General features: G+C 44.5%; 2 protein-coding genes across 4 annotated transcripts; one reads left to right on the top strand and one right to left on the bottom strand.

Annotated features, from left to right (window-relative positions):
- The first annotated feature begins 113,412 nt into the window (after positions 1 to 113,412).
- Positions 113,413 to 180,002, top strand: DENND3 (DENN domain containing 3). Of its 2 annotated transcripts, XM_025184882.2 has the most exons (24): positions 113,413 to 113,622; positions 122,302 to 122,494; positions 123,890 to 124,166; positions 125,789 to 125,904; positions 128,584 to 128,717; positions 135,322 to 135,433; positions 137,335 to 137,454; positions 139,804 to 140,022; positions 144,069 to 144,190; positions 145,385 to 145,540; positions 148,487 to 148,583; positions 153,670 to 153,773; positions 154,099 to 154,280; positions 158,046 to 158,567; positions 160,955 to 161,214; positions 161,807 to 161,977; positions 163,140 to 163,269; positions 163,575 to 163,682; positions 167,317 to 167,456; positions 171,652 to 171,812; positions 172,858 to 172,991; positions 174,327 to 174,445; positions 174,570 to 174,707; positions 176,284 to 180,002. In XM_025184882.2, the coding sequence occupies exons 2-24, from the start codon at positions 122,450 to 122,452 to the stop codon at positions 176,482 to 176,484; spliced, it is 3,768 nt and encodes a 1,255-aa protein (XP_025040667.1). In that variant the 5' UTR covers positions 113,413 to 113,622; positions 122,302 to 122,449; the 3' UTR covers positions 176,485 to 180,002. The 2 variants fall into 2 exon arrangements, with proteins under 2 accessions (XP_025040667.1, XP_006123576.1); XM_006123514.4 differs by lacking the exon at positions 122,302 to 122,494.
- A 10,012-nt stretch (positions 180,003 to 190,014) lies between these two features.
- Positions 190,015 to 283,606, bottom strand: SLC45A4 (solute carrier family 45 member 4). 2 transcript variants are annotated; one of them, XM_075920044.1, is made up of 8 exons: positions 283,387 to 283,606; positions 233,562 to 234,165; positions 204,611 to 204,799; positions 202,517 to 202,696; positions 199,571 to 200,643; positions 199,387 to 199,486; positions 198,163 to 198,374; positions 190,015 to 196,848 (listed from the first exon to the last, which is right to left on the bottom strand). In XM_075920044.1, the coding sequence occupies exons 2-8, from the start codon at positions 233,803 to 233,805 to the stop codon at positions 196,486 to 196,488; spliced, it is 2,361 nt and encodes a 786-aa protein (XP_075776159.1). In that variant the 5' UTR covers positions 233,806 to 234,165; positions 283,387 to 283,606; the 3' UTR covers positions 190,015 to 196,485. The 2 variants fall into 2 exon arrangements, with proteins under 2 accessions (XP_075776159.1, XP_075776160.1); XM_075920045.1 differs by lacking the exons at positions 233,562 to 234,165; positions 283,387 to 283,606 and adding an exon at positions 207,813 to 208,051.
- Positions 283,607 to 288,358: the final 4,752 nt, after the last annotated feature.

Genomic DNA, 288,358 nt, shown 5'->3' with positions numbered 1-288,358 from the left:
TTCTGATTTTTTTTCTTGGCCAGGAGGCGAAAATCCCAGGCTGTCTGGCTCAATATGGAGGCAGCCTGGCAACTCTAGTGCTTACCGGGTTCTGCAGGGGAGCTGTCTGGCCCCCATGCAGGGAGGTAAACTGGCAGCCTGTTAGGGCCAAAAAGCCTCACCACACGTTTTTTTTAAAGGGGCCGCACTGTTTTTTTAATTTTTGCTTAACTCTTAGGGTCTTTTTTTTTTTATATATATATTTTTTTTTTTCTGAAACCATTTGGCAACCTTCAGGGAAAGCTATACGGAAAGCTTCAGCCCTGACCAATATTTTCCCTGTGGGTGCTTCAGCCCCAGAGCACCCATGGAGTTGGCACCTCAGGGTGGCTGGGTTCTGTTTGGGACTTGGAGCAGCAGCTGCATGGCTAGCCACTGTCCAGGAGCTGCAAAAAAGCTGAATGCAGAATCTGTGTGTGAAGAAGGTGAAAAGCAGAAAGCTGGAAGCAGAAAGGTGTCTCCAATACCTTTATGCAGATGGAGTAGGCTGCGACCATCAGACATTAGAGCTGGGTTCACGTCTGTGGGATTTATGAGGGAGCAACAGTGGTTGGGCAGGGAGCCAGTGAGAGGCACTGAGTCTGTCTTGGAAACCCACAAAGCTCCTATTCACTAAAACAGACTAGACTGGAGAGGGCATACCAGGCTTGAAGAGCCATGGCTCTTGAGTGGATTGTCCCAGGACCCAACCCACCCATGAAAGCTCATAGTCCTGTATATTTATTAGCCTCTAAGGTGCCATAGGATGACTCACTACCCATTGTTGCCTCAGCTCCAGCTCTCTCCCCCTTATTGTGAAGCTTCTTTGGATGGTCTGCTGGCAGTGACCCTCCTCAAGATTCCTAAAGAAACACCAGGCGGGATTGCAGTGGCCCGGGATGGTTACACAGATCATAATCCTACCTATATCAATGCTCATGGAAGAGTTTCTTTTACCCTATTAAGAGAGAGGATATTGAATTATGGTAAATAAAATGGCTAAATTCCATTTTCATGACTTGAAATTCTGGGGCTATTGAGAACGTGGACCTAGGTGTGTAGGTAATTCTCACTGATGAAAACCAGCTTGATATAATTGGCTTTACTAAAACCTGTTGGGGACAATTGCCATAACAGAGATGTTAAAATCACTGGGATACAATCTGTTTATGAAGGACAAGTTGGCTCAAATTGATAGCACTCTGCATTAAAGACATCATTAGTTCTTTCAGTTATTGTTAACTCTGAACAGCAGGTTCTAATGCGTATATGGATTCAGATGATAGCTAATAAAGTTTAGGAGAGGGTATTATGGGGGCCTGTTACAAGCCACCAAATCAAAGCAGAGAGCAGGCCAACTGTTCCTTAAGCATCCATTTGTAATACATGGAAAGAAAAAATTATGTTTTTATTGCCTGGCAATATTCAATAGCCTAACCAAAGCTCTGGAAGTAAATCTAAATTCATTACCAGTAACATTTGTGAATAAGAGAAAGATTGGAGTGGGACATAATCATGAGGATGAATCTGGAGAGCTTGGTAAGCTGGGCCTATTCAAGCAAAATGCATTTTAATACAGCCAAATGCAAGGTGATGTATCTGGGCACGAACACAACATGCAGGATGCATGTACAGCATGAGGGACTTTATCCAGGAAGCCAGTGACTCTGAACAGAATGTAGGGATCCTAGTGGAGGAAGAAGTCAATGTGAGATTTCGGTGCTATACTATGGCAAAATGTGCTAATACAATCCTTGGAGTGGGGGCAGGGAGGTGATTTTTACCTCTGTGTATACCACTAATGTGACTTATATTAGAATATGTGTATGGCTCTGGCCTTCATATTTTAAGAAAGATTTTTGAACATTGGGAAAGGATGCAGAGAAAACTCACACAAACGATCAGAGAGCTGGAGGAAAGAAGCCTTCTAGTGAGAGACTTAAGAAGCTACATGTGTTTAGTTAACCAAAATAATTGACGGGGTCATGATTACAATGAACATGCGAGAAAACAGCAATTATGAAAGGGCTTTTTAATCCAAGCAGAAAAAACCCCATAAACAATAAAATGCCTGGAAGCTAAAATCTAACAAATTCACCTGAGAAATAAAGTACAACATTTTAATGCAGAGGGTGATTAACCACAGGAACTGTGGGAAGAAATGGATTCTGCATTTCTTTATATCTTAAAATCAAATATAACGTGGTGGAAAATATACTTAAGCTGACCTCAAAATATCAGTTTCAATTTAGGGGTAATTGAGTGACATTTTTTCATTTGGGTTATACAGAAAGACAGACTAGAGAATCTAATGATCCTTCCTACTCTTAAAAATCCACGAAAAACTGCCACTGGTGGTATAAGCCTACTGCCAGCCATTCAGTGTTTTTGGGTGTTAAATAAAGCATAGTGCTACATACTGGTTTGAGGGACTAACACTAGCAAGGGAAGCACAATGAGAGGTATCAGTGTAGAATTAATCTGTCAGGACTCAGGTGGGAGCCAGCCTAAGGAGTAATTAGCTCATAATCTTGGCAATCCATTCTGGAGGCCTGGAATGGTACTAGCAGAGGATCAGGGTATTATTGAGGCCATTGGTCTCTGCGCTGTTATTTTAATTCTAGAACTTCTAGATAGATAGCTTTCAATGGAATTTCACCTAGATAGTGTGAGAATTTACCAGCATGCTGTGGATAACCAAAGAGGCTGCCTCTTGCAGATGTTCAATGGGATAAGTAATCCAGAAAATTACAGGCAGCGTTTGTCATCAGCTGTTGAAAACCTTGGGCAAAAGGACTCCATAGTGCAATGGAGGGCAGCCTACGACCCATCGGAGTTCTGTGTATGGACCACGAGACATTTTATCTACCGTTGCCCACGTACAGGGTTTCCCATCCACATAGGTTTTCTTTCCCTACCCATCTTATGAAAGTGACACGCACATAAAGCAAGGGGATGTGGAGTGAGGTGTGTGGTGATTGCACACAACATTGACTGTGAGACATGCACTCCCTCTCCAGCCAATCAAAGCGCTGCTACGGGTCAATCAGCACACCCCACGCATTCTAGGTAGGCAAGCAAAGTTAGGTTACAACAATCTTGCGGCCTACTGAGATGAAGGAGGGCCACTCAGGCAACCCACTCATTGGCCTAGGTTGCCCATCACTGGCATAGTGCAATCAAGAGAGCTGAGCATTTTCCTTGAACTTCCAAAGGATCTGTTGCAATCCAAGTCCAGCGGAGGTTGAATGATTCCCTGTGAAACATGTATTCCGAGGCCTTGGCAGCAATGCTGAGTGTATGCCACTAACAGGAGAACACAGAAATATCCTGGCAGGAAGTGCAGTATCATTAAAAACAATGGCCAATTCCTCCAAAGTCATTCACACTGAAGACAAAGCCTCAGCGCCTGTTTAGACAAAGATAGCATAGAATGGAGCTGCACTGAGCATAGTATGAGCACAAACTGAATATCCTGTGGTCAGAGGAAAGTTTGAATTATCATGCTCGGCTGAAGAAAGAAGTGTGTCTGTTGACTTTATTTTAACCTCACAATAAAGGTTCGGAGCAGCTGATGGCTTAATTCAAATCTGGGCTGTCCAATTTGAGTCCTTTTTTAAAAAAACAGTTTTTCTGGGATGTAGCCAAATTATTATTATCATTTTTTTTACACACATTATTACATCATTGGCAGCGGCACTGGTGCACTTCCTCTCTTGTTTAGCAAATCCATTGGACAGCTGCTTCCCTTGTTCCCATCTCACTTTATTCAGCCTGAGCTGATGAAAATATTGGGCACGACAATGAAATAAGAGGGGGTGAGATTTGTAGGGGAAGCGAAGCAAGAGTCAAAATAACAGATGCTTTTTAATGCAAAAGGAAACAATTCATAACGGAGGTCAACTGGGAGAGTTAGTGGCTGGGAAAAGCGAGACCACTGCTGAAGTTCTAGCTTTGTCACTCATTCTCAGAGTGAGAGTCTACTCAGGTAGGCAGCATGACCTAGTGGCTAGAGTACTGGATTGGGATTTAGGAGATGTGGGTGCTTGTCCCAGATTTGCCACTTCTCAGCTGGGTAATCTTGGGGAAGTCATTTCCAACTCTGTTTCCCTATGGCTGCGTCTAGACTGGCAAGTTTTTCCGCAAAAGCACCTGCTTTTGCGGAAAAACTTGCAAGCTGTCTACACTGGCTGCTTGAATTTGCGCAAGAACACTGACAATGTCATGTAAGATTGTCAGTGTTCTTGCAGAAATACTATGCTGCTCCCGTTTGGGCAAAAGCCCTCTTGCGCAAATGCTTTTGCGCAAGAGGGCCAATGTAGACAACGTGGTATTGTTTTGTGCAAAAAAGCCCTGATCGTGAAAATGGCGATCGGGGCTTTCTTGAGCAAAACCGCGTCTAGATTGGCACGGACGCTTTTCTGCAAAAAGTGCTTTTGTGGAAAAGCATCCGTGCCAATCTAGACGCTCTTTTCTGCAAATGTGTTTAACGGAAAACCTTTTCCGTTAAAAGCATTTGCGGAAAATCATGCCAGTCTAGACATAGCCTATAGTGTATATAAATTATTTTGAAATTGACTTGAAATAAGCTGCGCAATTTGTGTAGCTCAAATTGTGCACCTTATTTTGAGTATAGACACACCCATACCTTTTCCCTCTGTAAAGCACTTTGAAATCCACTGATTTAAAAAATGCTGTATTAAGATAGTTGATAGATGTTACGAACATTCTGATAATGTTCCCGGGTGGAAGAGAATTGCTCTCTAGAGGCTGAACAAACACAAAAATGAGGCTGATGGGGTCCAGGAAGTGAACAAGAGCCAATATGCTTATATTGGCCAGAAAACCAATCAAAAAGCTGTGGCATCATAGTGGAGCTCAATGACTTGATATTAAAGTATAAGATGACCTATCCCTGGGGGAATTCTGTAATGATTGCATTTGGAGCCATAGTAAAATTGCAGATTTCCCCCAGGGTTGAAATGCAGAGAGAGAGCGAGAATAAAGGGAACAATCTGTGGGGTTTCAGCAAGTGATCAGAAGAGTTCCCTTCCTCACACAACATGGGGGGGAAAAAGAAATGATAAAAGCCAGGGGTTATAGGAAAATCAAAGATTTATGATCTTTCATACTGTGTCCCTATATTCATCCTCTCTAAACTGGTTCTCCTCCAATAGGATCCTGACTCCTTTGCTCCAGCTCTCACAGTGCTTTGTTAGGGAAGCTACAGGATTTGACAGATTGGCTTGGGGGGTACTTCTGACATTTCAGAAGGGTCAGTTGCAAGTGGATGAATAGGTCCATTTCAGCAGAAAGCTGGAAACCAGGGCCCTGAGTCTCACACCATTTTCCATCAGAATCGCTGCACTGACTTCAGAAGAATGAGGCCCACGGAATAGGAGGGGGCAAGCTCGTTATTTCCAGGGCAAATGCTGACAGCCCAGCATGAAAGCCATTGCTATAGTGTTATGAACATGAAAAGCTTGTTGCAGGTCATATTCGTAATATACCGTCTGGAAGCATCTAAACAGAGCAGAGCCTGAAAGGCAGATGCCACAATCAAGTGCTGTGTATACTAATTTCTTGTTCAAATAATTTGAAAATAGTAGATAGGCTGTAAACAAAACCCTTTCAGCATGATATGAAGCTGTGCGTTATTATTCTAATGTCAGAAAGACACAGATGTGCTTTCTGTATGGCTATTACTGCAAGCAGGAGAGAGAGAGAGAGAGAGAAGCGTGCAGCAGCCCATAGCAAATCAGGCATTCACCTTGAATCAGTGCTAATGAGTCCAGTACCAGATCAAAAGCCAAAGTTGATTCCAGCAGAGAAGGATATTAAAAAATATGGGATGAAAATGAAACCATCGTGTGTGACTTTTGTCCTTTTACGAAACAAAAGGTAAAATGTAATCCCTTCACCCTTCAGCACCTATTATTTGGTATCAGTGAAAGACTCCACAAAAGTTTCCAATACTCTTTTCAGGGGATAATTAATACATAACATAATGAATAATCTGACACTTCTCTTCCATTTTTCACAGATGGAGATGTAAATTAAAAACCACTTAAGTATGATATATATGTTTAAATAAGAGAAACCAGATACTAAGACTCGTTTAAAATGCAGGAAACATGCCAACTGCATTGACCCTCAGAATAGACTAAAACAATCTAATTTGAAACCAGATGAAAATATGGTAAATACAGTTCTGTTAAAGAGGCAATGTCAACAACCCTTAACACTTTTCAAAATTGCTTACATCTAAATATTTTTGTACTACTCTACTGTTCCTTTTTCTACCATTTCATTCAATGAGAATCTATATTAAAAAATCCAAACTTTCAGTAATATTTTACAAGCCGTGAACTGGGTGAATTATCTTTCCATTGTAATAGCACTAAAGACTAGAAGAGCACTAAAGACTAGAATTAATTGTAGGGCTAAGCTGCTCTAAGTTTAAGTTTAAAAAAATGCTTGTTTAGTTTTTTAGTAGTAATGTTTGTTATCAAGCAGAATGTAACATAAGACTATTTAAAACTTTACAAAGCAGCATCAGCAAAAACAATGCAACTTGTTTTACCACTTCCTATATGCAAGGTCATTCTCCAGGGCAGTACAATAAGTATTGTTAGCAGTTTGCATGCTAGGCATAATAATGAATTGGATCTAGCAATTACATACAGGTTGGGTTGGCATAAAAGCTGCCCTTCAAGATCTGATGCAATATGATTTGTTTAATTACTAGCATGTTGAAATTTCCCCTTGTATTAGCAACATTGAGCCTATAACACAAAAGTTATTTATGTGGTTTATTTTTTCAGATACATTTTATGGAAAAGCAATTAAGGCAATTTCTTCTGACTTTGGGATTGATGGAGAGACCATCAGGTTTATAATTAATTAGATTGAAATAACACATTTTCTTGCTTGGGTCATATAACACTTTATTGACTCTAAAGATTTTAAGAAGGAAAGCCTTGATCCTGCAAAATCTTTTTGTATGTGCTTACCTTCAGTCAATGGGACTACTACTGGTACATGAAGTTAAAATAGGTAGATAAATATTTGAAGAATCAGGGCTTAACTTTTCACCATTTGTACAGTGGTGCTGAAACAGTTTATATAGTGTGGATACTGAAAATGGAAACCACATGTTTGGATATTTATCACTATTTCAAGCCTTCCAAGCCATCCCCAGCACCTCTAGTTCCAGCACCTATTCATTTGTACATGTTACACCCTTAATTGCAAGACTCAGCTTTTCAAAAAGAACATTGTTTATTCTCTAGCTTCAGAGGGGTAGACGAGTTAGTCTGTAACAGGAAAAACGTAACCAACAAATAGTCTGGTAGCACTTTAAAGACTAATAAAACATGTAGAGGGTATCATGAGCTTTTGTGGGCACAACCCACTTCTTCAGCATTGAAGCCTTTTACTTTGGGGGCTTCTTGCAGGAAAAGACTGCCTCAGTATACATCTCCTCTAGCAGCAACATGTACATGCTCTGATCGTGCTAGTCCCTGCAGTAGCATGTGTTCCCTTCCTATTCCTAAAGGGGCAGCTCCCACTGCTTTTAATGTATACAGCAATATAAACATTCAAGTTAAATCTTCAAGTAGTGTAAAACCAATTAATAATTCTTGGGTTGGAAAGAATCATAGAACTGGAAGAGACCTCAGAAGGTCATCAAGTCCAGCCCCCTGCTCTAGGCAGGACCAATTCCAACTAAATTAACCCGGCCAGGGCTTTGTCAAGCCGAGACTTAAACACCTCTAGGGATGGAGACTCCACTACTTCCCTAGGTAACCCATTCCAGTGCTTCACCACCCTCCTAGTGAAATAGTTTTCCCTAATATCCAACCTGGACCTCTCCCACCACAACTTGAGACCATTGCTCCTTGTTCTGCCATCTGTCACTACTGAGAACAGCCTCTCTCCATCCTCTTTGGAACCTCCCTTCAGGAAGTTGAAGGCTGCTATCAAATCCCCCCTCACACTTCGCTTCTGCAGACTAAACAGACCCAAGTCCCTCAGCCTCTCCTCATAAGTCATATACTCCAGCCCCCTAATCATTTTGGTTGCCCTCCGCTGGACCCTCTCCAATGCGTCCACATCCTTTTTGTAGTGGAAGGCCCAGAACTGGACACAATATTCCAGATGTGGCCTCACCAAAGCCGAATAAAGGGGAATAATGACATCTCTGGATCTGCTGGCAATGTTCCTCTTAATGCAACCTAATATGCCATTCGCCTTCTTGGCTACAAAGGCACACTGTTGACTCATATCCAGCTTCTCTACCACTGTAACCCCCAGGTCCTTTTCTGCAGAACTACTACTTAACTGGTTGGTCCCCAGCTTGTAACTATGCTTGGGATTCTTCCGTCCCAAGTGCAGGACTCTACACTTGTCCTTGTTGAACCTCATCAGATTTCTTGTGGCCCAATCCTCCAATTTGTCTAAGTCTCTCTGGACCCTATATCTGCCCTTAAGCATATCTACCTCTCCCCTCAGCTTAGTGTCATCCGCAAACTTGCTGAGGGTGCAATCCATCCCCTCATCCAGGTCATTAATAAAGATATTGTACAAAACCGGTCCTAGAACCGAATCTTGAGGCACTCCGCTAGAAACCGACCGCCATCCTGACATCGAGCCGTTGATCACTACCCGCTGGGCCCGGCCTTCTAGCCATCTTTCTATCTATCTTACCGTCCATTTATCCAATCCACATTCCCTTAACTTGCTAGCAAGAATATTGTGGGAGACCGTATCAAAAGCCTTGCTAAAGTCAAGGTATATAACATCCACTGACTTTCCCATGTCCACCGAGCCAGTTACCTCATCATAGAAGCTAATCAGATTGGTCAGGCACGACTTGCCCTTTGTGAATCCATGCTGACTATTCCTAATCACTGTCCTTTCATCCAAGTGCCTCAAAATGGATTCCTTAAGGATCCCTTCCATGATTTTTCCAGGAACCGAGGTAAGACTGTAGTTCCCAGGATCGTCCTTCTTCCCTTTTTTGAAGATGGGCACTACATTTGCCTTTTTCCAGTCAGCCGGGATTTCTCCCGATCTCCACGACGTTTCAAAGATAATAGCCAAAGGCTCCTCAATGATATTTGCCAACTCCCTCAGTACCCTTGGATGTATTAAGTCCGGATCCATGGATTTGTGTACGTTTAGCTTTTCTAAATAGTTCCTAACCTGTTCTTTACCCACCACGGGCTGTCCATCTTCATCCCATCTTGCGTCACTTAGCGCAGAAGTCCAGACCTTGTCCGTGAATACAGAGGCAAAGAAAGCATTGAGTACTTCAGCTTTCCCCACATCATCTGTCACTAGGTTACCTCTTTCATCCATTAGGGGCTGCACACTCTCTCTGATCACCTTCTTCTTGTTAACATGCCTGTAGAAACCTTTCTTGTTATCCTTCATATCGTTAGCCAGTTGCAATTCCATTTGTGCTTTTGCCTTCCTGATACCCCCCCCCGGCATTCTCGAGATATACATTTAAACCCCTCCCTGGTCATTTGTCCAAGTTTCCACTTTTTGTAAGCTTCCTTTTTGTGTTTAAGTTCACCAAGGATTTCCCCTGTAAGCCAGTCCGGTCTCCTACCATGTTTGCCTCTCTTGCTACGCGTCGGGATGGTTTCTTTCTGTGCCAAAGAGCCAAACAGCAGTGCTGGAGCACTTTTAAGGGGGGTTTTATGGAAAAAAACTAGGTTGTTACAAAAGGAGAAAAGATAGGTGATAAGAAAAAGTTGAGAATGCAGGACCATTGATAGAGCAGGAGGGTAAGGAAAAATGTTTGTTGCAATGCTGTAGGCTCAAATCCCTCTCCAAAAGACTCTCAAAAGAATGAAATAATAGTCTTGAAAGTGTAAGATTATATACCCACAAAGATTCTAATATTTCATGCTTTCTGACTTTTAGTGCCTTAAAATGCTGTTAGAAATAGAAAAGGGCTGTGTAAACATGACAATTTCATACTCAACATATGTGCTCTTTGGGTCTAAGTCAGATCTACTCCCTTTACTGTGCAAACACATATTCTGCTAGAGAAGTTAGAAGCGTTTCAGAACTGTAAGCTGTATTCTCCTCTTCCTGCACCATCAGCAATATTGTCTAAGTTCTGACTCCAGACTCTTTACTACTTGTAATGATGTAAGAAGTGGATATATCAGCTAGATTTTCAAATCCCTGGTTGAGTTTACATCTGTCTGGTAATAGACAGGTTTGATGAGATAACATGATCTTGGTAACTAATTGACCATTCATTATCAGTGGGAAATAGGTCAATGGAGGGATGATAGGAGTTATTATAGAGAACTTTCTGGGTGTCTGGCTGGTGAGTCTTGCCCACATGCTCAGGGTGTAGCTGATCGCCATATTTGGGGTCGGGAAGGAATTTTCCTCCAGGGTAGATTGGCAGAGACCCTGGAGGTTTTTCGCCTTCCTCTGTAGCATGGGGTACAGATCACAGCTGGAGGATCTCTGCATCTTGGGGTCTTCAAAGTATTTGAAGGCTTCAATATCTGAGATATAGGTGAGAGGATTATTCTAGGAGGGGTGGGTGAGATTCTGTAGCCTGTACTGAGCAGGGGGTCAGACTAGATGATCATGATGGTCCCTTCTGACCTTTAAGTCTATGAGTCTATGAGACAGTTTAGAAAAAAAAGACAAATGTGCAAAAGGGAGCAGAGAGAGTAAGGAAAAAAATAATTCCAAGGGGGAAAAAATATTTAAATATTTCTATGTTTTCAGTAAACAAAAATGTCTACACCTATTTTCAGAATGCTTTAAAAATGTAGAGGAAATAACATAAGATTTTTCATGAAACACTGAAAATGTCAACAATTTTTAAAGGAATTTTTGTTTGGAACGTATCAGAGTACGAGTGTTGAACAGATAAGACCAGACACTGTATTGACTAATGAAAATTTTTCTACCAGTTTCCTTTAAATAAAATCTGTCCAGGTCATTCACCTTAATCTTCCAGATCTTAGTGTGACATTGACCATGGCAATGACAAAGCAAGAAGAAACTTTGAACTCAGCCATGTGATGCTAGAGGAACATCAATCATGATGGAATTTCTTTTTGGACATTGCTTTTGGCACTTGAGAGTGTATTATAAGTGGTAAGGGTGATTTTTTTTGGCTTGGTTTTGCCATTATAAGGACAAAAAACAACTGGGAATACAATTTACTGACAAAACTTTAGCTCTTCACAAATACTCCAGTTTGGCACTTTTTACTTATTTCAATATCCTAAATTAGTCCTGAGATTATATTTTCATAGTACACATAGGAAAGGCATTTGGTAACCACCTGGTGAAACTAATTATGCACAAATTATAGTACAGCTTCTCTTCATATGCCATATGGAAATTCAGTGGTGGCAGTTATTTGTTACATGACTGTATTTGTGCAATTAAAAAAATCAGTTTACACTCCACCTTCTATCATCCCATCTATTGGTAGTGAAGTTTGAGTGTGTAAAATTTACAATCCTGGCTGACTTCTTTCAAATTCCTGTGGGATATCTGTTCATGTCACAAATACTGTCTCCACAACTAGCATTACCATAGCACTTTCTGGGTGGAATCAGGTAATTTAGACAGCAGAGTGTGACCGTGTGGGGGTTTGTATTTGTTTTTAAGATCTGTTCTTTCTAATAGCTTTTAGTTCACGTGTTAAGAGGATATGAAGGCCATGTCTACACTAGACAGTTAGAATGGCAGAAGTTCTGCTGGGATTCTGAAGTTCTTGATTTTTAGCAAAATGTGCTCAGATTTGGCTATCTGTGACAGAGCAGCTGCTCTGCACTGACCTAATAAGGGTTAAACCCAGCCCTGGGAGAGGGCTGACACGGGGAAGCCTGCACCTGTGGCAGGTAGCAGCCAATTGAGGCCCATCTGGGGCTGTATAAATAAGGGCTCCTGGAGTGGAAGGAGCTGTGTAGTAGAAAGGATCTGGCTGCTAGGTAAGCTACAGAGGGTTTCGGAGACAGAGTAGTGCTAGGGAAAGGCAGGTAGAGCTGGAGAGTTTGCAGCTGACCATGTTCCCAGGCTGCAGGGCCTGAGACAAGGCCTGAGGGTATCAGGGCTGCAGGGAGGCTGCCAGGGCAGCAGAAGGCAGCAGGTTCAATGATGAGTGGTCATTTCAGGCTGTGGTTTGCCCTGGCTAGCTGATGACTGGCAGTGGGTCACTGAGGCAAGGTGGGTATAGGGGATCTGGGGTTGGCAGGGAAGGACCCAGAGTGCAGGGGCATTGTTATGAGGCAGTACTGGAAGGAAAGAGCACCATGGGCAGGAAGGGATGCAGGGCCTGAGGGTGAGACACCAGCGAGTAGAAGGTGCTCTGAGGCTGAGGGGCAGCTGATTCCCTGAGTGACCATCAGGAGATGCTGTGGCAAAAAGTCACAACCTGTTACACTACCATCGACTGCTTGTGCTGCATCTTCACAGAAACAGGCTGTAGGGGGAAAAGGCGTGAGTCCACATGGGAAGGCGTCCATCCCTTTGTGCTCCATATCAATGTCTAATGCGCTAACTTGTGGGACTTTTTATTGTTTGTGGGGCTGCCATCGTGTCTTGTGGGATGCCATCACTGCTCCCTTATCTGTTCAGAGCAAGGCTTTCTTTTGGATTTGTTGCACCACAGTGGCAGTGCTGTGGATGGCTGCAAGAGAGCATGAACAGCTAGAATTCCTGCAGGTATTTGCTGACCTCCTCTAGGGGAGGGAGAAGCGGTTTTGGGCCTGTGCTAGGGGCACGGAAGGGTGGGATCAGATCATGATGCAAGAACTTTCAGATGGGGAAGATGACATTGCTGGAGTTGGCTGTTGAGCTTACCTCTGTCTTGGTGTGCACAGACACACCAAAATAAGAGCCGTTCTGGCACTGGAGAATTGGGTGGTGATTGCTGTCCTGGAAGCTTGCCACTCTGAATTGCTACTGGGCATGGTCAGTAAGAAAATCTACCTTGGGGGATGTTATAATACAGGGGTGCAAAGCAATGAAGTATGACTGGTGGCAGAAGAATGTTACTCTTGGTAAGATACAGGAAGTAGTAATTGAATTTGGTGCAATGGGCTTCCCTTGGAGTAGTGGGGCAGGTGGTGGGGCCCCATATCTTGATTTTTGCCTCTTCCCTGTGCCTTGACTCTGAGCACAAACAAAGTGGCACTTCCTTGTGGTTATGCACATATTAGTGAATCACCATGGATGCTTTATTGACATTAAACTTTGGCCGTCCGTGATGCTCTTCAATCCAGAACTCTGAAAAGCTGATACTAGGGACATTTTTCAACAGGCCCTCTTCTTTGGAAGAGTGAAGGGCAGGTAGAGAGGTCTCATAACAAGCCTGGATCTTAATGAGCAAAGTACTCCTGTTACTGCTGCATGGTGTGTATTTTAGAACAGCTGCAAAGCCAAGGGTGACACGTGAGGGTGGGGTACTGGAGGCATGACCTGGAGAAACTCTGCTGATCTGAGGCAGACAGAGACAAGGCCCGTTGTTGCCACTGCAGGTCTGTGTGGCTGAAAAGCCGTACGAGCACACTCTGGCAGTAGCAAGCCAGGGGATTACATTTGTGTTAATACACTGTGGCACTCTTTCGCGGTGCCCAAGAGCAACTTACCACATGGTGCTCTGCAGACAGTGAGGGAGTCTTTCTTGTGCCAACCCATCAGCTGCTCAAACATTCTCCTGGGGGCTCTGCCAGGCTCTATTTTGCCTTGCAAGTTAACATGTGGTGTACTACTGTCCCCAGACGCCTTTGAAGAGTCCCCTGGAATATCTAGCCCCTGTCAGTGTAAACGCACATTAGTTACCAGGTAAGCTGCCCCAGAAAAGGCACCGCACAGACAGTTTGACAGATGTGAGAAGGTCCTTTAACACAATATTGTAATCTTTTTATATTGAAAACAGACATGCCTAAGGGTAAAGATTTAAGAGACCATGACAAAGGATAATAAGGTTACAAAAACAAAAGATGGATGGCAGGTTTATAACATTTTGATCATACCCAGAATGGGTCCAAGCAGAGAGGGAAACCACCCCAATCCCCATGCTTTGGGAGGCCCCTTGCTTCAGGGGGATGTGGGATCTAAGGTGGCTGGGGGCGGGTTTAGTGGGGGGCCTGGTGTTGAGAGCTTCTGGCATTGCTCAGGAGAGGGGTCAGAAGCTAGAGAGAGGCAGGGTGAGGGTTTGTGGGACTGGGGGCATAGCAGGAGTGCTAACCCCCAAGCCATCCTGTATCTCATGTCCTCCTAATGCATGGGGATCCTGAAAACACAGGTCTTGGGGTAGTTGGGCCCGTTTATCCTATGGATAAGGCCAAACACTGGTGGAGCTGTGTCCCTGTTCCCAAATTTTGGTGGAACCCAGGCACAATGGGCCCATATAAGTTGCTGCTTATGCAAAAGGTAAAATGTTGCTTATAAACTTAACTAACAGACTAAAACTCTTTTCTAAAGGAACTAGGAGGGGCCTTTATGATAATCTAGTCTGACATCTTGTATAACACAGGAATTTCCCCCAAAGAATTCTTGGAATATATCTTTTAGAAAAACATTGTCTTGATTTAAAAGTAGGTAGTGATGGACAAGCAACAGCAACCTTTGGTAAATTGCTCCAGTTGTTAATTACTCTTTCCATTTAACTTTTTCAAATTTCCCATCTGAATGTGTTTAGTTTCAACTTGCAGTCATTGGATTATGTTATACCTTCTCTCTAGATCATGAAGAGCCCATTATTCAATATTTACTTTTCATGTAGAAACAAGTATAGACTGTAACAAAGTCAGCTCTTAACCTTCCTTAAGTTAAACTCAAGGTGCTCAATCTATTTAGCGCTATAAGGCACATTTTCTAATCCTTTAATCCTTTGTATAGCTCTTCTCTGAACCCTCTCCAATTTATCATCATTCTTCTTGAGTTGTGAGCATAGTGTCCTAGCAGTGGTTGCACCAGTACAAAATACAGAGATAAAATAACATACCTACTACTTGAAATTCCCCTGTTTATGCATCTCAGGATTTCATTAGATCTTTTGTCCTGAGCATCACACTAGGAGCTCATGTGCTTACCAACCATGACACCCAAGTCTTTCTGTCACTGCTTCTCAGGCTACAGCAGTGTTTCTTAAACTTTTTAAGACCGAGGAACACCAAACAATTTTTTTTTAATGGGGAACACCAAGGATTTTTTTGTTGAGCCTGCCCCCCCCCCCCCCCCAAAGAGTCAGGGGAGAAAAAGGGCCAGGGGAAAGCTATTGAGCAAAAAAAAAGTAACCTGCCCCTTTAGGGGTGGCCATTTTGAATTCTGTTCTCCATGGCACACCAGCGTGCCATAGAACACAGTTGAAGAAACACTGGGCTAGAGTCTTCCATCCTGTAAGAATGGCCTTTATTCTTTGTTTCTAGATGTATACACTTGCATTTAGCCATATAGAAATTCATATTGTTTGTGATCATTTTACGAACTGGTCCACATAGCTTTAAATCAGTAACTTATCCTCTTCATTATTTAATACTCCAATTTTTTCATCAGGAAATTCAGTGATTTGATGGATTTCTTCAGATCATTGATAAAAAAAAATAAACATAGGTCCAGGAACTGATTCTTGTAAGACCACAGTGGAGACCTACAGCATCAATGACAATTCTCTGTTTGTAGTTGCATTTTGAGACCCTATGAGTTGGCAAGTACTACATTAATTTAAAACATGTGCCATATTAATTTTTATTCTCATGTTTTAATTAAAATGTCATGTGGTACCAAGTCAAATCTTACAGCAGTATATACTGTAGGTGTGTCTAGACTACATGACTCCGTCGACAGAGCCATGTAAAGTAGTTTACTCGACATAGTCAATGAAGTGGGGATTTAAATAATCCACGCTTCATTAAAATAAAAATGGCTGCCATGCTGTGCCGATAATCAGCTGATCCGGCACAGTGTGGCAGTCTAGATGTGGATCGGTCAACAAGGGAAGCCTTTGTCAATCGCTCCCTTATGCCTTGTGAAATGAGGTTACAGGAGCTGTCATATTGTGCCCATCTATAAAAAGGGGAATAAGAACAACCCAGGAAACTACAGACCAGTCAGTTTAACGTCTGTCCCAGGGAAGATAATGGAGCAGGTAATTAAGGAAATCATATGCAAACACTTGGAAGGTAATAAAGTGATAGGGAATAGCCAGCATGGGTTTGTGAAGAACAAGTCATGCCAAACTAATCTGATAGCTTTCTTTGATAGGATAAGGAGCCTTGTGGATAAGGGAGAAGCGGTAGATGTCATATACCTAGACTTTAGTAAGGCATTTGATACGGTCTCGCATGATATTCTTATTGATAAACTAGGCAAATATAACTTAGATAGGGCCACGATAAGGTGGGTGCATAATTGGCTGGATAACCGTAGTCAGAGAGTTGTTGTTAACGGTTCTAAATCCTGCTGGAAAGGGATAACAAGTGGAGTTCCGCAAGGGTCTGTTTTGGGACCCATACTGTTCAATATCTTCATCAATGATGTAGATATTGGGATAGAGAGTACGCTTATTAAGTTTGCAGATGATACCAAACTGGGTGGGGTTGCAACTTCTTTGGAGGATAGGGACATAATTCAAAATGACCTTAGCAAGTTAGAGAAATGGTCAGAGGTAAACAGGATGAGGTTTAATAAAGAGAAATGCAAAGTGCTCCACTTAGGAAGGAACAATCAGTTCCATACATACAAGATGGAAAGCGACTGTCTAGGAAGGAGCATGGCGGAAAGGGATCTAGGGGTCATAGTGGACCACAAGTTGAATGAGTCAACAGTGTGATGCTGTTGCAAAAAAAACAAATATGATTCTAGGTTGTATCAACAGGTGTGTTGTAAGCAAAACTCGTGAAGTCATTCTGCCGCTCTACTCTGCACTAGTTAGGCCTCAGCTGGAGTACTGTGTCCAGTTTGGGTGCCACATTTCAAGAAAGATGTGGAGAAATTGGAAAGGGTACAGAGAAGAGCGACAAGAATGATTAAAGGTCTAGAGAACATGACCTATGAAGCCAGGCTTCGTGAACTGGGCTTGTTTAGTTTGGAAAAAAGAAGATTAAGGGGGGACATGATAGCAGTTTTCAAATATCTAAAAGGGTGTCACAAGGAGGAAGGAGAAAATTTGTTCCTCTTGGTTTCTGAGGACAGGACAAGGAGTAATGGGCTTAAAGTGCAGCAGGGGAGGTTTAGATTGGACATTAGGAAAAAATTCCTAACTGTCAGGGTGGTCAACTATTGGAATAAATTGCCAAGGGAGGTGGTGGAATCTCCCTCTCTGGAGATATTTAAGAACAGGTTAGATAGACATCTGTCAGGGATGGTGTAGACGGAGCTTGGTCCTGCCTTGAGGGCGGGGGGCTGGACTCAATGACCTCTTGAGGTCCCGTCCTATTATTCTATGGTTCTATGAATAAAGGCTTCCCTTATCAACTGCACTGCATCTAGACTGCCACGCTGTGCTAGATCAGTTGATGGTTGGCATAGTGCAGCAGCCATTTTTATTGTTTAAATCCCCACTTCATTGACTACATCGAGTAAATTACTTTACATGGCTCTGACAGAGCCATGTAGTCCAGACACACCCTATGTCAGCACTATTCATTGATCAACCAAATGTGTCATCTCAAAGATATCAAGTTAGACACGTTTTCCATAAACCCATGTTAATTTGCATTCTCACATTACTCTCCTTTAGTTCTTTATTTATCAGGCCTGTTATCAGACATTCCCTTCTCTTGCATGGGATCGATGTCAGTCTGACAGGCCTATAATTACCTAGGTCATCCCGTTTACCCTTTCTAAAAATTGGTACAGCGTTCACTTTCTTCCAGTTTTCTGGAACACCTGCGGTGCTCCAAGGCTATTGAAAATCAGCCTTCTCTGCCAGCTCTTTTAAAACTCGAGGATGCAAGTTATATCTGCAGTTGTCAATTTTAAAAATTGTGGTCTTTGTCTTTTGGTAAGCCTACTACACCTCCTTTCTCTTTGCCTAGCATTCCCTTCTGCCTCCATGCCCTTTGAAATTTGCTGCTATGCATTGTTATTCCTGTAGGAACTTTTCAGCTGAACCTGCATTTCTTCCTTCCACCCACAGGTGAAGGAAATTTAGGGCCTCTCTTACATTATGCAGGAGCACAAAGGCAAGGTGCAACTGAACCAATTAACTACAGGCAGTCCCTGGGTTATGTACAAGATAGGAACTGTAGGTATGTTCTTAAGTTGAATCTGTATGCAAGTCAGAACTGGTGTCCAGATTCAGCCGCTGTTGAAACTGATCAGTTTCAGCAGCGGCTGAGTCTGGACACCAGTTCTGACTTACATACAGATTCAACTTAAGAACCCCAGGCGTCCCCAAGTCAGCTGCTGCTGAAACTGATCAGCAGCTGATTCCAGGAAGCCCGGGGCAGAGCAACTCTGCCTCGGGCTTCCTGTAGTCAGCCACTGGCCAGTTTCAGCAGCGGCGGACTTGGGGACGCCTGGGGCAGAGCAGCTCGGGTGCTGCTGGGTTGGTCCAGTAGCGCGGCCGCTCCTCGGCACTACTGGACCAACCCGGCAGCACCTGAGCTGCTCTGCCCCAGGCGTCCTGATTCAGCCACTGCTGAAACTGATCAGCAGCGGCTGAATCAGAACTCCTGGGGCAGAGCAGCTGGGGTGCTGCTGGGTCGGTCCAGTAGCGCCAAGGAGCGGTGCTGTGGGACCAACCGGCAGCGCCCCACCTGCTCTACCACAGGCCCCGGGCTTTGCTCCACGTCTCCCTGGTCTGCTGGGGGGGGGGGGGGCACTAGCTGCATCCCCCCCAGCAGACCAGGAGACGCGGAGCAAAGCTGCGGAGGACCTGGGCCGGAACCGCAGCGCTTCCAGATCAGCGCCGCAGGTCCGGCCCGGGTCCTCCGCTGCTTTGCTCCCTGTCTCCCTGGTCTGCTGGCTTCCCCAGAAGACCAGGGAGACGGAGCAGCTTTTCTCGCCCTGGGGGCGGCGGGACCAGGCATCCCACCGCTCCAGTCCTCCGGGGCGAGAAAATCCCCGTTCGTAACTGCGGATCCGACATACGCGGATCCGACTTAACTGCGGGACTGCCTGTATACAGGTGAGCTTAGAAATATGGGCTAACAGGAAAAGAGGCACTTTCAAAAACATCTTGGGGACGTCTAATCACTTTGATAGGCAGCAGCACTACAAAATTTGACCAGAGTTATCAATGCCCCTGGAACCATAGCACTGTTGGCTTATTGTTGGGGGACTGGTTGTACTACTACAAGAGGTTCTGCACCTACAGACATTGTGAAAGTAGGACACTACAACTAGAGTGTTTATGTTGCTTGGGGAACTTGTTCACCAGAAATTCATGGGACTCAAAGCAGGCTATGTTGACAAGGCAAGTTTTGGTGGTAAAGTTTTATAGTGTAGGCCAGACTTAATTCTCTACAAATTTTATAAAGCCCTAAAATGCTGTCTGTTTTTCTCAAATTTCTCACCCAAGTATCTTAGTATTCTTTCAGCTACCCCACTAATGTAGCAGTTAAAGGACATCAGTTTAAATGCAGTACAATAGCAAAACTCACCACAAATCTTTTGAATAAGGTGATCAATTTTATCGTCCCTTTCACTGCTGCCTCACCATCAGCCATTTTTCACTGCTTTTTTACCTTATCAACTGTGCTAGTTATTAGACTCAATTACAAATGAAGTAATTGGAATTCACTGGCAGTTCATTTGATAGGTTTTGTTTTTTTCACATTTAACATTCCACTTGAAAAAACTTAGCATTAGATTAAATCTCTATTGATCTAACTTTCATGAGTTCACTGCTGTGATCAACAGTTCATTTCCTTGTACCAGAGTATTAAAAAAAAAAAACCTGATGGGAACAAAACCTCTTTTCTGGAGATTAGAAGGCTCTGGATATTGGCAAAAATCACATATGACTAGCAGATAGTCAATGTTCACAATTCCAAATCTGTATTAGGGTGTGCTACTCATTGAATTGAACATACAGAAAATTGATGAACTGGCCAGAAGGGATAGGAGTGAATGCAATTTGGACAGTAAACAGAATTCTTGCTTATGCTTTTTACTGCACCTAAGTATTTCTGAGTTGTGGCTCCTGAGGTCCATCATACATTTTGTCAGTCAATAAACCGATTGGAGTGAAGGTCTGTCATGTTTTTACCTTCCCACTGGTATTCAATTTTTCAACTAGCTATGGTTTGCTATTTGTATCCTTTGCTGTGATGTTCAAAGAATCTCTCCCACTGATTCCTGGACCCAGCCCCATAACTTGTGGTTGAACTAGACAATATCCAAAGTCACCTACTACAGGACAGACCCAACAAAAAAAGCAACAGAATGCCACTGGCCATTTCCTACAGCCCCTGGTTCATACCTTTCCCAACACCCCATCAAGGATGACCTATTCTAGATCACAACCTCCCCCGATGTTGTGAGGCAGGGTACTGCTTGCTTAAACAGCCCCCTAACCTGAAACACATAGCACCAACTACACCCTACAACAAACTAAACCAGGAATCCCGCAACAAGCCACTTTGCAAACTCTGTCCACACGTAGCCTAGTGACATCATCATAGGACCTAATCACATCAGCCATGCCTTCAAAGGCTTGTTCATCTGCACATCTTCTAATGTGATATATGCCACCATGGGCCAGCACGGCCCATCTGCTATGTAGATTGGACAAGCTGGCCTGTCTCTATGCAGCAGAATGAATACACACAAAGTACAGATACCAGCAGGAGAACATTAACCTCCTTGGATGCAGATACAGATTTTAATATTGTCATTCTCCAGTGCAAAAAAGCTCAAACAAAAAACCTCCCTCCCCCTTCAAAACCAGACTGCAACATGAAACTGCTGAGCTGGAATTCATATGCAAATCTCATATGCAAATCTGACCCTATCAGAGGGTCTGAATAGGAAGTAGGAACAGCTCATTACAGTAAGTGATTTCCCCCTTAGGAATTCTCACCTTCTTAGCCACAACCAGCCTGACACATCCTATGCTAACCTGCTGTAATTCTTTCCTTCCCGATGCCCGTCATCACAAAAATTAACTCCATGTGTCATGATACGTATGGACACTGCAATCGGAACTTCACACGATGACATGCCTTCATTCTGAGAGCAAAACCTACACCATGCTCTCTCCTTACTCCTTCAGGTTTGGCATGCTGGGAAATGGTGTCATTCTACTCCCCTTCTGCAGCCTGTGTCTGAGAGCTGCAGTATCTGTTCTGAAACAGGCAGGCTCACTACTCCACGCAACTGTTTTCCTCAAATTGATTCAGAGAACTGCGAGCATGTGGGTGTGCCTGACCTGAATGGGGCTGTCTGTCACGCTGCAAAGGACTCATCAGTGCACACACCAAGCTGTGTGCACTGGGGCCAGTGACGGGTTATACACAATACTACATCCAGACAATGCAATAGGAAGAATTTATGGAGGCAGAATGTACTTACCCAAGATGAATTATAACCACAACACCAGCGTTAACCCTTGTACTCCTGAGAAGCCATGTGCTCTGTACAGATCCGACTCTGTTTAACTTCTCATCTGAATGATAAAGCACTGCAGCTTTGACACTACAGCTTAAGAGTTATGTCCAGAGCTCAGTCAGAGGTGTCTGTGCAGCACCAAAAGACACATCTGAGCTAGCTTTGGTCTAGCCAGGTTGAGTAACAATAGCAGTGAAGATACAATGGGCAGCAGGATGGGCTGAAAAATCCCTCCCAGAATCCTAGGTATTTATTCAAGTGGTTAGCCCCTACTGGCAGCTGGGCTGTTAGGATGTTACTCATGCCTTCACTACTGTTGTTACTTGAGCCAGCTAGATCAAAACTAGTTCAAGTATGTTTATGTGCAACCAGACCTACCCTCATAGGAAAGCGTTAATGACAGACTCCCTGTCAGCGCTTCCTATGGTAGCCTGAGTATTTCTTTGAAGGTCCCAGTACTGTCTAAGCTTAGTCTTTAATGTGTGTGATGTTTATGTGAGCACTAGCTTTCATAGAATCATAGGACTGGAAGGCACCTCGAGAGGTCATCGAGTCCAGCCGCCCGCCCTCAAGGCAGGACCAAGCTCCGTCTACACCATCCCTGACAGATGTCTATCTAACCTGTTCTTAAATATCTCCAGAGAGGGAGATTCCACCACCTCCCTTGGCAATTTATTCCAATATTTGACCACCCTGACAGTTAGGAATTTTTTCCTAATGTCCACTCTAAACCTCCCTTGCTGCACTTTAAGCCCATTACTCCTTGTCCTGTCCTCAGAAACCAAGAGGAACAAATTTTCTCCTTCCTCCTTGTGACACCCTTTTAGATATTTGAAAACCGCTATCATGTCCCCCCTTAATCTTCTTTTTTCCAAACTAAACAAGCCCAGTTCATGAAGCCTGGCTTCATAGGTCATGTTCTCTAGACCTTTAATCATTCTTGTCGCTCTTCTCTGTACCCTTTCCAATTTCTCCACATATTTCTTGAAATGTGGCACCCAAACTGGACACAGTACTCCAGCTGAGGCCTAACTAGTGCAGAGTAGAGCGGCAGAATGACTTCACGAGTTTTGCTTACAACACACCTGTTGATACAACCTAAAATCATATTTGCTTTTTTTGCAACAGCATCACACTGTTGACTCATATTCAACTTGTGGTCCACTATGACCCCTAGATCCCTTTCCGCCATGCTCCTTCCTAGACAGTCGCTTCCCATCTTGTATGTATGGAACTGATTGTTCCTTCCTAAGTGGAGCAGTTTGCATTTCTCTTTATTAAACTTCATCCTGTTTACCTCTGACTGCATTTGGGGGAGTCTGACTGCATTTATGAGCATAGACAGTCACTATAACTGTCCATACATCATTTAATATTTCTTAGTTCACAAATAGCTGATAGCTATGTGTATCTCACACACAGAATCAATCCACTCTTGTCTTTGCAACACTCCATATTTTATTGCAAGCATATTTTTTAATTATACTGATTTTTTTCCCTTTATTGAAAGGTAGAGTCACATGTTCATGTTTCTTAACACTGTAGAAACACATAACAAGAATGCAAATAATATCTTAATGACACATCATCCCTTCCCCCCTCCCCTCCATATCTAGAATATATTTGACCTCTGAAATATGTCAGGATTGCCAGGTGTCTAGTTTTGAATCTGACAGTCCAGTATTTGAGCTTTCAGTTCGGGGAAACAAACTGAGAAAATATAAATGAGAATACAAATGCCCAGTATTTTCTAAAGGAGATATAATGTAGATTGTGATGTAATGTCAAGTGTGTCCAGTATTTTTGTTGAAACCATCTGGCAACCCTATATGTTAGCTATCTGGAGGGATCAGCTTTGTGAGCAGAAGGCTGGGTTCCCAAATGCCTTTCTTTAGTGGTGTATAACATTAGCTGTGTGTGTGTGTAAAAAGTGCAAGACTGGAGTCTTCCATCGGAGTATGGCAAGACCCATATGGCAGGGAAAGATTTGTTACCTTTATTTAGTTACCTGCCCACCTCACTGTGATTGATCTAAATCAAGTTGCAAGCTCTAGGGAGGTGATACATAAAAACTGGGTATCTAGAAAGTGCCTGGCGCATAGGCCCACCGACGACAATTTGGGGCTCCAGAGCAGAAAGCAATGCCCACCCCTCTGCCGCCCGGTTGGAAGCTACAAGCACCTTCCCACCCAGTGGAGCCCTGGGCCAGCCCAACTCCTTCCCCCACCTGCTTGGATGAGCCTCAGAGCAGCTGCACTGCATCTCCTCTCCCTTCCCTGGACCCAGCCTTCCTGCTCTGGGGAAAGGCTCAGCAGCATCTCTTGATTCAAAGATGCTTTTGATATGTCCCATGCAGGTTCCGAGGCCCAGTAACCCTGCATTGGTTACTGTGCTTTTCTGCTGTCAAACATTAGAATGATTGACAATCTACCATAAATGAAGGGCAACTCTTCTTACAAAAGGAATTTCTAAGGGAAGACTAAGCCATAGCTAAGCATGCTCCATTATCTTCCCTGGGACAGACGTTAAACTGACCGGTCTGTAGTTTCCTGGGTTGTTCTTATTCCCCTTTTTATAGATGGGCACAATATTTGCCCTTTTCCAGTCTTCTGGAATCTCCCCTGTCTGCCATGATTTTTCAAAGATCATAGCTAAAGGCTCAGATACCTCCTCTATCTGCTCCTTGAGTATCCTGGGATGCATTTCATCAGGACCTGGTGACTTGCTGACATCTAACTTTCCTACGTGATTTTTAACTTGTTCTTTGTGTATCCTATCTTCTAAACCTACCCTCTCTCTGCTTGTATTCACTACGTTAGGCACACCTCCAGACTTCTCGGTGAAGACCGAAACAAAGAAGTCATTGAGCATCTCCGCCATTTCCAAGTTCCCTGTTACTGCTTCTCCCTCCTCACTAAGCAGTGGGCCTACCCTGTCCTTGGTCTTCCTCTTGCTTTTAATGTATTTATAAAAGGTCTTCTTGTTTCCCTTTATGCCTGTAGCTAGTTTGATCTCATTTTGTGCCTTTGCCTTTCTAATCTTGCCCCTTACACAAGGGGCAAGATTAAAATGAAGGTTTTTTTGGTAAATATGTAACTGCTGAAATTTCAGTGGTTGTACATGTCAGGGGAGAGGTGGCTCTGTGGGAGCTGGTACGTGCAGAGAATTGGCTTGTTAAGCTGGTTCCCTGCATGTACCAGCTCCTGATTTCACTGCTTCTCCCACCCTGTGTAGCTGCTTTTGTATCAGAGGTGGGAGCTGGTGCTTGTGAGGAGCGAGAGCCGCTCCCTGCATGTACCAGCTCCCACGGAGCGGCCTCCCTCCCACATGTAAATGTATTTCTTCGTACTGCAAAATTAAACACGGTTAAAAGTCTGAGGCAGTTTGAATATACAGATATTCTGCAAACAACTAAGTCAGTCACATTTAGTGTCCCTTGAAGAGAATGTGACCATCTGGTGAGGTTGGTTTTTTTTTTTCTTCAGCACAGGAATCATTTATGGCTTCAGATTAGAAGACCTCATATGACAGTTTAAGACCCAGAATGCTGGACACAGAATGGATCCCTGCCAGAAACATGTATTCCTGTAGCATGGATGCTACATTAATAGATAAGTTAGAGTTCATTTATTACGGACTTAAGGCCATTTATTGTGCCTGAATCCAATTTCTGTAAGAGGAAGAAATGAGGGAAGTTTCTCTTGAAGTGTAGAAAATGTAATGAGTTTAAACTGGGCTTCAGTTTCATGTAAAGAAATTACAGGGAACCTCATACTTTTGTGAGCTGTGTTAAGTGTAAATCTGTATCTGTACTGAGTAGTCCCTTATGTATGACTGCTTGATGCAGAACATCATATCAGAGCCATCTACCTCTTTAATAGACTGGGGGTGGGGACAGGAATTAATTGATCCTACTCCAAAGAGAAGTCTAGCAGACAGATGCTGGGAATCAGTACTTTGTGATTGGCTCACCCTCTTAGCTTGACAATATAAAGGAGAATTCAGCTCCTTGAGGCATAGGTGGGTGGGCAGGCACTGTGGTTTTCCTTAGGGTTGGAAATCGCCTGACCTAATAGCTACCATACTCTAGCGGAGCCCAGAGTGAATGCCTAACCAAACTGAGATTCAGGTCCATGTGTTGCTTTTTGTGCACTTTTCTTTCTTTCTTTGCAAGGACACTAACCAGAGCCCTAAAGAAAGGGACAGACACCGAACCTCCATGTGGCTGCCAGTCTGTTTCCAGATGGTGCCTCGTGCCACCAGTATACAAACGCCATTGATCCTGCTACCCGAGGAGGCACAGATGGCAAATTAAGAATGTAGCTGCTGTTGCACAAAAGCAGAATACATAATACTTACACTAACTCTGCCTTGCATGCAAGATGCCAAAGTACTTAACAGGCTATACTGTATCTAGAGGGGGCTTAACACTAACATGCAGCGACTTCCAGGTGTTGAATGCAGCTGTTGCCTAAGGGGACCAAACGGCATGACGCACTAGTTCCCAAACTTTTTGCTTAAGTGACCCACCTCTTGTGCTGAGTGCCAGGCTTAGAGCAGATTGCTAGGAACCAGGACATAAACCCAAAATTTGCTGTGAGTGCTAAACTTAGATTTCACCTACACATACACCAAGTATAAACTCCTTAGGTACTATGGCAACCTAAACATGGAGTCACAGAGGCATACCTTTGTCCCTTGTGCCAAGAATCACAATATTCAAGCTGCTCCCAACTAACCATACATTTTACACAAGATCAAATACACCTTAGATCTCACACCAGAAATGACATGCATAACCTATCCTATAATAAACTATATGCAGATTAATCAAGTAGAAAAAAGAACCAAGAGTTAATTATAATGGAGGTAATATATGCACAATGAGTTACAATCTTAAGTATCCCAAAACAGTGTAGACATACCCTTAGGTGTAAATCAGGACTAATTCTATCATGATTAATGATTCGAGAAGTGAGAATCAGGCCTGTGTGCTCTATCCGATTCGCAGATTCTAAGGCCACGGGGACCATATGGTCTGATATGGACTTAAACTGCAGGAATCATCTGAGGTAGTCAGAACATAATTATCCAAACTGCATGCTGAAGCTAACACGCCCTGCTTGTGAAAAGGTGTAGGATCTTTCATGACCACAAATGGACAGCAGCTGTTTCCTCTCTTATCCTAAACCAGTCCTGTCAACAATGAAGTTCCACTAAGCGGGGGTGGGCAACAATTTTTGCCCAGGGGCCATTTTAGCCCTGGGCCTAAACAGGAAGGGGAGGGGCCTAAACAGGAAGGGGAGGGCTACCCACCTTTGCCCCCCCCCCTTCCCACTAGGTACCCATGCCCTGGAAGAGGCTTGACATGCTTCCTTACTCCCAGGCCAATCAGGGCCTGGGGGTGGGGGAACGTGGGAAGCCTTCTCCTACCCTGGGAGGAGCACATGGCACTTTGAAGTGCCGCAGGCTACTCACAGGGCTGGGGCAGGGCGAAGGAAGCTTCATGCAGCTCCCCTGCCCCCAGGCCCAAATTGGCCTGGGGGAATAGGAACAGCAGAGCCTCCGCAGGCTGGATTCACCCGCTTGGCGGGCCAGATTCGGCCTGCAGAAGCACTTTTGCCCACACTGAGACATGGGGCCAGAGCTGACTCCGATGGAAGACTGCCACTGATGCCACTTTTTTTTCCTTCACCTTCTGTTTTCCTTAGTCATATCCCAGCCAAGAATAGACGAGTTCCATCTCTGCAGCCTGGGTTCTCTGTTAAGGTCCCACCCATAGGTGGTCTGGGTGCAGGCAGCTTTTGAATCTGCTGCTTTCGACTTAGCAGGGCTCAGTGTAATCAGGGAAACAAAACACTTTTCTTTGGATGCTCCTGCTGTTGTCAAACTGTGGTCTCCAGAGTGTCCCTGGAGAGCTAACTGGTCTGCTAGGTCTGAGTCCTTCTCCCTACTGCACTATACAAGACAAGCCATTGACTAGTTTGCCAATATTACCTCCCCAGGCACATGCTGACATTTGCGATCATGGCCACAGAACAAATGTGAATAAACACGAAGGGGAGAACCATGCAGTTGCCAATGACCCACAACCGTGTTAAAATGTAGCCCATACTGTGAAATGTTCAAGAAGCTTTAGCCTATGGTATTTACTCTAAAAATGACTAGTTGTGCTATTATGGCACCAGAAGTGGGCTGGGTGACTTACAGCGCGGATGGAAAGAGATGGTCTCTGCCCGGAAGAGCTTGCAATCACAAGTTCAATTAGAGGGTAAGTAGGAAGAGGATGGAGGCGAACACCTCACTGCAACAACAAAGGTTTTCGGTTGTCATGGATACATCTTGGTGTTTCAATAAATGGTGACCAGACCCTCCTCAGCTGCGTGTCCAGCCTAGGATGCTTGACAAATAGGTGACAGATCGGTCCGCATATGGTGAGCAGCATGGAAAAGGGAAGGATCTGACAAGTGGGTGCGGTGGTTTGGTTCCAGAGAGGAAAGTGAAAAGCACACGGATCGTTGAGACAAAAATGGAGAAAAGGGCACTGACCCGGGGCAGACTCGCCACATGGGTGCCTCCAGCCGGCAGTCCTGGAATTAGCTCGCCAGCTCACTGGACGCCTCCCTCTAGCGGGTGTCTCCCAGTGTTCTCACTCTTCTCTCTAGTCCAGACTCGGGTCCCTCTTTGACCATGGTGTCCTCTTCAGGACACTAACTTCCAGCAGTGCCCACTGCTGTGTGTGTCCCCTCTTCAGGACACTGCCCTCCAGCAGTACCCACGTTTCTGTGTGTGTGTCCTCTCTTCAGGACACTGCCCTCCAGCAGTACCCACGTTTCTGTGTGTGTGTCCTCTCTTCAGGACACTGCTCTCCAGCAGTACCCACTCCTGTATGTGTCCCTTCTTCAGGACACTGCCCTCCAGTAGTACCCACTCGTGTGTGTGTGTGTGTCCAACTGTGCACTCCAGGGTCCTTCCCTCCCAAGGGTCACCCAGTTTTTCTCCCAGGGAACACCCAAGTCCCTTGTACCCACCTTGCCTCAGTGACCCACTGCCAGCCTTCATCTAGCCCCTGCCTCAGGGGCAAACTGCAGTCGGTAATGGCCACTCATCACTGGCAAAGGGGCATGGACCTGCTGCTCTTGCGTACCATGGCTGCTCCTCACAGCCCCAGTCGCTTCAGGCCTTGCAGCCTGGGGGCTTGCTTGACCAGAACTTCCCCATCCCTGCCTACCTTCCCCAGCACTGCTCTACCTCCAGGAAGCCTCCTGCTTCTCAGGCAGCCAGATCTGGTCCAGCCAGAGCAAGAGTGAGCTTCCCTCTTCTCCCTCAAGGAGCTCTTCTGTATATCACCCCTAGCTGGGCCCTCATTATCCAGAACTGCCTCAGCGGGGGCTTCACTCAGCCCTCACTCAGGCCTGGGTTTTTGCCCTTAAAGGGCCAGCATCCTGTCACCGGTACCAATGCTGGCATTGAAATGGAGGAGGTAGGGAGTGAAGCAATAAAAAACCAGGGCTAAATAGATTGGGAAGAGTGGGTGTTGGGAAGGCATGGGGAGCATATAATGAGTGTACCATACAAGGGTGTGAATAGGTTCATTCTTTGGTATAAATAGCTAGGTAGGCTGATATTTTTCAGTGAAGAGAAAAATTGTATGTAGAGGGCCTCCAACTATTCTTAACACAGTAGGTAACATCCACAGAGCAAATCTTTATGGAAAATTGTGCAACTTGCAATAAACATAGATCTCCATGTGCTGTTGGGGGCACATTCACCTGCACTACTTCTACTGTGTCCATCTAGCCTAGTGTCCTATCTTCTGAGTCTATATCTATACTACAGAGGTTTTCTTCAGAAAAAACAACTTTTTTTTTTTTTACTTCCCTTACGTCCACACTGCAGCTGCATTCTTTCGAAAGAAAATTGAAAGAACAGAAGGGGTTTTCCGACATTGGTAAACCTCTTTCTACAGGGAAGAAAGCTTTTTCTAAAGAGCTCTTTCAGAAAAAGGCTTGTATGGATGGGAAGAGGGAGCTCTTTCGAAAAAAGAGGAAAAAGCACAGGTGCCCTGGTGGCCAATCCATCCATAGTGGTTTAAATGCGAGAGCATCCATTCAGTGTGGATGCTACCTTTTGAAAAAGCAGATTGCTTTTTTGATGCGCTTTTGCAGTGTGGACATTCTCTTTTGGAAGAAGTTTTTCCAGAAGAGATCTTCTGAAAAAGCTGCTTCTGAAAGAAGCCTGCAGTCTAGACATAGCCTGACAGTGCAAATGCCAGGTACTTACAAGGAATGAACACAACAGGCATTCCTAGCTTCTGGCAAATAGAGGTGAAGGACATGCAGAATATAGTGCTAGATCTCATCCCACGTTGTCTAGTACCATTACAGGACTTAAGTTCATGGAGACGATCTAGTTCTTTTTTAAAACCCTGTTATAGTCTTGGCCTTCACAACATCTTCTGGCAAAGAGTTACACAGGTCGACTGAAGAAATACTTTCTTTACTTTTGTCTTAAATGTGCTGCCTATTTAATTTGAGTGACTCATAAGAACATAACAATGGCCATACTGGGTCGGACCAAAGGTCCATCCAGCCCAGTATCCTGTCTACCGACAGCAGCCAATGCCAGGTGCCCCAGAGTGAATCGAACAGGTAATGATCAAGCGATCTCTCTCCTGCCATCCATCTCCACCCTCTGACAAACAAAGGCTAGGGACACCATTCCTTACCCATACTGGCTAATAGTCATTTATGGACTTAACCACCATGAATTTATCTAGCTCTCTTTTAAACCCTGTTATAGTCCTAGCTTTCACAACCTCCTCAGGCAAGGAGTTCCACAGGTTGACTATGCATGGTGTGAAGAAGAACTTCCTTTTATTTGTGTTAAACCTGCTACCCATTAACTTCATTTGGTGGCCCCTAGTTCTTATACTATGTGAACAAGTAAATAACTTTTCCTTATTCACTTTCTCCACACCACTCATGATTTTATAGACCTCTATCATTTCCCCCCCGTAGTCTCCACTTTTCTAAGATGAAAAGTCCCAGTCTCTTTAATCTCTCTTCATATGGGACCTGTTCCAAACCCATAATCATTTTAGTTGCCCTCTTTTGAACTTTTTCTAATGCCAGTATATCTCTTTTGAGATGAGGACTCCTTGTTCTTGTGGTGTCTGAAGGAGTAAATAGCACTTCCATATTCAATTGTTCCACATCTTTCATGATTTTATAGATCTATTATTGGTCCCCTTTAATCATCTCTTTTCCAAACTGAAAAGTCCCAGTCTTCTTAATCTCTCATATATTAGGAGTACTGAACACATTCCATCTGTTGCCATTCTCTCTTTTCCAAATCCAATATATCTCTTTGGAAATGGGGTGATCACATCTGTACACAGTATTCCAATATGGGCATGTCTACATGACAGCGTTATTTCAAAATAACTCACGTTATTTTGAAATAACGTAAGCGCCCACACAGCAAGTCGGTTATTTTTAAATTATTTCAAAATAATGGGCTTCTTATTTTGAAATAATAAACTCTCATTTCATGAGGAAAAATGCTTATTTCAAAATAGCCATAGAGTGGATACTCCATTGCTGCTTTTTCAAAATAGCTTCTCCCCCAGGCCATTACTCCCCAGAGCTTCCGGGGGCTCCAAATTGAGGTAGTGCATCCACATTAGGGGAGCCTGCCTCGGACTAATTTCAAGGCCTCCCTGTAGCATGGACATGCTATTTCGAAATAGTAGTTGTTCTCAAATGACTTATTTCAAAATACCCTTGCAATGCAGACATACCCTAAGTGGGAAAATCATGGATTTACATAGAGGCAATATGATATTTTCTGCCTTATCTATCCCTTTCCTAACAAGTCTCAATATTCTGTTAGATTTTTTTTATTGTCACTAGAGATGGCACATATTTTCAGAAAACTATCCACAGTGACTCCAAGATCTTTTTATTCATGGATTCAGATAATTTATACCTCATCATTATAGATGTATATTTGAGATTCTATTTTGCCATGTGAATTACTTTGCATTTGTCAACACTGAATTTCATTTGCCATTGTATTGTCAGACACCAGTTTTGTACACTCCCTTTGTAACATTGGACCTGGCCAACAGTTTTGGCTCCTGGGTACTATGGTAAAACAAATAATGAATACTAATAAAATAATGGATCTTCATTATTCAATTGTTTTATTTGGTTATCTTATTGTCTTAGGCCTGTATTCTCCTCTTGTCTTCAGCTTTGCTCTTGATTCCATGATTTCATTGTTCCATGGAACATACAGCTCTTATAATCTTCAGTGGTATGAATAATTTCCTTCTATCAATTCTATAAAAAGGTGGGTTGGTCATAATCAAAACATGGCACATTATTTCAAGGGCTATATTTAACTAAATTACCACTCCTTTGCTTGTTGTTCCTCTGGTAATAGAATTCAGCATCCTGTTTGTCTTTCTACATTGCAGCTGATCGCTTACTGAAATCCCTCATGGATGTTCCTGAAATAGCTTCTTAATTGAAACAGTCCAACAACTGAATTAATAGTCCAGATTCTGGAACAATTCAAGACTTCCTGTAACTCATCATTCCGCTCTGCTATTTCACTACCAAACAGATCTCCAAATTTGGTTGGACAATCTAATTGCAACAAAATCCCCTATCATTAATGTAACTTTATTTTTGCAAAATTAATGAGTAAAATCAGGGAAATCCTAGAAGGAAAGAGTTACTCTAGCAACCTTAACTCAGTTATGTTGCATATCCTATGTGAATAATTCATTGTCTACCACAGGAAATATGGCTGCTGTTCATCAATCATCTGATTACAGACAATGATCCTTAAATCTGCAGTTCTGAGTAATTTAAATCAGGTTGCCAAGTCATGGATTTAAGACACATTACTTAAAGTTTTCATTGCTAACACCTAACATATTAGAGCAGCATATGCATATATATAATTTTAGAAAGTTTGTGCATCTGTGTGTCTATTCAAGAACTCCTCCTAACTGGTAAGAGCTAGGACCACCAAATTTGGTAGGCAGCTTCCTCTTATCATAACTTGTCTTAAAGTGAGGTCAGGGCGTGATGGTGCCAAGAACATGAGATGTGTGTGGAATGTGATACTAGGAACCACTATACTCCTGAATGACCACAGGAGGAAAGCCAGCAACCCATCCCCAGGGAGAAGCCACTGGCTGGCAGCATGGCCCCTGCCACCCAGGTCTGCCCTGTGGAGCAGCTGCCACGTGGCCTCTGCCATCCTGGGCTGTCCCCAGGCCACTGGGCTGCATGACTCCCGCAGTCCTTGGGGAGCAACCACTGATCAGGCTCCACAGCATCCGCTGCCCTGGGCCAGCCCCATGGAGAAGCCAACAGGTGGCCTGCGTGGCACCCTTGACCTTGGCTGGCCCTGGAGAAAATCCAGTGGGCAGGCCACATGGCCCCCACCGCCACTGGCCACACCGGACTGCCCCTTGGGAGAAGCTGGCAGGCAGGCGGTGCAACTCCTCCTACTCCAGACCAGACCGGGGGAGAAACTGCTGGCTGCTCCTGGTTATTACAGGTTTAAGGACACCCAGAGCATGTGGCTTTATCTAATTCCTGTTTAAGCCCAGTTTGCTTTTGACCTTCACAACATCCCCTGTCATAGGTTGACTGTGCATTGTTTGAAGTAGCACTTCCTTTGTTTGTTTTTAATGCTGCTGCCTTTTAATTTTATTGGGTTCATGTGAAGGGGTAAATAACACTCCCTAATTTTCTTTCCCCACACCGTTCATGATTTTACAGACCTCTGATATCCTCCCTTCCTTGTCTCTTGTCTAAGATGAGCAGTCAGAGTATTTTAATCTCTCCTCATATGGAAGCTGTTCCATACACCTAATAATAAAGCCCTGCAATTCTACAAATATCTGCTTTACATCTGTATCCACGGATGCAGCTATCTGCGGCTCATTTTTTTGCAGATATAAATTTTATATCCTCACAGGGCTCAACTAACTTTCATCGACCTTTTCTACTTTTTCCAGTTCTAAACGGTTTTTTTGGAGAAGGCCAGAACTTCATGCAGTGTTCAGGGTGCAGATGTACCATGGATTTATTCTGTGGTGTTATGATATGTTCCCTGTTATCTAGCCCTTTCCTGGTTGTTCTTAACATTCTGTTAACTCTCTTTAACTGCTGCTGCATATTGAGAACTATTCATGATGATTTCAAGATCTTGGGTGGTAATAGCTCATTTAGACTCTATTATAATGCATGTGTAGTTGAGATTTTTTTCCCAGGGTGCATTACTTTGCATTCATCAACACTGAACTTCAGCTGCATGTTTGTTTCCCAGTCATCCAGTTTTGTTAGATTACTTCGTAACGCTTCCTAGTCAGCTTTGGATGAGTATTTCGTATTGCCGGTGTGGCAGGGGAACCCCACTCCTGGATCCCAGTACACTGCTCGGTCCTTAATTTGGCTGTCTCAGTATTGCACTATTAACCCTTGACAGGGTTTGAGCTCTTGTCCCTCAGCTTTAAAGGGCATTGGGGCCAATGCCTTGGGGTCAGCCTGGGCTGCAAAAACAGTCCTCTCCAGCTGGGCTCTCAGACTGCTAGGAAAAGGGGGGCCTGAACCCCTGTTTGGAGAGCCTCACCCCACTTTGCTGTCTCCGGCAATGTTGCTGTTACCTTTTTTAGTCTGTCTTGTGCGCTTCCTATTTGCTCTGGTCTCCTCTCACTCCACTTCCTCCCCTACTCTCTCCTCCCTGCAGGGATGGCTTCCTTTAAAAAGGCTCTTAGTCAGCATCAGATGAGATCAGCTGGCTCTGATTTACAGCAGCTCTATCTCCTCTGCTCCTGATTAACCTGGGCTGTTGCTGCCTTTTAGGGCTGTCTTTCGCTCTCTCTCTCTATTATAGTTCTCCAGCCTGACCCTGTGTGATGGCGCGTTGGGGGGATCCCCAACCCTGCACCCTCATCTGCATCCTCAGTGAAAACTGACTTTTTTTTATTCCTATCCTTTGTTTACTGTCTTTTAATCACTTAGGGTGTGTCTAGACTACAGGTTGTTTTTTTTTCCAAAAAAAAGTCACCTGCGTGTAGACTGCTGCTACGTTCTTTCGAAATTAAATTGAAAGAATGCAGCAGTTTTGTCGACTGTGGTAAACCTCATTTTATGAGGATGAAAGCCTTTTTTCAAAAGTGCTCTTTCAAAAAAAGGTGTTCTTGAATGCAAACGGAGCTTTTTTTTGAAAGAGCATCTAGATTGCCTGGGTGCTCTTTCGAAAAAGCAGCTCACTTTTTCGAAAAGTAGTTGCAGTCTAGACACTCTCTTTCGAAAGAGGCTTTTTCGAAAGATTCTTTCGAAAGCAGCTTCTAGTCTAGACGTAGCCCTACTGATCCATGAAAGGAGCTTTACACTTATCCCTTGACTGCTTACTTTGCTGAAGCGTCTTTGGTGAGCATCAAAGGCTTCCTGAAAGTCTCAGGACATTATTTCAGCTGGATCATCTTTGCCCACATTTGTTGACATCCTCAATGAATTCCGATAGATTGAGGCAAGATTTCCCTCTAATTCTGTTCTTTACTATAGTTCCAACCAACTTACTGAAGTCAGGCTTTCCAGCCTGTAATAGTCAGGGTTGCCTCTGGAGTCTTCATTAAAAATTGGCATTACAGTAGCTATTCTCCAGTCTTCTGATAGAGAAGCTAATTTAAGCAATAGGTTACATATCACGGTGAGTCAAATTTCATATTTGAGTTCCTCGTGAATTAATACAATCTGGTCCTTGATACTCAGGAATGGGAATGGCTCAGGAATGGGAATGACCTTCTCCTCCTCTGCAGTGAAGACCATTGCAAAGAATTATTTAGCTCAGTGTTTCTTAAACTGTGTTCCGTGGCGCGAGGCAGTCAGGGGGGAAGGGAGGGTGGTGCCGCGGCGAACAACAGAGTTCAAAATGACCACCCTTAAAGGGCCAGGCGACTTTTTTTACCCCTCAATAACTCCCCCCCCCCCCCCCCCAGCCTCCTGTTGTTGAGCGCAAAAAAAAAAAAAGTCCTTAGTGTCCTCAAAAAAAATTATTTGGTGTTCCTCCATCTTAAAGTTTAAGAAACACTGATTTAGCTTCTCCACAATGGCTTTGTCTCAAGTGCCCTGTTAGCACCTTGATTGTGCAGTGGGCCCACTCATTTTTTTGGCAGGCTTCCTGCTTATGATGTCCTTAGACAGATTTTGGCGGTTAGCTTTTGTATCTTATGCGAATTGCTCTTCAAATGCCAAGCTACGGAACAGGAGCAGCGCACAGGAGTTTTTTAAGGGAGTTATCCAGGTGAAGGAAGAACCATTCTGTGACCTTGGGGTGTGTGTATTGTCTGTTAGTGTGCTTGTTTGCTTTGCCATGTGCCTATATGATTGTAATGTATAGTGCTGTCTCTTATGATGCCTGTGTGCAGAGCTGTAAACAAAGGTGTTTTGCTAAGGAGTTGAGGGAGGAAGCATGAGAACTAGACACCCAATAAACATTCTCTAAACTTAGTTCAATTAACAACACCCAACCCACAAAGAACAAACAAACTCCTTCAAGAGTAAAAATAATGCATGCAGCAGTGGGGTAGCTGTGTCGGTACCAGGATATTAGAGAGACAAAATGGATGAGGCAATATCTTTTATTGTTGGTCCAATAATAGAGATCTCACTCTCCTTGTCTCGCTAAAATTAATGCAAGAAGTAAAGAATAAAATTGTCAGACACATAGAAGAACATAATTTGTTGGGCAAAAGTCAACATGGTTTCTATAAAGGGAAATCATGTCTTACTAATCTATTAGAGTTCTTTGAAGGGGTCAACAAACGTGTGGACAAGGGGATCCAGTAGATATAGTGTACTTAGATTTCCAGAAAGCCTTTGACAAGGTCCCTCACCAAAGGCTCTTATGTAAATTAAGTTGTCATGGGATAAGAGGGAAGATCTTTTTGTGTATTGAGAACTGGTTAAAAGACAGGAAACAAAGGGTAGGAATAAATGGTAAATTTTCAGAATGGAGAGGGGTAACTAGTGGTGTTCCCCAAGGGTCAGTCCTAGGACCAGTCCTATTCAACTTATTCATGAACAATCTGGAGAAAGGGGTGAGCACTGAGGTGGCAAAATTTGCAGACAATACTAAACTGCTCAAAGTAGTTAAGACCAAAGCAGACTGTGAAGAAATTCAAAAATATCTCACAAAACTAAGTGATTAGGCAACAAAATGGCAAATGAAATGTAATGTGGATAAATGTAAAGTAATGCACATTGGAAAAAATAACCCTAACTACACATATAATATGATGGGGGCTGATATAGCTACAACTAATCAGGAAAGAGATCTTGGCGTCATCGTGGATAGTTCTCTGAAGATGTCCACACAGCGTGCGCAGCAGCAGTCAAAAAAGAAAACAATGTTAGGAATCATTAAAAAAGGGATAGAGAATAAGACGGAGAATATCTTATTGTCCTTATATAAATCCATGGTACGCCCACATCTTGAATTCTGCGTACAGATGTGGTCTCCTCATCTCAAAGATATACTGGCATTAGAAAAGGTTCAGAGAAGGGCAGCTAAAATGATGAGGGGTTTGGAACAGGTCCCATATGAGGAGAGATTAAAGAGACTGGGACTTTTCAGCTTGGAAAAGAGGAGACTAAGGGGGGATATGATAGAGGTCTATAAAATCATGAGTGGTGTGGAGAAAGTGAATAAAGCTATTTACTTGTTCCCATAATATAAGAACTAGGGGCCACCAAATGAAATTAATGGGCAGCAGGTTTAAAACAAATAAAAGGAAGTTCTTCTTCACACAGCTCATAGTCAACCTGTGGAACTCCTTGCCTGAGGAGGTTGTGAAGGCTAGGACTATAACAGGGTTTAAAAGAGAACTAGATGAATTCATGGAGGTTGAGTCCATTAATGGCTATTAGCCAGGATGGGTAAGGACTGGTGCCCCTCGCCTCTGTTTGTCAGAGGGTAGAGATGGATGGCAGGAAAGACATCTCTTGATCATTACCTGTTCGATTCACTCCCTCTGGGACACCTGGCATTGGCCACTCTCGGCAAACAGGGTACTGGTCTGACGCAGGGTACCTTTGGTCTGACGCAGTGTTGTCGTTCTTATGTTCTTAACCCTTTAGCAGTGTGGATGCTATCCAATTTATTGCACTAATGCATCATGTAGGATACCTGCCTTGTGGGCAGGTGACGTGTGCCCCTGGTGCAAACAGCTCTTGTTCTGAGTCATTTGGCTCATGATACTACATCGGCTGAATTGGAGGAGCTGAGGGAGTCAGAGGCACACAGAGGAGACTTTCCAGGACACAGTCTGACAGGCTCTGTGCTGTTGAGGAAGATGACAGTCTTGTGGAAGAAGTGGAGGGAAATGATGCTATACTTGGGACCCTCCTTCCAGATGTGATGGTAACTTCTTGCACTGAGGATACCTGTCTGGAGAGGGGCTCCTTGTTAAGAAGAGACAGATAATAGTAAGGGGATTTGATTATTAGAAATATGCTTCTTATGCACTTGTAGTGCATATCGGTGAGATGCAGTGCCTATAGTTTTACAGAGAGGGCCATGGAGCCTCTGAAAGGGATACAACTATAGAAACTGGCCTCACACAGAGAGAGCATCTCTTTATTTTACTCTCCGCTCTGCACTCAAAGCTGTGCTGCTTCAGTGTGCCAGGACATCACAGTAACCTCTGTGCAACGGCTCAAAATTGAACAAAGACCGAGGGGAGGAAGAGTCATTTCAGCTGTGCACCATGCAAAACTGAACATGGCTACAGCACGACTGGTTCTGGACAACAAGAGAACCAATGACAGCACTGTTGCAAAATTAACGGGAGCGGCAGTTTATTTACTCCAGCAGAGCAAGATGATTTTGTGATAAGTGAAGCCGCCCTAGTGACAGCTCCTTTTGCCAAATGATCTTGCATATGGAATCCATTTGGCTGTACATGAGCCATCCACAGAGCTTTTTACAGACAATGAATCTCTGCAATAGCTCTTCAGACAGCTCTGCCGTAACTTTAACCCCTCAGCCAGGACATATGGGTTTACACTTAGGCTACGTCTAGACTGCAAGCCTCTTTCGAACGAGCGTCTAGACTACAACCAGTACTTTCGAAAAAGCACGCTGCTTTTTCGAAAGAGCACCCAGGCAGTCTGGATGCTCTCTTTCGAAAAAGCACAGTTTGCATTACGTAGTGCCTTTTTTCGAAAGAGCACTTTTGAAAAAAGGCATTATTCCTTGTATAATGAGGTTTTCTGTGGTCGAAAAAACTGCTACGTTCTTTCGATTTACTTTCAAAAGAGCGCGGCAGCAGTCTAGATGCAGGGAAAGTTTTTTTTTTTTTTTTTCTAAAAAGGCTACTTTTTTTGAAAAAACCCAGTGGTCTAGACATACCGGTAGTACTTGGGTAATCTCCATTAATTTATCTCCTAGAGCCTGAAGGGACCTTGAAAAATCATCAAGACCAGTCCCCTGCCTTCACAGCAGAACCAAGTACCATCCCTGACAATTTTTTGCCCCAAATGGCCTTTGCCAGGATTGAACTCACAACCCTGAGTTTAGCAGGTCAATGCTCAAACCACTGAGCTATCCCTCTCCTTTTACTTACAGACTTCATTACCCACATCTAGCAGATTAGAGGAGAAATTATCAGAAATACAAGACCCTGAAAGTGCTCCCAGCAGCTGACACAGAAAAGTCTCACATCACTGTACTAGCTGAACAGACTTCCTGTTTGGTAAATCGCTTATATCAACCTACAGGAGAGAACTGCTACTCCCCTGCTGAACATTATAATTTCATATGTTAAGATTTTAATGAGGGAAGAAGCTTTCCAGGATTTTCTTTATGTAAATCTGGAATAAAAACAGTGTCAGCATAAAATGTTGTACGTGTATCAAGAGCAGAGCATTATTACAAACCACCCAGAAAGACTTCACCCTCTCATGGGAGCAGGCCCGGAATATGAAGCAGAAATAACTCTAAGAATTCAGCTACAAAAGCTCCTGAACCAGACCTGGGAAAAGAGGGAGACCATACGCTGCTTGACACACAGGAGATGAACAAAATACATTCTTAATAGGGAATCAAGAGATGACAGCATTCAGACATTATGAAGGTGTACGTATTATAGCTGCCCATGTGGAACAGGCCAGGTCAGTTTCCAGAGATCCGGCTCAAACTTTAGGGTTTGTCTTAAAACATTTTTTCGTCCTCTATTAGGCTATGTCTACACTGCACTCTAAACTCTAAATAAGCTACGCAGTTTGTGCTATGCAAATTGTGTAGCTTTTTTCAAGTTTATTTTGAAATTGGTGCTGTCTACACAGCACCAAATTTCGAAATAAAGTGCTATTTTGAGATCTCTCTTAACCCTCGTGGAATGTGCGTTACTGGGATGCTGAAAAAGTGAACCCGTTATTTCGAAAAATATTTTGAAATAACAGGTGGCTTGTGAAGATGTAGGATTGCTATTTTGGGATACCACTGGTATCCCGAAATAACTCTGATGTGTAGTTGTACCCTTAGACACTTTTATAAAGTGACATAGAGGCACGGTGTGCCGGGATTTAAATTGGGTTGAAACCCAGACTCTGCAAACTGCTGCAAGCATCAGAGATCCAGAAGGTGAAGGTGACCATTCTATCTGCATTATCTTTCCAAATCTAGGGGAAAGCACTAGACAGCTGAAGTGTATAAATGGCGCCAAGGAAATCAGTTTAAAAAAAAATGCTTTCAATCTGGATAATTTAAGGTGGTGATAAGGGAGCGGGAGGGATTAATGCTCATTTAACCTGACAACACCTCTCAAAACCAATGTGGAGAGGTTTAATATCCAGGCATTAAGCCCGGAACAGAAAAGCATGGACAGACAAGACCTGGCTCCTGCAGGTTACATCTGTTCAGTTTTTCTACATCTAGTATATATGGATGCTGTTCAACTCTTGCAACTTCAACTCAATTTACAAGGCAGTCCTCTTTTTGAGGGCAGATTCCTTGCTTGCTGGTTGGACTTTGAGAATATGAAGCCTGGGTTTGGAAACCTGATGGCTCTTAAGGAAGTATATATTCCAGGTGAGATTGCAGACTAAAACCCACCACCATCTGAGGCCTGTGTGCTGGCTTATGTGAAGTCAGCTGGGGGAAGTCTCAGTCCAGTTCCCAATGGACTAGTGTTGCCACACTAAAACTACCATCACAATTGGATAGCTGTGCTGACAAACTTAACAGTGCAAAGAATGAATAGCCATGGACCTTGAGCTCCCCTCTGATCTCTGAGGCTAGTCCCATCAGGTCAGGGGTGGCGTATGTTGGTTCACTTGTATTTTCATTGTCTATGCTGTATCTGTTTTGGTCCCCTCACCACCTTCCACCAGAACCAAATTTAATTTAGAAGATGTGTGTGTATACAAGACCTTTGTTTCTGGCACTTCCGTGGGGCCTTTGCTGCTGAGACGCAAGCTGGCCAGAAGAATAGCAACATTAAAATCAAACTGACTAATGAAGAATAGAGAATTATAAATCTGACAGAAGCACAACTCAAATTGCACACGTACACTCAATGGTACACAAGGGCCACCCTTCTCCTCCTGACCTGCTAATGACAGAGATCACCAGATTACTGGCAGCTTATCACCAGCTTGAAATCTTGGAAATATAAAGACCGCGAAATGCTAGTGAAGAAGCAGAAAAAGTGCTTCTCTAAAATAAACTAAGAACAATGACTTGTGGTTTCTAGAATGACACCGTAGATGTACCCATGGGGTTTTGATTAACTCAGTTCATGTGAGGTGGAATAATTTTGTTTCTAGTCTCTGCAAGTTAACTTGTTGCTGTGTCAGCAAATATGCAAAGATTTGGTTCTAGTGCACTTTGTGCTAAATTGGAAAGCCTCTTCCATCTGAGCCCTTGTTTCTCACACACACACACACACACACACACACACACACACACACACACACACACACACACACACACTGGCATGGAGGACATAGAAGTGCAGTTTCTACATGATACACTACTGGTAACTGTTTCCCTCAGGGGAATGCAGCTTTAACTTGCTGTTGAGCCCCCATAGGAGGCCCACTGACAGAGGTTGTCTGGGAAGGGCACTGAACTAGTGCATAACTTGAAAGGCATTGGCCACACACCCCTACTAGCACCATACACTTTGAGACTACATCAGCCAGTTCTGGGCCTCCCTATCAGAGCAGGAGTTGTGTGCACCATGCACTACTGAGACCCCTGCTGTAAGCAGACTTTCTCCTTCTGGTTGGAATGAATAAGGCCAAGACTTGTTAAATTCAAAAATAAAATAATGTAAAACTTTAGAGCCTACAAGTCCACTCAGACCTACTTCTTATTAAGCCAGTCATTCAGAAAAACAAATTTGAGTTACAATTTGCAGGAGATAATGCTGTCCACTTCTTGTTTACAATGTTGCCCAAAAATGAGAACAGGCATTCATATGCCTCTGTCACTGGCTTAACAAGATATTTACATGCTAGTTGGGCTAAGAATTCATAGGCCCCTTCATGCTTTAATCATCATTTCGGAGGATATGTGTGTATGCTAATAGGTTCTGCTTGTTAAAGATTCAAAGCATAGAAGACTGGTGCATGTTTAGTTTCATCGTCTGTCAGATGCCACCTGGTGGTTTGGGTTCTGTAGTTTCTGCATTAGAGTGTTGCTCTTTTAAGTCTTCTGAAAGTATGCTCCATGCCTCGTCTCCTTGAGATTTTGGATGGCCCTTGGGTTGAGTGCTGTAACTAACTTTTAGAAATTTCACATTGGTACTGTCTGTATCTTGTCAGATCTGCTCTGAAAAGCTGGGGTCATCATCTAAGACTGCTATAACATGTAATGCAGGTAAAATAGAAAAGAAGACATACAATTCTCCCCCAAGGAGTTCAGTCAAAATTGAATTCATTATTTTGTTAATGATCATCTGCATGGAAGCATGTTCATAGAAGAGTGATGGCTGAAGCATAAAGGGGCATATGAAGGTTTGGTATATCTGGCAACTAAACACCTTGCAACACCAGCTATGAAAGTGCCATGCAAATTCATGTTCTCACTTTCAGATCATAAATAAGTAGGCAGCAGTATCTTCCATAAATGTAAACAAACTTGTTTGTTTTAGCAGTTGACTAAAGAAGTAGGACTGAGTGGACTTGTAGGTTCTAAAGTTTTACAGGTTTCTTTAGTGCAGTTATGTAACAAAAATCCACATTTATAAGACTGCATGACAGAACTTGTATGATGGGAACTGAAAAATACTGTTTCTCATTTTTATAGTGCAAATATTTGTAAACAGTAATAGTGTACAGTGCTCATTTTATATTAGAAATCAATACATTTGAAAATGCAGAAATACATTCAAAATATTTATTTCAATTAATATACAATTGTTTAACAATGCAGATAATCATGATTAACTTTTACTCACAATTCACTTTGAGTTAATCATGTGCAATAACTTCAATTAATTGACAGCCCTAATTTGTAGAGGGTTTCTTTGGAGGTGGAGGGAATTGTGGTAAATGAAGTTTTGTCTTATCTCTAGCTCCTCTAGTTCGGTACTTAACTCTGTACCCAAGCAAGGTATCACCCTTGCCCATGGACTTTCTTTCTCCTCCACATCATTCTGGCTTAATTATGGCCCCTGGAAGGTTGCCACTCTTGGTCCTTCCCTTGACTCTAGTTTCTGCTGAAATTTGTCTCTTTCCACCCCCCACCATTTACTGCCCATATTGTCCCTGTATCCTTCTGAGTTGGTGTCTGCAGTTTAAAAAGTATTCAGGGAGTTGAACCTCACTCCGCAGCAAACTGGATTTTGTTTAATCAAGAGTAGGAAGCTTTAGACTTCCCGCTGCCCCATTTTCCGCCCTCCTCCCCATACTAATTACTCACATCTGGTACTTTCAGTGAGAAGTGAATTGTGTAAGTACAATGTATTCCATGCGCTTGCTGGACTCAGCAACACCCCCGAGCCTCGTCAGATCTGTACTTGGAGAGTTCACTGGCTACATGTGATTTTGCACATCTTTCAGCTCACTCAGAGATCCAGATACAAAATTCAGCTTGGTGAGGAAACACATGGACAAATTTGTGCTCCTCTCAGGGAAGTGGCTTGGGAACCCGTTCACCAGAGAATGGATTAGACTCATCAGAGTGTAGTTCTTTCAACAGAGTGTGGATTAGAGAATCTATTTAATAAGTAATCCATACACAACTCCAGGCCAGTGAGTAATAGAATTTTAAAATATTCTCTTGCTCCAGCTGTCTTAAGAGAACAAGAGCTCACAGCTGGCTGGAGACTGCTGAGACAAAATGGAAGGATGTTAAACATTCTCTAGCACGTACAATACCCTATATAAATGAAGTGGAAGGAGCGTATTCCGCTTGGGTGTGTTCCCCTTGACTGTGTACCACAGCCCTGTGGCACATCACAAGCCTAGAGCTGGGAAGACTCCACTGCCACTTCCTGGAGAGAGAAACAACGTTTTTCTGGTCTTAATGGAAAGACACTGCAAGTGTACAGTATTGCTGGCATCGTGTATATATAGTAGCCCAGTGTCTGAGAGTCTGTAACGCCGAAATGCTGGCTGTTCCCTCTGGGGGGCGCTGTTGCCTGAAATGCTGGCTGTTCCCACTGGGGGGGCGCTGTTGCCTGAGTCACATTCTTTGCCTCCCACCTTGGCTCTCGGTTGACTTCTGTGCCGCTCAGCTGGGCCGCCGCGGGGGAGCAAGCAGCTGCATGGGGAGCGCGGGGCCCAAATGGCCGCTAGCACTGCTTTCTCCCCCGCGGTGGCCCGGCTGAGCAGCCCAGAAGTCAGCCGAGTGCCATGGCGGGAGGGGAAGGGGGCGGGGCGGTGACGTACACAGCCAGGGGGCAGGGCCTGGCTGTGTATGTCACCTCCCCACCCCCCTTCATATTTCCCTTCGCCTCCTGCCATGGTGCTCGGCTGACTTCTGCGCCGCCCAGCTGGGCCACCGCGGGGGAGCCCAAACGGCCACTTGCTCCCCTGTAAAAGCCTGGCTGAGCGGCGCAGAAGTCAGTCGAGCGCCACGGCGGAAGGTGAAGGGGGACAGGGCAGTGACATACACAGCCAGGGGTCAGGGCCTGGATGAGCGTGCATCCCCGATGGAGACAGAGGAGAGCGGAAAGAGAGTGAGAGGCAGGAGGGGGAGAAGAGAAAGAGAGAGACGGAGAGATAGGCAGAAGGCGGAGAAGAGCTGAGAGAGAGAGAGGGGGAGAGGCAGTAGGAGGAGGAGAGAGAGAGAAAGAGACACGGAGTGAGAGACCGGAGGCTCAGGATTAAAGACCGAGAGAGATCTGAAAATCCCGTCTTGTGATGGGCTAATTGGCTAGTAACTAATAGTAGCACTATTACAGTCGTGTTGAGAAACCGCCGTCACAATCAAAACTATGTTCTAAGTGCTGTATAAACTCAGTCGAAGGAAAGCTTATAGTGTAACTCATAAGTACTTGCCATTTCATATAAATCCCAGGTGTTTTAGAATGCTTTGTATCTCAAGATCTCAGAACACTGTCCAGAAGGCGCACGTTTTACTAGCATGTGTTTGCATGTTCACTTAACACAGTGGCAACGTGTAGCATTTAGTGACCAAAGCCAAGAGAGAAACGAAGATGATGTAGTCGCAGACTCAGTAAACGTACTGGGAGAAAGTAGTTGCTGGGTCAGGCCCGCTGACAGGAGGGCTAAGTATGCAACCTCCCTAGGGCTTGAGAGGGCTCCCAGCTGCTGCCCCCGCTACTGTGGCACATGGCCGATTCCAGGTGGCTCTGAGGGCTGGTGCAGGTGTGGGGAGGGGGCTCCCTGTCTCAGTTGGATGGCGCTGAGGTAGCACTGAGGGCTGGGGCAGTTCGGGTGGCACTGCCCCAGCCCCGCCCCTTCTGGGAGCACAGAGCTGTCCCCCTTGCACCTGGGCCCGACAAGTCTGTGTGTCCCCCTGTGCTGGATATCTCTGAGCAGAGATGCTTTGACATCCCGCGGTTCACAGTGTCTGTTTCAGGGATTGATTATGGATTGATGCCCAGAGCTGTGGCAGTCCCTGTGCCTGAAAGCTAGTAGCCCTGGGGCAACTGAGGTGCAGCAGCAGGGACTGGCAGGCAGAGGTGGGAGGCAGTGTCCGGGGTGTAGGGGAGCTCCGCTAGGTTGGCGACAGACCCTGGGAGAGCCCAGAGCCCTATGGGCACAGGGATGGAATTGACCTCCCCTGGTCTGGCAAACTCCCTCATTTGGGACCAGTCAGGTCCCGAGGGTACGGGACCAGGGAGGTCCAACCCATAAGCTAACGTCTTTGGTATCTATTTTAAATTAAGTTTATCTCTGAATTAGTGTTCTGGTTTATTGCGGATTATTAAAGAAATGACTCAGAAGCCGATTTTGGTTTGGCTCGCTGGAAGAAAGGACATTGTATTAAAAAATACAAATAGAAACCCATCAGTGGTTCCAGGCATCATTTAGAAACTGATCTCATTTACCAGAAACACAGACATGGAAGCCATCCACGCAATCAGATCTGCAGCTTTCTCTGTACCCGAAGAGAAAGTGCAAGCAGCGATGCCTTTGAGCTGTGGGCAAAATTAGCCCCATTGAGAAGTAGTGTTGTCTAGCAGCTAGGGCAGAGGACTGGGAAATGCAGATTCCTGGCTTCTATTGCCAGAGTTTTCCTGGACTCGCTGGTGTATGTCACTTACATTTTACAGACAGGAAACTTAGGCACAGAGAGGGTATCTAATAGCGCTCTCCTCCATGGGCTGTTGGGAGGATCGATTTGCTAATTCAATGGTAAAGCCTGTAGAGAGACTTACTGCTACACTGCCGGGTTTTTTTCGGAAGAAGATATGGAAATCACGCTGGCATTTGCATATCTTCTTCCTATTCTTTTGGCGGAAGAGGTTTTTTCTGACTTACACGGGACCAAAGAATCGGAAGAAGATATGCAAATGTGAGCGTGATTTGCATATCTTCTTCCGAAAACCCCCCAGCAGCATAGCTGTAGTCAGGTGCTCCAGAAGTGCAAGGAACGACCCTTGTTTACATCATTTTGAAGTAGCTGCATTTTTTTTTTCATTTGTTTCTAAAGGACAGCCTGCCGTGGGGGAAGGAGGCATCCTGTGCATCATGCCTTTTCTGGCATAAGCAGCCCTCATTCCTCAGTGGTGTTACTATGTGAGAACTGTTCCAGCACCGCCGCTCCCTCTCCTGGAGTTAAGGTGGTGTCACTCGTTCCATGATCCATCCTCTCTCATGGGGATTTAAGTCTTGGCTGCAAACTCACTTTTTTTTTTCTAGAGTTTTTTGAGCGTGGGCGGGTGGGAGGGGAAGAAACAGAGCTAGAAAACATCACACAGAATGACAGGGGGGGCCCGGCCTGAGGAGCAAGGAGCGCCCACAACTTCCCCTGGCCTCAAGGAGCCAGCCCTCCTGCTTCTCAGCACTTCTCAGGATCAGAGCCCTCCAGCAAAGGAAGTTTTGTGGGGAACGGTTCATAATATTCGGTCTAAATCCTGTCAAACCCAGCTCCTTCTGGGCTTCAGCGTCACTGGCTGCAAGGCTGGCTTAGAAACTCTGGAAGCATGGCCAGTGGCAGCCTTCCCGGAACATGTGTATGCACTGTCTGAGCTCCCCCTGGTGCACAGTCAGAGCAGCGGGGACGCTGCCTGCATGCGCTGGGGAGAGCAAAAAATGCAAAGCAGAGCACAGGAGCTTGATGGCAAAGGTGTGTATGTTCATGCCAGCATCAGGCCTGTCATAATGGACACACGGGCACTGCCCCTGTGAATGAGCTACTCTAGCTTCCGGGCTATTAAATTATTACTCGTTAGGAATGTGGGAACTGCAGTACGAGGTCAGACCCATGGTCCCTGTAGTATGGCTTCTTGTCTCTGACAGTGGGCAGCTTTAGCTGTTTCAGAGGAAGGGGAATAGACTCATTCTAAGGACAGAAGGAATCTGATTATCTAGTCTGAGCCCTTGTGTAATACAAGCCACAGAAATTCCCCCAAATAATTCTCTCAGCATATTGTGAGAAATCTCACAGTGGGTAGTTGTGGGATAATCTGCTCCTGATGAGGTTTTCATCTTGATCCCTAATAGTTAAAGATCCTTTTAAGCCCTGGTGCATTATATTTTATTTATTCCAATGTCTGTTTGTTTTAGCCTTCACTATTTTAACGCCAGATGGTCTTGTTACCCACATAAAAGTCTAATTCTTCTTTGATGCTTAATATATGCTTGGCTTCAGTGATATCCTGTGGCAAGGAGTTCCACAGAATCTACTTTTTTAATTGTTTTACTGTGCCCCAATCATTTTTCTTGCCTGTTCCTGAACCCTCTCCACTTCTGAAATATCCTTTTTGAGATGGGACAAGTATCAGAGGGGTAACCGTATTTAGTCTCTATCTTCATAAACAATGAGGAATCCTGTGGCACCATAAAGACTTAGAGTATGTCTACACTACCCCCCTAGTTCGAACTAGGGGGGGTAATGTAGTCATACGGAGTTGCAAATGAAGCCCGGGATTTGAATTTCCCGGGCTTCATTTGCATGAAGCCGGCCGGCGCCATTTTTAAATGCCGGCTAGTTCGGACTCCGTGCCGCGCGGCTACACGCGGCATGGACTAGCTAGTTCGGAAGCCTAATCTGAACCTCCTTTTCCCCAGAGCGCCAGAGAGGGAGCAGGGCACATCCTCAGCCTTACTCACCAGGAGCACTGAGAGAGCAGGCGCTGGGGGCAGCAACACTCAGTAAGAGTTCTGGGGACAGTGTGTGTGTGTGGGGGGAGGGCGGCGGGCTGGTGATTCGGGAAGGCAATGCCTTCCCCTGCCTATTGTACCGGACTCCCATGCCCCACTCCTATTCCACTATCACGTGAATGGGCAGCGGGGAGGAAGATGTGGGGGAGGGGAGAAAGGATCCTGAGGGGGGAGAGGAAGAATAAGTCCCATTCATAAGGGAGGAAGCGAAGCTTGAACGCATTAGTGTGTCTGGGGTAGGCCTTGATTCATACAACACAGAAAGCCCCTCCCAAAGGAAGGGAGAGGAAGCCGTTCTTAGTCACCCCAGCCAGGCCTTTCACAAAGGAAAACAAAGGAACGGGATCTAGTGTTGCCTTGAAAGGTCAGAGGCAGGGGTGCAGAACGCATCTGACAGCTATTCCCAAGCCTCCGGGCACAGATTCTGGGTCATTTTCCAGCCCAGGCCAACACAGCTGTGGCCTGTCTCTTCCAAGGCCCTGGCAGGAGGCTGGGGACAACGTCCATGGGGTCCTGGCACTGCAGAGAGTTCAGCGAGATGCTGAGAGGCTGACAAACTGCTGCCAAGGGGAGAAAACCAAGTGGCAGCTCCGGGGGAGGGTGAGGAGGAGGCCTCCGCTCGGCCTCACTCCAGTGAGGAAAGAGTGTCGGACTCTAATTGCACTGTAGGGTGAGAGAAACTCCCCTCTCTCGTCTTGCCACACGATCTCTGATTTCTTTCTGCCTTGGGTGTCCTCCATGCCGCTGCCCTCCCACGGGCCTTGGTGCATCTAGGGTTGCCAGGTGTCCAATTTTCTACCAGACAGTCCGGTATTTGCACCCTCAATCTGGTAGAAAAATTCAGAAAATACCAGACATGTGCAATGTCCGGTATTTTCTGAATTTCCGGCTGGGTGCCAGAGGGAAGCCGGGCGGGGGAGCGACTGGGAGGCGGGACCGCAATTGGCGTCGGGAGCCCTGTGGTCCCGTGCAAAAGCTGGGTGGGGTGGGGGCAGTAGCTGGGACTTCCCCTGCCTCCCTGCAAAGTGGCGGAGGGTTCACCATCCATAGAATGGCAGCTGCAGGTGGTCTGCACCAATGGAAAACCAGAGTTACAGTTTACAGGGGGGTTAGGCAATTCAAGCTGCCCAGGCCTGCTCCCTTGATAATACCTGTACATGTGCTAAGGGGCTGTGGCATCATTCAAAGAAAGCAAATTAATTCTCTCTTTGCCGTCCCGTAACCTGGGTCTAGCTACTACACTCTAGGCACATCGACACAGCAGGGCGAAACTCGAATTAAGCTACGCAACTTCAGCTCCGTTAATTGTGTAGCTAAAGTTGAAATAGCTGAGGCTATGTCTAGACTGCAGGCTTCTTTCGAAAGAGGCTCTTTCGAAAGCATCTTTCGAAAGAGCCTCTTTCGAAAGATCGCGTCTAGACTGCAGGCGGATCTTTCGAAAGAGAAATCCGCTTTTTTGAAAGAGAGCACCCAGCGAGTCTGGATGCTCTCTTTCGAAGACGGCCTCTTTACATTGAAGAACGCCTTCTTTCGAAAGAGGAACTTTCGAAAGAAGGCGTTCTTCCTCGTAAATCGAGGTTTACCGCCATCGAAAGAAAAGCCGCGTTCTTTCGAAATAATTTCGAAAGAACGCGGCTTGAGTCTGGACGCAGGGGAAGTTTTTTCGGGAAAAGGCTACTTTTCCCGAAAAAACCCCTGAGTCTGGACACGGCCTTAGTTCAGCTTTTGGTGCTGTCTACACAGCAGGAAGTCGGAGAAAGATCACTCTTCCTTTAACTTCCCTTACTCCTCGTGAAATGAGGTTTACAGGAGTTGGAGTAAGAAGTCCTCCCGCTCTCCATTATTTCAAGATAAAGGCTTGTAGCGTAGCTGCACACTGACGTAGTCCGAAATAACGCTGCTGTCTAGATAGAAATAATCAATACTCATGATGGTGACATGTTGTAGGGCCATTGCTTCATCCCCTGTAACATTCCCCCCTCTGCAATGGTCTATCAATTTGGAATCCCATTATGGTTAGCCCATTTCCCAGAAGCCCTTGCTGCAGGGGGTTGCCAAATGTCCAGTTTTCACCCGGACAGTCAGTTTTTTCTGGCTCCCGTCTGTTAAAAAACCACTGAAAATACTGGACATGTACAATGTTTGTTTCTCTCGGAAGGCCGGTGTGGGGGACAATTTATGGCTCAACAACTTGTCTGTTTTTTTTTCATCAACCAAGTTTTATCCTGCCATGTTCGGGATTTTTAGTGAAAGCATCCGGCAATCCTATTGCTGCAGAGCTTATTGTGACTAGAGCTTTGTCACAACTCAATACCCATCTGCTTTTGAGACAGGGTGTCCAGGGAAACTGTGCAATCTTCCAGTGATGCTGCAGAGTCCATCTTCATGGTCTCTAAAGCAATGTGGTTTGTCTTGGTTAAGCAGCTTTGTTTTCATGGTGGGAGATTCTGAGAAGCATCAGATCTTCCCTGCTGCTGCTGTCGTTTTGCCATCCTCGTTATGATTCATCCAGCGAAGCGCTGTCCCAGCCTGCCCCGCAAACAAACCAAAGGCCCCCTCCTCCCAAGCATGACCTCTGTCTGCCTCTTCCCAGTGGGAATTCAGCCCATTCATCTCTTTCCACTTGCTCCTCCTCTTGTAGAGCTTTTGTGGGTTACTCAATGGCCAATTATTCACCACAGAAAAGGCAAAATGTGCATCTCTGTTGTGATGTACCCACTGTCTCCTAAGACAATTGTAAGATACATTTTCTACTCAGAACATGTTTTCTTCAGAGAATTTTTATAGCTGAAATCTACACAAGCGAGTTATAGTCACCAGCAGAAAGTTTCATTAGAAAAAAGATTTAAGTTTGCAAGTGTTGAGAGTCCAACTAATGTCCCCCGGAAATACTGCACTGTTTACAAAAATTCCACATTGTGTATAAAATCGAAACTGTACACTCTCTGGAAATGAATAGCCAAGAGGGCTAATGGCATATTAGGCTGCATTAATAGGAGCATTGCCAGCAGAGCGAGGGGAGAGATTATTCCTCTCTATTCAGCACGGCTGAGGCCACATCTGGAGTAGTGTGTCCAGTTTTGGGTCTCCTACTAAACTAAGGATGTGAACAAATTGGAGAGAGTCCATGAAGGGCTACCAAAATGATTAAGGGGGCTTGGGCTTGTGACTTCTGAGGAAAGGCTGAGGGATTTGGGCTTATTTAGTTTGCAAAAGAGAAGCGTGAGGGGAGATTTACATAAGAACATAAGAACGGCCGTACTGGGTCAGACCAAAGGTCCATCTAGCCCAGTAGCCTGTCTACCGACAGTGACCAAAACCAGGTGCCCCAGAGAGGGTGGACCGAAGACAATGATCAAGTGATTTGTCTCTTGCCATCCCTCTCCAGCCTCTGACAAACAGAGGCCAAGGACACCATTTTATCCCCTGGCTAATAGCCTTTTATGGACCTAACCTCCATGAAATTATCTAGCTTCTCTTTAAACTCTATTATAGTCCTAGCCTTCATAGCCTCCTCTGGCAAGGAGTTCCACAGGTTGACTACGCGCTGTGTGAAGAAGAACTTTCTTTTATTAGTTTTAAACCTGCTACCCATTAATTTCATTTGGTGTCCTCTAGTTCTTCTATTTAGGGAACTAATAAATAACTTTTCTTTATCGGCCCTCTACACACCACTCATGATTTTATAGACCTCTATCATATCCCCCCTCGATTTGACGATCGTCTTCAACTATTTACAAGGGTGTTTCAAAGAAGATGGAGCCAGGCTGTTCTCAGTGGTGGCAGATGACGGAACAATGGTGGCAGATGACAGAATGAGGAAAATGGTCTGTTGCAGAGGGGGAGGTCTAAGTTGGATATTGTGGGGGGGAAAAACTATTTCACTAGGAGGGAGGAGAAGCACTGGGATGGGTTCCCTAGGGAGATGGTGGAATCTCCATCCCTAGAGGCTTTTAAGTCCTGGCTTGACAAAGCCCTGGCTGGGATGATTGAGGTGGGTTTGGTCCTGCTTTGAGCAGAAGACTGGACTCAATGACTCCTGAGGTCTCTTCCAGCCCTAATGTTCCACGATTCATGAATAGCTAAGAGACACAGCCATTTCTCGACTGCCAGAGAACCCGCCTTTGGAGTGGGGGAGTCTGGGGGAGCTGAGTGGGGATGCCACAGCTTTGCCATCACTTGCAATGTTGTCACACGGTCCAGGATATTTGGTGTTTTTGTTAAATCCCTGGCACCTTCTGGAGTCATGTGATTTGCGAGAAGCTCAGAGTTTATATGGAAACACATGTGCGCAGACAGAAAAGAATACATTCCTAGCCCTTAGTGATGTGGAGAAAAACTGGAAAATGTGGCCTCCTCACCTCTCCAAGCCAGAAGGCAACTAAAACAAACCCCAAGCATTATTGAGGTGTTTCAAATTCAGTTCGGAGGGGGCCTGACATGAGTTCTGAATGCTCGAGGATGGCAATGTTTGTGAGCGTGGGGCAACTGGATAGTTGTCAGGGGTGTGTGCCATCCCCACCTTGTTATGCTGGAGTTGAGGCAGACTCCTCCGGCTGCATCTAGACTGGCAAGTTTTTCTGCAAAAGCAGGTGCTTTTGCGGAAAAACTTGCCAGCTGCCTACACCGGCCGCTTGAATTTCCGCAAGAACGCTGACGATCTCATGTAAGATTGTCAGTGTTCTTGCGGAAATGCTATGCTGCTCCCGTTCGGGCAAAAGTCCTCTTGCGCAAATGCTTTTGCACAACAGGGCCAGTGTAGACAATACGGTATTGTTTTGCGCAAAAAAGCCCCGATCGCAAAAATGGCGCTCGGGGCTTTCTTGCGCAAAACCGCATCTAGATTGGCACGGATGCTTTTCCGCAAAAAGGGCTTTTGCGGAAAAGTGTCCGTGCCAATCTAGATGCTCTTTTCCGCAAATGCTCTTAACGGAAAAAATTTTCCGTTAAAAGCATTTGCGGAAAATCATGCCAGTCTAGACATAGCCCTCCATGTTCTCATCTCTATTCCTGTCCGTTACTTCTCCCAGGCTTGTGGCCACAGTGAGAAGGGAGGAAGAAGGGTGACCTGGCCCTATAGCCCTGATGCTTCCTCCAGTTGCCCAGGACTTTGAGACTGAAAGTCTCAGGGACAAACATTAAAATCCCCTAATCTCAGCCAAACCCCGTGGCAATGATGCAATGTGAAAAAATAAGCACCTGTTGGACCTCCCTAGTCCAGCACTCTCAGAACCTGACTGGTCCCGAACGAGGGATTTTGCTGGACCAGGGGAGCTCATTTCTGGTCCCCCCCGGCCGCTCCTGCCGGCCTCCTTGCTGGCTCCTCCCATCACGCCAGCAGCCCGCTGCCATGCCAGGCTCCTGACCCACTAGCCCTGCTGTGGCAACCTGTGGTCCTGCCATGGGGGCTCCCAGCCTCACTGCAGCTCACTGTGGCCCCATTGCCCAAAACCCCATTGCCCCAGCCCCATCGCAGCTGACCACAGCCCCGCCATCGGGGCTCCCAGCCCCACTAGCTCTGCTGGGGCTCACGGTCCCAGAGCTGGGGCTCCCAGCCTCACTGCAGCTGACTGCTGCCCCACCACGGGGGCTGGCAGACTGCTGCCCCGCCAGAGTCCACTAGCGCTCCTGGCGCTCTGCCGCAGTTCAGCCCGACTCCCGTGGCAGGGATCCAGATGCTGGTCCCCTTGCAGCCAACCTGGCTGGACCCCTGGTCCCTGCAGGGCTCCTGTTTCTGGCCCTCCACTGGGACTCTCTGGTCCAGCAACATCCATGGTCCTTCTGGTTGCTGCACCAGGGAGTCCTGGTCTAGAAAGTTTCAACCTGCAGCACTTTACCTTCCAAGGTCTACGCAATACGTTTCATTCCTTCGCCCAGTTCTGAAGTTAGCTTCCACTTCCAGCAGAGGGGAATCATCACTGACCCACAATGATAGACAAGGTGGGTCCTAGGTGTGCGATCCTCACAGCCTGGTCAAATAAACGTTGTTACGCTGGAGCAGGCTATTGCTGGGCCCAGTGCCCGGCCAGAGGAATGTTCACATTCATATTCTTAGCAAGTGCAGGTTCGGCATGGGAGGAATCACAAGCTCTCCTTAATACGGCGCAGGTCCCCGCTTCTGAACGCTGCCTTTCGGAGAGGTGGGAAGTGCCGTGGCAGGGAGGGCGTGCATCTACCGAGCTGGTTCATAAATAGAAGGGGGAAAGTCCTGGTTCTTGCAACTTGAACTTTTCATTGGCGTGCCTGAAGGACGGAACCCAGAATAAGGCCGAGTCTCCCAGCTGCCCTTTCTGTGAATGCTTCACTAAGGAACACAGATGCAATTCAGGCCACTCGGCAGCAGATGGCAGCTGTTCTCGTGTTACCGTTCCCAATACCCGGTGCAACTGAATATACCCGCCAAGTGATTCACCAAAGAGTTTATTAGTGTTGCACTCAGTGGAACCCCCCTTTTAGCAGACGCTGTGGCTGGCGCAGCTGTTCCTTCCCGCAAGTCTCTGTGGGAACTGAGCTGACCACTTAAACTGAAGTTTGTGGGCTTTCACATTTGTGTAAGCCTGAGCAGCTCGTCTGAAGTCTGCTCTCAGATTAGCTAGGCCCCAGATGGCTTCCTGGTTCATTAACTGCCTGTGGAACAACACTGAAAAAAAAAGCCTGCAACAGAGAGACACAGATACTGAGGCATTCAAGTGCACCCCGATAGTGCTAGCATAGAACCCAGATATGCAGCCTAGGGTCTAGGAGCTTCATAAAAACGTGTCACTTCTCTGCCTCTCTCCATAGTCGTCTGTGTGCATGTGCATGTGCTTGTGCTGGACTTTTGCAATCAGAGTAAATCACTCCTGGAAAAACAGATTTGTCCCTCGGCTGCTGTCATTGGAGGGTCATCGGCAGAATGCCCCCTCACTGCTACGGCCCTGCAAATGAACCCCTGCCTTCCTTCCCCTCTTCCCAGGGGCCAATCACCTGCCCACAGTCTCCACCACACGCAATAAGTCAGTCTCACCTGGAGTGCCTTCCAGGCCCAGCGTGGCTGTTGTGCCTGCCTCAGTTTCCCCATTCTGCCAGGATCCCTTGTAACCCTAGAGATGCTTTCAGAGCCTAAACAGCTCATTGTGGGCTTCATCTGTAACAAAAAGGTCCCACAAGCATAATCCTATCTCCCCAGCGCAGTCCAAACAATAGTGTCTCTCTTTCAAGCCTCCATAGCCCACCAACACCCCAAGCACAGCTCCAGCACCTGCCAGTTCCTTCTAGGGTACTTCTGTGCCCTGTTTCCTTGCCAGACATGGTTCCAGCTCTGGCCTAGAGACCTCAGGGGCTCACTGCTCCATTGTTCCTCGTCCGTCCGCCCTCTGGCTTCAGCTCTGTGGCTCACAGAGCCAGCAGGCATCTCGCTCTGCTGCTGTCAGCACTCAGCCCTCTCCCACCGTGGCTCATTGGCCTGGGAAGGTTGGTAGGGGACCCCCTGCTCCTGCCCCGACTGCCTGCTATTCTCACCAGCTGATCTGGCCCCATTGGGGCATCCCCTCCTTGAAGCATTCGGGCCAGCTCAGCCCTCCGCAGCTCTTGCTGTCCTCTGGGTTCCAAGTCCTTGGGCTGCCTCTCGCTTATATCTCCTGGGGCAGTCCCTCCCCCCCTCTTTACACCAGATGTGGGGGCACCTCGCCTGGACCCAAGAGCGCTGGGCCTGATTTCACTGTGAAAGGTTTGTTGTTGTTGGGGGCAGGGCAGATCTTGGCTCAGCTGTCCAGAGCAGTCCCTTGTCCTCGTGGACAGCCTGACCCGAGAGGAGGCATTCAGCCAACCACATGCTCTCACGCTGGGGTGGTTCCTTACGGCTTTCTAGCGAGAGTGATGGACCATTTTGTTCCCAGCAGCTGGAGAGCTTCAGGCATCTCAGACGTCCTCTCGGAGCTCTGAGCGTGCTGGGGAAATCCCCCCAAGGCTAGTGAGGCGAGCTTCCTTCCCGAGAGAACGGCCTGTCCCTCCCAGCCGCGGTGTCCTTTCTGCAGCCGTGTGGCAATGAAAGCTGGAACAGCTCAGCATTTGTGCATTGCACTCTGTCTCGTTTCCTCTCTGCTGCTGTCCCCAAGAAGTGACTAAAGCGTCACCCCCCGCCACGTTAATTGCTGCCTACTGCATTCCTCCTTTCCCACAGCTCTCTGGAGTCTGGCCTTCTTCATCCTGTGATTGAACAGGGGTGCGCGCGCTGTTGGGGAGGAACCAGCAATAAGTTTTCCAAAATGGGCTAATCCCAGAGCAAGACTTCTCCGTCCGCTCACATGCAGAGCTTTGAGACGGATGCAACTCTGAGTGGAATTGTTTCAGGAAAGAGAAATTCGAGTGGCACAAAATTGGCTGAAAATGGCCTCAGCACTCGGCTTTTGCAGCAGCCAAGTGCTCCTGCTTTGAAGACGCTTAGACCAATGCCGGATTATGAGCCCTTTAAATGTAGCGATGAGTCAGATTGTTACTGTCTCGGTTCTCACTGCTGTCATAGCTGCGAGGGTCATTCACCGTGACTCACATGCATTTTCAAATGTACCCGGATCCAAAATCAAAACAAGGTTTGTCTGGAGCCAGCTATAATTTGCGAATCAGAAGATGCTCTTTCTGTTTGTATAATCGCCGGGGTTCTCACACGACATTGGACAGCCCTTTCCTTTGAACCAGGAGTTCAAAAATAAATGTCTCCTTTATCCTCTCCAGAAGAGGAGTTTCAGAAGCATCTCACCTTTCAAAGCTCTCAGAAACAAAACTTTTGGAGAGGGAAGCAGCATTTGCTGCTCCGTGCCCTCTACTAACTTGGCTGTGAGTGAGCAGAGACCTTGATTCCTAGCAGTAAAGACTAGAATCAGAACCCAGCAGGCAGCAGGATATGATACACTTCTTCCCAGCTCTGTTGACTCATGCCTGCTGATTGTGAGAGCTTTTTTTTCCCCTTCAGTAAACTGCATCTCATAAAATGCATAGATTTTACCCTAATGGAGTTATAAAGTGATGATCCTACTGCAACTTTATTTTGTGCTCCTATTTTTCTGAGTCCCCTTGGAAAGATGGGTTCCAAAGAGTCTGGAACTGCCCGAACAACTTAGTGTGACTACGAGCAGGAGTAACTCTGAGCAGAAAGTTTATGGTCACAGATTAAGAGGATCCATGCTAAATCACACGCACCCTTTAACCAGGTCCCAGATTGGCTTTTCATACAGGTGAAGAAGCTACAAAGTGGCTCAGTGCAATTGGAGTCAATTGGGATTCAGATCAGCCTTCAAAGAGAAGACTGACAAGGGCCATGATAGCAGTTTTCAAGTACCTAAAAGGGTGTTACAAGAAAGAGGGAGAAAAATTGTTCTCCTTGACCTCTGAGGATAGGACAAGATGCAATGGGCTTAAACTGCAGCAAGGGAGGTTTAGGTTGGACATTAGGAAAAACTTCGTAACTGTCAGGGTGGTCAAACACTGGAATAAATTGCCTAGGGAGGTTGTGGAATCTCCATCACTGGAGGGCTGTGTCTAGACTGGTACGTTTTTCCGCAAAAGCAGGTGCTTTTGGGGAAAAATTTGCCAGCTGTTTACACTGGCCGCTTGAATTTCCGCAAGAACATTGACGATCTCATGTAAGAAATCAGTGCTTTTGCGCAAAAGCGTCCGTGCCAATCTAGACGCTCTTTTCTGCAAATGCTTGTAACGGAAAAACTTTTCCATTAAAAGCATTTGCGGAAAATCATGCCAGTCTAGACTTAGCCAAGCTGTTTAAGTGCGGGTTAGATAGGCATATTGGTCCTGCCTGTGAAAGCAAGGAACTGGACTTGATAACTTCTTGAGGTCCCTTCCAGTTCTAATATTCTATGATTCACGCCAGCTGTTCTTCTGTCAGTCTCCTTTCCTATATGCTCATACACAGAACGACCCACCTTGAGTTTGGCCCATAGACCAATGTTCCCTCTAATCTTCTCCATCCATATGTGGATTTTTTTACATACACACGCAGAATAAATTCTATGTATGTGAGTAGTTCCACTGAAGTCAAGGAGGGCCATAGAGAGCAGTTACACACGCTGTTACAAATGCTATTTGTACAGAATCACAATACTAACAGCCTATTTTATTTTTAAGCAGAATCTAGGGACTAGTTCAGTAATGATGTTCCTTTCCTTTCCTGAAATTGTGGCCGATATTAAGTTCTTGCAAAACTCAAGAAAATGCAGATGTCTGTATTGCATAATTAAGTCTGTGGCAATGCGTTTGTTTCAGTAGGAATGTAGTTCAAAGGAAGTCTTCTTGCGGTCTCCAGAAAACTTTTTTCTCTCTTTTTCTCTCTCTTTATGACCTGTTTAGAGGATTTGTTTTCTGTGCAAGCAGAAAAAGAAAGCAGATGTAGCAGTTTTACCTTCTTTGTCTAGCTTTTTGTCATGCAGATGAGATGAAAAATACTGAGGAGCTTTGTGTGTACAGTATAAGTGCAGATGAAAATCCGCAAGCTGAGCAAAACCAGGGCTGCAGTCAAGCCTTCCCAAAGGAATGGGATGTGTGTGGATTTTCTGTACCGTGTGGAACACTTCCAGGGGTGGGAAAAGACTTGCACAGAAACGGAAACACTTGCTATCTCTGTGCTTGTTGAATCAGTTCTATTTCATCTGATGGGAGACAGATTTACACCTTCCCTTTTTTCTGTGCTGCTGGCTGGAATTGGGTCACTTGATTTTCATGCCACTGTGCTGCAAGACATACTGTTTGGTAAAAGCTAGCCTGGTCCACTGTTGTGAAGCCAATTCCTTTCAAAAAAGGCCATCATTGTGGAATTTTTCCTTCACCCCGGCACATAACAGATGCCATCATGGACTCCTTTTTCTTGGGTTTGTTCACATTTTATTTTAACAAAAGTGCTTCCTGCTTTGGTAGCTTCTGTCCTCAGAAAATCTCAACGTGTTTTTATATATTAGGGAAAAAGTTCCCAGAACCTCTCTGGGATGTTGGGAAACATTATTATTCTCATTTTATAGTGTGGAAACCGAGGCTCAGAGTAATGTAGTGGCTTGTCCAAAGTCACCCAGCAAATTGAGGGAAGGGGGTGCAGAATTGCAATAAGAACATAACATAAGAATGGCCAGACTGGGTCAGACCAACAATCCATCTAGCCCAGTATCCTGTCTGCCAACAGTGGCCAATACCAGATGCCCCAGAGGGAGGGAACACAACAGGTAATCCTCACGTGATCACTCTCCTGACACCATTCTTACAGATCCTGGCTAATAGATTCACGGAGGTTAGGTCCATTAATGGCTACCTAGCTCTTTTTTGAACCCTGTGAAAGTCCTAGCCTTCACCACATTCTCTGGCAAGGAGTTCCAGAGGTTGGCTGTGCGCTGATGAGTGAAGAAAAACTTCCTTCTGTTTGTTTTAAACCTGCTGCCTATCAATTTCATTTGGTGACCTCTAGTTCTTACATTGTGGGAATAAGTACAGGCAGTCCCCGGGTTACGTACAAGAAAGGGACTGTAGGTTTGTTCTTAAGTTGAATTTGTATGTAAGTCGGAACTGGTACATATTGTAGGGGAAACTCTAGCCAAACATTTCTCCAGAGCTCAGTTTTATTCTCCCACACCTTACTTCCCTCAGTCCTTTATTCTCAAGCTGAGGTGTCTGCTGAGAAAAGCCGCTCCGCGTCTCCCTGGTCTGCTGGGGGGGGGGGGGGGGCGCTAGCTTCGCGTCTCCCTGGTCTGCTGGGGGGAAGCAGCTAGTGCGGGGTTGCCTCACCCCATTTGTAAGTAGGGATCCGATGTAAGTCGGATCCATGTAACCCGGGGACTGCCTGTAAATAACTTTTCCTTATTCACTTTTTCCACACCAGTCATGATTTTATAGATCTCTATCATATCCCCCCCCTTAGTCTCCTCCTTTCAATGGTTAACTAAAGTGCTGTGTAGACACAGGACAGTACGGTACTAACTTAGTGTGGATGCACTTCCGTGTTGCCACTTGAACTGATGCACTCCCACTCGTGCTAGTGCCAATTATTCAATTCTGCATCGTAGCATTTCTTTGGCCCATGAAGCACTTGGTGGTGGTCTGCAGAAAGCTGGCTGATCACATGCTTCTGGTTCTTTCTTCCTTTTTCCAGCTGCTAAAGCTGCAGTAAGTACTTTTTAGCCAGGGAAGCAATTACTCTAGTTGCCATTGGGATGGATTGATTTAAATCCAGGAAATTTAAATCATTGATTTAAATCAAGTTATCAAAAAAGCTAAGACCGGCTGTACTCAGAGTGCGCTTAAGTTTGGAGTAAACCTCCTTGAACTCTCTGGCACATCTGTTTTTTGAGAGAACAAGTAGCGAATGAGGTTCTCTTGGAAAAGCTGACTTTTGGTGAAGCAAAACAGGGAATAGACTTATGGCATTGCCATTATGATCCGTGGCCATGATTTTCCAAAATCAGGGTCATGTATTATCCAATATAAAATAAGAAAATGATGCTCAATAGTCACTCGCAACTCCAGATTTCTCTTACTGCAGCTTTCTGTATTGTATATTTGAGTGGTAGATTCAAAACCTCGTAACTAATTAAACAAGCCATAATGGTTAGCTAAGTGTAACCCACATACCTAGGCTGCGTCTAGACTGGCATGATTTTGCAGAAATACTTTTAACGGAAAAGTTTTTCTGTTAAAAGTATTTCCGCAAAAGAGCATCGAGATTGGCACGGATGCTTTTGTGCAAAAAGTGCTTTTGCGCAAAAGCATCCATGCCCAGTATAGACGCGCTTTTGCGCAAGAAAGCTCCGATGGCCATTTTAGCCATCGGGCTTTCTTGAGCAAAATATTAAGGTGCCTGTCTACACTGGCCCTCTTGCGCAAGTATTCTTGTGCAAGAGGGCTTATTCCTGAGCGGGAGCGTCAAAGTATTTGCGCAAGAAGCACCGAATTCGAATTCTTACATTAGAACATCAGTGCTCTTGCGCAAATTCAAGCGGCCAATGTAGACAGCTGGAAAGTTTTTGCACAAAAGCAGCCGCTTTTGCACAAAATCTTGCCAGTCTAGATGCACCTCTAGTGTGGTTACTATGTAGTGGCACATAGACCACAGCAACAACTAAGATCTACAGCATGGGCTAGGAGGCAGCTGGCTTTTAGCTCAGAAGGTAGAGGCATACTCAGCTCCAGAGATTCCCAGGTTCAAATCTGCCTGGTAGTGGTTATAAGTGTGGGGGAGGTAGGAGTGAGTTGAGCATTATTGTTGCTGGGCCCCACCTAGAAGCTTCTGGAGTTGAGTCCAGTAGTTTAGGGTCAGACATCATGAGCAAGCAAGCAGGGCAGATGCTTTTCTAAGCCTGTGTGAGCTGCAAGAAGCTAAACCGGGAGCAGAGAACTGGCTGCTGTTCCTCACTTTGCAGCAGGGTTTCTTTAAATCTTGTGAGCTAACTGGCTAGTTAATCAGTGAGCTGGCTGCCTAGCAGTGACCATAGCAGAGGAAGAGTCTGCCTGGACTCCAACTGAGGAGCCCTACAAGCAAGTGGCGAGATCATTCAGAGTCAGCATATGGTGCAGATTTGAAATCAGAGGCGCAAACTAAATCTAAGCCCTTGGGACTTCTCAATCTTTTCTTACTGTGCTTGTGTGGACTGAACTGTTCAAATTTCACTTTTAGTTTTCCAATTTTGTAACCTTGGGCTGGCTAGATGTCACTGCCCATCTCCAGTATCTAAAAGAAACCCCCACTCCCACAGCAGTACTGGAGACCTAGAGTTTAGTCTGTAAGGAATTTCAGCAAGGATTGTCCAGTGTCAACCCTCCTACGTTCAAGTTCCAAAAGAAACTAAAGTAATGAATTTAATTAAAGAACTTTATAAAATGTTATGAAGAAACAATCTCATTCTATTCTTACAACAGAACACAGCTATTTTATAACCCACAAAGAATGTCTATAATTACAATAAACATAAATAAAGAAAAAACTAAAAGTGAAATTTGAACAGTTCAGTCCACGCAAGCACAGTAAGAAAAGATTGAGACGTCCCAAAAGCTTAGATTTAGTTCGCCAAAGTCTCAGTTTGCAGCTCACACAGGCCTTAGAAAAGCATCGGCCCTGACTGCTTGCTCATGAAACCTGACCCTAAACTATTGGACCCAACTCCAGAAGCTTCTGGTTGGAGTGCTGATTCTGCACAGCCACAGTAACACTCAACTCATTCCTACCCCCTCGTAACCACCGCCAGGCAGATTTAAACCTGGGATCTCTGGAGCTGAGTATAGGAGCCTCTCCCCTCTGAGCTAAAAGCCAGCTGGGTCCCAGCCCATGCTGTAGACTAGAGGTCTCTCGATCTTAGCTGTTGCTGTGGTCTAGGTGCCACTGCATGGTAACCACACTAGGGCTACGTCTAGACTAGCATGATTTTCCGCAAATGCTTTTAACAGAAAAGCTTTTCCGTTAAAAGCATTTGAGGAAAAGAGCATCTAGATTGGCACGGACGCTTTTGTGCAAAAGCATTCGTGGCCAATCTAGACGCACTTTTGCACAAAAAAGCCCCGATCGCCATTTTCACAAACAAACCTGAGCTGTCTACACTGGCCCTTTTGCGCAAAAGCTTTTGCGCAAAAGGACTTTTGCCCGAAGGGGAGCAGCATAGTATTTCTGCAAAAAGCACTGATTTCTTACATGAGATTGTCAGTGTTCTTGCAGAAATTCAAGCGGCCAGTGTGGACAGCTGGCAAGTTTTTTCGCAAAAGCACTTGCTTTTGCGGAAAAACTTGCCAGTCTAGACACAGCCCATGTGTGTGGGTTACATAAGCAAAACTTTTTTAGCAACCTCCAACACAGCCAACAACTTGGGAATTTACTTATCAAATCCCACTTGTACTAAAAGGCATAGAGAGCTTTAAAGGATGATGCATTGCAAAGTGTGCCCTTTGAATCACTGAGCCGGGGCTTTGCTCTGCTTTGCTCCCCGTCCCCCTGGTCTGCAGACCAGGGGGACGGGGAGCAAAGCGGCGGAACACGCGGGCAGCGGACAGCCCAGACATGTCTGGGCTGTCCGCTGCCCGCGTGCTCCGCGGCTTTGCTCTGCTTTGCCCCCCTGTCCCCCTGGTCTGCAGACCAGGGGGATGGTGGGGGGGGCAAAGCAGAGCCAAGCCGCGGAGGACGCGGCCAGCTGACAGCTGTCAGCTGACTGCGCGCTCCGCGGCTTGGCTCTGCTTTGCCCCCCCCCCCCACCCCCCTGGTCTGCAGACCAGGGGTACGGGGGTGGGGGGGCAAAGCAGAGCCAAGCCTCGGAGCGCGTGGGCAGCGGACAACCCTGTCCGCTGCCCACGTGTTCCGCCGCTTTGCTTCCTCTCCCTGGTCTGCTGGAGACCAGGGAGAGGAACGGCCCCGTTCGTAACTGCGGATCCGACATAAGTCGGATCCGCGTAACTCGGGGACTGCCTGTATTTAAGGTACCAACCAGGTGAGCCACTCACCCATGCCCACATCTTCATCAACATCATTTTCTCCCAATAAGCAGTTGCGCTGAATTTTCTTGCATGTGGCACGTTTTCCTCTTTTACCCTGGGAATGAATTTTTTCCAAATATTCTCAAATGAGATCTCTCTTACACCTAGGAGCCATGACAGTTTTTCCATGGCAAAGTGTTGGGGAATATAGGAAGCACTGTGTGTGTGCTGAATAATGTCTTCCCTTTTTCTTTCCAGTCCACTCCTCAGTTCCTTTCTATGCTGCCTCCATCCTTTTCCTATAGATTGTGGCTACATTTAGACTGCAGGCTTCTTTCAGAAGAAGCTTTTTTCGGAAGAAATCTTCTGAAAAAACTTCTTCTGAAAGACAGTGTCCACACTGCCAAAACGCATCGAAGAAGAGATCTGTTTTTTTGAAAGACGACGTCCAGACTGAATGGACGCTTTCTTGCATGGAAGCTGTGATTGCTATGGATGGACTGGCCACCAGGGCACCTGTGCTTTTTCCTCTTTCCTCTTCTTGTGAAAGTACTCCCTCTTCCCCATCCACAAAAAGAGCTCTTTCACAAAAAGGTTTCTTCCTCATAGAATGAAGATTACTAATGCTGGAAAAACCCCTTTGTTCTTTCAATTTTTTTCTTGCGGAAGAATACAATTGCAGTGTGGATGTTCCTCAAGTTTTGCCGGAAAAACGGCTGTTTTTCTGACAAAACTCTATAGTGTACCCTGTTTCTCTCTGTAAGATAATGTCTTAACTACTGCCTCTGCCATACTTGGCCAAGGTCCACCACCACATAAGCACACAACAAAAACAATCCTATCCAATTTGTGTCTTTCTTCGCACATGTTATGTCAGCCTGCTGAGAAGCAGAAATTGAAAGGCCCAGAACTTTCCAGAAGAAAGGGCTAAGTGACTCTAAGTAGTTAGGCTGGACAGACTAGTATAATTAATTCATTTTATGAGACTGTAAGTGTATGTGTAGCATGCTTGCGATGAGATGTAATTTTTATTTGTAATTATTTTTCAAATGAGAAAGTTAGTATTTTATTGATTTACAAAAGTAAAAAAAAACTGATTTCAATTCAGATTTCAAAAAAAATGAATCATCATTTTTTATCAATCTGAGTTGCCATAAGGATTTGGGGTGATCAAGAATGGGAGGGAAAGAATCCACGTGACACTCTTTCCATCAAGGCATTCTGTAGAAATCAGACCCAAGCTGAATAGAACATTGTATAATACTCTTAAAATGGTGCAAAAATAAATGTCTCACAGCATCAACTAATTAATCCTCCCAGTGCTCCTCTGCAATAGGCAAGGAGCTATTTGAGATGTCACCAAAGTAGGGACTGTCTTCCTGTTACTTGTAAAATGTCTAGTACAATGGGGCTACAGAGAAAGAAGTAGGGAAATCAGTGGAGCTGTTATGCTTAAACGAAGCATGCGAGATCTTTTATAGGGGAAAAGGCAGTACGCTGCATTTATTGAGAATACAACAGTTGCATATGCTTTTCAATCACTCATACACACAATCAACATCCACACACAGTCTTGCTAGACGATGTCATAGTTACCAGTCCAGAGTCTGTATCAATCTAGTAGCCAGCTAGATTGAACACAGGGGGGAGCAGGGCCTTTGTCGGTCGATCAATCCGATGCTTCTTTAGATCTGTTAGCAAGACGAACCCAAAGTTCCATAGCAAAGCACCCTGCTTTTATAATCTGTTTATCTGTTGAAATCAATGGATTTTGCTCTTTCAGCCTGTGACCGGAATGTTATCTTGTTGATGTCAATAGTTCCCAAACATTTCTTGAAGGCTCATTCTGTAATCAATCATCTTTTGGAGGTGCAAACTTTGCTTCAAGGTTTGTCAATCTGCCATTCTGCCAATAGTTCAATCACTCTTTATTATGGTGGTAGAGATGTAGCCGTGTTAGTCTGGGGTAGCTGAAGCAAAATGCAGGACAATGTAGCACTTTAAAGACTAACAAGATGGTTTATTAGATGATGAGCTTTTGTGGGCCAGACCCACTTCCTCAGATCAAATAATGGAAGAAAACAGTCACAGCCATATATACCAAAGGATACAATTTAAAAAAAATGAACAGGACAAATCACATTACAGAACAGAAGGGGGATGGGGGGGGGGGAAGGAAGGTGAATGCCAGTGAGTTAATGATATTAGAGGTGGGGAAGGGGAAATGTCTGTGAGTTAATAGTATTAGAGGTGATAATTGGGGAAGCTATCTTTGTAATGTGTAAGATAGTTGGGGTCTTTATTAAATCCAGTGCGGAGGGTGTCGAATTTTAGCATGAATGCCAGTTCAGAGGATTCCCTTTCAAGTGCAGATTTGAATGTCTTCTGAAGTAGGATGCAGGTTAGCAGGTCATTAAGACTGTGTCCTTTCTGGTTGAAATGACAAGAAACTGTTTTCTTTTTGTGATCTTGTCTGATATCTGTTTTGTGGGCATTAATCCTTTGGCGAAGTGTCTGAGATGTTTGTCCAATGTACATAGCAGACGGACACTTTCGGCACATGATAGCATAGATTATATTTCTGGATGCGCAGGAATATGTGTTCTTGATCTTATAACTCACTTGGTTAGGTCCAATAATGGTACCTTATTATGGGTATGCACTGATGGTTTCTCTTCGCAGTCTGTCTTTTACAGTTTGTCTTCACCTCGCATTCTTCCCCTTTTCTCTTAACCATCTGGCTCTAACGATGACCTTCACACATTATCTCATTCACACAAGCAGTCTTTCACAAAATCATTCAAAAGTAAACAGTACTGTTTTATATTAAGCAAAATCAAAATCAAAACAATTCACATCGAAGGCCCGGGCCTTTAATATTTCTAATCTCATTGACATAGACACAATATGAGATCCTGTCTCTTTTACTCACTACACTTTAGAACAAAGAAATATAGGCGATATATACTTAACTAAAGAATTTGACTTACTACAATATTAAATATAATTATACATTACCTTTCATTACTACATTACTAAACCTAAAATACAAACAGAAAAAAGAATAAAACTTTCAGTCCTAACAGAGCTGCTTATGTATTGTGCAGGTTTGATTGTATGGCTCTTATTTTATAAAATGAAATGCATTAATAGAGAGTTTCTATCCAAAATGCACTTTGTATAGTAATAATTGTGTTACAAACGTGGGACCCAGTCTTGAAAATACTTGTACACATGAGTAACTTTGAACTCTGGGTGACTTGTCAGAGGCTTTAAGTGTGTAGACTCCAGGTGGTGGTGGTTTCCAGTTGAAAGCATCAGAGCTTTGGGTTAGTGAAAACTCAACAAATGCTCATCTCATAAACAGAGACTGGGCCTGTGTCTTATTGTTGAAGGCATTTACATTTTGAAATCTGTTCACTAACTGAGGCAGGAAAAAGAAACTGAGAAGAAATCTCTCTGCCGCTGGCCTTGTGCGCTTCTCTAAAACTATTCAGATAACGCAGCCATTTAATGGGGAATTTCACAGGAAGGCACAGATCCTCCTGATATTTATTTTTTATATGTATAAAAAATTGACACTGAAAGTGTCCATCCTCAGTTCTGGGCACCCTTTACACAACATGAAATTCATAGTATGCAAAAACATTACACCAGACTGCAGCCAGTGCCCTCACAAGCACAATCGGTCATAGACCCAAAACCTAATTAGCCTGCACTAATAAACAACCCTAGTCAACCTTCATTCTGTCTTCTTTCCTGTGTCTTTACTAGGAAAAAAGGGGTGTGACTGACTTAGTTAACCAGCTTGAGGAAAAAGCCGAGTGAGGCCGGTGGGAGGGATCACAGCAAGAACATAATGGCCATTTATTTGCACATGGTGCATTCAGTAGGCACTTGGTCGTCTGCCGTGATGGCTGGTTTGGGTAACAGTATGGCAGGTGTTGGCTGAAAGAAAACCTTGGTCTTTCATGCATTGAGAGTCAATCCTAGCCTGTGGTAGGCTATGCGAAAACATCAGCGATTGCTTGGAGACCATCTTCTGAAGTGGCACTGACCTCAACATCGTCAGCATACTGAAGTTGTCCCACTGACATTGTGGTTTTGGTCTTGGCTCTGAAGCGGGCCAGATTGAAGAGGCTACCATCCATCCTGTAGACTATTTTGATTCCACCTGGGAGGTCATCACCAATAACCTGGAGCATGGCTGCCAAAAAGATATTAAATAGTGTAGGGGCTATCACACACCCTTGTTTGTCTGCAGTCCTTATGTCAATTGGTTCAGTTGCATCACCATTGTTGAGTGATAAGAGATGGATAATACTGCATGTTGTCATGTAAGAGATGGATAATACTGATGAATTTTGGTGGACAGCCAAAGCATCGCAGAATCTTCCAGAGAACCTCATGGTTGTCAAATTCTTTCGTCAAATTGAAGAATGCTATATACAGAGGTTGACGTTGCTCCCAACGCTTCTCTTGAATTAAGTGATCAGATAAGATCATATCAGTCGTTCCTCACCCTGGTCGGAAGCCACATTGTGCGTCCAGAAGGACTTCGTCAGCTAGTGGAAGGAGACAGTCCAGAAGGACTCAAGTGAGACAATGGCAACAGCTTCCCCTATCTCAGAAGCTATCTGTCTAGCAATGCTGACATTGACAATTAAATCTGCCACTGTATCTCCAGTGCAGCGTAGCTTATGGACATTTATGGAGGTGAGTCCTCGATGACCGTGACATCAAGACGCAGACCAAGAACGATGTCTATAATGCTGTTGTTATCCCAATGTTGCTATACGGACCCGAAGCCTGGACTCCCTATAGATGACATATTAAAGATCTGGAGAAATTCTACCAAAGGTACCTGAAGAGAATACTGGGCATCACATGGCAGGACAGATGGACCAATGTTAGTGTCCTCGCAGAGGCTGATTCCTGCAGCATTAAGGCAATAATCGCCCACCGGCAGCTACGATGGTCTGGTCACATGGTCAGGATGCCAGGGGAAATCTTACTTGATCTGAGGGATCCCAGAGAGATTTAGTAGAGGATGGAAAGCGTTCTGATCCCTCCTTGAGTTTTGGTGACCAGTAAGTGATGTAAACTCTTCTCTAAATGTTGTGTGCAAAACGCCATCCTCTGATATGTTCAAATGCCCACTTTCTCAAATCATAGAACACTAGAACTAGAAGGGCGCTCTAAAGGTCATCAAGTCCTGTCCCCTGCCCTCATGGCAGGGCCATCTCCTGGATCCCTTCCGGTCAGGCTACTATGCTGGATATGTTATACAGATTGCAATAGTCTTTCACAGCTCTGTCTGAATTTCAGACTCTCAGTATGAATAAGAACAGTAGAAAGGGAAACCGTGTTTGTTGGAAAGTGTAGGAAGAGGTAAGAGAAATCAGAAAAACTTTAAGGCTATGTCTAGACTACAGGGTTTTTCTGGGATAACTGGAGGTTATCCAGGGAATGCGTCTGCTCTTCCAACTTTTTTTTGCAGAAGAGCAGACATGCTCTTTCGGAAGCCCTGTCTTCCTCGTGCCATGAAGAAAAAGGGCTCTTCTGAAAGAGGACGTTTTTCCAAAATTTGGCCCAGTGTAGATGGGCCAAATTTCGGAAAAGCCTCTTCCGACAAAACTATCGAAAAAAGATACACAAATTGCAGAGTGCAATTTGCGTACCTTTTTCTGATAAAAAGTGGCAGTGTAGACATAGCCTAAGTGATATGGCAACAGTATCACAGCCATTCTGTGCCTGAATTGAGGAAAGAACAAGGGAGTTTTGGCAAACATATTTTCTGAGAAGCTTCAGCAGCTATCGTGGAAAGGGTACTTGTTCTGGAGGGGGAGAACATTATGGCAGCAAATTGATAAAGGTTTGGCCTAAATCAAGAACGTACTGATCTCTTAGTATGGGGAAGGATGGTCTTGTAGCTAAAATACAGGATGGAAGCAGGGAGATCTGGATTCTCTTGTTGCCTCTATATTTATGGGAAACCTTGGACAAACCACTCTGCCAGTTCCCCCATTTGTCAACTGATGACAATAGAACTGGCCTCCCTCATAGAGGAGGTTGGGAGATTTAATGTGCTATGGAAGGTCAGCGGATTATCATTTTTAATTGGCTGTCACTGATGGGGAACACCTCAGAATCTAGAACTGGGAAACTGACAAAGTAGAACTTGGCTGTAGACATCTGACCGATTACTGAACTCGCAGCTTCTTTTCTCTTCCTCTCCTGCCCTGTGCACAGGATGCTGTTAGCGTGACAACTTCCAAGGGGATTTTTCTGTGGGTGGCAGATTCTGCTGTGTCTGATTTTCTGTGGCAGAAAAGAAAAGTCAAATAGCCAATGCTGTAATCTCAGCTTCCAACTCCAAAGCCAGTTCTGTCACATGAAATGTAAGCAGGCGAACAGAGCTACTTGCTTGCCTTCTGGGATGGCAATAATAAACAATACAGCTGCATTCCTAGGTCAAGCCCACCGAAGAGGGGGACAAAGAGAATAGTTGCCCCCCGGCTCAGTGATTCAAAGGACCGTGGGGTGCCTGGCAGCAGCAGCAGTGGCTGAAGCTCTGGACCCTTTAAATCATTACTGGAGTGCCGTGCTGTGCCACACACTCTGGGCAGCTCTGAAGGCTCAGGGTGGGGGGGAGTTGCATTCTGGTTGGCACCGAGGACCAGCTGTCTGGCGCCGCCCCTTCTACCTGAGGCTCTGCCCCTTCCAGGAGCTGTCGGCATCCCTGCCCTAGTTGACTCAGGATCAGCAAAGTGAATAGGGAGGAGGTTGTTCCGACCACCAGTCAGTACCACACAGTGTGTCTAGACTGGCCAGTTTTTCCGGAAAATCAGCCGTTTTTCCGGAAAAACTTGCCAGCTGTCTACACTGGCCGCTTGAATTTCCGCAAAAGCACTGACTTCCTACTGTAAGAAATCAGTGCTTTTTGCAGAAATACTATGCTGCTCCCGTTCGGGCAAAAGTCCCTTTTGTGCAAAACTTTTGTGCAAAGGGGCCAGTGTAGACAGCTCAGATTTGTTTTCTGCACAAAAGCCCCAATCGTGAAAATGGCGTCCGACAGCGTCCGTGCCAATCTAGATGCTATGTTCTGAAAATGCTTTTAACGGAAAATTTTTCCGTTAAAAGCATTTGCGGAAAATCATGCCAGCCTAGACGTAGCCTATCTGATTTTAAAGCCACATTATTTGGAAAAGAAAAACGCTTTGCCAAAAAAAACCAGTCTTATTTTTAATGCCACTCAAGCGCTCCAGGGACTCTTTAGCATCCTTCTTCCATGATCCTTTGGCATGGCTGAATACTTGTGATCTGCTGCCTACAGTAGTAGTCTCTGGGATGCTGTTATGCACAGGATTTGGTAGGAAATTACAGCTATGCGTGCTGTACAGAAGATCAAGTGTCGTTCTAGGAATACAGATCCAATTGAGACCTGGGAAGTGCACGAAGTCTCCTCCACCCACCAGGGGCGTGTCGCGTCTGAAGGAGCTGTCGGCTATTTTAAAACAGCTGGCGATGCTCTCTAGCCACTTTGCGCCCCTGGAAGGGCGGGGGCAGATGGCGACAGACTTTGCGCACTCCCCCACCCCCAGGCCTGATTGGTCTCCTCCTGCTGCAGTGCCTAGAGGGAACCACCAGTTGTTTTAAAACCACCGGTGGACCAATCACTGTTTTCTCTTTTTCCCACCTCACCCACCCCCATAATTAGCACCTCAGCTTTCCTCCTTCTTGGGGCTGTGTAAAGAGTTGCTTAAGACTTATGGCCAGGCAACCTGAGTTATAAAGGAGGCATATCTAACTAGGGATCAGAGTGACCATAGTACCCATAACCAGCACCATGTGTTTCTACTGGTGGTGCACATCCGCACATGCATCAGTGCACATAACAAAATGTATTCCACATGTGAAAGGAAAAAATTAGAGGGAACATTGCTACCCCACGTAACCCAAACCCTCCTAGATCCTGCACTCCAATTCCCTGCCCCAGATCACAATCCCCTCCTGCCATAAGTCACAATCCAAACCCCCGCACCTCCTCCTGCCCAGTGCCCTGCCCTAGGTCACAACCCAAACTCCTGAACCCCAGTCCTGGGTCTTGGATCACAACTGCCTCCTTCACCAAACTCAGTGGCCCCCGACCCAAAAAATCTTCCTCTCCCCTGCCATAAATAAAGACAATGTTGAAACCTTTTGTGGTGGACATAATATTTTACTTCATTTAAAAATGAAGCCCGGCCAACATTCCCCATCTGGGTGCAGCATCGAAACACTCCTGTACTCCCCCACCACACTGACCTTGAGCCCATCATATACCTGAACCCCTTCCCTGAGCCCCTCAGATCCCCAGACTCCTGCACCCCCACATCCTCAGTTCTGTCATAACACCTTGCACCCCACACATACCCCAACCCTGTGCACTGAGCCCTTCATGCCCCCCGACCCAGATTCCTGCACCCCTCTACCCTCCTGCCATAAGATTGACAGAAGACAGCCTGAATGCCTGCCTGAAGCTGGGTTTGACCCGTTATGATGTAAACTTCAAAGACGTGCGTGACAAGATGCAGTAGAAGAAGTCCCATTAAATAAAGTCTGTGAGTACAATGTTTCATTTGTGCTATTATTAATCATCATCTCAATGATCAATAATATTAAGTTGTATATTTTCAGTCATGCAAATGGGCATTCTTATACAGCTCTTTGTTGACCACTTGTTCTGAATTTTGGTGTGGTTTGGCTCTTCGGTTTGAAAAGGCTGCCGACCCCCTGCTCTAGAAGGAGAAAATGGAGGCAGGACTATGCTGACCAGCAGGAGGTGCTAGAGAGAAGGTGCACCTGTTGATTGACTGCACAATATGTGTCTGATCCTCTTGCCAGCAAGGAAGCTTTGTGCCTGGGTGATTTTAATTTATACCTAAGGAGAGGCAGTGGATTGACACCGAGAGTTCAATTAGGAATTCCTAAGTTCCTATCTCAGCTTGGACACTGGCTTATTGTGAGGATAAGTGACCCGTTAAACCTTGAACCAGACCATATCTTGGGAGCCTCCCTGAAACATGGACAGGGCAGCTCAGATCCAAAACTCATAACTCCATTTTCCTGCCATATCTGCAAGTAGGCAGCAGGAACCAAAGGGGTGAAATGGCTGGTAAACCGATGCAGCTGGGTTTCTTTAAACCCAGGACACAGCTGCCATGCACAAAAGGGAAGAAGGAAGGAACGGTTTGCAGTGATGGGGAAATCATGATCTAATTGGAGAGGGCAGTGAACTGCTCTACATATATTCTGGGGGGAGAAGATTGTTGATTTCAGCCTGTTTCCATGCTGGAAAGGGACAATTAATTATTCATTTTCTGAGTGTTCTTAATCAGTGCTGGAGAGGGAAGCCTGCCCTTTTGCAGGACTTTAGCTAATTCTCTGTCTGGGAAGGGAGGGCAATTACAGCCCATTTTCCAAAAGGGCATCCAATGCGGGGGGAGCTAACTGTGTCCCCTTGGGTTGAGGAGAGGTAGATACGCTTGACGGCAGCGATAGGGTCCAGAGTGACTTAGACAAATTGGAGGATTGGGCCACAAGAAATCTGATGAGGTTCAACAAGGACAAGTGTAGAGTCCTGCACTCGGGACGGAAGAATCCCAAGCATAGTTACAAGCTGGGGACCAACCAGTTAAGTAGTAGTTCTGCAGAAAAGAACCTGGGGGTTACAGTGGATGAGAAGCTGGATATGAGTCAACAGTGTGTCCTTGTAGCCAAGAAGGCTCATGGCATATTGGGGTGCATTAAGAGGAGCATTGCCAGCAGATCCAGAGATGTCATTATTCCCCTTTATTCGGCTTTGGTGAGGCCACATCTGGAGTATTGTGTCCAGTTCTGGGCCCCCCACTACAAAAAGGATGTGGATGCATTGGAGAGGGTCCAGCAGAGGGCAACCAAAATGATTAGGGGGCTGGAGCACATGACCTATGAGGAGAGGCTGAGCGAAGTTGGGTCTGTTTAGTCTGCAGAAGCGAAGAGTGAGGGGGGATTTGATAGCAGCCTTCAACTTCCTGAAGGGAGGTTCCAAAGAGGATGGAGAGAGGCTGTTCTCAGTAGTGACAGATGGCAGAACAAGGAGCAATGGTCTCAAGTTGTGGTGGGAGAGGTCCAGGTTGGATATTAGGAAAAACTATTTCACTAGGAGAGTGGTAAAGCACTGGAATGGGTTACCTAGGGAAGTAGTGGAGTCTCCATCCCTAGAGGTGTTTAAGTCTCGGCTGGGTTGATTTTAGTTGGGATTGGTCCCAACCTGGCAGGGTTGATTTAGTTGGGATTGGTCCTGCCTAGAGTAGGGGCCTGGACTTGATGACCTTCTGTCTTTTCCAGCTCTATGGTTCTATGATATTTTTCAGGCACACTGAGCACCTGCGGTTTTTATGGACTTCACCTGGAGATATGGGAAATTCTCCTCTCTGAAACTGTGGCGTGCGGGGTCTCTTGAGCATGCGGAAAAGCAGGCACTCGAGATCGGTGACCATTTCTGAACTGTTTGACCTGAGCCTCTCGGTCCTGTTTCCCCCCATCTGCTCCTTCCTTAGCTGCCTCTCTGGCAGGGACGTCTCTCCACGTAATCCTTGTACAGGGCTTTGGAGAAAGGAAGCGCCCAGTTAATTAAAAGAATCAAAGTGCAAGGGTTGCACAAACCGGCGAGGAGGGAGGGTTGAGTACATGCAGTCCTGGCCCTTGCCTGCCCTGTTCTTTGACAGATGAAAGGAGATAATAGCTGAGGGTATGTCTACACTACCCCGCTAGTTTGAACTAGCGGGGTAATGTAGGCATACCGCACTTGCAAATGAAGCCCGGGAATTGAATTTCCCGGGCTTCATTTGCATAAGCTGGCCGGCGCCATTTTTAAATGCCGGCTTGTTCGAACCCCGTGCCGCGCGGCTACACGCGGCACGGGCTAGATAGTTCGAACTAGCAAGCCATTCCGAACTATCTGTACGCCTTGTGGAACTATCTGTACGCTGGCCGGCTTATGCAAATGAAGCCCGGGAAATTCAAATCCCGGGCTTCATTTGTAAGTGCGGTATGCCTACATTACCCCGCTAGTTCAAACTAGGGTGGTAGTGTAGACATACCCTGAGCTATTCTCTCTTCTCTGAGCTGGACATGAATTGGACACAAATAACAAGTAGGAAGACTAGATCCTTAATCTCATACTGTGCACGGAATGAGAATTAACAATTTAAAGTTTGCGGATTATATAGTTATCATCGAGGAAGATGAAGAGAGTCTACTGAGAATGGTGCGGGTGCTAAATGAGGAAGGGAAGCAGTATGGACTGATTATAAATATTGACAAAACAAAGACAATAGTATTTGGAGATAAAGAAATAGGGAGGAAGATCAGTGTAGATGGGATTGAACTAGAGAATGTAGAGAAGATCACGTATTTGGAGAGCAACATGACCATATGATCTAGACCCGTGGTCCCCAACACCGTGCCTGCGGGCGCCATGGCGCCCACGGGGGCATTTCAATGCGCCCGCCAGGTGCTCGGGGCTGGCCTGGCCCTGGGCACATGGCGCACGGGCGCTTGTGCGGGGAGCGCGCTTGGCGGGGGGAGCGCTGGGCGCGCGGCACTCGGCGGGGGGGGGGAGCGCCGGCCCCGGCCCCGGGTGCGCGGCACTCGGTGGGGGGAGCGCCGGCCCCGGGCATGCGGCGGGGGGAGCGCCGGCCCTGGGCGCGCGGCACTCGGCGCGGGGGGGGGGGGGAGCGCCGGCCCTGGGCGTGCGGCACTCGGTGGGAGGGGGGGAGCGCCGGCTCCAGCCCCGGGCGAGTGGCACTCGGCAGGGGGGGGGAGCGCCGGCCCTGGGCGCGCGGCCCTTGGAGGGGGCCCTGCCCCCGGGCATGCAGCTATGGGGGGGGACGCCACCCGGGCGCGCGGCAAGGGGGGGCCCGCCCCCGGGCGCGCAAGTGTTCCCGCCCCCTGGCGCCCGGTGGGCAAACGGCCACGCCTCCTGGCGCCCGACAACCTCAAAAGGTTGGGGACCACTGATCTAGACTGTAAGAAGGAAATAGCGACTAGAATAGCGAAAGCAAGAGTGAGTTTGAAGGCGATGGATGAGATCTGGAAAAGTAAAGTGATTCGCTTAGGAACGAAGCTGAATGTCTTGAAAACATGCGTATTCAGCAGAATGTTGTACGGATGTAAGACATGGGTGATAACGAAAGATTCAAAGAGAAGGAAATTGGCATGCGAGAAGAGTTATAGAAAGATCCTGAGAATAGGATGGATGCAGAAGGTCACCAACGAAGAATTATAGAGGAAGATACAGCCGAAAGAGAACTTACTGCAGAAGGTTATACAACAGAAGTTACAGCTATTCGGGAATATCTGCAGAATAAACGACGAGCAAAAAGTTAAGACCCTGGTATTCGGCATAATGGATGATCTGAATAGGAGAGGCAGACCCCACAGAGAATGGGCATGGACATCCGTGGGGTTAAATAAACAATATTCTATTATCCCTTTAAGAAAAATCTCTCTTCTAACAATGCCCGTCCCAACTATAGCAAGAGGCTACCAGAAAGATTTCATTGTTGTTCTTCCAAATTAACAGAGGCGCTGCTAAGGAATTTAAATTAGAGATGGAAAATGTTAATTCTTCAGATAGTCTTCTGAACAGGGCAGGCCTGGTTCTACAGGACACTTTCACATGCTTTATCTAACCTAGTCCTAAGAGTCCTAAAGCCCTATATCTGCTTGACTTGACTTCACACTGCAACAGGGCTTGCTGCCCGATGGTTTTCCTGAGTCAAGTTTTAACATTCTGGCTACGTCTAGACTGGCATGATTTTCTGCAAATGGTTTTAACGGAAAAGTTTGTCCGTTAAAAGCATTTGCGGAAAAGAGCATCTAGATTGGCATGGACGGTTTTCCGCAAAAGCACTTTTTGCGGAAAAGCGTCCGTGCCAATCTAGACGCAGTTTTGCGCAAGAAAGCCCCGATTGCCATTTTCACCATTGGGGCTTTTTTGCGCAAAACAGTTTTCAGCTGTCTACACTGGCCATCTTATGCAAAAACATTTCCGGAAAAGGGCTTTTGCCCGAACGGGAACGTCAAAGCATTTGAGCAAGAAGCACTGATTTTGGACAGTAGAATGTCAGTGCTTTTGCACAAAATCAAGCGGCCAGTGTAGACAGCTGGCAAGTTTTTGCGCAAGCGGAAAAACTTGCTAGTCTAGACGCAGCCAGCCAGAGAGTGGGAGGGGAAATGCAGGTACAGGGGGTAATTTGCACAATAACACATAGCAAGGAAGTAACAGAGCCAGGACCCACATCCTGAGACCCAGTCCGGTGCCTTATCTATTGTACCACTCTGCATCCATAATCCTGCCTCATAAACCACTCCCCGCTCACCTGATTAATATGTTGCTCTTTCCTGAACTCCCTCCAGCTTGTCCCTACCCTTTCTAACCTAAGGGACCCAGGACTGAGTCTGAGATTCCCACGGATAACTGCAGACCCAAGTGCTCAAGATAAGACAATTAAGCAATTGTGCTAAGACATTGTTTCAAAAAAGAAATTGGGGAAGCAGCACACCTGGGACTAGTGACACTCAGTGCATCTTCTTGTGACTTTCAAGTTTCATCTGCTGCTGCCTGGGGCATCTAGGGATGCATTCACAAACAGCAGCCGCATGTTTGGAGGGCAATGCTCACAGCAACTACGAAGGTGTTCAGTGTGCCTGGTTTAGCGAGGAAAATTGTTACACCTCATGCTGGTATGTGGCGTGCATGCGTGTATGTGTCTGTCTGTTTTACACCTTTGGATACAGTTCTGGTTTTGCATCTGAGGCTAAATTCTACCCAAGTGACATCTGTGCCACCCCACTGACTTGCCCTCAAGAGGATATACAGCTAAAACTGAGAGCAGAATTTATTCCATACCAAACTGAACCTTTCGCTTTTGTGATTGGACTCCATAAAGTTCACCTAGATAATCCACAGACATTGAAAACAGCAGTGTTCTGGATTTCTGGAGAGTTTTTTTCCCACTAATGCCTAGAACATTCTGTGGCATTTTGGATCTGGGCTACAAAAGTTACTAGGTTATGGGAAAAGCCACAGAGTTGCATGTTAAGCCTTGCTTTGCTGATGCTAGCATAACTGCCGCTAAGTAGAGGGGACCTTTGGAGAGGAGCCTCTACAGCTTGAGTTATAAAGCCAGCTGCCTCTGAGCATTGGCTGTAGAGCTCCCTTGTTCTTGTCTCTTGCTCTAAGTGGTCTAAGTGCCACCACCTGGGACAGTAAACCACACTAGGGCTATGTCTACGCTGCCCTCTCTTGCACAAAAAAATATGCAAATGAGGCAAAGCATGGAATCTCGCCATGCCTCATTTGCATAATTAATGAGGCTCCGATTTGTGCAAGAGGCTTTTGCGCAAAAAGGAGCCATCTACACAGCTCCTTTTTGCGCAAAACACCCCTCATACACAAGAGCTGGTCTTTTTTTTTTTTTTTTTTTTAAAGGAAGAATGGTTCTTGAGCAAGAGGGGGGTTTTGTGCAAAAACAGAGCCTAATTAATTATGCAAATGAGGCACGGCGATATTCCACACTTCACCTCATTTGCATATTTCTTGTGCCAAATGGGCACAGTATAGACATAGCCTAGGTGTGTGGGTTACAATTGCATCTATCCCAAATTGAGTAGAGCCGATTATGTGACAGATAACGTGTAAATACAAAATAAAGCCACAGCCAGGAGTACAGAGGGTGCACTACGAGTGCTGGAAAATGGACAATCAATTTTTCAGGAAGACCAGTAAAGTAGATCAAAATGTCTCCAAAGAGATAATAGCCACACGTTTGTCCTGTGTAGTGCCTGGAAGAGACCATGTTTAAATTCTTTGTGCCAAAAAGGCCAAGAAATCTTCTTATACCTTTATTGTTTGCTGGAAATCTTCTTAACTTCAGTGTCAGGCTAATAAAGCAGTGCTTTAAGTTTGTTTGAATAAGAAGGTGTGTAGGCAAACAGAACTCTGTACACTTTTCTGCCTGTTAAGTCTCAAGAATAATCACTAGCAAGTGATGGCAACACAGAATGTAATACATTTACCCTTGTGACCTCTTTTGAAGTGTACCTTGGACCATATTCCTCAAAGGACGGTAAAGAAGGCACATACCTTCTGAAGGTTTAGAAGTGAAGGCCATATGTCATCTAAAGATCATCAGTATAATGGCCTTTATATATAGCATACTGGAACTACTGTTTGTAGATCAGTTTTTCTCCCTTCCTAAGAAGATGATTGCCAGGGAACATATCTCACTGACGGCTAATCATAGACAAAACAAATAACCCTCCTACATTCAGTGAATATTGTTATGGCATTTCCTGTTAACATAAGAACAGCTGACTAGGTCAGATCAAAGGTCCACCTAGCCCAGTATCTTATCTTCCGACAGTAGCCAATGACAGGTGCTCCAGAGGGAATGAACAGAACAGGGAATCATCAAGTAATCCATCCCCAGCTTCTATCTCAGGTTGTCTGGACTACAGAGTTTTTCTCCACTGCATGCAGGGAACACATCTACTCTTCTGCGTTTTTTGCGGAAAAGCAGACACGCTCTTTCGGAAGCCCTGTCTTCCTCGTTCCAGCGTAGACGGGCCAAATTTTGGAAACGCCTCTTCTGCCAAAACTATTGGAAAAGATGACACAAATTACAGAGCGCAATTTGTGTACCTTTTGCCGAAAAAAAGCGGCAGTCTAGACATAGCCAAACAGAGCCCATTCCCAAATTCTAACAAACAGAGGGTCAGGACACCATTGATTGGACCTATTATCCATGAATGTATCTCTCTCTTTTTTTAATCCTGTTATAGTCTTGGACTTCACAACATCCTTAGACAAGGAGTTCCACAGGTTTACTGTGCATTGTGTGAAGAAATACTTCCTTTTATTTGTTTTAAATATGCTACCTATTGCCTGTTACTGCAACTAACACAGTAGGTTGTAGATTTTTTACTTGACTATGAGCATAGTGAATGTTTCTTTTGGGTCAAAAGGTGGCTTATCCTACAGAAAAATCTATTGGTAGGAAATGCGAAATCTCCCCCTTTCCATATTTTCTCCACTGAAACATTATCTACACTAGAAATTGTTAGTCAATATAACTACAGTAATATGGCTATATTGGCAAACCCCACGGCTATGTCTAGACTGGCATGATTTTCCGCAAATGCTTTTAACGGAAAAGTTTTCCGTTAAAAGCATTTGCAGAAAAGAGCATCTAGATTGGCATGGATGCTTTTCCACAAAAGCACTTTTTGCGGAAAAGTGTCCATGCCAATCTAGACGCGCTTTTGCGTAAAAAAGCCCCGATCGCCATTTTTGTGATCGGGACTTTTTTGTGCAAAACAAATCTCAGCTGTCTACACTGGCCCTTTTGCACAAAAGCTTTGCGCAAAAGGGACTTTTGCCCGAACGGGAGCAGCATAGTACTTCCGCAAGAAGCACTGATTTCAGACAGTAGGAAGTCAGTGTTCTTGTGGAAATTCAAGTGGCCAATGTAGACAGCTGGCAAGTTTTTCCAGCTACAAGTGTAGACACCGTTTCTACTGGAAAAAATGTGCTTTTGTTGATATAATTTATAAGAGTTTCCAAATGAAATAAGATAGATAAGCAAAAGCACTTTATTTTGGGGTTACTGTAATTTTCAAAAAAAGGGTTACATTAAAACACAGAAGATGAACTGGAAAGCATGTGAGTGCTAACTGTAGTGTGCCACAATATTTAGTGGTAAAATGGTATTCTCCTTTCCTCCTCATACAAATGCCAGAGCTGAAACCTGTTTTTTGCTTGATACCTTCCACTTTCATTGCTCCCCAAATGCAGCCATCACCCTTCTGAAAAAAGTGAGGCAAATGGGAACAGAGGATTAAAACCTCAAAAGAGTAAACATGCAATGGAGAATTAGATGGCTTTGCTGGCTATTTTAAAACTCACTCCTGTACACTTCTAAATGTGAAACTTGATCAGTAATTCAGTCTGATGCAAATCGCCCTTTGGTTTGTCATCCTCCAGTCTTCCTTGAAAACAGGCTTTTCTGGTTTTTATTTTGTTCTGTTCTGGCGGAAAGATTTGTCCTCGTTTTGATTGATTAGCACTTCGGCATTTATGCACTGAGACACGTCAGCAAAGAAACGAGTGCTGAAAGCAAAGGGTGGATGCACTGGATTTGGCACACAAATTATGGCATTGTTTTCTGATGACACAGGATGCATCCGTGTTAAATAACATTAAGCGTGTGAATTAACTGATTATACATAGAAATTCTTACTCCAGAGCTGCTGCCAGATTTTCACTTATTTCCCACTTGGCATAATAATGTTGTCTGTTAAAAATACCAGAGTCACATTCTCAGCTGGTGTTGCTCCTTTGGCTTTGGTGGAGCGACAGTGATTTATGCCTGCTGAGAATATAGGTTGTCCTCATGGGAATCTATGTCTACAAGTGCTCAATACTCTTCCAACTCTGGGAAGTACTGACTCAAAGAACATGCTGTGAAGCACCAGACTGGTCATAAAGGGACACATCATGCTCCCCTTATTCGCCTGAGTAGCTCCAATGAAAATGGACCCCTGATATGTGAGCTGAGCACAATTTGGCTCAAATTACTTGTTCAATGCACCAGGAGGGCTCTGCACAAGGTTTTATTAATCCAAAGGGAAATAAGGCAGATGGGCTGATGACTGAAGGGGCTAGTAATAAAGGAGAATGGGTCTTAGGTTACCCATTCACCGTTCAGATCTAGCCTTGGTCAGTAGACAGGCTCTGTGGGCTGGGTGAAATGAGTATGTGTGCCAGGCCAGTTTCTAATGCAAAAATGTCAATGACACAGCAGCCATCACTGCAGTTACATTGATTGCTTCTCCTCTCCCTTCTGCAGTCTCAAAAGGAAAACCAAGAACTTTGTGGAGAGTGGATGGCTTGGACCGATAGCTCCCAGAGGCAAGCAGCTTGTAGAGGGCCCGGATCTTGATTAGAATTTTATACAGTAGTAAACCAGATGCTGCTCACAGGTTTAGCCCCTGGAGGGCTGTCAGCACTTTATTTACCTGCGCCTCTGTAGATACAGCTGTTTGCAGCTTCCACTGGCCACAGATAGCCGTTCCCAGCCAATGGGAGCTGCAGGAAGCAGTGTCCCGGTTTGTGCTGGCTTCTTGTGGCTCCTATTGGCCGGAATCAGCGATCTGCAGCCAATAGGAGCATCAAGTGGCTGTACCAGCGGACCTGCAGGTAAATAAAGCACTGGTGGTCCACCGGGGCCAACCCTGGTGAACTGAGTCCAGCCTACGGGCTGGTTATGGCCCACAGCTGCACTAGTGGAATATAAATATTGATACTGTCGTTTCCCCCTCTCTCCTATGGGCAGGATTCATGCACATTCCGGGGGAAGTTTGTACTGTTGGCCTGTGGATAAAAAGAACACAGCTTCCTGATGTCTCAGTCTCTTGTTTTTCACATACAACAATGGGCTAGACATGGTTTAAGTGAGAATTTGATGTGGAGCTAGGTAGAAATAAAAAAAGTCACAGATAATTCTTCAGGTATTTGGACTGATACTTTTGACAGATGCTATGGCTCCAGCTTGAGTGTAAAATAAACAATTATGCTAAGCAGTGAAAACCTGAGAAAATCTACAGCATGCCAAGATTTTCTGGAGGGAGATTCATACTGGCTTGCACTGGGGAAAACTACATACATTGATACGAGAGCATGTAACACACGTGACTGTTAAGGAACGTTGGATACACTGCATATTTGTGCAGTCAAAGGAAGCTCTGATGAGTTAACTAAGCACAGCTGTACCCACAGAGGACGGATGCCAAGCCAAATTCATGTTTAGCTTGTGCGTTTGTCGGCGGCAGAGCTGTTTCATATATACCTCCGTATTGTACTCAGTGCATGGAGAGCCAGTTCTAGCTGGGGTCTCTACGTGGTTCTGTACTATGAAAAATAAAGTATAAACACTAATAGGTTGTAGTCCACACGGCTACTTCCTGCTGGGGAAAAGGGACTGCATTCCTTTCCCCGGGAGTCACTACAGAACCCAGGCACCTAGCCTGGTGCTCGGAGCTCAGTGCTGTTTGCTTTGTGAGTCACCTTTCAGCTGAGCCACTAACCGAATGACCCAACCGGTCACCACAGCACAGAGGAATGAAACGTGTGGGAAGTGTTGCGTTGGCCAGATTCCAATCTGGATATCTACTTTCTTTTTTCATGGAGTTTAAGTCTAGAAGGGGCCATTAGATCTAGCCCAATCTCCTGCGTATCATGGGCCAGCGCCAGCAACTGCGCACTAAACCACGCAACCAAAAGGAGGCCACAATACTGCACTCCACAGGAAAGACTATTATGTGCCATGGGAAGCGAACAGGCGGGACCAAGGTGCAACAGTGCTAGAGGCAGGGGCATGATTGAGTGAGATTACCCCAATAGTTCTGCCAAGGGACCTGCACCTACATGCTGCAGAGGCAAGCAAATCGTCCCCACCAAAAGTCACTGCCAGTCCGACCTAGGGAGAGATTCCTTCCTGGCATCGTGTATGGTGATCAGTTAGCCCCTGAGCATGTGAGCAGGAACCAGCCAGTCTGAGAGAGCATACTCACTGGCGCCTCAGAGCACCAGCGCACCCTGGCCAGTGTCTCCTCTCCAACCAGGGGCTTCTCTCATGCTTCGGAGGAAGGAGACAAACAAACAAAACACCTGTTTATACCCAACTGTTCTTGTGCCGCCTTCCCCGGTGTTGACCGCCCATGCGTTTATAGAGAACAGTCATATCCCCTCTCAGCCTTCTTTCTGCTAAGCTATGCAAGCCACACTCTTGAACGTGGGTGACGAGAACTGCACACGATGTTCCAAGTGAGGTCTCACAAGTGCCTTGTACAATGGCATCACCCTGTCTCTGCTAAACATGCCTCACTTGATACATCCTAGTCACAGCTGCCTCACATTGGTGGCTCATCGTCATGCTGGGCCTGACCCACACGCCCAGGCCTCTGACTTCCTCTGTTGCATTCACTTCATGAGCCCCCTGCCCGCAGCTGAAATTCTTCTGGTTACATCCTGGGAGATTTACTTGCTTCCTTGCACTGTTGGATTTCATCCCCTTTCTGTTGCTCCCATCCTGAAGGTTATCCAGATCTTCCTGCAGGCCTGCCAATGGGAGGGGTGCAAGGGGGCAACTGCCCCAGGGCCCAGTGATTCAAAAGGGCCTGCAGGAGTGATTGTCTTGATGGTAGTTGTGGTCCTAGAGGTGGCTGGCATGTCCCTGCAGCCCCTGGGAGAGTCAGCACAGGGGGTCTCCATGTGCTGTCCTTGCCTGCAGACACTGCTCCTACAGCTCCCATTGATCAGTAATGGAGAACTGGGTCCAGTGGCTGCTGCCACTACCACAGGAACAGCAGTGGCTAGATTGCAGCAGGGCCCTTTAACTTGCCGCTGGAGCCCTCTGGCACACACTGGGCGGATCTGTGGGCTGGCTGGGGGGACAGGTGTGGTGCACTGCGGGCGGTGCTGAGGGCTGGCTGCCCTCAACCCTGCCTTCTGCCTGAGACCCAACATTGTACAGGAGCACAAATCCCTGCACCTCTATCCCCCCCCCCACCCTGCCAATGCCCAGAAATGTGTCAGCCCCTCCGCACATCTTCCTGTACAATATTCCAGTCCTTGTCTGTATTGACAATGCTTCCCTGTTTTGTATCATGAGCAAATTTCATTAGCAGGGCACCCATACTTGTTGTGGTAAGGTCGTGAATAAAAACACAGAATAAAATTGGTCCCAAGACTTATCCTTGAGAAACTCCACAAGCAGCCTCCCAGTCCAATAGTTCACCTTTCAGCACAACCCCCTTTAGCTAGTTCCTTCTCTACATTACAATTTTTATACTGAGCCCATATTCTCTAATTTCACTAATCATTTCCCACGTGGTATCATGTCAAATGTTTTTCTGAAGTCCAGATATATTGGATCTATTGAATTTACCCTTGTCTAAAAAAAAAAAACCAAAACAGGTTAGTCTGGCATGATCTACCTCTGGTAAATCTATGTTGCATTATATATTCCCCCATTCTTGTTTACCTCCATGAATTTAATTTTTCTTTTCTTCCTAATTTGTTTTGCAGCCTTGCATACTACTGAGGTTGGGTCAACTGGTCTGTAAGGCTATGTCTACACTGGCAGCTTCTTGCGCAAGAACAGCCATTCTGGTGCAAAAACTTGCCTGCTGTCTACACTGCACACGTGTTCTTGTGCAAGTAGATTTACAGTACAGCATCGGAAACCAGGGCTTCTTCCGGAAGAGTTATTCCTCTCTACATGAGGAATAAGCCCTCCTGCGCAAGAGCTCTTTCAGAAGAGGGCAGTGTAGACAGGCAACATGAATTTCTTGCGCAAGAAGACCCTATGGTTAAAATGACCATGAGAGCTTTATTGCGCAAGAGAGCCTCCACGCTGCCATGGACGCTCTTGCACAAAAGTACATGGCAGTGTGGACGTGCTCTTGTGGAAGATTTTTTGCACAAGAACTCTTCCGCAAAAGAATTCTTGTGCAAGAAGCTGCCATTATAGACGTAGCCTAATTTGTATCACTCCTTTCTTAAACACTGGAACAATATTAACTACTCTCCAGTCATATGTGACTACCCACAAATAGATAGATTTCTTCAAAACCCTTGCTGCCAGACTAATCATCTCCTGAGCCATTTCTTTCAGTATTCTAGAAAGGAAATTAAAAAGTCCTTCTAGTCAGAGCTCATTAAGCTCAGAGGGTATGTCTACACTACACCGCTAGTTTGAACTAGGAGGATAATGTAGGCATACCGCACTTGCAAATGAAGCCCGGGATTTGAATTTCCCGGGCTTCATTTGCATAAGCGGGGAGCCGCCATTTTTAAAACCCCGCTGGTTCAAACCCCGTGCAGCGCGGCTACACGGGGCTCGAACTAGGTAGTTCGAACTAGGCTTCCACGAGGTGTACCGGTAGTTCGGAATAGGAAGCCTAGTTCGAACTACCTAGTTCGAGCCCTGTGTAGCCGCGCTGCACGGGGTTCAAACCAGTGGGGTTTTAAAAATGGCGGCTCCCCGCTTATGCAAATGAAGCCCAGGAAATTCAAATCCCGGGCTTCATTTGCAAGTGCGGTATGCCTACATTACCCTCCTAGTTCGAACTAGTAGGGTAGTGTAGACATACCCTAAGTTTTTATCTTCCACCTCAGATGCAGTAACTTCCATTTCTACACACTAATTTCTATTAGCCTTCCTGACCTTCTGCCCATATTCCATATTATCATTCTCAATGAAAACTGACGCAAAGTACTTTTTTAGTTTTTGGTACCTACAGAGACTGTCTTTCATATCTATCCCACCCTTGCAGCATAGAAGCCCAACCTCATTCTTTCTTAGGATTGACGCTATGGTGATCGATCCTCTGGGGTTTGATTTAGTAGGTCTAGTAAAGACCCACTAACTCAAAAGGTGAAGGTGTCCCCGCTGGCACCGTTACTCCTCACTGTTGCAAGGAGTAAGGAAAGTTGATAAGAGAGTTTCTCCTGTTGACCTTCTGCTGTGGGGCCATCCCAGAAAATTGGTGCAAGGTATGTCAGCTCAAACTACGCAATTCATGTAGCTGGAATTGATGATCTTGTATCGATTTTCTCCACCACTGGCCTTCATCTCTTTTTAGTTCTATAACTTAAAAGCCCTTTTATTTTTTGCTTTAATTTCTGTGGCAGGGGCGTATTTATCTTAACTTTTAGCAATTCTCATTTTATGTTGACATTTTTTAATCTACAGGGTGTAGCTTTCTTTGCTGTCCAATATATTTGTCCATTCCCTGTAGGCTTTCTGCTCACCCCAACACCTTTTTGAGATGCTCATTCATCCAGCTGGGTCTAGATACAAAGTTTTCCCTTCTTGGGTTCAAACTGCAGATAGATTTTTTTTTTTTTTTTAGAGGTGACTCGAAGAAATTCTGGGCCCCCTCCACATGTAATTCTGTGAACTCGTCAGTCTAGTTGACGTCTTTAACTAATTCCCTTAATTTTCAAATCTACCCTTTTGAAATAAATAGCTATAGTTGATGACTGTAGAGATAGCCAACAGCCCATTAATATATAGGTAAGACCTTAATTTACGGTCTCTGGTTAAGCTTTCCCCCAGAGGCCCTGCTGTCCAGTCAGAGCAAAGACACAAGGCCTAGCTGAAGCCATAACAGACAATAGATGGTTCTGGAAAAGCAGGACGAACATAAAAAACCAACCCCATCTGTTTATTACAAATGAAAGAAGCTGGCAGCATAACACCAAATGGAGAGCAATGATTGGCTATCGTTATCATGAGTTTCACACACCCAAGGTTGCAGCTCTGCAAGGTGCCTCACAATCTGCTGGGAAGAGGGCAAACAGCTGCCTCCCAAGGCCAACCACAAACTCAGGCAAGGCTGTCAAATAACACACCCTCTAAGAATTCAAACTTGCAAACCTACCAAAGGTATATTATAAACAATTGTTTGCCTGACACTGTCTTTTTGTTTTATACCCCAGGAAAGCATCTATGAACCACACCTGTGGAAAAGGCACCGTCATCGCGCCTATAAATCCTAATTGGAATATAGCTATGCCTTGTAAGGCAATCCTTGGCGGGGGTTGGGGGAGGGGACGTGTTTAGCAATGATGTTAACCTGAGCCATGGGTGGAGCCACTATGTAATCTTCTAGACTATTGGCTTACTATGCCTATTTATGCTTTGCTGTTAGAACCTATCCAGGGGGCTCGGAAACTCCCACCCCATTGCTTTTCTCTGTCCATCAGCTCGCTCTATAGTTTATTGTAATCATTTGCTTGACAGTGTTCACTGAACCCGAGTGGCAAGGTGGCACTTTGCCAGCGCTGTGCGTAATGAACCTTCCTGCTTGAATCTACACGGTGTCTACATTTTGGTTTCCAACAAGGACCTGGGTTTTGATTATTATTTATTTAAATAAGTCAATAAATACATACACACATATATAATTTTTTGTTCTTTCTATCCAAAACTATTTCCTTGGACCAGCTGCTCTGTGGTATCCTCACTATTTATCGAAACAAAATCTAAAATTGCATCATCTCTTGTTGGTTCAGTGACAACTGCATGAAGAAAACAGTTGTCTATCATATCCAGGAATGACTGGGTTCTCTCAGTATTAGTAGCATTCATTCTCCAATCTGGGAAGCTAGTCTTCTATTAGGATACATTTCCCAGTAATATTTATCTCTCTAATAATGGTTGAGAGACCACTATCCAGATCCAAGTCTGACCCTAAAGGCCTATAACAGATCCTTAACGCTATCCCAACAGAAACTCATTTACAATCTTTCCACAAAGTGATTTTGACCCAAATAGATTCTGTATCAGCTTTACCGATCCCTCTCTCTCCCAAAGAGAAAATACCTTCAGTCCCTCCAATCATAAACATTATTCCACCATGTTTCTGGAATCCCTAGAATGTCTGGTTTGACCCCCTTGCACCAGTAGTTCCAGTTCCTCCCTTTTATGGCCTGGACTCTTCGCATTTGTGTACAATTATCTCAGTTTTTTACCTCAGAAGTCAGACGTCATTCTGTTTTCTGATTGTAATACCTTTTTCACTGCAACTTCAATCACTATTTGTACCTTCTTTCTCCTTGCTGTCCATGCTCGTACCTTCTGGTGGTGTGATCCCTTATTATAACTTCAGGTTAGGTTTATTTGCATCTTCCTCTTTTGTTCTGTGTTGCAGTGCCTTGTACATCTCTTTGGCTACGTCCACACTGCAGGCTTCTTGCGCAAGAACTTCTTGCGCAAGAGTTCTTGTGCAAAAAGTCCTTGCGCAAGAGCGCATCCACACTGCCATGTGCTTTTGCGCAATAAATGTGCTTTTGCGCAAAAGCATACATGGCAGTGTGGACGCTCTCTTGTGCAAGAAAGCTCTGATGGCCATTTTACAAGAAACCCCTGTTCCCATCCACACATGCCTTTTTGCACAAGAGCTCTTGCACAAAAAGGCTTATTCCTCATAGAAAGAGGAATAACTCTTGTGCAAAAAGCCCTGTGTTCTTACAATTTACTGTACTTTTTCTTGCGCAAGAAGGGCTTGTAGTGTGGACTCTCTGCAAGTTTTTCGCAAAAATTCTGCAGTGTAGGCGTAGCCTTCGTGTTTCCTGAGCCTCTGGTCCCTGACTGTCCCTATCCTCTCTTCTCCAAGCACTGGCTTCCCTTTCCTTCCTCAGCACTCCATCTTCTATCTGTGTCTGCTCCTTGTCCCCCAGCACAACAAACCCATCACTCTACTTGATCTCACCACCACTAGCTGGTCTCTTCCTCGGCCTTGTCCCCACGGAGGAGATGTTATGGAGCCAAACTAAATTTTTCCTGCATTTTCTAATTGTTCACGTTAATTTGAAAATAATCACAGCATTCATGACCCATAGTAAATACTATATTTCAGCACAATATATTTTGGAAAATAGGTAACAATTTCTCAGGCATTTTGTTATCAAACAGGAGGGAATGGTCAAGGCTGTTAAATCAAATTGGCCTTGTGACAACAACTCAAGTATTTCCATAATCAGCTTTAAGCGTCTCTCAGTGCCACGAGGCTTCATGTTCCAGGACTGGAGGTAAATAAATTACAAACCTGCCTTTGAAGTCTTTATCATAATTATACAAGTCTAGGTGTAATCTTGCATGTAATTGGAGGTGGCCATATCTGATACAAGTCAGTTGATTATACTTTATTGTAATACAGTGATGCACTGCTAATATTTTAAATAAAGTCTGAGAGAAAAAAAACTTAAATCCATGATAAACCCCCATGGGGGCATATGTGACAGGAACAAATGGACAGGGGACTCTGTTTATAGAATCTTTATTAACCAAAGAATCAATGAGATCCATTCATTTCCTTTCTCATTTAAACACAACTGCTTTCTTACAACCATTACCTAGGAAGGGTGCATGCAACTCACTTTGTTCAGCCAGATTTTGCTAAAGAAACATACTTTGTACTTAAAAATATATGGAATCTATTGACAGTACAGTCCTGCAAACAGAGGATATAATCTGAGAAGAGGGAAGTTGAGGTGAAGGACTTTATAAAGGGCTTCAAGAATATCCATTCTTAGGACACTTTAAAAATGGTTTTATTTGGTGTGATCTGGAGCATTCTTAAGGGAAAACATTTGCATTTCAGAGGTGGGTTGTTTTTTTATGTCACCTTTAGCAATATCTGGAGAGGAGGCTGACTGTCATCTAAGAAACAACAAGAATCACTCAGGCCTTTCCCCTTAAAATGAAGGTAGAATTTTTAAAAAGGAATCACTATAACAGCCCAGTGTTTCCCTCTGTATTCGAGGTATTTTGTATTTATACTACTGTTTGTACTGTGTAGCATACAAAGTCCTGAATCAAATTCAGGGATCCATTGTAGGAAATCCTGTACAAATGCTTAGGAAGACATAATTCCTGCCTTCAAACTTTCACAATGTTTGCAGGCTCAGTGATGAGGAGTGTGTGGTGGGAGCAAAGGGGACAACTGTCCTGGGGCTCAGCCAACCAAAAGGGCCCCGGACTCTTGCCGGTTCTAAGGCCTGAGGGGAGTCAGTGAAGTGAGCTCTGGGTGGCAGTGAGGGCTGACTGCCTCCAGCCCCGCCCCTTCTTCCCAAAGTCCCGCCTCTTCTGGGAACATAGAGCCACTTCCCGCCCCGCCCAAGTGTCCAGCATGGCTGTCGGGTCTCCTGAATGTTTGGCTCTGAAACACCGCAGAAAAGATAAACCTATTTCAAAATTCAGCATTAGATTCAGTAGAAAAAAAAAAAAAAAAGAGGGCAAGGAATGAAAGCCTGAATGACTCTACTAGTGATCGCTGAAGAAAAGCCTTTGATGAATAATTCACCTTTGCAGAAGAAAAATTCACTTTGCTCTTTACGGAACTCAGATACCCTATGGAAAAGGGAGATTATTCATTCCAGAGCAATAACGAATGCCTGAGAAAATGAGGCACCGGATAGACTGTTGTGTCACTTTTTTTAGCCAAAGTGTGGCAATTCCAGGCTTCTTTTGAGTACAGAAAAACACAAAGTAGGAAGCCAACCATAGGCCATTCAGCTGCAAGGGGTACTAATGTAATAATCTGAATATGTAGAAAATAAAAACAATGATGAAACCATGTGAGCCAATTGTTTACAAAAGCAAGGTCCCTATTCTCATAACTGGTATGGGTGCAAAACCTTAGGAAGATGCTACAATTGCTTGGCACAATGCTGTGGCCGTGCAGTGTGTTGGGTTTTGTTTTGGAGTTGGAGATGATCTCATGAAGGAATATGGGAGGCCTCTCCCTTATGTGCTCTGATAGCCCATCCCGTCCCAAAACCCATGACAGACCAAGGGGCTTAAAGTGAGTGCTGCTTCCCTGCACTTTATAATTCATGACAATCACACCTCTGCACCATGCAATCAGGCCACTTCTTCACTTGCCACGCCGGAGATTGATCTGGTGTTTGATTTAGCGGGCCTAGTTAAGACTCACTAAATCAAATTCTGAGGGTGGATCAGGTTGGCAATTTGCTGTCATTGGCCTCCCTCAGTGAAGATGGCACCAAGCTCGGCTGAAGATACGTTGACTCCAGCTATGTATTTTACAGGACCATAACCTGATCTTCCACGTATAGTGTAGACCTGGCCTCAGAGGAAGGGGATTTTATGAAGGAGGAGCTATTGCTGTCTGAAGCTATAGGTAACACGGTAAGAGGCATACAAATATTCCCTATTCTATGAAGCTAACACACTGCCATGAATGCAATATGTGAACTTATCAAGTTTTATAGTGCATTATATAACACTATTAGAATATAGATGGTGTATTTAGCTACATAAATGTTACTGCTTTGCTTTTCTGTGTGTTGCGCTTCTAAATCTCCAAGGACTTCCTCATACAGAAAAAAGGTGGCAGTTTTGGGCCTGATTCATTGTTGCCCTGCACCTTGTGAAGTCACGTGTATCAGTGCAAAGTGAATACGACAGGCTTCCAAATCATGTTGATACCATTTTGCATCCTCTCTGCACTTATGCAAATAATTGCAGGCAAGGTCCAACACAAATGATGAATCAGCCATCGTGGGCTAGTGTAATGGCGCCGTGTTGAGGATTTTACCATTGGTAAATAGTTCAGAGAGGACTGGGAGACACACACCGTGTACTCTGTTATGGGGAATTTACATTTATTCCTTCTTGTTTTGTTTCTCTTAAACCTACATTATTCAGACTGAAAATATCTGTGTGGTCACTTTTTATATATGGAAACTTAACAATTTAGCTCGTTGAGTGGTGAAGACAAACCTGGAATAATCTTCTTGAATTATCTTGTAATGTGAATTTGAAAATTAATTTTCAGCTGTGCACAAGTATTTGAGTTGACAGAAGATTACTTTGTGTCAACAGAAAGCATTCTGTTTGTTCATACTGACTTTTTATGGCATGTGTGATGTACAGGTTATTACAAGGGACTGAGAGATAGGTGGTGCTTGGTTTCTATTGAGTGTTGATTCAATGAATTAACTTTGCAACCTTGGGCACGAAAGTTGATTTTATTGTGCTTCAGTCAAACTTAAGTTATAAAACAGTGATGGATGTTTTCCAAACACACTGCAGCACCCTGAGGGTACATCTACACTGTGGCGTTATTTCAGGTTACTTCCGATTTCCATGTCTTGATAGCGAAATGTAATCGACATAATGGGTGCATCTACACTCTGGTGCTAGCTCAATTAAGCTACATAGTTTGAGCTATGTAAATTGCATACCTTATTTCAAAATAGTCTATTTTGAAATTTGCTGGTGTTTATGCAGCATCAAATTTCAAAATAGAGCACTATTCCGAGAAGTCCTTGGGGAACGAGGTTTACCAGGATACTGGAATAGTGTGTCTGTTATTTTGATTACATTTTGAAATAACAGGCATGCTCTCAAGATGCGGAAAATACTATTTTGGGAAGTATCCTGAAATAGTGCTGCAGAGTAGACATATCCTTAAGCAAGACACAGAAGATTGTTTTCTGTGATCACCTCATCTCAAAAAAGATATATTGGCATTGGAAAAAGTTAAGAAAAGGCCAACAACAATGATTAGGGATTTGGAACAGGTCCCACATGAAGAAAGATTAAAAATACTGAGACTTTTCAGCTTAGAAAAAAGGAGACTGGGGAGGGGGGGGAAGGTAGAGGTCTGTACAATCATGACTGGTGTGGAAAAAGTGAATAAGGAAAAGTTATTTATGTATTCCCATAACATAAGAACAAGGAGTCACCAAATGAAACTACAGGCAGTCCCCGGGTTACATACAAGATAGGGACTGTAGGTTTGATCTTAAGTTGAATCTGTATGTAAGTCGGAACTGGCGTCCAGATTCAGCCGCTGCTGAAACTGACCAGTGGCTGACTACAGGAAGCCCGAGGCAGAGTTGTTCTGCCCCGGGCTTCTTGGAATCAGCCGCTGATCAGTTTCAACAGGCTGAATCTGGACGCCAGTTCTTACATACAGATTCAACTTACGAACCCCAGGCGTCCCCAAGTCAGCTGCTGCTGAAACTGATCAGCGGCTGATTCCAGGAAGCCCGGGGCAGAGCAACTCCCAGCAGACCAGGGAGCGTGCTCCACAGCTTTGCTCCGCGTCTCCTTGGTCTGCTGGGGGAGGCTACCCCCCAGCAGACCAGGGAGATGCGGAGCAGCTTTTCTCGCCCCGGAGGACGCGGGCGGCGGGACCGCGGCGCATCTGGGCGTCTCGCCGCTCCCGTCCTCCGGGGCGAGAAAAGCCCCGTTCGTAACTGCGGATCCAACATAAGTCGGATCTGCATAACTTGGGGACTGCCTGTAATAGGTAGCGGGTTTAAAACAAACAAAAGGAAATTTTTCTTCATGCAGCGCACAGCCAACCTGTGGAACTGCTTGCCAGAGGATGTTGTGAAGACCAGGACTTTAATAGGATTCAAAAAAGAACTAGATAGGTTCATGTAGGTTAGATCCATCAATGGCTATTAGCCAGCATGGGTAGAAATGGTGTCCCTAGCCTCTGTTTGTCAAAGGCTGAAAATGGGTTACAGAAGAGGGATCACTTGATGATTCCCTGCTTCTGTTCACTCCGTGGGGCATCTGGCATTTGCCAGTGTTGGAAGACCGGATACTGGGCTTGATGGACCTTTGGTCTGACCCAGTATGATTGTTTTTATGTTCTTAACTTTAAAACGATAATTTCTGGTTAGCCCGTGTTACAAGTGTGGTTTATGGTCAATCAGGGTGTGAAACTTGTATCCAGGAATAGGCAGCAGAGATATCTGACGCATTTGTAAATTGTTGTATGGGTGAAGGAAAGTTTTTACACAATGACTGTACAGTGTGGTGAGGGTTTTTTTGTGTTTAGCCAAATCTCCCCCTGTGATAACGCACCGATCCACTGCTCCAAAACATACATTGTGGTACTTTCATACTGGAGCCCACATTTCTTTATAACATGGTAGTAAATTCACAAATGCTACAAAGATTTTTAAAAAGTGCCACACAGCATAAAAGCAGCCACAAAACCAACAAAATCTGGACAGTGGCCCAAACCTGGGTAGTATTTAGGGAACTGGAAGTACAAGTGTCATGGTGAGCAGGTCAAATTGGAGGGATGTGTCATCATGCCTCAGGCAAATAAATAACGTGGAAATTGACCTCTACACACTTTGTAGGAAGGCAGCTATTCTGTAGCCCTGAGTTACGTCTGACAATCTTTCCTATGTCAGATTTTTTTTGTAATATACAGCGTATGCAAATCAGTCTGGATCTTTGCAAGGACAGGGCAGGTTAGTGATAATTCATCCCTCTGCTGAGAGAGGTTGTCATAGAAAACACATATTCCCCCCAGGACTCTAAAGCGACTGATACAATTCAGAAACTGAAAGCCGCTTATTACAAGCATAGCTAAGTCGATGAAACAAAATGTTGCATTGATGCTGATGCTCCATGGGGGTGGTGTCATCATATCTCTCGTAATTCATATGGTTTAACATTAAAGAATCACCAATTATACAGTTTGTATGGAAGCCTCTCTATCTGGCTGGCCACATCTTCGTAACAACGTAACACCAGCCAGAGTGGATCAGAATAATGGTCCATCTGGCCCCACGTTTCTCAAACAGGGGTCCAAGGCCCTGTAGATCAACTCTCCCCTCTCTTCCAGCACCTCCTGAACCCTAAAAGTCTGGAAGCCCAGTGGGGCTACCTTCGCTCCATGTCATTCCCAGAAGTGGCTGGCTGGCGCTGATAGCCCTGGAGAGGTGGAGCCAGGGTAGCTCCACAATGGTGTCGCCTTCCTTCAATACTCCTTTAGCACCTTGATCAACCAGTGACCCTGCTGATGGTTTGGCAAACTACCTGCTTCTTGCACATGCTGTTAATTTTTGAGTCTTTTGCTAGTTGCTCTTCAAATTCTGCTTGGGCCTGACTAATGGTATTTTTATTCTTGACTTCCCCGAGTTTATGCTCCTTTCTATTTTCCGCAGTATGATATGACTTCCAGTTTTTAAAGGAAGCCTTTTTGCCTCTAACTTGTCTCTTTTACTCTGGGTAGTCATGGTGGCATTTTTGGATCCTCTTACTCTTTTTTTTTTATTTGGCATATACATCTAATTTGAACCTCTATTATGGTATTATGTTTCCATGCAGCTTGCACACATTTAATTTTTGTCACTGTTCCTTTTATTTCCCATGTAACTACTTTCCTCCAGATTATTTTGTTTTCACAAGGGCTCCCAACTTTCCTTCTGTAGCTCCATACACAGTCACATACAACTGCTCTTCCTCGGATTCAACCTAAAATCCTCTGCACAAGTGCCTATGCAGCTTCAAAGGAGGAGCCAGTTCCTAAAGTGTTTCATAGAAGGCATGATGGAAATGATTAAATATCATTTATATAGTATCATAAATTAACTGGGTGCTTTACAAATTAAGGTGTGCAGTGTAGGTGTAGCTGAGCTGGTCCTAGGATATTAGGAAGACAAGGTCAGCAAGGTTATATCTCGTACTGCCGCAGCTTCTGGTGGTGAGAGACATGCTTTTGAGCCAAACAGAGCTCTGTTTTCAGTCTGGGAAAACTACTCCCAGCAAAATGCAAGATGGAACTGAGTTGTAAGCATAAGACATTAGCACATTCATCGCTAAGTGGCCCATGAACATTTCTGCAGTCATGGGACAAAAAGAGGAAGCAAGTGGGCTACTGCTTGTTGCAATAAACCATAAATCCGGTGTCACTGATCAGTCCATCATTTTGAGGGTCTAACAGAGTAACGACAAGTTCATCTTTTGAAAGTGTTGTGCAGACTTCCTTTGAGGTAAGGACTGATAGATACATAGAGAGTCCATTTTGTGAAAAGTGTTCCTCTAAAGGTGATAGGCTGTTTTATTTCCCTGCATGTTCATTCTAGAGCAGGGGTGGGCAATCATTTTTGACGGGGGCTGACTCCAAGAATTTGGAAAGTGTTTGAGGGCCATACTCTTCCATGATATTTCTGGAGGAGGTGCAGGGCCTGGGATGGAGGTTAGGTGCAGAAGGGAGTTTGGGTAAGGGAGGCAGATGTGCCCTGGGGCACTGGACTGGGGTGAAGGGTGTTGGATTGTGACCTAGGGCAGGGAATCGGGGTACAGGAGGGGGTGCAGGGATTTGGGTTGTGAGCTAGGGAATGGGGCAGGGAATTGGGTTGCCGGATCTGGCAGGGGATATCGGTATAGGAGGGGGGCAGAAGATTTGAGTATGCGGAGTGGAGGACAGAGGGTTGGGGAAGGGAAGGACTGGGGTGCCAGAGGTAGGCTCTGCCTGGAGACTTAACAGCCAGTAGCAGTTCCTGAATCAGCCTCCCTGCCTGCCTCGCCCCCTGGCACAGGCTGCAGCCATGTCCTCTGGAGCCCCTTGTGCTTCATGGCTGCCTGTTATTGAAACAGGCAGCTCCCAATGGCCAGTTTCTGGCCAGAAACCATCCAATGGGATTGTGCTGAGGGCGAGAGTAGCTCCTAAAGCTTCCCCCCTTTCCTCTGGACTCACAGTTTTTAAAGAAAAATCACCCCACAGCCATGTTTCTGAGCAGTGTGCAAGTGGGGCGAGGCAAGCAGGGAGCATGAGGCTCCACGCAGCATCTGTGGGCTGAATTCAATGGCTTGGTGGGCCAGATTTGGCCCACAGGCTGTATTTTGCCCAGGCCTGTTCTAGAGCAAAGTGATTGTCTGGTTCCACTCATAGTTGTTGTGACACTTAGTGGAGGACCCATGGGTCTTAAAAGGTGTGTTGTGGGGTGTGACCAACCGGGCCGGGTCTGGGCACAGCTGAGGGCATCTGCTCAGGGCAAATTGCTCAAATTCGGGGCTCTCTATAGCCCCCAGACTGGAGACCTTTCCAAATAGGCCACAAACCAGTCCCAGAGCGCTTCAGCTGCCTGCCTGAAGTCTCACGAGCAAAACCCCTCCGACACCCCAGCAATATCCGTGCTCCAGATGGACCCGGGCTTCATACACAGGTGAGTGGTTTTAGAACCTAATCTCACCTTCCCCGAACAAGTTCTGTCCGGTTCCAAGAAACCAACTACAGATCCCAGGTCAATATACACTCTAGATCTTACCCACAAATCACGCTGGGCCAATCCTTCAGCATCTAACATCTAAAGGCTTATTACTACAAGAAAGAAAAGCATGAGAATAAGGTTGTTAAAGTATCATACACTACATGCATCAAATCTCCCAGTTCTTGTTGCAAGCTTGCAGCAGAGATGTTATAACTGCTGGCTTAAAAGACTTTGATGTACATCCTACGTCAGGATGGGTCCACAGTTCTTTCCGGCTCTTTGATCCCTGCACTGCTGCCTCTGGAATGAAGGGCTGAGCTGAGCACCAAGATGGAGTCGGCCACATGGCATAATTATACCTCCTTCCTGGGCTCTTCTTGGCTGCAGAAGGTCAACTGGCCCGCAGCCTATCCCTGTGTCCCCTGCTGGTAGCCCTTAGGTATCAGTCACCATTCTTGAGGTGTGTTCTTGGCTTATAGTGGGCTATTGTTCCATGGAGCTTTGCTCATTAGCATGTCCATAGGCAAACATTCCTGGCCCATTGCTCTTCCTCAGACAGAGAATCTTTCAGCATCAACACAGAGTACATATGTATAACTCCACATACAGACATTATACAGGTATATGAAGAGCATATACAGAATCAGTAGAAAGTAAGATTTTGTTTGACACCTCACATGGCCTCCTTTGTACCAACTTTTGGGGCAAACACTTCCCTATGGGCTCAGCAGTGATCTGGCTGCTCCCCTCAAAGTCCAGTAACATGACATGGGGTGTGTTGATCACTGTAGCAGTGGAGATATGTTTGCATGTCTTGCATTTGTAGATTTCATCTGCTACCCCACACTGGAAACCAGGCAGGGTATCATCAAACAGCTAGAAGCCATACTTGATGGGGATCCCATCCTGAAAGAAACCTTTCCTGAACCCCCATTTCTGGCCTTCAGACGAGGAAGTCTCTCCAATCTCATTATCAGTAACAAGCTCCCCATAGACCAGGAAACACCAACTCAAAGTGGTACCAAGACCCAGCCAGGAAAATAGCTTAGGGTATGTCTACACTACCCCACGAGTTCGAACTAGCGGGGGTAATGTAGTCATCCGTAGTTGCAAATGAAGCCCGGGATTTGAATTTCCACAAGGCCTAATCCAAACTAGCTAGTCCATGCCGTGTGTAGCCGCGCGGCACGGGGTCCCAACTAGCCGGCATTTAAAAATGGCGCCGGCCGGCTTCATGCAAATGAAGCCCGGGAAATTCAAATCCCGGGCTTCATTTGCAACTGCGGATGACTACATTACCCCCGCTAGTTCGAACTAGCGGGGTAGTGTAGACATACCCTTACTCGGTTGTAAATTAAAAAAAAAAAACCAGACCCTTTTCCCTTGGAGGGACTGTCAAAGCTTATTAACAAGAATCCCTCTCTTCTTACAACTCCGGTGAATTTTCCTCCCCTGCAGCCAATGCAGACTAAAGAATAGAAATTGGGGTCTAGTTCATGCAAGATTTCCAGATGCAGAAATGTCATTAAAAAGGGCTTGCAGGACTCCCCCAGCTTTGCTAAGAGAGGATCACGCATGGTGGTCAAGAAGAATTGCATTTAGATCCAAAAGGTTTGTCACGGGGCTGCTCTGCTGCCTGGGGCACCCTTTGTTGCTCCCTCCCACACGGACCAGATTCTACTAGGCTATTTATGGTCCTGCAGGTCTAGTCCCCCAAACTGAGTGCTCACCCTCAGGGTGCAAACAGGTTTAGGGCCTAGTCACAGATAAGCCTCCTCTAAGTCCAGAAGCTGGTTTATGGTGGGATGGAGGGGGAAGGTTAGGGGGATCCCAGGCCCTCCCATTCCACCAGGTCCTGGCCCAGGGCCCTGTTGGCAATGACTGTTTTCACTGTCTGCTTGGCGGGGATGCTGCCAGAACACACCGAGCTCCAAGAGGCCAATCCTCCACCTTGGGCCACTTCCTACCCTACCAGTGCACCATGCTGCCCTCTGTGTATGGCCCCAGTGGTCACTCCCAGTCGGAGGTCTCCCTTGTCTGGTGTAGTTGTTGCGGTAGCGGCTGCTGTAGGGCTGGATGCTGCTGCGAAGGTGTCTGCAACTCTGGCTGCAACTGCTGCGGTGTTTGGTGAGACTCCAGCATCTGTGGCTGTAGCTGCTGCGGAATCTGGCGTGGCTCCGGTGGCTGAGGCTGCTCTGTGGGAGGCTGCTCCAGGTGCAAGGGGCTGTCCAGGGTCACCCACAAGGACTCCTTCCCCTTCCAAGGTCTGCCCCTGCTGCCCTGAGCCGCCTACTTTTATACCCGAGCAGCAGGAGCATGCCCAGTAGGCCGCAGGGGGAGTGGCCTCCCTGGCCCTCAGAGTGGAGTCTACCACTTCGGGCCTAGTGTGGGGGGAACCTACCCTATCACAGGGTTCATAGATTCAAAGGTCAAAAGGGACCATTGTCATTATCTAGTCTGACTTCTCTATAACACACACCAGAGAATTTCCTCCAAATAATCCATAGAGCTTCTCTTTTTAGAAAAAACTTCCAGTCTTGATTAAAAATGGTCACTGATGGAAGATCCATCTTGGCCCTTTGTAAATTGTTCCAATGGTTAATTACACTCACCATTAAAAAATTATGCCTTATTTCCAGTCTGCATTTGTCTAGCTTAACGTTTCATCCACTGGATCATGTTATACTTTTCTCTGCTAGACTGAAGAGCCCATTGTTAATTATTAGCTCCCAATGTAGATTACCTAGATACTGAAATCAAGTCACCCTTTAACCTTCTCTTTACTAAGCTAAATAAATCGAGTTCCTTGAGTCCATTGCTATAAACGTAAGTTCTCTCACAGGGGCGACACGTGGCATGCATGAGGGGGTCACATGCCCCCCATGCTGGGGACAGGAGTGGCTGGCCAGCAGCCGATAGGGCGAGTAGTGGGGATGGGGATCCTGGTGCCTCACTGTTCCCCTGGGTCACTTTGGTTGGGGAAGAAGAGGGGTGGGAATGGACCACGGGTGGGGAAGAGGTGAGGTAGGGGCAGAGCAAGGGTGGGGAAGGGAAGAATAGGGATAGAGAGAGGTGGAGTCTGGAGAGGGAGGGGTCGTCCCAGCCCTTCCCAGGGCTGGGGGAGGTAATGTGGCTGGTTCTCCCCTCAGCTCTTCCCTCGCCTCCTGTTTTCTAGGATCTGCAGATGCAAGTGTGCTTCAGACAACACATTTTGCTGCTAAGTGAGTGAGATTGCTGTATAAACACAGGCCATTTCATACAGCCAAGACAAAATAGCTTCTAGTCAGCTGTTTGTTTTTTCAGATAGAGTGAAGATTTATTTTCTCGGCAACCTTGCAGTTCAAAAGCAATCAAGTCTTAAGTACACAGGTATGTGTTCTGTGAGCAAGGAGAAGGAAGGAAGCCGTGGTTTTTGGTATCTGTTCTAATCATAGGCATTGCTGTGCAAAATCCTCTATGGTAGCAGGTGAAAACAGGATGTAGAAGAAGGCAATATAGCAATCAGCCTATGCTAGCATGCAAGGATTAACAGAGTCTCTACTTTCAGTAGTGATAGAAATGTAGCCGTGTTAGTCTTTAAAGTGCTACGTAGTCCTGTTTTTTGTTTCATCTACATTCAGTAAAATCAAAAGTAATGCACTATAAACTTCCTGCAATAGGGGGAACCTGCAGAGTCCATCTGTAAAATCCTATGCTAACTAACTAACTAACTAACTAACTAACTAACTAACTAAGATAAAGTATCCAAAGCAAGTGTGAGGAAAGCGAAGTCAATTTTTTTAAAAGGCTGTCTATAGTCTAGAGGCTTTTACGAATATATAAACCTGTCACAAACATGGTTAAAATTATATATAAGGATAGGTCACACCACAGTTATATTTTATAGTGCCCACAAATGGGGTAGGCACTTCATAGGCAATCCCAGGAAGACAGGTCCCAAACATTCAATCAGATGTTTGGGATCCCTGGGCTAGTGCAGAACAAGGTTCCCGCTAAGCTGTGTGGTAGCACGGAGCTCTGCCCAGACCAGAGCTCAGCGCACGGAGCTGCCTGGCTGCGGGAAGGGCACCTCTCCCTCTGCTACAGCAGCAGCTCCCTCAGAGCAGCAAGTTTCTCCCACAGCCAGTAGGGAGGGGACATGTCCCTACGTATCCCCTGGCTGGGACCTGTCTTCCTGGGATTGCCCATGAAGTGCCTATCCCATTTGTAGCTTACAGGGAACGTTGGCGCAGAACCCCAATCACTTCAGTGGAATTCAGCATGGATATGAGGGCCTACCTGTGTGACTCCATGTGCAGGTTTGGGCCCCAAACAATTAACACAATAGACAATTCCCAATGTGAAGTTGATGGATATGGGTCATCGGTAGGTGAGATTGAACCTAGGACTTGAGGAGCTAAAGCCATGTGCAGCTACCAGATGAGCTAAAACCCAGCCAGCTCCTAGCTAAGGTTGTAAAGCAGAATTCACTCTTCCTTTCTTAGTGGTCTCAGTACCTCTGGGTTACACAGACCAGGAAGGCGAGGGCATGAGGAAGGGAAGGATGCAATGCACAGATATGTGATTAATGAGCATAGACATCTGTATGTCTAGGTGGCTTTTTATTGATTTTAATTGTTAAAAACTGGAGGTTTTATGGGGGGGGAAGGGTGTAGGCAAAGTGATGGAAGTGAGGGTATGTCTACACTACCACCCTAGTTCGAACTAGGGTGGTTAATGTAGTCAATCGAAGTTGCAAATGAAGCCCGGGATTTGCATCTTGCGAGGTGTAACGATAGTTCGAATTAGAAAGCCTAATTCGCACTACCTACTCCGTGCCACGTGTAGCTGCAGGCACGGAGTCCGAACTACCAGGGATTTAAAAATGGTGGCGCCTGGCAAGATGCAAATGAAGCCTGGGATATTTAAATCCCGGGCTTCATTTGCAACTTCGATTGACTACATTAACCACCCTAGTTCGAACTAGGGCGGTAGTGTAGACATACCCTGAGATGTTAGCAGTGATTTGAAAGAGGAGAGGCTGGAGGTGTGGTAAATAGATTTTGGAAGCGGGGGGGGGGGCGGGATTCCAGTGTAAGAGTCAATGTGGAAGACGATAAGGAGACAGTTGTGGGTAAGGAGACTAAAGGGATTTTGGATGGTGCATGATTAGCAGAGTGGCCAGAAAAACCCTCTTGTGCAATGCCATTACACCTATTACTTTTCAGGAAGTACGGCATTGCGCAAGAGGGTTTTTCTTGCGCAAGAAGGGGCAGTGTAGAGGTTCCTTCTTGCCCAAGAGCCTCTTCTGAAAAAAATGGTGGCTCATTAGGTATGCAAATGAGACTCGGCAATATTCCACACTTAGCCTCATTTGCATATTACTGGCGCAAGAAGCTGCGAGTGTAGACATAGCCCTTGTGTAGTTACTGTGCAATTCAAGTGACATCTAGACCACAGCAACAATTAAGATCAAGAGACATCTACAGCATGGATTGGGCGCTAGCTGGCTTTTAGTTCAGAGGGCAGAGACTCCAATACTCTGCCAAGGCGCATGCATGGGGCCTCGGGAAGCGTGGGGCCCGGGGCAGCCGCCCCGCTCGCCCTGCCCTAAATCCGCCGCTGGTAATAGGAAGTAGCACAAGGCTGTGGATTTAGACAGCTGGCCAGGAGGGCCCCTTGTTCAGAGGTTGACTCACACAGGGCCCTGGCCTGGGCTATGGTGAATTGGGAGGGCCCACCGGTCCCTGCCTAGAAGACTGATGTACCTTGACCAGATAAACAAGGGTCTGGAGGTCTGGCGTACCAACCACTAGGCTGCCTGGCCCTCTGCGCACCCTGTTACACATGCTTTGAAGGTAAATACATTCAGGCTTTTATGGATCAGAGAGAAATATGAAAACATGGTAAAGATTCTGTTAATTTAGCGAAGGCATCTTTCTTACACCAGAGGAGTGTTAACTCAATCACCTGTGCTAATTGCAGTTGTAGCAATATGTTGCTTTTAAAATGTCCATCGGTGGAGAAATTGTTCAAGTTGTTAATAATCCTCACAGTTCCAAATCTGCACCTTATTTCTAGTTTGCATTATGTAGCTTTAACTCCAACCACTGGATCTTGCTTTGTCTTTAGCTGCTAGACTGAAGTTCCCATTATCAAAATTGGTTGCCTAAGAAGGTACTTATAGACGGTGATCAAGTCACCCCTTAACCTTCTTTTTGTTACATTAAATTGAGCTCTTTGAGTCTGCCACCATAAGGTTTGTTTTCTAATTCTTTGATCAGTCTCATTGCCCTTCTCTGAATCTTCTTGAAGTGTGTGTCCGAGCTGGATGTAGTATTCCTGTATTGGTTGCACCTGGGCCAAATATGCAGACAAAATAATATCTCTAGCCCTAATCTAGATTCCTATGTTTATGCACCCAAAAATCGCATTCACCTTTTGGCCACAGCATTGCAGTAGGAGCTCCAAATCTCTTTCAGAGTCACTACTTCCTGGCATCGAGTCCCCCATCCCATAAGTATGACCTACTTTCTTTGTTCCCAGATGCATACATTTACATTTGGCCATAATCAAATGTATATTTTGTCTGAAATAATTTGTCTTTTCCCCTTCTCATCTTGGATTGTTGCCTTCCAAGTCTGAAGGGGTTAACTTATTTTCTTAAACAAGAAAAGTAATGCTATGGCCAAGAGAAACAGGAATTAACTATCTGGAACAAACATCCCTTGGGGGTAATTACTGCAAATCTCTAGACACAAAAACAAGTTGACAGAAGATCCATCTCATGGGGAAAATTGCATATACTGGTTTTGACCAGGTTCAAGATGCCCAGCAAACATACACTCAGAAATGTATGAAGTGGCCAACCTGACATGAAACAGGCTCCAAGAACTGACATGAGGCTGAAACCAAATGGGACAGACCCTATAAGAAGGGTTTGAAGGACTTTGAAACCTACAAGAGTCTCCCTATGGAAGATGGGTGACGTTATAAAACAGTGATAGAAATGTAGCCGTGTTAGTCTGGGGTAGCTGAAGCAAAATGCAGGACAATGTAGCACTTTAAAGACTAACAAGATGTTATAAAACAGGCATACATATAAGCTGTTTATTGTTTTCAAGGTATGCATTCTCTGTAATACTTATGTTCTAAATAAACACGTTGCTTTAGGAAAACTGGCTGGTCACTAGTAAACTCTGTCAGAGCCCCTGGGAAAGAGCAGTATTGCATTTGTTGAACTAAGCTTAGACTTATTAAGGTGATCACAATGAATTATTATTAAGGTGATCACAGTGAATTGCTGGAAGAAATTGCAATGCAAATCCCCAAACTAGAAGGCAAGGAACATGAGTTCCTGCCTCAAATAAGGCTGTGTAGAAATATTCTTTGTTAGAAGAGTCCAGAAGCATCTAGGACAGTGGTCACCAACCAGTAGTTTGGGATCTACCCATTTGGGAGCCTCTGACAGGTGATCCTGACTGGATTGGCCAGGAAGCTATCAAGTGCTGGCACTTTAGTTGCCCCTCCCGCACTGTCATGCTGCTCTTGCCCTCTGCCTTGGAGCTGTCCCTCCTGGGAGCTTCCTGCTTGCTGCGCAGGTGTGGGAGGGAGAAGAGAGAGCGTGCTGATATCAGGGTGTCCCTCCTTCCCCCACTCCTGTACTCATCTCCACACAGACAGAAAGGGACAGAGGGAGCTTGGCAATGCAAATCTCTGTCACTCTCACACAGTGTGTGTATGTGTGTGTGTGTCTGTCATTCTTACAAACACACACTGTCCTTCACTCTCATCTCCTGATCCAACACATACGTGGGAGGTTGTTGTTACTTCTGTTATTGCTTGCAAAGTACAGGCAGTCCCCGGGTTACGTACAAGATAGGGGCTGTAGGTTTGTTCTTAAGTTGAATTTGTATGTAAGTCGGAACTGGTACATATTTGGGGGGGGGGGGGACAGGGTGGAAAAGACCCTGATTCTCATACAACTTCCTTATTCTAAGAAAAACACATACTGTTTTGATATGAAGGGTTTTTTGGTTGATATTTTAATTAAAAATTGATCATAAGTTTCAGTGTTTCATGCTATATCCAAATCTTCCTTTTGGGGTACCTGAAAGATCCCAGTTATTCATTTAATAGTCAGAGTCTTTGTTTTTTATAACTAAAAAAAGTTTATTCAATGCATATTACTGTTCCAAATAGAATTTGCTACAGATGGTTCAGTGAAATGGGTATTAAGTGTAATCAATAGTCATTGGAGAGCACAGTGAACTATTGATACAATCAAAGCTGTTGTTGTATTCTGCTGAGCAGAAAATGGAAATCCCTTCCTGTGAAGTGTGTGTGTGAATTTATCCACAGGATTAATTTTAAAGAAAAATTCTGTGTTGGGAACAGGAGTTTAGCCACAGGTGGGTCCTCATTGTCCACTCACCCACTTTGCAACCAGCCCCATCCCCTCGGGGCTTACCCTGCTCCGCTTCAGCCAGGGCGTGGGGTTGGGGCTTATCCCCTCTTCCCTTCTGTCCTGCTCCTCCCCATTCTTGCCCCCCAACACCACTGGGTAATTCACCTCTGCCAGGCTGGAAGGGACTTGTTAATTTCACGTAATGCTAACAAGATACTTGCAGCTCTAGTGCTGAAGAGGGAAAGAGCTGTTGCTCCCAAGGTGGGGACTGTAACACAATGGCTCTCACTGCCTGCTGCTCCTGCTGTTCCCTAGGAAATTAATTTCTCCGCTCTGGAGTGCCCCCTTTTGGCTGGTGTCTTGTTTCCCCCAGCAGACCTGCGTCCTCCGCGGCGAGAAAAGCCGCTCCGCATCTCCCTGGTCTGCTGGGGGGGGGGCGCTAGCTCCGCGTCTCCCTGGTCTGCTGGGGGGAAGCACCCCCCGCGCCGCCAGAGGCGGCGACAGTGGGGGAGGCACCCTGCACTAGCTGCGCTCCCCTCCCCCGTTTGTAATTAGGGATCCGACGTAAGTCGGATTGATGTAACCCGGGGATTGCCTGTATGTTATTTTTGTTTTTTGACTGGTCTGTGCATTTCATAATTTTCATTTCTCTCTTACGCTTACATTTAATTCTTTGAGCAGTGAGTCTAAAATGCCGAACCTGTCATGGCTGGAGTCATAATCCCTATGGTAATTGCTGCTCCTGGAAGTGGCTGGTATGTCCTTGCAGCCTCTGAGAAAGGTAGAGCAGAGGGTCTCCATGTGTTGTCTTTGCCTGCAGACACCACTCCTGCAGCTTCCATTGAAGATAACAATAACAGGGAACTGTGGACAGTAGAAGTTGCTACTTTCAGGAGTGGTGCAGGGCCAGGGCAGGAGTAAGCCTGCCTTAACGCCACTGCTCCACCACCCGGAAACCGTCTTAGTTAAACGCTGCCCAGCCAGAGCCTGCTTCCTGAACCCCTGTCCCAGCCCTGGACCTGCTCCTATACCCAACCTCCTGCCCCAGACATGTGTCCCCCTGCACCCAAACTCCTTCCCGGAACTTGCACCCTGAAACCCCTCCTGGACCCCAATCTCCCACCCTGGGCTAAGCCTGGAGCCCCTCCCACACTCCCAACCCCTTGGCCCAAGTCCAGAGCCTGCATCCCAACCTCCTACCCCAGCCTGGTGAAAGTGAGTGAGGATGGAAGAGGAAGGGCGATGGAGTGAGCAGGGTGAGGCCTCAGAGATGAGCGGAGCAGGGAGGGTGCCTCAGAAGGGGCAAGAAGGGAGCAGGACAAGGGTTTGAGGTAGATCTTACAATGCACTTAAATTAAAAAAAGTGATCTTTTGGTTAAAAAGGTTGGAGACCACTGCTCTAGGAGATGTGTTAGTTACTGAACATGCTCAGTAAGTATCTCTGAAGCTGTATAGAGAGTTTCCATTAAGGGAAAGCAGTCTAGCAGCTTCCACACACACACACAATCTGAGAGCTGAGCCAATCAGAGCTCAGTTTAGGAAGGGTTATTAATAGAAGAGTTGGTGACAAGTCTGGTTCGAGGGCTTCAGTGTAGACACTGCCTATGCTGATGTTGGCATAGGTAATCTGCTTCTCCAAAAGGTGGTAGCTAGGTCAACGGAAGAATTCAACCTAGCACTATCTAACCTGTGGGTTTGGTCAGTGGATTTTTCATAGTCTTGAGCGACACAGCTGATTTAGCCTAATCTTTAGTGTAGACCAGGCTTCTGTGGCTGAACAATGCAGGACTGAGCTACGTTTGCTCTGAGAACTGCATCCCAGAGCCTGTGCCTAGAACTCTGGAACTTGGATCTTGACTACAGACTATTTTGCTGGAAGCTGAGGAGATGACAATTACTGACTCTAGGACTGGAATTACTGCTGACAGGGAGGATCTTTGGGTTGCTTTTGCTGAGGATATTGTGAGGCATTTGGAGGAGAACTGTGAAGCTGCTGTTTTCCTCTGGCTCCTTGAGGCCAGGCTGAAGACTGAAGTCCTTTCTGTGGAAAAAATGGAGGAGAATATATGCACGTGTGAAAAGACTGGAGGAGAGTATGAGAGTGCTAAGGCACATCTAGGCCCTTTGTTTTCAGTTTTTTGTATCATATAGGACTCTGTAATCTCGGGGTACATCTACACTGAGGGTTTTTCCGGGATATTGGAGGTATCTCGGAAAAACTCGACTGTGTCCAAGGATCGTGTTTGCTCTTCCGCTTTTCTTTGCGGAAGAGCAAACGCACTCTTTCGGGGAGCCCTATATACCTCGTTCTACAAGAGATAAGGGCTCTGCCAAAAGAGGAGGCTTTTCTGCCATTTGGCCCCATCTAAACTGGACCAAATGGCAGAAAAGCCTCTTCCAGAAAAGTGATCGGAAAAAGCTACACAAATTGTAGAGTGCAATTTGAGTAGCTTTTTCTGAAAAAATCCTATTGTGTAGACCTAGCCTAGTAGACAAAGGCAAGGTCTGGAAGCTGAAACTACACAACTTAAGACTAGAAATAAGGTACACTTTTTAAACAGTGGCAACGATTTAATTATTGGAACAGATAACCAAGAGAAGTGATGAACTCTCCAGCATTTGAAGTCTTTCAATCTAGAGTGACTGTCTTTCTAAAATATGCTTTAGTTTTAACAAGAAACTATAGGGCTGATGCAGGATTCACAGTAATTCCTGCAGTCTGTTATGTCAGGTCAGATTAGCATTGTGATGCAGGCAGATCAGATGCCAGCTCATGCAAAGGTGTCAGACCTCTCTGATCACTAATAAATACATAGCTGGAAAGCAGGCTGGTTTACCTCTGGATTAGTAAATAGATGTTAGTCTTATAATAATGTGTTCAGTGTGTAGACTTTATGGAATGTTTGTAGGATGTTGGAGGTATTAGTCCTGCTTATAAAATCTGTATCCCATACTATAAGGTAATAAGTGTTTGCTTTATAACTGAATGTTTGTTCTGAAACACTGTAATTTATCAGACAGGAAAAACCCCTCACCTAACGCAGAATGCCAGATCCCTACAGAAAGTTTTATCCCCTTCGGGAAAGACTGTTTTGCTCCAAACAGGCCATTTTAGAACAAAGATTTTGTTGATTTATCTGCATTCCAGCTAAGAGAGGTTTTGTGCAGAAGCTAGACTCTAGCTTGGACTCTAGCAAGATGTTGATAAAAATAGCTGACCAGCAAGAATTGTGGTCTATGATTTTTGGACAACAAAAATTCCCAAACATAAGCAAGATTAATCTGAGTTTACTCTAAAGGATATACAAAGCTGGCATATTTCAAGAGCCCTATCACCATCTTATACCTAAAACTATATTTGTATGTGTGCGTTCATCTGTTTTAAGTGTGTAAACATCTCACTCCATGTTCCTTCTTAATAAACCTTGAGTTAATTACAGGATTGGCTACAAGTGTTGTCCTTGGTGTGAGATTTAAGGTGCAAATTGACCTGAAGTAAGTGACTAGTCTTCTGGGACTGGAAGTCACCAGAATATTTTTTAACCTTTGGTTGTAAAATGACCATCTGTCACAGAATTAAGCTTGCCTGGGTGGCAAGCTAAATCAGATTGCTCAGGGGACTGTCTGACTCTCCGTTAAGGCTATGTAGATCCTGCGGAGTTTACACATGTTGCTTGGTTGATGAAATCTAATGACAGGAGACCCTTGCGATTCACGGAATTGCTGTACACACGATTTCATGTACTCATGGGTCTCGCCTGTCCCCGCATTGAACCCGTTCTCCTGGACTGTGGGAGAGATGCAGCCGCAGGGTCACCTGTTGCTGGATGGCAGCAGCATTCAGGGTCACCTGCCTGCACTCACTGCTGCAGCCAGGAGCCACTGGGAGCTCACAGTTGGCACCAGACCCCATGGTGAGTTCCCCGCAGCTCCCGGCACTGCAGAGGCTGAGAGCCACAGGGAGCATACTGTGGCAGCTGGGAGCTGCTGCCTCCCGTATTTGTGGATTTCACCATTCATGATGGTACCAGGAATGCATCCACTGTGAATGGTGAGGGGTTCTGTATAGAACTTACAACCTGTTTGGGGTTTGTGCCCAGCTTCTTAACAGTCTACCCAGACATTGGTACTATAGTTTGTAATCTACGTCAGATAGTATGGCAATCATAATTATCCCTTATGATTTTAAAGTATGCTCATGTGAATCTACAGTCACTTGCAGACAGGATCTTTGAACTTTCAGGTTTTCAACCATTTCCTCCTTGTTATTCTACTATATAGTAAAATTTCCCACACTTAATCACTCATAGCTTCCTCTAACTTTTTTCAAGAAGCTGCACTGGTGAACTAGTGTTTATTTTTTTTAAATCCAGGCTTAAAATCCCATTAGAACAGGGCCCTGTAATTCTGACACACTGTTTATTCCAAAGGTTCCTTGTGGGTTCTTAATCATGAATTGATGGTGTAATAGCATATTCTTGAAAGCTTTAAGGCATTTAGGTCATATCTATACAGGGATTTTTACTGAGATTAAACTATGTATATATAGCTCTTTTTAAAAGTTGCAAAGTTTGGCTGATGGATGAGGAATGCAGTTCCTTACAGAGGAAACACACTACTCCTTTGCCGAGACTTTAGTTTGGTTTTGTCCTTTTTTTGTTGAATTCTTTCAAATAAAATACATCATTCAGGCTGAAAGCAAAGGGTTATTTTGTGTGTATGGAAAAGACAGTCCAAATGTCACTGGAAACTCTCAGCTGGAAAAGCCTTGAAATAGTTTCCTAATGAAGTAAAACCTTCATATAGATAGGATTTTACAAGCAGTTGAACCACACACTAGAAAATACATTGTAGGGAATGATCCAGAATGGTGTGTTTGTCTGTTTATTCATTTTTGTATGTTTAAATGTATACTTTGTAAATTGTCAGCTCTCTGGAACATAGGGTCTGTCTTTAGTTCCCAGCAGATGGATTAGATGATCTAATATAAAGTAATGAAATGTAATAACTTACAATAAATTGTAAAGGAAAGCATGCAGATCCAGTTTACGGAGATTCTTACTGCCTCTTATAATCTTGGGGGGAGGAAGGGAAGAAGAAGGGGAGTCTCCAAACCTGAAAACAACCTTGATGTTTATAGTTATGACCTGACTATACACCCTTACTCTATAAACAGTCAGAGTATCTTTAGTAGGACAACTTGTGTACATAAGGGCTGCAGGTTCAGTTCTTTGGATCATTTCTTTGTTGTGTTGTGTGTGTGGACTTTGACAATGACTCATTCCTTTCTCAGCACAGCAGTGACATGCACTCAGTAACTAGCTCTGCTTCTTGCAATTTGTAAAATTACTTGGAATTATCATGTGGTTTATTCTAATGGGATGGCTCACCCAGCTACGGCCTCCCTTAAGAAAGGGTGGAAAAAACTGTGGCAACTCAAAATGTTTCAAGGTGCAACAGGTGAAATCTCCAGTTTTCATCATAGTAATTTTATGGATGCAAATCATGGGAAATTAAGGCTGCTGAGAATAATACATCTGATGCTTTTGAAATTACGTGTTGGCAAAATCAACAAAATTAAACTTACATGCTTTGGTAACATTAAGCATAGAGATGGGAATAACCTTGAGAAAGTTATTATGGAAGGAATGATGGAAGTTTATTGTAATAGATGACCAGCACAGAGATGGATGGATGGTGTGCAACAGATCACTAGAAGGTCAGCTGCTGAGTGGTCAGATTTAGCACTGGATCACAAAGGCATCAGGAAATTCTGCTATAATGTCACTGCTATCCGTGGATGAGCAAATGGATTTGCTTACAATAGCAAAAAATACTGTGACATTAAGCACGCACAGGCACAGTACAAGGAGCACTGAGGGACTCTCCAAACAGAAGCTGAATCATTTTGCAATCATAAGAGAATGGGATATTTTTCAAATTATTCAAAAGTACAGGAGCTTTCTAAGGACAAAGAGCCCATGTCCCAAGTTGGCAGGTTTTCAGCCACTTAAAGCTTTATAGTCACTTTAAAGTTCCCTCAGAAATAATATTCAGTCACTAGGTCAGGAATAGTCAGTAGGTAGATCATAGGCCAAATCCAGACCACCAGATGCTTTTGAACGGACTCAAAAATCTTTTTATTTATTTATTATCTCTATTGTTGTTTTTTAATTATTTTCTATGGAGTCTGGACTTTGACAAAAATAACTGACTTTCCCTGCCAGTAGATTCTGGAGCATTGGTGTCACATTCCCACTGAGAAACACAGCTTTCTGAACCAGCTTTAATTCCAAATAGATTTAAGGTGTTGCCTGATTAAGAGCACAGTGCAATAGTCTACTGTTTAGGCGATGGACGTACAATGGTAACGGGGTCTACACAGTGAGTAGAGAAAAGCTTGAGATATCCTGGCACCCGATAAAGTCTCAATCACACTTCACCCGATAAAGTCTCAATCACAGCCACTGCCTGATTATTTAGCAGCAGCATGAGTGGCACTTAGCAGCAGCGGCAGCCCTCCTGGCCCCCCAGCGCTGCTGCTTGTGGCCCCACCTGAGACTACCAACTTCCAGACGGCGTGAGCTAGGAGCAGGCAGCGCAAGTCCAGGGTTGGAAGTATCCAGGCTGGAGCATGCCACCATTTAATCAGTTAACCAGTTAAACTTAATATTTAACCAGTTAACTATGGGAGTTTACATCCCCAGGGCTCAGCTATACTGCCTCCCTTCCCCCCCCCCACTTACCTCTGTCCATACCACTCACCACCCAGACTTGAGCAGCAGCTGGGGGGGTCTGAGGCAGGGTCTGTTTAAGAGGGTGTGCTCCCCCTTGCTGGCTGGTGTGGGGTAGAGTCTCTGGATAGGCACACTCACTCCCTACATCAACCAGCCCAACTGTGGGGTATGTATGCATGTTCCATGTGTTGGTGCAACATCTGTTAAGAAGGGGGCATGCTCCTGCCTGTTTGGCCTGGTCTGTGAGTAAGGGGTGTGCTCCTACTGTGTCAGGCTGCCCTATTCCTGATGGGAAATATGAACTAGTGGAGGGATGGGGAAGGGTGCATGTGTGTTGTGTGTGGATGGACTGAAATAGCTGGGGACAAGAAGGGAGGGCTGTGATGGGTGAATGAGCCACCAGGAGGAAGGAAGGGTGTGAGCCTGGGAACAAGCCAGCTGAGAGGCCGGGTGTGGGAATAAGTGAAGGGAGGGGAAGTGTGGGTGGGGGGGGGAAGAGCCAGAGTGAGGCCATGGGATGAGGGACATGCACGTGGGGGGATGAGTGAAGAGAGGGACTCATACGTGTGCACGTGGGGGACTGTGTACTGGATCCCTGCCCCCCTCCCCACGAGAAGGGGGGGGAGGGAGCAGCCCGCTGCGAGCCGCTCCTCTCTCTGTGCGTGGAGGGGGGAGGGGCGTTCTGCTACCGTGCCTGAGGGCGGAAGAACCCCCCCCCCCCCCGCTTGCTCAGGCGGCTCCCATTGGCTACATTTCCCGGCGGGGCGTGGCCCAGGGGGGCAGACACCCAATCCGAGGCGGACGGCTGCTGCGGCGGCCGCTTCCCCCTCCCGGCTCCTCGCCTGGAAGCAGAGCGGCGCTGGGGTTGCGCTGCCCGCGGTGCTGAGGAGGGGGGGGCGCCTTGCGCGCGCGCCCGGCGGGATGGAGGACGCGCTGCCCGCCGGCCTGCTGGAGATCTGCGTGCGGGTGGGAGCCCCCGGGGAGCGCCTGCGAGACGCCTGCCAGGTACCGCCCGCCCGGCAGGGTGTGACCGCCCGCCAGGGGACGGCGAACCGCTCCCCCTCAGAGGGGTGTGTGTGTGTGGGGGGGTTACAGCCGCAAGCTGCGGGTACGTTGTGGTGCCCTCCCTGCCGCCCCCCCCTCAGACGAGGCTTCGTGAGACTGAGGCGCCCCCGCTCTACCCCCCTGAAGCGGCGCCCGCCCGGGCTGCGCGCGCGAGCCCTTCGCGCGAGCGCCGCTGGCCGTTAGCCACGGCGGTTGAGCCGACGAGCCCTGCCAATCCGCCGGTGCACGTGCCCCCCCCCGCCCGCGTGCACCCCCGGCTCAGCCTATGCTGAGGACACAGGAATCCCTCCCCCCTTTGCTGCCTCTGTATCCGCTGCCTCCTGCCGCTGGGGGAGAGAGCGGGGCTGGCAGGGAGCTCCCTACCAGTGGGGTCCGAGCACGCTGGCTGCTCGCCCCACCTCCCGGGACTAACCCGGAGTCATGTAACTGCTGCTGTTCGCTGTGGCTGCAGGACTGTTCAAGGACATGCTACTGACACCCCATCTAGAACTCTTGCGAATTTGCGGATATCCACTTCATCCATTCATTTAGCCACCCCCGTGGCTATGGATGCCCATATCCGTGGCTCGTTGTTATGGGTCCAGATGCAAATACCCATTTTGCAGGGCTCTGCAGGCTCACTATTTTCTATGTAAGTGGCCTGATTGCCGTTAGATTGGGCAGTATTCCACACCCTGAAGGTGAGTGGTTACACACTGGACTCATATCACCACTAGGCGGGTGGCTTTTGGAATTCAGACATCCCATTGCTTAGTGATAGAAATGTAGCCGTGTTAGTCTGGGGTAGCTGAAGCAAAATACAGGACTATGTAGCACTTTAAAGACTAACAAGACGGTTTATTAGATGATGAGCTTTCGTGGGCCAGACCCACTATTTGATCTGAGGAAGTGGGTCTGGTCCACGAAAGCTCATCATCTAATAAACCATCTTGTTAGTCTTTAAAGTGCTACATAGTCCTGTATTTTGATCCCATTGTTTGTGTTTATAGTGTAGAATCAGAATCCTAGGAATGGAAGGGACCTTGAGAGGTCTTCTAGTCTAGTTCCTTGCACTCAGAGCAGAGCTACGTATTATCAAGACAATCCCTGACAAGTGTTTGTCTTCCCTGATCTTAGAAATCTCCACTGACAGAGAGCCCATGCAGAGTATTCAGATAAAATTGGATTGTCACAGACGTCTTGGGATAGTTAGCATCTCTAAATGATCTTATCAGTTCTTTTCATTTCTTTTACATTGTTTCTGTGGATATCAGACAATTTTCAGCAGCATTGCCACATTGCTAGGAAATTTAGGCTTAGGAATTGACTTTGTAGTTAAGTTTTCCTTTCTATTTGCATATTTTTAAAAACAAATTTGTTAGGAAGGTTATCAGTTTGTGTTTTTATCCATGCCCAAGAATGTTAGCAAAATGACTAAACCATACACAGGGCCGGACTGAGGCATGGGCGAGCTGGGCAGCTGCCCAGGGCGCCAACCAATGGGGGGCACCTGATGGCAGCTGTAAGGGGCGTGCGGTGTCCCTTACAGCTGCCATCAGGCGCCGCACACAAGGCACTGCACCCGCAGCACTGGCCAGCAGCGCCCTTCCCCCTACGGCCGCGGGACCCTGCACAGCCCGGTGCGCACGCCAGCAGCAATCACCAAGCCAGGCTGGGCAGCGCATGTGCCGTGCGCCCCGGGGGTGGGCCCCGGGCTGCGTGCCAGAGGCCGTGGCTGGGCCGCGCATGCGCCGTGCTCCCTGGGGGGCGGGCCTGTGCCCCAGGGGCGGAGCTGCGCATGCGTTGTGTGTCCGGGGGCGTTGCTGTGCGCCCAGGCCTAGGGCGCCAAAAGGGCTTGGGCTGGCCCTGACCGTACACAGTTTTTATTATTTAATGTTTCTTGTCCATCTTCCACTAGACGCAGAAGGAAAGGAATACAGGTTGTACTCTTCCAAAAGTTGGCATTCTCTGTGCTGGCAGCATCCTTGGTCTTGCAGGACCACGGATGCTCCTGAACCAGAAAGCCCAGGACCTAAGGGAGGAGGGCCAGCTGGGTTGGGCATTAGGCTCAGCAGCCTGGCTGGGAGCACCACGGGATGGGGACGGAGCCCTGCAGCAGCCTCCAGCAGCCCCTGGGAGTGCAGAGCTGAGGCCTGAGCACGGTGGTAGCATGGGGTTGGAGTCCCCGCAGCAACCCACAGGAGTGCGAGGCCAGAGCCCTGTGGCTTCCCCTGGTTGTGTGGGGCTGGGGCTGCATGGGACTGGGGTTGGAGCCTCCCGGCTGCGCACTGCCATGGCTGGGGTCATGGGTCACAGCCCCAGCCCCACGGCCTCTCCCACGTGTGCAGGGGATAAAACTTCTTGTATTTAAATTGCTGTGTTGAGACTGTTCTCTAAGTCATTAATTTCAGTTTAGCTCAGGTTAGTTGGTTCCAGTACACTGGTGGTTGGTGCAGTTGATTCTGACTTAAAGCAAACTTTGGGAACATCGTTCACTTATTACCCATTGTTTTCATTTGAATTACAAGAAGAATGGGTTGTCTTTATTGCTCCTGTTAAATGTACTGCTGGGGTTTGTTGGAACATCTACATACTGCCGGACTGTGGGAAAGATGTTAGTAAGAGGTGGGCAAAATAGCAAGTCTCTCTTTACACAAATCTTACTGCTCCGCTTGACATAAAAAACAGGTGGTGCCAAGACGAGGTCTTTGAGATTCAGGGTTTTGTAGTCCAGGATAATACAAGAAGCTTTTTTCAGGCAACAAATGCTATATGTGGGCCATGCTCCAAAGACCCAACCTCTGTGTTTTCAGGATGGCTCCACCCTCCTCAGGGACAATGCAGCCATTAAACAACACTGGAAGACCCTACTAAGCTGCAAATCCATGGTCTCTCAAGACATCATTGAGTTTATTCCACAGTGCTCAGCAATGGGACACCTTTCTGACCCACCCTCCCCATCTTTCTGAGGCAGTTCGGTGTGCCATCGCTCAGACAAAAAAAATCACAGGGCACTAACTGCAGAGAGCATCCCAGCTGAGGCTTTTGAAGCTGGTAGAGCAATGCTCCAGCACAAACTCTGCCAATCACTCAACAAAATCTGGACCTGTGAAGAAATTCCACTTTACTTTAAGAACACTGACATAGTCCAACAAAGGGGACAAAATGTTGTGTCCCTTCTCTTGATTGCAGGGAAGATTCTTGCCTGAATCCTACTAAACCACCTCCTTTACCTTTACTCCTCCCCAAATCACAGCCATCCTGAGGTACAGCTGACATCATCTTTGTGGCACAACAGGTTCAGGAGAAGTGGCGAGAGCAACACCAGGAACTGTTAATGGCATTCGTCAACTTAATCCAGGCGTTGGACTCTTATAATTGCGATGCCTGATGGAAGGTACCGTGTAGCTTTGGCTGTTCACAGAAATCTATTCCCATCATCAGAGGACATGATTGGATGACTGCTACCATTTTGTGCTATGATTCAGAGATGAAGCCATTCATCATTCACACTGGTGTCAAGCAGGGCTGTGTCATTGCTCCAACACTCTTCTCCATTTATGTTGCTATGATCCTGATTGTCAGTCACAACTGTTTTCCTAACAGAATCAAAATTAAGTATCGTATGGATGGCCATCTCCTCAATCTCTGACCTCTATAAACAGAAATCTAAGATCACGAGAATTGGCATCACTGCGCCAGTATGCTAATGACTGTCATTCTTGCACACACAGTGGCTTACCTGCACAACACCCTAGCTCTTTTTGCAGATGCCTATCACAGCCTGGATCGGTCAAGATCCCAAGATTGGGAAAACCACACCTCACCTGCATAAACTATTCTTTGTACTCCACAAATCACCATCGGTGGAGAACCATTGGAAAATATGGATCATTATTCTGTACCCTTGGCAGCCACCTCTCCCAAACAGCATTGATACAGAAATTGAATACAGGACCTGCCGTGCCAGCACATCTTTTGGAAAACTATTCAAATGAATCTTCAGTGATAAGTATCTATAAACTGGTACATAATCTGGGTGTCCTTAATTTGGGAACACCTATGCTACAGACCCTGGTAGGCTGCGATGGAAACAGTGCTGCATGGTGCCAGTTCTCCCTCCCTCCCTCCCTGACCCAGCAAAATCTTTAATCTGGAAAACTGTGTTTCCTAGGGTTGCTGAAGTAAAGAGGTTCAAGTGTACTAACATCTCGATTTATAAGGCAGCTATATCCACCCTTCTCTGTTGATATGAGACTTAGGTAACTTGCAGATGACATCTCAAGTGACTGGAGTGGTTCTAGCAGCACTGCCTTGAGGATTCTCAGGATCAGGTGGGAAGACTGATGCACTAGCATCAGCGTACTATCTGTAGCCAACATCAGCAGTATAAAAATGCATGTTGTGAGATACCATCTCTGCTGGGCTGGCCACTGTGTCTGTACGCCTGACACTTGCCTCCTGAAGCAAGTAGTCATCTCTCAGTTAAGTCAGGGAGGAAGGGCTCGCAGAGGGCAACGGAAGCATTTCAAAGACATACTGAAAAGTACATCTTAAAAAGGGAGACATCAACCCAACAAAGCAGGAGTACAGGCAGTCCCCGACTTATGCGGATCCGACTTATGTCAGATCCACACTTACGAATGGGGCTTTTCTCGCCCCGGAGCTCCATCTCCCAGGCGGCGGCTTTGCTCGGGTGTCCCTGGTCTGCTGGGGGAGTCCAGCGGCTTTGCTGGACCCCCCTAGCAGACCAGCGGGACAGGAGCAAAGCCACACGGGCGGCGGGGTCCCTCCACCTGTGCGGCTTTGCTCGGGTCTCCCTGGTCTGCTGGGGGGGGGGAGGGAGCGCAGCTAGTGCGCCCCCCCAAGCAGACCAGGCTTTTGTTACGGGACGCCTCGGGTAGAGCAGCTGGGGTGCTGCCGGGTTGGTCCTGTGGGAACCTACCGGGCAGCGCCCCAGCTGTTCTGTCCCAGGCTCCAGATTCAGCAGCTGTTGAAACTGATCAGGCTGATTCCAGGAAGCTGGGGTCAGAGCAACTCTGCCTCCGGCTTCCTGTAGTCAGCCCCTGGTCAGTTTCAGTGGCAGCAGCTGAATCTGGAGCCAGTTCCGACTTACATACAAATTCAACTTAAGAACAAACCTATAGTCCCTATCTTGTACGTAACCCGGGGACTGCCTGTACTTGTCATGGAACAGAACACAGTGGTGCCACGCCTACACCAAGCTACAGCTCACTTTGAGGATAACAGGATGTCAAAAGGGAGGAGAGTGGGTAGGTATTAGGATAGCTCACTGAGCACATCTGTATTTCCAGTAGTAATACTGGAAGCTATTGCCACAGTAGACGTCTGATTTTGGTCACTTTAATAAGCAACTTACTTGGCTGAGCAGTTTTTAGACTTGTACGAAATTCTTTACACCAGTGTTTCTTAAACTGTGTTCCGGGTAACACCGGTGTGCTGCGAGACCCAAATTATTGTTGGGTGTTCCTTGATCTTAAAAAGTTTAAGAAACACTGCTTTACAGAGGGTGTGTCTAGACTACCTAGTTTTGTCGACAAAAGTGGACTTTTGTCGACAAAACTATACCAGCATCTACACTACCGCTGAGTTCTGTCGACATAACGTCGACAAAACTCAGCAGTTTTGTCGACGCTGGTATACCTCATTTTACGAGGCATAACGCCTTCTGTCGACAGAACTCTGTTGACAGCAGGTGTTATTGCCTGTAACACTGCGTCCAGACTACGGAGTTCTGTCGACAAAGCAGCTTGCTTTGTCGACAGAACTCAATGTGTCTGGACGCTCTTTGTCGACGGAAGTTTTGTCGACAGTATCTGTCGACAAAACTTCCGTCGACAAAACGCGGTAGTCTAGACGTACCCACAGTGTGTAAGGTTGCCTCTACTTATTTAATTAAGCCCTCTCTTGTGTCTTTAATTACATGTTCTCATTCTCTTAACTTTGCAGTCTTAATTTTTTGTGTGTATTATACTAAAGAAGGATACATTTTCTAAAAAAAGTCAATCTCGCTGCACATGCTTAACTTTACTACTAATATTCATAATAGTTGTGTCAATGATGTCAGTGGGACTACTTGTGGACTAAAGTTAAGCATGTACATAAGTTTTGCAGGGCCCAAGTTCCAGTGTTTTGTCTCCCCCTCCAGTGAGACTTATGCTAGGAACAATGTTATATTACACTGGCAAAGCATTCCTAGTCGGAGACAGCTGTATCAGCAAAACAAGCTGAACTGCTGACAATATAGCATTATACCTGCATCTATAAGAGGGAATCATGCTGACTGACTTTCCTATGTCTTCTATAAAAATAATTCTTTTGCTTTTTACTCTCTGATGGAATAGATTAAATGCAGTGTATATGGCAAGGAGCATTGTAAGAGCTTTAATTAAATGTGATATCAGAGCATATCATGCCTTATAGTATGAATATATTCAGTGCCATGAAAAACATGCAAGATAAAAACATGCCCTCCCATGGAAGATTCCAATGTGAGGCCACAATCACCGAGCCAATTTTAAAGATGACTGGGACATTAAAGATAGCTATATAGATGACAGAGCACACTGGAAAACCATAAGTTATGGAAGCTTCAGAAGGTAGCCAAGTTAGTCTGTACAGGATAAACTTAAAAAACAGCAAATGGTCTGGTAGCACTTTATAGACTAACAAAACATATAGATGGTATCGTGAGCTTTCGTGGGCACAGCCTACTTCTTCAGATGACCAGACTTCAGATGACCAGACTTCAGATGACCGGACTTCAGACTCTGGATATGTTCTTTTTTCTCACTCTTTGTTTTTATGTGGCGTGTTTAAGAGACCAGGTGTGTGAGGTGATATATTTTATTGGACCAATTTTTGATGGTGAAGGAGACAAGTTTTTGTTCATGCACAGCGGTCTTCTTCAGGTTCATTTATTTAACACAATTAGGTAATAGCCTCTTGAATTTTCATGTACTTAATGAAAGTAGTGCAGTACTTATGGGGCAGTAACATGTGCTTCACTAGGCAAGCATGTAGTACTGTGTACTTTTTATAAAAAGAAAATCCACTAGAAGTTAGGGGAAGTTATGGATTTCACAAGATGGACAAGGAAATGGATAGCAGAAGTTGTACTCTTCTGTCTAGGATCAAGTGTATTTAAACTTTTGTATTTTAATATTTTATTTATATCATAATAAAAACTAGCCACATTTTCTGTAATACTTACCAAAATACACAAATCTACAAACTTTCTCTAAAAAAAAAACATGAGATTTTTTTAACAGATTTTTCAGAAAAGTGAAAGTTTGAAAAAGAAGTTAACTTACTGTAAATGTCTGGTAACAACTCTCACAATCTGCTCTCTTCCTCAGAGGGCTCTGTGTATCTTTGCTGGAGCCCTCTGGAATCCTCTGCCTGCTTTCTATTACTCAGCTTTGAAGTTTTGGCTTTTATTTTGCTGAAACAAAGTGCTATTATTTCTGGTTTGTCTGGAAAGTAGACAAAGCAACAAGAGGCTCTTTCTCTCCTGGAGGGCTGGTATACTATTTCCAAATAATTGTCTGCACCTGACAAGTGAGATAATGTATCTAAGATGGATAGAATATGTCCTGGCAAAATATAGGTAGTTATATCATTGCCTGCAAGCAACAAAGTCTCATGCACTCTTGCTGGAATGAAATTGCTGTCTTTTGTGTTAATGGCATGTCAGTAGAAAAATCCTAATAGTTACTTTTACTCTACTGAAATGAGCTGAGTTCCCAATGTGGAAGTAGTGACACTCTTATAATGTCAACAGGAGCATTGTTCACCTTATAATGCTCATTCTGGAATAAGCATTTGAAAATTAACCCAGGAATATAAGCCAGGCGTACAAATTTTAAGGGTTTTTTTTGCACTGCCAGAGAAAGTTAAAGGAGCCTTAACTTAAAGAACAATATGGCCTTGTAAATGCTTATGGTGCTTTGCAGTTTAGCACTGGTCTAAATTTGTGGACTGAAAAAATTGTGTCAAAATCTGCCAGTTTTAACTGTTTGCTACTGATCTTTTTGGAGATGGGCAGTAGCCAGTAAAAATTTTGAGTTTGAGACCCCAGCCCTCACTTGCCATTCAGTTGCCTCCAACGTAACACAGAGCATCTGGCAGCATATATTTGTTGACTAATAACTAGGGATGTAAAATGCTGGTTAATCAGTGAACTGGTTCAGCAATATCCCTCTGCTAGCTGCTCCTCCCCCCCCCCAGGCTCTTGGGGTTGTCAGCTCCTGTGGGGTTGGAGCAGGGGCTGCTCTTGGGTACTAGTTAACCAGTACCAGATAAGCATTCCCTGGTAAGGATGACACTTACCAGGTAACGCATTCACATCCCTACTTATAACTAGAAGCAAAGGGTCAATACTAACTACATTACAGTTAGGCAGAGGGGGTTTGGGGATTTCCTCCAGTGCTCCCCACTACCATTCTCCATCCATTGTACTGTAGTTTAAATAAATTACCGAAATAATTGAACCAGTTTGATTATATTCCATTATTTTGATGTAGCATTTTGCAAAAATGTAAAATAGTGACTCCACACTTTATTTTTTTGGTGCATAATTTTAGTTTTTTTTTTTTTTTTTTTTTTTTTTTGGTGCAGAATTTACCTAGTGAGGCCCAGTTTCCACATATTACTAGGATCCACTAAATTTGATCTTGAGATTTTGTGGCCTCAGAATTAATTTTTCTGCTGCTATGGAGTTAGAAATGCAACTTTTCAAAACTGGCTCCTCCACTCAGTCTCAGGCATGGAAGGGAGTAGCCTCCTTAACCCTCTTCTGAAATCTTCCAGGGTAAGTTGTTACAAAATGAGAGCAAGAGTTTGTAGAGCTGTAGTTTTTTATAAAGCTATTTTCCAAAAAGCATTGTAATTTGATGCATAAATTTATAGGATCTGGCCGCATACCTCTCTATACATCAGAGGGAAACTCATTAATGTCAGTAGCTACTGTATTACACCCTTAATACATTAAAATGCCTCTCATCATTTTATTTGTGATAGTGTTGGTAGCATGCAGTTTTTAACGCCAGTATAAAATTGTGTGGTAATGAAAAAGTATAGTCTTTTTGGATTAGTAAAAAAAGACATAAAAGTGTAACTTTTTATTAAACTAAGGATACAATTAAGGAAATGTGTGTAGACCCTGCACAAAATTTGTATCCACATCTGTATCTGTATTCACAAAAATGAGCTATGGATATCTGCATTGATATCCACTGATGTGCATATCAGCAGATAGAAAGCAGATATCTGTAAATTTGTAGGGTTCTAGATATAACATTTGTATTGGCATCTACATCCATATCTGCAAAAATGAGCTGCAGATACCCATGAATATATAGCAGATATTTGCAGGGCTTTAGAGATGTGCACATATTTTCCGATTCTTGTTTTTCTATCTTTATGAAAACTGTAAGGCAAAATAGAATTATTTGACTCTGTTCTTAACACATGAAAAGTTAAAGTATCTTATTGCTATGTGCTTATGTTGCTTACTGTGACGTAGTGTGGGTACCTTGCTGGTTGCTAGGCTTGGGCTGTGGGTGACCCCCACTGGCTGCTGTCTGTACCATGACCCAGCGGAGTAGCTAATGGGGCAGGGAGGTAACCTGTTCTACCAGTTACCCCCCAGGAAGAGGAACAAAGGAAGGTGGAATGCCGCCCCTGACTGGGGGGCAGGGCTGGAAGGGACGGCTTTTAATTTCTGTCTGGGAAGCAGGGGAGAAGGAGCTAGGGAGGGGGCTGGGATTGTAGGGCCCAGCCACCCCCCATCTCAAGGGGGGCCACTGAGGCCTCCTAGCCCCAGTTCCTGTAACCAGATTACATCTGTGCTGTGCTGTATCCTGGAGAAGCAATAAACTCCCTCTATTCTACTGGCTGGTGGAGTCTGTTCATTCTTACTACGGGGGTGCAGGAGTCGGGGGACTACGATGCGCCGTCACACTTACCAAAGAAAAATAATTGATAATGAGTCTTGAATTGTGAATAGATTAAGATTACTGGTCTAATGCTGTTACCACTGAAGACAAATGGAATCTTTCCATTGGCTTCAGTGGGATTGGGATAGAGTCGTGGAAGGAAAAATGAAGAAACTAGGAAAAACAGTATTTTCTTGTTACATGGACAATCACTATGGCAGAATGGAAAATAAAAAGAACAATAATATGTCTACTTATTTTGTTTTTAGATTGCTCAGAAAAAAGAGAGAAACTCTTCCTCCCTTGAGCCAGAAGTTCTGTCAGTTTTTGTACCTCCGTTTATCAGCAAAGAGGATATTCAGGCAACTAGTACAAATAATAATAACTTCAATAAAGGAAAACGACGTTCTTTCCGAAAAAAGAAAGAGAGACCTAAGTTTGAAAATGTGAAAAATCCAAATGGGGAACAGAAAGCAACAGATACTGAAGATATTAGTGTTCCAAAAGATATTGATCTTATTGGCTTACCGCAGCTATGCTTTCCAGGTATTATGTGGTTTTCATTTAACGGTTAATTGATAAATGTTTATAAACATTTTATATATTTGGTGGCCTATACTACTACTACTACTGCTGCTACTAGTTAATAAATAAACACAGTCACAGACCTTTTACCTCATTGCAGCTATTTATGGATATATGAGAGTTAAATTTAATTGTATTATCATAGTCCCACGCAGCTCCAGATGTGGAGCAGGACTCCCTTGTGTCAGAGGCTTTACAAGTAGAGCAGTGGTTCCCAAACTTTCTTATGCTAGGGACCAGCCAACCCATTCACAAACTTTTGGTGAACCGGTGAACCGGTAACATTTTATTTGTATATTTGTTATGCAAATAATGAATAAGTAGATATGCAAATGTAATGTTGCCTGGCCATCTAGCCCCAGCCCAGCCCTTTGCTCCCCAGTGCCTAACACCCTTTTACCAACCCGGCAGCACCCCAGGCGTCCTGATTCAGCCGCTGCTGAAACTGACCAGCAGCGGCTGAATCGGAGACGCCTGGGGCAGAGCAGCTGGAGTGCTACCGGGTTGGTCGGGGTAACGCCGACCCTTGGCGCTGCGAGACCAACCAGGCAGCACCCCAGCTGCTCTTGGGGATGCCTGGGGCAGAGCAGCTGGGGTGCTGCTGGGTTGGTCCCGCAGCACCGCTCCTTGGCACTACTGGATCAACCTGGCAGCACCCCAGCTGCTCTCCCTCAGGCGTCCCCAAGTCAGACATTGCTGATACTGATCAGCAGCTGAGTCCAGGAAGCCCGAAGCAGAGCTGTCAATTTCAGCAGCGGCTGACTTGGGGACGCGTGGGGCAGAGCAGCTGGGGTGCTGCTGGGTTGGTCCCGCACCGCCGCTCCTCGGCGCTACTGGATCAACCAGGCAGCACCCAGGGGCAGCGCTAGGGGACCTACCCGGCAGCGCCCCAGCTGCTCTGCCTCCGGCTTCCCTGATTCAGCCGCTGGTCAGTTTTAGCAGTGGCTGAATAGGGGAAGCTGGGGGCAGAGCAGCTCGAATGGTCCGGTTGCGGAGCACTTCCAGGTTCCTGATGGTGCCAGACTATCAGGAGTGCCGGACTGCCAGATGCTGGACCAATGGACTTTTACTGTAGATGGTATCATGAGCTTTTGTGGGCACAACCGGGATTGTACCCATGAAAACTCACGATACCATCTACATGGTTTGTTAGTTTCTAAGGTGCTGCAAGACTATTCATTGTTTTTTAAGTTTTTCCAATTGCAGACTAACTCGACTACCCCTCTGAATGTTTCAGATCAAGTGAATTATACAGGTGTGCTATAATCTCTTTAAAACTCTGGTGTCCAGCCAAATCTGAAGTAGTAGCCACTATATTATCTACTGCTATAGCAAACTAACCACACTGAACTGGCCAAATAGCCACATTGTTCAGCCAGCTAGCCATACTCAACCGGCCAAATAGTCACAAGTCGCTAGTGGCTAGAGTGTTGGACAGCATGGCTTTAAAATGAAATATTACAATGGAAGTAAAGTAGCAACTGTCATAATACTTGCTATAACTATAGGAAGGCAAGCAGCACTATTAAAAAAAGCTATTTTTTAGTAATGTATGTTTTGAAAAGTATTTGTCTCATTTGCAGGGGGGCTTTACATAACTTCTGAATCAAAAGAAGATCAGATTCATTTTCTGGTCTTCACAGATGTCTGTGGTAACAGAACATATGGTGTTGTTGCACAGTATTACCAACCTATGCAAGTATGTTTTTTAATTTACACTTTTATTTAAACTTATTTAAACATTAGGTAATACATTTTGATAGTAATATCTACTTCATTGGATAATTTGCATGAGTAATTGGACCTTTGTAGTATTAATACCAATATGGAATAACTATTTACTTTAGAACAAAAGGAAAAACTATGTTGCTCTTTAAAGACTAACGAGATGGTTTAATAGATGATGAGCTTTCGTGGGCCAGACCCACTTCCTCAGATTATATTCTGGAAGAGAATTGGCATGACCATATGTACCAAAGGAATATATATATGGTATATATGGTCATGCCAATTCTCTTCCAGAATATGATCTGATGTAGTGGGTCTGGCCCATGAAAGCTCATCACCTATTAAACCATCTTGTTAGCCTTTAAAGTGCTACATAGTTTTTCCTTTTGTTTTAGCAAAATCAGACTAATACGGCTACCTCTTTATTACTATTTACTTTAGAAGTAATTCTCACCTAGCACAATATTATGCCCATATACTCAAGCACAGTTCCCATAGAATTCAGTGGGGGTATTTGAGAGCTAGAGTATTTGAGAACATAATTTGGTTTTAAACGTATGGTGCACTGATGTTTGTGGCAAGTATACGGAGAGTCCCTGGTAAACGTTCATAGCACAAATAACTTGCTTTTAGCGGGTGGATCTAATTTTTACAAACTTAAGATTCTAAGGGTATGTCTACACTACAAAGTTAATTCGAACTAATGACATTAGTTCGAATTAACTTTGATAGGCGCTACACTAGCGCTCCGCTAGTTCGAACTTAATTCGAACTAGCGGAGCGCTTCGTTCGAACTAGGTAAACCTCATTCCACGAGGACTAAGCCTAGTTCTAACTTACTAGTTCGAATTAAGGGGTGTGTAGCCCCTTAATTCGAACTAGTGGGAGGCTAGCCCTCCCCAGCTTTCCCTGGTGGCCACTCTAGCCAACACCAGGGAAACTCTATTGCCCCCCTTCCGGCCCCGGACCCCTTAAAGGGGCACGGGCTGACTACGATGCCCATGCCAGGTGCAAGCCTGCCAGCACCCAGCCAGCAGACCCTGCACCTGGCACGGCTCGAGCCAGCCACCCGATGCCCCCCAGCCCTCCCCCTCTTCCCAGAACCAGGCTGGCGGCTCCCGGGAGCTTGCCCAGGACCGCAAGAGGCGGGCACCCGCCTGGTCCAGTGGAGACATCGTGGACCTCGTCCACGACCTCCGCACTAGGCACAGGAAAGCGGCCGTCTAGGGCAGGAGAGCTGCCAGCCTGGCCACCCAGGAGCAGGTTTGCATGAAAATCAAGGTGGTCCACTGAGACCCCCGACCCTGAGCCCTGAGCTTACAATGGCCGTACTGGGTCAGACCAAAGGTCCATCTAGCCCAGTAGCCTGTCTGCCGACAGCGGCCAACCCTAGGGACCTTGGAGGGGATGGACCGAAGACAGTGACCAAGCCATTTGTCTCGTGCCATCCCTCTCCAGCCTTCCACAAACTTCGGGCAGGGACACCACTCCTACCCACTGGCTAATACCACTCCATGGACCCAACCTCCATGAATTGATCTCACTTCTCTTTAAACTCTGTTCTAGTTCTAGCCTTCACAGCCTCCTGCAGCAAGGAGTTCCACAGGTTGACTCTTTTGTTTTGTAAAGAACAACTTTCTGTTATTAGTTTGAAGCCTGCTACCCATTCCTTTCCTTTGGTGTCCTCTAGTCCTTCTTTATGGGAACTAATGAAGAACTTTTCTTTACGCACCCTCTCCATCCACTCATGCTTTTATAGACCTCTATCATATCCCCCCTCAATCTCTTCTTTTCTAAGCTGAAAAGTCCCAGTCTGTTTAGCCTCTCTTCATATGGGACCTGTTCCAGACCCCTCATCATTGTAGTTGCCCTCCCCTCTCCCACCCTCTCTCTTCCCCTCTCCCACTTCCTTTTCCCAGTCTCCCCCAGTTTTGTTCAATAAAGAGAGATTCTGTTTTTGAACACAATTGTCCTTTATTTTGTACATCAGGAAGGGGGGCTAGGGAGGGGCAAGTGGAAGGAGGTGAGGGAGGAATGGGATACGAGCCCCCGATGGGGAGGACTGGGCTGGCTCTGCGGGCTTCTGGGGGTGGAAGCTCTCCTGCAGCCCCCCAATTGCCCCCTCTCCCCAGATGGCAGCCTGCGGCAAGTGCAGCCGGTCTGATGGCTGAGTGCTGTGATGTGCCCAGTGTGGGTACTCCGGGCAATCCAAGCCAGGACTGCTTTGCAAGCAGGGCACCCCTGAGAACTGTCTGTCCGGGGTGGGGGTTGGGTCCCTTTAAGCACAGCCCTCAGCTAGCCTGAGACAGCAGCTCCACGCTCTAAATCCTCATCTGATGCCCTGCCGGCACTGCTTCGGGCCATCCTTAACCCCGGTTCAGGGTCCACTCTGTGTGGACATGCTAGTTCGAATTAGCAAAACACTAATTAGAACTAGTTTTTTAGTCTGGATGCGTTAGTTCGAATTAGCGTAGTTCGAATTATCTAAGTTAGTTTGAATTAGCGCTGTAGTGTAGACATACCCTAAGAGAGTTAGATGTCCAAAGCTCAATGGGAATTGGGGGTATCTAACTTGCTTAGGTTCCCTCAGAAATACCAACCATAATTTCATGAATAACATCAACAATATTAATACGTAGCTTTCTTGTAGGATGGTTCTTTCTCGTCAAATGCGCAGGCCCTCTGGGAATCTAAAGCTAAAGCTTTTGGCTGCTTCGTACCATTTGCTATTTGTGTCATATCCAGATATCCATATTTTAATGCTCTTAAGGACTGTCTTTCTTGGTAAGTATTACTATTATATCATTTGTTCCTCTGCTGCAAATACATACAAGTCAGTCCTTTATGTATGACATGTCAAATTTTGACAGTATAGTTGGAATGTTCGAGTGACAATAAAACTGGAGTTTGTTATAAGTGATTATGGCATGAGGCAGGGTAAAGCCACCTTGATGATAAAACAGAAATGCAATTTCAGAGAAATTACAGTGATGTCTGTTGGGGTTCTTTGAGACTTTATATGGCTGTGCAAAATTAATATCCACAGGGTACAGATTTCTAGTATAGATTTTCTAGATTCTCCCTGGAAGATACATCTATACATCTGCCTTTTTTGGGGAAATGATTTAAATACTTAGCTGTGAACAGAATAGGTTTCACAAAAAGCATAAGTAAACTTGTCTGTAACTAGACAAATTGTGGAATAAGATAAGCTAGCCATTTCATGTGAAAGAATACATGATTATTTGGGTGCTGATGGTCTTCAGGCAAATCAGGTGGACAGAACTGTTAAGTTCCTAAATCACACTGTTTTGAGGGCTTCTCATTGAGACTAATTATCTACATCCAAAACTGTTCTTAAAATACTTCAAATTTAAAGGTGAGTCAAGAGATGGGGTGGAACTTGAGAAACTGTTTGAGTAATATAGCACTTCAATTTATTGTGGAGGCCACCAACTCAAGTTTTCACTTTTTCACCTTCAAGCTGTTTAATATATAAGCCTGTATCTGAAGTGGATTGTAAGATCCTTAGGACAAGTACTCATCTCTTTTATTTATATAGTCCTACAGTTGTAGGCCCTCTGTAGTAATCTAAATAAATGAGAGGGAAAAAAAAGTTTTCACTGTTGTTTCCAACCAATGCTAAGTTTTATAAATGCAAAGAACCTATTTGTGAATTTGACATGAATTTGCTGAATAGTCTTCATGCTCCTCCTCCCAAAAAAAAAAAGAGGGGGGGAGCGAGAGGCTGTGGAGGAGTCCCTTATAACCTGTAAGCCAGTGGATAGAAAACTCTTCCAGGACTTGGTTCACTCAGGTTCCGTTAACCCATCTGCCTGATGTGGAAAATGGATTTGAACTTGGGTCTTTAACATTGTAAGCCAGTGTCCTAACCACTGGGTTATATGGGATATTTTGGAGCAGTGCTTTGTTAGTCTTGTTGAAGCTGTTTTGCTTATATACAGTTGGAGGTACTTAAACCAGCATCTTCCACGTTCTAGGGCAGGGTTTCCCAACCTATGGGTCTCGACCCAAATATGAGTCTCCATTACATTTCAAAAGGGTTGCCAAGTGTCTCCCCAGGTGGCTCTTAAGGAGCATTTACACATTTGAAAAGGTATTTTCTTTGAAGAACATTCCATAGAATGGAAAACTTGTGCGGCATTTCTGCAGCTGGCTTAGTCTTAAAGAGCCATTCACCTGAAGTGATACTCAACTCAATTGGTTTAACCCACTTCCCCGGCTGGGTTTCTCACGGCTGGCAAAATTAACTGCGCCATTGGGCACTGTGTAAATCAGGGCTACTCAACATGCAGCTGGTGCCCGTTTTGTCTGCAGCTGCCCTGGGGCTGCCTCTGCACCGGTGAGCACTGTGTGCCGGGCCTGGACAGGGAGGCAGCTTAGGCCTTGTTGCGGAGCCTAAGGAAGGGGCTGGGACTGTGCTCTGTGATCCCAGGCGTAAGCGCTGGGACTGTGCTGGGGGTTGCTAGGGTAGGCTCTGGGACTGTACTGGGGTGTACCAGGGTAGGCATTGTGACTGTGTTTGGAGCCTGGGGGTAGGGACTGGGACTGTGCTGAGGGGGAGGGGTGCCAGGGTAGGGACTGGGACTGTGTTCGGGAGCTGGGGGGAGAGGCAAGGACTGTGCTGGGGTGTGTGTGCGGCAGGCCTAGGATAGAGGCTGGGATTATGTTCGGGAGGGGGGGGGAGAATTGAGTTGCAGCAAGAGGGCTGTAGGGTGCCTGGCTCTGGGGTAGGAGAGGAGCTATTTTAGTAAATTTTGTAACTTGCATATATGCAGCCACGCTAAGTTGTGGCCCTTGACATGTGCTGTGGCCTTGTGGCCCCCAGGGCTTCCAAAGTTGAGTAGCCCTGGTGTAAATAACAGCCAGTAATATATGTCTTCTCAGACTTATTGTGTCTCACAATCATGAAGGCTACGTCTAGACTGGCATGATTTTCTGCAAATGCTTTTAACTGAAAAGTTTTTCTGTTAAAAGCATTTGCGGAAAAAAGCATCTAGATTGGCACGGACGCTTTTTCACAAAAGCACTTTTTGCGGAAAAGCGTCCGTGCCAATCTAGACGCGGTTTTGCGCAAGAAAGCCCCGATCGCCATTTTTGCCACCGGGGCTTTTTTGCACAAAACAGTTTTTAGCTGTTTACACTGGCCCTCTTGCACAAAAACATTTCCGGAAAAGGGCTTTTGCCCGAACAGGATCGTCAAAGCATTTGCGCAAGAAACAGTTGTGCTAGAAGCAGGAATAGGATCCAGGTTTTCTGAGGGTTAGTCTCGTATGCTCACACCTAGGCCACAAGTTCATAGAATCATAGGGCTGGAAGAGACCTCAGGAGGTCATCAAGTCCAGCCCCCAGCCCAAAGCAGGACCAACCCTAACTAAATCATCCCAGCCAGGACTTTGTCAAGCCGGGACTTTAAAATCTCTAGGGATGGAGATTCTGCCACCACCCTAGGTAACCCATTCCAGTGTTTCACTGCCCTCTTAGTGAAAAAGCTTTCCTAATATCCAACATACACCTCCTCCACTGCAACTTGAGACCATTGCTCCTCGTTCTGCCATCTGTTACTACCGAGATCAGCCTCTCTCCATTCTCTTTGGAACCTCTCTTCAGGAAGTTGAAGGCTGCTATCAAATCCCCCCCTTCTCTTCTGCAGACTAAGTAAGCCCAAATCTCTCAACTTTTCTCGTAGATCATGTGCTCTAGCCCCCTAATCATTTTGGTTGCCCTCTGCTGGACCCTTTCCAATGCGTCCACATTCTTTCTGTAGTAGAGGGCTCAGAACTGGACACAATACTTCAGATGTGGCCTCATCAGTGCTGAATAAAAGGGAATAATCACTTCTCTAGATCTGCTGGCAGTATTCCTCCTAATGCACCCTAATATGCCATTAGCCGCTTTGCCTACGAGGGCATACTGTTGACTCATATCCAGCTTCTCATCCATTGTAATCCCCAGGTCCTTTTCTGCCAAACTGCTGCTTAGCCAGTCAGTCCGCTGCCTGTAACAGTGCTTTTGATTCTTCTTCCCAAGTGCAGGACTCTGCACTTGTCCTTGTTGAATCTCATGAGATTTCTTTTGGCCTAGTCCTTCAATTTGTCTAGGTCATTCTGGATCCTGTCCCTACCTTCCATTGAATCTATCTCTCCCCGTAGCTTAGGGTACGTCTAGACTACATGCCTCTGTCGCCAGAGGCATGTAGATTAGGCTACCAGACATAGTAAAATGAAGCGGCGATTTAAATAATCGCCGCTTCATTTAAATTTACATGGCTGCCATGCTGAGCCGACAAACAGCTGATTAGCTGTTTGTCGGCTCAGCGCGATAGTCTGGATGCGCGGGTGTCGACATCAAAGGTATTTGTCGACCACCCAGGTAAGCCTCCTGGGATGAGGTTTACCTGGGTGGTCGACAAATACCTTTGATGTCGACACCCGCGCGTCCAGACTATCACGCTGAGCCGACAAACAGCTAATCAGCTGTTTGTCGGCTCAGCGTGGCAGCCATGTAAATTTAAATGAAGCGGCGATTATTTAAATGGCTGCTTCATTTTACTATGTCTGGTAGCCTAATCTACATGCCTCTGGCGACAGAGGCATGTAGTCTAGACGTGTACCCCCAGTGTCATCTAGAATAGCCAAAGGTTATCTATCCTGAGGAGATCTTTATTGCTATGTGGCTTTTCAAAACTGTTTTCTTGGCTTACTTTAACTTTTCTGATACCCATGCTAAAGAAGCAAGAGATTTAGGCTAAAGTTTTTAAAAGTGACTAGTGATTTTGAGTGCATTAATTTTTAGGTACTCAGTTTGAAATTCTTTTAAGGATCCCAGTTTTCGGAGAATAGGTCTTAAAGTGGCCCCATTTTCAGTTTGTGGGTGCGCAACACTTTCTGAAAATTAGGCCTCTTTAACATGTCTCAAATTGACCATCCAAAACTTGAGGTCCCCAAAATTACTATGACTTTGGTCTGAATATCTAAATCAGGTTCTAGTATTAATTAGTTGCACTTAGACACCCAAGGTATTCTTGTTGAATTTCCTGGCAGGAGAAGCAGCAGACAACTTGAGTTTTGCTTAGGAAAGGGTAGGTAGGTAAAGAAAAAGGAAGAGGTTTGTGGCAAGTGAAGTATTGAGAATTGTACCTTAAGTTGCTTATATTTGAGGACAGGAAGTCTGGGCGGGGGAGGGGAGTGCGGGGATACTGCAGAAGAAGCACATGTTCTGTTATGCAGAAGCAGTTGGACTTGGTCACTGAATAAAGATTTTCTCTTTCAGATTGGGACAGAATGATTCTTTAAAACTCCAGCAAGGGAGAGGGCACTGCATTATTTAGCTAGTACAAGAGACCTGGATTTGATATCTTTCCCCAAGCTCTTTTTTCTGGAGTTTAGAGGTCTGGGAGCTCTACAGAAGTAGTACAAGCAGTATATCTTAGGAAAAAGCAGCTTTCATTGTTCAAAATCATCCTCCCCTTGGTTAATTAAGGAACATTGGTGACTAGTTCTAAATAATCATGCTTAGCCTTGCCTGGCCAAAGGGTTGGGACCAGAAAGTGAGGATGGAGGCAGAGGTGAGAAGAAATGGCAAAATCATAGTGAAAAATCACAGTGGTTTCGATAGGGAAGAGATGTTATCGTCTGAGAGGGGCCAAATTTAGGAGTGAATTTTGAAGCTGTTGGCCGGATAGTCCAGTGTTTCTCAACCAGTGGTACGAGTACCCTTAGGCGTGCTTGAGAGAAATCTGGGGGATACGTCATCACAACTGAAATTTGGAGAAAACTGAATTTTTGTTTTGTTTTACAGCGTTTTACTATTTTTGTAGTTTTTACACCCAAAAATTTTATTGCCCACCCAGCAATGATTACATTGTTTAAACGAATGTGTTGCAATGGTAGAAGAATTTTTGCGTGTCTGAAAACTGTAGGTACTGGGGGTACTTATAATTTTATTTTATTTTATTTTATTTTTGAAAAAGGGGTATTTTATTTAAAAAAAGGTGGAGAAACACTGAGAGAATCTATATAGATCGTTTAGAAGAGAACATTAGTGTACATTTTCAATAGTGACTACTAACTCAGCTACCCCTCTGTAGTAATTTTGAGTAACTTTTAAGTGGCAGACTTGAGATACCTTGAAGAGACTCAGGTTTCAGAAATGTTGAACCCTCACCTTCCAGAGGTGTTTAAAGTTGGACAACCATAATATACTCAAATTATTAGTCACTTTTGAAGATTTAGATGCTTATATATGACTGCTGAATGGCTGGCTCAATGCTAAGAAAGGTAAAGTGTAATTATGTATTGTATCTGGGTGTAATTTTTCTTTGTCCCAATACTGGATCTTTCCTAAATAGAATACCAAATATTTCAGATAAATTTTAGATTATCATTGCATAACAACCCTCTAATTTGTTAAAAAGGACTTCCAGCACTGAAAGTCTAATATCTCCATGTTGTGATTAAAGGAGAGAGAACTCCTCTAGTTATTAGCTAGAATAAAATCTTACATATTTGTCTTCGTCTTCTAATGGCTGATGAGGATCCATATTCTCTGATTGTGGAGAACAGTTGCTGGTACGTTATTGTGCTCTTTGGAGCTCTGTTCGCCAGGCAATGTGCAAACATAGGGAAAAATATGGCCCCATTCACATGGAGCTTAAACCCCAAGTTAGACATAGAGCAATGGCTATACTGAATTTAAACACAATAGCATATTTTTTTTTAAACAAAAAAAATCCCTTGGTTTGTGTTTTGTTAATAATCTGGTAATGTAATTTTAAAAATTGACAGTTTCTATCCACAGAAGTCAGGACATTCAAAGATATAACTTCTTACAGTTATTAATTTTTGCATGCACATTGAAGCACACATTTAATGATTATTTTCTACAATACTCTACATTTGTGAAATGATACTTTAGGAAATTAAACTTTTTTGTTTCTTGAAGTGCATTTAATTTCTCAATTGTAATGCTGTACTCGTAGTAACACTTTGGATGGTGTATTTTAAATTTATAACTAAATAGTGTAAGCCTACAAAAACGGGCTAATTTCCAATAAGCTTTAGCCCTCTGTGGTTTTGAAATGACTAAGAAGTTTAGCTCCTAAAATAGCAATGTTTGACAAACTTGCACTCGTGAAGTATAAATATAATTGTGTGTTAAATATATGAAAGAACAGCTTGTATATCAACATTGTTAAAATCAATTGGAGTCTCTAAATTATCTAAAGATGAAATATTTGTAATAATACTTTTATCCATGCCAATGGGTATTTTTTATTTTATTTTTTTAGTTTTCAGGTATCGATTGGTTTGTTTTTTAATCCCTTTACTTGTTTTTTAAAATAATATTTAACATACTTTAATTTCAGTTTACTGGTACATCTCAGACCTTTTAAGGATTTAGACGTGGATGATCGTATAAAAGAATTTGCAGCAAAATTGTCTTTAATACCCAGTCCTCCACCAGGAACACTCCATTTGGTAATTAGTGAAACTCAGTTCCATACTTATTTTAACATTATTTGCTTTAAAATAGTAAGTATGCTGTTTGTGTAAAAAGGGATATATTCTGTAACACCATTCTAATGCCAGTGTGATGCCATTGAAGTCAGTACCTGTGCTCTGGGGGCACAGACTGCTTTTAACCTGTTTCCTAATGGATTCATGGTAGACCAACGAGATGGAGAGAAGGTGGGGTCATAGCTCTGCTCTTTCTGTGCAGCAGATAGAGTAGTGAGGAGAGGAAGGGTTATTCAGTGGTTCAAATGCTATTCTAGTACTTGAGAAATGTGGTTCAATTTTCTGCCTTGCTACAGATGTTTCGTATAACCTCGGGTGAGTCATTTATCTTCAATCCCCCATCTGCAAAGTGAAGACAATATTTCCCTACCTTCCAAGGACCTTGTGAGGATAAATACATAGTGAGGCGCTCAGATACCATAATGGGGACCATGTATAAATGTGCTGTAAAAAGGGGTGTTTTCTTTATATGCTCACCTAGAAGCTTCAAGAGGCTGCTTTTTGAACAGTGCAGCTCTCCACAATTTCTTCTGTGAGATGTGTCTGAATGGCATGATTCTGCTCTTGATTATTAACCTTATTTATATAAAATCAACTATTATATGCTAGTTTACATTTTAAATTGTAATCAGCAAGCAGTGAAATAAAGTTTCTCAGAATAGGAGAAAAAATACTAGGTAATAAAGCAGGTGGATTCAGACATATTGCTTTGATAAAAGTAGCGGTAGCCTAGACGGAGAGAATGCAGTTAGACTAAACTTGCAGTAGACATATCTGACAAGTTCCTTAATCTCTTATCTCTTTATTATGATTATATTAAAAAAATGTATAATTTTGTAAAAAAGGTAATTTATTTTCTCAATTTTAATTGTTTCAGTATCTAAAATATCTTACTTTGTGTTTCTTTTCAGTCTAGTGCTTTATGGAAATAGTTACAGTAAGCTTCCGATAATCCGGCACCTTTAGGACCCAGGGGGTGCTGGATTATCAGATATGCTGGACTATCGGAAGGGGGGACTATGAGGGGTCTAGGGTGGTGTTGGGGGAGTTGCCACCCCAAACCCCTCATAGCACCCCCCTCTTCCGATAGTCCGGCTCTGCCCCAGGCATCCCCGATTCAGCCGCTGCTGGTCAGTTTCAGCAGCAGACACCTGCGGCAGAGCAGCTGGGGTGCTGCCGGGTTGGTCCAGTAGCGCCGCCCCTTGGTGCTACGAGATCAACCCGGCAGCACCTCAGTTGCTCTTGGGGACACCTGGGGCAGAGCAGCTGGGGTGCTGCCAGGTTGGTCCCACAGCACCAACGGGCGGCGCTACTGGACCAACCCGGTAGCACCCCAGCTGCTCTGCCCCAGGCGTCCCTAAATCAGCTGCTGCTGAAACTGACCAGTGGCTGACTCCGGGAAGCCAAGGGCAGAGCAGCTCTGCCCCGGGCTTCCCGGAGTCAGCCGCTGGTCAGTTTCAGCAGCGGCTGAATCGGGGACAGCTGGGGTGCTGCCGGATTGGTCCCGCAGCGCCAAGGGGCAGCGCTACGGGACCTACCGGCAGCACTCCAGCTGTTCTGCCTCCGGCTTCCCCGATTCAGCCGCTGGTCAGTTTCAGTAGCGGCTGAATTGGGGAAGCCGGGGTCAGAGTAGCTCCTCTGGTCCGGCTGCCTGGAGCACTTCTGGGTTCCTGATGGTGCCGGACCATCAGATGCTGGACCAATGGAGTTTTACTGTATTAAGTTTAATACTTTCAGTACAGACACACAAATAACTTTCTTTCAGATAATCATAATGTTTTATAGTTAGAATTAGGATTTAAAATTTCATGTTCTGTGGGAATATTTTTAAATTAATAATACATGTTTCTCAATTTTTACAGGTATTTAATATGAAACCACTACAAATAGTCTTTCCATCACGGGAGGATCCAGATAGCCCAGTTATTGACTTGGATCTTCATCTTCCATTACTATGTTTCAAACCAGAACAGGTGCTACAGGTAATACAATTAACAGATTATGTAAAGTGTCACATGTTTCGCTTGTGTTACCTTTATTCTTTTGTTGTTCTCAGAAAAGAAATTACTAGATGGAATTCAGGTTGAGTGCGTATATCTGTAATTTAGGGTTAAATACATTACAGAGATGTAATTATCCCCAAATCATGCACTTTTAACTATAGTAAATTCAGAGTTAAGGTTAAAGTTAAAAGAAATCGTAACACATTATAGTATATGGAAATGCCCATATTGGGCACTCAGAGAATTTAACTCTTGTGTATTAACACCATGCAATAAATATGTTTCTGATTAAGGCATTTTTGTGTTTGGGGCCCAGATTAGATTAACTTGATTTTTAAAAACACATTAGCTTGATTATTATGGTTTGGCACAAATTACTAAATTTCTTAAAGGACCAATTGTTAAAGCTCCTAAACCAGATGTACTTGTAAATGCTCATAAAATTCATTCTGTACTAAAACAGTAAGTGTGGTAGTTTTGGGACGTATACACTGTTTTTGTGATACATAATAGAGAACTGAATTTCTGTTTTAAATGCAGAACTCAGCCAGCTTTACCAGTGGGGAGATAACAGTTGCCATCATTATATTCATCTAATATAATTAATGAAGAAAGGCAAGATAATATCCTGCCAGCATCCCGTCTTATTTTCTTAATACATCACCATTGTTCCCCTCAGCTGCTTTCTCTTTTGAACTGAAGAGCTGATTGGATCCCTATTTCATCTGTGCCTTTAGTGTGTATGTACATGTGTATGTGCATGTATTTGGTACACAACCAACCTTCCCATCTGAAAATGTTGTGCAGGATCAACTCCTAGTGCAGGAGTCGGCAACCAATGGCACGCTGCATGCCATAAGAGGCACATGAACCAATTTTCAGTGGCATTCAGGGCAGGAGCTCAGCTCTGCCCCTACTCATGCAGTGGTTTTCTGAGCTCAGAAGTTTAAAGCTCCTGTGCAGGCAGGGAGCTCAGCTGATTGGCAGGAGGAGGGGCATTGTCTTGCTGAGCAAGCAGCTAAATGGAGCTGCTTCATGCTTGAAATGGGGCAGCTCCCAGACCAGGTAATAAAAAGCAAGATAAGGAGAGAATAATAGCTTAGGCAGATTTGGAGGAGTTGAGGCAGTGGGTGAGTGCATAATTGGGAGGGTAAGTCAGAGGGCAAGGAGTTTGGAGAATCCCTTGTGCATGGGGGAGAAAGACAGAAACTCAACACTCTCAAGCTTCCTGGGAAGGGCGATAGGGGGCTGACTGCTTGCGGTAGGTGGGGGAAAGAATGGGTAGGTGGGGGTTGGCATTAGGGTGGGTTGGAGGCAGGGAGGTAGTTTGTTTTTGCTGTGCGGTGGAGGAGGTGTGGATAATTTGTTTGTGCTTTAGCTAGGAGTTAGGACAGGCCAGACTGCTGGTGACTGCTACTTTGAGAAGCAGGATTTTATCCCAGCCCCCACCTGGGCTGTGGGGAGCAGATTGCACAAAGATAGATGGGGGAAAGAGGAGGTGGGTGTGTGCTGGCATCTGTACAGTGAAGTGGAAGCAGGGGACAGTTTATTTGAGGTGTCTGACTCATTTGTTGCAATCCAGATTGCTGTCTACTCTGACTGTTTGGGTTGGAGTGGAGGAGAAAAGCAGGCTGCATTGGCAGGGTGGAGGGTCTGCTGGGAGGACATTTGTATTATTACATTTAAACAAAGTTTACATAGGAGTTAATGGCTTAAGATCTGCACCTTAACTTTTTTATTAATGAAGCTGCTGTAAGTAGGACTATTATTGACTTTAAAAAGTATCAATGGCACACAGACCAGTAAATAGAAGTGAATACTGTAAATCTCAGCACGTCACTTCTGAAAGGTTGCTGACCCCTGTTCTTGTGCTTCTGGATGCATGTGCATGTGGGTAATTGTGCCCAGACAAGTGTAACAATTTCTGGCCCTTTACTTTAAAATGTGTGCAGTCCATTTGTGTGTTTAATCTGTGTATGGTTTTGATTTTTATCCCTGAATTTGGTGCTATGACAGTCTTGCAGCTAGAGTCAATGAACTGGTACCCAGGACTTTTGAGGAGAAATCCTGGTTCCACTGAAGTAATGGCAGAACTCTCATTGACTTCAGTGGAGCTAGTATTTCACCCTGCACTCTGGCTATGTAAAATTCTTTAACTTGTCTTTGCCTCAGTTTATCATTGAGTAAAATGTGTATTACTGTAAAGTTGATCTGATGGTAAACCTCAATTTGAAAATTGTAAAGTTCTCAGAGACAAATTTTTTACAGAATTTGCTCTATGTAACAAGTATTAATATTAATATTCAATATTTTTGTTATTGTTTCCAGATTATAACTTGCATCTTAACTGAGCAGAGGATTGTTTTCTTCTCTTCTGACTGGGCCCTGCTAACACTCATAGCTGAATGTTTCATGTTGTACCTTCATCCTATTCAATGGCAGCACACTTTTGTACCCATTTTGTCACGTCAAATGCTGGATTTTTTAATGGCACCAACATCCTTTCTTATGGGATGCCACATTGATCATTTTCAAGAAGTTAGCCAGGTTTGTCATAGACTATTCCCACTCTTGCTGCCCCTTTTCCCTATGTCTGTTTAGTAAGCCACCTCCTGTCCCTCAATTCAGTCTCTCTTTAAAATAAATTTTTGCCAGATTTTCTACAAAAGTAATTTTTTTTAACTTCAACAGAACCGTGTGTGTATGTGTGTGCAGTAAATCAGTTAATTATTGTGTGATTTTTATTCTCGTTTCCTGTCCTCCAGTATGGTCTTTGACCCTTGTTTGTTATGTGTTGTCAGATTTGGGTCTCAATTCTGAAAATATATGCTCTGATGTAGGGATGTAGGGGACTAGTCGACTATCCGATAAGCAATGCTTATTGGATATTCAGCTAGTGACTCGACTAGTTGCTTCCCCCTCCTTGCTGCCTCTATCAGAGAAAGGAAGCAAGGGGAAGGGTGCTGGGAGGAGCCGTCTTAAAAGCTGGTTCCCCAGCTCCATCTCTATGTGGGGGCGGGGAAGGTAAAGGCGCAGTGGGGAACTGGCACTGCTTCCGCCATTTTGAAAGCAGAAACATCGTGGGAGCTCAAGTAGCCCCCCCGCTCACCTCATGCTCCCTACCTTTGAAATGTACAAGAGCCTAACCCTAAGCCCCTGCTCTTATACATTTCAAAAGTAGAGCGCATGGAGCCAGCGGGGGGCTGCTTGATTGCCCTGCTAGCCCTCTGCTCCTCGCTGCACTTCCTCCTTTGAAATGTAGCAGGAGCCAGCAGGTCTCTTGCTACATTTCAAAGGCAGAGGTGCCCTTATCAACTAATCGAATAGTCAATGCAAATTGCATCGATTTTTCAATTAGTTGATTAATCTAAATTTAACATCCTTACTCTATCTAATTTATGCACATGAGTAGTCCCAGTAAAGCCCCTGAGAATTTTCCTGTCAATAACATTACAGGCAGTCCCCGAGTTACGCGGATCCAACTTACGTCAGATCTGCAGTTACGAACGGGGCCCTCCCGCTCCCTGGTCTCCAGCAGACCAGGGAGAGGAAGCAAAGCGGCGGAACACGCGGGCAGCGGACAGCCCAGAGGCGTCTGGGCTGTCAGCTGCCCGCACGCTCCGCGGCTTTGCTCTGCTTTGCTCCCCGTCCCCCTGGTCTGCAGGGAGAGGAAGCAAAGCGGCGGAAAACGCGGGCAGCGGACAGCCCAGACGCGTCTGGGCTGTCAGCTGCCCGCGTGCTCCGCGGCTTTGCTCTGCTTTGCTCCCCGTCCCCCTGGTCTGCAGACTAGGGGGACGGGGAGCAAAGCAGAGCAAAGCCGCGGAGCCCGAGGACAGCAGGACAGCCACGGCGCGTCTGGGCTGTCCCGCTGCCCCCGTGCTCCGCGGCTTTGCTCCGGACGCCTGTGGTACAGCAGCTGGGGCGCTGCCGGTTGGTCCCGTAGCGCCGCTCTGGGCGCTACTGGACCAACCCGGCAGCACCCCAGTTGCTCTGCCCCAGGCGTCCTGATTCAGCCACTGCTGGTCAGTTTAAGCAGCGGCTGAATCAGGACGCCTGGGGCAGAGCAGCTTGGGTGCTGCTGGGTTGGTCCAGTAGCGCTGAGGAGCGGCGGCGCTACTGGACCAACCCAGCAGCACCCCAGCTGCTCTGCCCCAGGCATCCCCAAGTCAGCCGCTGCTGAAACTGACCAGTGGCTGACTACAGGAAGCCCCTGCCCCGGGCTTCCTGGAATCAGCCGCTGATCAGTTTCAGCAGCGGCTGAATCTGGACGCCAGTTCCGACTTACATACAGATTCAACTTAAGAACAAACCTACAGTCCCTATCTTGTACATAACCCGGGGACTGCCTGTATATATGTATGTGATTCAGGATTAGGCCCTCACACTGTCATGGTTGTTTGGGGAAGGGCCCATATGTTTTCTTGTTTCTCTGAGGCACCAAGCACAGTCTGAAAATGTTTAATATTTTAGTGCCATATATGGGCCTCAAATTCCTAATTCTTTGTCATGATGGATTTCCAGATATAATTTTTAACACTTTAACTTTTTAGCAATATAAAGGTGAGTTTAGAATGGAGTTTCAGAATTTGATTCAGAGTTTGTTCCTTCTCTTTGAATTATATTTAACATATTTTTTGTGGGTTGACATAGAGCATTTTCAGTGAAAAATAAAACTTAACTGCGCCAAGTGAAACTGACAGGTAGTTTGGACCCAAAATTTAGATATTTACATTTGCTTAAGGATATTTGAAACCGTTATTCCTTTGCAGCTTGGAAACCCAAACGCAACAGCATTGTGCTAGTAGGTATAAGATTAATGAATATGTTTGTAAACCAAATTAACCAGACTAATCTTGTCCAAGATTTCCTAGGAAGGTTGTGGAATCTCCGTCATTGGAGTTTTTTAAGAGCAGGTTAGACAAACACTTACGAGGGATGGTCCCTATAATACTTAGTCCAGCCATGAGTGCACTCTCACAGAATCATAAGACTGGAAGGGACCTTGATTCTAAGATCAGTAAAATGCAAAACTAAGCATCCTAAACTATGAAAGTAAATAGTAGTAACAATATTATTAGTCTGTTTAGTGTGTGTGAGCGCAACTAACACAGGTACAATTACAGATATTATTCTTATTGTGGTGTCACACTGAGGGTTTTTTTGTACTCTGCATTATAATCTGAATTCTGTAGTCCTTGATCTTGCAAATAGACTTATGAATTCAGAACTTTCTGCATGTTTCCAGGATCCAAGTAATAATATACTTGGATTTATATTTATATCGCCAGTCGTTTTAAGTATAAAAATGGAATAAGGATTGTTCTGAGGTGATTTTAAAAAATATATATATTCTGATAGCTTGCCTCATGGATAGTATTGAGTACCTCTTTCAGGCTACATTTTAGGACTGATCTGAGGGGAATAAAAAATTCTGCTGTTCTGGATTTCCAGGGTTTGGTAAACTTCTGCAATCTGAATGGAGTCCAGCCATTGCCCCAATCTCAGGATCCGTATGTCCACTCACAGGGCACAGATTTAAGTCAGATCTATGCTAGACCCAGCAGCTCAGCTTAAGATACGCAACTCCAGCTACGTAAAATATGTAATTGGAGTCTTGCTTACCTTAAGCCAAGCTTCATGGTGTCTCCACAGTGGGAGGCTGACAGGAGCCAACGGCATTGGCTTCTCTTACTCCTTGCAAAAGGAATACCAGAGACTGGCAGGGGAGCTCTCTAAATTTGATTTAGCAAGTCTAGTTAAGACTTGCAAAATCAAATGCTGGAAAATCAGTCTTGGCAGTGGCGATCTTCTTTTTAGTGTAGACAAGGCCTTAGTATTTGTCCCTATATCCATTCCACTTGAATGGAACACCTGTGCTCCACTCATGAAATTTTTACATCCTAAAGGCAATGTCCCTACATGGGGGGAACTTTCACTCCTTTGCTTGTCATGCCACACAGCAGCCTCCCTCATCTTACTCTGGTGCAATATGTAATTCTTTCCTAGTTCCTCAGGTGAGTCCATGTATAGACTCTTGCTAGGGTCACCTGCTTCTTTTGTTCTGCCTTTTGGTAATTTTCCTTTACTTCCAAATTCCCCTCCCTTTAAGAGAATTTATATACAATATTATAGTAACACATAAGCAAGTGCATTTTTATTTCAATGGACCCAAAAGGTATTAAACTTAATTCAGAAGTGTTTGTCCCTAATGTGCAGTAAATGTCCAGCTATCACAGTTTGTACATGTATGTTGATGTGTGGAGGATTTATGGACTTCTCAATTAATTCTGCGTGGAGAGAATATTACACCATCAAATCTTTGTATTTTATCTTTGAAACCCTCATAAATTAATGTGAGATTTCATTTATATTAAAAATAATGGAGAAGTTTTCTCAGTCCTCCAAAAGGCTAGGATAGAACTGGACCATTCCTTTCCAATTATACATTTCAATACATTCCTGGCAAGTTAAGTTCAATCACTATGCTGGAGTAACTCATGTTATATTTAAGTGTCTGCATGTTACATCAAGAAGAAATAAATATTTTATCACCATTATTTATATTTAATCATTAACATGTTTGTTTTTTAAAGGAAGCTGAAGATTTAATTTTAATCAACATTGATAATGGAAACATTACACATTCAAAACCATCTGTAGATGAGGCTGTAATTCCAGATGTCCCTTCACAAGCAGCAGAAACGTTTATAAAAAGGTAAAAAGAAACCTGAGTGGTTCATGCAGTAAATAGGATAAATCCCATGGAAAACTCTTTGGGTGCATCTACACTGCACCTGGAGCTTGAAATAAGCTGTGCAATTTGAGCTACATAAATTGCGTAGCTTATTTCAAGTTAATTTCAAAATAGAGCACTGTTCTAAAACATCTCTTACTCCTCCTGGAATGAGGTTTACAGGGACGTTGGAATAGTGAGCCAATTATATTTTGAAATAACGGGCTTGCTCAAAAGATGCGGAATAGCTATTACGGGATACTTCCAATATCCCTAAATAGCTCCGTAGTGTAGATGTAGCCTTTGTGGCTAAGACTTTGTTTATTTAAATAAAAACACAAAACTGGGGCAGGGAAAATTGGACTTTTTGTACAGGTAACTTTATATAGTTACAGTGCATATGTCATAGACCCAACCACAGTATCCCTTTTTTGTCTGATCAGTGTAATGCTTCTTTTTTTACGATTACTTATGTTAGTATTCCATAATTATCATCTGTCTGTATTAGAAGGACATGAGACACTGGATATGTCTGGGGCTATCTAGCATATAATAATGTATAGCGCAGGTAACTCCACAATTCTTTAAATAAACCTCAGGGTCTGATGAAAGCCTAGCTCCTCACCCCAGCTTTTCCATTCTGGTCCCCAGGCAACCTGCTGGTAAGCCCTTAATGTCTCATCCTCCCCCTGAATTAGCGTTACGGTAGGTTACAAAAGAGGGAATTGCTGGTGCAGGGGAAAAAGAAGCTTCTTCTGGTGGGCTTGCTCTTTATCAAGTCCCTACTCATCAGGTTCCTGGGGATTGAGTCAGTGTTGCCTCATTGACAGGTTCTGCTTCTGGAACAGCATTTGTGCCTCTCTACTACCCCGTACCTCCTTAAAGAGATATGTCAGTTCGTTTGACAAGCCAGGTATATAGTGCAGTTATTGCTGATTTATTAGGAGGCAAATAATGCCATGCCACACAAGAATGTTTCCAGGGAGTATGAACATTGAGATGTGCAAAGTTCCATGTTTTCTGAGAGTTTCTCTTATTGGTTTTATAGCAACACTTGCAATTAAATCTTGTAATTTCTTTAGTTGAAAGTAGAGTAAGATTCAAGTTTCTTTTTATTAAAAAAGAAACAAAACACTTGGATTTTAAAAGAGCGCTCATTAGTTTTCTTGTTCCTAGAGTGGAGAATCTTCAGCTACATTATGATCTAGAACTCTGTCACCTCAGCTCGCATACAGACTTCATTGAACTACAAATGCGCAGGAGGGCTTGGCAGCAAAAACTAAATACTGAAGTTCAGCAGATTACGTTGCAGTTAATTGTCAACATTTTCAGGTAGTGATAATATTGTTTGCATGCCATAAAATGCTAAATGTTAACATCTGCACCTACTCTATCTCTGGGATTTTTCTGTTATTTTTCTTTTTAGATGCTGTCAGTGTCTAGATTTGTTGAAGTTCCATGAAAAGAATTTTGTGGCTAGTGGCCTGTATGAAAATTTCAGCAGTTCACATATTTGGCTATAGTTTCATCTATAACTTTAGATACAGAGTTAATTGTATTTTGCTATATCCTGAGAAATTAAAATTCTTGGTTTGAACACACTGCCATTTCATGTGAAAACACCAGGAAGAGAAAGGCCTAGACTAAATTTCTCGGATTTTAGGATAGGTTATGGTTCAGTATAAATAGCAGTAACAGTCGTACAAGTAGTACGAGTATCTTCTAAGCACTGCAAGTCATGAGAAGAAATAAAAATATGCTTAGGGAAAATGATTGTATAGGCGTAGCCTGTGGACAGCATGCAGAACTGAAGTCGGACTGTTTTTATGATCCTTTAGCTCTGTATGACTCTGGCATTGTGCACGAGTTCAGATGTGATTGATCTTTGCAGCCCATTGACACTTCCTACTGTCAGTTATGTATGATGAGTCTGCTTTCTCAACCCTGTGAAATTTAAAGTGTAAGAACATAAACAAGAAATGAAAAGTAATGAAAGGGTGTTGTATTCTGGTTACAGATGGCATCAGCCATATTGATAGAAATCAAAGTACCAATAAGTTTATTTAATTTTCTCATAAGCAAATGAAAGAACAGTCAACTTGGCTTTGATGTATCTTGTTGGTGTCTATCACTTTTATAATCTTTGCCCCAGAAATCTATTGTAATTTGCCTTGACATTTCTGGAAAACCTTGTATGTCCCCTTCGTTGCCTCAGATCTCACTTTATGAATGCAAGGTTGTGTAGATTTGAGCAGAAACAAATTATTTCAGTGTTAGTAAAATGTACTTATCAGGTCTTCTCCCAGATTCTCTTAATCACTTATTTTCCTCTCAGTGGTTCCAGGAGATCCTAACCCAATACATAAATATTCTTATAGTCCCTCTTCATGTTCAGAGCATTTAGTGAACATCTCGTTCATGTGTGATGGCCATAAGTTTGTGCGTGTTTGGAGAGCTGTCACTCTAGCATCCAGGTCCTACAAGAAAATAAAGGACAGCACAGAGAAAGAACAGAGATTCTGTAAATTTAGATTTGCCAGTGGGAGATCTCGATGTTCTGCTGATAGATTTATCATGGTGATATTATAACTTAATACAAAGGAATAAAAATACTCAAGGTCTGTTGATGATTCTGAAGTAAGTGAGATTCTCCAGTAAGTGAAATTTTTATTTGCAAGATATATTTGTGAAGGTTATGTCTACTGTATGTAATGAGTAGACATGTAAAAATGCAGTTTAAAAATCATAGTGGTTACACGGTTACATGCGCTATGTATGGGCTTTGCAGTATAAAGCTTAAATATGCTTTCTACTGCAAAACCTGGATCAAAGCCTCCCCAGGAGCAGGATGGGCAGGGGCTGGCGACCCTGTTCCCAGGGAGGGTTTGGTGTGGCCCTGCAGTATAAAGCTTACTGCATAGTCCGCAGTATGCAATTGCTGTGATTTTTAGCGATTACACGGTTTCCTTTTTAAATGAATTTTTACATCCCCAGTTAAATACTTGGCAACAACGAGTAGATGCTTGGTCGCTCTAAATAGATCAAATTAAATCTAGAATTAAAATCTGTTTGCGTTCTGCCAATGGGGTTGCCATCTTTCTTCTTTTCTTCCTTCAAACTTTTTCTTTTGTTCTTTTTTCCAGCAATGTCTCTTCTGTCTTCTAATGCTCTGTCTACCAGAGTCCAGGAATGAAGGAAAGTAAATCTTTGTTAATGAAATATCTGTTTGCAGCTCAAGCTGTCTGTTTTAAGTCTCCTTAATAAATTGTCCTGTATTTTTGTATACAGAGGTTTTATATTTAAGAAACCCTACATAATGTAGGTTTATATCATTTTATTAACCACCATTTTTTATAAATTCATATGTATATTTAAACTGCTATAACGCGGTTAAGAAAATATAATCTATCAGTGATTTATGGCTCAGTGGGATGCAGCATGGTCCTGTGAACAGTACCCAAAACTGGGCAGTTGAGAGTCTTGGGTTTTAGTTTGGCTCCGCTGGTGATTAGGTCTGTGACCTCAAGCACATTAGTTCTTCTATCTGTAAAATGGGAGTGGATGATATCTACCCATCCCTTTGATAGTACCTTGAGAAATATGGCTGAACACCTACATGGTTTTTGTCCTTAAGAAAATTATAAAGAGCGGCATAAAAAATATACACACACTAAAATGTAGACACATTTTTTAACTAGTTCTCCCTTTTTTTCTCTCTCTCTCTCTTTCTGAATTGAATCTTTGTTTAACATATTTATCAGTAAAACTGGCTTTATGGTTGAACTTTGGGGACATTGCAGCTGGGTGTGCCCACAAAACACTACAAATGATCAAATACCTTGGAATGTAATGGCACAAATTAGATCCTAATCCTGCAGCTAGATCTGCACAGACAGATCTTTTTGTCTGTATGGTGCCCCAAAGTGGCATTCTTGGAGGTTTCATGGGTCTGCGCACACAGATGTAATTGCAGGAATGGGGCCTAAATAATTACATTAATAAGCAGATATTACTGCATGGTAGCTGAGATACTAAAGTTGACCCCAGTGAGTCTTAGTGAATTTTCTGATGGAAAATGTCAGTTATAGCAGGTAGCCTGCTTTACTTCTGTTGAAAAGATTCTACAGTCCTTTTCTATGATTCAGTGATTAAAAACTGTTCACAAAATACAATCTGCCTTCTGGTACTACTGTGTGTTTATTTTAGTGCCAGTGCTTCACTGCAAATATGTGTTTCTTTAAGAAATTTCCAGACATATAAATTATTCTTTATTAACAGGGAGGTAAAGGACCATCTAAATTATGAGCACAGAGTATTTAATAGTGAAGAGTTTCTGAAAACAAGGGTACCAGGGGATCAGCCATTTTACAAAAAGGTAATTACATTCTTGATGTATTCTAATCACCTGCTAGCTTATTCAATTACTAGAATAGTTACCTGGGTATTGCTCAGGTCCTTAATTCAAATATGTTTTGTTTTTCTTCATTGTTCTGGGATGGGGTTAGGGTTGGAGGGGTTCAGGATGCAAGGTGCCCTGGGGAGAGAAGATAACCCCAGCCCTGTCTCACCCAAGCAGCTTGGGGGCAGGTGAGAAGCACCCTGTCCATGGCTGCTACATCAGGCACAAGAAGGGTACATGTCCTCCGGCTGGGGGACAGACAGACGTACAGACAAACTCTCTGAAATATATAGTAGATCATTACAAAAAAACTCAAATGAAACTGTTGAAATTTGGGCTATATTGTATAAGCTATTTGTTTTCTTAACATAGGCACAATGGTAGTCTCTTGTTTTGTGTAATTATTTTCTCTCTCTCAGCAGTTAAGGCTTCAAAATACGACTTAAGTGGGCATAGTTCTTGTGCTCAAAAAGAGTAAATTTTGCCCTAAGTGACCCACAGAAATTTACAGTCTAGGAATTTACATTTTTGAACTGGCATCAAGAGTTTTACACATGTGATTTATATTGATGGTAAAGTCAATTTTGCAGCTTCACCTCTGGAAGATACTGCATACTTGGAATACTTGGACTTAGAAGATCCATGATTTCAGCAATGTGGATAGTCTCGTCACTGATACAGATCGCAGCTTTTCCATGCTGTCCGGTTTTGCACAGTTCTCATCCATGTACTTCTGTGAACCCTCCATAAAAGATCCACCAAACATGCTGGAGGCCTTCCTCGTGTTCTTTTCACGTCTCATGGATACCAATGGAGTATATGCGCTGTCCATCTATTGTGTGTCTGCCTCGCTACTTGGCCAGCCCATCTCCTTTTCCAGTCATACCATAGCTTGGATGATATCGGTGACACTGCTTCTTGCGTGCAGATCATCAGTAGTAATATACTGTAGCTACTTACACCTTCCATGCATCTTTCCATTGCTCTTTGGGTGGTTTGCCACTTTGATTCTTCTGTAGCGTTGTATTCCAGGTTTCACAGCCATACAACATTACCAGAAGGATACTGGTGTTAAAAAGATGGGCTTTCATGGTGGTGGAAAGTTTGGAATCAACAAAAACATTGCAGATTTCCAAAGTCAATCCAACCTAACTTTCTCCTGCTCAACTCCCAGCAAATTTGTTCCATTTCACATCTGCTTGTCATTCTTTTACCATCTTCGTCAACAAACACTCTTGGAAAAGTTCAGCTTAGTTGTATTTCATGCCGAAAAGTTCACAAACAGGTTTTCTCTTCAACTGCCTTTTGCTGTTTCTATCATTTTTCTCCTCAACATTTTACAAACGAGCTTATACTCCAGCCTGGTATCAGTCTTGACTGCCATGTGTCTCCGCTTGGCAAGAAGATCAAATGTTTGTTGGGTAAGACGGTTTCTAGACTCTTGGCTTCTTCACAGTGGCAGCATTTTTACATTTGTTGAACTCTGCTAAAAAACAGCAGTAATTGGAATCAGTATCTTCAGTTTTGTCTGTTTCCTGCAACTAAGAGTTGACTGCATTCTTAAACAGATCTGAGCAGAACTATTGTATCCACATGCAGTGCCTAACTCTCATCTTTATCTGTTCTTCCGGTATGATATTAATTTTGACTCTTGCTCCAATCAATCGATTATCTGCCTGTATACAGATGGCTGATTCTGAAATGACTGTTACATCTGTAACAAGTTGCCTCTTGTTCACCAGGACAAAATCAGTTTAATTTCTTATTACATCATTCGGCGCTCACCAAGTCCATCGCCTTCCAACCCTCTTCTTGAAGAAGGTGTTCATGAGGTATATACGCGAGGCTTCTGCATAATAATCAACCAGCCTTTGGCCTCTTTCATTTCTTATTCTGGAACCATATTGTCCAATGTAGTTTTCTTGATCTTACCCTGTACCCACCTTGTCATTGAAGTCGCCAACCACCACTCTGTGTGTTGTTTTCGTCTGAAGAATCCTATTAAGTTCTTCATAGAACCTTTCCCCTTCCTCGCCTTCCGGAGTAGATGTTAGTGCAGAGGCTACAATTATTTTCATGGTGGCCCATTTGCCTATGCTAATCGTGAGCACTCTGAAGCGAGATGATAAAATTATCCGTGAAATGTTTCCTGCTACCTTCGGGTACACAATAATTCAACTCCACTGACCTTTTCTTCCACTGTTCCCAGGAGAATTTGTGATGCATCCTTCCATTTTGCCACGACTTCCTCCACAAAATCCTACTCCTTTGCCTCATCGTGGCGTGGAGGTGACCCTGGGCTCTTGAGAAGGCTGTGCCAGTGGAGCATAAGCTCCAGCAGGTTCTCCCAAGCTGGAATGGTTTTGAGTATGGCCCTGGTGGTGGACTGTGTGTCCGCAGTCCAAGGACGAGCCTAGCAAAGTACGGAGAGGTTTGTCACCAGAAAGTTGGCCACCAGGTGACTGTTTGGCCACAGCACATATGAACAGTACGGTAATTCAGCGTGACCTTCGGTCCTGTGCAGTTCCCTCTCACTTCCGTGATGATGGTGATGGATATGGGAGCAGAGGATGAAAAGAATCTTACAGTATTGAGACCATCTATTTGTATTGATCTACATGTTGTAACATTTACTGTGCGATCCCTCGCAAGTGATGAGCAGGTCGCTATATTGCTGGAAGAATTGCATTGTATTCACATTGATATTTTTGCCATAACTGAAACCTGGAAGATACACATTAAAAATTTTAAGGATTAGGTTTTAAAAAACAAACAAACTTGAAGTTTAGAAGAAATACAAATCCTGCTTTGGGCTTGGTTGCATGTTCTTCTGAACAAATTGATGCTGACAACTTTTGGAGACAGGATTCTGGATTAGGTAGGCCCCTATCTGATACACTATGGCAATTCCTATTTAAACTGACAAAAGCAAAGGAATACAGGCAGTCCCCGAGTTACGTACAAGATAGGGACTGTAGGTTTGTTCTTAAGTTGAATTTGTATGTAAGTCGGAACTGGTACATATTGTAGTGGAAAAACTAGCCAAACATTTCTCCAGAGCTCAGTTTTATTCTCCCACACCTCACTTCCCTCAGTCTTTTATTCTCAAGCTGAGGTGTCTGCTAAGAAAAGCCACTCCGCGTCTCCCTGGTCTGCTGGGGGGGGTGGGGGGCGCTAGCTTTGCGTCTCCCTGGTCTTCTGGGGGGAAGCAGCTAGTGTGGGGTTGCCTCACCCCGTTTGTAAGTAGAGATCCGATGTAAGTCGGATCCATGTAACCCGGGGACTGCCTGTATAGGATTCACATGATATTTAATCTACTCCTTTTTACAGTAATGTCACTGTAAGAAGTATTGAATGCTTATGGGGCAAAGTAGGAAAGTTTGAGGGACTGCAGGCATCCAAAATCCTATTTGTCATTTCAGATTCACTCCTCAGAATGAGTAACATTGGAAATGCACTTATAAAATTTACAAAAGCTTAATTTATAATTTTACTAGAAGAATTATATGGCATTGCTCGGATTCTTCACTTGATGAAATGTTGTTTTTCTTCATTTTAAATCATTGCTCTAGGGTGGGACTAGGGATGAGAGGTTCAGTATGCAGGCTGCCCCAGGGAAAAAGGAATACCCCATACCTCTCACTGCAGCAGCTTGGGGCCAGGAGAGAAGTGCCTCTCCATGCCTGTAGCGGCAGGCTCCCCATGTGCACCGGCTCCTCCTGCAGAACCCCCTTTCCCCTTTGGGTGGAAGTCATGGTGGAAATGGGTCATTCACAGCATTTGGTATGGAGATGTGATTATCCAGAGGGGAAATTGCCTTTTTAATGCAATAACCCATTGAGGTCCTAATTGTCAATATAGCATGCCATCTAGTGGGAAAATAAAGTTACAAATACATGTAAATAAGATGTCACTTTGACAAGTTTATTAGAAATATTTTATATAGAAAAATGTATTTTGAGTTGGAATGTTCCATTGGTAATTGTAGTACTACCCCACTGCATTGAAGCAGAATTTATTATATATGCAATTTATTTTTTCCCTTATTTTTTTAAAATACTTAAATATATTATTCAAATTCACTTATGTTCTGTCAGCAGCATTTCCTCTGGCTCTTCATCTGTGATAAACTCTATGATGGGAAGAGGCATGCCCGAGTACTGGCGAATCTGTTTGTTTCCCCATTTAAAGAAACTTTTTCATAACTACAACCAAAGCTATAGATACTATTTTGCATTCACCTTAGTAAATTTGTAAGGAAGTCAGGTACTATACACATAGACATGGTATAAAAACCTAGATGAATAGTGGGGAAACAACATGAATGAAACTTAAACATGTGACTCAGTGGGGTAGTTTGGTGCATTGGTGAACAAGATAACGAACCCTGTACTAGAAATGTTTATACTGTGTTTCTAGAAATGATACAAATTATAGGTTGCATATGATGGTGTTCACTTTCTGTCATTGGGAGTGGTAATGGAAGAAGGGAGTCCTTTTGGAAAAATTTGCATGTGTGCGTAGTATTTTTGACTTTAATATTTGACATTTTTTTGCCATCTTGTCTATTCTAAAGGGCAAATTTTGGGGCTTGAGATGTGTTTCTGTGAGTCTCAGTAATAAATCACCTTAAGGAGGGATTATTTAGTGATTTTTTCACAAGAGGGGAATATTCAGTAAACAGCAGGAATATCACCCAAATTTCTCTCTTCAGTTTAGTGATGAATTTTAACATGGAGCTGTGAGGAGCCCTTTTTTCCACATCATGAAGAAAGTTAAAGTTGTAGAGTTACAATAAAAATATCAGAAAATATAAAATTTAGTTTGTTTTTATTATTAAATTTGTAGTTTAGTATATTACTGTCTGCCATTAAAATGTATACCATAAAATTATACTGATGTGTACAGAGGTTGATTTTATTTAAATTGTGAAACCTTAACTTTGCATTCCTATGGGCTTTTGCATTTATTTCTGTTAGGTCAGTAAAAGTAGATGAAAGCTGTTAATAAAAAATGTATACTTCTGTGATCAGTAATATCAATTTGCTGTTGTGTATTGCAGGTATTAGAGACCTATATATTTCACTCTTTTCTTAAAGCTCGTTTGAACAGAAGGATGGATGCCTTTGCCCAACTTGAGTTGAGCACTCAGTCTGAAGAAGATAGGTAACATTTTCTCAGTATAGTTTACCCCAAGCTTGATTTTACTTCCATTGAAGACAATGTCAGATATTTCTTAGAATGTTAGTAATGTGGGATCATGTCCTATGTATAAATGAGTTTAGAGGTAATTGATGACCCATCTTTACTGCAAAAGGTCCTGCTGTAAATTGGTCATAGCTAGAGTGAGTTGGTAGGTGTTACTGTAATATAGAAAGAACAACAATAATAAACATTTGTTCTCTCTGTTGATACTGATGTATAATATATGCAAAATATATGTAAATATGTATAAACATATCTAAAATATAATTAAAATTGTTTTCTTCAGATTAAATTCAATGCTTGATAGCCCAAGAAGACTGACTGCGGAGAAAATGGCTTCTAAAAGATTTAATCCTCAGTATATGATTAGTAAACGTATGGTAATAAGTATGCCTAATCTACAAGATATTAAGTCTTACGATAGTCCTGCTAGGCCTTCATCACTCCGAAGATCAGAGACAGAACGTGGTAAGGAAAAATTTGCATCTTATGGCATCGTGGACCAGATACTTGGGTGTTCATTGTCCTGGTCCCTGGTATGGCTCACAGTTGAGAGTGCCAATTTCTGGTCATGCATCTGATGAAGTGGGACTTCACCCACGAAAGCTTATGTTCCAATTAATCTGTTAATCTATGAGGTGCCACAGGTCTTCTCATTGTTTAATTTCTGGTCAGATTGTCAGAAATCAGGGCAGGCACACACACACTGGTAGTATGTCCTATAATTAGATTTCACCAAAGCAATGAATGTGGATTCCTGAAGTGCTATATACTGGTTTTACCTTACCCCGTGTAAGGTAATAATTTTTGGCCAGTGGACACTTCAAAAATTTTTGAAGTGGTGCCGGGCCGGAAAGGGCGGCGCCAGAATGCTTCTGGGCTTCCCCGCTTCCAGACCATAATTGGTCAGGGGGTGAGGGAGCCCCTTTGCCCCCCCTTCCCACTAGGCACCCATGCCCCTGGCAGGGTGGGAGGAGGCTTCACACACTCCTCTGCCCCCAGGTCCTGATTGGCCTGGTGGCAGGAGTAGTGTGCAAAGTTTCCATCTGGCTCCCCCATGCAGGGCGGGAGCTGGGCGAGGGAAGCTTGGCACAGCTCTCCCCACCCCCAGGCCAATCAGAACTTGGAAGCGGGGGAAGCACGGGAAGCCTCCTCCCACCCTGCGAGCAGCGCATGGCACTTTGAAGTACCATACACTCCTTGCAGGGCCGGGACAGGGCGAAGGAAGCTTCACGCAGCTTCCCTGCCCCCAGGCTCTGAAGGAAACTTCACCCAGCTTCCCTCGCCCAGCTCCTGCCCTGTGAGTATACGGCACTTTAATGTGCCATGCGCTCCTCACATGGCGAGGTGAGGGCGGAGAAAACTTCGCAAGCGGCTCCTGTCCCCAGGCCAGTCAGGGCTTGGGGGTGGGGAGCGCGTGACGTCTCTTCCCGCCCTGCAAGCAGCGCGTGTCACTTCAAAGCGCTGCGTGCTGCTCACAGGGCGGGAGGAAGCTTTGTGCGCTCACCTGCCCCCAGACCCCAGTTGGCCTGGGGGCGGGGGAGCGGCAGGGCCTCCATGGGCCAGATCAACCCACTCAATGGGCTGAATCTGGCCCGTGGAGGCCCTTTTGCCCACCCCAGCCTTAGAGCCATAAATAGTCACCATAGACACTCCAGCCTATATTATCACTCAAACTGATTTGATGATGAAAGTCTCAGAAGGGTAGCTGTGTTAGTCTGTAACTAAATCATCTATCTATATTTTTGGTTAGTCTCTAAGGAGCTAGAGGACCGTTCATTGTTTTTAAAGTTTTTTTTTTTATGGTTAAAGGTTATTTAAATCAATTCACCATGCTTTAGGTTTGTACAATTTCGGGGGACCCAGGTCAATGGATACTTCCAGTCATACACAAAAAACCCAACACTGTAGACAATCCTTATTAAACTAACTAACGATATATTAACTAAGAAAAAGAAATGAGTTATTAAATATTTAAAGTCGGTAAAATACATTATAGTTGGATGGGAGCATATCATCCAAAATAATAGGAGGGATGTTAAATCTGATGTATTTCTGTAAGTCTCTCTCTGGGTTGCCCAAGTAGATTGGGGACATCAGTCCTTATGCTCAAAATATCACCTTGTTAAAATTTATCAGTCCAGAGATGTGGTAGAAGAGAGGAGGCTAGGGACTTAAGTTCACTCCTTTTATATCAGAGGAGGGGCCATAATTTCTGATGGAGGGGTCTACTTCAAGAATTTGAAAAGTGGTTGAGGGCTGCGCTCTTCCATGATATTAATGGATGAAGTGCGGCTTTGGGATGGAGGTTGAGTGCAAAAGGGTGCTCAGGGTATGGGATTAGAGAGCAAGAAGGGGTGTGGGTTCTGGGAGGGAGTTTGGGTGAAGGAGGGGGTTGTGATTTGGGGTGCAGGAGACGACTCAGACCTAGAAGAGGAGTGTGGGAGGTGCAGAGTCTAGGAAGGGGTTGTGACCTAAGGCAGGGGGGCAGGAGGAGGTGCATGGGTTTGGGTTATAACCTACTGCAGGAGGGGGTTGTGACCTGAAGCAAGGGATTAGGGTGCAGGAGGAGGTGCAGGGCCTGGGAGGGTATATGGGTACAGGAGAGGATTCTGACCTGGAGGAAGGATGTATGTTGTAGGGGTGCTGGGTCTGGGAGGAGATTGTGACCTGGGACAGAGGTGAAGGAGGGGCAGGGCTGTTGGAGTGCAGGAGGGAGTAGGGTGCCAGATGCAGGTGCTTGCTGGGAGGCACTTACCTTATGTGGCTGGCAGCCACGGGCAGGCTCCTTGCTTGCCACACCTCCACTTTGTACAGGGGCCATGTATCACAGGCATGGCCCAGGCAGCTCCCATTGGCTGGTTTCCAACCAGTGGGAGCTGTTAGATTGTGCTGCGGGCAGGGGCAGTGCATGAAGCGTGTCCCGTCCCTCAGGCATGAGATGCACAGAGAGCATATGGCCCCAGTAGCTGGCTGCTTTGAGTGGTGTGTGTGTGGGGGGGGGGGCACAGCACTACCGAGCCTGCTTTTGAGGCTCCCATTGGACCGCAGGACTGTGGGGGGCTGAATCCGGCAGTTTGGCAGGCTGGAACCAGAGCGCAGGCTGTATTTTGCTCGCTTCTGTTTTATGTCTTGACTTTTTTTGCTGGAAAAAATCCCATCTGTGTTGCGTGATCCATCCTTTGTCTGAATTTCAGGTTCTAGCTTGCACCTTTGCCAGTCTGCCCTATGAGGTATCTTTAGGGACAACATGCAGGTGTCCTTGTATACAGCTCCTTTATTTCTAAAAAGCTAACCTGTGGCCATTTTCCACACCCACATATTTGAGTTACAAACATATATCAACATTTCATAACCCCTCGCTCACAATGTAGATATACTCATTATAACAAGATAACATTAATCAGATTATCACTTTTCCAGTGATACCACATAAGGCACACTTAGTACAAGACTTACCACAATTTTGCTAGTGTAAATTGGGGGTAGTCAATTATTTTTTGTCAAAGTCCAAACTTATTGGTCAAAGTGTAGTCAAAGCCCAGATTCCAGAAAAAAATATTAATAAAAAATAACAATAGTGCTAGTAAGTAAAAAAATATTTGGGGGTCTGTTCAAAAACATCTTTGGCCCACAGCTTGGCTAGACAGACTCCTTCAGTTCTGAACATCATCACACTGACCACATAAACACAGCAAAGGTCAGGAGGCATGAAGTAGTGACGTGCATCATCCTCAGCTTCTGGCTGCTTGGTGAGTGCCTGACCATGCACTGAGATAAATCACACTGAGGGCTACTCAGAATTGTGATATTCTGCAACTGCCACAAGGGGCTAACACCTACTGTAGTATTTGCAGTGTGGCGCTGCTTCCTGAGCCAGTTCCTGTCCCTGTTTATCCTTTTCCCACCTAAAATACATTTAGTACATGCTTAGGCTCATTTCTGCCTAGCCAAGTCAATGGGATTTAAACATGTATCAGAAGTAAAGCATGTGCTTAAATGTTTTGTTGAATTGGGATGGACTACTGAATCAGTGTCTATGGTGACATCAAGAAGTGTATGGTGAACAATTTTATTTCGTACACAGGCATACTTAATGGCTTACTGGGGACATAGAGCACAGTTTAGGATATGTAGGAAAAGTGTTGTGTTTTTTTTTTAAGTATTTCTGGTTTGAAGGTGATTGTATGCTTTTATTCTTTGCTTTTACATTTTACTTCTTTCTTTTTTAAGTTGTGAAACTGACCTCCAGATCAATTAGTACATTCAGGATCCCAGAAATTCACTTTCCTCTTATGAGTCAGTGTGTTCATGCCTACTACACAGATTTTATCAATCATCTCACCAGAGCAATAAATATCTTACAACATGATAACTCCGCATTGCTGGCGAGATATTTCTACCTTCGTGGACTCATTGGTGTTATGCAAGGAAAACTACTGGATGCTCTTTCAGATTTTCAAAATCTATATAAAACAGACATAAGAATTTTCCCTACTGATCTTGTGCGGAAGATGGTGGAAAGCCTACCTCCTTCTGAACGTTCGCTAGCAGAGCGCAAGCCGGAGCTGAAGAGGTTGATTAGTCAAGTGATGGAGACACAAAGAGAAGTTACAAAAGTAGATGACCATGTCAAAAATTTTGAGTTACCAAAAACGCACATGCATTTGGATGATTTTGTCAAGCGAATCCAAGAATCTGGGATTGTCAAAGATATAGACACAATACATCGGCTTTTTGATGCCTTAACAGTAGGTAAGCAGAAAGTATGTTGTGGTAATGAATAATATTGGTATGTAAATAATTTTTCATATTTTTATGGATATCTGATGCACGTTGCACTTAAAGATTTTTTCCCCTCTTTTTGACCTTCAGGAAAATGTTGTCAAACATTTCTCAGGACATGAATATGTGTGTGCATGCACTCATGTGCCAAATTCACATGTGTGTCTCCAGTTAGCATAGAACTTTTTAAATTCATAGTAACATGTTTTTGTAATTTTTGTAATTGCAAGCACACAACTACTGTTGCCACAGGCTGTAATTTCCATTGCATTTTATGTGAACACTGATAACTCAGTTAGGGTATGTCTACACTACCAGCCTAGTTCGAACTAGGGTGGTTAATGTAGTCATACGAACTTGCAAATGAAGCCCGGGATTTGAATTTCCCGGGCTTCATTTGCATGTTGCCGGGCGCCGCCATTTTTAAATGTCCGCTAGTGCGGACTCCGTGCCCGCGGCTACACGCGGCACGAACTAGATCGTTTGTGCCGCGTGTAGCCGCGGGCACGGAGTCCGCACGAACTAGATCGTTTGTGCCGCGTGTAGCCGCGGGCACGGAGTCCGCACTAGCGGACATTTAAAAATGGCGGCGCCCAGCAACATGCAAATGAAGCCCGGGAAATTCAAATCCCGGGCTTCATTTGCAAGTTTGTATGACTACATTAACCACCCTAGTTCGAACTAGGCTGGTAGTGTAGACATACCCTGATGCATGTAGAACCAAACTCGCCAAAGTAATAAATGATGCTGTTCATATACTTAAAGTTAAGTACATGCTTGTGTACTTTGCTGAATTGGGGCCTTTGTGCTACATCCTCATCATTTTGGTTGTGAATTTAACAGTTCCACTAAAACTGAAACTCCATCTTATTGGCAATTCTTAATTGCAATAATTACAGGAAAACTTACTTAATGCAGTACATTGGACTCACTCTACATGTGATGCTAAAGGGTGTCTGCACAAGTGCTTGCAAGCCTGTTTTGCAGTTGTCCGGGAGGAGGAAGGATTGGCAGTTTTTGCATTACCATTTAATTGTCCAATGGCATGCCAGCTCTATCTTGATTTAGATTGCTAATCTTGTGATACAGTTTAATGGCTTTATTATAAGGACGTTATCTGCTGAGGATCAGGATAGGGCTATATCTATTTTATTTGCAATCTGTTCAAAAAAGGCCTGGAACTTGAATAGCGAGTGCTAATTTTTTCATAAAGCTACCAGTAGAGCCCGAATAAGTATGATAGATTGTAAAAGCATAGTTTAGAATGTTTCCAGGATAATTTCTTTACCTCCTAAATCTGAAACATGACTCTTGTGCTCTGCTTCTCTACGTATAAGTAGTAACGGCCACACCATTTGAAATTTGCCGTGTACAATAACCAGGAAAGTTGTCTCACTTTCTGGTCACTGTTATTAAACGTTGACCAAAATAGCAAGAATTTCTATACTTTAAAACAGTATGTGGCATACAATTAATAATTATCTGTTTGAGTTGGAATATCGGGAGTCCAGAAGCAGCCATATTTATGAAACCACAGTCTTAAAGAATTCTTGGAATGTATATGGCTTATAAACTTTTCCTCTGCAGGTTAATGATTATTATTGTCACTACTGTTCTTATCCACTATCCAGCACATACATGATTTAGTAATGTTCATAAGACTAAAGGGCTAGAAAATTCTAATAAAGAGTATCCAATCTAGCAGAGGAGTAAGAATTCTTTTCTGTGGGCTGCTTGGGCGTGTGGAATAAGAGAGGCTGTGCAGTTGTTTACTCCTTCACCGGAGCAGGTGGGGAGAATATCAAATGGATGGAGGCCCACGGTGTAAGCTAGCAGCAAAGTACTCCTCCCAGTAAGATGGAGAAAACTGGAGAGGAATTCTGACTTTGAAATGTCTTCTGGGGTTACTCTTGATTGTTTACATGGCAGCCTTTACTCAGGGTTTGGCACAGTCTAGCCGTCAGTATATTTCTTCACACAATGCATAGTTAGCCTGTGGAACTCTATGCCAGAGGATGCTGTGAAGACCATGACTTTAACAGGGTTCAAAAAAGAACTAGATACATTAATGGGGGATTGGTCCGTCAATGCTTATTATCCAGGATAGGTAGGAATGATGTCCCTAATCTCCGTATGTCAGAGGATCGGCATGGATGACAGGAGAGGGGTCACTTGATGATTACCTGTTCTGTTAATTCCCTCTGGGACATGTGACATTGGCACTGTCAGAAGACAGGATACTGGGAAAGATGGACATTTGTTGACCCAGTATGACCATTCTTCTGTTCTCAAAATATATTTTATTTTAAATTCATATAATAGCTTCAAATAATAAATAATTTTTAAAAACTTTTAAGGACACCAGAAACAAATTGACCCTGAAACATTCAAAGATTTCTACAACTACTGGAAGGAAACAGAAGCAGAAGCTCAAGAGGTTAATCTGCCACGAACTGTACTAGAGCATTTAGATACAAATGAATGTGTCTACAAATTATCCTGTTCAGTTAAAACTAATTATGGAGTAGGAAAAATAGCAATGACCCAGAAGCGCTTGTTCCTTTTGACTGAAGGAAGACATGGCTATGTTGAGATCACAACTTTTAGGAATATAGAGGTGAGCATGAAATAATTTGTTCTTAAGATGTGTTATGTGATTGTGAGCAAGAATATACCAGATTCCATTGCAGTAGCAGAGAGTCTTTCACAAACTGAGACATTTCAAGAATGTTATACAAGAGAAAGACCTATGATTGTAGCGAAATGTATCTAAAAATCATGGCTAGAACCAAAGGCTGAGGTATTTTTCAGGGCTGATTGGCACTGCTAATGGATCAGAGCCCAATAAGGCTAGGTTCTGTTCAGACCTCTAGAACAGTCACCCAAAGAACTTTACAGTTTGGATTTATGAAATGAAACAAGTGTATGAAAATACAAATTGGGGATAGGGAGTGAGAACATATGGGGTTAACTGTATAATTAGCACATTTTGTACAATCAGAAGTAGTCTTAGGTGACCCCCTGTTTAGCAATATATCTGAACATAAATTTGAACATTTATTTCTCATAAATGCTGAATGGTGACCGTGCCTCACAACAAGATAATTAGTTTGGGCTAGAAATATTAGACTATGCCTAATGAATACTGCACCAGATCTCTGACTGTGCTTTACTGCTTTCTCGGTTTCTTTGTTTCTCTGCATTTATAGGATGTTAAAAGTACTACTGTAGCTTTCCTTCTTCTGAGAATACCTACTCTGAGGATTAAATCTGTGTCCAAAAAGGAAGTCTTTGAAGCTAACCTTAAGACAGAATGTGATCTTTGGCACTTGATGGTGAAGGAAATGTGGGCTGGAAAGAAAATGGCAGATGATCACAAGGTATAAATGTTACTTTCCTAGTTGACTATTTGCAGGGGAGTTGTCTGCTTCCGCGAGCTCCCAGGCAAGGGGTGGGGCCTCAGGCAGAAGAGTTGGGGCAGGGATGGCGAGCCCGTAGCACTGTCCAGACTTCGACACATTCTCTTCTCTCCCCCATCTTCATGGCAGCCCTGTAAGCCCCCTGGAGCATTCCATGTGGCACTCCAGCGGCAATTCAAAGAACCCAGGGCTACAGCTGGGAACCCAAACTCCTTTGAATCACAAGGCCCCAAAGTAATTGCACACTTTGCTCTCTGCCCATTGGTGGGCCTGACTATTTATAACAATTATTTATAATTGTTTCCTACCTTGTGTGCTTCAGTGTTTCCATAAAAACCTGGACATTTATTTTCCACTTGCCAGCAAAGAGTGAATAACAGTAATAAAAAAGTGATCTCATATAGCAAAAAATAAAATTTAGAAGATTTAGTAAAACATTCTGGTTATTATTATACTAGAGCTTGAAGTACTATCATTTAAGAAGAAATAATTCAAAATGTGGTTGTGAAAATAATTGTGCAAAATAAGTTGTCATCTGTCAGCTTTTGGGGTTTTTTATTTGTGATCTTCCCTCCCCTACCCCTACCACCTGAAAGAGACTTGGGAGCTGCTGCCATAGGTAAGGGAGAAGTGCCCCTCCCCCAGATAGACATCTCCGTGCGTGGAGCTCTGAGCCCCTGTCTTGGTGAAGCTCATTAAACAGCTGTACTGCTGTGTAGCTTAGAGGGAACCTTGGTCAACAGTATTGAAATCTGCAGGTGAGTGCCAAAAGAATAAAAATGGATGTCTGTCCATGATCTATGGATAGCAGGTGACTATTCATCAGTGCCTCTAAATCAGTTTTACGTCCATGTCCCTACCTGAATCTAGATAGGATAGGTGTAGAATAACAGCTGCAATTAAATGAGTTTGAATTTGACCTTTTGGGTAGCTTCTTGATGACCTTGCTCAGGAACAGAATGGTTGACGGTAGAGGCATTAGTTTTTTAGAACAGACGTGGCTTAGACATCAGACAGTGTCAGATATGTAGAGTGTTTCTAATACTGTAGTATTGAGAGAATGGGACTGTGTAAGTAAAGTGATTACGAGGAAAGCTAAAATCAGATTTTTTTCATTTTTTAGGATCCTCAATATATTCAGCAAGCCCTGACAAATGTTCTCCTGATGGATGCTGTAGTTGGTGCACTGCAGACCTCCAAAACCATTTATGCAGCTTCCAAACTATCTTATTTTGACAAGATGAAGAATGAAGGTCAGTTAATGCTTCAGGAGACAGTGGCCTCAACTTTTCTTTCTAAATCCTATGTTGAAAGGGTCATGTCTAAGAAGCTGAAATCTGATATTCTATGCAAGCTGTTGGCCCAGATGCTTTCTTTCATGTCCTTTGTAGAGTATTTTTTCATAAGGCATCATTTTAAATGAAATACAAAATGTTAATGCTTTTAATCTCATAATCTGAATAAATGGAACAGATTTAGTCTAAAATACAAGAGTTTTATATAATTTCAGGCTTTAAACTTGCAGTTTTGTAACTTGTAAAATACCTTTGTGTTTCAGTGCCTATGATGGTCCCAAAAACTACATCAGAAACACTAAAGCACAAGATTAATCCCTCAGCTGGTGAAACTTTTCCGCAGGCAGTAGATGTCTTGCTCTATACCCCAGGTACCATGATACAGTTCATTCTTGAAATGTGTCCACTTTAAGTTAGATGCAATACATAAAATCACCTGGTGCCATGACTTGTGGAGGGAGTAGTCTGATGTTGCTGCTGTTTTATGTCTCTCTAATATATTGCAAACAAAAATCTGTGTTAAAATATTATTATTAAGGTTGAAAGACCAGGTACTCAGAAGTTAGAAATATCAAAATTAAGGTTGCCTGTGAAACCTCTATTTATCCCTGTTGTGAATAGGGGATAACATACTATTACATGATCACATACTATTTTTTCCATAACATTTGTTTCTGACTGAATGCACATGATGGCGGATGGTGTCTACTTAATTAAAAACTATTCAACGTGTTGTTTTATCTTCGTTATTTATTGTGGGACCCATTCTGAAGACAAAATTATGAATTCCCTCACTGGGTTTTCCTGTGGTGCTCTTTACTATATTACTGAAATGCTTCATGGATACTAATAATTTTACTTTCACAACATTCTTGTTATCTCTGTTTCACAGATGGCAAACTGACAGATATTAATGGAAAAAGTATTCACTAATTTTGGGTGCCCAATTTGAGACATCTATACCCTGATTTTTCAGAATATTATCTATCTAGCTTCATCTTCCAGTCACTGAAGCATGTGATAACTCTGCTAGATTGACAAGCCCCTTATTTGTTTCCTATCTAGACCCTTAGCCTTGGTCTATACTAGGGAGTTATTTCAAAATAACTCCACTTTACTTTTCAAAGTAACTCCACTTATTTTGAAATAACAAGCAGAGTGTCCACAATATCAAGCCTGTGTATTTCAAAATAATGTACTGGTTATTTAGAAATAATAACTCCAGCTTTCCACGAGGAATAATGCTTATTTCAAAATTGTTATTTTGAAATAGTGGTACTGTGGATGTTCCACTGCTGCTATTTCAAAATAACTGCACCCCAGAGTCATTCAGACTAATTACTCCCCAGTGCTTCCTGGGGCTCTAAGTCGAGGTAGCACATCTACATTAAGGGAGTGGACTAATTTTGAGGCTTCCCTGTAGTGTGGTGGACATGCTATTTTGAAATAGTTATTTGAGGAGTTATTATTTCGAAATAAGTTATTTCTAAATAACTTCCTAGTGTACACATTCCCTTAGAGATTGTAATCTAGTCACTCCTTAATTTTTTTAAGATAGATAATAGATTAAGCTTGAATCTGTCACTATAAAACACGTTTTTAATCTTCTAATCCATTCTCATGGCTCTTCTCTGAACCTTCTCCAATGTATCAACGGAGTATTCCAGTAGTAGTTGTACCAGTGTCCAATAAAGAGGTAAATAACCTCTGTTCCTACTATCCTTGCTTGTGCAACTAAGATTACATTAGCTTTTTTGGCCATAGTTTTGCACTGGAAGCACATGTTAAGTTAATTACCCCCCATTACCTCAGGGCACGTCTTCATTCGCTGCTCTGGAGATCTCGTATAGACTCGTAAATCAAATGCTGAGGGCAGCTCTGGCTGGTGTCTGTATTCCTCACAGTCGAAGCAGGGAGTGTTTGCTCCAGGTGGCCTCCCACTGTGAGAATGGCACCAAGTTTGGCTTAAGGTAAACTGACTTCAGCTACGTATTCTACGTAACTGGACTTGTGTACCTTACTCCGACCTACCAGGTCTAGTGTAGGTCTGGCCTCATATTTTTTTCACAGTCACTAATTCCCAGGATAGAGTTTCCCTTCCTGTATATGTGACTTGTGTTCTTTGTTCCTAGATATAAATATATACCTTTGGCCATATTAAAATGCAGATTGTTTGCTTGCACACATCTTACCAAGCAATCCAAATCATACTCTATTAGTGTCCTGTCGTCTTGCTTATTTCTCACATCTCCAATATTTGTGTCATCTGCAAACTTTATTAGTGATGGTTTGGTTTTGTTCCAGGTAACTGACAAAAATATTAAATGGTGTGGGGCCAAGAACTGATCCCTCACTAGAAACACACTTGAGCAATAATGACTCTCCCTTTTACATACTGTTTAAACCCATCATTTAGCCTGTTTTTAATTCATTTAGTGTGTGCCTTGCAAATTATGTCATTTTAGTTTTTTAATCAAACTGTCATGCCAGAATCAAGTAAAATGCCTTGTGGAAGCCTTATTCTGGGGTTCTCAAACTTCATCGCACTGTGACCCCCTTCTGACTGAAAAAATTACTCTGTGATCCCAGGAGAGAGGACTGAAGCCTGAGCGCTTCTCTCCTCCCAAGTTCTACTGCCCCAGCTGGGGGAGGAGGAAGTGGGGAGGGCAAAACAGAAGCCCAAGGGCTTTTGCCCCAGGCAGGGTGCCTGTAACCTGAGTCCCAACACACAAGGCTGAGATTCTCAGGCTTTGGGTGGTGGACCTCAGACTTTGGCTTCAACCCTTGAACCCAGCAAGTCTAAGCCAGCCTCGACAACTCCACTAAAATAGGATCGCAAGCCACTGTCGGGTCCTGACCCACAGGTTGAGAACCACTGATCTAAGTATATTACACCAACGCTATTATTTGTATCAACCGAAATTGTCATCTTATTTTTAAAAAAGGTATCCAGTTAATTTGACAGGCTGTTTTCTGTAAATCCATGTTGATTGGCATTAATTATTTTGCCCTCTTTCCAGTCTATAATAAGTGATTTCCATATTGGCTGCTCCATTATCGTGCATGTCTGACTAACAAGCTTATAATGACACATTCATCCTATGTAATCTTTTTAAATATTGGCATAACAGTACCTTTTTTTTTCTAGTCTTCTGGAATTTCCCCAGTATTTCAAGTGATTGCTAATCAGTTAATGCTGATTTTCAAGCTTTTCAGCTATCTCTTTTAAAACCCTGACCTGCCGATTGTAAAATGTTTAACTTAACATCTTCCTGTAGGAGAGAATTTTTTAGTAGCTGGCTTCACTTCTCCTGAAAGCCAGGTGTGGTTTGTTTGTTTTTTTGTTTTGTTTTGATTTAGAGCTGGGAAGACCTCCTTCCTCAACTGGGGGACTTGGCTTTTTGGTTGTGTAGTAAAGTGTTCTTAAACAGTTCCCATTTATCACTCTCATTTTTCTGATTTAAATTCTGTCGGCTGATTTGGCTCAGAATTGTTTTCAGTTTTGTGAGATTGGCTTTAAAAGTGGTTCCAACTGGAGCTGCTTTTGCCTGCAGATGTGGCAGTTCCGTGCAGGGAAAGAAGCATTCATCCAAGTAGGTGGCTCCTTGGTCTTTTAGAGATTTGCAGGTCAAAATATAACACCTTTAATTTTACCCAGAAACCATTCGATAGCCAATATTTTATCTGATCCATGTATTGCACTAGCACTTAGATGCCCCAATCAGGGAATGGGGCTGTACTGTGGTAGACATGTTGCAAGTATACAGCAAAAAGATGATCTATGTGCTGAAGAGCTTACAAGTATGAGATGCAAAACAGGTGGACTTAATAAAGAGACACGAGGATGCACAAGGTACAGTGGGATGATTATAATCCATGTGATATTTAGTGGTTGCAGCTCAGTAGCTTACCTAATGTAGATCTGGGAGCACTGATATCATGTTCTACAAGTGTAACTGATAACATTGTTTATTTCTCTTCCTCTCTCCCACCCCCCAATACTAGGGCACCTTGATGCAGCAGATAGACTGGGAGATGCCCATCCAAAATTATGGTGTGCTTTAGGTGAGGGGAAGGTGATTGTGTTTGATGCATCTACCTGGACTATTCAGCAACACTGTTTTAAAGTGGGCAGTTCTAAACTGGTGAGTGACACTAACACTGTTATTAGTGTGAATTATTTGTATTGCTATAGTGCTTTGAAGTCCCTGATCCACGACCAAGGCTCTTCTGTGAGAGACATTGTACAAATATAGAGCAAAAAGGTGGTCCCTGAGCAAGAGAGCTTTACAATCAAAATATAAAACAAGCCGCAACAGCTAGCTACAGACAGAAGGGGAGAGTACAAGAAAACAGTGGGAGAGTATTGGTCAGTATGATAGGCAGTAGTCTCAGTACACCAGCAGCCTTCCAATTGTGAAGGGCTTTTTATGTTGCAGGAGACTTTTAAGGAGAGTTTTGAAGGTGGAAAATGAGGTAGCTTTGTGGATTTTTACAGGGAAATTCTCCCAAGTAAGGGGCAGCACAAGAGAAAGTGCAAATACATTTAAAGATGTAACAAGTGGGCAATGGAATCTGAGCTGATTGCAGGTGGGGAATTGACCTCTTGATAGTGAATGAGAGGTGATGGGTGGAGACTGGCTAGGAAAGGCCTTGAAATAGAAGATAAGAGCTTGTGTGTGAAGTGATAGAGGACAGGGAGCCAGTAAAGAGAAGCAGTAAGAGGGATAACATGGTCAAAACAGCAAGTTAGGAGAATAATCTTCATAGCAGCATTCTGAATGGGCCTGAGTGGGACAAGATTACATTACCAAGGCCAGAGAGAAGGAAACGTTATGCAGAAGGATACCGTAGACTGGCTATGAGGACCTAGAACAGAGGTGGGGAACCTAAGGCCCGGAGGCCAAATGTGGCGCCCCAGCTTGCCTGGATCCGGCTCCTGAGGCTCAGGGTCCTCGCAGCTGAGGAGCTGGCACTGGCACTGCAACCTCCTCTCCCACTCCACTGCCCTACCACAGGGCTGGAGCACACAACATCTACCAGGCTGGCCCCCCTGTAAGCTCTGGTGTAGGAGGGGAATGTGGGTAGTGTCTTTCTCCTTCGCAGTCGGGGGCCACTTCAATTGTTGGTTTTTGTTTTTGTGGTGTGTGGGGGTTTTTTGTGTGTTTCGGTTTTTTTTGCTTCTCACTTGTGTGTGGTCCCCGACTGATTTTTCTGTGGGTCATTGGCTCCCAGCCCATAAAGGTTCCCCACCCTAGAGAGAAGTGCAAGTCAAGAGGCCAGGCAGTGTTGTCTGCAGTGAATGAGAGAGGGCTGCGGAGGAGGAAATTAGAAGCTCTGTTTTGAGTCATATTGATCTTGAGCTTTTGGCTAAAAATCCCTGAGGAGATGTCAGTGACACAGACCAATATTTTAGTTAGGAAAGGAGGAGATGGGGCTGGGGTAAAGAAGTAGATTGGTAAATCATCAGCATAAAGATAGTAGTTGAAATTGAGTTTTTGGACGAGGTTACACAGAGATAAGGAACAGAGGGTATGTCTATACTACCCTCCTAGTTCGAACTAGTGGGGTAATGTAGGCATACCGCACTTGCAAATGAAGCCCGGGATTTGAATTTCCCGGGCTTCATTTGCATAAGCGGGGCGCCGCCATTTTTAAAACCCCGCTGGTTCGAACCCCGTGCAGCGCGGCTACACGGGGCACGAACAAGGTAGTTCGAACTAGGAAGCCTAGTTCGAACTACCTAGTTCGTGCCCCGTGTAGCCGCGCTGCACGGGGTTCGAACCAGCGGGGTTTTAAAAATGGCGGCGCCCCGCTTATGCAAATGAAGCCCGGGAACTTCAAATCCCGGGCTTCATTTGCAAGTGCGGTATGCCTACATTACCCCACTAGTTCGAACTAGCGGGGTAGTGTAGACATACCCAGAGGGAGTAGAGAAGGGAACCAAGGACGGAGCTCTAAGGAATCCGCACAGATAATTGGAGAGGGGAGCGGGGAGGGGAGGATGAGAAGGCTTCTCAGAAAGACACACTGAAGGAGTGTGTTGAGAGGTAAGGAGGAGAAGCAGAAGAGGAGAGAGTTATGGAAGCCAAGGAAGGACAAGATTTCAAGAGGAGGAACCTGGTCAATTGTGCCAGAGATGGCTAGTAGGCAAGAAGGATAAGGCTGGCATTCTGACTGAGCCTTGTCTTGGAAAAGATTAGCAGAGACTTTGACAAGCGGGGGGAAAGGATAACTCAGTGGTTTGAGCATTGGCCTGCTAAAGCCAGGGTTGTGAGCTCAATCCACGAGGGGCCCATTTAGGGATCTGGGGCAAATCTGTCAGGGATGGTACTTGATCCTGCTGTGAGGGTAGGGGACTGGACTCACTGACCCCTCAAGGTCCCTTCCAGTTCTATGAGATCGGTATATCTCTATATACTGTTATTAGTTTGGATGCCTCTGAAAGTGCAGAAATCTGATTGGAGAATGTCTGGGATGGAATTAGAGGAGAGAAACTCCAGATTATAAACAGTCAGGTCAGTGAGCTTACAGATGAAAGAGAGAAGGGAGATACAGTGGTAGCTGGTGAGGCAAGTGGGCTTGAGGATGGACTGTCTAAAATAACAGATTAGATCGTTGGTGGTGTTGTGAGGGGAAAGTGTCAGAGAACAGTGAGAGGGCAAGGAGAAGAGTAAGGGAGGGGAAGAGAGTAGGTGCAAGGGAATCTCAGGATGGGATGGGAAGAGGTGGCAGGAGAGAGCAAGTGGAGAGGTTGAAGGAGAATAAACAGGAAACTTCTGTATCTGTAACGGGAGAAGGAGGAGTAAGATGTATGAGTGGAGGAGAATGGTAAGTCAAGGAGAGGGGATGATCATTTTGTGTTCTGTTACTTTTCTCTTGGAAGAAATTAGTGCAGAGAAAAATGTGGAGGCAAGAGATGGAGTGGGTTTGAGGGAGTGAATCAGACGTGGCAAAAAGACAGCAGAGATTGCAGGCATGTTACTCAGTTAAGTTGGAAAAGTGGGGTTGTTTAACCAGAACAGTGGTTTTCAACCTGTTGTCCATGGACCTCTGTGTGTCGACAGACTATGCCTACATTTTCCAAGTGGTCTGTGCCTCTATACAAATTTTGAGGGGGGGCTTTCTAATGAAAAAACTTTGAAAAGCACTGAACTAGGAAGATGGGAGAAATGAATGAGGAGAGAACAAATACATAGTTGAGGAAGGCAGCCTGGTCAGGGGATTTCTCTGAGATGCTCTGCAGTGAGAGACCAGGAGCAGAGGAAGCTGATGTTGAGGATAAGCCAGGGCTGGGGTGTTGGCAGGGTGGACTTGAAGATGGGAGAGGAGCTAAAGAGTTGAAAGTGAAGGAAAGTGAAACATGGAGAGTCAACCTCTGTATTAAAGGGGCTAAAGGAAGGGAAGGGAGGGCAGAGAGGCAAGAGGGCTGAGAGAAGACAAGTCATTAATGCAAGACACAGAAACGCTTCCTTGCAGGTCACTGAGGGGAGCAGATGAACAGTGTGGAAAGAAATCAGGTGATGGTCTGAGAAGGGGAGCTCATCATTAGAGAAATTAGAGCATTGCTTGGTGAAGGCCAAGCCAAGTCAGCAGCTCTCATAACTGGGAGAGTTGAACCGGAACTACAGATCCAGGGAAGAGGTGAGGTAGAGTCGTATGAGTCATCAGCATGGACATTGAAGGCACCAAGGATGATTGGGAGATCGAAAGGGGATGGAGAATGTCAGGAGACTACATCAGCAAGGAAGGATGGTGTGAGGAGTTGGGTGGACGGTAAATAACAGCAGCATGAAGTGGGAGCGAAGGTGCAGATGCATAGAGCCATGCAAATCTGTGGGTGTCTGTATCCAGATGCGGATACACAATCTTCCTGGCATAACCCAACACCTCGCTTTAAGTTGTGGTAAGAGGAAGCTGTAAACTGATTTTGGTGGTCCTAGCTCCTACCGTTATAGGAGGAGTTCTTGGACGCATAGACAAACTCACAGACCAACGCTCTCAAATATATAGTAGATATACTACACACTGAAATGTTAGTACAACTTTTATACTCCAATTGATTATTTTATAATTATATGGTAAAAATGAGAGAGTATTTTTTCAGTATTAATGTGCAGTGACACTTCTGTATTTTTGTCTGATTTTGTAAGCAAGTAATTTTTAAATGAAGTGAATCTTGGGGGTGCACGAGACAAATCAGATTCCTGAACGGGGAATGAATGGCAGTCTGGAAAGGTGGAGACTGGAAAGGTATAAGATGTTTGTGTGCGTCTTCCAGGTGCGATAGCCTGCTGTACTGTACTTTTTAAAGAAATCTTGCACTTTTCCCCCCTCTAGACTTGTATGGTAATGGTGGAACAGAGCCAAGTATGGATCGGTTCTCAAGATGCCATTATTTACATAATCAACACCCATAGTATGTCTTGCAATAAGCAACTAAATGACCACCGCTCTCATGTTACGGACATCATTGTGGAGAACAGGAACAGTGTATGCAGGTGAATTTAATTACAAAGTTCAACTAACAGGGTGGAATTCTTTATACTAGAAATTGGACAAATATGGGAAGATTTTGATCAAGATGATTTGTGTTTATTTCCTCTAATCGCTAATTAACATCTTGACTAAATTTAACCTTAAGAGAAATTATGCAGGTATGTGTAAGGGGCCATATAGAGCAGTCAGCTACAAGATACTACATTTAACCTTACTAGGGAGCTGCGTCCCCTGCTTGCTATGCTCGTCAACCTCCATTTCGCAGCACGTAAGCAACCCTGGCTCTCCCCCCAGCCACTGGGGATGGTCGGGCTGTGACCATGCCAGCCCAGGATCCCTTCTCCCACCGCCTCCCACCTCCTCTGCTGTGCCAACCTGGGCTCCCCTTCACTCTCCTTCACTACCGCGCCAGCCCAGGCCCTTTCTCCCACCTTCTGCTGCACCAGCCTGGGCCCTCTTCTCTCTCCTGCCCCCTGATAGTCTGGGTCCTTTCTCCCTCGACCCGCTTCCACACCATCCTGGGCCCATTCTCCCTCCCAGTCCTTCCAGGGTTCCTTCTCTCCCATCTCCCCCTCCCCCCACCATCCAGGGTCTCTTCTTCCCTGCCAGCAAGGGTCACTTCTCTCTTCTGCTGTGCCAGCCTGGGCCCTTTCTCTCCCTCCCCACCCCCTCACCCTGCCCTAATCCTAACCCCGGCAGCCAAGGCAATAATTTTGTAAACTTAACAGTGCAGAAGTGCACGGGTCAAACCTAACTTCTGCTTCCCAAGAGTCTGATCCAAAGTCACCTTCTTCCTGCCACTGGGACTCGGGTAGTACTCCTGTGTTATTGTGCTACAGAATGTAATGCACATTGCATTGTGGCTCATTGCTCTATTTTAATCTAATATTTCTTCTACTTTTGGAAGTAAAGATCTCTGCTTTGATTTGACATCAGCGTTTGTTGTGATGGGGGAGCGATAACAATATTCTCTTCCTTGTATGAGCTCCCAGTTCTGGTTTTGATTGTACATCTTGCTATTTTTAATTTTGTTTTTTACATCAACAGTGAAGCATATTCATGCAGTTTAGATGGGACAGTGATTGCTTGGAACATTAGCACTTTGAAAGTAAACCGTAGATTTCAGCTGTCCTGCAAAAATCTTATTTCTATCAAACTCCATGACAACCGTCTTTGGTGCTGTAAGTTCTTCATGCCTCATGGGAATATTTTTTAATAAGTTTTTGCATATTATATCACTTCAATGTAAAGAACAGTGTAACTTCTTGCCAGGTCTTTTATTTTTGTATGGTTACTTTTCATCCACCTGTCTTCATTCTGACGGTTTAAATAACATAGGGTATGTCTACACTACCCCGCTAGTTCGAACTCCACGAGGAGTACAGCTAGTTCGGATTAGAAGCCTAATCCGAACTAGCTACTCCGTGCCGCGTGTAGCCACGCGGCACGGAGTTCGAACTGCCGGCTTTTAAAAATGGCGCCGGCCGGCTTTATGCAAATGAAGCCCGGGAAATTCAAATCCCGGGCTTCATTTGCAATTGCAGATGACTACATTACCCCTGCTAGTTCGAACTAGCAGGGTAGTGTAGACATAACCATAAAGAAGTCCTATTGAGTTTGTTGGGATTCTTATTCTGCTTTAAATTAAACATTTTGCCTGATCAGGGTCTTAAAGGTGATAGCAGGAATTGCCATATTAAACAAAATTTCTGTGTTACTGTATGGGAGGATGTGAGTTGCCTCTGGATGGCCATCTCTCATCTGGATCGAACATTTGTTGGGATGTTGCTTTCATTGGAGGATGTGACATCTAGAGGCACGAGGCTTGGTCTCACATGAAGATGCCTGTAAATTTGAATGGAAACTCTTAAAAAAACAAGTTGTCTGAAGTATATAGGTTCTAGTGGTAATAGTGTCAGAAGTCGAGGATCTGTGCTTCACCCATCTGTTACAGCACACCTCCCATTTGATAGTCTCGGCAGTCATCTTTGTGTAGGAGCTGAGTAGGATATGCTGGCTTCAGAGCCAAAAGGTCCTCAATAAGCCACCTTTTCCAAGTACATGTTGGTTCAAGAAATCTCAGGCAGTATTGGATAGATACACCTTAACATTCAGTGCTACCATAGACCTCTAGAGCTTAGATCCACCATATATCTACTACTTCAGCAGTACAAAAAATCTCTGTCCTAGATCTATAGCAGAAAATACTTGTGCAGGCAGAGCCAATAGTGATTTAAGCAAGTTATCTTTTCCCTTTCTCTTAGCACCTAGAGTGGCATGCTTGTAATTGCAGAGCAGACATAAGAACATATACTGTGAGAAGACTGTTGGGAGCAGAGAATCCATATCTAGTTTTTATTGAGTGTTTTAGGAAAGATACTACTGGTGATCCCCTGGTTCTGTCTGTATGTGTTTTATTCTTGCCTAACTTCACAGAGTTTTTTTTGGGGGGGAGAGGGGAAGCGGGGAATAAGAAGTCAGTACTTCAACACTAACTTCATATTTTATTATTGAAGGCACAGGAAATCGTATACTTGTAGTGACAACTAATGGGTCTCCTCGGCAAGAAATGAAAATTGAAGAGAACCTGAGGGATGTGTGTTCTTCTTTTCTCTGTTTCCAGTTGTTTCCTGAGGTACTAAACATAGGCTGTTTTTTTCTTATCGGAGCCTCTGTTTTATTAACAGTGTGCTTCAATTATTTCTTAAGAGATTTGTAAATACATTGGTAAGATTGGCCATATTCTGTCTGTGCTTTAGGGTGACCAGGTATGGACATCGTGTCCAGGGAGTAGTGACCTGTATGTTTGGAATGCAACCGATCTCTCCAGAACTCCTCAAAAGATTCATCTTCATGATTGTTCTGAGATCACCTGTATGATAAAAGTAAAAAATCAGGTAAAATACATTCCATCATTTAATGTTTTGTTGTTGTTGTCCATTTCCTAGATATAATGTGGTTTGTGTTCACGGCACTGTCAAGTTTTCATCAGTTGAACTCTTTCGTTGTGGGCTTGCATGTACGTTGGTCTGAGACATGAGTAGCTCTGTGGAGTTAGCTGAGCTAATAGCCCAGCATAATTGACTGTCTAATTCTCAAACATATAAGTGATGCCAGCCAGACATGATTAATTGCATGATGACTTTATTAGCCCTGACTTTTTCACTGAACAGTGTGAACCAAAGCTTAGGTCCCTTGACATTTAATGCCTTATGTGCCAATGATAATGCTCAAGTAAAGACCATGGGAAAAATAATAAATGCTGATTAGCTGGCCAGTATCTGGAAGATGATCTCTTCCTATCTAATCATCATGTGCTCACCATAACAGGATGAGAGAACTCAAGCAGTTCCTCATATCACAATCTTCTGAGTGTGTCGCTCAGCCCTCTGTTCACAATATACCAGTCACCTTCAGAAGTCTGCAACTGCTGTGAGTACGTGCACCATTTGGTCAGAGACAAAGGTTATTTCTTTAAATCATAGCAAAAATATTCCTCAACAGTAACTCCAGTCCCTTCTGAAATAACCCGTCAACCTCCCCATCCTTCTTCCAGAGAATGTAAACTCCCTTCATAGAGCTCCCCTGGTGTTGGGAAGCTGTTCTGCATATTTAGCTGCTCTGCCACTAGGGCCAGGTTGGTGAGCCAGGACCTACTGGGAAAACAAAGAATGATGCCATAGAGACAAAGCCCCACAAACTGGGATACTCAACCAGCCTGTAAAGAATTACTCAGAAACCAGGTGCCATTTGCTCTCTTTTGCTCTGTGTGCAGCAGCATCCCTTTTCTCCTCCACTCATTCATAGCCTAGTAACACCGTACAAAGGATTATTGTACAGCTGCCTTCTACAAAAAAGGAAAAAATCAGCAAACTTTCATGAGCTTCCTACCTTCCCACTTTCAATATCCAGTGATCCTGTCTTAAGCCTGCCAGCAATGCAGCACTGTGGCTCTTTCTCTCTTGGAATAGGAGGGAGCCAATGATAAGAGCTGTAATACCCACATATCCCTGCTGTAAAAAGGAAATAGCATTTACTGGAGTGCCAGACTGGACCAGCATTAAGAGACCACCCACCTGTCAACAATGGAAAATGATAGCATTACAACTGTCTGCTACAGGCTTCTAAATTCATTTAATTAAAATCAGACAGATTGCTGTACGTTTTCCTTATTTTAGCAAGAAAATAAAGAGAAAATGTTTCCCATTTTGTCATTCTTAAATAGCTTCTTTCTAACTAGCAATCCTTATTTAAAATGTCACGGTGAATATACATCCTGTACAGAAACATACAAACCGTTGGCTCCAACAAGTAGCTGGAGAGATATTGAATGCTGCCATTTTCAAACCTGACCGGAGTACCACTGACTGTGTCTTTGGGGGCATAGAAAACAGCTCCTTTGCTGAAACACTTAGACTGTATCCTAGAACAGAAGTGGAATGTAATGCATTAAAAATGGATTCTGCTTTTCAGATATGGATTGGCAGCAGAGGAATATCACATGGCAAAACCAAGGGAAAGATCTATGTGATAGACGCCGAAAAGAAAACTGTGGAGAAGGAGTTGGTGGGCCATGCTGATACGGTGAAGGCACTGTGCTCTGCAGAAGATAGATATGTTCTTAGTGGTTCAGGAAGAGAAGAAGGGAAGATTGCTATTTGGAAAGTTGAATAGATTTAACTTTTCCAAGTGTGTGTAAATATTATTGTTGGAAAACTTACCAATTTGGAATTTGTTACTCCAACTTCACCCTTCAATGCATCAGTGTTATTTTTTATTTATTAGTATAATTATTTCAGTGGTAACTACATTATTGTAGTACATAGAAACAAAAGGGAATTTCTGTTTGCACTCTGTCATCATCAGCCAGGACCTGGAAGACTAAGTAGAGAAGTCACTGGATTTTTAAACCTTGGAGATTACATTTTACAAACTTTGTAATGAAAGGTCAGGATATGGACCAAATTCTTTGCTAAGGTAAATTGACTTCAGTGAAGCTGAACCAGCAGAGAGAGTATGGCCCAGAAATTCAATCTGACCTAGTTCTTAAAGGTAGATACATATTATCCTACAAAATAATAATCCTGATATCTTGACTACTTGACAGCTGGAAACTGTCATCTGGAAATATTCTAAATTTGATTGTTTGATTTATCCCAAGTGATAGAATTACTGTAAATTCAAAGTAACTTTCTATACAGGGAGCCAGATCATAGAATACTAGAACTCTAGTCATCAAATCCAGTCCCCTGCCCTTATGGCAGGACCAAGCACTGACAGGTGTCTATCCAACCTGCTCTTAAATATCTCTAGTGATGGAGGTTTCACAGCCTCCCTAGGCAATTTGAATACAGGAATGACTTTTTATTCCTGCTGCATCTATATTTTTTGTGCAGCATTGTTTAAAATGCAGACTCTCCCTAATAGCACTTACACTGACTGCTGATGTGCCGAGATATTTGGATATTTCCAGTTATGGCAACTTTAAGAAGTAGTGTTCCTTTAAAAAGCAAGTGTAGAATATTTGAGATCTGCCAAGTACTTAGGAAGGGAACCAGTCCTGCAGTAGTTCTCTTTGGCAAGTTAACTTCAATATATTATATGCTTGTTTGTGGCAGCAACATTTGTTGAAGTTATGCAAACAACCGCACCCCAACACCACTTGTTAACCAGGACTACCTAGATATCTTAGACAGTTATGACTTCAGGGCCACAAAGATCCTCCCTAATTTACATGGCCTGCACCAGGCATGGAACAAAGATTTGTGTATGGACTTGAACCTTAGCCAGTGGGGAAGTGCTTTGTAAGCCATTACAAATTCTACTGTTGATCTACAATTAAAGCTGATTTGATAGAAAAAAACCCCCATATTTTGTCCATGCTTGTCTTTCAGAACCATAGTGACTAGCATGTTTTGGGACTGTCCCAGGATTCAATCCTTTTGACTAAAAGAAGGTTTAAGGATTGATATGATATTGGATAATTGATAATTACGTCCAAGAGCTGTGTTTTGGGATATAGATGATTATCTTGGAAACAGGACGCTTGGCTCTCTAGAGCACTGATTGTAGACACATGACTGATACTACTGAGCTGGAGGAGCAGACTGCATCTAGGGGTAGCAGCTTGGCACAGCAACTTTGCTGACCTGGCAGCTAAAGCGCGGATAATGTTTTGGAGAAGACACATTTGAAAAGATTGTCTGACATTTTAGAAACTTTTGATTAATTCAAAGTGGATGGAAACTGAGACGTTTGTTTCCTTTTCCATCACTGTCCCTCTTCCTGCCTCTCCTTTCCCTCCCTTCCTATTCCTTTTTTGTTCTTTTTTGTCTCTTTCTTTTGTAGTTTCAGTATTTCGGGGCGGGGGGGGGCAAAATTCCATAAAACACAGAGAAATAAATCACAAATAGGACTTCTATTATTTAGGTCAGACCATACCTAAGAAAATAATTCAGCTTATTTTTAAGTTACATGAAGGCACCATATGCTGTCATGCAGATAATATAAAATAATTGACTGTAAGTGCCATTGTACTGTGGTCTGGTATTCCATTTGGCTTATACTTCCTAGTCATTTCCTTTCAGGAAATATGTGTAACTTGTAGAACCATGTGCGTGTGCAGAATAGTTGTATCTATATCAGTGCAGGATAAAATGGAATATATAATTTTATAAAATATTGTAAATAGATGGAAAAATCAGCTGCTACTTTTATTTTTTAACACACATAACCTATAGTAGTGCTGGGCTAATAGAAATATTGTTATAGAAACAAAAGATAATATTCTCTATGTCAGTGGTGAGCAGCTTGTGGCCCATCAGGCACGTGTGTTCTATGTGGGGGGCCTGTGAGGCATTTTGTTTACTGCTGCCCAGCCGCAGGTTACCAGATTATACTTGACTTCATCCATGTAGGCTTTTTTTCTACCATTATGATTAAAGAGAAGCACATGTAAGGGAAGGTCTCATGAGGTGAGGTGCATGCTGATTGCGCACACCATTGACTGATGAGATCTGTGAGCGCCCTCTGCATCCAGTCAAAGCACTGCTACGGTTCAGTTGACACACCCTGCAAAATTTAGGTTCGTGGTCACAGTGAGCACAACTACCCTATCCTCGGAGACTTTCTTGGTTATAACAATCTTGCAGCCCACGGAGATGGAGGGCCACTGTGTTAAGTTACGAAGTCTGGGTACTTGATGATGGCTGAAATTTTCCCTTGTCTTTTGTTCAGTCTCTGAAAAAACTAATATGAGAAACAGAATATTAAACACTACTGTAATTCTAGCCTGTCTTTGTAACTTGTTTTTATTTCCATGTAATTCAGCACACCACAAGGACCTAATTTTACAGCCATGGCCAGCATCTGCTGGGTCTATCAGAGATAAGGCTGCAGAGAAGGTGGCTGTGACTGTCTGGTACTAGGATTGTCTTTACACCAGGTTCTACTTGGGCAGAAGTATTTATTCTATCATTTATTATGCTTTATTCTGTGCAGACTGGCTATCATTCCCTATAACTGCTAAGCTTCCCTTTTCCCTGACACGCCTCCTCTGTCAGGGACTAAAACAAAGGATCCGACTGTCTTGGCTTTCTCTCATCTGGGGATTCTCCCATTGCAGGGAAGTCCTAATGTGGGGGATCCAGTAGTTCTCGAGTCACTAGACCTTAAGTTTTATAGGGATTGCTCTTTAATACCATGTCCATCAGCGTGGTGTATGAACACCAGTGTGGCACCTACTATGCTTTCTCCTCACTCTAGAGCAGTGGTTTTCAAATGACGGGTTGCAACCCAGGACTGGCTCATGGAATGTCAGGCACTGGGTCTTGTTGCTGCAGGAGGGTCTGGTGACCAGTGGGGTGCTATGGCAGGCTTTCTGCCTGTCCTGGCACTGCAGACTGTGCGCCCCAGAAGCAGCCAGCAGTAAGCCCAGCTCCTAGTAGGGGGAGGGTAGGAGAGAACACACAGGCCTCCATGCACTGTTCCAAGCATTGGTGCCACACTTGTATTGGCTGGAAACCTGCTGCTGGCTGCTTCTGGGGTGCAGCATGGTCTGCAGTGCCAGGAGAGGCAGGAAGCTGCCTTAACCCCCCCACTGCACTGTTAACTAGGAACCTCTCGAGGTAAGTCCCTCCTGCCCCAGCCCTGACCCCCCTCCCCAACCCAGAACCACCTCCTAAGCCCCAAAACTCTCATCCTCTGCCTCACCCCACAGACCACACTCTAGTCAAATTATATTGAGTTGTGGGTATCAACTATTTTCTTCAACTGGGTCGTGAGAAAAAAAAGTTTGCAAATCACTGCTCTAGAGATCTGTGATGTCACCAGCGAGGTCGGCCATTTTCCCTTCTACAAGAAAGCAACACATTCATCTTCTGGAACTTCTTTCCTCTTTCTGCAAGTAGTCCCTTTTCCTGTTCCTGGGAAGTTATAGCTTTTTTCCTTTTAATTCATCTCCGTTCCTGAGAGAGCAGAAAAGTGAGCATGAGAATAATTTTCTCCCCCCAAAATGCAGAAGAGTTACTGGACTGGTATTGGGAAATGAAATTACGTCTGTATTGCATTTAATGGGCGATACCATTACAGTGACAAAGTTAGCTACCATATTGCTCAACCAAGAAACCTCCTCTGGTCATATGTTCATAACTGGCCTTGTTTTTATTTTCACAAAACATTTTATAATTATAATTAGCCTGCCTCATCAGTAGGCTTTCAGTGCACCAGGAATGAGCTCTCATCCTGACAGTGATGCCCTCTGTAGGGTTGGGCAAATGTTTGCCTCTCTTCCCCAGGTATAAAATGGATAGAATAGTTCTGTTCCCGTCTAACACCAGAGTGGCCCCACTCCAGAGCAAGCACAGATGTTACAGTTCTGCTCCCCAGGGGAGGAGACATTAGTGATGAGTCTGGATAGACTCTTAAGAGGAACTTGGCTTTATTTGCATGCACACAACAGTCCTGAAAGGAAATGGTCAGAAACCAGGCAGGGCAATCCTTCTGCCATGTATCTCAGTTCCACTCCAATGCCTGGGTTTCCTTGCAGCATCCGTGCCTCAAGAATTGACTCTAATCAGAGCCCAAGGGAGACTGCAGGCTCGTCTGAGGCTTGCAGAGTGCCGTCTCCTAAAGCTGCCTCTACACAAAGGCCGCTTTGCATAACTCAAAACTAACAACACGACATCTTCCAAAGAGTGAAAACTTGCTCATACACCACATATTTGCGATAGGTTAGGTAACAGTGTAGCCTGTTGCAGCCATAGTCCTGAATTCCTGGCTCCCAGTCCTGTGCTCATACATACTTCCTCTGGTAAGTATGTTCTATAAGCCGGTTAGAGTGCAGCATGACATTGTGATCACCTGCCCTCCGTGACTAATACTGAATTCTTTGATCTAGCCCCCTATGTAAGGGCTGACTTTCAGTATAGAACCATCAGTATCTCTTGATAATGTGAATATATCGTTCTCTTGATCTTTCCTATTTAAGTCTTTTTCTTCCAACCTTTTCTCAGTTCTGCTCATCTGCCTTTTGGGGTCACTCGCTAGTTTTACTCTCTAATAACGTGGACCCAGATTCTCAGCTGGTGGAAGTCAGTATGGTTTAAAAGGCAATTGTTGGGGCTAGGCTGATTAATGGACTATGCTGTTGAAACGTGAGTGCAGTGTTCCAGGAAGGGAGAAATGAACCAGATGCAAGTAGAGGTGGATAATTTCCTTTCTTATTGAAGCATCCATGAGACTTATGGCCCAATATAAGATGCCTTTATTTTGCATTCAGTTTTATCACACTCAGCACTAGAGCCTTCCCTAAGGTGCTGCTGTGCAGCCTGTATTATGTGTGATTTCATTCTTTCCTGTACAAATGTCAGGCTATATCCACTTGGCCAGATTTCAGCTGGCTTCTATAACTTATCAGAGGGAACTGTATTTTAATGACATGTTCTTTAAATCATTACCATTCCCTTTTAACTTCAGGACTGCCACAAACCACGTTCTTACAAAGTAGGGCTACACTGCAGAGGTTTGGTTTTTTTGGAAAAACAGTTGTTTTTCTGAAAAAACTTCACTTACGTCCACACTGCATTCGCATTCTTTCGGGGGGGGGGGGGGGAATCAAAAGAACAGAGGGTTTTTTCTGACATTGGTAAACCTCTTTCTATGAGGAAGAAGCCTTGTTCCGAAAGAGCTCTTTCGGAAAAAGGGGTGTGTGGAGGGAGAAGAGGGAGTTCTTCCAAAGCAGAGGAAAGAGGAAAAAACACAGGTGCCCTGGTGGCCATAGTAATCACAGCTAAAATGTGAGATAGCGTCTATTCAGTGTGGACGCTATCTTTCGAAAAAGCAAAGCGCTTTTTTGATGCGCTTTTGCTGTGTTGATGCTCTCTTTTGGAAGATTTCTTCTGGAAAAGCTGCTTCTGAAAGAAAGAAGCCTGCAGTCTAGACATAGCTGTAGGGTATGTCTACACTTGCACCATCTTTCGAGAGTGATGCAAATGAAGACATTCGAAATTGCAAATGAAGCTGGGATTTAAAAATCCTGCACTTCATTTGCATAATCGCCTTATGGCACTATTTTGAAATAACGTTATTTCGAAGTACAAAATGCAGTGTAGATGTGGTTATTTCGGGAGAACACCCTTCTTCCAAAATAACCCTTATTCCTCGTCTCTCTCTTTATCTTAATCTTAATCTTTAATACAATATAGCATCAATATCTCTCAGTATTTGGCTCCTTTTCTTGTTCTAAAGACACTCACAATAGCTTATTTTGTGCACCTAAGCACTGCACCTAGGCTCTGCAAAGGTATAACTACATACCAGTAGTTATAAATGTATGTTGTGTTGTCGCCACGAAGGTCCCAGAATATATGGGAGACCAGGTGGATGAGAGAACAGCTTTTACAGGACCAGCTTCCCTTAGTGAGAGAAACAAATGTTGATCTTACCGAGAGCTCTTCTTCTGGTCTGGGAAATCTAATCGGAGAGCCAAACTAAGCACAAGGTTGAACAGATTGCTTAGCAGAAGGAGTTAATATTATTTTCCTTGTGGAACTTCATGCTGCTGTAGCCAACTGGTGAGTGCTACACAAGATGCTGAGGCAGCAGCCACGTAAGAGGGTAGGGAAGCTCCTCTTGGATTCAACCTGCTGTGGGTCTCAGATGCTTGGGACGGACTTCCCGGAAGCCTAAACCATGTCTAATCCACTGCTGAGGGTTACTAAGTCGCTCTGTGCTCAGTCTGCAGAGGCCACAAGTCTGTTAAAGCCCAGAGCTAGAGAGACAAGGTCTTTTAGGGTAAGCTGTAGCAGCTCATGCTCATGGCTCTGGAAAAGCCCACGTCAGCCCCTGGTATGTCAGCTAACATAGAGGTCATCCCAGAAGCCACAGTAGCACTGTGCTCTAGTGGCTTCCCGTGCAGGTCTATTGCTGGGGAGCGGCGAATTTGTTTGAGCTTAGAGTACCCCTTTCAAAAGGGATTCTAAAACCCGCTGCATTCAGGGAACTGTGCTGAGCTGCTGCTTAATGCAGCTGTCGAAAGAGAAAGCACTTACGAGCAAGTGACAGATGCAGGAAGAATGAGTTTTCCTCCCTCAGTTGGCACCATTCTATAGGACTGGACTTTTGGGGTCCATACATTTTTTTTGATTAATTTCTTGACACAGACAGCAGAGGGCACCCTTGACTTGACTAAGTAGGACTTGGCAAGAGGATTCAAAGCTTTCTGGGGAGGCTCAATATCAGATTGAAATGTAGGCCCGTGTTACTCAGCAATTCTGCAAGCTCTTTGGTGGGAACCCCCATGCGCTGATTTTTCTATGGCCGATACCTATGCAAAGTAAGTGCAAAGAGGCTAGTCCAATCTGCTAGCGTGTTGCGCTCCTTGATTGCACCCAGCAAAAGCTGAAGTAGCTTAGAGCAAAAATATAAAGACAGGGCCCTGTGTGGTTAACCTTTGAGTGCAGACAGCTGTTCTCGGTAAATAGATACAGCCTACGTGACTTGAAGATAATTCACTCCTGTAAGTAGGAGCCAGCAGAAGCAGCTCCTGGCAGGGAGATGAATCTAGGCCAAAGTAATTAATTGTTATTAGAGGGATGCATTGGGCAAGAAATGTTCAAGCCATTCTTGACAGACTGCAGGTTCCCAGGCCTGGTAAATTGTAGGAGCTCCTGGGCTTTGCTGGAATACCAGCAGCAGTGGAAAGAGAACAGCTCCTGTCTCCAGGCACAGTAGAACCTTCTGCCTTTCCCTGGGTGTCTGCTCTCAGCGGGGAGAAGTGAGTGAGCAAAGTGGTTCATTTATTTCTGCTGTGTTCCATTAACAGCTAGGGCTTTCCACCAGCAAGGACCATGGCCTACGTCCCTGCTCTTCAAACTTGTTCTCTCGTGACCCAGTAGAAGAAAATTGATGCCTGTGACCCAACATAACTTGATTAGAGAGTGGGGTCAGGAGGAGAGCTCTGGCGTGTAGGAGGGGACTCCGGCTTTGTGTGTGGGGGGGAGGGGGGGGGGGGGGTCAGGGCTGGGTGGAGCTTCCCTTGAGTGGCTCCTTATCACCAGTGCAGGGGGGGGGGTGCTAAAGCAGCTTCCTGCCACCACCGACCATGCTGCGCCCTAGAAGCAGCCAGCTGCAAGTTCCCAACCTGGGTGCAGAGCTGGAGCTCAGGGCATCAGCAGTGGGCAGAGCCTTGCGTGCTCCTTCCCCTATCTAGGAGCTGGGTCTGTTGCCAGCCTCTTCTGAGGTGCAACGTAGTCTGCAGTGCCAGGACAGGCAGGGAGCTGCCTTAGCGCCCACCCCCCCCCCCCCCCCGCTCACCTGATCCCCCTGCAGCAAGGAGACCCAGGACTCAACATTCCCTGTCCCAGGGGTGGGTGTCAACCCATAATTTGAAAACCACTGGCCTAAAGGGCAATGACAAGCACAAAAACCTCCTTGCCTCTCCGCGTGGCTTCCTGGGAGCGCCCAGCCAGAGCTGCTGGCTGTGGGTGCGATGGAGCCAGCCCAGCTCAGAGAATGGGGTTCGCGACAGCAGCCTGGGACCTGTCCCTGTGAGCCTGTGACTCCCCCCATCCTGCTCCACACCGCTTTCCTTGCCTTGAGCTTTGTGTCTGAAAGGAGCTCCCGCCATCCCGCCCCAAACGCCTGCTCTCAAGCTGCCTCCCCCTTCATCTCGTCTCTACCCTCGTGCCGGGGCCTTACTGACTAGATCCTGGTGCCCTGCACCTTTGTCCCCGGCTCTGGTGTGATCCAGGGGATGCTGAGAGCTGGCAGGTCCCTCCTGGCCTTTCTTGCCAAGCTCAGCCCCTGGAGCGAGGCTTTGCAAGGAAATCCTGCCTGTGCGTCCCAGGTGCCACACCGGCCATGCTGGCAGGGACCCAATCAGGAGCCTGGTTGCTGGCCCAGAGTCTCTTCAGGGACACGGAGGAGTCCTCAGTCTCTGCTACAAATCGGTCCCTCCACCTTCAGCTCCATCCTCCACGTGACAAGCTTTGTCCGCAGCTTTGCAGGCTCCCAGCAGGGCTGAGCTCTCTGCTCTGACACCTCCCCCCACTTCCATCAAACTTCCCAGTTTCTTGGGGGACAGCACCTGGCCAGTGCCCCTTCCCTCTCCCCCCCCCCCCCCCAGCAATGGCGGGGGTGCCTTTCCTGCTCAGCAGCTTCCCTCCCCCTCCTCTTTCAGTGGCTCCCCATAAGGAAGGGCAGCTCCCCGGCTGGAGTCTGCTGCCCCAAACCAAGCTGCAGGCCAGGACCAGCCCCAGCTCCTGGGGGGAGCTACCCATCAGGGATTGCAGGCCCGGCCCCCGGGATGAGCTGCCACCACAGCAGCGAAACTCCCGCCACCCCGTGCGCCCATGGTCAGTTTCTCCCTGGCCCCTGAGCCTTCTATGCTAGGTCCCCTGCCCTGCTTCCTGCACCTGCCCCTCCCTGCTCTCACCCTGTGCCTGAGCTCCCCCACCCAGCCCCCTGCCCTGAGCCCCTCCCCTCTGCCCCAGCCACCCTTGTAAAAAAAGAACAATGTACTTCCTTTCAGTTTACAATGGGGATTGTACTCGGCTACTTGCTTCTCCCCTCTCTTTGCTGCCTGTGTCAGAGGCAGCAGCGGGGGGGGGGGGGGGGGGGGGGGGGGGGGGCACAGGCCACAGTGCTGGGGGGAGGCAGCTGAAAAGCCTGTTACCCCAGTACCATCTCTGTGGTGCCACCCCTGGGGTGGGGGCGAGTGGGGAGGCTGCTATGAAGCATCCTGTGCCAGTGGTGACTACAGGCCAGGTCTCGAGTGCTGACAGCCCTGTACAACAGCCAAGCCCCACCTCAATCCAGAGGGCAGGATGGCCTGACCTGCATAGACGTTACGCACTGGGCCCCCTTTGCCTGTACCCGCTTGCCGGCTGGCTGCCATGTTTGGGGTGCAAGCCAGCCTAGTGAGGGGTGCAGGGCAGGCACTGACATGACCCAAGTGCTGCTGCAACACGTCTCCGAACCCGCCCTGCAAGAGTAGCGCCACCTGCTGGATGTGGCCTCCACGTTGACGCAGCGAGGAGGCGTCCAGCAGCCGGCATGTTCCATCAGGGCCACGCCCTGAACGCCGCCACCCTTGGTTACCAGGGCAAGCTGACCCCCGCCCCTTCCCCGACCAGTGGCTAGGTGCTGTGTGGCAGGGAAGGGCGGCATAAGCTGCCTACTGCTTGCCAGGGTACAGGAGTAGGACAGGCCGTCAGCCTCGCCGCTGGAAGGGCTCTGAGAGGGCGTTGAGCCAGACCCTAGTGCCGAGGCCGGTCCACGTAACCCTGAGCGCCATGGTGGTAACATGAGCAGCTCGGGGTGCAGGTAGGACGGGCTCCCCCCCTTCACAGTCACACCAGGGTCTCCCTGGCGCTCTGCCCCAGGGGCTCCTCTGACTCATGCAGGCCGGCCTCTAAGACCCAGGCCAGAGCTAAGGAGCGCCAGCCTGCACCCCCACTCCCTTCTCTGCCTGGGGCAGCTGGCTGCGCGACCGCTCGGGAGCGCTACAGGTGGTGGGTTCCATGCCCTTTGGCTGAGCAGAACAGGCACCGAGAGTGCCCCAGCCCCTTATGTCAGACACCCGCCCGAGGATTATGGCCTCGCCCTCAGGCCACATGTGCCAATCTGCTCTCTGCCCTGCAGGGGGCGCTGTGCCTTGAAGACAGAGCTTCCCTGCTGGTGGTAACAGGCACCAGCCTGGTGCAGCTGGGCAGAGCCATAAATCAGGCTGCAGGCAGGTGATGTCAAGAGCTAGGATGCCCCAGTCCCCAGGGCGTGTCCCCTACTGCCAGGATACCCTGGGGCTGCGTTCACTGGGGTGATCTTCACACCGTGGTCCCGTCCCTGCCCATATCATGGCTCCGAGCCGGCCGCAGTTGTTCAGTTCTGACGCCCATGATCATTTAGTGTCAAGCTTCTGGACCCGTCTGCTTCGTTCTAGCGCTGCAGCGCCTTCGTGGCACCCAGGGGAGCAATACGTATTTAACTCAGTTACGGGTTTGGTCTTGGAGCTGGGTACGGGGTCGTTATCATCCTCTTACACGGAGCAGCCTCCCTGCAGCATGAGCGCGCACGTCAGGCGCAGTCCACAGGGAACAGGTCTTTGGGGCGTGGGAGCTGCGGCACCGGCTGGAGCAGGTTTTACTCTCGGCGTCGGGATCCTTGCCGCAGAATTTCCTCCGTGCTGTCGTCAGGCCTTCGGGGACCAGGCTCTGGTGCGGCAGAACAAACGCGCAGTGCAGACAATAGCCAGCGTAATGGAACCTCCCTTTGCTCATGTCTTCCGTTGCCCTTCGATGCCAAAGCCGTCTCCCGTCCCTGCCCGTCACCTCCTGGTCTCCCTGGCTGCTGCAAACCCTCCTGTGATAAGCACTATGTGCAGCAGCAGCGGGCAGGGCAGCCTCGCACGGGGCACAGGCCTGACTCTCTGCTGCTTTTTTAAATCCCCCTTCGGGGAACCCTATTTGGTGGGGAGGTTGTGTCAGCGCACACAGAGCCAGGCTGTGAGCAGGAGCATGAGTCATTTTTCCTGAGCTAGACAATGGGCGTTTTCTCCTCCCTTTGCAGTGTTGGCCGGGGGTACGGGATTAGCACAGTGGCTTGTTCTCTCTAGCCCCTGGTGCAGCCAGGACATTTTCCCCTCTCCCAGGCTGTAGCGTACAGTCAGGGCATCTGAGGTGGGGAGCTCAAATGACTCCACCCCCATGCTCCCTTTTCTCCTGCCTGCCTGTTATGTCTCTTGTGCCCTCCTCCCTCCGGCACAGCACTCCCCCATCTCTGCGCATCTAGAGCAGAGAGAATACATCTGCACCAGCAGCAGACAATTTTCTACACTCTGGGTCCTGGGGGCACCCCCCCCCCACACACACACAGTCTGACAGAGGCGGCCGCCTCAGTTCACCTCCTGGTAAGGCCAGCCCTGCACACAGTGCACCTCAGCTCTCTACCGACACGAAGGCACATTAAAAACAAGTGGTCCTGTAGCACCTCAGAGGCTAACCAAAGTATAGAGACTCATGAGCTTCTGTGGGTAAAACCCACTGCATGCCTTCAATTCAACTGAGGAAGTGGGTTTTGCCCACAAAAGCTCATGAGTCTATATATGTTGGTTAGGCTAAGGGCACGTCTACACTGCAATGCTATTTGGGGATACTGGTGTATCTCTCACTAGCTAGCCCTGGCCTTCACAGCAAGCCCGTTATTTTGGGCTTGCTATGCCGATGTAAATTGCCCAGGGAGGTTGTGGAATCCCCATCTGTGGAGATATTTAAGAGCAGGTTAGATAAATGTCTATCAGGGATGGTCTAGACAGTATTTGGTCCTGCCATGGGGGCAGGGGACCGGACTCAATGACCTCTCGAGGTCCCTTCCACTCCTAGTATTCTATGGCAAAATCTTGCCCGTCTAGACGCACCCTATAGATGTAGCAAGCATCTGTATCAGAGATTCTCAGACTTTTTGGTCCACATACCACCAGCCAACCACCCACAACAAAGTAAATGCAGAAGGGGTGAGGGGGTGCAGGGTCTGGCCAGGAGGTACGGTGCAGGAACAAGCTAAGGGCAGGTGGTCTGGATGGGAGCTTGGGTGCAGGAGTGAGGTGGGAGCTGGGGGGGGGGGGGTCTTAGCAGGAAAGAGATGGGGTGTGGCTTACCTGCTGGCTCTGTGGCCCCTGCTGCTCCCATTGGCCACAATTACGGCCAATGGGAGCAGCAGGGAAAGCCTTGAGTGAGCAGGTTGCTGCTCTCCTCTCCAAGCCCCTGGACCACACTCGGAACCACTGATCTATACACAAGCACTTCAGTACTGTTGTAGTGCCAGTGTACCATGTAAAGTGTAGGCTTTAGAAAAAGCTATGGCTAAGTAGGAAACACATGTGATGTAGGTAGATAGAAGTAAGACCAAAGTGAGCTGAATGTTGCTAGACAATATTAACCACCTATGGTTCGGCAAATTCTCTGGAACTCTCAAGACCTGACCAATGCGGAACCAGATTAGAGAGGTTCAGCCTGTAGGAGTCGGAGTGATCCAGCTAGTTCCCACGATATGCAGAAACGAAACAGGAACTTGCGATCTGGCTGCATCTACAGCTTTGGACTACAAAGTCTGATATGCAGAAAGCTAGGTCTATAACAACCTCAAGAAAGTTCAGCCCTGTACTGCTTGTGCCAGACTTGGATTTTATTATTTTATAGTTCTGCTATTAAAGAGGATAAACAATCCTAAGTGCCTTTTAATGATCTACCCACAGACTTGATAAATGGATAAGGGATAGCCTCACAGCAACACACAGGAATGGTTCAGTCCAAAGGAGAAGACATAAGCCATCCTGCATCCATATAGGTTTGGTGCAGTCCAGGCTGGTTTTGGTGTTTAAGAGATGGCAAAGGGTGTAATGTGTTTGGAGAACTGTCAAGGACCAAACTAACACTTCTATAATAGAGTTTTATACTATTTAGACTCAAACCTTGAAAGGCACAGGAGTACAGTATTATTTTCATTGACAGTGAGGAACATACGGAAGAATGGTTAAATGACTAGCCAGAGACAGCCTGCAAAGTTTAATGTACTCAGCTCCCTCCTGAAATCAAGCAATGCCTCATTCACTGCTGTGCACTGTCCCGCACACACGGCTAAGATGCACACCACACATGGATTTTCAAGGCTTTGTGCTTCATTTTCAGACATTACACAGAAACACATACAAACTCTTAAATGTTTATTAAGATTGAATTGTAGAACAGATTGGAACACAATGCAATGTAGAGTAGAATATTTCTAAATCCATTTTTTCTATGCATAAATGAAAAATCAAGATTATACAAAAAGAGAACAGAAAGTGCAGCAGAGTAAAAGTTTCTCATGCAAAGTTTTATCTTAAAAACAGAAAATAAGCTCAACAGTGTAGAAATAAAAATGGTATGCTGTCTACTCAAACATTCATCTGTGACATTGCTTTTCTTTATCCCTTTTTCCTCATAAAACTTATGTGTTTAACACACGCTTATAAACATTGCTAAACTCAGCAAGAGCTATTATAGTGCCCCAACTTAATAAGTTGATAAAAAAAGTAGTTGTCATATGGCCAGTTCACAATGGAACCAAATATTTTTTTTTCATTATGAGATGCCTATATGCAGCTTTATTAATATGAGGCATTTTAAAACAAGCTGGTCATTTGGCTACCAAAAAGGTTTTGTGTCTATGTTACATCAGAAAGAAAAAGTTAGGAACCACTAATTGGGTCAGAGTTAATTCCATTCAGGGTTTGTTCTACTCAATGCAACTTGGAAATCTGGTACCAACTAGGTATTAACCTCAGTAAAGCTAGTAATAGTATTTCAGGGCTACATTCCTAGATCTTTAAATGGGATTTTAAAATGTAAATTAAAAACATGAGCCAGAGTTTCAGAGGAACTCATGCAGTGGTTTTTCTTCTGGACACTTACACTGGAGGACTTGTGTGTTCGTACTACAGTGCAATATTTGCTGGGCAAAATATTGTTTGCTACGTTTGCATTTGTGTTACACTGACAGCAGCTACAGAACTACAAGAAGTCTGTTTACTACTGGCATCAGAAATGACTGCTCCTGTTGCCACTGGTTTAATCAGGATGCTGTATGATGCAACGGTTTCCAGTCCCCTATGCCTCAGATAAAGCTGTTTGTCCCCCCCACCCCCAGGGGTTCAAAGCAACAGTTTGCAGACTAAAAAGGCCAGGTTAAAAGCAAGACAAATTTGAAAGTTATTCAGGTCTAGAAATTCAAATCCATTTTACAGAAAAGTCTAATTTAATCCGGGGCAAAACCAAGCATTGGAATGGTGGGACTTTCTGCTCCGACTGACTCAAGTTGTGTAAGGATGTGTCTAGACTACAGAGTTTTGTCGACAAAAGTGGACTTTTGTCGACAAAACTATACCTGCGTCTACACTACCGCTGAGTTCTGTCGACATAACGTCGACAGAACTCAGCAGTTTTGTAGACGCTGGTAAACCTCATTTTACGAGGCATAACGCCTTCTGTCGACAGAGCTCTGTTGACAGAAGGTGTTATTGCCTGTAGGGTTGTGTCTAGACTACAGGGTTTTGTCGACAAAGCAGCTTGCTTTGTCGACAGAACTGAATGTAGTCTAGACGCTCTGTCGACAGAAGTTTTGTCGACAGTATGTCGACAAAACTTCTGTCGACAAAAGCCTGTAGTCTAGACGTACCCTAAGTGACCCTGACAACGGAATGCAGTCCTTCCGATCCAATTTCCCTGGCTGAAGTGAAAAAACCTTTACAACAAAACAGTTCGAGTGAGCAGAAGGCGCATTTGCAATATGCTTATTCTGGATGCAACATGAGAAATAGAAAACTTTGGGTAGCTTATCCTTGGAGAATGACCCTTTTCCATGCAAATTTACAAACTTGCAGTATGGTGGTATAAGCTCAAGGATTATCTATAGCCATATAAATCACCTTAAGGAAAAATAAAATTTGGTATTTCATACACAGTCATCAATACCATTCATGTGCAACATTTGGCGTGAATTACATTTATTTGGCCTGTCAATAGAAAACAAGGAGCAGACAGCTGTAAATAAAAACAATCGCTTTTCCACAACAGATCCTCCAGATGCTTGAAGTTTCATGCAGGTGTTCTATAAACAGGATATATATTTTATAGCTTAGCTCATCTTGCAGCAGACTAAGTGGGAAAACTGGAAGAACTCAAGTAAAACCCCCCCCACCAATATTACTTAGTACAATTCAAAAAGAGCACACAAACCATCAAAGATATTTTGGCCTGAAGTATATATAGGGAGCGTTCAGTACCTAGTTTTACTTCTAGCTTAATCACTGAGTTTTCAATTCTATATAGGAAGCGCTAGGAAGTAAAAGTAGGTAATGAAGCACAGAATGTCACAAAACTAAAATCACGTGCCCACATTAAGTTGCCGTTAATAAAAATATGGAATATATTGAACAAAATCAAAGTTGCAAGAGTGGAATCCCACAAGTTGTACTTCCATCCCCAGCAGAACAATTTAACTTCCCCTTCTGCTATTTATAAATTTAGTGTTAATCCAGAGAGCTGTAAACGGCTACCAAGTGTCTAATCCACAGCCCACTGGCGTGAACAGAAGCCCTTTCTAGACTCCCCTGGATTTTGGAACAAGGCCTAGATCACCAAAATCCAAGATTCCAGTGAGACAACAGGGGATCAGATGATGTACTTCCTCAATATTGCCACCTCTGCCATATATAGTTATTCAAATGCTGATAGAGAAGGATTCAAACTAGAGGAGACACGATTGAGAAACCTTAGTTCTCCAAACTACTTAAAACTGGCTTCCTGGGAACGTCTGGCATGTTTCACAACTGAATCCAGCAGCCAGAGTTTCCATAGTGAAAGTCACTCCTACCATTGCGGCTAGAGATAGGGAAATTCTGATTCCTGGTGCATCCCTGCTCAGCCTTCTTTTAGAAACGGTCCCATCTTTGATGGGCCAAATAGGAGGCAAGGTTCAGAGCTGTAATTTGCACTGGATTTGCCGTTTCTCCTACAGTTGCTTCTCTGCCCCTTGGTGTGAAAGGCACGTGTCTTTCCTCACCAACTGTTATCCTGACCTGAGAGTGGACAGAGTGGATCAAAGATAAATCAGCTTAAAATTATTGAAAGGTTATTTAGGTAAGAAATCTCTATTCAAACACTTTGAGTAAGGGGAGGAAAATATTCCTAAGAAATTATTGCTTCTATTTTTTGAAATCCTTCTTAATGAGCTGCTTGGTTTAAATACAATTAGACTATAATAAATCAATGGAGCAAATTCAGTGATAGAATTTCCAAAAATGGTTACGTTAAAGCCTCTGACTTAACACAGCTTAATGCTAGACATGATGCCTAGCAACCAGACCGCTCATGAAAGATACTTTTAACTAATTTAACCTTTTAAGAACATGAATGTAAAGCTGTCAAGTGTTATTAAAAATCTTTGTTTCTTGCTTCATGGCTGTAACATTCTGTGGTAAAGAGAAATAGAGGAAGAATTAAACTAGCCAAACTTAAACCTGCTGTGGTATGTATTTTAACAGATGCATTCAGAAGATGAAGTGGACTGTGCAGTAATATTGGCAAACCTATACACTATTTAGAATCCCCAGGAAGTTAAATGGCTCACTCAGCTTTTTCTTCCCTTCATTCCCACAGTAAGAAAGAAGGTGATTATTACTGTAAGATTGCACTAGTCAAATCCATCAAGTGTAATGCTCTTTGCCATTGAAGATAAGGTATACAATACATTCAGAACTACAGGGCTGTTTACTTAAAGGAAACACCTGGGCTACAAAGCAATTCTCAAATCCAAGAGCGCCAGAATTAATCAAGCTCCCATAATCACCAGCAAGAACCTGTCCAAAGATGCTTTTCAGTTTTGGACTTAAACTTCTCCAAGCTCCATAAGCTGGCTAGGCAATAGTAGCTACTGTGGGTACAAGTCTTTGAAGATCTAAACAGGGCTACCCAATAAGTACTGCCAGCAATATAAAGTGTGTTTATATGACTATTTCCCTGGGACCTTCACTTTGGATCTTCTGGGTCCAAAACTGAGCTCTACCCCACATTAAAACCTCTCCCCCTTCTGAAATAGGGAGGCAAAGTAAATGGGCTTGTGCCCAGCTCCAAAAAGCAAAGTTTTAGGATTGCTCTGTTTGCTATGTTCCCTCTTTGCCAGGCTAAACTGTCGCCAGCATAGCACCCTCTGGAGCCAAAATGTGGTATGTCTGGTAATGTTAGTTTAAACTACATTCAATGAAACATTTCTGTAAAGAGAAAAGAGACCAGACTGGTATTAAAAGATTAAATTTATAGACAATCTCACATGCAACGGTAACTTTAAAACTTGTTTATATGTGCAAGTTAAGAACTATGGACTGTGTCCACTTAAAGAAGCAGAATCCTAGAAAGTGTTTTAAAATAAAATATTAATGCTAAGCTTTAAAAACATCTAATTAGGTTTGTATTTTACAGGAATGCCAGTTTTACGGTGAAACACTACCGGTTATGTGAACCCTACTAGAATATATACAGAGATGAGAAAACCTCACTCCAAGAGTTCAGCGAGAAATTATTTCTAACTGATTTCTTCAACGAGGTCTTAAATGCTTCAGTAGTATTATTGTCCTGTCTGAACACAAAATTCACAAGTCTTCTAAAAAAATTCACCAAGGTTGGGGGGGGGGGGGGGGGGGAGAAGACTTTAAAATACTTAGAATCCTGTGCAATTCTGTATACTTGGAATTTCAGAGCTCAGCCTAAAAAAACCCCCAGTATATTTGCTCCTGGGAACGTCTGGCATGTTTCACAACTGAATCCAGTTGTCAGACGGAGAAAGGGGTATTGCCTAAAATCCTTCAGCTAAGAAGAAAACATGTGATGCCTTCAGTATTTTATTGATGACATTGGCAAGACAGCCAGTTAGCGTCAGCTTCACTAGTATATGTATTCTCTTATATACCCTTACAATTCAAGTATTAAAAACAGTTTGTCATTCTGAAACACACACACAACTTTGCTTTCGAATGAGGACATTGCAGCATCATTTGGACATGCATTTTAAAGTACTGCTGCAATTTCAAGAGTTTGAGGTGGCATAAACCTGGCAGCAGCAGTCTGGTTTTGCCTGATTAAACCTGTGAACTCACGGCAGCCTCTACTCATTTCCACATGGAAAAGGAGGGTTTGACGCTTCCTGTCCTTGTCTGGTAAGAAGTGCGTTTTCTGTTTATAAAGACACCTTAAAAGGCTGCTGTGTCTGAGTTCTATCTAGCCAGGGTTTTCAGCACTGCTAAAAGTTCAGTCTAGCATTTAAATTAATATCTTTCCTATAGTTCTTCATAGAAAGTTTCCTTGTATTGCAGCTATGTCCCGAATCCAGTATTACAGCAGAGGGTAAAGAGGTCAGGCTGAAGGATTCAGGACAGCAGCTGAAAAGAGCTCCAACATAAAACTCCTATGAAGGAGAAGAACTGCATTACATGCTCCCAAATTGGATTTTAAGGACCAAAGCTCTTTTTTGACAGATTTATCCCCAAACAATGGCATGAAGTTAGAGGTAGGCCTTTGGTTTACCTTGTTTTACTGACACTGTCACTAGACTATTGTGATTCCCAGCCAGGTTAAAAGGATCAAAAAAGTGCAAACAACCACCTCCTTCCCCAATGGAGAGAATCCTCACATCACTTCCAGGAAGCCATCTGAATGAAATTCCTTTCTCTATGGTCGCTTAGTCAAAGTGAGATGATCAGCTCTAAATGCCAAGTTAAAAAAACCCCACAACCCCAGGAAGTTTCACATACAAAGCTCCCTGCTAAAATGGTCACAGCATGTTCCTATTACACTCCTTAAATTCTGCACTCACTGCAAATGTTTGCTGCAAATGCAGATCACCTTCCCAGCTGCTATTCCTTCCATCAGCAGCTAAGCCATGCACCCAATGCCATCCGTTTGACAAGCAGCGGTACTTGGGAACAGATTTGAATAAAAATTAACAGCACATCTCAAACTGTAGTAACTGTTTTTTTAAAAACAGAATCGCAAAAAACCCCCAAAACTCTTGTAATAATTGCACCCATTAAAATAGAATGAAATCTAAATGGATGTTAATAATCGTAGCTGTAACTACATATTGTTTTTACAGAAAAAAGAGAAAGGCATTTATGCAGTTGATTCACCTATTACATTAGCAAGAGCTGAAATATTCAGACAAAAAAATTAGTGAAGCCTATAGTCAAAATAGCTTGTTTCCAATTAGTCTAAAAATTGCAAGCAACTCATTTTTTCTAAACTGCTAACCTGTATACACTGTGAACCTGTCATGACATTTTAAAACATGCAAGAACAAACAAACAAGGTACCTGCAGATTTATATATTGGAAATCTAAGTGTGCTCTTAATGTAAAAAGTATTCAGAAGTGACAATGTCTAAATCGTAGAGAAAGCAATCAGCATAATAGCTATCTGTTCAAATCTAGCTTAGGGCTACAGAATTTCATCTATGGTATTGCATGAAGTAGTCATTTTTGCTGCCGTTAAAGCAGCAAGTAACTAAGGAGGAATCAGAATTTTTCTGTAAAGAATGTCCTCATTCATGCACCTGAACTGCTTGGAATGTGTATAAATAACAATGACCCATTCAAATGGTTGTCTCGCTTTCCAATTCGGATGAGGCCGCCTCTTTTTGTGGCAGCTTTATCGCAGTTGGTTTCTCGGCATCCACACCGTCGCTTTCCGTGGTCACGGGAGGGCTCAGCCCCTTCTGTTCTTCCTTCGGGTCCTCTGTGAGGTCAGGGTAAATCACCAAGAAGGTAGCGGTCAAAAAGCCCAGGAAGGATCCTACTGATGCCACCATTGGAATAACCTGGACCGTGCCTACTGCATCCACCACCCCTCCCAGCGCGGAGGCCACCAGGATCTGGGAGATGTAAACCTGGCATGACAGGATAGCACAGTCTATGCCAAACCCTCGCTTGGAGTTTCCAGGGCTGTGGTGAACATACTGAAAGAGAAGGCATGTCCGTTAGAAGTGATCTCTGAACCACACCTCCTCCCGAACACAACCGCCTCTCTCCACCCCAAATGGCTCAGCCAGCAACACCTTCACTTCTGCTTAAAGAGTAAACGGGTCAAGGAGGCAATAAAAATGCACTTGCACCTCTAATCTGCCAACCCTGGGAATTTGGGTCTGCTGGATTAAGGAACTTTTGCAGATCACAGAGGCACTGGGTCTACGAAGGAGGGCTCCTGAGGGGAGGGGTGGGGCGCTCACTTGGCACCCTGCTCCTGAGGGCACACATGGTTTTGTGCACCAGCCTCCCACTGCTATGGGAGTGGCAGGGAAAGCCCCTGGTGAAGCAGTTTGCCGTGCTGTCACTCCCCCTGCTGGAGGAGAGGGGGACCAGCAGCATGCAGAGGGTTTGTACCAGGGTTTGTACCACAGATGTTCCCAGATTAGGGACACCCAGAGTATGGAGGTTCAAGTGCATTTCTACCCACACCGCTCATACTAAAGTCCGTCAGCTGGAATCCATTCTTCTGGAGCGAAGTTCCTGCTCAATTTGGGCCAGACAGGCCATTGATCACTCTAGTTTAAAGGCCTTTGCCATCATAGCTGGCTCCAAATTAAGTTTTTATAAATGCCATTTTAAAAATGAATTGGCCAGTAGAAACTTCTCCATGATTTTAAAACATCACGTCAATGAAGACTGATGTGTCCAACACCTTCTCTTCGAGGCTGAAACCCAAACAGCAGCACTAAGACTCCAGAAGTGAAGGCGGCTGCACTTCTCTTGTACAGGCCGAGTTCCAGCACAGAACCTGTGGTTGTGCCTGCAGACTATTACCAGAGCCTCCAACACAGCAGGTGATGCTTAGATGGGAGAGCTCTGTAGATAGCCTATCCTCCCATTAAGGAAGCAGGCCTTTTGAAGAAGAACATTTGCCAGAATTGCAGTGACCGTTATGGCATTCATGGTCACTTTCTATTTAAAGATTATGTAACCCCCCCACCAGCATTTTTTATTAAAAGGCCCATGTTCTGTATTTCAGATACTAAATGATGATGTGAAAGGGGTTAAATGTAACTTGGCCCCAAGCTAATGTGTCCCTATTGAGCAGAATTTAAGCTAATTGTGGCCCGATTAGGTAGCAGTCATTGCTGTTCACTAGCAATTCAGAAGTTACAGCTTTCCTTTGGGAGATGTCCCAACTAATCCTATAGTCCCAAGCAAGTGGATGTGCCAAATCCTTTTTTGCCTCATAATTTTAAATAGGGAGGTGGAAGTGGACCACTGTGATTAAGTATTTCACATACCTGTTTAATGTCATGGTATTGTCCTAAAAGCGCATAAGGACAGTAGGAGATACTCATCGAGACGATTCCCATCGTGCTGATCATGATCATAGCCACATACACATTGGGGAATATAGCCATCACTGCAGTACCAATTGCAAAACCCAGCGTGCCCAGAATGTAGATCACCTTTATGCTAAGGTCATAGTTGTCCAAGTATTTCTGTAGCAAGGCTGCAGAGAATTAAACCAAGAATCAAACCCATGTTATAAGTCTATTCGATTCCTCTGCACAATTCACAGTCCGACCTAACATTTAAGGATTACATGGCTTTTAACATGTTCAGAGTGTTGTGCAAGCACGGATTCATTTTCACCACCTATCAAGAAGGCTGAAGATGGGATAGTGTGTTTCTAAGAACTGGAAAACAGACAGAGGCTAAGTGACTTGCCCAAGGCCACACTTCAAGACTATGGCAGAACTGGGACTAGAATTTAGGTGCTGCAAGATTCCAATTCAATGGACCTTTGGAGCACAGGATAGATCAATTTCCTAGCTCAGACCTTTACTAAATTAAATGCTTTAGATAATTAAATAATCCAACCCTAGAGCCAGACTTCCCCTTTGTATTTTACAAGGGGACATCTGGAGATGCCTCAATAATGAGATGGTCCCAGGAATATTAAGTTGTAATTCACATGTGCATATGCACACATGTGTGGGCTACAAAATGCATAATTAAAGTATGCCTAAAGTTCTCTATTACAGTAAACTTCAAGTGCAAACAGTAGCTCGAAAGTTGCTAGGCTGCTCAGACTTAACAGATGCGTCTTAGAGGGTATAATTTATAATTTTGCTTTTAAGAACAGTCTTTCTACGTTTTTTACATAAGTAACTTTTTGGTAGGCATATTTTACCTTTCTGATGGTTGATGGCTGGCTAGAGATGACAAGTGTCCTCAAAGGTAGTTTTAGGTTTGAAAGGATGTATTCATAGTTCTGTCTTTGAGGTACTTGGCCATACAGACTCTTGAGAAGCCAGACTTAATACCCATTACAACAAAATACATTCCCAAGTTTCTTCTTGCCTCTCCCTCAATGTTGCAAGAGCTGATTGGAAGGTGCACTCTTTAGTTTAGACCAAGTTATATTTTGATGCTAAAAAAATATTTAACATTATCGCTGCAGCACCTCGCTCATACGATTAATGAGAAATACTTTATTGCTTGCCTGCATGGAGTCTTACCTGAGCAAACAGCAGCAGTTGCAGCATAAATGACCAATCCCCTGCAGCCCATCTGAACTCCAGCATGGTAGGCATGTAATTCGGTAGAATTAGAAGGAGCCTGCATGAAACAAAGATTTACCAGAGTATAATCTAAAGAGAATTACAAGCAGTTCTGCATTGGCAATGCAGACTCTTTGCTTACCTTGGGATCTCCTTTAAAGATGACCTGTCCCATGAAATCCGTATAAAACACAGCTTCAGCAATGATGGAAAACCACGTTAAGAGGTGACACAGGCAAAGTCTCAGGAGCTCATTGGGCATTTTTAGCATGGACAGCCACAGAAGCCTGACAGTGGTTTCAGTTTCCCCTTCTTCACTTTCAGTGTCTCCGCTGGAATTTGTTGTGCCACTCGGATTCCTGTGTCGGTACCTCTGCCGCTGCCTCTTCTGTATGTCATAGATATCATTCATGCTGCGGGAGGACTTTATCAAGACAATGGCATTGGCCCGGCGGAAACGATAGCGGTGAGAGCCTATTTTGCCGTAGTAGGAGAAGGTGTAAGACGGCTGCCGATAGAACATGTGCCTTCGCCTGCGCATGGAGTTTGAAGTACTAGATTGCTTCATGCCAATTCTAGCATGTCCATTGAGGATATCTTTTGGTAGGGAGCCATTGCCATTTGGGAGTTTGGCTTCATTCAAGTGATTATCAAGCAACATCTCCTCTTTTTCATTTTCCCTGAGGAAAGCAGACAGGCGGTTAAATTTGCACTTCAGACGTTCCTGGCTAGTGCTGAGGGGAGTGTTTGGGTAGGAAGAGTCCTGAAAAATGGAGGGTTCAATGTCATGTAGAAAAAGCAGCTCCGATTCCATTTCCAGAGTCGCATCTGGCATGTGCAGAACAGAATCGCTCTTACTCCGTACAATGTCCACCTCAAGGAAGTCCATATGGAGATCCTGCTCTGACTGAACCTCCTCTCGGTACACTGAGGTCCCGTAGGGATCTTCCTCACTAATTGCATTCAGTCGATTCAGCGGTGGAAGGCTTCCACTGAGCTTCACACTAGACAATGTATCTGCTTCATCTTCAATTCTGTCTTGTTGAGGGTTATACTGCTCTTCTTCAATACTAAAAAGGTGAAGAGCCACAGAGACAGAGAAAATAATGGCGGCAAAAAAGAAAAGTACTTGTTCTTGAGATTTAAAAAGGTCACCCAAGAAGGTTTGCATCCAGTCCAGACCTCCTAACATATAGCCAATCGCTCCTCCAAGACCTGAGGAAGGGGGAGGGGGAAAAACAACAATTACTACTTAGCTGCATGAAAATAAAATCAGTCTAACCCAAAAGTTAAGTCTGCCTGGAAATACCATCTCATCTAGGAGCATCCAAAGAGTATTTAGAAGTACAAGATATTTCAATGATGGAGTCAACTGTTTGGCAATGGAAAGAAGCTTATTTCTTGAACCTCTTGACAGACAAATTTTCACAAAATGGAAATGTTTTAATGAGCTACAGCTTTAGACAAAACTCTAAGACTATGTGATTGGTTAGTCCAATGTTATCGGTAGTGGCTTTTCATCATGTGATCATGTAACCCACACACCTAGTGTGGCTCACTATCCCATGAGGTGGCACCTAAACCACAGCAACAGAAGAACAAGAGACCTCTACAGCATAGACTGAGAGGCAGCTGGCTTTTAGCTCAAAGGGTAGAGCGCCTATACTAAGCTCCAGAGGTCCCAAGTTCAAGTCCACCTGGTGGCAGTTATAACAAGCTGATTCAATTGGCCAAAGTATATTATTTCAATATTGCTCTAAGCTCACATTTCTAATATGGTTCACTTAGTTTTATAGGCAAACCAGAGGTTAATATTAATGTACTGGAGGGAACCAAAGACAAATATCCATTCAGTATATTACCATATATGTTAAATATGTATCACTCCCAATTTTCCTTATAGTTACGCTGATGTACACCCAGATTATTGCACTAAAATCAACCTGTAGTAACTCATTAACAAGACCATAACAGAGAAACCTGTCCCCCGTTTATTATTGTTTTGTTTGTCTTTTCTATTTAGACTGCAAGTACTTCAGGGAAGAGAATGTCTTACTACAAGTCTGCACATGACAAAGCCCAAACCTTGACTGGGTCCTTAAAATGTTTTGGCAATGCAATATTTTAATACTTTATCCTGCCATCATTCGCAAGTATTATTTAGTGACAGACAAGGTTCACATAGATGGTCTCTTAGAATGAGGAGAGCATCTAGATTAGCAGGAGAATGGCTATGATGCAGTCCGGACATGGGAAGCAAGTTCAGTGAACATCTATAGGGTGAACCTCTGTCGTCTGGCACTGTCTGGTCTGGCAACATCCGTGGTCCAGCATGATTTTAGTTAGCTGGAAGTCCACTTATAGGTGTATCCAAGTTTCCTGTGGTCCCATAAAGTGTGTTTACAGCCACCAGCCCTGGCTCTTGTGTTCTGTACTATTATTTAACTCTAATTTATGCCTAAATATCTTCTAAGAGCCTAATAAGCAGTGGAAGTGTTGGTAATGCTGAAAGACAATATTGACCTCCCATGGTTTGGCAAGTTCTCTCGTTCAGTACCTGTCAGGTCCTGAGGGTATCGGATGAGAGAGGTTCAACCTATAGTGGGGATGTGAAGGACTAGTTGACTAGCTGATAAGCAAATGTCAACTAGTCTCCCCTCCCCGCTTTGCTGCCTCTATCAGAAAGAGGCAGGAAGCGTGGGGGGGGGGGGGGGGAGAAGAGTCAGCGCTGCGTGGATCCCAGAGTCAGCTGGGGACTCCCCTGCTGACCCCAGGCTCCATGCAGCACTGCCGCTTTGAAACACCACTGGGAGCACAGGGCCAGCGGGGGATTGGCGTGCTCCCTGCAGCACTTTTGCCATTGAAGTGTAGCGACAGCCCTGGGGCTGTCGCTACACTTCAAAGGCATAGGTGCCCTTATCGACTAATAAAATAGTCGCAAATTGCATCAACTATTCAAATAGCCAATTAGTCTAAATTTAGCATCCCTAACCTGTGCAACTAAATTTTCAATGCAAGGCAACTAAGTAATGACTGGCCAACCTCATGCAGATACAAAAATTGCAGGAGAAATAAATGAACTACATACCAGCAGAAAATGCATGGATGTTGAGTGCCATGTCTTGTTCTTCACTGTCCACCACATCCAGCAAATAGGCCCGTATTGGCCCTTCTGTTGCATCAGCACAAAAATCCAACACTACTACCCCCAGCACAGTGAGAACTATGCCAATGGGCTGCTTGTCTGGGACATCGCCAATGGCTAGACCTGTAAAAAAAAAAAAAAAAAAAAAATCTTTATGCATTTTATGCAAAAGCGGAAAACTACTCAAACGCAAGGTTAATCTCCTAAAGAGAAAGGCAGCCAACGCATTTATTGGAAACATTCTTTTACTGAATAAAGTGGCCATTTCAGTTCTTTGGAACAGCTCCTTCCCTAGTCTGTGACAAGATATGTTTTTACATTTATGAGAATGACATTTGTTTTGAGTTTATCTGTATTACGCACCTCAAACTAGCAGCATCTATTTTCGTTTCTCATACATGATTTCCTTCAAACCCCAAAAGGTAGTTATTGTAAAAGGCACCCAGGGTAGAGAAGTTAGGACCCTCAAAATACTGCTTATAAATGCAGTTCAATGCATTTTAATTTTCTGCCAGTGCTATAGATTGCACCCTTCAATATAGAGCACCCCTAGGCGGTTCCATCAGGGGTAAGCTACACTCCTGGTGCATTCTAGAAGTTGGAACGTGCAGAGGCCACTCAATACCTACGTTCAAAAGTCTGCTATTGCTTCTGTGTTTTTAAAAAGATTCCTACGGAATGTATTGAGCATGATGCTACTACATGTATCTATTCTAGGCAATACTGAAGTGACCTGCCCCCTCCCCCCCCCATAGTGACAAAAGGGTACTAAGTCTTGTTTTGTTTAAAGTATTCTCAAAGTTTGAGAACACACACCACCTTTGATTTAGTAAAAATTTAATCAAAAGATGCTAAGTCACCAAATACAAGTTTTGGCAAACATAGCTTAATGCATCAGCTAATACCAACTTAAAACTAATATGCAGAGGTATCTTAAATCAGAATTAGCTTCTTCGCTATATAGCTAACTATTAGGAGGCCTGCAATCAGACTGCTTTCACAAGCCTGCAGGAAGAGGAGGTATAGCAGGCGCAGAGACTACTAGCAGACAAAGCATGCAGCCATCATATTTTACCTATTCTGCCAAGCCTTAACATTTTCTTGTAGGAATTAACTCTGAAAAGTGGCAGGGCATAGTGATGGAAGTGGCTGATGTTTAATAGATAGACGTGATTTGTTTATTAACGAGAAGAATTTTTATCCTGAGCAAATTGTAGGAAGGTAAAAGCCATCACAAGGCATTAGAAAGGTAAAATGCTCAGTTCGCTTCCTGAAATATTAAGGCTTCTGGTAAAAATAGAGCTGTAGCTACCAACACAAATAAGAGAAAAAGAGTTATGGCTCAGTTCCTTGCTATTGTATCAATCCAAAGGTGATGTAAATGTTTGCCCAAATGTACTTACTGCTGCCTGTCTCATACTAATGTTCCAAAGATTCTCAGATCCTAGATTAAATCTTGTAGTAAACTATGTTCTAAGCAAACAATTTATTTTTAACAACTTTGATGGGGACTCGGGAAAAATTATTTTCCCACATACAGTTTCTGATAAACAAATATTAACAGTGTTCTGGACTTTTTCAATAGTAGGACTAAGAAAAGAACAAGAAAAAGTGAAAAGATAATTTTTTAAATAATGCTGGAAACAGGATGTATTGCCAGATATGCATTAAAGGGAAAATGGATCACAACAGGAAACATTTCCCTGTGAACAGGTTGCTACAGTTTTCCCATGTCAAGAACTGGCTGAATTCATCTCAGCGTCTGCAAATATTATGCTGGCAACCTCTTTATTAATGACTAGGTATTAACCGTTACAGCTAGGCTTGCAATAACACATCTACTCTAGTACTTAGCACAGTACTGTACTTTGTAAAGAGAAGAAAAGCCTACAAAGTTGATAGTTCACATTAAAAGTCTCATAACACTAGTTAATGCTAATCATGTTAATCAACTGCACATCAGATCAGTTTTATAGAAATATTTCTATATCAAAGACTGTAGCAAAGAGGAATGAAGGTGATTTCCCCATTATTTACCTATAACAGAGCCATTAAGGAAAAGTGCAACACCAAAGAGGGCACCAATGCAGAGAGCAAGGATAAAAGGCCGCCGGCGGCCCCAGCTCAATGTGCAGCGGTCGCTAGCTGAACCTATGAGTGGAGTGAAGATCAGGCCCAGGATGGGGCTAAGGAACCAAGTGAGGCTGTAGTATTGTTCAGGAAGACCTAAAACAAAGACAAAAAGATGGTTCACAGGTTACATGGTGGGCAATGAACATCTTAGACCTAAAAGGATTTGTGTGTATGAAAGGCATAACATTAACAATACACCCATCTCTAGCAAGCACTTGCCTGAATGCACTATTATATTCGATTGCCTAAAAACTATGGAACTTTACCTGTAACTGGACAAGAACTCAAATTATATTTTCAATTTAAAAAAAAAAAAAAACACATGCAGCATGAAGATTACAACTGGCATAGCCAAACTGCTGAAATAAAAGTGTGTGAGTAGTATTATTTAGGAGTCAGTGGAAAGATCTAGTCAGTCAATGCCACCCAAAGGGCTTGTTAGTGTGTGAATGCATTGAATTTTTGCTCAAATGGTAGATCTGACCCTGTAGAAAGAGCAAAATAGAGTAGTCAATGTCAGCCACACAGGAGTTTAGCAGTGTGATTTTGGGATTTTATTTGTATATGGCTATATAAAAATAGCTGTGAACCTCTGACATTCTTGGAGATTTACCTGTAGGCCACTGCATCTGGAATTCCCCCTTGTGGCGCTATTGTGATAACCAACTAATGCAAGTTTGAATAATAAGAGCCACATACATGTCTCCTAAAGCTTTAATGACTTGAGACCTACGGACATAAGTGCTCTGTTTCCCATGGAAACTTCGTCAAGTAGTATACATTCTGTGCTTAATTATAATCAAATTTTCAAAAACTATCTTAAAGCGTTAAAATGAAGGAAGTGCCCTACTCAGTTCTGTGTTAAGAACTCTGTACAAAAGTGTTTCCTTAGGCTAAAATTGAATAATGGACAAAAGCAATTATTTCTTAACCCGTAGAGTGATATACAGGTTGCTTCTCTGAAACCAAAAAGGGTTTCTATTTCTGTATGTAATTTTCAAAAAACACAAAAAAACCCACAAAAAAACTGAGTTGTGTGCAGGACTAAGGGGGAGGGAGTGAAATGGATTTACCTGGGGAAAGCTGGTGCAAATGATAAAACATCAGAAAGACAAGCAAATGGAAAAAGGTAAAAATCCCAAACCAAAAATCCTACTCTTCCTTCCTCCTCCACCTCCCACTAATGAGAGTAATGTCCTGCAGTCTAAGATGGCTGGAGTGCTTCAGAGAAGTTGTTACATTCAGTAAGAGTATGTTCAGAAGTGTTTTCCTTCTTTAATACAGCACTCTCTCATATAGCCTTGTGACAATTTACAAAGCAGCAGTACGGGTGAAATTGTCTATTGTCTCAGTAGCAGTGAGCATAAAATGCAAATATTTCAACACTAAAAAAATTTCAAATTCAAAACATATGCAGTGATCACAACGGATGTTTGATCTTTACCACTGAGCTCAACCTGCGCTTCATGCTTTCATCCTGTGGGTATTAGTTATTAAGTGGGAGGTTGACAATTCTTGTTCATAACCACCTATATGGTACCTGAGGAAAAAGTCCTCAGAACAAGCCATTTTTAGTCAAGATTTGATGGTATTTTAAATAGCAATGAATTAGGTTTTCCTCAAGACTGCTGGAAACAGTGTAGTGGTTCAGTAAACAGGATGAAATTCTGTCTATAGCTTAAGTGCTTTGAGCAATGATCTGAAGCCAAGAACCTCTGTTATGGCAATCAGCTTTTGCCAGCTGTAACATGTTCCAAACCACAGCTGCTTGGTCCAATAATGGGCTATTACGATCATCAGACCTCTCTGTTCTGAGTGGTGTCAGGACTTCTGCTACAAGGGGCCTACAGAAGGTTTCTTCTCAGTGGATGGAGCAGGAACAATTTGATAAAGAGTCTTTTCTTGGCCTTTCCTGTTCGAGTGACTGGTAGCGATCAACTAGAAGGATTAGTTCTTGGCTGTAGATACCACTCAAGCGGCTTGTATCAGCTTGCAGTTGTGTTCTACCTCTGTGCTAGGTTTGCCATTGGTGGCCTATGGGACAAAACTCAGACATACCATGAGAACTACAAATGGGGTACCTGAGACACCCAGTATTCACACCATGGCTTAGACTGCCACCTGCTGACTCTTGCTTAGCTTTGACAGGCTGAGGTCTTTGATATTGGCCATGGCAGGAAGGCTTTAACTTGGAGCTATACCTAAAAGGGAGCATAAGATCTTCTGGGACATGTTGTCTACCTCCCAGCTTTGATGGCTAATTAGAAGTTAACAGCTGAGACTACAGCTCTTGCTTAAATCTATGACAACCAGCTGCCTTTGCAGAGCCTATTAGTAGTGGTGGAGCTGTGCACAAAGTCAGCCAGCAGAGGTGCACTCACACAAGAGAAGGTCTTAGGATACAGTCCTGCCTGGGGGCCAGCCTCTCTTCACACATGGTATTCTTTTGGCTTCAACACCTCCCTGCAGTGTGAGAGCAGAATCAAGCCCTGGATGTTTAACACCTGCCAAACCACACTATACAAGACGCTAACACTTCTGCATGCCCAATCTATTGCACAGGCTGGGGCTAGTTTGATACCAAAATCAAATGCTTGGGAGGTTCTTCAGCACAACTGTGTACAAAGCTCAAAGCCAGACAGGTTTTTAATTCACTTCAGGTTGGGATGATTTTTTGCACCAACATACCTACAAGACAAAAGGGAAAGAAACACCCACCACTGTTTTACTCCCTAGAAGTCCCCTTTCATCAGGTTAACCCTGCATCAGTGGTTCATATCATGCAATACAGCTTGTTATAACAAGTACTATCTTAAACGACATCCAGCAATTACAGTTTCATTAACATAACTGGTTTATGCAGAAGTCACCATGACATGAGAACAAGTCAAATGGCACAAACCTTTTGAATAAGGTGTATGATGGGAAGAGTTTAAGTTTTGAGCTTCAAAACTGGGTAACTTGTTTTGGGACGGGACAGGAAACCTTGAGTTGCGCTCAGATAAGTCTATTCAAGCCAAAGAGAAGGTGTTGCATGCTAACAGACAGCATCACCAAACACACACAGCTCAAGACACGCACAACTAGCAAGCCTTCAATTACTTACAATGAAATAGGTTGATACTATTTGAAGAGAAAGAAAAGATGTACCCCAATGTGTGGTCTAGGTAGGTACAACACATAATACAGAGTCTTTTCTTTGTTATTCTATCCTTCAGTTGAGAAGGGAACTTAATATGGCATTAGCTTGCATACCAGTCTTCAATCCAATCTGAACTGATCACCACTCGGGTATAAAATTAAAACTCTTTCAAACCTTTTCTTTCAACTGCAACAGGATTTGCACTTCTCTAAATTCTACAGACCGGGAACTTCATTTGCATGCTTTGAAGCAAGGTTAATGAATTGCAAAGAAAGGTTACTGAACTGTTGCACAAGGTCCTTTTTTAAAGCAATGATTTTATTGCCAGTTTTACTTTTCCATTTAATACTTTGCAAGGTCAGCTTGTTTCTGGACATTATGTAAGTCTTGTAATAGTCAAAAGTCAGGCCAAGTCAAATCGTTGTGGTGAAAGTTTATAGCTTTAGTTGCCAAAAAGTAAAGGCTCCTAAATCCACATAGCGGAGGCACAAAAAAACCTTCATTTGTAAGAGTTTCAGAAGGGGTTGAAAGTGCTCAGTATCTCTGGAGAGCAAGGGGGGATAATAGGGATGTAAGAGGAGTAGTCAATTTAGTTGACTACTTGTCCCCTCCCCCCCCCCCCCCCCCCCGCTGCCTCTATATCAGAGACAGCAGGAGGAGAGGGGGAGGAAGGAGATGGTGTCGAGGGGGGAGGGAAGGCACAGGGGAGGTAAGAGTTGCAGTGGTCAGGGACCTGGCTCACACTGGGTCCTGGACCTACCCTGCTGCAGCTCTGCCTTTTAAATGTAGTAGGCTCTTACTACATTTAAAATGCAGAGCCACAGCAGGGTAGGTCCAAGACCTGGCACAAGCCAGGACTCAACAGTTCCAGCTTGCACCAGGTCCAGTACCTACCCTTGCTGCGACTCAGCAGTTTAAACATAGTAAGGAACCGGGCATGCAGGTAGCCTGGCTCCATTACAATTTGTATAGGTACATGATTGGTCAATAAGGGGCCCCGCTGTGGGTCTGCAGTTTGAAAGTATCAAGTACATGATTAGTCAGTTACTTGCTTCTAACATTAATGGAAGCTGGCTATTTAGACACCTATACCATGGCCCTCGCCCAAAAGGCTGGAGCGTCTCAATATGACTATCAAGTCAGGCTCAAACAGACCAGAGGGGGTAAGAAGAGTTACCATGATATCAGATACTTACAAAAAGGCACATGCATCCCCATCTGCCCATTTTATTACAGCTACACCTCTGCCCTCCCCTTTACAGGCAGGATTTACGTAAGGTGAGGATGAGGTCATGTTAACACATGCAGCCATAAGGGAGAAGGTGAAGGGAGCATCTTTTAAGTGTTTGGCACTGAAATACTTTGCTGTGTTATGCTGGGGAATATTCATTATCACCATCTCATGTAAAGGCAGCCAGCCATTTGCCTTTTACAACTGAATGTCATTCAGGTGAAATGTGTCAGACTATTAGCCCAGTAGACTACAGTTCTCCATGCTCAGAACAGGTACAAAGAGGCAGCCATTTGGACTGAATTTGGAATGAGTCCCACATTGTAAGAGATTAATTCATCTGTTTCCATCCAGTCACTGGTCCTTCTAGCCAAATCTTGCTAAGGTGACAAGTTCTGTCACTTGCTATATTCAGCTGGGAACTTGCCTATAATAGTTCATGACAGCTTATATGGGCCAAAGGAGCTATCAGATGAGAGCTTGAACGGGAGAACCTAGGAGTGAAAAGACCTGCATCCTGTTAGCAAGCCTATGAGCTGTCTGGTGCTGTTCCTTTAGAATAATCTTTTCCCACTATTGTGCTTGCCCTGTTGGGGAATAGGATTCAGTCTTTATGCTTTGTGACCATTGGCAGCCATGCACTGAGCTGGCCACTACTGGAAATTGTTTTTAAATTTGTTGACCTCTTGGGAGGGGGAAAAAAGCAATTCAAGGACTGTTAGTTAGCTGCTAGCAAACAAATACTGAAGAGGAAAAAACACCCTGGATAAACAAGGCCCAGCACTGGCCCCAGGAGCCGACAGGTGGAGAAGGTTAGGAGTCCTACACAAATCAATGAAAACAATTTCATATCTATTAGCAGCTACCCCTGCCACTGAGACCTTTGCAAAATGGCATTTCCCAGCAAGCTATAAACAAACAGGACACTGGCTTCTAATAAATACGTTTTTGTTTTTTCCCCCAGACAAAAAAAATCCCAACAATAGTGGGACCAGCACCGCTCATGGTTCACAGGAAATGCTTACCATGTCACCAGTCTGAGGGCTGTATGAGGTCACGAGTTGCATGGGAGAAAGACTAAGTCACATGCAGCAATTTCTATTCAAAACCTCTTTGATAAAGTTCTATAGGGGAAAAATAGTTCCCTGTAAGTATAAAAACCAAGAGACCTAATATGGGAATAGGAATTTAACTTCTATTTTCACCTGTTAGCACCTAGAGACTCGCTTGTATTCTCAAAATAAACCAGAAATTAGAACCAAAGAGAAACAGACAAGTATGTGTACACTAACCTAAAAAAAGCCATTATGTTTTGCAAATACTATGCTTTCTGTACTGCTGTTCCTTAATCAAAATACACTGAATTTTGCTCAGAGCTGGCAACAGTCCTTTATTTTTAGTTAAGTTTTCCAGACCGGTTACAGACCTTGTATTTGTTTTTGTAACAAACAGTGCTAGGACAAGATCAATAAATACCTGTCAACCTCACCACAGAAATATTTCTAAAAAAAGCGTAAAAGCCCTCAATGTCGGCACAGCTTCTCATTAGAGGAGATTAGAGCAGTGTCAGCTTTGTTAGTTTCTTCCTCTTTCAGCCAGTTTGTATAAAGCACATAAAACACACGAGAATGGTCTGATTCAATAAAGACAAAGGTCCATCTAGCCCAGTGTCCTGTCTTCCAACAGTGCCAGGTGCCCCAGAGAGAATGGAAACATTCAAGTGATCGATCCCCTATTCCCAGCTTCTGGCCAATGCAGGTTAAGGACACCATCCTTGCCCATCCCAATAGCCACTGATGGATTGATCCTCCATGAATTTATCTAGTTTTTTTTTGAATGGGCCTTTGAGAGAATGCAATTTTAAAATTAAAGAAGTTTTATATTCCTTCCCTTAGCATTAAAAATATTTGCCTAATACAATGCTGCCCCTTGTTCTCTCAGAGTGGGAGCATGGAGGTATGCCCATCCTGGTGAATGTTTAGGGATGTGAATGGTTAGCTAGTGAGTCTAGGCTCAGTCAACCTTTGTGGTTATACACAGATCCCTCCCTCTATGGTCCTGCCTCTGTATCTGAGGCAGCAGTGCGGGGGGAGAGGAGGAAGGCAGGGGAGGGCGTACATACGGGGAACTGGTTCTTGGTGGGCACTGGCTCCCTGCCTGTCTTGAACTGCTGCCTCTGATACAAACAGCTCCTGGGCAGCTGCCTCACCCTGCGTGTAAACGTGGAACTGCTGGTATATAGTGCCTCCCTGGGAGTGGGGCTGGAAGAGACTGTCAGCCCCATTCCCTGGAAGTCAACTGCAGAGCCAACAGCAAAACATCCTTGGGAGCAGGGCCAGCAATGCTCGCAGGTCCTGCTCCCAGGGCGGTGGCTTTGAGGGCTCTATAATATAAAGCTTAAAGTTTCATACTGCAGAGTCCACATCATGTGTAACCACTATAATTTTTAGTGGTTACAATTAATCGTATTTTAACATCCCTAGTTCCTTCCTCTACTAGAAACTTCAGAGATTGTCTTCCCCTGGATTCCCATCCTCCCCATAAGTGGTTCTTTCCAGTCCTCTCAATCTCCCATCAATTCTCTCCCCCTTCCAATAGTCCAAATTCATTATGGCATAGTCAGAGGCTAGATTTTAGAATTCCTACCCATCAGGACAAATTAGAGGATTGGGCCAAAAGAAATCTGATTAGGTTCAACAAGGACAAGTGCAGAGTCCTGCACTTGGGACGGAAGAATCCCAAGCATGGTTACAGGGGACCGACTGGCTAAGTAGCAGCAGTTCATCAGAAAAGGACCTGGAGATTACAGTGAATGAGAAGCCAGATTGAGTCCACAGTGTGACCTTGTAGCCAAGAAGGCTAATGGCATATTAGGGTGCATTAGGAGGACCATTGCCAGCAGATCTAGAAAAGTTATTATTCCTCTTTATTCGGCACTAGTGAGGCCACATCTGGAGTACTGCCTCCAGTTCACATTCCTTCTATAGTAGGGGGCCTGGACACACTGGAGATGGCCACCAACATGAGGGGGCTGGAGCACATGACCTATGAGGAGAGGCTGAGGGATTCGAGCTTAGTCTGCAGAAGAGAAAAGTGAAGGGGGGGATTTGACAGCAGCCTTCAACTTCCTGAAGGGAGGTTCCAAAGAGGATGGAGAGAGGCTGTTCTCCGAAGTGACAGATGGCAGAACAAGGAGCAATGGTCTCAAGTTAACGGGGGAGGTCTAGGTTGGGTATTAGGAAAAACTATTTCCCTAGGAGGATGGTGAAGCACTAGAATAGATTACCTAAGAAGGTGGCAGAATCTCCATCCCTAGAGGTTTTTAAGTCTTGGCTTGACAAAGCCCTGTTTAGGATGATTTAGTTTGGGTTGGACATGCTTTGAGCAGGGGGCTGGACTTGATGACCTCCTGAGGTCTCTTCCAGCCCTCAGTATCAGAGCTCACAGAATCCATCTGTCCATTGTGGATCACAGCATCTTAGTCTGATGGTAGAACCCCCCCCCCCCAAAAAAAAAAACCCCCACCACCAACACCAAAAATCCAAACACTCCCCCTTGACGTGGACCCTCCCTTTGAGCGACACGAAGCTAGAAGATTTTTCTAGGGCAAACAGAAGGTGCTCAGATAGAGATGGCATGACATTAGAAATTATTGGCCCTTCAGTTCCCCCCTTTTCTTGTTTTGGTCATTGCTCCCCTCTTTGTCTAAGAATCTGAGAAACCATTTCCATAAGTGTAATTTTTAGCTCAGTCTGTTTTAGTATTGTGGTACAGTGTTCAGAACCCCAACCAGCCTCTGTCAGGACACTGTCTGTTCTCATGTACCACTCAGAGCTACACTGTCTGATTATGTAATGAAGTGTGTGTGGCTCATTCCAGAGAAACATTCCTCTTTTTGGTCCTTTTCTAATGGCCAGTTGGAATGCTAACATACACATGGCAGAAGCTGTGTCTTCATTTGAAATGCACTAGCCACATTAAGTATAATTAAAAAGCACTACAGGCAGTCCCCGGGTTACGTACAAGATAGGGACTGTAGGTTTGTTAAGTTGAATTTATATGCAAGTCGGAACTGGCGTCCAGATTCAGCCGCTGCTGAAACTGACCAGCGGCTGACTACAGGAAGCCCAAGGCAGAGTTGCTCTGCCCCGGCTTCCTGGAATCAGCCACTGATCAGTTTCAACAGCGGCTGAATTTGGACGCCTGGGACAGAGCAGCTGGGGCGCTGCCGGGTAGGTCCCCGCAGTGCCGCACCTCAGCAGTGCTGGGACCAACCCGGAAGCACCCCAGCTGCTCTACCCCAGGTGTCTCCAAGTCAGCCGCTGCTGAAACTGATCAGTGGCTGATTCCAAGAAGCCGGGGCAGAGCAACTCTGCCTTGGGCTTCCTGTAATCAGCCGCTGGTCAGTTTCAGCAGCGGCTGACTTGGGGATGCCTGGGGGAGAGCAGCTGGGGTGCTGCCGGGTTGGTCCAGTAGCGCCGAGGAGCTACTGTAGCGCCGAGGACCAACCCGGCAGCGCTCTGGCTGCTCTACCCCAGGCGAGAAAAGCCTGGTCTGCTGGGGGACCAGGGAGACGCGGAGCTCCCGTCCCGTCCTGCCGCTCCCATCCTCCGGGGCGAGAAAAGCCCCGTTCGTAACTGCGGATCCGACATAAGTCGGATCCGCGTAACTCGGGGACTGCCTGTACAGGTAAAAGCTTTTGTCTGAATACAAGAACGAACGAGGAAGAAAAAACTCCACAGTAACCAGCTGCTTGACAGATGCTGAAAATGTCAAGAGTTCAGGCCCCTTAGAAATTGGATTTGAATGATTAATATATTTAGGTTGGCAACAGTTTCAGAGAACTTTTGAAGGACAGATTATCTGTTTTTATTGTTATCAACAGGTTTTACTGGATTCCATTTGTTGCCTGAGTATGGGATACATATTGAGCTGTACAATAGAAAAGAAAGTCTTCCTTCTGAAATAAGGATTGACAATAAAATAGAGCTCTTAATACAGCCACTTCAGCAGATCAAATCCAGAAACATTATTGCCGTGTAGGTGCCCTCAAGCACTACACCACCACCACCCCTTTCAGAAAGCTACTTTAAAATTATAGCCGTCATAGGCATCAGTCGTGACAACTGCAACAGAACATTCCGATCATCAGCCATGATGAGCTCAATAATGCTTCTGAGAAAACAGAACTGAAAGATGGGTGGTAGCCCTTTTAGGCAGCTTCCTGCTGCTGCTGCCGCTGCCGCCATGTTTTTCCATCTGCTGTGTCTGTTCAACTACTGCAACCTCCTGCTCCCCCTTCCTTCCCTCTTCTAATATTTGGCAATAGCAGGAGTAATCCGTACTTGCTTGACACGAATGCTAGTTTGACAATATAAAAATAAATTGTTTTGTCCTTACATGCTGCATTCTGAAACAGTTACTTATGGACAGGAAAACATAGGCAGCAATTGAAAGGGGGAGCATGCTTGAAACAGATGAGCCAAGAGATGTGGGAAAGACACCGGAGGCAGACTACAATACTGTATGGAACTAGAGGAGAGACCTGAAAGGAGAGTATTGATATTTTGAGTTACCAACTCTAGGATTACTTCAGGTCTCATTTCAGTTAAGGTAAAACACTGGAGGAATCTCTTGTTTTCTTACCCTAAGACTACTGAACTTTAAATGTATGTCTACACAACAAAGTTATTTTGAAATAACAGCTGTTATTTTGAAATAACTTTCCTAGAGTCAACACAAGCCAGCTGCTATTTTGAAATTAATTCAAAATAGTGGAAGGCTTATTTCAAAATTGGTAAGCCTCATTCCACGAGGAATAGCACCAATTTCGAAATTGCTATTTCAAAACAAGTGCTGTGTAGACGCTTATTTCAAAATAGGAGGCCTCCAGCCCTTCCCAGGGTGCCCTGCTGGCCACCAGGTAACTTCTGACCTGCTGCCCCGCCAGAATCAGTTCTGGCTGGCCTTAAATGTGATTCAGCATCCAATTAGCGTGGATGCGCTATTTTGAAATGCATTGTGTGTGTAGATGCGTTATTTCGAAATAACACATATTTCCAAATAACTTTCAAAATTAGATCTTTCGAAATAATGCTATAGTGTAGACAAACCCTTAGGTATAGGTGTTACTTATAACAATAGGTAAATAGGTCAGATTAACTGGTGATTATTTTTAGGTTAATATTCCTGTGGATGATTTCCATTTTCTGATTTCTGTATTTATATAAAAAATATTACCTACCCTAAAATTGCTGTATTAGGAACAATCATTCCTACTGCTGAAGGCAAAGCAGGAGAAAGAGCAAAGATCCTAAACTGCATTGTATTCTACAGGTATCAATTGCTAGCTCATTATAATATCGGAGTCCAATGCTTAACAGTTCCTAGGTTTTCTTAGGGTGGCAACAATTAACCATTTGGTAAGGATATGGGTATAACCAATTTTAAAAAAGTTACTTCATGTCCAATGAAAGGTGCTAGATGAAATGCAATCAGAAAGCAAACCCTGAACATGACCATGCATCAACAAGCAGACTTTTCACCACACTGTACCAGCTAACCCAACCCAAACTATGGGGGCATGGTCAGACCACACTGCAGGATTACTCTGTCCCCATGCCCACTGGTAAAATTGTTTCACTGCAGATCTAAGTATGTTTGCACAACTCATTTCTTCTGGCTCTTCAGGGAAACAGTTTCTTTTTCCCCTATTGCAAAGGCTCTGAAATCTGTAGCTAAGTAATAATCAGACAGTAAGATCAGTTTGTACCCTGATGCTAAGGAGCTGAAACAGACTAGAAATTAAATGCAACCCTCTAGCTTGTTAAAATAGCAGTGATTAGCAAGTTCCTTCTGACTTCAGCAAGAGCAACCTGAGGGACTAAAGAAAATTTAACTCCAGATACAAAAGCTTAAAATAAGTATCCCTGAAAACAGAGACATCCCCCTCATCTGAGAGGTGTATATATGTCAGAGCATACAACAGTTACACCTAACCAATCCCTCAAGTTAAGTTCATGGCTTGGTCTAAGTATCCCTAGAAGGCACAGGAGATGGCCTGTTAACGGCAGCTGAGGAAAGCTACCAAGGCACAGAGACTTAATGGTCACCGCACAGGGAATACGCAGTACACATTGGGTTACAACTGCTCAGCTGTCCACATGTTGATGTGTGTGAGGCAGTCAGTAAGTTACTTTTCTGCAATGTAATCTCTTAAGGGATGTAATTAAAATGCATAAGCTGTGCATGATGCCCCACTTATACTCCACATGCGTTATGTAAGACTGCAGTACACAGACACTCTGTCTCACTGCAAGATTAGACATCAGTTACAATGACATGTGTTGCCTGCAGATATGCAGCATCCCAGTTTACCCAAAGCTCAATAGTATTTTAGAAAGGGGAGTAATGAAATATTAGATTATCCTCAACTGAAACAATTTCACAAGTTAGGTTTTCTTGCATTTGTCTTATTTACTGTAAGAGATTACAATACTGAATACTACAAACTCTTATTTACAAGGTATCATTTTTGCTGCACTGATTAACATATTATTGTCCCCGAATAAAATTTTCTCCAGTTAGTGTGTAATCCTAAAGCCAAGTGATACCTGAAATATACTATCATTTTGCATTAAAGACTTTAAAATGTATACATCTAGAATAAATTTACTTGGAGAGGTCAAATTAGGTTTCCATTTTTGATGGATCAATAATTGCTCATCGGTTGGAAGGTTTAGGAAACTAGAGCAGATCATTCAGGATACTGCTTGCAGCTTTTAGGTTTGCCAAAGCCTTCTTACATTTACAGAATAGGGATGTAAAATCCTGGTTAAATCAGTTAACCAGTTAAACATAGTTAACTGATTAAATGAGGGCTGCTCTGGTCAGGCCAGAGCACTTGCTACCCTGCCTGTGGCAGGTTTTTTTTTTTAGGGGGGGGGCAGAGGGAAGGAAATACCCCAGTCCTCCAGTTAATCATAACTGGTAAGCAGTCAGTCAGCAAAAGGGTGAGGCTTACCAATTAACTATTCACATTTGTTTTATAGTGCATCTTCCTTCCTAAAGGATCCCAAATTTGTCATCTGCACACAATAGAATAACTAACATTAATGCAGCCACTGTTTGCAGTGACTAACAATCCAACACAGTAGGAAGTGGGGAGTAGAATGAAGGATATTTTGGCCAAGGATGGAGCAGCAGAGCAAGCAGACAGAGCAGGTTTACACCAATGCTCCCTCTAATCTTTTCCATCCATGTGCAGAAGAAATTTGTACATACACTGAGGGATGTGTGAATGCATACTACCAGTAGAAAAAACCTTGCTGTGGGTGCTTGGCTCATTAGCAGGGCAGCATGTGAATCTCTTTACAGCCATACAGGCACACAGCTTACAGGGAACACTGGTCTACACTTAAAAAGCTACAGTGGCACGGCTATGCTGGTGCACTTCTGTAGTGGCTCTACTGAAGCTGCTGCCACGCTGATGGTAGGGCTTCTTCCAGGGCATAGTGAGGCAGTAGCTGTGTTGATGGGAGAAACTGTCAACAAGCTTTCCTGTCAGAGCACTGCCTTCAGCGGGGTTAGGTCAATATGATTATACTGCCACTGTTCAAAGTGATGGCAAATTGAAGTGAAAAAAAATCCATACATCCGAGTGATGTATTTATATTCATGTTTCATATCACTGGTCATGCGTGAGTGCAGCCTAAGGCAGGAGCTGAGTAAAGGCATAGGTAGGCATGTTATTTATTCCTCTTATTTGATGTATACTCAAGGAAACTGAGAGGTCAATTTGTTTTCAGCCTCGGGCTGTATGCGTTGGTCAGACCAGGCACCCAGGACATAGAAATACCAGATCATAATCAGCAACCTGTTTTTGGAAGAGTGACATTCCAGACACATTAAACACACAAGAAACCCACCCTCACTTTTTGGAGGTGAAAATTGTTTAGAATCCTGGTTGTAAAATGCTACTTTCTTACTGAATGTAGTGCTGTAGCTGTGTTGGTCCCAAGGTATGAGACAAGGTAATCACTAGTTCTGTATAAGCTAGAAAGCATCTCTCACCAACAGCAGCTGGTCCAATAAAAGGTATTACATCACCCAACTTGTGTCTCTGACCTTTCTACGGAGTATCTTCTCTCTGTATTTAGATGACTGTTTATTTTAAAACCCACACAGCTAAGGGGGAGTGAGATGGTTCTTAGGCATCTCCAGAATTGTTTACTAAATTCCAGCAGATCACACTTGGGCAGTGCCCTGGCCTTCAGTGATACTGCACAAGTACAGGCAGTCCCCGGGTTACGTACAAGATAGGGACTGTAGGTTTGTTCTTAAGTTGAATCTGTATGTAAGTCGGAACTGGCATCCAGATTCAGCCGCTGCTGAAACTGATCAGTTTCAACAGCGGCTGAATCTGGACACCAGTTCCGACTTAATCTGTATGTTGAATCTGTATGTAAGTCGGAACTGGTGTCCAGATTCAGCCGCTGTTGAAACTGATCAGTTTCAGCAGCGGCTGAATCTGGATGCCAGTTCCGACTTACATACAGATTCAACTTAGATTCAACTTAAGAACCCCAGGCGTCCCCAAGTCAGCTGCTGCTGAAACTGATCAGCAGCTGATTCCAGGAAGCCCGGGGCAGAGCAACTCTGCCTCGGGCTTCCTGTAGTCAGCCGCTGGTCAGTTTCAGCAGCGGCTGACTTGGGGACTCCTGGGGCAGAGCATCTGGGGTGCTGCTTGGTTGGTCCAGTAGCGCCAAGGAGCGGTGCTGCGGGACCAACTGGCAGCGCCCCACCTGCTCTACCACAGGGAGACCAGGACCCGGCCCGGGTCCTCTGCCGCTTTGCTCCGCGTCTCCCTGGTCTGCTGGCTCCCCCAGCAGACCAGGGAGACGGGGAGCAGCTTTTCTCGCCACGGAGGAGGCGGGACCAGGCGTCCCGCCACTCCAGTCCTCCGGGGCGAGAAAATCCCCGTTCGTAACTGACGTAAGTCGGATCCGCGTAACTCGGGGATTGCCTGTATTAAAGCCATTATGAGTTGCACATGTGTAATTAAGGGCCTAATTTAGCCTTTGTTATTAGTGAAGACACTGGAAAAACACAGCTGGATTCAGCCCAGAACAAATCTGAAAGGCTGGCAGCTAGAAAGACTCTTGTATGCAAGATGAGCAAGTGTGATATGCAATCAGTGAAACACACAGGGAACTTCCTTGTCAAACTTAAAAAACAAACAACAAAGACAATCTGGTAGCACTTTAAAGACTAACAAAACATGTAGATGGCATCATGAGCTTTTGAGGGCACAGCCCACTTCTTCAGATGACTTCTTCACGGTCATCTGAAGTGGGCTGTGCCTACAAAAGCTCTGATATCATCTGCATGTTTTGTTAGTCTTGTAGCACTTTGAAGACTATTTGTTGTTTTTAAGTTTATCCTGTACAGATTAACTCGGCAACCCCCTGAAGCTTCCTTGTCATAGTTCAGGGTTAGCTGCGCTTTTGACTTGGTTTCTAGTTTCACCAATACGTCAGGCCCCTTGCCTACTCTTGTGCTGGTCTGGGATGCTACAGTTTTCCTACTCAATCAACTCTAAGTCAAGGCTGCTCAGCAGGCTCAACCAGGTTCAGTAGCCTGAAAATCTTGTTGGGAACCACCAGTAAGTTAGAGTGAACCAAGCAAGCCTTTCAAAATGAGCGCTATGTTCCTATTGTAGAAAGCATAACTAAAAGGGTTTTAAAAATAGTCTATAGGTGTCTTTACCCACCTAAGCTTAGCTCTGCCCATGCACCCAACCCCCACCCCACTTCTGAGAACTGGAGTTCACTCTGCTCCCAGCACAGTCTCAGTCTTTCCTCTTGTGCTTCAAGGGCATCATTTTAAATCCATTCCAGATATCAGACTAGAATCATACCACCGTCTCCCCCCCCCCCCCCCCCCCTCAGCTTGATGTAAAGAGTGACCTTGGCAGGATTAAAGGCTGAGCTGATTCAGCATGATTCAAACCCTCCATGTTTACACTATTAAACCTAGTCAATATTTTAAAAAGACTTTATTTTCAAAAAAATAAAAGCAGAACCTACCAGTTATTGCTACTTGAGTAAGATCTAAGGATTTTATTGCGAATTGCCATCATGCTGCAGCATCAACCTCCTGTCTTTTAAAGGCTTTAGCACAGACTACTAGGTTGTTTTTAATTAGGGAATAAAAGCATTAATTGGGCCAATAGCACTTTCTATCCCAATTGTGTTATCAAGATGCTTGGACTAAAGACAGAAATAAAACCCCTCACTCCTAATTTGCCTTTTTTGCTGATTTAGACCTTCCAGCAGATGATCAGTCCTTTTAGCATACTTTTCAATGTGGATATGGAAAAAGAGGAAATTCTAAAATAATGTATGCCTTTCTGTGCAGTTGCCGTTATTGCAATTTAGCTCTATGTAGCTACATTAAGGGGTGCACAAATCCTATTACTGCTTTTCCTAATATTTTAGGCAAATGAACTGTTTTAGTTTGGATGCATGGTTTATTACTTAGACAATTGCTCCAGGAAAGCATTACAGTATGCTAGTTGCTAATTGAAATGTCATAGGATTGGACAGCTAGATCCACTAATAGTGGTAAAAGGGTCATCATGTGAAGCATTTAAATTCAAAATAACTTATGTTGTCTGTCTTTTGCAAACTGTTCTCTCATAAGCTATCAAGCTTCTTCAGCTAGAGTCTCAGCTGCTTTGAGGTAGAACACAGTTAAAGCAAAGTAAGGAGGCTGATTAAACAGGCAGAATTCAAACCAAAAAATAACAGATTTTTTTGGAAAGTTTGAAGGAGGATGTTATATATAGGCTGAGACACCAACACTAAGCTAACTGAAATATATTGCAAGAATGGTCTTTCCAATTAAGTTTAAATTTTTGTATTAATGATGTATTGTAACCCAGGATTTTAAAAAGGAACTTCCAACTGTATATTATGAATTAAGAGGTTATAAAAGTAAAGTACAATTTAATGGGAAAATTGACCTCTTTCTTGTAAGTGTGGTTTTGGTTGCCAGTGGAGAAAGTTAAGCACTTTTAGTCAATTTGTGTATTTTTTAATTAAGATAACATCCATCTTGAAAGGAACCTTTTTGGTCACATTCTGCCAATAATGAAGATCTGTAATTTTGCATAATGCATAACTATGGCTAAATGCCTAATTTTGCAATGCTTAAATGAGTAATCCTTAATCACGCAAATCCCACTATTTCAAGTTTTCTTATCCCCTAGTCATAACTCGTCATCTGAAGTGGGCTGTGCCCACAAAAGCTCATGATACCATCTATAAACTAACAAAACATGTAAAGTGCTACCAGACCATTGACTTGCTGTTTTGTTTTTTTTTAAGGAAGTCAGGAGAGAAGCGGTTTCCTAAACTAAGAAGTTCATTAATACTTAGGATAAACATAACAAATAGTCTGGTAGCACTTTAAGGACTAACTCAGCTACCCTTCCGAAGCATTAAAATTCAGGACAGTACCAGCCAAGGTGGAGCTGGTAGCAGGTGTGTTTATACTGTACACTATTTGCCACTGAGCAATTTTTTATACGCAACAGTAGAAGGGCACCTAATCATCTCATTTCAGATTGACAATGTTACCATCTGTTCTCAATTTTTTTTAAATATTAGTCAAGCAAGCTACGCATACCTTCATTCTGTGAAGGCCTTGGCATTAGGCCATCCATTCTCTACTTTGAGGCAACAGAATTCCATAAAACTTTGTCAAAACTGCATTTTACAAAGTATGCTGATTCTGCATAAAAGAACAGCCAACACTTGGGAGGATAAACTGACTCTTCAAGTGAACTATAGTGACCAAAAGAAATCTTAACTGTTGAGCTACTGGATGAACGCAGAAGATTGCTGCAGTGCTCACTTAAGACAACTAAATGGACTACTAGACTGAATACAATTCAGTTATGTGTCTCTTGTACTACAGTTCACTGCAAAACAAAGGATCTATATTTGGAGACTTGGGTACTTTAAGAAAATTCCGTTTTAAACTGTCTTATCTGCAGAGTGCGATGCAGTTGTAATTATATTTTAGTCATATGATGTGACCCATGTAAGACACAGAGCAGGTATGCTTGCTATTACTCTTCCTTGCCAAAAAATTTCTGGCTTAGTGATCTTAGTGGATGACTTTCCAAATGAGGAAAAAGCAACCACCACAACCTATGCAATGCAACTAACTTTTGCCCATCAAAACCAAATTTGATGTCTGTGTAACAAAGCCTTTTTGTTACTGACCATCTTAAAGCCTAGAGCTGTGTTACTTTAGCTTCCCCATTTTGTTCTAATTAGAACTCAAATTTCTGCATCCATTACACAACTGGAGAAGTCCAATTTTTACACACACACACACACACACACACACACACACACACAGGGAGAGAAAAAATTTCAGTCTCAGAAAAGTCTTAACTGAAAAATGCAGTCAGAAAACCAAGAGTACCAAGATGAGATGTGTTAGTTTTATAACTAAAAGGGAGGTCATAACTTGCGTGAAATATATACAATTTGAGAAGTAAAAAACAAACCTGTATTTCCTTAAAGAATTTTTCCCCTTTATGAGAGACTATATGAGCTATCTAGACTGGTTCAGAAACATGTCATTTACTTTGAGTCCCTGCAACTGAAACAGGCTTTGTCTAAGACTCTTATTTCATGAAATGAGTTACTGGGCAAAAGGGAATAAATGTCATGTGTCAGAAACCTAAAGGGGCAGGCAAGTAAGCTCTAAGTGACATTTGAAATACTAGATTTAGAATAAAGATGTTGGGGAGTTTTTCCAGGTCTTAACAAGGTCGGTGAGAATGTAACCAAGACAGGGAACAAAGTGTCCAGTATAATTAGACTAATTATACAGGCAATGCACCTAATCCAGGCGCAGGCAAAAAAAGGCCTCCGCAGGCCAGATCCAGCTTGCTAAGTGAGTTGATCCAGTCTGCAGAGGACCTGCCACTCCCCCCACCCTAAGCCAATCAGCACCTGGGGGTGAGGGGAGTGCGTGAAGTCTCTTCCCACCCTGCTTCCACTCTGCGAGGAGTGTGCTTAGAAGCACCATACACTCCTTGCAGGGCGGGAGCATGCTCCTTCCAGGACTGGAGCAGGGTAGGAGGAGACTTCACACATTCCTCCCACCCCCAAGCAAATCAGGGGCTCAGCTGGCAGTTGACTCAGCGTGGCACTTCCTTGCAGGGCGGGGGCAGTGAGCAAGAACCTTCATGTGCTCCCTCTCCCCAGGCCCAGACTGACCTGGGGGCAGCATGCAAAGTTCCCTCCCACCAACAGGGGCACAAGTACCTAGAGAGAACTACTTGCTGTTCAGAACAGTTGGCAGTTCTCTGGGGGTGGAGGGAAGAGGGCAAAGACTGTGTGCTTCCCCCATGGTCAGACCAATCAGTCTGTGGGTAGGGAAGCAGGAAGTGTGCTAGCCCCGCCCCTTCTGCCTGAGGCCCCGCCCCTTCAACATTTCTGAAGTGGCCCCTGTCAAATTGTCATCCACCCCTGACCTAAGCAGTTCTATGTGGAAATGCTGGTACAAACATACACAAATAGATGAAGTTCATAAGTCACCTTTTGCATCATGGACAATACTAAATATATAAAAAATAAGCTCAAGATGAAGCTAGTCACTGGATATTACTGACCAAGGACTTCAGGTACAGATTTCATCTTTGGGTCCCCTAGATCTCTCAGACTGAAAAGGAAAAATTGCTTTCTAGGAGTGTAACATCTTATTTACTGCAAGTCAGTCTAATGTACCTGACCTACTCTGAAAAATTAAGCTGAGTGACCCAAGGATTCTCATTAAATCTTGGTTTAACCAAATGAGGGCTCAATTTAAGGGACTTACTTCATAGGCTGTCCTGGAAACAAAGTGCCTTTAGTTTATCCCTAAACTGTTTGGGCGGAAGGGCATGATTAAAAAGAAATCCCAAAAATTGCCAAACAAGAGTGCTGTTCTAAAGGACATGCAGGAACCACTTAAGGGACAGAGAACAGGATCAAGAGAGATGCAGGTGAAATCAACCTTGACAACTGTTCTCTAAACAAGTTTTTAAACATTAAAAACAAACAATGGGGACCTGGTGTTTTGGCAGAAGCCATCCTGCTAGTATCAGAAACTGGATCACTGGGTTGCAGTCCCATTTTCCCCCAATCATTAAGCACGTACATGAAACAGTCCTCTGGGAGCCAGAGACTTGTTCATTAGAAGTGACCCATAACCAGATTCTTCAAAAGAATACTGTTGGTATGCTAAACAAGACAAGAAGCAGGAGAAAGGATTAATACATCACAGGGGTGGGCAATAATTTTTGAAGTGGCCCTGGGCTGCCCCAGAAAGGGCAGGGCCTCAGGCAAAAGGGGGCAGGGCCAGGACACTTCCCATGCTCCTCTGCCAACAAACCCTGAGGGGTGTATACACTGACAAGTTGTTTCGGAATAATGGCCGTTATTCCAAAATAATGCAAGTGTCTACACAGCAATTCCATTATTTCAAAATTTCCAAATAATGGATGGATTATTCAGACTTCTGTAAACCTCATTCTATGAAGAATAATGCCTATTCCAAAACAGCTATTTCGAAATAAGGTGTGTGTAGATGCTCCACTTCTATTTTGAAATTGGCCCTGGTGAGGGCCATTCTAAGTTATTCCTCCTGGAGCTCTAAATTGAGATAGCATGTCTACTTTAGAGAAGCCTGCGTCGGACTAATTGTGAGGCTTTCCTGCAGTGTAGATGTGCTATTTCAAAATAAGTTATTTCAGAATAACTATTCCAAAATAACTGTACAACATTGATGTAGCCTGACAGGCCTGAGGGTGGGGCAGCTCATTAAGTCTTTGCCCCCAAAATCTTTGTCTCAGAACAGCTGGTGGTTCCCTCTAGGTGCTGCATGTCCTGGCAGCGGGAGGAGACTCTGCGCGCTCGCCAATCCCTAGGTCTTACTTTGCCAGGGGAAGGGGAACAGCAGGTTGGCCACATGCTAGATTCAGCCCAGGGAGGCTCTTGCTCACTACTGATATAAGAGAAGCTCATATGCCACTGGTCTCACCTGAACTATACTTTCCTGACAAGTTTTGCTAAACTATTATCCTTGCTATCGCCATCGCTGGGCTACGACAGACACCCCTATCCTACAGTTCTCTGCCCAAATCATCTAACCACCTGCTGCCTCTCACCCCATCCCACCAGGCAGATGCTAAAGATTTAGTGTTATTTTGATATTAGGCACTGGCCTTAAAAAAATAAGCCCGTTAACTGGAACATGCCTGTCTCCAGTCAGTTTAACAGCTCACCCATTCTCTTAAGACCCTTGCTTTGTTCCTGGAGATACCTTCTTTGTCACTGTTTCCTTTCCTGCTTGATTCCTCCAAGAGCCTTTTTTCTAAACGCCAAGCAGTGGAGCACAATTTCATGCAGGTTCAGAAAGTATTTTTATAAAAAGATCTTCATATTTTTCCACCTTCTAGTACCTAAGCATTACACAGACTCACAAGATGCACAAAGCACAAACTCTGGGGTTATGCCTATCTTCCACGATGATAGGGGTGCACACTACCGTGGCACTGCACTGTAACATGGGCAGACCAGGTCTCAGAATTGCTCCAAATATTTCCCTTTCCTTAGATCTGCCATTGCTCCAGAAGCTAACAGGCAAGACTAGAAGTTGATCCTCTTCCCCTGGGGATCTCTGTGTGCTGGATACTGCTTGTGGCCGTAACTACACAGGTCAGTGACCGGCTTCTTTTTCTGCCAAGTGTTTTCAGTGCCCCTTACTCTGCAAGCTAGGCACTTCATTGCCACACGCAAAATGGGGTTCTTTCCTACTCTGTAGAGAGCAACCCAGAGTGTTCCTCTTCCTGCTGCACAAAGCTCATATCCAGTAGCTAACAGGGATGTTTGAAAGTGTGTAATTGAATACTTGTGTAACCATTAAAATTTCACATGGTTACACCACTATTTGTTAGACCCAGTGGTGGGGGTGAGCCCAGCAGCCAGTGCACTCCTGACCCCACTCCTAGGGAGCCCCTTGCTACTCCATGCTGCTGCCTATCAGACGAAGCAGCACAGGGTGGCAGGCAGGAGCTGGTCTGCAAGGGGAGCATATTTAAAAACCAGCTCCCCATACAGACTGGCTTTGCCTGCTGCCCTGCACAGCTGCCTGATACAGAGGCAGCAGCAGCCCCTGTCTGCGGGGAGCTCACAGACCCCCCATGGACAGGGGCTGCTGCTGTGGAGCAGCCTCTGTTTGTGGGGAGCCCAGGCTGCCATGGACAGAGGCTGCTTCGCAGTAGCCTCCAGTCCCCTGCTGCTGCTGGCTCTGACAGAGGCAGCAGCATGGGGGAAGGAGCAGGCAGTGCCGTGGAGCTGGTAGAGAACCAACTTAATCATAGAACCATAGAGCTGGAAGAGACCTCAGAAGGTCATCAAGTCCAGCCCCCTGCTCTAGGCAGGACCAATTCCAACTAAATCAACCCAGCCAGGGCTGTGTCAAGCTGAGACTTAAACACCTCTAGGGATGGAGACTCCACTACTTCCCTAGGGAACCCACTCCAGTGCTTCACCACCCTCCTAGTGAAATAGTTTTTCCTAATATCCAACCTGGACCTCTCCCATCACAGCTTGAGACCGTTACTCCTTGTTCTGCCATCTGTCACTACTGAGAACAGCCTCTCTCCATCCTCTTTGGAACCTCCCTTAAGGCAGCTCACTGCACCCCAGCCCCAGCTCCTGTCTCCCTGTGCTGCCTTTGTAGGAAACAGCAAGGGGGGGGAGAGGGGAGACAGACAGGTCTGGAGCCAGCATGCATGGCGAGCCTGCTTGAAAGTGGGCTACCACCTGTCTTCCCCTCCCCCCCATCCTGTGCGCTGCTTTATCAGAAGAAGCAGTGAGGAGAGGGGGAGGAACAGGCAGATGCGGTGCTGGTGGGGAGCTTGCTTTTAAGCCAGCTCCTCACGAGCACCAGCCCCTGCTCCCCATTCCCTTCCTACCTCTGTATCAGAAGCAGCAAGTAGGGGGGAGGGGAAAAGGAAGAAGAGTGCGTGTAGTCAAGCCTGGGTTTACCTGATAAGATTAACAGGTAAGTGTGTAGTCATCTACACATTAACATCCATAAGAGGAGCTACAGTTCTGATGCTCCGAAAATAGCTAGGGGGCTGCATAGGAGCTCAGGGGAATGGATCTGGTAAGGAAGTATAACCTTGAATATGTGGTTCCATATTACCGTCACAGAAGAACAGAAACCACCACTAACAAAATGAAACTTGCTTTAAAATCTTCCTCTTCATCCACAAAAAAAAATAAAAAAATGAAGAAACAGTCGTTAGGCAATAAGCAGCTGACTTAAGAAAAATTAACTGCTAACTAATTGAATTTGGCAAAGAGGAGTGGACAGCATACACTAACTTAGTTTGCTTTTAAGGTCTTCTATACAATAAGACCTTTTCCTTTTATACGTGTTCTAAATTGGTCCAGGCTTCTTGCATAGATCAGGAAATTTAGCTCTCCAACTAGAGTGCATCATCATGTGCACTATATTAAAAATTAAAATAAAAAGGTAATTAACCTGTTTCCTGATTGAGATTTTCAAATTAGCCTAGGAAATTTAGACAAATTAGCCTAAGAGATTTTGTTAGTTGTAGTGGAAAAATGTCTATCCCTGCACTACTTCAAATTCAGCCTCCCTTTTTCAAATATTTTGAAGATTAATTTTGAGTTATACAGACTTCAAGAACAGGAGGACGGCAGCTCACCTCCTCAAAGCCTTGAACTAAAGTCTGGCCACTTATCACTGGTGTTGCTAAAGCCCAGGCTCAGTTACTTATGATTAAGCTGCACTTTTATGCCCGTGAAGCTATTTTTCCATGATGTAGTTATTCCATAGCTGCCAAGTTTAGACTTTCAAACTGAGCAGCACTGACACTTTAGTTTGTGCTTTATAGGCAATAAACACATGCAGGATGAGCACTCAAAGAATTATATGTACATACCACTTCAGGATGCATGGATGAAAAGCTGTTTTGAGAGATTGTGTTAGTCTCATGCTTATAACATTCTACCGACCCCTCACTAAGTAATTACAGATTGTGTCCAGCTATTAATTGTGTCACAATAAGTTATTTAAATGAAAAAAGTTAGATTCACAGTAAGCAAACCGCTAATTTGGTCCTTGGCAATATACACAGCCACTTTTTAAAATTGGAGATACCTTAGTGGTCCGGAATTATTCAATAACTAAAAGTTATAGGTTGGAATGTTTCAAGATGCTATCAACATTTTACTCATGTAAATAGTTTACACAAGTTAAACCCCCTCTAGTCTGGCACCTGTGTCACCTGACCATGTTGAACCATGGGAGGTCAATACTGTTTAGCAGCATTACCCACACTTCCAGTGCTTGCTGGGCGCAGGCATTTACGGGTAAATTAGAGCTAAACCTAGAACACTGAGCCAGGACTGGTGGCTGTAAACAAACTTTATGGAACCATGGGAAACGTGGCCACATCCATGGGAAGTGGACATCTGGCTAACCAAAAATCAGACCAGACTACAGATGTTGCCAGACCAGAGGGCACTGGACTAGAGAGATTCAAACTGTACTATATATTCACCACTTAAGACATGTATTAATGGACTAAGACACCATGTCCTTTAAGGCAGGGGTGGGCAAAAAGGCCTCCACTGACCGGATCCAGCCTGTCAAGCAGGTTGATGCTGCCTGGGGAGGCCCTGCTGCTGCCCCGCCCCAAGGCCAATTAAGGCTTGGGGCAGGAGGATGCACACAAAGTTCCTCCACCCTGCCAGGAGCAAGTGGAGCTTTGAAGTGCCGCATGCTGCTGGCAGGGTGGAGGAGGCTGTGTGTGCTCCCCCGTTCCAGGCTGTGATTGGCTTGGGGGTGGGAGAGCATGGGAAGTTTCCTCCCACTGCCAGGGACATGGGTGCCTAGAGGAAACCTGGGAGGGCAAAGGGGCTTCCCTACTCCCAGACCAATCATGGGTTGCAGGAGGGGAACCCCAGGAGAATCCTGGCTCTGCCCCTTCTGGTGTGGCCCCCGGAAAAAAATTATTGCCCACCCCTGGTTTAATGTCTTGAGCTATAGATAAAGTTAATGGCTATATGTCTAAATCCAATTTAGAGGTTTATTCACCTAAAAGTCTTTCCATTCTTTTTGCGCTATATGTGGCAGAGTTCAGAGTGAACTAGACAGAAGAACACCCAAAAGATTTAACTTTTTCTTAAATCGTATCTTAATCTTGGTCTCCCTAGCTCCCAAGTCCTATTTTACATGAAGATTTATGCTTAGGATAGTAATAAAATCCTACTTTCAAATACAAATGGTGAATTTTAAGTTAAGGAGTCCAGGTTACAGGAGGAGCTGATGGACAGGAGTGGTATGGAGCAGGCCAGAGCCATGACTTGAAGACATCTTTAAGCTTGTGCACCTATTATTCAAAGCACACTAAAGGCAATAAAAAGATGCCCATTGATTTCAATAGGCTTTAGCACAGGTCAAGACCAATTTGAAGTTCTGGGGTTTTCCCTTAGTCTTTCCTTACTATTATGTTATGATCCATTTGATAGTTTCAAAATTAGATTTGGGACAGGGCTGGTCTTTGTCATGCATGAAATGTCAAGATTTCTGCAGCCGCAAGCTTGTAACCATTGCCCAACACATTTTCATCTGAACAGTTCTGCTTGCACCTGGGCTATGCAATACTTTGAGCAGGAATCAGATGCTTTTGTTTGTGAAGTATCCAGAATGCTATTAGCACTACCTCACTGTGCCCAAGTTGACAAAAAAGCTATTATATGTAAATTATGAAATAAGCGGAGCACCTGTTTGACTACAGTATAGAATGAAAAAAGTATCTATTGTATTCTTACTGAGTTTTCTCCACCTCATTAGAGCCTGTTAATTAGAATTGAAATATTCAGTTTCCTGAGATATTACTGCTTAACATCAATCACTGCCTGAAAAAATATTCAAAGGTAAGTCTACAACAGTATATTTCCATGTGAAAATGGCAAATGTTTATGGAAAGTGGCCACTAAATTCCCATATTACAGTAATGCCAGATGTCCACTGAAATATTAAATGATACGCAAGAGTTAGAGGTACAATTATACTAGAGCATGAATTTCAAATACCAATTGGACAGCATTACCTGAAATGGGTTCCCATTCTACATCACATTAGACCTGGAAGGACTAGAGTTTGCCTCTTATAGGGAAACTTTCTAAGTCACACAATGGTAGATGGGATGTCAAACTGTTTACTTCAACCTTGAGAATTTATTTTCCTTCCTTAGAAGAAATAGTAATACCTTGAATAATTTATGCTGCTTTAGAAAGAGAGTGGAACACTTTTGTTGCTAACCGTCAGTTCTCTGAATAGTTAATAAGCACAGAATACTCAATGGCTTTTCCCCATGCTTTTGAAATGCAATAAAGGCTTAGCAAACCATTTACCATATTAACTATAAAATCCTATGTTATACACTTCACATTTTACAGATATATTCCTGAAACGCTATTACTGAATTGCATGTTATTAACTTTTCATATTAAACATATAATTCGTTATCAGTCAAGATGGTTTTCTTATACTGGAAGGCCTTTGGAATCTGATTCCATGGCCATAAAAGTTACCTTAAGAAAAGGGTGAAAGATGTACTTTAATGAAACCCAGGACACATTTCTTTGTTACAGAAAAACATGCAAAATGTGGTAGTTTAAGGACTGAGAAGTGTTGGTAACAAAGGCCACGCACACTAAGTCTAATGATTTATCACTTTTTCAAGTATTATGAAACAGTTTCCAGTTTTTAAAATATCAAAAACTTAGTAAGTTTTGCAAAGTAGCATTAAAACTTCTAGCCCTGTTTTGTTCTTTTCAAATCCTCTTGGTGTGGTAGGACAAACATTGTAGAAACTGTTTTGAGTGAAGGCAAATTTATACCATATAGGGTTAAATTTTGGGAGGGCTAATAATGAAACTACACATTTGTAAACAACGCTAAAGCTTTGTCTTTGGACTGGTCTAGTTAGGGCACTCTGCACCCACTGAAGTTAGTAAAGTCTGAAAATACTTGTGTACACAACATGATTCATGGAAATCCATGCTAGGAGCAGGAAGGAAGGGGAAGGAATAAAATGGTGGCAGTTCAGAGAGTTAGCCCCTGGTGGGCTGCTGTTGCTATATTTACCTGTCCATATCTGCAGAGGCAGAATCTCAGCTCCCACTGGCTGGGAACAAAGATCTGTGGCCAACAGGAGCTATGATACCCTGTACCTGTGGAGGTGCAGTAAATATGGTGGTGTGGGGGCCCACTGGGGACTAAATCTGGAAGACTGGATCCAGCCCATGTGCTGGTACTTGCCCACCTGTGTGCTGAAGGATGCACAGAATTCAAGATCCTCAACCAAGACAGCCATCCTGCAGCCGCTACACCTCACAGAATACCGGGAATATGGGCACATAATCCCTGCTGTGCTCCTACAGAAGTGCTTCCCAATACCATTCCCACCCCGGGCCTAAGTCAAGACAGTGAGAACAATTGTACCTGAGCACCCAGCTCTTTCAAGTCACCATCCCTGATAATTGAGCCTTGACATTCCCCACAGGAAAGAAAAGGTGGCAACAGAGGAAACAGATGGATTTACAGCTGTATGTTTTCAGACATGAAATTCAACACAAGAACAATACATATTCCTGACAGCATTGACCTGGTTCTGGCCAATTTTTAGTGGGTGTCTGGCTGGCTGCTCAAACTGCTGAGCAAGCCTCTGAACCTCGGCTTCCCACTCATTGATAAGGCTCTCTTCCTGGCTCTCACAAATATTGTATAAAACATGCAGCTATAATTCCAAGCACGTTTTCCCCTTCCGCTTTCAACCTTGCTCATTAACAGTGCCACCTTCCTTTCAGGTGGCCAAATGCAAACTCCTGTCATTCAACATCCACAGAGGCAAGTTAAATAGTTCCTTCCTTCTGTCAAAGCAGCCTGGAGGTGAAGGACTTCCATCAGTCAGGGAAACAGGGATACGCCAAGTCTTTTAGGATAACCTGACCAATCTGCATACTGCTAACATTTAGTGAATGAAGGAAGAACTTGCCCCCAGGATCACTAAGGGAATTAAGGCTGAGTTCCAAAAGATCATGGCCTTTCTAGACCATCCCGGATTGGTGTTTGTAAAACCTGCTACGGTGACAGTCATTAAGCATCATAGAGAAAGACCCCTTTGTGAAGCACTGAAACCTGGTGGAGGGGGGAAACTATAGGCACATAGGTCTCAGTTTGAGAACCCCCATATGTGCAAAGCCAATCAATTTCCCGAGTGTTACCAGGATTTGTAACGAGTGCCAAGGTACCTTATGCATGACATCAAACACCTGCATTACAACAGCCCCAGTAGTTGATCCCACTTAGGCTGAATTAGTTGGCTATGGACTGGTAGCACTCGGGGTGGCTAGCTTCCTAATGACAGTGGTGACCCACTTCTTAGCAGGTATGGGACACTTAGTATACTGTGGTTGCAGCTCCTAAAATAGTTGCCTTCATCATTCTTAAGTTCTCACCACTGGTCAGTCATCCCAGAGGCACAGAATGATCCTTCTCCAGCAACCAACACTGACATCCCAAGTGCTGAAACAGCACCATGTGAAGCTGCTCCAGGAACAGCCCTGATGTAGCAATTGCTTGGTGGCATTCATTTCTTCCTCCTCCTCTCACATGGTGTTACAGGGGGTCTGGAGTGCTGAGCCTCGAGGGCCAGATCCAGGCAAGCCAGAGGCCACATTTGGCCCCTGACTCCAAGGTTCCCCACCCTTGCCATAAAGTGAGAAATATAATTAAAAGTGTGAAAACACTGTCTGACATCTTTCTATATTATGTGTTTTTGGAACATATCTTGGACTTCTAGCGAGAATGGCATGTACAACCATTCAGTACTGTCAGATAACAGTCTGTTGGGACAAACCTAGAAAAGAGTTTGAGGGGTGTGGCGTGGTAAAAATACAATACATTCCTGGAGGAATGAAAAAAGTTAATTGTGCCAATATTTAAAGATCGCTTAATGCACAAAAATTATAGTCTTATTAACCTGATATTGATTCCACAAATGAATCTTCATGTTTCCAAACCGCATAGAAAGATCAATATATGACTTCATCAAGTTTTCCAGTGTCTAGTAATGAAGCAATATTGTTTTAAGATTTAATCTAAGCTTTAGAATACATAAGTAATTAATTTGCAATATTAAGCCTGTTTAAATTCTGTCTTCTTCCCATGCAAGGAGTATTTATTAATCTAATACATTTAATAGTAGGCCCTCATCTTTCTAGCCAAAGTCAGGAAAGTCAGGTCCTTTAATGAGACCAACAATTATTTGGGAAATAGCAGTATATTAAGCATATGAAAAATGTACTTACCAATCTGCAACAGTACTGGGGTTACCAATGCTGTCTCCATAGCATAACAAAATTCCCTGCCAAACATTACTGCGCCATGCATCACCCAGAGGCGTATTGGTATCCGGTTTATGGATCCTTCACTAATAGTCTCCTCCCTACTCTCATTTTCTTTGCTTGCTGGTTTCTGAAGATTTGTCACGGGTAGCTCTTGAACTTGCATAGATTCCGAGTCAGCGTTCTGGGGAGCCATTTTCATTACCATAAAAATATATATTTATTATAGACCTATAAATAATACTATCATATCTAAGATGTCTTCTTTCAGCTTCTGTTGGGTTCCTGATGCAAGCAATGCTTATATTCCTCTTGTACAGATAAATATTTCACAACTTCTTAAGTAGGCATGAAACAAAGAACATGAAACTATTTAGTAGGAATTTCAACATATGGCTTGCTAGTTTACTGTGAATTAGAGTTAAAAATCCATAATTGCCACTCAGTTAATACCAGTTTCATAATTATTATTGACAAAGTGCTGAAGTTGTTGTTCTTGCTAGGCAGAGGTGAAAAGGCGACACAAAAAGGTGCTCCACTGTTAATCCCCATCGAGTGGCTGATTAATCTGCAACAAAAATAGTAAAGTACAAGCCATTAGATATCCAAGCAATAGATGCCAACTGCCATCCCCCCTTCTGAACGTACATGCCTTGGGGAGGTCAAACTTCCTGACCTGCTGAGCAGATAGCAAAAGCCCCAGGGTTAAGGGCTTCAGCCCCACTCTTGATGGCATGCCCTACGAAGCTGAAGTCCCAAGAACCCTCCCCGCAAGGCAGAAAATGGGAGGGGCATGAGTGGAGAACGCTGTGAGCCACATTAACTGTGCAAGATCCACATACAGCTTATGAACCACAGTGCTGACAGGAGAGACCACCACCTACTGACTCAAATGCCGCTTCCTGAAACACTTATAATGGCCCTTTGAGGTCTCAATGGAAGAAAGTATCATGCTTTGAGTCATCACCTACACAAAGCACATTGTTATCCCTTATCCCAGTTTCCTCCCCAAATTTCTATTACTTTGAATATATGACCTATTGCACAGGTTGATAGAGGCTGACTTCAATACTTTAAAAACCTCAATACCCAAGAGTAAAAACTACACATGTAATACTGTTATTGCTAATTTATTATTTTTTCTGTAAACAAATTAATACAGAAGTGTAAATAGTCATTCAGCTGGAAAGTATTTAATTTCTGAATGTCATTTCTTCACTGCTTCTCATCCCCTGCAACATCAAGATATCCAATCACAGCTCCTGTCTTTCAAAGCTGGTCAATGCTGCTTATGCTGAAGTTGATCACAGTGGAATAATGCAGTGCACTCTAGCTTGCACAGTATTTCTACACTATGTTCTGCTCAGGAGGTAAGGAGGACTTTTCTGCACTATTACATAAGCACCACCGAACCACAGAAAACTAGCCACAGAACTAGCCATAACACCACACTTTTAGAGAAGAGGATAAGTATTTTGCAATAAGTGCAATTGTTAATTTTCAAAGAGTCAGATTTGATACATTAGCTTCAATGTTTCAGAGATACATGTATGAAAGTCTAATCTGCACAAAGTGTATTTGATTCTTCTGAGAGAAAACGTGGGTGAGGTAATCTTTTGTTGGACCAACTGCCATTAGTGAGATACAAGCCTTCGAGCTCAAAGAGAGCCTCTTCATGGTCACAAAATAGTATTTTTTGTAAATTATGCACATGCCAGAGAGACTTTGAGACAGGTCTGAACATTCTCTTGATCCATAACCAAGGCACATTCCCTTCTTGTTTATCAATCCAGGCCCTGGTCCGTGGCTAATTCATTCCTTTAGGTTTCTCACCTGGAGAAGCATCTCCCCAAAACATAATGCTGACAAGGGGTAGGATTTTAGGAAAACCTAGGTAGTTACCACAGAGTTATGTTGAAGTTAAAAAAAAGCCACACTATGTGGCTAAATTTTCACCCCAGCACAAATGGGCCCCACAGAAGGTTTCATCTTAACAATGAGTTTAAGATATGCATAGTGCCCAGCGTGGACCCGCTGCACCAGGATGTGTGTCACCAGGTCAGAGTGGCATTTTATTACTCTTAGTCTTTTGGACCTGCTCTTCTAGCATACTATGTCATTTTAAAGTGTTATAAAACTACAGAGCTATCTGTATTGCCTTATACCACATATATATTTTTCATAATCAGATAAGAGGTGGCAACGAACCTTCAGAGTTAGCATTTTTCCATGGCACAAAGGTTACTAAGTTTATTCCAACGGTAGCCAACTATGGCTACAGCAAGGCAGCTAAATATTTTCAAACAGAACATTTTAACAACAGCACCGTAAAGCCACAAAGTTTCCTTTTCTCTGGGGGGGGGGGGCGCAACACATGGGGAAGGGACAAGAGCAAAGGGCGGGGCCAGCAGCCGAGGACACTAGTGGGGGGGGGGGGGGAGAAGAACCTGGTGCCCACAGCAAAGGTCTACCTCTGCACTTATGGGCAGTGGTGGGAGAAATGGGGCAATATGCCCCAGCTTATTCTGCTCCTCCAGCTGTGTCACTCTGGGACAGGGGCAGGATAACCCCCCCACTCACCAGCAGGAAGTAGAGCATCGCACCCAGGAGAGCAGGCAAGTTTGGGTTGCATCTAGGGTTGCCAGATGGTTTAACCAAAAATACCGAGCGTCTCTCCCCTCCTCCCAAAAAAACCAGTTGAAAAAAGGGGGAGACCAAGTTGTTGAGCAAAAAACCCTTTACGGCCTCTGGGGCCACAAGACAGCAGAGGGGAGTGGGAGTACAGGAGGGACTGGGGCTGGCCAGGAGCTGGGCCCAGTTGCTGAGTGTCATAGAGTTGCCAAGCATCTGCTATCTTTGCCTCCTGGCCCGGGGGGAGGAATCTGAAAATACTGGACATTTTAGGTGTCTGTATTTTCTGATTTTAACTGGACAGGAGGCAAAAATACTGGACACCTGGCAACCCTAGCTGCATTGCTCCACTTTCCCTACTACTAACATTAACAGTGTGGGGGGGGGGAGGAAGTTTGTGGGGGCAGGGGAAAGACTACTTGTCCTCTGCTGTTGGCACCAGAGCCGCAGCCTGCTTTGGTTGGGGGACTGAGCAGGAATGGGGAAGATGCGTGGCCTGAGGTGGGGGCTGTCTTGGCCCTTCCCTGGTTTATGGGGTGGTCACGTGGCTTCCCACCCCACATCCTCCCTCAGTCACCCCTGCTTTTCTTCTGAACCACTGCAAGTTACAGGAGCTCTTAAATGTAATTGGTAATAATGGGCTCTGTGTGTGGCAGATCCTGATCACATGGGAATATTAAGCCTGTGCTAAAATGCAGGAGCTTGTTCATCACTGAGAATACCAGTGCTTTAGGAATGCTAAGTGTGTTTAATCTAGTGAGCCCCAAACAGTTTAAAAAAGGGTTACCTGACAGATCATCTCTCCCCTTAACAATATTACCGTAACTGAGATGCTCTGTTTAGGGCCTTGAATTATAAAACACGAGTAACTGCTGATTGTAAAGGATTTCCAAAGTCCCTTCCATTTCAGAATTTGTTTTCACCCTTGATCTGCCTGCATAATATGCATTACTTCCTTTGTGGGGAAAGGTAAGGTGGAAAGAGAGACAGACAATTTGGGTATCAGAGTTAAGTCAGAGAAAGCAGTTATAGTAATCAAACCAAGGGACCAGGGCCTTAAAAAAAAAAGAAAAGAAAAGGACTAAAACCCAATGCCACTTGCTTGATAGTTACGAGTTCCCTAAGGCCTTCCCATTGCTGCAACTGAAAACAAATGCAAATGTAGCATGAGAATACAACCACACCTTCACAGGATACTACCACACCTTTTGCAAGACTTGAGAAGTAACACATCTAGTTTAGAATCCTTCTTCCTCTCCCACCAAAATTAATTTTGCCATTATACAAAGATCAATACAAGTTTGCCAGGACAAGATGTTAAAGACTCATACAGGACTACAACAGAATTTCAGGAGCAGCAAGTTCTTCCCTACAAAGAATCCAGGTTATAAGAAGTCTTATAACAGTGATCACCAGCCAGTCAATTGCAACTGACTGGCTGATCCCAGGGAGTCTCCCTGTCAATCAAGATAGGCAAGTTACCTGAACCAGACCCACCACACTGGTCTGATCCTGGGAGGCAGGAAATGCAGGAGTCATATGGTGTTGCTCTTTCCTGTAAACACCACTACCCCCCCCCCCCCCGTAGTTCCCATTGGCCAGAAACAGGGAACTGTAGCCAATGAGAACTGTTGAAGGTAGATCCAGTAGATAGGGGCAACACAGGGACATGCCTCTGGGACCACAGGGGCATGCTGGCTTCTTCCAAGAATGGTGGTGTGCTGGGACCGATAGGAAGCCTGTGTCAGCCTTACTGTACCACCAACTGGAAGCCACTGGTGGTAAAGTGCTGCATGGCAGGAGGAGGCTGCACACCAACCTCCAGCCCCCTCCCAGACCCAGCACCCCATACCCTCTCCTGAACTCTGAGCGCTGCTGTATTATGGAAATTCTCCTCCTAGTGTCTAGGACTCCAAGATTTTAGATTTCATACAGCTTTTTTTTTAAAACCCACTTCCAGTAAGTAGCAGAGGCCAAATTTCAGTATTAGAATTACTTTGTTCCTGTTCCGTTCCACAACATTAAATCTCCATTATACTTTCAGAAACTCAGTTTGGTTCACACAGGCATTCAAGAAGTCTAAATAGCTGGTTTCCCCTCCGCAAGCAGGGAGGCACAGTAAAGGTCCCTGTATAAGACTGTTATTGACAACTAGTCATGTGCCATCTTAAACATGAAGGACAGAATCAGCACCTTATGCTATCCCTGTAAGTCAGGGGTTCTCAAACTGTGTGATACCATGGCCCCCCTCTAAGTTGCTTGCAACCCCCTGGGGGTCGGGACCCACTGTTTGAGAAACGCGTCTAAGGCATTTGACTCAGGAAAATGAGACTACTCCTCCACCCTCCCATCTGAGTTCACCAAGCTTTCATCACACCCATCACCCTTATCAGATAATGGCATGAGGAAGTAATGTGAACAACTGTACATTTATCTATTACCTATAGAAAGATAATCTTAAGATTGACTGAGCATGTAGTGGGGAGGATGGACTGCTTACATAATAGCCCTTCTCCAACTCCAATTTTTATGTACACTATTTGGCTAAAGGTCAAGATGAAACACTAAAGAGACAGTAACAACTGTAAGTTTAGTTAATATTTCAAGAGGTATATTGAGTGAGCATTATTTTATAACATGCATATTCTACTGCAAATTCAGCAGTGTTAAGCTTTTATCCTGAGAACAATTAGGAGAGACTTCTAGAAGGCTGGTAATCTTATGTTTTAGTGTCAGGGTAGACTAAAAAAAGTGAACCGTTTGTCAGTTTTTTCCTATCTTTTACAGCTTTCTGGTCAAGCATTTACCACATAACATTCCTAACCCCAAACAAAGTTAAACAGTTTTTTGTAAATGTGTAACTGCTTACATTCTGTGGTTACACATTTACATGGTTTTTAAGTGTGCTCCCCTCCATCTGGGTCTGCTCTCCACCCCGAAATCTGTTACCTCAGATACTGAGGTAGCAGCAGGGGGTGGAGGGGGGGGGGGAAGCAGGGGAAAAAGGAGATAGAGAGGGGAAGGGAAGCTTATGTGTAACCATGAAAGTCGTGTATACATTTAAAAAGTTGGCTATCACATCTCTAGTTGGTGTGTCTGATGCTGCCCAATGATTTACTATGTCCTTCATGTCTACAAGCAGTAGGAAAAATATCCAGAAGTTGAGGTGGCGGCAAGAAGAATAGTTATATTGGATCAGACAAGTGTACATCCAACTCAGTGGATTTTCTCCCATGGAGAGTGCAAGATGCTAGAGAAGTGTAAAATGCTCAATTACACAGTAGTACATATTAGGCATTTGCCTAGGAATACGCATCCAAGTGTATTATGCCTTCTTAGCTAGAGGTCATCAAATGTTACACTTCTGTATCTGTGAAGCTGTCAAGAAATCAAAGTGCAACACATCAATTCCAAGTTGGTGGATTCAAGGGAGTAGAGTTAGCACTATTTCCTCCAGAAAGTTCAGTATAGAACATTTTCAACATTTGCTCTCTAGAAACAAATTATGGGCTGCAGAAATGGATTGTTCAACACACACAGAGAAATATTAACAATCATTCCTGTAGTTAGGACTAATTCATCCTCCAACTTCCAACTTTTTTTTTAAATTGGGCTTTGCAGTCTGCTGAAGAAGTGTCTTTTCCTTGTAAGGCAGGACTTTCTGCATCGATGCTATGTAGATTGCTGCATAGCCTAAAAATCTAAGTGCATTCTTTTAAAAGCAAATTTTACAAAGCTTTGAATATATATTCAGTTTTCCCAATTGAATTCGATATTTTCTCAGAGGACTTACAGACTGAACATTGTTGCATTATCCTGTGCAAGAGTGGAATTGCTTGTATATTTTCATTAGTCAAATCAAGTAAGGCTAAACTATTCAATCAGAATATTCTGAAGATTTACTAGCACTGTAGATTATGAAAAGGACATTTGATAGCCTGACAAGTACTCCATTGTGAAAGGAAGTCAGACTATCTATTGTTTCACTCCATTTAAGAGGAGAAAAATTGTGGAACTTCCTTCCACAATTCTGAGTACTTAAACCAGTGCCAGTTCATGCACATGCTTCATTAACGTAAGATTATCTAATTTATAGGGCTGTCAAGCAATTTAAAAATGTAATTGCGATTAATCGTGTGTGCCTCCTCCTTTGAAACTCAGCAGTGCTGCATGGAGCCCAGGATCAGCTAGAGTGCCCAGCTGCCTCTGGGCTCCATGCAGTGCTGCCCCTTTGAAGTGCTGGGGCAGCGTTTCCAACAGGCAGTGCAAAGCTGATCCCAGGGTCAGCTGGGGACTCCAGCTGATCCCAGGCTCCATGCAATGCTGCCCCACTACCCCTTTGCTACCTCACAACAGCTGATCCTGGGCTCCGTGGAGTGCCCAGCTGATCCCAGGCTCTGCATTGCACTGCCCCTTGGAAGCACTGCCCCGGCACCTCAAAGGGGCAGCACATTAGGAGCCTGGAATCAGCTAGTGCACCCAGCTGAACCTGGGCTCCAGGGCTGGCCCTTTCAAACATGTGGAGGTGGCATTTTAAAGAGGCAGCGGCAGCGCAGCTGATTCTCAGCACTTCAAAGGGGCAGCACAGCATTAACACCTGTGAATAACAAGTTAAAAATGTTAACACATTAATCCTGGACTGCGTTAATTGCAGGTGCTAAGGCATGTCAATTGAGAGCCCTACTCATTTACAGTTTATTAACTGCAAGGCAGAAATTCTGCAGAAGTTTAATAAAAACATTTAAAAATAACCCCTCTTGTTCAATGGTACCCAAAGTAACTTAAAAGGACATGTCTGAACTTCTTAGCCAGAAATGTGTTGTGTTTTGGGGATCTATTGCTGGGTGTTTCTGAACATTCAGGGACAATATTGTTATGATTTGCAAACACAAGGGGAGAAGCAAAATACAATTGTTGAAGTCAACAACTTCCTCTATTGTCCTGTTTGAAATTTAAGGGAAGGGATGCCAAAACATGTGACTTTGCTAGTGCAGTAAACCCCAGCTAATCAAAACATGTTTACCATATATTTGTTAAGCACAAAGAGTACTACAGATCAGTGCTGTGGATACAGTTAGACAGTTCAGGTGCTAATTCCTTCCTCTATTACAGGACAAATGCCTAATTTTAAAAGCAATGCTTATGGTTAAAAATATGGAAATCTCACCAAAAAAATCCCATATAGGAACAGCTACCTAGAGAATGCAGACAAGCATTCATAGGGTCCATCTAGACTACAGGGTTTTGTCGACGGAAGTTGTCGACAGATACTGTCGACAAAGCTTCTGTCGACAGAGTGTCTAGACACATTCAGTTCTGTCGACAAAGCAAGCTGCTTTGTCAACAAAACCCTGTAGTCTAGACGCAACCCTACAGGCAATAACACCTTCTGTCGACAGAAGGCGTTATGCCTTGTAAAATGAGGTTTACCAGTGTCGACAAAACTGCTGAGTTCTGTCGACGTTAGGTCGACAGAACTCAGCAGTAGTGTAGACGCAGGTATAGTTTTGTCGACAAAAGTCCACTTTTGTCGACAAAACTCAGTAGTCTAGACACACCCTAAGTTGCAAAGGAAGAAGCTCTTGAAAGAAACAAGTTCTAGTCATAGGAAAAATAGGCTCACTCAAAAATATTCCTTGAGCTAATTTGATACTATAGTTAGCACCAACAACTTTCCCAGAAAGCTTTTAAGCTCACCAGTCCACTTGTTTCTCCCCAAACCTGATTTCCATATCCAAATAGGAAAACAGGACTAATCGAATACAAGTGAAAGAGCAGCATGAGAATTCTATAGCTGGGTCAGGGAGGGAAGGCTGCTGCACAGGGGTAATGGTGAAGGCAATAAGGAGATTAAGAACTTCTTCCAATTCTCAAGTAGACTTGCTACTCTTGACAGGTTTAATTCTTTGGGTGGAGGGAAGATGTGAATTCCTGCTTGGGGGGGGGAATCATGTGGGCCCCCCCCCGGGTCATTTTCTGTAGCCCAAGAGGCAGATTTGAGAGCATCCTGGATTCATATACAAGGCCAGAAGGAACCACTGTGATCACCAAGTATGACTACTGTATAAACAGAACACAGGAGTTCCTGAAGTTTTGAACTAAAACATCTTTTGGAAAAACCATCTTGATTAAAGAAAAAAGTTCCCAGTGACAGATTACCCATCACAAGCCTTGGTAAACTGCCTCAATGGTTATCCTTGATGTTAAAAATTCACACCCTATCCCCTCTCTGAATTGATTTAGCTTCAGTCCTAGCCATTTGGTCTTGTGATAAGAGGGTTCTTCTGTAACAGGCATAACATTTCAGTTCCCTGTGTGGTTATGACCTGTGATCAAGTCACCCTGCAACCTTTTGATAAACTAAATGGATCCACTCAAGAAACTCAAGTCACTGTAAGGTACATTTTCCAGCCCTATGATCATCATGTAGTTCTTCCCTGAATACTCAAATTTATTAACATCCTTCTTCAATCTTTGACAACAGAACTAGACATTCCAGCAGCAAGAGAGACAATACAGCCCTCCTACTTAGACTGAGAATTCCCCTCATTGTACATCCAAGAACAATATCAACCGTTCTGGCCACAGCTTCATGCTGGGAGCTCATGTTCAGCTGATTATCTGCCATGACCCTAACGCTCTTTTCAGCAATGGATTCCCATCCTGCAAGTACAGCCTACGTTTTTAGTTTTTAGATGCACACTTTAGAACATATTTGTTTGCACCTAGTTTATCAATCTAGATCACATACCTGTCCTCTTCATTATTTACTGCTCTGATAACGTGGCCACTAGCAAACACTAGCAGTGATGTTGTGTGTTTCCTTTCAGGTCACTAAAAAGTATGAGAAAGAGACTGATTCTTGGCCCTTTGCTACAGGGCCACACTGAAAACACATCCCTACAGAGAATCATCAAGCAGGTAATAGAGGGTCTGGCTCCTGGAACCCAGTGAGAGCTGAAACTGAACCAAACTGCTGGCTTCTAATACTCTGAATGCAAAGCCACAGCGGGGGTAACTCCTGGACCCAGCGTAAGCTAAGACTGAGTGCTAACCCTGATCAATTAATATAATTGATATTGATATAATTTGTGTAGTTGAAAAAACTGTTGACTACATGATTAATGAATTACATGCTGCTTAACATACCTAATTCCCTGTTCAGAGTTACATATTAAGTTATTTGGCATCAGCCAGCCAGTTTTTAAACCACCACAGTACTCAGACCTTTTTACAGTAAACTTCCAATAATCCGGCACCTTTAGGACCCAGGGGGTCCTGGATTATCAGATATGCCGGACGATAGGAAGGGGAGCCTATGAGGGGTCTGGGGTGGAGTGTGTGTGTGTGGGGGGGGGTTGTGCCCCTCGGTGCTGTGGGACCAACCCGGCAGCACCCCAGCTGTTCTGCCCCAGACTTCCCCAAGTCAGCCGCTGCTGAAACTGACCAGCGGCTGACTCCGAGAAGCCCAGGGCAGAGCAGCTGGGGTGCAGGAAGCCGGGGGCAGAGCACCCAACTGCTCTGCCCTGGGCTTCTCGGAGTCAGCCGCTGGTCAGTTTCAGCAGCGGCTGAAACGGGGAAGCTGGGGGCAGAGCAGCTCCAATTGTCCAGAGCAATGGTCCAGGTGCCAGACCATCAGGATTGCCGGACCACTAGAGTTTTACTGTCGTTTATTAGTACCACATGGCATTTTGATTTAAGTCAAATGCTTTACAGGTGGTTTATCTTCATCAAACCTATAATCTCAAAGAGATAACTGCTATCAGTAACATGGCTTTATGCAAGCCAGATCTTGTCAAGCTAACCTGATATATTAGTCCCCTTTAATTATGTTTTTAAAATCAAATACTCTCAGTGGTTTGTGCTTGGCCAAGGACTAACAGGCCTCTTGTACCTAGGTTGTCCTGTTTACCCTTTCAATAGTAGCTCTTCAAATTAAGGTGGCTGAATGCCACTGCAGTGAACAAATCCACTTATGCTTCATTTTAATGAACATTTTCAGATGACCTAGTTGCTATACTTTCCTCTTGCCCCCCCACCCAAAAGCAGAAAAAACCTGCAGTCTTTCAGAAGACTGGCTTCTACTTCAAGGAGGTGCTTTCAATTCGCTCTTCATTATTCAAAACATATAACCAAGGTTATGAACTGAAAATGCAGAGTTCATTTTTATGCAAGATTAGCACAGACTGAACTGTGGTGCTGAAGTTTATCATTAAGCATTGATGTCCTGTATGTCAATGACACCTCACCTTACATGGAGGTACTTTGAAACCTTTACCGAAACAATCTAGGGAGGGCCGCCTTGTTTCTTCTATTACAGTAGGATCATTTTCCCACACCAGTACAATATTCACTCTACTAGTATCATTGTGGTACACTGCATAAGGATCAGGGCTGAAGCCAGATGCTTGCTCTGTTGCTGCCTCGGTTTCTGCTAGGTGAGATCAATCTGAGGATAACAGGGGAAGTTCTCATTACAAGTGCTCCTACTAGGGATCTTTACGTGTAGTGGACTATTGGATTAACCGAGTAACTTGTAACTGATAAGCCTAGGTTTATCTGGACTACATGTGTTTCCCCTCTTGCTGTATCAGAGGCAGCAAGGGGGAGGGGGAAGCAGGAGCTGTTACCCCCAGCACCAGTTCCATGGCACCACCTGCCCCCCTTGCTGCTGCCTCTCAGACAGCAGTGCGGGGGGTGGAGTGGGAAGGCTGCCATCAAGCAGCCTCTATCCACTGGTCCCTGGCAAAAGCCCCTGTCCAAGGGGAGGAGGAAGGGGTGTGTGGGAGTATCTGAGCTCCCCACGGCCAGAGGCTGCTGCTCTGTTCACAGGGAGCTTGGACTCCCTCCAAGGGCAGGGGCTGCTGCTGGAGCAACCTCAGTCTGCAGTGGGCCCAGGCTTACCAGAGGTAGAAGCTGCTTTGAGGCAGCCTCCCCCTCTCCTCCCCTCCCCTCCACAGCAGCCTGTGGGGGACACACACCACAATGTTCTGCACTGCTGCTTCTGCCTCCACTCTGGAAATACTGCAGGATAAGATGATTGCAATTCTCAACTCACCAGCAGAGCTTGAGAAGCATGGACCATGACTTGTGCCAGTTATTCAAAAAAAAAGGGGGTTGCCATTTACATCAGGGGAGGGATGGAAGAAGCTGCATCATGGGAAGCTGAAGCCATGTTTCCATTCTATCCATGACAATGTTTTGGTCCCATGAAGCATTGCAAACCCATCTCTAAACCTCCTGTGGCTAGTTGCCCTGTGGGCTAGCTACCCACAGTGCACGGATCTGAACTGATGCAAGCATGTTTGTGAGATGTGTTCCTGGTTAGCAGGACCAGTGACATTCAACCACCGTGAAGTTGTCAATTCAAAACATGTCCTCAGTGTATAGTGGAGGCAAGACAGCAGTGCTACAGGGCCTCTGTGAAGCCTAGATGCCCACACTGGCCATGGAACCTTTGAAGAGTAGTGAAAACTGGGCCACAGTTTTCCAAGAGCTCTTACAGGGCATGTTATGAGTATTCCAAGAGCTCTTACAGGGCATGTTATGATGAACTGGATTGTTGTATGCAAATGAGCTTTCCAAGGATAGTGATTGCTTGAGTTATATTTGACATAGCAATGATCCCCTCTCAGGAGTAATCCAAGCTGTTTACTTGAGCTTGTCAGGAATGTTTATCCACAGGTTAGCTGCTACCTAATTTCTTCTAACAGAACGTTCGCTAAAGACAGCTAAGAGGTTGTTCTGCTTTTAAAATAGTTTGGTGCGAAGGCTGAGAAGTACATTTATAAAGAGGATGCAGTTTTAATTGATAGATTTACTTTATATTCTCAGATAAATTTACAACACTTATGAGTACGGAGTAAATTAAGATAGTATCCTTTACTTCTGTAAGAGGCTGAATCCTTGCTGCAAGCACAAAATGCAACTCAGCCTTAACTACAGAGTCATGATTATCCCCTGCTTAATTCATTAAATCGATCACTTGGGAAGGGAGATTGGGATGAGAAGGGACTTGGCAGATCCCTGGTTCCCTATAAACTAGTCTGAGAAATTAGCATTTTACTGCCCACTTAATGAAAACAATTTCACTTCAGAAAGGTTAATGCACTGCTATACTATTTATGGTTTTATACAGAGACAGGCCATAGGCCATCTGATCAGACTCAGGAGACTATCCTCCATTTAACAGAGTCCCTATGAGCTAAAATAATCTGCACAATGAACAAAATGGATATGCATTGCTTTTCCCCAAGAGATAGCTGCATGCCTTAGAGCAGGGGAGGGGAAATTTTTTGGGTTGGGGGCCACTGACCCATAGAGAAGAAAAAAAATCAGTTGGGGGCTGCACATAGTGAGAAACAAACCGAACAAAACCTAACCCCTACTGTTGTGGCCCCAGCTAAGAAGGAGAAAGGCACTCCATGTTCCCTTTGCACACCGGAGTCTATGGGGGCCTAGACTAGTAGATTGTGTGTGCTCCAGCCCCACAGTGGGGTGGGGGCAGGCTGGAGGGGAGCCCTGATCCCCAGGGAAGCTGGGGGCTGCATCTAGCCCCCAGGCCTGAGGTTCCCCACTCCTGCCTTAGAGGAGCAAAGTTTAAGGCTGTGTTTATACTGGTAAGTTTGAAGTACTGCCATAGCAGTGCTTAACATTGCAATGGGGTTATGACACCAGTGCTGGGAGAGCTGTCCTTGCATTAGGGATGTGAACACGTATTGTTTACATGGTAACTTGATGAGCCTGGGCTCATCTGTTAACTCAGTCCCCCCCCAATCCTTCTGCCTCTATACTGTGGAACCACCTGCCCCATCCCTGCTGCCTCCCACAGAGGCAGCAGCCAGCTCCCCATGAGTACTGGATCTTGTCTCTCCTCTCCCCCCCCCCCATTTTTTTAAACATCCCTGCTCCATATTGTAGGTAGGGGCATAGCTAGCAGTGCTGGGAGGCTGTTTATACTGATGCTTTTCAGTGCTGTAATTTGCTGTGTTTGGAGCAGTGGGGGCATGTTTTCTTTCACACTCTTGACTGAGAAAGTTACATTGCAGAAAAGAAGACTGAGGGGGAGACAGCAGTTTTCAGATATCTAAAAGGGTGTCATAAGGAGGAGGGAGAGAACTTGTTCATCTTGGCCTCTGGGGATAGAACAAGAAGCAATGGGCTTAAACTGCAGCAAGGGAGGTTTAGGTTGGAGATTAGGAAAAAGTTCCTAACTGTCAGGATAGTCAAACACTGGAATAAATTGCCCAGGGAGGTTGTGGAATCTCCATTTGTAGAGATATTTAAGAGTAGGTTAGATAAATGTCTATCAGGGATGGTCTAGACAGTATTTGATCCTGCCATGAGGGCAGGGGACTGGACTCGACCTCTCAAGGTCCCTTCCAGTCCTAGTATTCTATGACTGCAGTAAAGTGGTAGTGTGGACAAGCTCTAAGGAATGGATTTGAAAGGTGAGATTCCACTTCAGAAAGATGGAGGCAACTGTGAGCCTATTTCATCCTTTTTGCTCCTGCATGGACATGGAAACCATGTTCATGGTTACCCTGTCACATCCCTGGTTAACTGATGAGCCTGGGCTCATTGGTTAACTTTCATGGTTACTTGCAGGTTCCTGGTATGCGGGAGGAGCCTGTTTAAAGCCAGTTCCCCACACATTGGTCCCTACAAAGATGCCTGCCACCCTGGCCCTCTATTAGAGGCAGCGGGGGGGGAGGGGGGGTAAGATAGGAGCCAACTTCTGCCCTATGTGTAACCACTGACATTTTCAGCAGTTACATGGTTAAATTCATTTTAACATCTCTAGTGGAAACTGAAGAGGAATACTCCAAAAAAATTGTCAAGGGACATTCATGAAGGCTGCAGGAATCTCTAGCATTATAGCCTTAAGTGGATACAAAACTGGATATTCCCAGATCATTTTTGCGAGGCCACTGGATATCTGCAAATGTGCAGGGTTCTGATACAAAACTGTGTATGTGTAACCACACCAGTATTTACAAAAATGAGTCAGATGTGGATACCCATGATATAAAGCAGATTTGCAGGGCTCTACCCATAGTAAGTCATTTTCATAGCTTAAGGGACACGTTAAACCCTTCAAGTTCTTGCAGAATTCACTGCACCAAAGCTTTCTAACACATCTGCAAGAGCTGAACGTTTTTCTCCAGGATTTGCTGACACCTATCCACACTCCTTGTAGCATCCCTGACTTCCACCAGTTGGAAAAGAAGCACTTACCCTTTCAGACTCCAGATTGAAGTCAAGGGAAGTCTTACAAGTGTGTGAGAGAATTTATAGCCCAGGCACAAGTACTGCCTGTTGTTTAGCACAGTGATGAAGTCATAGAATCATAGGACTGGAAGGGACCTCGAGAGGTCATCAAGTCCAGCCCCCCACCCTCAAGGCAGGACCAAGCTCCGTCTACACCATCCCTGACAGATGTCTATCTAACCTGTTCTTAAACATCTCCAGAGAGGGAGATTCCACCACCTCCCTTGGCAATTTATTCCAATATTTGACCACCCTGACAGTTAGGAATTTTTTCCTAATGTCCAATCTAAACCTCCCTTGCTGCACTTTAAGCCCATTACTCCTTGTCCTGTCCTCAGAAACCAAGAGGAACAAATTTTCTCTTTCCTCCTTGTGACACCCTTTTAGATATTTGAAAACCGCTATCATGTCCCCCCTTAATCTTTTTTCCAAACTAAACAAGCCCAGTTCATGAAGCCTGGCTTCACAGGTCATATTCTCTAGACCTTTAATCATTCTTGTGGCTCTTCTCTGTACCCTTTACCAAAATGGGTCACTCGAGACATCCTAGCAAAAAATAGGATCTTGTGTACTCGTCAGTCTGTACAATGTTTGTCCACAGGAGGGGAGGAAACTAAAGAAACTGAACATATTTGCCTCCAGGTGGTTGTATATCTTTTGTACTATGTATTCAGTTCTTGAAAGTCATCCAAACTTGCTGACCTCAAGAGCCTACTTACACTGCTCTTTAAGGTTAGAGGAGTGACTGGTAAACAACCTGTAATCTTACCACAGGAGTAAAGCAGCCTGCTTCTCCAAATTCCCAGATACTACAGATTTGGGGGGGGGGGGGAAGAGGGGGAACGGAAAACTGGGATCCTTTCTAAAATGTTGAGCAGTACCACCAGGTAAGCCTAAAATTTGAGTCATGTTTTCCTGCAGGTTTACCCTAGAAATAGCAGAAAGCTACAAAGGAAATGGTCACTGAGGAATTCTCAAGCCACCACAGAAAGGATTATCGGTTAGACTATTTACTTACATGCCTACTACATAAATTTGTTTTTTCTTCTTTCCTCAGTCTCTAGACCTCATCAGCAGCAATAGTGTCTATCGTGTTTAATGCTGCCTCATAGGTGTGTTCACTTCTGCCCCATCCCTGTATTCAGATTCCTATTTGGCCATCTGGCTATATTTTCTGAGAAGCAAAAGGACTGGACTACAGGTTGTGCCTCCCTTAACCAAGACTCCCTGGTCCAGCAACACCTCTTTGGCATGGATCATGGATATTCCTGGACCACAGAGCCTAGGAAGAGGGAGATCTGGCAGAGGGGCAGAAGTGCTGTAAGGAGTGCCAGTGACAGAGCCCAATGTACGTGAGGGGAAGGGCGGGGGGGGGGGGAGGGAGGAGAGAAGATAGGGGGAAAAGGATCAACGGTGTGGCTGGGGCCTCTAACTGGCTATGGCACTCCAGCCCCAGCCCTGGCCAGAGCAGCACTAGTGGGGCTGGCGAGAGGGGGAAGCTGAGGCAGAAACAGGGGCAGACTGGAGCCCTAGCCCAGTGGCAGCATGGCCATGAGGGCAAGGGACCTTCCCTGGTCTGGCAAATCCACTCATTCTAAGACCAGTCAGGTCCCGAGGGTGCTAGACTAGCGAGTCCAACTTGTATTTACTCTCCTGCCCCAAATAGGGTCCTTCTACATCTTGTTTTAGAGACATCCCACAGTCTACTAATCTTAGGCCTACAACATCAATGTTTTACTAAATGCTCATCTAAACTGCTTGTATGTTCGTGGTGTTTCTTGCCAAGATTTGAGAGAGGATATCCTGATGGCTAATTTACTTGTCCATACCCTTGTTATAGCCTGCCTTGGATTACTGCAACCGCCTCTCACCAAGCCTCAATATCCACACCAATCCCTTCTAATCTAACGAAGCCACCACAACCAGTGATCTCTCTTCCTTCTTCCACATCAGTGTCCTCTTCGAATTGCTCTGAAGGCTGCCACTTGTCTGGTGTATTGCCTTTTGCCCTGCACAATTTTAGTGCTGGCCTCCACTTAGGACCTACTTGTTCTTCTCCACACCTTGTTCTATTAGCAATCAGTCTTACCACCCACTTTGTCCCATCTTATTCACATCTTCCCCCACTTTGCCCCTTACACAATTCAAGTTTCCTAAATCGGTCAGATGCAAACATCTTGTAAGTCCCTGCTGGGGCATGAATGAAGTCTAAAGCAACTCCCTCTCCCAACAATGCATCTTCTGATTTGTGAGATCCCTAGGGTAGAGCTGCCTTGCTATACTGTCTTGCATAGTACTATGATACATTGTGGGGACTTAAATAGGCATGCCTAACGATGCTGTAGCTTTAGGCTTTACTTTGTACTTGTTACTGAATATTGAAGAAGATACAAGTTAAATGTTTTACTATTTAGGAATTCAGTTTTAATTAAAAAAGCTCACTAAAAAAATAAATGTTTGCAACCCTTAAACTGAGTGTAAAAGTGTAAAAACTACGAATACTAACGATAACCACAGGGGAAGAGAAATGAGCATAAGGATCATGCAGGTTCTAAACTTCAGTTTTGTTGTCATAAGCCCGAGAAAGAATGGGAGGAAACACTTATGACACGTTTTGACAGATGATGGAAAAGCTCATTTTTAGACTAATTTTCATTATCCTTCTGGACTGAGTTTTATTTTGGCAAGCCTGTTCAGGAAGAACAGTCACCCTCACATTCATTTCAGTGACAGCACTTCTTTACTGTGATAAACACATTATAGGACTTTTCATAACTACTGCCAGATATGTGGCAATAAAATGTAATCAGAATTAAGTGCGCATTCCAGCACAACCATATGTACAATATGCTTACTTGTGTTTGCATAGGCCAGAATCTTGCTTAATCTATACATGTGGATACAGGCAGAATGTGTGTAAATAATGCTATAGCTATAATTTTAATAATTTTTCTTTCGTCAGAGGGAGTATGTCACTATTTTCCTTCCATGTCCCTCTCAATGTACGTGATGAAGTAAACAGTGTTGGTTCTCCCTCTTCATATCTTGTCCTAAACCACGTTGTAACTTTGCAGCTGTTCACTTTCAGCCACCAGTGGAATTCAGACACCTGTGGTGAAGCGTTTCCTATATGTAAAGTCTTTTGGCATAAATACTAATTTATAAATATGCAAGGTCATGTTGGAAGGCAGGGTGGAAAGGTTAATGAAGCAGGTAAATAAAGTTAACAGGAAGAACTCAGGGCAGGAACCACTTTTTATCATGTTTGTACAGCACCAAGCACAACAAGGTCCTGGCCCATGATTAGGACCTTAAGTGCTGCATAGTGCAGAAAAAACTTGTAATATGATAAATTGAATTGTTAAGGCATAAAAAGTCATACTAACAGTGATCTTGGGTCTTGAAGTACACAGGAAAACTAAGAACACAAGTGTTCACTAGACCATTCTGTACTTAAATATAAAGCTACATTATCTGAACTTATCCTCCCTGGCACATCTCCTATAGCTTGCCTGACTCCCTCACCTGTTGTCAATCTTTGTTCTTGATTTTCCATAATTGGTAAGATTAGGGAGCAGTATGTTTACACAGGGAAGTGGTGTTTTAAAATGTTGCAAGATGGACAATTAGCATAGCTTAAGTGAGACAAACTGACACTACCATGGCAACACCAACTCTAATTACATTCTCCAAAACAGAAGCAGAGTGAGTCAGCAAATCCTGCCTCATATCTTCTAGTTAAGATGGGTTTTGCAGTCACTTAAAAAAGTGACAACTGTTTCAGCCAGGAGTTAAGACAATTAGACTACAGAAACACTAAACCACAAAGTAAAGTGGAGCATTAACCACCCAGATATCCATAGAGCTGCCAGGTGCCCAGTATTGAACCAGACAGTCTGGTATGGTCTGAATTTTTTACTGGACAGGAGGCAAAAATACCCAACACCTAAAATGTCCGGTATTTTCTGATCCCCCCCCCCCCCCCCCCCCCCCCCCAGGAGGTGACAATCTCATGCGATCACCAGGTTTCACAGGGGAGCTGTCTGGCTTGATGCAGGGAAGCAAGATGGCGGCCAGCAGCTGGCAGCCTGTTAGGGCCAAAAAGCCTCAAAAGTGTTTAAGGGGAAGCACTATTTTTTTTGCTTAACTCTCAGGGTCCTTTTGTGTTTGTTTTTTCCGAGAAACCATCTGGCAACCTTAGATATCCACTGTTTCCTGCAAGTTTTGGTGCTCTCAGTAACTTGTCAATGCCACCCTAAGTGTTCAAACAGAGGAACCTTACCCATATGCATAAGGCAGTTCCAATTTTAACAAGTCACAATCAAAAGACATGGCAGGACTTCACAACCTGTGTAGAAGATGCAATTTAATGTCTAAAGTCCATGTTTACAAGTCAAAATTAAGAGATCACTGATTTTACAGGCAGAGATCTGCTAATTGACCATAAGTGATGCTCAGGCCTGAAGATGGGAGTCCACAAGGGGGTCAGCTACTCTGGATGGCAAGTGCTGAGTGGCACTGAAGGGCTGGTAGGGGAGGCTAGCCTCCAGATCCACCCCTTCCAGGAGGCAAGTCCATTCCTCCCTCCCACCCCTCACCTTGTTCAAGGACCCAGCAATTCTATCAGCCCCCAAGTAATTCACCAGAATGCACCCCCTCCAACCCCAAATCTTTTGGCCAAGGCATCAGGCTTTACTTTCTATTAAATAGAGGAGCTGAATACATTCTGAGAATTGGAACACAGCTTAGAACAGTCCCCAGAGCCAGTACACAATACTGGCCCTGTGTAAACTGTATTCAACTAAGTAACCATGCTGTAACTTGTTCAGTTCCCACCAAGACAGTAACAAAAATCCATATCAAAGCACAAAGGACCTATGTCTTGCTACAGAAAAAAGTTAGTGTCACTTCTGCATGAGGAAGGTTTGCATATGTAAACAATTAACTGCCAATTCAGGAAGTACGAACACTGGCAAAATACAGGTTGAATCTCCCTTGTCCAGCATCCCTGGGCATAGGGTTCTTCTCCCAGCTATATTATACCACCCCTTCCCCTGCACTGCACCAGCCCTAGCTGGGGCTGGCGCTCCCTACACCATGTCAGCCCAGGCTTGGCTGTGCTTCTGAACCTGGCCAGACAGGGCTCTCTAGTGCAGCAATATCCATGGTCACTAAATCAGTGAGTCCCAGATTAGAGATTCAATCTGTACTTTGATTTCTCCATTTTTCCTGAAAATGTTATTCCAGTTAAAAGCCAAGTGCAAAAGCAAGCTTATTTTGCCTTTGCCACACTGGTCCACAGTCCTGCATGCACTTTATTCTCAAGCCATGACAGAACCCAATTGTTTTAAGGGCAGTAGGTTGATTGGAAGATTACTTTCTATTTTCAAGAAGTCAAGCATATTGTCCTTTTTCACTGAGCTGTAATTAATACAAACCTTCAGAACACTTGGGAATAAGATACCATTCTGTACTCTTCACCAAATGCATCACATAAGCCTATTAATTATTCTTCCATCATCTCAAACCTCAATCCCTGGTTTGTCAAAAAAGAGTCTTTAGAGTTTAAGGCTTGAACATCTGCTTTGACACACGGTGCTGAGCAAACTCCTGCCCTTCCACAACAAGATCAAACTCTCCATTTGTGCAGAGCATTGAAGACAGAGCTGCTGCATATGCACTCCAAACTAGATCCTACTTTTCCATTGAGAAAATGTTGCCTCCCTTTCACCAATCCCATGCTATCTTTACCTTTGGTAAGCCTTTGCCACCCCATGCATTCCAGTTTTAGATAGTTTTAGTGTTCCACTAAAAGTTGAGATGCTTATTTCAGTCACAGTTCTTACCTTCTTAAGGTCAGTAGTACCAACTAGTACTACTTCTGCTGCCAAAATCTCCTGCTTTCCTCTAAACAGTTATTAAAATATGCAGTCAATTAGTGAGGGAAGTAAAAAGTGCTGGAGCAGTTCCCTGTGTGCCCTGGGCAGTGGACTGTTCCAGCCTTGTGGTGCTGTTGGATCAGTCCCTGTCCATGGTGGGCTTGGCCATCCCCCACAGATGGAGGCTTTGCTTCTGGCTCTGCAGTATAAAGCTTATTTAAGCTTCATAGTGCAAAGCCTGCAGCATGTGTGACAGCTATGTTTTCAGTTGTAACATGGTTACATTTTTAAATGCTTTTTTAAAGCCATAGTTAGCATCTGGTATGAGAATTTGATGGTTAGACATACAAATAGAGGTAGGCCTCCTGCCAACGGTGCTCTAACTGGAAATACTGGAACAAGTAGATAAATCTTTTCTAAGCACTAGACTAGAGGATAAGAGGGTTAAGGAACAGCCAGCATGGTTAGTCAAGGACAAGTCATACCAAACAAGATTTACTAGGCCAGTAACCCTGTCAAAGGAGGAGATAAAAGCAGTAAATACTGGATTTTAGTAATTTTTTAAAGCAATGTTAGATGTTCTCATAAGCAAAACTATGGAAGTATGGTCTAGAAGAAATTGCTATCAAGTGGGTGCACAACTGGTTGAAAGGCTACACCTTAATCTTAGGCAAAGTGGAGGGTTCATGCAGAAGTCAGCTTCCAGCCAATATTTTGATTAGTGACTTTTCTGCATTGATTAGCTCTCCACTGTGGTATGTCCAATTTTGGGCACCACATTTTAGTAAAGAGAGACGCTCTGGAAAGAGTCCATAGAAGAGCAACAAAAATAAAGCACTAGAAAACATGAGGGAAGATTGTGTTTGGTTAGTTTGGAGAGAGAATATTTTCCAGATGAGACATAGGATTTTAGGTACATAAAGAGCGTTACAAAGAAGGGAAAGTTGTCCTGCGTGCCCCGGATAAGCCAATTACTTCTTGTCTGAAATTGCAGCAAGGGGGGGTTTAGGTTGAATATTAGGAAAAGCTTCCTTTAGGATGGTTAGATACTGGAATAAGTTGCCTAGGAAAGCTGTGGAATCTTCATCACTGGAGATTCAGAGCAGATTATACAAACACCTGTCAGGGATGGTCTAGATCAGAGCTACTCAACTTCAGAAGCCCTAGGGCCCACAATGATACTCACTGCAAATTAAGTGTGGTTACATATACATGTACCGGTAAATATTTATGTAAATAGCTTTTCACACTGACAGGCATGAATACAAAGATTAAGCCTTAAGCTGTGGTGCCAGAGGCAAATGTGGCCAGTGTGAGCCAGTAAGCACCTCTCAGGCTCTGCCCACAAGGCAAAGCAACCTGCATTTCCCACAATGCCCCAGCACTCCCTCCCTGGTGGCTAGAAGTGCCAACTCCCTGTACCTATCTGCTCCAGTCAGCCCGTCTGCTTGTATCTTTCAGTGCTCATCCCGCATGGGAGACGCCTCACCATTGTGGAGCATGTTCCCAGTGGAGGCCATGTTCAAAGGATCCCACTCATGGACCACCTGTTGAGCCCCGCATAAACCCAAACTGCACTGCAGCCGCAAACAAACGGTCCATGGGCTGCATGCTGTCCATGAGCTGTGTGTTGAGTAGCCCCTGGTCTAGATAATACTTAAGAGGGCAGAGTACTGACTAGATTCTCGCAGTCCCTTCCAGTCCTATGATGCATACTCTCTACTCCATTATAGCTTGTCAATCTGTGGAGGACACCACACTGAGTGCTACAAGCACTTTGGAGGACAGGATTAAGATTCTCTAACTTGTCATAGTAACTTGAATTTAATGATGTCAACATGAAATTAGTTAAGGACAAATGCAGAGTACTTCACTCAGGACTTGGTGGGGGGGCACGGAGTAGAAGAGAGACTGGACAGAGGGAACAGGATCTAGTCTGACGTCCTGCATACTAGAGGCCACAGTATTTTATCTATCCAAAATAGATCCATAACTTCTGGCTGAATTATGGAACTCAAATCCTGATTTTGACTTCAGGTTTGAGAACTGACTATTTAGATAAATGCCTGTGACCTATTCCCCAGAATCTCTGCCAATCTGGACAAGCAGTTTGATCTTTACTATGTGGATGGGACTCTAGCTAGATGCCAAAGAATTCTTTCCTAGGTAACTCAGAGCCTTCCCCATTTTGTGCCTGGTCACCAGCCATTGGGGATATTTATAACTGCTAGTAGTGGTTTGCCTACCATGGCATGTGGCCCATCTTAGACTACCCTCTTCATAAACTTATGGAGACTTGAAGCCAATTAACTTTCTAAATAATCAAAGGAGTAAAGTTCTGGAACAGTCTAAGAGGGGAGTAGGTTTTTGCCCTCACTGTCTAATTCCAAGTCTAAATCAGTTGGTCTGTATAGTCATTTGTTCTTGTATCAACCTTGGGCTTTGTATTTTAAGTAGCTTCTCCCTCCCTGGTATTTATCAAGCATCATATATCCCTTCAGCATTTAATTACTTACGCTAAACAAGCCAAGCTATAACAGCTTTTCATAAAAGGTTTTTCCATTCCTCTGGACATCCCATAGCCATATTTGAGACACCAAAATGGAGCACGGTATTCTAGTCTGAGGGGTAGCTGTGTTAGTCTATATCTGCAAAAACAGTAAGGAATCCTGGGTCACCTTAAAGACTAACAGCTGTGTTTGGGCATAAGCTCTCAGGGTCAAAACCACTTTGTCAGATAAGCAGGACAGTAATTATGGTCTGTGCTCACTGAAGGTAGGGAAAGAAAGAGTGACTAAACCTGCAGCAAGGGAGTTTTGGGTTAGATTAAAAAGACTATTTAGTTCCACAGTCATCTTAAGAACTCTATTCCAGTGTAATCCCAGTCACCGGGGGTTTGAGAATAGGTTACACAAACACCTGACAGATTATCCAGATAAATCTAGATCAATTTAAAAAAAAAAAACAAATAGTCTGGTAACACTTTAAAGACTAACAAAACATGTAGATGGTATCATGAGCTTTTGTGGGCACAGGCCACTTCCAGATGACCAGAGTGTTGAATGTACCAGATGACCAGAGTGTTGGATGTACAGAACTAATATGGGGGGAGGGGGACAAATTTGAGGGGAGGGGGACAAACAAGAAGAGGTAGTGGGTATAAAAATATCAAGGGGAAAGCTGAGCTGGAATGTAACAGGAAAAACAAATAGTCAAAAGAGAGGCAGATGCAGAACGGTTCTGCAATAGAGAAGAAGAGTACTACCAGCAAATACAATACAGATTTATCTGGTCTTGCTTGATTACAAGAGGCTGGATCTGAAGACCAGCAGAGTTCTTCCAGCCTACATTTTTACAAGTCTGATTCAAAGTCACTGAGTTGACAAAATAGGCTAACCTTTATAGTAAAAGGTTTCCTGACTATGTCTTTGTAGACAGGTGCGGCCCGTGAGTCTAGGCGAGCTAGGCAGTTGCCTAGGGCGCCACTGGCCCAGGCGCCCGATGATGACGTCATGGCCATTGACGGCCGTTCAGGCAGTGGCGCCGATCGCGCTGCCCCGCCTAGGGCACCAGCTGCTGCAGCCAGCTCTGAGTTTAAAATCATGCCAGACCATGGATTTTAATTAGCTGGATGTCCACTTATTATGGGCATGGCCAAGTTTCCCATGGTCCTATAAAGTTTGTTTATAGACAAGAGCCAGGGCTGGTGGCTAAGTTATTCCTAAATGCCTGTGGCTAGCAAGCAGTGGAAGTGCTGGTAATGTTGCTAAAGCATAAGCATTTTTTTATGCTTATCTACTTATTTATTGTATTGGCACAAGCCAAATAGTGTAACATTAACACTGTTATGAAGATAGCTGATTAAACCTTGGCTAGCTACGGGCTTACATAAACGTGACACTAGTGATATACCCTATTAATCAGCATTGCAAGTGCTGTTCCATTTATTTGCTTCAGTGAAATAAAAACAGATCCACTCACTACAATATTGACCTCCTGTGGGGTTCAGCAAATTCTCTGGTTCAACCCCCTTTTCCCATGGGATCCTAAGGGTGCTGAACTAGAGGTTCAGCCTATAGCAACAAATTGTCAGTTTTCACAGCAAAAGTAATTATTGGGGTCCCCCAAGGAAGTTCTGGAAAAAGGGGTAAACAGTGTGATAGCAAAGTTTGCAGACAGTTACCCAAGTAGCCATTTTCAAAACTGACAGAAGTATTGACGGGATCTCCCCAAACTGAGTGAATAGGCAAAGCAAAAAAGGCTAAGTAGCGTACATTAAAGACAGTCCCAACTATACATGCAAAATGCTGTCAGTGCTTCACAAGGTCAATTAACAGTGGTGGATGTATGTGCTCCCGGCGAGCATCTGTTCTGCTCACCAGAAGTTACTGTGGACATGAGAAACTGATGTAATCACATCAATTGTACAGCTGTTTTATTAAGCCCACTTAATTTTGTGGTGTGGATTTACCCTTAGAAGAGAGGATTAAAGAAATCTAAGATCATGAATGGTGCACTAAAGTGAATGAGGTAAATGCCTCCCTTTCCCACAAAGCAGCATCAGACCCTTCACCGCCCCCCACCCTCTGGCAATGAAATAAGCAATTTTTTGGCTGTATTAAACCATTTCACAGAAGAGTCAACCTATGGAGTTCAATACCAGAGGGGTGTTGTGAAGGCCAAAAAGGATAACTGGGTTCAATACAATTAGGTCTGTCAGTGGCTATTAGCCAAGACAGTCAAGGATACAGCCTCATGTGTTGAGTGTCCCTCACTGCCAGAAGCTGGGATTGGATCACTCAATTGCCCTGTTCTGTTCATTCTGTTTGAAGTATCTGGTATTGTTGGAAGACAGGATTTTCATTTAAACTGATGGTGTCCAACCAGTTAACAGTGGTGGATGCTATAGTCAATTAGCCACACACAAGTGGCCAAATAGCCACACATGACTAGTGACTAACATGTTGGACACAATGGACCTAGCCCAATCATTCTTCTAATCCAGCATGACTGTTCTTAAAGAATGGAGTGTGGCTCTCCCAGATTAAGGAATACCTTGCTGATTATTTCAGACTGCCAACTTCATGCTGTTCCACTTAGAAAGTGATGCATCACTAACCAGCTTGAACACACAAGCCCCATGGATGAATCAGGTATTGCTCTAATTTTTAGCACAAGGCACCTCTCTCTACTTTCAGTGTTCAAATCTGAAATACTTGGCTGCTGCTAAGGAATGTAAGGACGGTAATTCAAAACAAACCTTCAGACAAGACTGGCAGAAGGAAGTGTTGACAGCTAGACAGCTATTTAAACTGACCCAAGCAATAGGATGCTAGAGATGATATATTTAGAAAAAACTGGTTACGAGTTCCAATTTGTCATGCTTGTCCATCTGTATTTAAAAACAAAGGTATGCAAAGTCATTTTATTAGAACAAGTAAATAGAAGTGATGGGGATGGATTATTTATATAGGGAAACTAATCTTTTCATCTGTGTATTGAATTTCAAATAAACTATAGTTTATGCCTACATGTGTGATTCAGTACATAAGTCTCATGCATACTTGAGAGTTTTGTCCTTAGAGTTCCAAGATGCTGTTTAAGACAGTTGCTTTAGCAAAGAGTATACTCATTACATTTTCTTATCATGCAAAGACTGATGTAGGTCTCATATTACCAGGATGAGGATGTGACAAGTAGCACATTTACAGATGTATCTTATGTATAGCCACAGAAAATACTAATTAGATGAATTCATAGCACTTGCTACAGTTTGACAAAACATTTGATACATGAGTATTTCAGCAATAAGTCAAAAGGTTAGAAGACTTCTGAAAATACTTAAAATCCTATTGCTAGTACTAACCAGATCCAGGGTATGATCAACCTGTCAAAACAGCACTATGAGTGTCAATACTGTATTCAGCATGGTACAGAGGAAGACGAAGTTTATGATGTAGATTAATGCACATTAGCAAGTAGAGCCTCTGTTCTTCAAGCTGTATGGCATCTAGTATCTGGAGTTAATTAGAAGGCCAGATGAAAATAGTTTGAAAGATGGTAATGAAATGAAGTTAAAGGGTATAAAAAGGTATTTTTATGAGCTGAGCTGAAGGAGAGCAAAAATAGACAGCAGAATTGTAGAAGTTCCTAGAAGGTTATGGTAGTGGAAGGCAAAGGAATTTGAAGATTGTGGCATCAAAAGAAAGTTGGAACAGATTTCTGGTTTTAGTAAAGTGAGAAGATGAAGGGAAAAGAGGGAGGTAGATGTTCCTACAGTTGAAGGACAGGCCACAGTGGATTTAGCAGGAGTCTGGAAAAAAAATAAAGCTCTCAGCTTCATAGAGCAGTTTAGTTTAATCCATGAATTCAATTTCCCCCCCGCCCCCATCTCAAATTTTTTGTATTAATAGCTTTCTATTTAAAACTTAAAGATACAGGGCAACCCACTATAAGCTGCCCTGGTGTACATCTGTTCCACACTAAAGACATTGACGCTTGTAGGAATTTATGCGTTAAACATGGGGAATGGGAGGACTTAAATCGTGCAAAGAACCTAATTTGTGCACATGAAAGTCAGCCATTGGGATTTCCCCACTTTAAGTTGCTGCAGTATAAATCCAAGTTTTTTGGAATATATCTTGAACTTAGAGACTTTTTAGCAAGGTTTTAATGACAGTACTTTGGCAATGTATATCTTCACCTGCTAATCAAGTATATTAAATATCTACAGTGTAATAAGCTACATACACAAACATCTCCCTGGTCACCAGGACTCATACTTGCTCCACTAACTTTCTGCCAACAAAACAGGATTTAGAAACACTGGTTTTCACAAGCAACCTGAACTGATCTGCTGACAAAAAGCAGAATGAAAGGTTGGGGGGGAGGGGTCAGAACACAAGGCAACTATTGCTGTAAATAATGCCTCAGTTTATCAGTGTAACAATGACTTTCATTCAAGAGATTAATAAACTGTTATGAATCAAGCCAAAAAAGTGTAGATTAAGATAAATGGTTGGCAGTGTAGCTTGTCAGGAAGTGAAGACTGCTAAAGCTGCAGTTTAAGAGGGAAATGAAGTGAATGGTGCAGTTGTCTTGATAACCTACAAGCCCTTCCAGACTATTCTGATAACATACAAAACTGCAATATCCTGAAATATGTACTGTTTCAAACTAAGGAAACAGGTATTAAGAACTCCCATGAATTACATTATGTAGCAACCCTGTGCCTTCTGTTCCAACTCTATTGTTCTTAGCTGTAAAGTAGTATGCACTTACAACATGGGGAATTTCAATAGCTATGAATATGCATGATTCTCCCCCACTTTTGTATTATTTGTCCTGGGACAGGGGAATGAGATTGGTGTGGTGACACCAGTGAATGTAGAATGGTGTAAAGTGAGTTAAGGACTGCCCACTTAATTACCTTGGAGATAACAGATGAAGAAAAAGGACTAACTTTTAGTGACTGCAGCTGCAGATGGGTAGGAGGGAGGCAGAATGAGAGAATGGTGCCTACAGCTCAAAAACTGAACCGAGGTGTCAAAAACGGACTAAAAATCCCCCACACTTTGCTGTTCTGTGCCAGTGGAAAGATGGAATTGACAGTTTTGGACAAAAACAGGTTACACTGCTGGAATGGATATATTGTATATAAAGCTTTGCTTTTCCAGTCTAAAGATCCCTAAAACACTGTATGGTAGAGGACTAATAAATGCTGGCTTGTTTCAAGTTCTTGTCCTGTGTTGCTACCAATATAGACTAGTTGCATAGATGAAGGGGTAAAATGTCCAGTGAGCCCAAAAGAATTTGAACTCTTGTTGAAGCAGCAACAGCGAGACAGCATAGTAAAGTGTTCCTCCCTTGCAAAAAGAAAAAGCTAGCACCGAAAACATTACTTTCCCTGGGAAATTGTACGGAAGTTGGAAGCGAGCTCACCCTCTGGGCATGTGATAGTACAAGATGGAAACCAAGACAGATTATTTTAATATATTGGAAACTGGTGTATTAAATGGGCATTCAGTTTGAATGTCAAATTTAACTCCTTATATATGGTTTTGGAACATACTTTTTAGCTTGGACAAAGTTTGGTTTATCCTCATGCACTATGTGCATTGCAAACATCTCTGTACATACACTGCTTTATTCACAATGGAAATCTTTGTCAGCATACCACCAGTTTAGGCTTTTTGCACTCTTGATGCCCATTCATTTCTCTAGTTTTACTGCTAATCATGAGCCTCCATAGCATCTTGTGACCAATTTTATTTTTTTTAATTGAATATTCTGTATGTACAGGCAGTCCCCGGGTTACGTACAAGATAGGGACTGTAGGTTTTTACTTAAGTCAAATTTGTACTTAAGCTGGAACTGGCATCTAGACTCAGACCTTGCTGCTGACACTGACCAGTGGCTGACTACAGGAAGCCCGAGGCAGAGTTTCTCTGCCCCGGGCTTCCTAGAATCAGCCGCTGATCAGTTTCAACAGCAGCTGAATCTGGACGCCTGAGACAGAGCAGCTGGGGCACTGCCGGGTAGGTCTCGGCAGCGCCGCACCTCGGCGCTGTGGGGACCAACCCGGCAGCACCCCAGGTGCTCTGTCCCAGGTGTCCCCAAGTCAGCTGCTGCTGCAACTGATCAGCGGCTGATTCCAGGAAGCCCTGGGCAGAGCAACTCTGCCTTGGGCTTCCTGTAGTCAGCCGCTGGTCAGTTTCAGCAGCGGCTGACTTGGGGATGCCTGGGGCAGAGCAGCTGGGGTGCTTCTGGGTTGGTCCAGTAGCGCCGAGGAGCGGCGCTGCGGGACCAACCGGCAGCGCCCCAGCTGCTCTACCACAGGCGTCTGAGAAAAGCCTGGTCTGCTGGGGGGAGAGGGGGAAGGGCGCACTAGCTTCCGCCCCCCCTCCCCCCGCAGACCATGGAGAAGCGGGCGGCGGGACCGAGACGCGCCGCGGTGCCGCTGCCCGGGTCCTCCGCGGCTTTGCTCTGCATTTCCTTGGTTTGTCAGTGGCGGGGGGCCCCCAGCAGACCAGCAAGACGCGGAGCAAAGCTGTGGAGGACGCGGGCGGCGGGACCGCCCAGATGCGCCACGGTCCTGCCTGGGTCCTCCATGGCTTTGCTCTGCGTCTCCCTGGTCTGCTGGGGGGCCCAGCAGACCAGGGAGATGCGGAGCAGCTTTTCTTGCCCCGGAGGATGCGGGCGACGGGACCTCGGCACGTCTGGGCGGTCCCACCGCCCGCATCCTCCGGGGCGAGAAAAGCCCCGTTCGTAAGTACGGATCCAACACAAGTCAGAACTGCGTAACTCGGGGACTGCCTGTACACTCCTCATTGCCCTCTGAATCCACTGTGACCCAGCTTTTGGAATCAAACCATACTTCATGGCACTAGCCATCAAAAATGGAACTGAAGAGATGCTAACAGGCGCCTTCTACTTATTTGGCCACCTAGATTGCCATCTAGTAGGACTGCCTTGTTTACTGGCTAGCACAACAGTAAGCTCATTTAAGGACTGGGCCCCAGAAGCTACCATAATACAAACATGATTTAAGACTTTGTAAAATGTAAGTCCAGGGTCTGGGGCTGAAACACCCAATAAGATTCAAGATAATTACTACTAGTTCTGCTGACCAAGTGTCCAATTAACTCCAAACAGGATAAGGAAAAATGGTCTTGGGGCAAGAGGAACGAAGCAGCTTGGATAGGATGCTAAGCTCAGGCCAAGGTTCTTGTTTGAGTCAGCAAAAGGGAGGCATGGTAATGGCTGGAGAAGAGGAGCATATGCATAATGCAGGGAACTAACACTGCAATGGCAACATATACACTCACTTTGGGTTGCCAAAACTGCAGCTCTTTTACAGTTGAAGTATGGCTCATTGAGTACACCCACTAGGCAGGCATGCCCTACTCTTCTGTACTATGGCTAACAAGACTGGTGGGGGAGCCTTTCCTGTTCCTAATGTCGGAGTAGGAGCTAGGTTGAAGAAAATATTCAATTAACGTAATCCTGTACACTCTGGGATGGATTGGCTTGCTACACCAAACTAGTGGGATTTCTCATCCCAAGCAACAACGGGGTCAACTTAACTCTGTTTAGACCTAGCCGTATCTTGTTCCAAGTCCAGATCAGATACTACAGAGAAGTGGCCAGAGATGTACAGGGAGCAGTCCCAAAGATTATTCAAACATAGCTAAGTATGCCTGCACAAGGCCACAGGTAGGGTATCTAACACCATGAGAAGGTGGAGCTAAGGTGTGTTAAGTAGTCCAGGAGAACACTGCAATCTAAGCATCTTGTTCAGTGGATGGGGAACTCAATGCCTCCATTTCTTAGACACACTTAAGTCATTTTTATATGACAGACTGTGCCTCAGGCTTCTCAGACCATCTCCTTGCAGGTGTTTCATACCATAGAAATGTTTGCTGTCTACTTCCTATAGGCCATGAAGTATGGCATTTCCATGTTTACTTGATATTTGGATAGGACTAGAAACCCTGTCAACATTTAACTGACAAAACAAAGGGCACATCTACACAGCAGGCCAAAAGTCAAGTTAAGATATGCAATTGATGTAGCTGAAATTGAAATAGCACCAAAAGCAAAATTAAGCTATTTACACAGCAGGATGTTGAAGGAAGAACGCTCTTCCTTAGACTTCCCTTACTCCTCATGAAACGACACTTACACAAGTCAGAGTAAGAAGTTCTCTATCTCGATCTTATTTCAAAATAGCTTGCTGTGTAGACACACGCTTAGTTATTTCAAAATATCAGTTATTCCAAAATAACGTTGCTGCATAGACATACTCAAAGTGAGTAGTGGCATTAGATGAAGTCAGAGACCATAACATAGGTAGAAGTTGTATCTATGGTACAAGGGCATCTTGTTTCAATAGACATTGTCAACTGAGTCACCTATTAGAACCCACAGCTCTGACTTTCCCTGCCAATTGTTGCTAGGGCCCTATCAAATTCATGGTCCATTTTAAATTCTAAATATCTGAAACTGAAATTTATATCTGAAGTTTTATTGTGTAACAATTGGGGACCTGACCCAAAATGGAGTCACAGGGGGTTAGGGTTCTGTCACTCTTGCGTCTGTGCTGCCACCTTCAGAGTTTCGCTAATGGAGGGCAGCTGCTAGCTAAGTATATAGCTCTGAAGGCAGCACCAATTCCAGCAGGAACGACGCAGAAGTAAGGGTGGCAATATCATGTCACCCTTACTTCTGCACTGCCACCAGCAGCATCATAGCCTTTAGAGCTAGATGCCCAGCTAGCAGCTAGGGGAGCTTCTGACAGCCAGAAGAGGTTTCTAGTGGTAAGTCTGATCTGACCTAGCCTCAGGGGTTGGACCCTGTCGAGAAAAGGAAGTCCTACTCCTTCCCAACCCATCTAGGGCTAGATGTTGGAGCCCCAGGCACAGTAGAAGCCCTGCCCAGGGAACCCTGCCCCTTCCTGGCTCCAGACTCAGTGCTTAGTAGTTCATGGGCCTTGGGTTGTGTGCGCACATGTAAAAGACTTACCACAGCGCCCCAGACAGTCACCAATATACTCACTTAGTCCTGTGACCCAAATTAATAACCCATATAATATGCCCCTTTCACTTCTGTGCTATTGCTGGCAGCAATGTTGCCTTCTGAGCTGGGTTTCCAGCCATTTAATTCTGAAGCCTGATCTCCTCTACAATACAGATTTCATGGGAGAAATCAGATTTCATGGTCAGTGACACATTTTTCACAGCTGTGAATTTGGTAAGGCCCTAGTTACTGCAATAAGGTAGGAACTTAAGAATCTGTTCATTTTAGCCTGTTTCTAAGTAGTTTAAGCATAACTAAAAAACTCAGAGTTTAAGGAAAGGTTGGAAGTCATCAGTAAGAAAGTGACTTATGCTCCAAGCTGTAAAGCAGACAAACAGCATGTCAAAAAGGTAATGTTAAGCCAGATTGAAAGTTGTGACAGACAGCTCATTCTGCAAGTAGAACAAAATTCAACTAGGGGCTGAATTAACTCTTTTTGGACTACTATCCTTTACATTCTAGACAACTGGCACCCAACGTTCACATGTTGTGAATCTAAGTTTCCCACTATCCAGGGAACTAGTTACAGGGACATGGAGCAAAAGTTCATATCCATCCAGTTTCTATGAGAGAGGATTCACAAAAGCCTGTGACAGACTTACTAAAAATATACACGACAGAAATGGGGAGCCTGGGCAGCTGAAGAGTCAGATGTTCCCCCTTGTGCCTGGGGCAGCCAGGAATCTATGGGGGTTCACCCACTGCCCAGTGTACCCTTTAGCTCCCTACATATGCAAATGGCAAGAACCCTGCAGCTCTATGCTAGTGCTGGCTGAAGTCATGGAGGTCTTTGATTACAGAATTCACGACTTAGTTGTAGGTAAGACTGCAATTTGTAAGGCAATTGTGTAGAAGGAGCATTTCTACCCTCTTCCCAATTACTCCTGGAGTGGCATTAGAACCAGTTCTACATGCACTGAGTTTCTCACTAGACTGTGGGGCTCCCCCTTCCTGCCCCACACACTCCCAACAGTGGAAAAGCAACATATTTGATGCTCATACCACTAGTAAGGTTGAGGCATTTCTGCTATGCTACTGGGTCACTATCTGAACTAGTTTCTCTTGGGTGAGGCAAGTGTGCCTGGAAGGCATATTCAAAAGATTGGATTGCAAATGGTTGCTCTCTCCAATGCTTTCATTTCAGAGTAGCCTGTATAGCTTTGTCTACAAGACATAAGCAACACAGCCATGCCACTACAGGAGTCAGGCAGTGTAATCGTTTGCTGGCTCTTGTTGAGAAAATACTTCCACCCCAATTTAAACAGCTGCTTGTAGGGGGTCCAGTATTTGCTCAACAAAAGAGCCAGTAAACATTTACACTGCTAGACAAAGCCTAGAGAGAATTGATTTTGTTTGTTCAATGACTTTTTACATTTTAACCAAGGAAAGAAAGGGAATCATTCTTTATTTTGGATGGAAGGAACAAGGCTTCTCATCAGTTCTTAAAATAGAGACATATTGAAAGACAGGTGTAGACCAGTGGTGCACAACCCATGGGATGCAACCCCCAAGGGGGTCGTGGAGGTCTTCTGGGGAGGGTGTCACCATAGCAGTGGGCATAAGCCCCGGCCACTCGGATCTAAGCACCACGCTGCTCAAGTTACCTTGGGGGCTGCAACACAAGTACAATAAAATATGGGAGTTGTGGTTGAAAAAAAGATTGTCTACACTAAGGGTGCACAATCTGCAGAACAAAAGCCCGACAAGGAAGTATCCAAGCAGCGAGAGATCTTTCCATAAATTGAGACTAGAAGTAGTGACTGACCACTCGGTCATCCTTTTGGGCTATTGAAAAGGTGTTTACACTGTTCTATCCACAGGTCAGCTGACCCTTACATACTACTCTCAAATGACATGTTTTCTATCTACATCTGGAATCTAGAAGATACTTTGCATAATGTAAGAATGTCAGACCTCAAAATGCTGTCAACAACCTAAGGCTTGCTCTATGCTACCAACTTGTATTCTAAATGCATTTCTTAGGACAGCAGCAAAGCTACACCCCTGAATGCCACAATTACGTAGGGCCCTACTAAACTTATGGTCATTTTGGTCAAATTTTAAACCAGCAACAATCTGAAATGTTATGCTGTATAGTTGTCCTGACCTGAAAAGGAGATGGGGTGTCACAATATTATAAGAGATGTTGTGGTTGTTATCCTACTTCACTTCTGCACTGCTAGCAGCAGCTCTGCTTTCAGAGCTGGGCTCCTGGCCAGCAGCGCAGAAGTGAAGAGTATGGAACAGCCACCCTTACTTCTGTACTGCTGCCTTCAGAGCAAGGGTGGCAATAAATAACCTTCTGATTTGAAGGAGTTGCAGGGGTCAGAACTAGCATTCCCTCTAAGATGCTCTGAGCTGATGACTGGGTGGGGCTGATTAATCACTTGCGAAGCTGTGCTGCCATGCATCTTAGGGGGAACACTGGTCAGGACACCTCCCCCACAATGTAAGCAGCACTGATCTCCTATGAAATCTGCATGGTATATAGAAAAAGCACACAAGACCAGATTTCACAAAGGGAGACCAGGTTTCATGGTCTGCTGTGGTTTACACAGCCATGAATTCGGCAATGCCCTAGTTATAGCTTCTCAACTGCAACATTTAGACAAAATTGTGTTAACAGAAGAGCTTCTGTCAACATAGCTACTGCGTCATGGAGGTAGAGTACTTCACTGATGGGAGCAGCTCTCCCATTGCTGTAGGCAGTGTCTTCTCTAAAGATTGCAGTGTTGCAACACTGCAGACAAGCTTCGAGTCACTGGAGACCTCATCAAAAGCATAAAGTAGAAAAGTGCTCTAAAACCACATTTGTCAGTGGGATGGGGGCATGCACAGCATTCCAATAAATAATCAGAACACACTGATCACTAGTCCCAGCTCAGAGAATGTTGCTATGTTTTCGAGCATGCCTGGTAAGATGTGCACTGGATAAGAGTGCATGCTCTTTGGTATGATGTGAGCACTAAGGGGCTGTATTTAAGAACTTTGGGAAGTCAAAACAGCAACAGTTCAGACTGCTGAATCACTCCTCTGGGACCATGCCAAGTGGTCTGTATAGGCTGATACACAGATCCTCTTCTCCCCTCACTTCTGCCAGCCTTGAATATGATTAGTCTGTATAAATATTCTTTAAGAAACACTGCAATTACATTCAAAGGACAGTCAGACTACTCCTGGACCAAGAATTTTCAAGTCCATGGGAAATTATTCACTGGTGATATGAACTAAACCTTAGTAAACCTAAGCTACTCAACTTTGGAAGCCCTGGGGACCACAGTGATACTCACAGCACATTCCGAGGGCCACAACTTAAGTGCAGTTGCATATGCATGCAAATATATATATGCAAATATGCTCAAATAGCTTCTTTCATACTCACATGCATGAATACAATGATTAAGGCAAGACTACACAACACGCAGGCCCCATTTAAGTCAGTTCTGCTGATATTAATAAAATACAATTTAACCAATTTCCATTCATATGACAGCACTTTTAATGAGCTCTGACAGTCCAGGAATTTAACTACTAAAACACATCAATAGAAGACCATTATATTGACTCGCTGTTGTGGAGCATCTTCTCAGTGGAAGCCATGTTCAAAGGATCCCACCTACATGCTACATATTGAGCCCTGTGTAATCCCAAACCACACCACAGGCCGCAAACAAATTGGCTGTGGGCCGCATGCAGCCCGTGGACCACATATTGAGTAGCTCTGGTCTAGACTGGTTGGTTGTGCCATGAGGGCAGGGGACTGGACTTGACCTCTCAAGGTCCCTTCCATTCTAGTATTTTATGATTCTATGCCTTTAGCCAGTTAACTGATTAAGCAGGATCCCCCGGGCAGGAGGCTACTCCAGATGGGGGGATGTTAGTTAGCCAGTTACTAGTAAGCATCACCCAATAAGAGTGATGCTCTGTGTAACCAGTTACCCATTCACATCACTAGTAAAATCATATACATGCCCTTTTAGGACTACAAATTCCAAAGCTGAAAACTGTTGATTCTAAACATGTGAGGAGAATTTAAGTGAATAATAATTAGGAACTGTTTAAGAACTCTTCACTGATACCCAAGACTCAGAACTGAGGAAGGTGGCCATATTGGTTAAAAGTATCAAGTTTAGAGGGGAAGTGATGTTGGCCATCTACTTAAGTTAGAGAAGTTGGTAGTAATGAATATAAAACTAGGGATGTAAATTCCCTGTTAAAAAATTAACCAGTTGAACACTGTTTAGTGCATGGGTTCCCAAACTGGGGGTTGAAGAAATTCCCGGGGGGGGGGGGGGGGGCGCACAAGGCGACCAGGCCTCCCCCTCTTCTCCCAAGTTTTGCTGCTATTTTTGTTTTTCGGACTGGTCAGTTCTTTTTTGCTCAACAAGTTTTGCTGCTATGGGGGGAGAGGGGAAGTTTCTCAAAAATCAAAAAGGGGTGATGTCAAAAAGTTTGGGAACCACTGCTTTAGTGGTTAAACTTGAACCAGCCCCCAGCACACTGCAGCTAGCTGCCTTGGCCAGGCTGGGTAGGGCCTGGCATGCTGCAGGTAGGGTGCTGCTTCGGCCAGGCTGCCAGTTAACCATTTATCCCATGAGCATGCCAAAAATGAGTGTAATGAGTTAACCAGTAAGCATCAGCCTAAGAGAAAAACTTGGAATTATAGAAAATTGATAATGGATTCTGACCATTATTTCCCTTAAGAACTAAGGAATATTAACAGGATATTGGGCTAGAGGGAAACATGCTTTTAGAACACTGTTTCTGTATTGAATCAGTTCTGCATTTACATCAAGTGTATGTTTCAAACATTCATTCCACTGGACTGGCAAGTTTATCAGGAATTACTCACATCAGACATTTTAAAAGTCATCAGGTATGGATAACTTGCACCCAATATAGGTTGAGCTCCTAGTCTAGCACCTGTGGGACCTAACCAGGGCTGAACCAGAGAATGTGCTGAACCACAGGAGGTCAATATTGTTTGGCAGCATTACCAACACTTCCACTGCTTACCAGGCTCTTAGACATTTAGGAGTTAAATTAGAGCTAAACAGCACAGAACACTGAGAGCCACGAGTGGTGGCTGTAAACAGACTTTATGCGACTGCTGGAAACCTGGCCACACCCATGCAAAGTGGACATCCACCTAACTAAAATCCATGCCAGACAATGGATGTTGATGGACCAGAGTGCCAAACAAAAGAGGTTCAACTTGTAGTTTGAAGAGCTGTCTGAATAACTCACTGACAACCTAATGCTGATCTTCATCAAGTCTTGGAACACTAAGGTCCATAAGAAAGCCTATTAGACTTCTTGAAAAGGAAAGATTTGAGAAGACAAAATCAGAATGGCATCGGTCTTTACAAGATTATCAGCCTGACATCAATTCAAGGCAAGATGGAGTGACTGACAAAAGACTAAAGGGTAATAGAATTTATGCCACTCAACATGGGTTTACAGAAAATAGATTGTCTAACTTTATACCTTTTTGTAGAAATTAGAAGTCTGGCTAAAGATAGCAGTGTTGATATTTAGATTTCTAATATTAATGTTGGATGGTATCAACGGAATTTAATTGTGACATGTTTAAACTCTAAAATGATATAAAATTAATCAAACTGTTAGACACATCACAAAATGTAACTGTAAATGAGAAATTGTCATCAGAATGCTGGGTTTCCAGTGTAATCATGTAGGGATTGGGTCTTGGTCTGCTGCCATTTCACATTTAATTTCAAGACTTCTGACCCTTATCTCCAGCTGAGTTAGGGGAGTGGGTAAGGTTCGGTGGCCTAGGGAGGTTCAGTGCACAGGATGTCAGACTAGACTATCAATTATTCCTTAAAATCAGAGGCTATGGAAGCAAAAAAAAGTGATGTTTTCAGATGACAAACTGGGAGAGCAGTAAATGGACAGATCACCAGTACAGATCAATCCGGATGATTTGATAAACTGGGCACAAACAAATTTTTAATACAGCTGAATGTATACTCGTAGGAACAAAACAAACCATACATACAGGATAGGGGATTTTATGCTAGGAAGCAGTGACTATGAAAGATCTGGGGATTGTGACAATAGTCAGCTGAACCTGAACTCCCTGAGACACGATGGCCAAAAGAGCTAATGCAATTCTTGGATGCATAAAGAGGGGACCCTTGATAAGGAGTACATATTATTTTACCTCTATTTAGCACTGGTGTGACAGCTGTTAAAGACTGTCTGGTTCTAGTGTCCATAATTCAAAAATGTTGATGTCTAGAAAATATGACCTATGATGAAAGAATGCTATACTAAACAAGCCATATTTTCAAAGACAAGACTGAAGGGGGAAAATGAACTTTCATGTACAGTGATTCCTCATTTAACACTAGAGATGCATTTCTGAAAATGTTCGTGCTAAGTGAAAACGTGCTATGTGGGGTCAATTTTCCCATTAAAAATAATGGAAAAGGTGGGGGTTGCATTTCAGGTGGTGGTGGCAAAGTCAATTTTTTCTTGGTGCTCTGTCAATGTCAACATTAGATATTGAGCAACACAAGATATCTAGCAACACAAGTTACTGCGATTTGTTAAAACAAAGATAAATGCGCAAGTGAGAGGAGGAGTGCTGTGACCACGTGTATTCATCTGCTCATACATATTACCACTGTTTTCACCAACTTATACTGCTGCACGAAGTAGTCCGCCACTTGATTATTTACGTGTTTATTTCGGGAATGTCATGTTATTCGAAAAACATTCCCTAAAAATCGTGGTATTGTGAAAATGTGTTACACAGGCACGTGTTAAACAAGTAATTACTGTACATGAAAGCTTGTTAAAGGGAAGGAGAAAAATTCTTCAACCTCTAAGACAAGCAGCAGTGGGCTTTAATTACAGCAGAGATTTAGATTGGACCTTAGTAACAGAGACGATTAGGAGGTGACCTCATGGGGAACAAGTTTAATAGAGGCCACAACTTGCCACAGGTTAGTAATGCCACAAGTTAGTCAAACTTCGTAACGAAGAATCAATGTCAAGATGGGTTTTCTAAGATGCTCAGGGAATTTTGGACAAGTTGTACGGCTCTCAGACTAGATCAGAATGCTTCCTTCAGGCCTAAGAATCTGTAAAGACCATTAAGGTTTAATAAAGAGAAATGCAAAGTGCTCCCCTTAGGAAGGAACAATCAGTTCCATACATACAAGATGGGAAGCGACTGTCTAGGAAGGAGCATGGCAGAAAGGGATCTAGGGGTCATAGTGGACCACAAGTTGAATATGAGTCAACAGTGTGATGCTGTTGCAAAAAAAGCAAATATGATTCTAGGTTGTATCAACAGGCGTGTTGTAAGCAAAACTCATGAAGTCATTCTGCCGCTCTACTCTGCACTAGTTAGGCCTCAGCTGGAGTACTGTGGCGCCCAGAACTGGACACATTTCAAGCAAGATGTGGAGAAATTGGAAAGGGTACAGAGAAGAGCGACAAGAATGATTAAAGGTCTAGAGAACATGACCTATGAAGCCAGGCTTCATGAACTGGGCTTGTTTAGTTTGGAAAAAAGAAGATTAAGGGGGGACATGATAGCAGTTTTCAAATATCTAAAAGGGTGTCACAAGGAGGAAGGAGAAAATTTGTTCCTCTTGGTTTCTGAGGACAGGACAAGGAGTAATGGGCTTAAAGTGCAGCAAGGGAGGTTTAGACTGGACATTAGGAAAAAATTCCTAACTGTCAGGGTGGTCAAATATTGGAATAAATTGCCAAGGGAGGTGGTGGAATCTCCCTCTCTGGAGATATTTAAGAACAGGTTAGATAGACATCTGTCAGGGATGGTGTAGGTGGAGCTTGGTCCTGCCTTGAGGGCAGGGGGCTGGACTCGATGACCTCTTGAGGTCCCTTCCAGTCCTATTATTCTATGATTCTATGATTACGGTCCGAAGAGGACTACTCAGCATTTTGAGACTGTTAATTCCTTCTGTAAGTCATCAAGGAAAAAAATCTTAAGTTTTTTTTTCAAAAATGCTACTTATGTATAAAATGCTATTACTATTCTGTAGTAAAATATCACATGACTCCTCTTTTTGGATATAGTCCAGACAGACTGATCACCTATTCAAGGACAAAGACAAGAAAATAACTCAAGTGTGAGAATAGCAGTGCTGTTTTTATAAAATATTAATCTGGGTTCAGCCCCCAGCTAGGTCATTTGTTTGGCACTCAAGGGTGATAATGGATTTGTTTTTGAGCTTCTCAAAATAAATGAGCTAGTACTGAATGTAGAAGTAGCCAGGCTGGCCAACAGAGGAGAAAGAATATGCAGGGTCAGCAAAACATTGGTTTCATATTCAGCTAGAAAAACACTGCTCATTTAAAACAAAATGAGGAAACTGAGTTAAGGAAGAAACCCCAGCTAAGGACATGTCTTAATCTCCCAGCAGTACTGATCACGTTTATAACTACCAAAAGTTATAAAAGTTATGAGCATTTATGTACTTTACCTGCTGTTTTAAAAATCTCACTACCACCAATTTCTGAACAAATCTGATTCTCTTCCTTCTTGGCTAAGAATTGTCCATATCCTATTAGTTACCTGTTTCCCCCCTTGTCTCCTCTCCCTGTTGTCTTGTAGAACACAAGTCCCTGCCCCAAAGAACTACCATTTTTCTATTTTGAACACCTAGCACAATGGGGCTCAAACCTCTAGGTTCTATCACAATGTCAAGTGTTAGTGTGCATCTAAGGCTAGTAAATAGTGTCAATGCAGCTACTTAACTTCATTCATAGCTCTTTGTGTAATTTGAACTCTAGTGTATAATGGCCAGAGCCCATTTACAAGACAAGGGTAAAACATCCAGGGAAGTGAACCTACACATCTGTTTTTATATCACCTACCAGACTACATTTTAAAACTTGCATCTGAAGTGCCTACATTATTTATGTACCTCAACAAGTCAGTGGCACTAAGACTTATTACCATTGAAAGCATCATGCCTTAGCAGAGCATGTTAATGCAAAAAGCCAACCCACAAACCAAAACTGGAACAAATTGAACTGCACATTAAGCTAAACCAAACCATTGTTGGGAGCCTTAAGTTGTGTGCCCTGAAGCTTGCCAAACTGGCAATCCACCATAACAGCCAGTTTCAGATGCAGAGATCCCCAGATAACATCACTACAAGCATTACACACTTGTATATTACATGATCTGTTGACAAGTAGTTCCTCCCTAAGTGCCAAACAATTGTACATTTCAGAGATCCACCAGAGAAACAAAACTACTGCAGAGATGAGCACTAGCATTAATACTCAGAAGCCCATTTTAGACAGGAAGTAGGAAGCTGTATCCTTCATCAGCTGAAGTTTCTGGGTGGTCACTGAGCACTCCTAACCACAGTACAATTCTAGCAGTACAATGTGTAGTTAACTGTAATAAGCTCTAAAATGAAGAGAAGGTGCAGCAGCTGTCCAAGGTCAATTTTAAAATCTACATAGCTCTTATTGTCCCAATATATACTGCTCAGAGCAAAGTTATTAAAGCAGAGCACACAGATGTACCAGTTTAGGTTACCTCTGTTTTCACCCTGAGAGGGTACACTATTAAACTTTCAGACTAAATTTTGCATGTGTAGTCAGTGTCACACTTAAGAGTTTGAGCAGAAGGTTATTTGAAAAATACAGAACCTTGTAGTGGAAAAGTCTCAAAACTCTACAAATTGGCAAGGCCATGGAACCTCAGCATGGTGTCAAACTGAAAAAACTGAAGGTATATATTAGTTCTAGAGATTTTACTAGCCCAGTGACTTAAAAGTTTGATTTTATAGGAGTCAAAAAAAATCACACAAAGCCCGATAAACTTCATACATGAAGTCTGATGAAGAAATGAAGCATCTATCAGTGTCTCATTGTGCACACAAGTTGAGACAGTGTCAGTCTTCACTGACAGTTTCAGACTTCTCCTGAATTGCACTCACATGCTTGAGAATGGAGTGGAATCTCAGTTGCAATATGGGATGGCTTGCAGAATATGCTGGGTATTGAAGGATTGAGAACATCAAAGGAATGTTGAAGTCAGTTCAGATGAGATTTATTTTGCAAACAGGATCAGAGACGGTTTCACACAGCAAGGCACACTGGACTGTGATTAACACAAATAGTAGTGATTCAATCAACTGAATGTCATTTGGAATAGGCCTGGATTTCTTCTTTGATCTATAAAGTTCCATTCACCAAGGCCACAAGCACAGCACAGAAATGCAGAAAATCTGGTGCAATCAAGCATGCTTAGACCAATTCCCTTCAACCCTTTAAACTGTTCTTTACCTCTGATCCATGGTAACTTGCAATCATATTGCAGGGGGAAGGCTTCCAGTTGCCTCTACCTCACTGATCATAGAAGACTAATGGTTGTGAAGTTTGCCACACCAAATGGTTGCAAGTTTACATCTGTTCAACAGCTAAGATACCTGCTAGTGCAGAATCAGATACTACCATCCCTAAACTAAGGTCTCAGTTGTCTTTCTGGAACATGGACCAATTCCCCTCCCCCCCCCCCAAAAAAGAAAAAACCCACTTATTCTTGTACTGCCCACAGGCATTTATTCAGGCTTGATAAAAAAAGACTGCCATTTAATTCAGATGATGCAAGTTTGTGAATGGCCAAGTGTTTTGAGTGAGAGATGTTCAAGTTAAAATGGAGCAAATGGCTAAATAAAGATTAAAAAGCCTACATCAAGTCAATTAAGTCCTAGTCACGGGAACGTGGACACAGAGGAAATTGTAACTTGAAGTTTCTATCTTACTTGCTCATGAACGTGTGAAGATTTGCATTAACCTTTCTGAAAAATTCTGATACAGAATTTTACATTATCAATGTATATAGGGTCAACATTCAGAAGTACCCTGGCATTAATGGTATACACTTTTTTACCTTTTGCAGTGTCTGATCACATGCATTTTCAGTAATGCTGTCATTTATATTTAAAAACGATGGGAAAGATCTAACTCCCAATAAATGTTGGCAAGTTTAAGATTGTGAAGTCTACCAAAGAGATAGCTCTTAAGTTTTCAAGGTCACAACCAGGATGTTAGACGGACATGGCCATGGTTATTAGGTTCATATTCAAGCTTTAGTCTCATCTCTTACAAAGGTCATGTAATTTCAATTGTCTGGGGGCAGGCACACAACCTATACAGATTTAATTGAAAGATTAACCCTACCACAAAACTCCTACTCCAAAATGTGGGCATGTGACATTTGCCTTTTGGAATAAGTGATTAGCAAGAGAGCAAGCAAAACACTGAAGTCATAAAAATTTTATATGCCAGCAAGCTTGATTTTTTCTAGCCACAATCCAATCATTTATGATGCTATAACTTAAGGAAAATAAAGTATTTAAAATATGACATTCTTCCATATTTAGCTTTGAAATCTATTTCATGTGTTAAAATTTTCTACAGAGCTAAATCAATGCACAACAAAACAGTTATAAGCAAAATGTTCTATTCAGTTTGACATCAACGCCAAACGAAAACATTTTGGCTTCAAAAGATAAGCCATTAAAATATTCTAGTTATGACCAATGTGACAATTGAAGACTCATTTAACAAATGAGTTAAATGAACAAAAAAATCAATTTGCAGATATAGCTCATATCACAAGAGTTCAGTATGTTTAAACTAATGTAAACACCTGCAAAAAGTGTCCTTTGTGCTTCAGGAGTTCAACAAAAAAATATAGAGTGCACACTTTATACAAATCAGACAAAGGTTGTATACAAGACAGCACGACTGACTTGAGGCCCTTCAGCGGTCTATGCACTGTACTGTCTCCCATCGATATGCAGACAAGAAAATTGCAGGCTCTTTACTCAAAGATACCTGAACTGACTTGAATGTAAATTCACCTCCAATAATCCAAGTATCTAATGTAGTAATTTCATTTCCTAGTTAATGTGACTATCCATCAGTGTTTCTCAACCAGTCATATGAGTATCCTTGGGGTACTCAAGAGAAGTCTGGGGAGTATGTCAACAACAAATTTGGAGAAAGCTGAATTTGTTTTAAGTTTTATAGTGCTTTATTATTTTTGTACTTTTTACACCCAAAAATTTCATTGCCCACTCACAATTAAGTTGTTTACACAAATGTGTTGCAATGGTAGGAAAAAAGTGTGTTTGAAAACTGTATGTACTGAGGATACTTTTTTTGAAAAAGGGGATACTTTATTAAAAAAAGTTGAGAAACACTGCATTAGGTCATACAATTGACTATTGGTGATGGAAGTCTCCCTTGACTACTGAAGAGAAGTTAAAATTAACACATCATAGACTCGAGGTGGGAAACCTGCAGCCCATCATGGCTGCGTGGCCTATGCGGTTTGCCAGATTCCACCGGTCTCCATCTACAGATTTGTTTTATACCAGTATTATTGAAGTGACATACCTCAGCCAGTGTTACATGAAGTGAGATGCGTGCTGATTGCATACAACATTGACTGAGAGGCTAGGTCTACACTGCAAGGTTTTTGCGCAAAAACAAGCTGTTTGAGCAAAACCCACAGAATGGCCATTAGAGCTTTCTTGCACAAGAGTGCCCATGCAGTGTGGACGCTCTTGTGCAAAAGCACATCGCTATTGTGATGTGCTTTGAGGTGTGGACGTGCTCTTGCACAAGAAGTTTGTGCAAAAACTCTTGCGCAAAAGGCTTCTTGCACAAGAAGCACGTAGTGTAGACGTAGCCAGAGCTGGCTGTCAACTCCCACCGCATCCGAAGCACTGCTGGAGTTCAATCAGCACACCCACAGATTCTAGGTATGCAACCACAGTTGCAAAGCTACCCTATCTTAAGAGGGTCGATGGAGGGCTACTCATGCACCCCACACTTTAGTCTAAGTTGCCTATCACTGCTATAAATGATTGAGAGTTCTAGTATTATTAGGCTAAGAGCAGACAGTACCATAGTAGTTTCCCTATATGTTCTACCTCATTTGTAATGTCTTTTGGCAGCCTACTTTTATAGGACTCTTTACGTTACATTTTTACTTTAAGCTTGAACAAGGCAAGTTCCTTTAGTGTGAAGGCTGATCAGTCACTGAAGACTATAAGCCAATGTTATAATTCTTCTAAAACACCACGAGGTAAAATGCAAGCTTTTTAATTTAAACAAGTAGCCTCAACTTTCCATTCTTAGTTTACTAGTGCAATTTAAGATTGATTCCCAGACATAGGGGCTGTGTCTATACTGGCAAGTTTTTCCACAAAAGCAGTTGCTTTTGCGGAAAAACTTGCCAGCTGTCTACACTGGCCGCTTGAATTTCCGCAAGAACACTGACGATCTCATGCAAGAAATCAGTGCTTTTTGCAGAAATACTATGCTGCTCCCGTTCGGGCAAAAGTCCCTTTTGCGCAAAGCTTTTGTGCAAAAGGGCCAGTGTAGACAGCTCAGATTTGTTTTGCGTAAAAAAGCCCTGATTGTGAAAATGGTGATCGGGGCTTTTTTCAGAAAAGAGCATCTAGATTGGCACAGACTTTTCTGCAAAAAGTGCTTTTGCCGAAGAGCATCGGTGCCAATCTAGACGCTCTTTTCCGCAAATGCTTTTAACGGAAAACTTTTCCGTTAAAAGCATTTGCGGAAAATCATGCCAGTCTAGACGTAGCCAGGGCGTTCATTGGTTTAATTACTGTACAAACCTTCCTCTCCTCCCCACTCCCCAAAACAAACAAAACAAAAACAAGCACACCTTGTCTTTTGTAGATACTCCTCCCCCTGTAAATCCTGCACTACAGAAGTACTATATTAGGACACTGCAGATGCTAGAAAACTCACTACAGCTTAAGTGATCCTTTTCCTCACACGAAGGGCTCTGTAGCTCAAAAGCTTGTCTTTCACCAAGAGAAGTTGGTCCAATAGAAGATATTACCTCTTCTCTCATTCTGAAATCAATATGGCTACAGCATTAAATATTTTAGCAGCACTGTCTGAGCCAGGGAATGAATGTAGAGCAGATAACATTCATACAAATTCCTGTAGAAACAGTTACACAAGTTACTATGCCATACACACTTGTAACAGTGAGTTCTCTTCAGCCAATACTACTAAATGAATATTTGCAATTTTTGATTTGTTTTCTAATCTACTGCCTACAATCCATTTGAGCTGGGAAGAAACTATTCATATTGTCTGTCTTATACAAGTTGAAAAACTTAAACAGACTTGTAACTTTTTTTTTAAAAGACTAACAAAATATGTAGATGGTATCATGAGTTTGGTCATCTGAAGTGCTGTGCCCACCAAAGCTCATGATACCATCTACTTATTCTGTTAGCCTTTAAAGTGCTACCAGACTATTTGTTGATTAAGTTTTTCCTGTTACAGACTAACTCAGCTACCCTTCTGAAGCTTATACACAAGTTGAGTCAGTCAACTTAATATCTTTATTAAGCTTCTTTCTTGTCTTCTACTAATCACTAGACTTTCCTCCCTGCCTCCAGACTTTCACTGCCAAGTCTTCATTCTCTCTACCCACTAATTAAAGATACTTAATGAGGCACTCTTCCAACAGATAACAAAGTTCCAGGACATACTGCATTGTTTCTGTTACAACAAGCACAGTGCCTCTTGTGGTGAAAACTCAAGGTCAGCAGCATTTTTCATATTTCATTAATAAATGTCTCCAAAAAGCACCACACCTATCACTAGCCACCTTAACAACTAGGCTTTTTTTGACAATGTGTGAATCCACATTTTCATGAGACTTCAACAGATTTTAACGTAATGTGGTTCAAGTATCAAATATCATCAGGTTCTGGAAGTGAAGGGACATACTCTATTACTGTAACCTTTTACAGGATTCAGCAACTAGCATTTTCCTTAGTTTTCCACCAGTTTGCTGGATAATAATGTGGAAATCTGCTCTCAAGAGGATTAGATCTGGTTATAGTTAAAGCATGCAAACATTTAGCTGTAAAAAGAGACCAACTCCAGCTCTGATAGACTCAGCTCAAAGACAAATCCACATCTGCAGAACCCTGAAAAGCAACTCATCTCAATCTCCTCCAACACCAACCAAAAACAGCACTGGGGCCACATATCTTCAGTTCTCCTCTCTTCTGGCTCCTGTTAATCTTCCCCTTCAGCTTTATATCTCCCTCCTGCTGCTGCTATTCACGCCCTCACTCTGCCTTAGTTCAGGAACCACTGCTTGTTTCTTACCCACATTATCACCCAGCCCTTGACAACCTAGTAATAGAAATGTAGCTGTGTTAGTGTCTGGTGTAGCTGAAGCAAAATACAGGACTATGTAGCACTTTAAAGACTAACAAGATGGTTTATTAGATGATGAGCTTTTGTGGGCCAGACCCACAAAAGCTCATCATCTAATAAACCATCTTGTTAGTCTTTAAAGTGCTACATAGTCTTGATAATCTCTACTTTTCCTCCTCCATCAGCACCATCCCCTTCACCTCTCACCGCCCTATCCAGCCATATGCCACTGCCCCATCTTACCCTTTACCTGCCCAATCTGTTTTACACCCATGGGAGAATAATAGGGAGAAGACCCCCCTTCCCACCGTTCTCCAGTCATGCCTCAGTCCTTTGCCACCCTTCTGACAAGACTCCCCCAGCAATTCCCCCCTCATTAATCGCTTCCATCTAACACCTCAACCATTTGGCTTCCCCACTGGAAGTCCTGAAACAGCAACGTACTGCCTCACTTTCTCCAGCCCCGCATCACCCAGTCTCCCCTGCTAACACACCTCGCACTCCACCTGTCCCAGGTACAGCTCCCCAGCCCCTCTCCACCTGCCCCACACCCCAATGCCCTTACACCCTGCTCCATGGCAACCCCCCCCGGCTCTCTGTCCCAGTACCCCCCCCACCCCTTCACCACAGCCCCCCCGGGCTCTCTGTCCCAGTCCCCCCCCCCCACCCCTTCACCACAGCCCCCCCGGGCTCTCTGTCCCAGTCCCCCCCCCCACCCCTTCACCACAGCCCCCCCCGGGCTCTCTGTCCCAGCACCCCTTCACCACAGCCCCCCCCGGGCTCTCTGTCCCAGCCCCCCTTCACCACAGCCCCCCCCCGGGCTCTCTGTCCCAGCCCCCCTTCACCACAGCCCCCCCCCGGGCTCTCTGTCCCAGCCCCCCTTCACCACAGCCCCCCCCGGGCTCTCTGTCCCAGCCCCCCTTCACCACAGCCCCCCCCGGGCTCTCTGTCCCAGCCCCCCTTCACCACAGCCCCCCCCGGGCTCTCTGTCCCAGCCCCCCTTCACCACAGCCCCCCCCGGGCTCTCTGTCCCAGCCCCCCTTCACCACAGCCCCCCCCGGGCTCTCTGTCCCAGCCCCCCCACCACCCCTTCACCACAGCCCCCCCAGGGCTCTCTGTCCCAGCCCCCCCAGCACCCCTTCACCACAGCCCCCCCCGGGCTCTCTGTCCCAGCCCCCCCAGCACCCCTTCACCACAGCCCCCCCCGAGCTCTGTCCCAGCCCCCCCAGCACCCCTTCACCACAGCCCCCCCCGGGCGCTCTGTCCCAGCCCCCCCCCAGCACCCCTTCACCACAGCCCCCCCGGGCTCTGTCCCAGCCCCCCCCAGCACCCCTTCACCACAGCCCCCCCAGGCTCTCTGTCCCAGCCCCCCCAGCACCCCTTCACCACAGCCCCCCCGGGCTCTCTGTCCTAGCCCCCCCAGCACCCCTTCACCACAGCCCCCCCGGGCTCTGTCCCAGCCCCCCCAGCACCCCTTCACCACAGCCCCCCCCGGGCTCTCTGTCCCAGCCCCCCCAGCACCCCTTCACCACAGCCCCCCCCGGGCTCTCTGTCCCAGCCCCCCCAGCACCCCTTCACCACAGCCCCCCCCGGGCTCTCTGTCCCAGCCCCCCCAGCACCCCTTCACCACAGCCCCCCCCGGGCTCTCTGTCCCAGCCCCCCCAGCACCCCTTCACCACAGCCCCCCCCGGGCTCTCTGTCCCAGCCCCCCCAGCACCCCTTCACCACAGCCCCCCCGGGCTCTCTGTCCCAGCCCCCCCAGCACCCCTTCACCACAGCCCCCCCGGGCTCTCTGTCCCAGCCCCCCCAGCACCCCTTCACCACAGCCCCCCCGGGCTCTCTGTCCCAGCCCCCCCAGCACCCCTTCACCACAGCCCCCCCGGGCTCTCTGTCCCAGCCCCCCCAGCACCCCTTCACCACAGCCCCCCCGGGCTCTCTGTCCCAGCCCCCCCAGCACCCCTTCACCACAGCCCCCCCGGGCTCTCTGTCCCAGCACCCCTTCACCACAGCCCCCCCCGGGCTCTCTGTCCCAGCCCCCCCAGCACCCCTTCACCACAGCCCCCCCGGGCTCTCTGTCCCAGCCCCCCCATCCCCTTACACTCGCCTCCGTCGCAGCCCCCCCCTTCCCTCACCGAGCCGCTCCCCCCACCTGTCCCCTCCCTCAGCCGCCCCCGCGCCCGCTTTACCTGCCGCCGGGTCTCCCCCTCTGCCCGGTACCTGGCCCCTGTGGCCGCGGAGGGGGTGGCTGGCTGGCAGGTGGGTCGGTCGGGGCGGGGCGGCTGGGGCCCGGCGGCTCCTCAGCGCGAGCGGGATCAGGCCAGCGCGGGCGCGAGGGGGGGCGTCAGGCAGCAGCGGCCGCTTTATACCGGGCTCCTCGGAAACCGTCTCCCTGCAACGCTTCCGCTTCCGCCCCCTCCTCTGGGCTCATTAATATGCAGAGATGGGGGCGGGGCGTGGGCGCAGGCGCGCAGCCAATGAGGAGGGGGCGCCGCGAGGGCTCCTGCACGCCCCATTGGTCCCCTCCGCGGGCCGGTGGCGTGCGCCAGCCAGGGAGTCCCGGGCGGGGTTGTTATGGTAACCTGGGTGCACCTAGCCAGGGGGCAGCAAACAGGAAGGGGGGGGGGGATGCCATAGGGGGAGCCTGGAAGGGGAGGGGGAGCCCCAGCCTGGGCATCGCTCAAGGGAGGGGAAGAGGAGAAAAGTCCCAGCAGCAATAGGGAGGCAAAGCAGGAGGCAGGGGCACAAATGGGGGGAAAGAGGGGGTCCCATTTGAGGACACATTAATGGGGGGAGGGGGTCCCTACCGGGCATGAGGACCAGCGGGACAGTCAGCTTAAGCTCTAGAGGACATGGGATCCTGTGCTGGGCATTTAGGGGACTGAGTGGGCAGAAGGGAGTCCTGGGCAGAGGTAAAAGTCAGCAGGTGCACCCTGGTGCAAAGCTGCTGCAAGAGCTGGCTGAGCTGTGGCAAAAGCCAGCAGGGAGCTATTTAAAGAGCAGGCAGAGACCCGGATTGCAACTGAACAGTACCTGTAAGAAATTTTAATTACTTTCACCGCTGGCTCAGGTACAGCCTGCCAATAAGAGCCCACCTTACTAAGCATAGGAGCTATTTTACAAGATCATCACTAGAATAGATTGAAAAACAAGGGCTGAGAAGCCAAAGTCAGATTTAGTGGCAGCGTTGCCACCTCTTGGTGAACAAACTTATCTGCTTGACAGTAACCACATCAGCACACCACTGTGCTGCCTCTGAAGCTATTGCCTTAACAGAGATATGAGAAAGGAATATGGAAATGACCAGAGTTGCTCTGCCCCGGGCTTCCTGGAATCAGCCGCTGATCAGTTTCAACAGGCTGAATCTGGACGCCAGTTCTGACTTACATACAGATTCAACTTAAGAACCCCAGGCGTCCCCAAGTCAGCTGCTGCTGAAACTGATCAGCAGCTGATTCCAGGAAGCCGGGGGCAGAGCAACTCTGTCTCTGGCTTCCTGTAGTCAGCCGCTGGTCAGTTTCAGCAGCGGCTGACTTGGGGACGCCTGGGGCAGAGCAGCTGGGGTGCTGCTGGGTTGCTTCAGTAGCGCCGCTCCTCGGCGCTACTGGACCAACCCAGCAGCATCCAAGCTGCTCTGCCCCAGGCGTCCTGATTCAGCCGCTGCTGAAACTGACCAGCAGCAGCTGAATCAGGACGCCTGGGGCAGAGCAGCTGGGGTGCTGCCGGGTTGGTCCAGTAGTGCCCAGAGCGGCGCTGCGGGACCAACCAGCAGCGCCCCAGCTGCTCTACCACAGGCGTCCGGAGAAAAGCCTGGTCTGCTGGGGGAGAGGGGCGCACTAGCTAGGCCCCCCCCGCCCCAGCAGACCAGGGAGACGCGGGCGGCGGGACCGAGACGCACCGCGGTCCCGCCGCCCGGATCCTCTGCGGCTTTGCTCCCCGTCTCCCTGGTCTGCTGGAGTTGTGTACCCTAAACTGACCTGCCTGGTCTAGTAGAGACGAGGCCCTAAAAAAGCACTTGGGAAAATTCTACATTTTTCTTAATTGAGATACAGGATATAATCTCAGGGCAAATCAGAAAAAGGTGTTTTGTTTAGACAGAGGCTAGGTCTACACTGCTGTTTTTTTTTGGCAAAAGGTACGCAAATTGTTCTCCGCAATTTGCATATCTTTTTCCAATAGTTTTTTCAGAAGAGGCTTTTCCGAAATTTGGCCCATCTACACTGGGCCAAATTTCGGAAAAACTTCCTCTTTCAGAAGAGCCCTTCTTCCTTGTGGAAGAAGGAAGACAGGGCTTCAGAAAGAGCACATTTGCTCTTCCACAAAAAAAAAAAAAAAAGGAAGAGCAGACTCGTTCCCTGGATGAGACAGAGGTTTCCAGGAAAACCCCCGGGCTACGTCTACACTGGCACCCTTTTCCGGAAATGCTTAAAACGGAACAGTTTTCCGTTATAAGTATTTCCAGAAAAAGCGCATCTACATTGGCAGGATGCTTTTCCAGAAAAGCACTTTTTCCGGAAAAGCGTCCGTGCCAATGTAGACGCGCTTTTCCGCAAAAAAGCCCCGATCATCATTTTCGCGATTGGGGCTTTTTTGCGGAAAAGAAATCTGTGTTGTCTACACCGGCCCTTTTCCGGAACAGTTTTCCGGAAAAGGACTTTTGCCCGAACGGGAGAAGCATAGTTTTTCCGGAAAAGCACTGATGATTTTACAGTAGATTGCCAGTGCTTTTCTGGAAATTCAAGGGGCCAGTGTAGGCAGGTGGCAAGTTATTCCGGAAAAGCGGCTGATTTTCCGGAATAAGTGGCCAGTGTAGACACAGCCCCGTAGTGTAGCTATAGCCAGAGACACATCATAATAGGGCCCTGAACAGCAGGAGAGAGCGAGAGTTTGTGTATGTGTGCTCTCTCTGTTTCCTACTTAAGGGGTCAAAGTCCAGAGATGGAATTTTTAGTAAACTAAGGATTCCCTTAACAATCACCACCAGAGGCTAAGGGGCAAAATCCTTATGTCCAACTGGGTGAGTTTGTCAGCTGCTCACGCAGGCCATGAGGAGATGTAATAAAGACATATGCTGCTGCTGTCATCACCCATGAGCTGTCTAGATTAGTTTATGCCCTGAAGAACAAGAATTGCCTCTAATTATTTCTCTAGTTCACACTGCTAAAAATTGTTAGCCATTATACATTTATCCTGCCCTTGAAATTACAGCCTCACTATATGATTAACTTTCACTATAAAATGTGGAGGAATTAAGGTAATACACAGTTTACAGTTAACAAGGGGATGACCTGATAAGCCTTGGAGTAACATAATGAATAGCTATGTACTTCGAGCAATTAAAATGCTAACAGACATGCTATGGAAACTAAAGTTAATGTTTAATGAAGTCATTCCTCTTTTCAAAAAACATTCTCAAGGGAGATCAAAATTTCTAAAAATCTGCTGTCCCCTCCATTTATTCTGTTTGTTTACTTTCGTTTCAGCCTATACAATGCAACTAGATTACTTGGTTTTACTTCCTGATTGCCACATAAACATAGTTGATCTTGGCTACTGTATTTATTGGAATAACAGAGACTTGGTGGGATGACTCGCATGACTGGAGCACTGTCATGGAAGGGTATAAACTGTTCAGGAAGAACAGGCAGGGGAGAAAAGGAGGAGGAGTTGCACTGTATGTAAGAGAGAAGTATGATTGCTCGGAGCTTCACTATTTAGAGGGAGAAAAGGCTGTTGAGAGTCTATGGGTTAAGTTTAGAGGTGGAAGCAACAGAGGTGATGTTGTAGTTGGTGTCTGCTATAGACCGCCGGATCAGGTGGATGAGGTAGACGAGGCTTTCTTCGGACAACTGAGAAGCTTCCAGATCGCAGGCCTTGGTTCTCATGGGGAACTTTAATCACCCTGACATCTGTTGGGAGGAGGGTTGCCAGGTGTCCGGTATTCACCCGGACAGTCCAGTATTTTCGGCTCCTGTCCGGTAAAAAAATTCAGCGAATACCGGACACCTGAAATGTCCGGTATTTTCTGAATTTTTCCCGGGCCAGGAGGCAAAAATGCTGGGCACCTGGCAACCTTACACACACTCAGTGCCAGGCCTTCCCCCAGTACCCCCAGCCCCCAGCCCCCATGCTTACCTGGTTCCCCAAGGCTGCCTGCACAAAATGGCTGCCGGTCCAAAGACCTAAGGGCTTCCCCTGGTCTTAGTGCTGAACTTCTGCCATGCACTCACTGTTAAAGGGGACATGCTGTTTTAATGCTGTTTTATTCAAAAAAAATTTTTTTTTTGGCTTAATAAGTCCTTGGAGTCCTTTTGGGGTGTTTTTTTTTTTAAACAACTGTAATCTGGGACTCCCTGGCCGGCAACATCCATCGTCCGGCAGGACCACAGAATTTCCAGGACTCAGTGCTCCACAGTGGGGTTGCCCGGCGGGCCAGGAGTTCAGTGCTCTGCAAGGAAGCTTCCTGGTGGGACAGCCTGGTATAGCAGGGAAGGAGGTGGGGACAGGCAGGGCAGTGAGGCTGGCGGCAAAGGGGAGCTGGCCAGGAGGCTGGTGGCTGGTCCAAGACTGCGGGGAGCCAGTAGCAGGGAAACCAGATATGACTTCTCCCGGTCTGGCAAAATCCCTCATCTAGGACTGGTCAGGTCCCAAGGGTGCCAGGCCAGGTAGCTCCAACCTGTACTACTGTTTGGAGATCAATGTTCCTTCTAATCTTTTCCATCCATGTGCAGAATAAATTTTTTTATGTGTACCAAGGCATCTGTGAATGTGCATCACCAACAGAAACAAAAAACCTAGCTGTGGGCACTCTGCTAATCAGCTGGGCAGCATTTGAATCTCTCCTGAGTGGCTCTCAAGCATGCAGCTTACAGGGGACACTGTCAGCGATCCCAGGGTCTGTTGGTGTTCTGTGAATGCATCATTGTGGGTTTAAGGTGTGGGAGATGGGACTGGTCATCAAAAAGTGATAAAGAAACGTGTTTCAGGAAAAAGCTGTTTTAACTGTCTGTCTGGCCATATGTACATGGAGTATTATGTGCTTCACAATGGCTGCCTATTTACAGACCGAGCAAATGCTAATCAAAAGTTTGCCACCTCTTTTGTCTACAGAATCCCCATTCCCCACTCCACCCCCAAGAAGCAGGGAGTATTCTGTTTGAA

This window comes from Pelodiscus sinensis, chromosome 2 (assembly GCF_049634645.1).
Source record: "Pelodiscus sinensis isolate JC-2024 chromosome 2, ASM4963464v1, whole genome shotgun sequence".
NCBI classification, from domain to species: Eukaryota; Metazoa; Chordata; order Testudines; family Trionychidae; genus Pelodiscus; species Pelodiscus sinensis.
Note: the sequence above shows the minus strand (reverse complement) of the source record. Positions and strands in the feature narration are given on the sequence as shown.

Excerpts from the sequence above, each read along its gene's own strand:
- DENND3 (XM_006123514.4), top strand. The coding sequence starts at position 113,539 with ATGGAGGACGCGCTGCCCGCCGGCCTGCTGGAGATCTGCGTGCGGGTG. Across the intron at positions 144,191-145,384 it reads GCAGAAACGTTTATAAAAAG|AGTGGAGAATCTTCAGCTAC; the intron begins GTAAAAAGAAAC and ends TCTTGTTCCTAG. Across the intron at positions 174,446-174,569 it reads GTTTCCAGTTGTTTCCTGAG|GGTGACCAGGTATGGACATC; the intron begins GTACTAAACATA and ends TCTGTGCTTTAG.
- SLC45A4 (XM_075920044.1), bottom strand. The coding sequence starts at position 233,805 with ATGGTAATGAAAATGGCTCCCCAGAACGCTGACTCGGAATCTATGCAA. Across the intron at positions 202,697-204,610 it reads CCTTAATGGCTCTGTTATAG|GTCTAGCCATTGGCGATGTC; the intron begins GTAAATAATGGG and ends TTTTTTTTACAG. Across the intron at positions 196,849-198,162 it reads AATACCATGACATTAAACAG|TATGTTCACCACAGCCCTGG; the intron begins GTATGTGAAATA and ends CTTCTCTTTCAG.